The sequence below is a fragment of the Hemiscyllium ocellatum genome, chromosome 8 (assembly GCF_020745735.1).
Source record: "Hemiscyllium ocellatum isolate sHemOce1 chromosome 8, sHemOce1.pat.X.cur, whole genome shotgun sequence".
Classification (NCBI taxonomy): Eukaryota; Metazoa; Chordata; class Chondrichthyes; order Orectolobiformes; family Hemiscylliidae; genus Hemiscyllium; species Hemiscyllium ocellatum.
This window is the reverse complement of record NC_083408.1, coordinates 53,786,691-54,048,605: the sequence shown is the minus strand read 5'-3', so window position 1 is coordinate 54,048,605 and position 261,915 is coordinate 53,786,691. Positions and strand designations below refer to the sequence as shown.

Below are 261,915 nucleotides of genomic sequence, written 5' to 3'. Positions count from 1 at the left end.
CCTTCCATGCTAAGTGCGACGTGGCAGAGAGTGAAGACTGAGTTTGGGTTCAACAAACTCATCGCTGAATATTGATGACGGAAGGTCACAAGACCTAACATTAATCCTGTCTTCTCGCTATGAATGATACCTGGCCAGATGTGTGTTTCCGTTAACTTAATGATTTTACTTTGAAATGTTGGCTTACTGGGAGCAAAAATGCAGCAACCGATTGTATTGATATTTAAAGCCAAAACCTGCTAGTGGTTAGTTGTAAGCTTCTTTTAAAATCAGTTAATGTTACTGTGGTTTGTTTGAACCTGTTCATCTGTGGTATTTTACTTGCCTTATTTCATGTATAAAGTTACTGTTGTTAAGAATACTAACTTCTCCACAGATTGAATGCACCCAATCTCTTTATAACTTGAATCACATATTTCTCATTGCCTTGTGGTTTTTTCATCATTACGTTTGTGTGTAACTTTAAACTCAGACTTAATTTTGAGGTCCCATGTTCCTTACTTTCAACACCTCATGGTGGTCCTGGCTGCAATCCTGCTGTTTGCATTAATTTATTGCTTGGAGTTGTGTTAATTGCAGTAAGCCCAGATCTACACATTGATCATAGAAGTGCTACTTCAGAGAACACCATGCCACCTGAATGACTGGCAGTCTTGCATTCCACACAGGCCACTGCTGACACTACAAGCAGTCTCAATGAAAAGAATGTAGACTAAGCAGTAAGTCCTGTGTATCCTGAGCCAGGCTAGGAAGGGGGATACAGAACTGATTCAAGAGGGCAAATGGGAAGTATCAACTTTGGTTTGGGCGGAGCCTGCCTCCTTTGGGTTCAGGGGACTTGCAAAGGAGATTAACTCCACTTTCCCAGCACCAACTTGAGTAACTGAAGCTGCTGGACCTTCTGCACTATATAGGGTTCATTCTACCCACCCCCCCGTCGGCTCAGGAGTGGGTCACCTGATGACTTACGTTACCTATAAACCTTCGGATGGTCAATGATAGGTAGGGTGATGGGGGAAGGTTACCTGCAGAATATTGAGCCCTCTGTCATCAATCTGCTGGCAGTCAATGTAAAATGCAGCCTGTGGTTTTTGCCTCTGGTTATCCTGAGTCATCTATAACAAAGTTTTACTCTTTGCAGTTATCTTTAGTCATAGACAAATGAACCTTTGCCCTAGGAATGTGATTAAATGCTTGTTTTTAAATTAAACAATATATTGACTGTGGAATTGTTTTCTAAGAGAATAGAAAGAAAAACATAGAAATACTGCCTAACTTCTCATCTACTCAATACTTCTGGAAAGCTTTCTTGTTCAAGCTAAAATCACACAACTCCAGATTATAGTCCAACAGTTTTATTTGGAGGTACTAACTTTCGGAGCGCTGCTCCTTCGTCAGGTAGCTAGTGGGGCAGAGTCACTGAATTTCTAGCACAACGTCACAGTTTCATGCAACTGAAATGATATATTGAACAAACCTAGATTGCTATTAAGTCTTTCAGGTTTTAGAATGGGTTGCAGGTTTCGATTCATTAATATGTTAAATCCCAGAACTTCTTTTAAGTCATATTCGTGAGATGACTTCAGGTTTTAAGAAAAACAATGACATCTCAGCTCAGGCAATACATCAGTAGTGTGAGGTTAGAATCAGTTTGTATTTCAACCTCTGTAGAACCAGTCTGACTCGAGGTTGGAATACATACAGATGCTAACCTCCCACAGTTAATGTATTAACTGAACTGCGATGTCACTTTTTAAAAATAAAACCTTTAAGTTATCTTGGGAATGTGAATTGAAAGAAGTTCTGGGATTTATATATTAATGAATCAAAACCTGCAACCCATTCTAAAATTTGGAAGACTTAACAGCAATTTTGGTTTATTCAATATATCATTTAAGTTGCATGACACTTTTATCTTATGTGATAAATTCTGTATCTTATGATCCTGCCCTACCAGATACCTGACAAAGGAGCAACACTCTAAAAGCTAGTACCTCCAAATAAACCTGTTGGACGATAACCTGGTACTGGATGTAGGTTTGCTCGCTGAGCTGGAAGTTTCATTTACAGACATTCTGTCGCCATACTAGGTGGCATCTTCAGTGAGCCTCCGGACGAAGCACTGCTGATGAAAATGACATCACCAACCCAAATATATAAATAGAAAGCAGGAATCATCAGCAGTGCTTCGTCTGGAGGCTCACTGAAGATGTTACCTAGTATGGTGACGTAATGTCTGAAAATGAACCTTTCAGCTCAGGAGCAAACCTACATCCACAGGAAATGACATCACCAACCCAAAAAAACCCAAACATATAAATAGAAAGCAGGAATCATCAGCAGTGCTTCATCTGGAGGCTCACTGAAGGTATTACCTAGTATGGTGACGGAACGTCTGAAAATGAACCTTCCAGCTCAGCGAGCAAATCTGCATCCAGAACCTCAACCTGAGCTACAAACCTGGTGTTATGATTTTTAACTTTGTCCACCCCAGTCCAACACCTGCACCTCCTCATCACTATTCAAGCTAGGTTGAGTGGTGAATCAGCTGCCTCTTTTTCAACCTCATTAATTGGCCCCAATAAAGATCTCATGTTCTTTTTGCATGCGGCTATACCTCTTTCATGAAGTGGGGTTGCCAATATCTGTCTATAAGGAACCATATACAAACTTTGAGTGCAAGAGCAATTTTATTATCCGCAAATTCTGAGAAAAATAATAAATTAGGCATAAATACAAAGCTATAATTTTAAAGTGTATGGTACAAAAGGAATATGAGGGAACAGGCTATTTAAAGTTCTTAGGTTGTCCGTGAAACATAAAGATGTTAACCTGCGACCATGGGTGATGTCTTGTATCCTCCGTAACAGTGAATACTGTAGATTTCGCTAAGTTCTTGGTGTCTGGATGTTCCTGCTTAATTTGTATTGTCACCAGGTGCTTTAACCTTTTGAGATAGTGTGAAAGAACTTTCTGCAATCACAAATCCATCCAACTGCTGAAAGCAATTCCTTGAAATAAAGCTGGTTTATGTATTTCAATGTCTGTGTTCGTTATTTCAAAGCTTGGCAATTGCAGGTGACATCTTTTAATTCCAACACAAAAAACAAATCACAGAGGTGCAAATTATAAGGGGATATGAGTGTTTCTTCACACCTGATGAGTTTGTCTTTTAATAAAAATATTAATACTAATTTTATTTTTTCAAGAGAACATGAGAAAAAAGGAGTGAGAGGAGGTCATTCAGCTCTTTGACCCTGCAACTGCATTGTTTTCCTGCACTATCCCTACATCCCTTGAGATTTTTAAGTGTAGAAATCTTAGTCTTGAGCCAACAAACAACGCTTCACAACCCCGAGATAGAGATTTCCAAAGCTTCACCTTAGTGGAAAAAAAACTCACCTAATTCTTAAATGACCTATTTCTTGTTCTGAGACTCTGTCCCCTGTTTTTTACCTCCTCTCCTGCCAGACAAGATGTCCTTTCTGCATTTACCAGGTCAATTCTCTAAGAGTTTTGTATGTTTGAAAGAGATCACCCCTCGTTCTTTGGAAACTCCTGTCTAATCTTTAATCTTTCCTGAGAGGATAATTCCTTCATTCTATGAAGTAATTCAGTTAACCTTCGTAGTACTCCCTCAATGGCATGTATATCATGGGTAAGGAGAGCAAAACTCCATACAGTACTCCGAAGTATGGTCTCACCAAGGCTAATTTCTTTACTCGTATTCAAATTCTGTGTAATAAAAACCAGGATACATTTTCTTTTTTCAATTGCTTCATTTCAAACAGCATGGTTGGCCTGTGGTCAACTGATCAGCTACTTGGTCAAATTTTCCTTTTTTAAGCTATTTCAGTCCATGAAAGTCTCAACTATTAAAATCAGATATTGATATGAAAATCAACAGTGCATACTTTCATTATAATGACAGTTTCTCACCACAAGGAAGTAACATGAATAATATTTTATATCTCTTGTATACTGTGAGCATTAGTCACAAAGTCAACTAAGTGACAATGCAAAATTGGGACATCAACATTCTATATTCTTTTCATCCTAATCTACATTTAAAGCCTGTTTTGGAAATAGCAGTCAGATATATGCACTGAATTGTGTTACCTGTATGAGTTTTAACCCTTTACTGCATAGTTCTAAAATCAATCTAATGGATTCAAACACTTTATCAAATTTGATTTCTAGGAGATTTGCAGATGGTAATCTGATGTATGCCTTCTTTAGAATGTCAGGACTTGTATCATTCTCATTTTACTTTCAAACTTCAATCTAATTGAGTTGTTGTAATCTTGGTCCTGTAACGTTGATCCATTTAGTATTGCATCACTGATATTTCCTTGGTGATCTCCAGTGGTGGCATCTGCTGTGCAATATCTTCTCACCATTTCCATTTGTTTTGGAAATGAGTTTCCATTCATGCTAGTACATACCCTGAATCACAAAATTGTTATGGTGCAGCAGGAGGTCATTCAGCCTGTAGTGTCTATGCCAACACTTCAAACAAGCAGCATAAAATAATGCCAGACTCTTGATCTTTCCCCAGACCCTTGTATACTATTTCTATCCAAATAACCATTCAAAGCCCTCTTGAATGCCTCGGTTGAACCTGCCCACACCACATTTCTGGGAAGTTCATTCCAGATTCTCTTGTGAAAACTTTTTTTTCTAACATTACCTTGCTTCTTACGCACATCACCATGTAAATATCCTCTCATTCTTGTTCTTTTTAGGTACTTTATCTAGCCTACTCATGATTTTGAAAATCATTACCTTACCTCCTCTCAACTTTCTCTTCAAGGATAACAGTTCCAGCTTCTTAAGTCTATCCTCATAATTAAGTATCTCATTCCTGAAACCGTTCTTATAAACGGCTTCTGCAGTCTCTCCCATGTATTTGCATCTTTGATTAAATGTGGCACCCACATTGCAAATTTAACATCACCTCCTTCCTCTTGTACTCTATGCCTCTCTTAATAAAGCTGAGGACATGACATGTTTTATGAATTGCTATTCCCACTTTTCCTGTCATCTTTAATGAACTATGCACAAATATACGCAGGTCCCTTTGCTCCTGCATCCCTTTTATAATTGTTAACATAGTGCATCACCTCATAATTCTCTGCATTGAAACTCATTTGCCAGCTGTCTGCCCACTTCATCAACTTATCAATATCCTCTCAGAGTACAACTGTTCTCCTCACAGTTTACAGTTCCTCTGAGTTTTCTTTAAATTTTAAAATTGTCCCCTGTACAAAAAGATTTGGATCATTAATTCATATCAGGAAAAACAAAGATCCCAATTCCAATCCCTGGGGAGTTCCACTACAAACCTTCCTCCAGTCTGAAAAACGTCTATGAACCATTACTGTTTGTTTCCTATGACTCAGCCAATTTTGAACCCATGTTGCTATTGTCCATTTGATACCATGACCCTTTGTTAATTTTGAATCCTTGTAGTGACAACATTTCTTCCTCTGTGGCTTGAGCAGCATCCTATTTTGTTAAAAGAGATGTGAAATATTCATTTAACATTCTAGTCGTGACCCCTGCCCCCAGATGTAAATCCTTTAGGTAACTTTAATTATTATTTCACGATTTGCATTCTATAGAATACTTTGGAATTCCTCTTTATGTTATCTTCTAGTCTTTTCTAATAATTTTTCTTTGCTTCTCTTATTTACTTTCATACCTCTTCTCTAAACCTTCAGTATTCCTCTTGGTTCTCAGTTGTATATTTTGCCTTCCAGCTGTTATGAGTGCACTGCCATCAGGTGGAAATTCAGTTTCTGTTGTGCTCTCCTAAGGCTTTTCCAGTAAGTGAAGCTTCATTTATTACTTTGCCCTGGCTTTCCTAAGAACTTTTCTGGTCTCTCATTAAATTTATCCTGAAGGCATCAGTTAACCAGATTTCTGGCTCTGCCCTGCCACCTTTTGTCACTTTCCCTAGCCATTTCTTGCCTTCTTTTATAGCTATTGGCCTAACTCCAGACCTTTTTAATTCATGTTGTCTCCTGACCTATTCTGAAACTGTTGTTGATTTCAGCCCATTCTGATATAGCTTAGTGGCTAGCACTGCTGCCTCACAGTGCCAGGGACCCATGTTTAATTCTACCGTTGGGCAACTGTGTAGAGTTTGCACATTCTCCCCATGTCTGCGTGGTTTCCTCCAGGTACTCCAGTTTTTTCCCCACAGTCCAAAGATGTGCTGGTTAGGCAGACAGGCCATGCTATATTGCCCATAGTGTCCAGAGATGTGTCGGTGAGATGGATTTGTCATAGGAAATGCAAGTTACAGGGATAGAGAAAGGCGGTGGGTGTAGGTGTGGGGTGGGATGTTTTTCATAAACTCAATGAGCAGAAAGGCCTGCTTTCACACTGAAGAGATTCTGTGATATGGGCATTCCTCCCTAGCCAAACATTTATTGTCTATCCTTAATTGCCCAGAGGGATGCTGTGGGTTGCAAATCACATGCAAGCCAGACCAGGTAAAGATGGCAGATTTCCTTCCTCAAAAGACATTAGAGCAGATTTTCAAATAGAACTCAACCTGTAAGTGCCCAGCTATGCCTTTTAATTCTTCCAAGAATGGTCCCTTTTTTTCCAGTTGTCCCATCCTGCTCTATGAATGCATTAACATTAAAAGTGGCCATTTATAGTATTTTAATAAAACCTTTCTAAAGTTGTTTTAATAGCCTTTTCGAGGAACAATAATTTTCAATAATGACTCTTCAATTCCACTGATCTACTCACAGTTTATTTTTGAGTATGGAATACTGCAGTTTCTCATCATAATGCTCTTTAGGTTAGCTATTCATGATGTAATTGAGCACTTACACATTCATGCAAGTTTTTTTCTAATTTCTCTGGCAGACACTTGCATGTTAATTGTGCCTATAAACTAATTCACAGGTAACTCTGGCTAAAATAAATCAGTTTTCAAGGGAGATCTCAAAAGAATGTCTATGTTTGCAAGCTGTGCTTCACAGTGATCCTGACTGTAACAAAGCTGAATCTTTGGTCGCAAGATGGGTAATGTCAGTGCAGTTGATATGCAGACTGTTAAAAGGCTTTTCATGAAGTATCATATGAGACAGTGATCCTGACCTGCGGCAGTCTGCTGGTCTGCTTCTCAGTAGTTCCAACCTGCTATGAGCTGAATAGTTTAGCAGAAACATCTGCAAAAAAGGTTACAGTTCTTTGCAAAGGAAAACCTTGGAGCATGTTTCTTAAACTAATTTGTAGTATTACCTCGAATAAAACATAACTGGTGCAAATAAAAGTTGACAATTTGCTCGACTTTTAGATTTCCTTGAAATTACATACTTAAATCTCCATTATCACCTTCCAAAGCAGTATAGTGTGATACTTTGTTTTAAAAAGGTCAATGTTTTCACTTAATCGAAGTTTCAGGCATAAGCCCTTCTTCAGGAATGAGGCGGGTGTGTCAAGCAGGCTAAGATAAAAGGTATGGAGGAGGGTCTTGGGGGAGGGGCGTTGGGAATGCGATAGGTGTAAGGAGGTTAAGGTGAGGGTGACAGGCCTGAGTGGTCGGGAAGAAGATTTCAGGTCAAGAAGGCGGTGCTGAGTCCGAGGGTTGGGACTGAGATAAGGTGGGGGGAGGGGAAGTGAGGAAGCTGCAGAAATCTGCATTCATCCCTTGTGGTTGGAGGGTTCCTAGGCGGAAGATGAGGCGCTCTTCCTCCAGGCGTCGTGTTGCCATGGTCTGGTGATGGAGGAGACCAAGAACCTGTGTGTCCTTGGTGGAGTGGGAGGGGGGGTTAAAGTATTCAGCCATGGGGCAGTTGGGTTGGTTGGTCCGGGTGTCCCAGAGGTGTTCTCTGAAATGTTCCGCAAGTAGGCGGCCTGTCTCCCCAATGTAGAGGAAGCCACATCGGGTGCAGCGGATGCAGTAAATGATGTGTGAATTTGTGGCAGATATGGAAGGATCCTTTGGGGCCTTGGAGGGAAGTGAGGGGGGAGGTGTGGGCGCAAGTTTTGCATTTCTTGCAGTTGCAGGGGAGGGTGCCGGGAGTGGAGGTTGGATTGGTGGGGGGTGTGTGGACCTGATGAGGGAGTTGCGGAGGGAGTGGTCTTTCCGGAATGCTGGTAGGGGAGGGGAGGGAAATATATCCCTGGTGGTGGGGTCTGTTTGGAGGTGGCGGAAATGACATATTGACCTTTGAATTATAACATTTGTATGTTTTAAATAGAGATATATAGTCAGTGACTGTTTATTCCAGAAGTCATCACAAAAGTTAGAGTTTAAAAAGTACTCAAAAGTTCTTCAATTTTCCTGATATTTGAACCCAGCTTAATATAAGAATGGACCAGGTTTCTGTTCTTAACAAGAACAACTATTTATTGAAAGTAATTAGACTCTAGCAAGCAGATATAAACTGTTGGCAGATAATGCTATTGATTAATACTTTAATCCCCTTATAAACCCCCCTAAAGCATACACAGGGAAAAATATAGATGGTCAAGTGAAAACTGGAAAGATTTAGTGATCTTTGTTCACAAGATTTGTTAAGTTGGTTCTTGTTGTCTGAATGCTTCTTCTCAGCCTTATTTTTCCAAATCCTTTCAACATGTACAGACAGCATGGCTGAATCACTTATAAAAGGTCAGAAGTAGGGATATCTTACTGCAGTAGGGTCTTGGTGAGATCACAACTGGAGTATTGCATGCAGTTTTACTTTCTCCACCCAATAAAAGATATATTTGTCAGAAGGGGAGTGTCGTAGCAGTTCTCTCAGCTGATACAGGGGATGGCCATCTCTATGAGGGAGAGATTGACTCATGATGCAACTAGAGGATGAGAGGAGATCTAATTAAGATGTACAGAATTCTAATAGGGCTGGACATCTAGATGCAGGGAGTATGTTTATCCTGGTTGATAGGTCTAGAACCAAAGGTCGCAGTCTGAGAACATAGCTGGGTCATTTAGGAATGAGATAAACATTTTTTTCACTCAATTGTTTTTGTATCTGCGTGATTCTCTACAACAGAAGGCTCTGGAGCCCAACTATCTGAAGAAATTCAAGAAAGAGATAGATTTTATTTTGGATTTTAAAGGCATCAAATATATGGGGAGGAAGTGGGAATATAACAGTGAGGCAGAGGATCAATCATAATCATATTGAATGGTGGAGCAGAATTAGGTCCAAATGGCCTACTTACGCTCCTAGTTTCTATGATTCTATGTTTCTCTCTGTATCTTGTTCCAAGCCTTAAGTTGTTCAGTTACCTGAGAACCAATCACATGGTTGTTGGTAGCCAAAGGCCTTCATCTCGTGATTAAATCATAGACTAATAAACTTCTTGTTGCCAACCCAGATGCTTAAATTAGAGCTACTGCTTGTTGAAGCAGCTCTTTAAATGATGCTTGCCACCACCTTTTCTTAGCGGACTCTGCCCTATTGTGGGCTGTTTCTCTTGCAATGAGACAAAGGAAAGGATTGAGTAAGATGAATAAAGCTTGCACAGCTTCTGGTACAGATGCAGTTGGAGGAAAGGTGGTTAAGTATCTCACGTGATTGAGTAGGAAGTGCAAAGACCATACAGTGTTACTACAGTGTTAGAATTGGGTGGGTGAGAGTGATTGAGGAAAGATGGTGCTTGCAATAGAGTGATAGGTCAAGAGCATGGGTGGGAGGTTGATGCAGTAGCAGAGATAGAATGAGTGTGGACCGAGAAAAGATTGTAGCATTTACGTGCATTACTGGGCACTCCTCAAAACTGTGGAAACAGTACTTTCCCAGGTGTCAACTTTTAACCAGGTTGCATAGTCTAGTGATGTGGTTACTATTGTCAGTCATGGAGGATGAAGACAGTCTCTACTCTGCATCATTCCATTCATCAGGACCTCCAGATCCTTGTCACAAGTGGGGTGCCAATTTTCCCTCTGTCTGACATGCCTGGAGTAATTTTCATGAACACTGCAGGGCAATGCTGGACTGCTAGCGCTGGACTTGATGCACAATTGCAGTTTTAAATATGGAAATTCTGGCAGATCCTTGCAGTGGTGAAAACTTCTGCCTGTGGCAACAAGAAAGATATGATGAGTGGGTGTGGTGCATAGGTAATGAGGCAAGATTTGGAAAATAATATGAAAAATCATGCTGTGCCTCACAAAGAGAAACTCATCATGAAACTTGCCAAAATTGACACTTTGTCATTTCTAGCAAAATTCAGCCATATCAATTTTTATCTCAGATCTCTGGTATGTACAGTATTTTTGCTTTCAACTTAAATAAGGTGGTTAAGAAGGCATATGGAATACTACAGTTCATTAGTTGAGTGCATTGAATACAAGAGCAGAGAGGTTATTGTGGAGTTCGTTGTAAGATAAGGCACAGATGAAATATTGTTTGCAGTTCTGATAACCAAACTGCAAGAAGTGTTATAGACCAGAGGAAACCCCCTCAAAACATATCAAGGAGATAGCTTAGACCCCAACTTACATCTTATTTAAAAGGCAAGTGAAAGGTACTGTGTTCCAAATATAATTTGATTGATCGAAGACTAGGCTTTAAACAAAACACACTTTATTCTTACACCGCAGTTAACAAAGTTTGTGCGAAGATTTGTAGCTCGGGTGCTTGTTGTAGTGGTTCTGTTCGCCGAGCTAACACACAAACAAAAAAAAGGCATAATTTTACTCTGTCAAAGTACTGAACAAAATGATATATTATTTAACTACTACTCATTAACTAATATAACACTTCCAATTTAGCAGCATCCCATAAACACATCCTTGGCAAAGACAAATTTAGCAAAACAGAATAGCTCACTTGCTTCTTTTCAATTGCAGGAGAAAGGAAAAATCGACAGATTGAATCTAACAGCTGTGAGAGAATGCAAGCTTTTGCAGCAGCAGAGACAAGTACACATTAAACGGTTCCCTTGTGATTATAAACATTGTGTGGGTACAATTTTTGTGGTGTTTTTGATAATGTACTGTGCTTTAATAAATAACATTGAGTATGTTCTGTTGTTAGAACTGGTTTTTGATATTCAGAGTAAACCAGAGAATAAAAGCATTCAGAGTCTATTTATTAGTAATAAATAATAATTCTTGTTGAGTACAGAAACCTGATCCATGCTTTCTGGTAACCTGAACCAAAAAACAAATAATTGGGGAATTCTGCATACTTTTCAAAATATTTAACTATTCTGACAATAGCAGGTTTTATTTTTCCGTACACTAGGATGGTGAGGAATAACACAGAACTGTAAATCTTAGATCTGATAAATTTCTTTATTTACAGACTGTCTGGTCCTGTCTACTCCATGTTGCTTCCACCAAGTAATCTTGGTCTTCTAGCTTCGCAGAGTTGACACCTTATTTTTAGGTATGTGTGGTGCTGTTTCTGGCATGCTTTCCTACATTCTTTCCTCAACTAGGGTTAATTTCCCCCGCCTGATGATAATGTTAGTGTGGGAGGTGAGATTACAGATTGGTGTTGAATGCAATTTTGCTGCTGCTGCTGATGGTCCACAATACCTCATTGATACCTGGTTTAAAGTTGCTAGATCTGTTCAAAATCTGAATATGTTAAACATTTAAAAACGTCTAAAATTAAAATTTTTCAAATTAAACCAGGTTTCTTTCTGAGATCTGACTTATCCAGCATTACCATTAGCTATAATCATAACAATGGACCAATTTGTTTTTAAAGCAAAATACAAAAAGCAGTCTCCCCCTGTTATCTAACTTCACTGTTTCAAACAGAGCTGTTTTAGTTCAGAATACTTGTATTTCTATCCAAAATGCTGATGGGAGACTTTTGTTTAGGATTTTCCCAAATGCTGAAACTGAAGCTCAAGTAAGTTTGTCAGAATATTGACTTCTTTTGAACTTAAAGTTCAGAAAAGCTTTGGCTCTTACCTTACAAATTTTTTTCACAAAGCAGTATTTTGCACTGGAGTCTCAGATTTCCCTCTTCCTCTTTTTTTCTGGAAACATAAGGATAGAGTTAGCCTTTTAATTCCTTCAGCCTCTTTTGTTATGACACGGGGTAAACCCCTCTACTAATTTAAACCAGACACACAGAGAAGCTCACCTTGCCTTGTAATCTGTAAAATTGTGAGTGACAAAGAACTACCAAATCCCACTGTTTAAAGAAAAATGAACAATTTATTCTTCAACACCAAGGAACAAAGGAGAACATTAAACAACAACTATCTACAATGTAAACCTCCTTTGTCTTAATGATTATCTATCTACCACTCTCCAACAATATACTGATCCAATAAACCCCCGATTAAGTTTTAAAAAGAATACATTTCTAAACCAGTCAGCTGTGTACTCTGTATCTTCCTCTTTAGATTTTTCTGGGTCTTTTCTTTGGTCTTCTGCTGCACAGATTTCACATGAACAGGTACCTTTCAGAGAGCGATTCTGCAGGCAGTCTGTGTTTTGTTGGTGCTCTTTGCCACTCTGGCTAACTGTTCGAAATGCCCAGTTTTTATACACCAAAACATCAGATCGTCTCATTAGTTTGATATTGTCAAACATTAAAATTCATATTTGATTGGATTTTGGTATCTTGGGGCATAATGTAATATGATTGGCCAAATTCGAATTTGTTGTGTAATATAGCAATTCAGCTTCAGCTATTTGTTTCATAGCCAAATGTTACATTTTTAAATTTTTCAGCACACTCTGTGCTTGTTAAGACCTTGCCAGCTTTCATTCTCTTTTAAAGGTACAGTACACACCTACAATTTCATAACACTCACAACATTCAATTAGCCAGCCTTTACATCATAATTAGGATCTGCATCCTATTCGGTGTCATTCAGTAACCTTAAGATTTGAGAAATACTATTGTCTTGACCCCAATAGTTTTTTTTCGGAATTAATACTCGATTTCCACTGCAGTTTAAGTGAAGGATTTCTTCCTGATATCAGACAACTGTGCTGTCTGTTCTGATAAAACATCAGATTCTCTAACCTTGACTCTTTTCATCAGAGGCCAATGTGATTAACATTGATCTGTAATCCTCAAAGAATTAACATAAAGTGAGGAATGGAATTCTTTCTTATCACGTGACCCCCGTATTTTTCCTCTTCTCTCCCTTCAAATTAATACAATTTTAAAGTACATGAAACAAAACCAATTGTATTTGCACAACCAGAACTTGAATTTTCTTTCCTTCTCTCTCAATTGCCCACATTAACAATAACCAGTCTAAATTAAGTTTTTGGATTAGTGGTGCTGGAAGAGCACAGCAGTTCAGGCAGCATCCGAGGAGCAGTTCCTTGGATGTTGCCTGAACTGCTGTGCTCTTCCAGCACCATTAATCCAGAATCTGGTTTCCAGCATCTGCAGCCATTGTTTTTACGTAAATTAAGTTTTAGTTAAGTCAAGCTTTACAAATTTTCTTTCCTTGCTTTTTGAAATTATTTAAAGAAAAGCTACCATGGAATTTGATTTGGATACATGTGAAACAATGCATTTTGTAAAATAAATAAGGGCAGTACTTATACAGTAACTGTATTGGTGGGGCCCTGGGTAGTGTTGTAGAGAGAGAGAGACCAATGGGGTCAGGTACATGAATTTTTGAAATTTGCGTCATATGTAGACAGATTGGTTAAGATGACGTTTAGCATGCGCACAGATCTTTGAGCATAGGGGTTAGGACATCATGTTGAGGTTGTACAGGATGATGGTGCAGGACGTCTTCTGCAGTACTGTGTGCCGTTCTGGTTGCCCTGCTGCAGTAAGGATATTATTGAACTGGAGAGGGTTCAAAAGAGATTTACCAAGATGTCACCAGGAATGGAAGATTTCAGTTTAAAATTAGATTGGAAAAGCTGTGATGTCTTTCACTAGAGCAATGGAGGTTGATTTTTCATTTTAGCACATTAAAAACAATACCTAATACCAAACTGGCCTTACATTTTAATTTAAATATTTAAACATTTTGTGACATATCTGGTTTATGTATTGTGGGGGGAGAGTAGCAGGTTAAAATGGCTTTCATATTTCTGTATTAGAAAATTGCAGGTGCTGTGTTCCACGAAGAGATTCTTCAAACATATTTATTTATACTTATACTGTGATATCATTCCAAAAATTTAACTGTGATAGAATATATTCATATCACTTAACAATGGGCTGAACCTTACCAGAAATTTGCTCGGAAGGAATTTCAGGCAGGCTTCGTCGACAGTTTATTTCTGTAAGGCTTAGTATGTTTTTCCACATTATCATCCCTTAGTTACCTCATTACCTATGCACTACACACTTATGGTTCCACATTTGACCTATTCACCTGCACGCCATAGGTGGGAAGTTCTTGCTGCTGTCAGAATATTGTGGCATCTCTGGCCCAGCCACCATCTTTGAAACTCAGCCATATATCTGGGCAACATTAGCAGTCTGGAGTTTCCCTTCACTGTGCACCTAGTGGGACAATAACTAAAAAATACAACTTTCAGGGCATGTCAGAACCATGGATAACACTTCATTGTTTGTACAAATGCATGTCCGCCCTTATTCAGCAACAGCAAACGCTAATGATAAATGAACAAGCAGAACTCCTGTTTTGAAAACTGTCAAATGAAGTTACGCATGGTAGTGGGATGAAGGTACAGATGGTGACAGAGGTCTAGGTTACATGTGTCTTGAGTGAAAATTGCTTTTCTAGGAGCTGATGTGGAAATTATGTCCTTACTTCTCTCATTGTTACAGACTCCTTGCTAACAAGGAACCTTAATAAGTCACAGCAGTGGACTTAATAAAAGTCTCACCACTGGTAGTGGTGGTTAAACTCAAAGTAAATAGATGTTTGGCCATCAAACAGGAGCTTTTATTCTACACAGTCCAGTTATGAAATTCTGTATATTCAATCATATCATCACAAACATGCCAAGTTTCATCTCAACTATCACAGGTGCACTGTTGACATGGTGAGCTTCAGTTAGGTTCTCGGTAATGTTGTCTCTATGTGTGAAGCTTATTGGTGTCTGAGTGATGAGGGCTGCAGTGAGATCTATTACAGAATGAAATGAGAAATCTGGCAAGGTCCATTTTGACATCAGCAGCATCTTTCTCCATGTTTTATGCTTTTTGATAAGCGGCATGGTGGGTTTCTTGTTAGGTAATATCCAGTTGCCAATTAGGGCTTATGAAAAACCTTAAGTGTGGTACTGGAAAAGCACAGCAGGCCAGGCAGCATGCAAGAATTAGGAGAATTGACGAATCAGGCATAAACCCTTCATCAGGAATCAATCAAGCAGAAACCTTTCATCAGGGACTCTTGACTTGGAGTTCCAGCATCTGCAGTCCTCACTTTCTCCGTCTGAAAAGCTAAGTGGATTGTCCGTATCACCCCATTAATATTCAACTTCCTATCTTACTAAACTTTCCAAACAAGCTAGACGTCAAGAAAACCCGACATGGAAACCCCTATGGGTACCTGGTGGTTTCAGCTCATTGCTTGCTATGAATGACCTCCATGTTGCATTTGATCAAAGTGCAGTTCAGAGCATGGGCACAAGATGCACACACCCATCTTTCATGGACATTGGCATCCAGAATCTTCCAATCACTCACAACCTTCATAGCATATCTCTAATAAACGGGACACTCCAGAAGTGCAGACTTGCAACACATAGTGCACGGCAACTAACATTGGAAGGTTTCAAAAGGGAAATTTTGCATGCTTGGAGACACCCAGCTCATGGATTGGACCAAACTGAATCAAAGACTGCTCTCTCGCTGTCTTCCCTCTCAGTCACCTTATGCCTACATGTTTGCTCACAGCATCCATGCCTTGCTTTTATTTTGCTGTGCCAATTAGCACAATCACATAAAGGCCGCATCAGAGGAGCAGGAATGTCAACATTTCAGGTCAGAACCCTTCATAAGGACTGGGGAAGGGGATGAGAGTTGAGAAATACATAGAGGGAGTGGAGTGGGGCTGGAGGGTGGATGGTGATAGATGGATGCAGGTAGGGGGTTATTGTGATCGGTCAGTGGGAAGGGTGGATGGATAGTTGAGAAGGAAGGTGGGCAGGTTAGGTCTGGTCAAAGAGGCGGGGAGGAGAGGGAAGGCTGGACATGGGATGAGGTTGTGAATCGGGATGTATTGAAGCTGCTGAACTCTATGTAAAGGTCGTTCAGCTGTAAGCTCCCGAGGCAGACTATGAGGTAATGTTCCTCCAGTTTGTGTGTGGCCTTATTTTGCCAGTGGAGGAGGCCCAGGATGGAGATGTCACCAAGGGAGTGAAAGGAGGCGTTGAAATGGCTGGCAACCAGAAGGTGGTGTTGATTGAAACTCACAGAGCTCAGATGCTCTGCAAACTGGTCCCCAAGTCTGTGCTTTGACTGCAAGGAGAGGAGACTACATTGGGAGCAACGGATACAGTAGACCAGGTTGGAAAAAGTGCAGGAAGACCTTCATCCGCATATCACCATCCCACCTATCTTTCACCAGTGCTACCCCGCTTCCTCTATTCATTTCTCAGCTCTCTTCCTCGTCCCTATTCTGATGAAGGGTGCCAATCCAAAACATCGACTTTCCTGCTCCTCTGATGCTGCCTGCTGTGCCTTTCCAGCTCTGATTTTCAGCATCTGCAGTCCTTACTATCTCCAACTCTTAATAATATTTGGGTGAGTTTAGGTCTGGTTTTTGAGTTAGTAACCATAGAATTTTTGTATGCATCTGAAGTTAATAATGAACTTTTATGCATTTTTGCAATCATGCAATTTCTTTTAAAAACAATTTTTGAGGCCTGGCTGTAGAGTGAATGGTTTTCTGCAGGAATGGGCATTTAGTTCAGTTAGCTGGATCATTGGTTCACAGAGCAGTGTGATGTTAACAATGTTGGTTCAATTCCCATTGCTGGTTTGAGGTTACCATAAGGGACTCTCCTTTTCAATCTCTTCCCTTACCTGAGTTTTGGTGGCCCTCAGATTAAATCACCACCAGTTGCTTTTCTCTAATGAAAGAACAGCCCCTATAGTCAGGTAGGATATGGTGACACAACAACTTCAGATTGTTTGGAACCCAGCATGGTAAATAATGGGCCCTCAAAAATTTGTTCAACAGTTATGGAATCTTGGTTTCTTTTTTAAGCTTAAGGGAAATGTCCAAAACTGAGAGACGTTTAATTTCACCTCAAAATTCCATTGTGTTTTAGTGTTACAAAAATCTAGGAACAGGATGGCTGTGTAGCAGTGGGCAATAGAGCAATGTGCCTGAGAAGAAATGGAGACAGTTGAAAGACAAAAGTGGGCCGCACAGCTATTGCAGATGGGAGAAAGGTGGTGAGGTATTCCCAGATAGCAAAGAGGCAGCATAGAGGACGTGGGAGGTGGGTGAAGTAGCAGATATATAGTAGGTGTGAGGGAGCTTAGAGTGTCGTACTTAAACTGGCACACTTTTACATCACTCCCTAACCAGGACCTCCAGATCCCTGTTTGGAGAATTATGCTGCCATCTTCCCTTTTTCCAATATGTTAACAACCTCAACCTCAGGTGAGCAGGGTAGCCTTGGAATGCCAGTGCTTTGTCTAGGTGCATAGCAGATCTTTAAAGCTGGCCTGGCAGGAAGGGTGACAGTCTTTTCATAGCTATCCACTGAGTGATGAGTTGTTCTGGGAATGGTGTGCAGTAAGATGGGGTGAGAATTGGATGATGAGAAACCATAGGGGCAGGATTGGCTGTAATGTGATGAGTTTGGTAATATACTGTAAATAAACACTCTCGGTCTTGAGACAGAAATGCCTCTGAAAAACTTGATGCAACTTAGACTTGGTCCAAAAAAGGGTAGGATTCAGCCCTTAGTTATTTGATCATCTCAAATATACACTTGGAGACCTCTCTGACATAGGGCATCACAATTCCAATCCCTCAACAGAGGTAAATTTAAGGTGCTGAAACTGTGGAATTCAGCCATGGTGATACCTGACAGTGACAGGGGGACTTGCTGATGTTCTCTCTTGATGGGAAATGGACCTTGCTCGTAGGATATGAGGTACCAATGTAGCCTAATATAGCAACAGACTGCACTGATGCTGAAAGATTTTCAAGGCAGCCTAATAGAACTCCATCTGTATCATGTGTTACCTGGCAAATATATGCTGTGTACTGAACAGGCCATGATTATCTGGGCAATCGCCTCACTAATTTCACCTGTTGTCACCTTCCTCTTTGTTGGCGTCTTTCTCTGAGCTGAAGGGATCCTTCTCACATTCCTCAGCCTCTACCACTTCCTCTGATGAATGATTTCCATCATTGACCTCTGGTTCTGGATGGGAAGCCACCTTCCTCCACCACAAAATGTAGCATACAGCTAGCTATACAATCTCTGACAGCTTTGCTGCTGAGTTCTGGAGTGTTCCTCCAGATCAATCATGGCATTGAAAATTAAGATCCAGTACTCTATTTGATGACGGCCCTTGTCTGAAAGTGACTGGTATTACATTGCTGTTAACAGTTAGCACAAGGGAAAAACTTCCACCCTTTTAATGAGTATCCTTTGTTCCCTCAGGGATTTGGATTGTAAGCTTGAAAATTTACAGCTGGTGTAATTCCATGGAAGTGCAAATGCTATGGCAGCTTCAGAGGAAATCATGCAAGCACATGTAGGAATACCTTAAAATGGTTGCACACAGCCTGCATAGAATAATGTTCTTTTCATGTAACAGTGTGGTTTATGTGATGATATTGTGATGGCATCACGGGTGCAAACCATAACATCTTGAACTTATGGAAAGCAGCTATGGAGATGAATCTTTACTCCATTTGTCGTGGACTCCATCTGTGAGGAAAGTAATTTATTCCACACCCCTAGCAAAAAATGCATCAGTGAATGTGCTTGTGCATCATTGGGCAGCTGCTTGAGAAATGCTGCGGAACTCTGGTGCTGATCCTTGGAAGCGGCCAACCTCATAAAATTGAGGGCCAGTATAATTTTGACTGCAAATTTTTATTCACTCATGGGATGTTGGCATTGCTACTGTGAGCAGTTATTGCCTGTTCCTAGTTGTCCCTGAGGTGGTGGAGAGCAACGTTTTCAAACCATTGTAATCCATTTGGTAGACCCAAAATGCTGTTAGGAAAGGAATTCCAGAATTTTGACTCAGCAACGTTGAAGGAACAGCAATATATTTCTAAGTCAGGTTGGTGAGTGGTTTGGAGGGGAACTTGCAGGTGGCAGTGTTCTCATGTATCTGTTTCCCTTGTTCTTCGATGGTAGTGGTCATGGGTTTAGAAGGTGCTTTCTAAGGAACCTTGACAAAATTATGCAGTGCATTGTGTAGATGGTACTAACTGCTGATACTGACCATTTGTGGTGGAGGGACCATTCGTTTGTGGATGTGTTGTGGGTGGCAAAGCACGAACACTAAATCCCACGAGATTTGTCTCCAAAATGGTGCAGAAAACTTAAACCATGTTTCTAGATGTCTGAAGTCTTCATGTTTGTAAGCTGCACACACATAAAGCAGTTGGTTTGAGTCATGTCAAGGAAACCTAGACCTTTTGCACAGGGTAATATCTCACCTTCTTCCTCATCTCAATTATCCAGCATTCAATTAACCAAATTTTGGATTATCCGAACAAGATAGCAAGGTCTCGATACTTGGCTAACGGTGTTACCTGGCACTTGATTATCTCGCATTCGATTAACCGAACAAAGTACTCCCTGCCAGTGTCCTTCCTCTGTACAATACTAATCCATGTGAATAGACCACTTGCTGCTCACTACTGAGAAACCTGTCTCACCATTCAGCAGTTAGTTGGAAAATGAGATTTTCGATGTTAATTTAATTCACTGTTAATTTCACACAGTTCCCCCATGTTCCTCATCAATGCCCATTTCATTCAGGTGTTGGGACTCAAGTCAAGATTGCTTCTCACGATTGTACTGATTTAGTATTTTATAAAGAGTCCTACCCCACCTCCTCTTCCAATCTTCCTATTTTCTTAGAGTCAAATATCCTTGATTATTCATTTCCAAAATTTGACCACTTTACAAAAACTTATTTGTAATAGTTAACTTTTAATTGATCTTCAAATGAATGCTGCATGCATTCAGTCAAAGAGCTTTTAATCCTGTCTTTTTTATAATATTTTGCTCTGACCCATGTTTACTGCACTCTTTTGTCGACATGCTCTATCCCTTCTTATCACTCTTCGTTATTGTATTATTATATCATTTATGTTGCATTACTGCTTTGTCCTTTCTCTGGTCCCAGGTATAGGTGAATGGTACTGTTACCTTTTCCATAGTGACCCATGAATTGGATCCAATGCTCTCATCTGATGCACTAACCCTCTGACCTTCATTACCCATAACTGGCTTGTTGTGTTTCAGTTAGTGGTTCAGAAAGCATTAAGTTTGTGGCTTGGTTTTTAATTTAGCCCCTGGCTATTCACAATCCCTCAGCAGAACCTCTTTCTTAGACGTACTAATCCAATTAACATCATTCTGGGCCACAACAACTAGATGTTTGTGCTCCCACTCCAAGTTCTTCTCCAGCCCCAAAAAGATGTCTTTACCCCCTGCATTAGACAATCAACACATCTTCAGGAAACATTATCCGCACACCTAACTATAATAATCCCTACACCACTACATATAATATATTTTCGCTCCTCACTTCAATGGTCCATTGTACCACATCCTCCCTGACCATACTCCCATCTACATCAACTGAAAAAAAAATCAAACATCTTGGACAAGTGCAAGAGCTGTGGTTGCTCCAGTCTTAACCTGCTGATCCTGCGTTACTCAGTCATAACATCCTGCCTCTTATTCCATATCAAAGCTGAAGTACCTAATCAAAGAGCATGACTGCCATCTGGAATCATAGAAATGTTATGATACAGTAGGAGACATTAAGTCTATTGCATATGCATGACTGTCCAAATGAGCATCATAACTTGGTGCCAATCTCCGGCTTTTTCCCCATACATTTTGATACCTTATGACTGGACCAGTCAAATCCCAGACTGAAATACACCCTGATGATTCATTTTGTTTTGGATATAGTGAGGTAATCTCTCATTGAAGCATATGCACACAGTGTTGCCGATTTTTATTTAAGAATAAAACAGAAGTTTATTAAACAAAAATGAAGATAGAATAGACCAAACTGTTATATATATTACAGTTTTAAAGATTTTGATATATACAGTAGATATATAGTCACATGAATCCCCCAAAAAAACTCCTTTACATGCCCCAGCAACATCCCTTTCCAACACCCAGAAGTACTCTTGACCTTCTGACACCCAAAAACCATGCTCATACAAGAGAAAAATTTGTTTCTCTATCACCTTAGTTTAACTGTGACTTCAACTCCTGCAGTTTTTATGCACCTGAGTTTAAATATTCTCAGCTTCATATAATTTCTTCAGGGTTTTATCAAAACACTCCTGGAGCTATTACTAAACTTTTTACTCTAAGATAATTTATGTTTACCCATGTTCTCCATTTCTTAGGAGCATTATTTCACACATCCATCTTCATCCAAGAATTTATGCAGAACTGCCCAAACTGAAACCTAAATTGCTTTTTAACCCTCAACTGTAAACCAAAACCAGTCTAACTGAAAGCTGTTTAATTGAATTGAATTGAATTTATTGTCACGTGTACCAAGGCACGTGAAACGTTTTGACTTGTGAGCAATACAGGCATATCACAGAGTTAAGTATCATAGATAAGTAACTAATAGGTAAGCAGCAGCAAAAACAAAAACACAGGTACAAGCGAATGTTAAGAGATTGTGAGTCCATTCAGTATTCTATTAACGGTAGGGTAGTAACTGTTTCAAAACCGGCTGTGTTCAGGCTTCTGTACCTTCTCCCCAATGGTAGAGGTTATAGAAAAACATTGGCAGGAAGGGATGGATCTTTGAGAATGTTGGCAGCCTTTCCTTGACAGCGGGCCTGGTAGATGGATTCTATTGATATTGGCCTATGTGATTGTCCAGGCTGAGTTCACCACTCTCTGTAACCGTCTCCGATCTTGAATGATACAGTTGCCAGACCAGGTAGTGATACATCCAGACAGAATGCTCTCAAATGGCAGATGTATAAACGTTGGCAAGGGTATTCACCATCATGCCAAATTTCCTCAGCTGCCTGAGGTAGAAAAGACATCGTTGGGCCTTTGTAACCAATGCATCCACTACTGTATACTATGCTGTTTATAAACTCTCCTAATGTAAACAAAAACATACTTATCCTAAAGAGACTACCTTACTCAAACTGTTTTAAAAGAAATCATCACAGGTAGACAAATGCTTACAAGTTAACCATTAAACCCTTCAGACACACATAGAAATCGATATGTCACTAATTCAAAATTTAAAAATCTAAACTTTAAAATAATTGATATTAAAATATATATAAATTACACACCTTAAATGATACATTCCACATAGTTTATTTTCAAATAATCACCTAATCCCCTCTTGAATGCCTCAACTTAATCTGCCTCCTACACACTTCCAGGTAGTGCATTTTAGTCAGACCAATTATTGTGTGAAAAAGATTTTATTCATGTCACATTACATGTTTGACAGATCACTTTAAATTTGTGTCCTCTAGTCTGGTTTATTTTATGAGTGGGAACAGTCCCTCGCATACTATTCAGCCCATTTATATTTTTGAAAGCTTCTATTAGATCTCCTCTAAACCTTCTTCTCTCCAAAGAAAACAATGACAACTTCTCCTCATTACTGAAATTTTTCCTGCCTGGAACCATTCTTGTAAATCTCTCCTGTACTCTCACCAATGTATTCACAGCTTTCATGTAGTGTAAATAGTACAACTGATGTTAAAATATCTTATGCAAATTCAACATCATCTTCTTGCTCTTGTACTCCATGGTCCTATTATGAAAACCTAGGCTGGCCCTTCCTAAACAACCCACATTTTTCCATGCGGCTACTAATTCAATCTCAAGTAATTATTTTGGGAAACTTCCCTACCACTGAAGTTAAAATGATTGATCTGAAATTGCTGAACATCCCTTTACAATTTTTCTTGAACAAGGGCACTTCTGCAATTACCTAGCCTTGCTGCACCTCCTCTTAGTCTCGGGAAGCCTGAATGGCTGTGGCTGACGCCTATGCAATTTTCAGTTTCATTTTCTTCAATATTCCTGGTTGCATCTCATCTGGTCCTGATTCCTCTTCAACTCTAAGTACCAACAACTTATCTGATACTTGTTTCTCATCAATTTTGAATCCTCCCAGGAACAGAGTTTCGTCTTCTGTCATCATGGCCTTGGCAGCATCTCCTTCTTTATTAAAGCTGGATACAAAATATTTGCTTAATATCTCAACCATTATCCCTGTCTCCATATATAAGTCTCTTCCTTGGTCCCTCATCACTCCTAATCCTTTATCTGTTTTGTCATTCAGGGAGTTCTAGATTTGTTCTGGTTCTGTTTGTCCAACTTCTCCATTTGAAGGGTGGGTATCCTTCAACTGTCCATGAACTGTCTCCTCTTTGAAGAAAGCCCATTGCTCAGTTACAGTTTTCCAGTCAGCCTTTTGTTCCCTGTCTATCCTGCCCAACTCTGTTTTAACCCCATTGAAGAAATTTTCCTCAACACAATCTAGGAACATTTGCCTCTTGCTGCCCATTTGATTAACAATATTTCAGTCTTTATTTAGGTGATTAATGCCCCCATTATAATTATTGTACTACCTTGATTTGTCTGTAATTTTCCTGCAGATTTGTTTCTCTCCACCCTTCTGACTAGCTGGTAAGTCAGTCGGCTACATCGAGAATGTCATTACACTTTTTGTTCCTTAGCTCTATCCAAAATGATTCTGCACCTTGAATCCTCTGAGAAAGCCTTTTTTCCAGCATTTCAATGCATTCCTTAACCTATACCACCATCATTCTTCATGTCCTTCCTTTTCTGTCTTATCTGAAATCCTTGTACCCAGGAATATTTAATACTAGTCTTGCCTTTACTTGAATATTATCACCTGAATATCATATTTCCCATGGTAATCTGCATCTTTAACTCTTCAATCTTAATACAATCAAACACTAACTCTGGTTTGACTTTGTTTAGGTCTCCCTTACTCTGACTTCACCTATTAACTTAGTATTCTCAATGAAATCCAAAAAAACTGTGGGTTCTGTAAATCAGAGACAACAGCAGAAATTGCTGGATAAGCTCAGCAGGTCTGACGGTATCTGTGGACAGAAACCAGAGTTAACATTTCAGGATGAGTGACCATACTCTCTCTGGGGGCTCTGCCTTCTGAAGCCATGGAGATGTGTGTATCACAATTTTTAACTAGAGAATTGTGTCAACATTCTGGCAATAATTGTTCAACCTTCCTTTCTTGCTATCAATCTGGCACTCACCATGACCATTTGTCTTTGTCAAATGAATTAAACTGGCCACACAAACAAGCTGTTTTCAATACTCTGTGAAGCTGTAAAGAACAGACATTGAGGATTGCCTCATGCAGTTCAGTATGATTTACTACTGTTGACCATATGTTCTACTTAAAAATTAGCTTGCTTGCTGACTGATCATGCAAGACAGGCCTCTTCAGCACAACGTTTTTAATGATTTAATAATCAATCACTTGTGAGAATTAATTTATTTAAAACAATAAAATTCATGGGGACATGATGGCACCTTGCAGTATTGTCGCTAAACTATTAATCCAGAGACCCAGGTAATGTCCTGGGAACACAGGTTCCAATCACACCATGGCAAATGGTGGAATTTGAATTCAGTAAAAATGATCTGGAATTAAGAGTCAAATGATGACCATGAAACAATTGCCAATTGTCAGAAACACGTAACTGGTTCACTAATGTCTTTTAGAGAAGGAAACTGTGGTCCTTACTTAGTCTAGCCTACATGTGACTCTAGACCCATAGCAAAGTGGTTGACTCTGAACTGCTGTCTGAGATATTAGGGATGGGCCATAAATGTTGGCCTAGCTCATGATGCCTATATCCCATGAAAGAATTTTTAAACAATTACAAGTTAGGAAACAGACATTATAGCTAACCACTAAACAAAAAAATCCCAAAGAACTACGGATGATGGAAATCAGAAACAAAAACAGTAATTGCTGGAAAAACTCAGCAGCTCTGGCAGTATCTGACTGAAAATGCATTCTGAAGAAGAGTCAGCAGACACAAAATATTAACTTTGCTTTCTCTCCAGAGATGTTGCCAGACTTGCTGAATTTTTCCAACCATTTCTGTTTTTGTTACAGCAAACCAGCTGATTTGTGTATGTGAGCGGCTTACAGACACCAAGCAGACTAACTGTTGGCCAAGGTTGCAACATTGTACATACATAGTGTGACAGCTTTAAGAGGTTATTTTGTTTTGTTTTTTTTTAAAGAAAAATGTGCGAAGCAGTATGCTCCAAAGCCTATAAAATAAACTATTTGTGAGGCCTTTTTTAAAAATTTGGATCAATAGAAGTAGTCTAAATGGGTGGGGTCAAGCACCCACGGAACCAGGATTATTTTTGGTTTTAGCCTTCAGTGGCAATTGCTGGGGTCTTAGAGCTGAATTTGGAAGCTTTTATTCCTCTCTCAGTTACAGTTAAAAGTTGGGTTCTCTTTATGCTGCTAGAATTGCAAATGAGTCAATCTATTTTACTGTCTTTGCCAAAGTGTGCTTATGGAATGCTACTATATTGGAATAATTAATAAGTACTTTTTTTAAGCATTTCGATACAATTACAGTTAAGCCAATTCTTTTATTTTGTTTTTATTTCTTCTGTATTTTAACTGTAGTGTAAAAATAAAATGTGTCGCGCTTAAAGTCGATAGTTTGCCTAATCAAGTTGTGTCTGGAACAGAAGACCCTACACTTACCTTTTAAAATAAGAAAAAGGCAGGGCCTTGACTACCATCTAAACATATAATGAGGGGGTTTGGTCTGGTCCATAAAAACAACACAGATGGAGTTCTGAAAGATGAAATTTCTTATTTAGTTCCACATACAAAACATTGAGTTGAGGACTTCTTCGAGAGAAAATTGTTTCTTCCCAGCACTGTGTTTAACTCACACAGCCAATTCACAAATGTGCACTTCATGCCTGCCCCTTTTTCGCTAACCATGAAAATGGTGTATGCTAGAAATGGCTACAGGATGACTGATTTTTTTTTGCATTTGTTCATTTATTTATAACCTCAATGGATTCTTCCTGACTCAACAAAAGTTCAGCCCTTTAAAGTCATAAAATTATAGTGAGAAAAATTATATGAGAATATAAAAGAATTATCCATAAGTCTGAACAATGTTCTAAGACATAACAAAGTAGATCTCAATGTTCACCATATTGGTATTAATCTAACAAGGAAGAATTACTTGTCCATTGTTGTCCTTGCCTGATTCTTTCCACTGAAAACAATGCAGTGAAAATATACCCTAATTTTTTTTAACACTGTATACCATCTAAATCCAACAATTGTAATTTCACAAATTACTTTATTTTACCATTACACCTGATGTATAATATTGAGTGGTAGTTATAGTTTCAGATACATTAATGCATGAATTTGCATTTGGTAAATAGATTAGTCATTTTACAGGAAATGATTGTATCTGCAGGGTTTGTTCATATTTGAGCTTGCTTCAAAAGTTCACTGAAAAGGGTGGAGTAACAAACAAATTAAATGAAGTCATAACCGCCATAGAGTATATCATCAATTTACTGTTTAACTTCACCTTCTTTTTCTTTTCACTTTGATTGTATCCTGAACAGTGGACTTGATCCTTAACTTAAATTTCTAACTTTTTAAGAAAGATACATGCAGATTATGGTCCATACTTGCCCCTAAAATCATTGTGATGTTAAACTCCAGCAATATAACCAATTCTTCTCGTATGAGTAATTGCACAGTGATCATTGTGTTTTTTAAAATTAATATAAGATACTGTTAAAAATATACATTAAACCAACAATTAGTATTGGACTCAGTGGTTGGAAACCATTCTCATTTATATCATTTTCAATGTCATGAAATATTGTCTGAATATAAATAATAAAATGATAGATTCATTGTTCATTTCATTATTAGACAGTATTTGTGAGACTTAGACAGACACATTTACAGCCCCAGAAAGGTTAATGGGGTTTTATAAAATACTTTACATCTTCCTAAACAGAATTTCCTACCTACAAGAGAGGCATTAGTAGACTTACATAAAAAAAAGTATTCGACTGAGTTACAATAATAATGTTTTAGTCGATCCATAACATTAATCCACTCTTACTGAACAAGTAATTGGGCTAAAATTCTTAGCTAATCATTTAACATTCATTCATTTAATGGATAATCAGCAATGATGAATCAAGACAGAACCGATTTATCTAACCTTTACACAGCATTATCAATAAAATTAATGTGCAGTTGAATAACTCAGCTTTATCTTTATGAATATTAAAAAAGTGAAAGAAGCAGTCTCTTTTAAACTTATATCAAAATTCAAGAGCTTTTAAATGTTTGATTCTTTATAAAGTAATTGTCCTTTGATACTTTGACAATATGCAACTTTTTACACCTTTTCTTGCCAGATTAGCCTACCACATCTATGCCATCCTTCTTGTTCAGGTGTGAGAGATCACCTATCTTGTAGAAGGCATGAGAAGGTTAATCCAGTCCTCCCCCCCAACTGACTGTGAAAATTTGCACTTGGGAGCCTATTTTGTTGAATTTTAATGGACAGTAACAATGTTTATTCAATTATGTTAAAAATCGTACAACACCAGGTCAGAGTCCAACAGGTTTATTTGGAAGTACAACCTTTCAGAGTGCTGTTCCTTCATCAGGTAGTTACTGACGCAAGGTCTTAGGACACAGAATTTATAGTAAATGGATCCCTGATGTTCGATTGTGTCACCGTGGCATGAGACTGGCTGACAGGCATTAGCAAAAATGCAGGCAGCATGTCAGCAGGAATACTGTCATCGTGAACTATTTTCATTGTCCTTGATGTTTTTGCAATCTTAGTGTCCGACGTCAGCACAGACTACTGTATTGCTGTGAGATCCTACAAACACATTTGTATCTGGAGAGATGATCTATAGGTAGTATGGGTAAAGCACCTAGCTGAGCTTATATGACAATATGCATTGTCACGACTCACTTTGGTACTTGGATGGAAATCCAGCCCTGCTATTCATTGAATCATCAAAAAAATTAAATTTTAAAACAAGTACACAAAATCTTGAAAAAACATAATTTTCAGACCAATGTTGATAGAAAGCACAGACCAGGTTTCTGTACTTAAGAGGAAATCTATTTATTACAGATTAAATTCTAGCTCATGTAAACAAATAAACTAAATTAAGGAAACTGAACAAATTGAAACTCTAAATCCGTTAAGTGCACACATTCAAAACATGGAAAAAAAACATGGATGGAAGGAAAAGTGGGAAAGCAATTCCATGGTCTTTGTTCACAAATTCTCTTGTGTTGATTCTTGCTGATTTGAAGGTTTCTTCTCAATCTTCATTCTTCTCAATGTTCCTATTGGTTTGCTGGAGGAACAGAATGGTTGTTTCACTTATGAAAGGTCCCATAACATATTTAATTCAAAGTCAACCTGCAGAATTCTCTTTAGGGGACCTTTGTCATCGATCATTGCTCCCTGGTCCTCAAACTAATCAACTTCACATGTATATAATCGTTAGGGTCCAGTTCATCTGCATTTTGTTGCAACCCACAGACAAGGTTTACAATAGGTATCCAATTCCTTATTTTCAAAGCATGCAGTTATCCTTGCAAACCCCTGGGTTTTTTACATTTCAGTCCATAGTTTTGAAAAGCACAAAAATAAAAAGATATGATCCTTAGATGCCTCCACCTTAAGAATATGAAAAGCCCTTTCAAAAATGCATTTTGTTTGCAAAACACAGGATGTACAACTAATAAAACTAAAGATTTATCTACTCATTCTTCCTTCTCTATAGGCAACATCATACAATCTTAGCAAAACATTTCACTTATTGCAACAATTTACATTTCAGACAATGCACCAATTATCCTGTTCAGGAATATGAATATTTCTTACATCAAACAGTCAAAACAAATTCCATCTAAGTAGTCTCACACTCCCATTTTTTAAAACATTCTTTAATGAAGCCAAGTGGATTATGATCAGTATAAATGTGTTTCCTTTTCTTCCTGTTGGATATACATTTCAAAATATTGAAGAGCTAACAACCATCTGAAAGTCTCTATTTCCACATTGGAATGCTTTGATACATACCACCCTATTCCATTTCCTGTTTAACTATGGGACCACCCCTTATGCCACTACAGGGATAACTCCAGCAGCTGAGCTAATTGGGAGAAGAATCTCCTCCAAGTTAAATCTGATCTACCCAGACCTGGAGGAATGGAGTAAGGCCTTGGCGTGCCCATTTGCCACCGGGCATGGGATCCCCAGTGGAGGGCCCTCTACGCGCGAGTCCACCCCCTTTCTCTCGGGGATGTGGGGTGGAGGGTGCTGCATGCAGCAGTCCCCTGCAATTGCAGATTGCGGTGGTTCACGGACTCCCAGCCCAACTGCTTGTTCTGTGGCACTGTGGAGTCCGTGGACCATGTGTATATTGGGTGTGGGCGTTTGCATTCCCTCTTTGATTTTCTCAAAAACCTTCTCTTCTGCTTCTGGTTGCACTTCAGTCCCACGCTCCTGATCTTCGGGCACCAGGTACGGAGGAGGGAGAGCAGGTCTAAAGACCTCCTCGTGGGTCTGCTCCTGGGCCTGGCCAAACTGGCCATAAACAGGTCCAGGCAGCGGGCCGTGGAGGGGGTCATTAGGGCTGACTGCCTGCCCCTCTTCCGCGGTTATGTTTGAGCCCGGCTGTCCTTGGAGAAGGAGCACACGGTGTCCACCAACACCCTGGAGTTGTTCAGGGAGACGTGGGCGCCGCAGGGAGTGCAGTGCATCATTTCCCCCTCCAACTCTATTTTGATTTAGTCCCTGCCCTCCCATTCTCTGTTTTGAACACACAGCATTGCCCTTTGATGTGAAGGGCAGTGCTTGTCACAGGCCACTCGGGTGTTTCCTTTCTTCCTGGTGGTGGAAATTAAATAAAGATTTGTACACTTTGTGTCTCTCACTGTGTAGAAAAAAAATTAACAAAGAAAAAAAAACAGGAGTTTTATCACACAGCATTGACTATGTGGTGCGCCGCCTGGCGACGTATTTTTTCCGCCAGATGCGTAACCTCAACTACGACACACAGCTGTTCGTCGACCGTGACGGTTTGGAGGTCGCCCTCAAGCTCTTTTACCAGGATCTGATCACTGTCTGGAACATGGTTGAATCGCGCCACGCCTACCATCCAGCAGGAGTAGCGCCTGTCGTCAGGGAGCCATTGCTCAGGAATCTGCACCTCCGTGCTCGAGGGTTTGAGTGGCTGTCGGAGGGGAGGGCCGTGGCGGCGAGGGTGACCAGGGTCGGGGATGTGCTGGGTGCCTGGGCTGGACGTTGCTGCAAGACATAGCGAGCAGGGCAGCGGTAGATGTCCGGTACGTGGCCACCGCCATCCGACGCCTTAAAACGGCGGTGCTCGGACCCGACGTAGTGCCCCAGTTGGAGGATGCTCAGGTGTGCAGTGGGATCCCGTCCGCACTCACCCCAGCCCAGACGGAATTTCACATTGGCCCCAAGGTCCCGTACTTCCCGCGGGAGCCTGTGCGCCACAACCTGAGCCACCTCCGGAATTTTGATTTTGTTCCTTTCAAGGACGTAAAATGGCGGGCGCTGTATCGACCGCTGCTGCACACCATCCACCTCTTCTCCCTCATCCACCGTCCGGACACGCCTTGGCATGCCCATTTGCCACCGGGTGGTGGGGATCCCCAGTGGAGGGCTCTCTACGCGGGAGTCCTCCCCCTTTCTCTCGGGGATCTGGGGTGGAGGGTGCTGCACGCAGCAGTCCCCTGCAACCGCAGATTGCGGTGGTTCACGGACTCCCAGCCCAACTGCTTGTTCAGTGGTGCTGTGGAGTCCGTGGACCATGTGTATATTGGGTGTGGGCGTTTGCACTCCCACTTTGATTTTCTGAAAAACCTTCTCCTCTGCTTTTGGTTGCACTTCAGTCCCATGCTCCTGATCTTCGGGCACCCGGTACGGAGGGAGAGCAAGTCTGAAGACCTCCTCGTGAGTCTGCTCCTGGGCTTGGCCAAACTGGCCATAAACAGGTCCAGGCAGCGGGCCATGGAGGGGATCGTGACGGCCGAACTGCCTGCCCCTCTTCCGCGGTTACGTTTGAGCCCGGCTGTCCTTGGAGAAGGAGCACGTGGTGTCCACCAACACGCTGGAGTTGTTCAGGGAGAGGTGGGTGCCGCAGGGAGTGGAGTGCATCATTTCCCCCTCCAACTCTATTTTGATTTAGCCCCTGCCCTCCCCTTCACTGTTTGATCACACAGCATTGCACTTTGATGCGAAGGGCACTGCTTGTCACTGGCCACGCGGGTGTTTTCCTATCTTCCTGGTGGTGGAAATTGAATAAAGATTCGTGCACTTTGTGTCTCTCACAATGTTTCACAACTGCACACACACACACACATCATGGGTGCTGGGGAAAAAAATAAGCACGACCGCATTTAGGCAGTAGTGTGGGGGTTTACAAAAAAGGAAAAAAAAAGAAAAAAGGAGTGTCAGAAATAAAAATAAACAGGATTATCAGCCCGAGTGTCTCTGGAGAAGGAGCACGCAGTGTCCACCAACACCCTGGAGTTGTTCAGGGAGAGGTGGGTACCACAGGGAGTGGAGTGCAGTGCATTATTTCCCCCTCCAACTCTATTTTGATTTAATCCCTACCCTCCCCCTCACTGTTTGATCACACAGCATTGCCCTTTGATATGAAGGGCACTGCTTGTCACTGGCCACGCAGGGGTTTCCTTTCTTCCTGGTGGTGGAAAACGAATAAAGATTTGTGCACCTTGTGTCTTTCACTGTTTCTCACACCTGCACACACACACACACACACACGAAAAAAAAATAAACAGGAGTGTCAGACATTCTGATACTGAGAGCTAGCTCTGAGGGAGCTAGACCATTGTCAAAGACTTCCCATCTGTAAACAAAGGGCAACTTGGCGATGGATATTGATCTTATTTCAGCTTTAAGTGTCTTTTTTGAATAAGAAGTCTTGTTTTTTAATCTTTCCATCAGGTGTTTGCCCAATAGCAAATGTAAGACATTTGGTGATAACAAAAGCAATGTAAAAATCTCATGTTTTCTGATACCAGATTAGACATTCAAAATTTAGGTGCATGCAATTGGGTCCTTAAATATATTTCATCTATTTGGGATAATTTTGCGAAACTGACACTTGAATCCAGCAGTATAGGATAGGAGATTTCCTCTTCAACCTTTTTAGGTAATTAAAACCTGTTCAGAACACCACTTGCTGGTTATCTGTTGATCCACTAAACATCTATATGATTAGATTAGATTAGATTACTTACAGTGTGGAAACAGGCCCACACAAGTCCACACCGACCCGCCACCCACCCATACCCCTACATTTACCCCCTACCTAACAATACGGGCAATTTAGCATGGCCAATTCTCCTGACCTGCACATCTTTGGACTGTGGGAGGAAACCAGAGCACCCGGTGGAAACCCACGCAGACACGGGGAGAACGTGCAAACTCCACACAGTCAGTCGCCTGAGTCGGGAATTGAACCCAGGTCGCTGGCGCTGTGAGGCAGCAGTGCTAACCACTGTGCCACCGTGCCGCCCCTATGATGAAATCTCTTTTCCATTATAGAATCATTCCAGCCTTCTTGAAGGTAAGTAGTTCCTGCCAGGTGCACATTTCAAGATTGAAACTCTCAGGGGAGGAAGAAAAACACTTTTTGGTCTATTCCTACTTTCAATACTTCAAAGATATGCCTCTTGGTCAAAGGGAAATAGTGGATGAAATATTATTTAGATTTTGTTTTAGAAAGCAGTTGATAAATTACTAAACTGCTTAAGAGGCCACAGTGTTCAATTTCAATATTAGCATGAATAGGGGATTAGCTAACTGATATTAGACAGCCAATTGAGATAAAGAGTCATTTTCAGAATGGAAACCTGCAACTAATGGACTGGAGGGCCATAATTATTTGCAATGTATATTAACAACTTGGATGAGGAGAATGAATGTACAATAGGTAAGTCCAGATTACACAAAAATAGGTGGGCAAATAATGAAGATGACACAGAGAATCTATAAAAGTATAGACTGGTTAAGTGAGTTGGCAAAAATGTAGCAGATGGAACAGTGTGGGAAAATGTTAGGTTCTTCTAGCCAAAATTAATAACCTAGGTGCTGAATATTATTTGAAAAGAAAAGACCACACTGTGGAACAGATTTGAGAGTTCTCATGTGTGAATCATAGGAATCTAGCAATCAAGTTCAGCAGGTGATAGGGAAGGGAAATAGACTGCAGTCCTTTATTTCAATGGGAATGGGGTTTATAAGTAGGGAGGGTTTGCTAAAATTGTAAAATGCTCTAGTCAGACCACAGCTGGAATACTGTGAACAGTCTAGGCCCTTTAACTAAAGAAAAATATACAGACATTGGAGGCAGTCCAGAGAGGTGCACTGGGCTCATCCCAGTATAGATGGACTGTCTTATGTGGAGAAGTTGACTAGATTGGATCTGTACTCATTGGAACTTAGAAGAATGAGAAGTGACCTCATTGAAACATACAAGATTCTTAGGAAACTTGAAGAGCAAATGTGGAGAAGTTGTGCTTCCTTGTGAGTGAACTTAGGACTAGTTATGACAGATGTGAGGGAATTTCTTCTGTCTGTGGCTAGTTAATCTGTGAAATTGTATTGACCACAAAATATTCATTAGTAACGGAATCAAAGGTTACAGGGAAAATGGAGTTGAAAATTATCAGATCAGCCATGATCTCATTGATTGGTAGTTAATTCAATGGGCTGAATGGCTTACTTCTCCTCCTACATATTATGGTCTTAGAAATAGGTACCTACTACAGTCATTTGTGGAACGTTCCATAAAGGTTAGCTAAAAGGAATAAAAGATTCACTAAGAACCTGATAACAAAAAAAAATACAGCAATCTCAAATTTGGTACAATTTTGGTTCTTATCATTTGGAATAAATTTGGTTTTTATATTTCAAATCATATTTTTGTTGTCTCTCATGCAATAGCAGAAAATATTTCCTGAAATGTGTTTCACAATGTTAATACACAGATGATATTTTCTAAGTGAGAAAATCTCTGGCAATTACAGAAGTATCTGCTTACAGGAGGAAAGCTACCAGTTTGCTACAACAGGAACCAGGGATGTAGCACAAGCAGTTTCTTCAAGTATGGAGAAAAAGGACATAACAAAGGGCAATACGGGTAAAAGCGCAATCCTAAAGTTGATTAAGATGACAACCAGAGAATAATATTAAATTACATGGGGATAACAAGCAGGGAACGTACATGAAAAAAATATCAGGGAATCTTCAAAGAAAGTAAATAGAAAAGCAATGAAACAATTAAGAATGAAAGACAAAGGAAATATTACATTATTCTAGAATTACAAACAAGAACAGCTAGATGAAACCCTTCGCAGGACTGAAATACGATAACTAGCAAATGAGTATTAATAAGTATCAATATTAAGCATCAAGACTCACAGGATGACCTACAAGTTACATAAATAATTTATCCAAGATGTTTTTAAAGGGCTCATACATTAGGGAGGGCAGAGGTAAAAGATTTGAGTGACAATATCCTGGATGAGGTGGAATTTGTGGAGCAAAGTGTGCTTCACAAGTGTTTTGGAAGGTTCATTCCTTGATGAGCCAGTAGTCAAAGGTCCTGTTGATGAACAAGAGATAGTGATTGAAGCTGAGCTCAGAATAGTTGTAGACCTGTAAAGTTAGTTAAATGACCATCTGAATTATGTATCCAATATTTCAAATTCAAATTCTGGTAGAAGCTGTAAGAGGTAATTTTAATGTATCTTGTATTAATCTGGTTAATTGTAAATCATACAGGATTTGTCCTGGACAATTCTGTGATCCTTTGAATTTAAGAGTAGAACTGGAGAAATGAATTTGAGCATGACCAGCATACAAACGTCTAATTAAGATTATACTGCTAAATAACAACTTACAATAAAATAACAAAAGAATCTAACCAGAGAACTGTGTTGACATCTCATTTATATCAACAAGTCTACTATAGTGTAAAGTTGCAAGGAGGCTAGGAAAATGAGAATAGATAACATATTTAATGGCCCCCTTTAAGCAAAAAGGAGTTAGGAAATCCGTAATGATTTGGAAGGAGTCAAGGGAAAACTTTTAAGGGTGGATAGAGATAAGTTAACAAAATTTATGCTGCTTTATAATGTCTGGAAGCACCAGACTGAGCAAGAACAATTTTGTGGCGAGTACAGTCTGTTCTGCAATAATACGTGTTTCTTCAATGTGAATTAGCTTTAACACGATTGAAGAATTGAGACTGTTATGTGTAGAACGTGAACTTTCCTTACCTGTATTGGCATTAACACGATTCTGGTCCCAATAGTTTAAATGGCACAGTTATTGCGCTATTCTCTTATAACACGAGGTTGCACGAGAATGGAATTATGGCGTTATATCAGAACTGACTGTATCTGGATCTTAGCAGGGACAAAGTTTCATTGAAGAAATAAATCTGGTGAGTAGAATCACAAATAGAACCTTTATTTCAAAATTCATTCACAAGTTGTGCATGTCATTGCCCTCAAGATGATGGCGAGCTGCCTTATTGAGCCACTGCAGTCCATGTGATGTAAGCACACAAAGAGTGCTGATAGGGAGGGAGTTTGACCCACAGAGAAGGAATGGCAATATTGTTCCAGGTCTGGATGGTGTGCAGTTTGACATCTGCTGTCCTTGTCCTTCTAGGTGATAAAAATCAACAGTTTGAAAGTTGCTGTTGAAGGAGCCTTAGTGAATTGTTGCAGATCATCTTGCAGATGGTATACATTACTACCATTGGACCACTGATGAAAGTAATGAACGTTTAAGGTGTTTTATTAGATGCCAATCAAGTGGACTGCTTTGACATGAATGCTGTAAAGCTTTTTGAGTGTTGTTGAAGTTGTATTCATTGTGCAATTGGAGAGTACTCCATCACACAGCTGCCTTGTACATGATGGACAGGTTATGAGTCAGATAAGTTACTTGCCACAGAATTCCTAGTTTCTGACTAACTGTTTAGCTACGTACTTAGATGGCCGATCCAGCTCAGTTTCTGTTCAATCACAACCCCCAGAATGTCGATAGTGGGTAATGGTAATGCCATTGCCATTGAATATAACAGGGGCAATACTTTGATTCTTTTAGGAAACTGTCATTGTCTTATGACACTTTTCATGAATGTCACTTTTCAATGATCAACTCAAACTTGTATATTATCCAGGTCTCATTGCATTTAAACACGGATTGCTTCAATATCTGAGTCATCATACATGGTGTTGAACATTGTGTAGTCATCAGCCACACCTCTGACTTTACAGGTGAAGGTGAGGGCATTGATAGGACAGCTGAAGATCATTTTACCTAGGACACTCCCCTGCAAATCTCCTGCAGAAACGTCTAAGGTTGAGATGATCGAGCATCAAGAAATGACCAAGATCTACAACGGGCTTATTCTCAGTCCTGTTGCAATAAACTAATGATATTGCTACCACTTTGACTTTCCTACCTTCAAACCAAAGCACCCTCAAAAGTTCAAAAGGTTATAAACTTAGCATAATCTTATTAGGATTTAAAAAAAACAAATTTTGTGCAATAAAATTCACACAAATATTGACAAGTTATTAAATTTCAGTTCTACTGAATACATGTTCAACACAGAATTACTGACACCATGTAATAATAAAAACTACCCACTCATTTCCGAGAATTTGTACAAATTTAGCACAGGTCATTTCTTCCAATGTCCACATACTGAAATCACATTTTGATTTGAAATTTAGGACAGTAGACATGACAGACTCCTAGCACAAGTTGGGGATTGAAACTTTCATTTTTTTGTTTTATGAATTTGTACTTCAAATAGAAAAAATGGCCACAGATTCATCCAGATAGAGCTAATGGCATTAGCTGGCTGACAGACTTTAGGCATGCATCTGCACATGCGCTGATATCACCTTTCTCTGTGGACAGTGACCACAGTGCATGCACAGATTTTCTACGCATATTGAATATTATTTAAAATACTTGCTTAGACACTTGGTCTAGTATCCCTCCTGGCTACTTACACCAATACTGTTTGTAGCAGGGTGCAGTTAGAAGTGCTAGTTGGTCCTTGGCACAGTTTTGTTCCAGGAACACTCATTTTGTGACAGGCAGCTGCTTCTCCATAGCTGGACAGTGGCATCACACTGCAATACCAATATCGTTGTGTGCGCACACACTTGTTGCTCCACCTGGTGGTGACATTCAAAACAAATGCAGCCAATGTTAAAATCAAAAAGATCTAGTTGGTGTAGGGTCTCTGTTCTAGGTGTTGCTTTGTGCTGATAGAATCAAGTAGTGCTAAGGAGTCAAAACAATTGTATATCCATATAATGGCAGGCGGTGGGGGAGGGGACGAGAAAGGGATTAAGTTTAATAAGTAAACTTTAATAAGTAAACACTTCAATCAATGAAGACAAAAATCATAAAAACTTCACAATGTATGTCAATTACTCAACAGCACAAATGTTTTACTGTAACATTTTGAATACAAGAGAGTACCATTTAGAAAGTCTTGACATACAACAGGTAACTTTCCAGACGGAGGGGGAAGCTCCAGGTTCAAATCACACTCCTGGATTTTAGAGAAGGAAGGTGTATTCAAAACAAGTTGAGAGTCAACTTCTACATGTTTTTTTGCATTCACTCACAGGATGTAGTGTCATTGCCTTAGCTAGCATCTATTGCTCCATCCCCAACTGCCCAAAAGACAGTTAAGAGACAGTGACATTGCTCCAAGTCTGGAGTCATATATCGGCCACACAAGGCAATGACAGGAGTCTCCTTCCCAGAAGGACATTCATGAACCGGGTGCGTTTTTCCTGACAATCAACAATGATTTCACAATGACCATCATCAATTCTCTTGAATCCAGATTTTTATTGAATTCAAATTCCACTAGCTGCCGTGGTAGCATGTGGAACCAGGGTCTCCATTACATGGTAGACACTATATTAATAGCCTGGTGCTATTATCACAAAGGTATCACCTCCTTTGCAAATATGGCACTGGCACGCACTAAGAGTGGGACTGATTTTTCATCTAACATATGATGGAAAAAAAAATGCTCATCTCCACCGTCAAGCTTCATACCTTCAGACCTACATGCATATTAAAGCATGTTGCCATAGCAACTCTGCCTCAAGGGGCCAATTGGGTGGACAGTAATGTGAATCAGATCATTAATGACCAATGTACCTTCCAAGCAGAGTAGCTCAGAGCATCAGTTCACACTGATTGGCCCACTGATGAATTAACTTCAGGTTTCAGATATCATGGACGTGTGCGCACAATGGACCTCCTATGTCCACATATCAAAAAGAAAATAGATAAATCATTGTGCACTAAGATTCATGCTTGAGGACTCTGTAAGACATTCTCAAGGGCTACTTTTTGCTTTCAACAGCTCCTTTCTCATTCTCACCAACCTCTCAATGAGATGATGCAATTACATCAAAACTTTGCTGTCTGTATTTGTGTGGAATAGTTTTAGCGTTTCCTTCTTTAGAAATATAGGAAAAACACAAGTACCAAAAGATGTTTTACATAAATTTTGAATTTTTAAACTTAAATATACAAATGATTTATTGATTATGATAAATATATCTTCCATACTGTTTTTAAAACAGTTCACACATTGGGATCAACCCATCTTGCCACATCATGCAAATATCCACTCCTTATTCTAGGAAAGTCAAATGACATTTTGTGAAAGGACATTGATAATCAGTTTAGTCGTAATATTTTTCTTGAATTACTTGATGTTATTGAGTATTTGTTCCCTTGATAGTTCAATAATGAGTGGCTTTGAGACATTTGGCGAGCTTTTAGTTTCAACTACCTGTGTCGTACCAACATGTATGACTTTAAAACATGACCATTTTCTAAAGAACTTCTGTTGAAAATTTGGATACTTGACCACAATTAAATTTAAACTCTTAAAAATACACAAGATTTTGTGCTTTATAGCTGGATGAATATCAATGGCATGTTGAAGATCTCCTACTTTTCAAAACTTTCCAATAAATGCTCTTGATAAAAAATTCGGAAGCAGTCCCTTCACCCCTCAAACACACAGTTAGGCCTGCTTTCCTCCCTACTATTGGAGGTCATTTTCCCCCATTTCTTCCTCCTCCACAACCACAATCACCACCCCAGTACTCAGCCCATCCTCTGTGCTCTCCCCCCCCCACCCATGCCTTTCAAAATACAACCTCGAATGGAGTGACTTTTCCCTGTTTGATTGCCCTATAAATTGCATTTTGGACAACTTCTGAACTTTTGGCCAAATTCTCCCACCTTTTCAAAATATTCTCAGCGCTACTCAGTATCTGTTTGTCTTGTATACTGTTGTATTGATACATAGAAGTTAATTGCAGTCAATAAACATCTCTCATTTCACATGACAAAGAGCAGTTAGTTTTCTTGATACCAAATATAAAATTAGATTTATGTCATTACGTTTTCTTTAGGTTATTATTTTTTACTCAAAACGTGTTCTGTTTTAGTAGCTGTTTTCAGAAGTCTTGAACTTGCCTACTTGAACAAAAAAAAAATTGGAAATGGATCTAAATGCCGTAGACCTAAACTTTTCCACTGCTCACACAAGGTGTTGGCAGTCTTTTTATCACCTCCGCAGCAAGTCTTAAGTAGGCCTTGGCCTGGAATACAAACAGAAAAGCCCACAAAAGGTAAGTTAATTGGTCGTGTTAGAAGTTTTTTTTAAAGTATAGATGCATATACCTTGTTCAAACAGCAAAAATAAAGTGCAGATTTTACATCATATACAATAATAGTCTTTGCCTTGTAGCCTTCCTAAAACTAAATTTTTTTGAAAATATTTGTTAGTTATCAGTTTTCTGCAGAAATACAGAAAACAGACAGACATGTTCTACAAAAACAGGTGTTTTAATAAATTAAACCCTTATTATAATAATTGCAGAGAAAGTGATAAAACTGTATCGGGCATTTTTGCACAGAGGAATAAACTGATACTCTACAGTATATCACTGCTCCTCTAAAATCTTAGGAGCATTCATGCTGTCCTAATTTTGCACATGTCTGTCTATCCTTAAGGATAGACATGATTCAACTTTATCCTAAAGACATAGCTGATTTAAATATAGCCTTACATTCATCCATATTTCTGTTCAGGTGAAAATGCTGCATTTTAAGTTATTGTCAGCATTACCATACTATGCCAGAACACATGGAAATATAACTTTTAAGATAAAACATGACTAATTCTGGCATGTTTAAAAGGTCTTAAATGCTTTTGCAATAAAAACTTAAGTACTTTTAATAATTTTCTTCATTTTCACATTGCCTGGAAAAGATTCCTTAATTAAAATCATTGTTACAGTAAAAAGTTGCAAGTGCCTGTTGGATAAGGATTCTATTCAAATCAGTGTTAGTCATTAATTTGGACTACTTGATCATTGGATGAATACTACATTTAATGTTAGCAACTTTTAAAAGTAAATTTTCATTATTTTCCTTTATTCCAGGTTTTACTACTTAATGTTTCAGATATCATTTGTTTTTGGAGCTTATTGATTCATGAAAAGACTTGGCCATTCAGTGGCAAAAGAATATTTAACCATACCTAGTCTTAGAATCCTGTCCCTCCCAGATGTAAAAACATTTTCTGAACCTATTTTGATTTGGTCATTAAAATGGGAACAAATGTAAATTATTTTAAGCATTTCAACATATCTTGAAAACTGAAAATTATTCCAATAAATTTGGAAAATATAAGGAAGTGTATAAAGTTCATCGAAAAGGAAAATTCAATCAAGTCTACTCCAAGCAATTGACAAGCAATCTTAGGAGCTTTAACTCATGAAGTTCAGAAACACAGACCATCTGAAGTGATCCAAATGCTGACCTGACTGGTATGAATTAATTCAGCATAACAATTCCACCTGGAGCCTTCCTGGTTTGTATAGCTCAGTATCATTGCAAGCCAGTGGGAAACTTAAAAAGATCAAAGCTGTTCCTGTATTTTCTTATAATTTTCCACATTTATGGAATTAGCTTTCAGTTTAAGATACATTGAAGTGCATGAAATAATTATCATGTTCTCTCTGAAATTTAGACAAGTAATGTGTTAGAATACGTTAAAGCACAATGCAGTCAACAAAGCATCAAATTATTTGTGGGCATCTCTTTGATCAAGAAATATAAATGAAAAGTAACTATTCTGCCATTAGTTAAAAAACAAAATCAAAATATAATGTACCTCTGAACTGTCTGGATGAGATATAACAATTGGTTGGCCTTTATCAGATGTTTCCCTTATCTTTAAGTGTAATGGAATATCACCTAGAAGACAGAAATCAGAGTAGTTTTTCTTGTTTCTGTTGTGGCTTGCCTACAAAAATGAACCTGCAGACATAACAAAGTTACATTGCATAGATGCAACAAAATATATGAACACTACATTTTCACTGTCAATTTCTGTTCAATTTTGATCTCTACCTAGGACATCTAATGCAAGTTTTGCTGCCAACGCCCTTGCTCCATCAGCTCCAAAGATATGACTCTCATATTTGCACTTGGGACACTGGAAGACACTCATGTTTTGTACAATACCGAGAACCTATCAAAAGAAAGAATTGATTGGACAGAAGCATTAAAAAAAATGTATTTCAAAGCAAAAAAAAATTGTTTGAAGCACAGTTGTCAGTCTCTGCATTATGATTTGACACTAGAAATAGGCATATGCTAATGAACTGTTAATCAGCGGTGAAAAGTACACTTTTAATCATGATAATAACAATTTCTCCAAAATTAGAACTTTGTGTCCTTGACCACTCAGATTACATAGATCTCTATTCATAGCAAATAGAGATTTCTGTTACACTTCCATGTGGATCTATTGTTGTCAATTCCACTTGGAATTAATCAAAATGCTTTGTCACAGTTTTCCAGTTGTATTCTAGGTAATATCCTTCTTGGAAGAGCCATTTCCTCTAATTAACAATTATTATTACTGTGAACACCAAATGCTGCAGTTTAAAAATCCATAGTGAATTCAGATTTACATTTTTTAAAAATGTCAGATTCTAAAGACAGGTTACTTCATAGACAGTGCAACCACTGCCAATCAGGATAATAGAAAAAAACTGTTTTGGGGTCAAGTTCAGCTGGGACTAATGGAATGATGGACTGACATGTTTTGTTGTTGGGTGTTCACCAAGTATGGATAGAAGCCAAGACACCTAATATATTTACAAATGATGCAGATAGATTTTGAGAGACTGAAGATGTTAAGCAGCATGGAGAGAGAGCAGGAGGCAGAAGATCAGCCATCTCAGAGTTCCACAACATTTCACCATTCAGCGAATATACATTACATATCTCTTCTTGGTCAGCTCATGTACACTCTTCTAATAGCCTCCTTGCATCTCTTTCGCAATTTATTTCCTCATCGACACCTTCCATGTCATTTACATATCCATTGCATTTTGCCAACACGAACAATACAATTTATACCTCTGCTTTCTTGTAATCAGCCAAACCTCCATCCATGCCAATATATTACCTTCTACACAATGAGCTTTTATTTTCTATAATTATTTTTGATGTAGCATTAAATACCTTTTAGAGATGAATAAGTTGACTGCACAATGTAAATACATGCTGCCAAGACATAAATATTAGCTCAAAGTAATCTTTAATATGTTTAATCTCTTACTAGGGAATACATAGTGAATTCAGTACAAAATGTTACACCAGTGATTAAAATAAAAGATTTCACTGATACAAGACTTTTCATGGAGAAAAGGCCAGGAAATGGCACTAGGAACATTGCTTATTCAGACAGAGCTAGTGCAGATACAAGGACCAAATGGCTTCCTCATGTGCAGTAACAATTCTCTGGATGAAGTGAGGACTGCAGATGTGGAGGTCAAAGTCAAAAAGTGTGGTGCTGGAAAAGTACAGCCAGCAGGAGAGTTGACGTTTCGAGCATAAGCTCTTCATCAGGAATGGGAGGTTGGGGGTGCAAAGGGAGTGGAGACTTAAATGGGAGGGGGTGTGGGGGAAGAAGATAGATAGCTAGGAATGTGATAACTCAATTTGCATCAAAAAAAATCTTTCTAAACATTCAAGATGTAAACAAGTTATTGTTAAACTAGAGAAGATGCAAATTTCTGCTAGCCAACTCTGAATTCTTCAAATTTTTATTACTGCAGGAAAACCACAGCATTGTTTGCAGCATGAGCAGATTACAATTTAGTCTTATCCACATTTCATTTTAAATCAATACAAACAATACACTATTTATACTTACAGGAACATTAACTTTACGAAACATTTCTGTTGCTCTTTGTGCATCCAACAAAGCAATGTCTTGGGGAGTAGAAACAATAACTGCACCTAAAAGGAAAAAAAGTGTCATAAATTCCAATTCCAGTACCATCATTTGAGCTATGATAAAAGTATTTTTGCAAGCAAAGTCAAAGAGTGATGAACTAAAAAGCATGTATTCCACATTATGCCAATGAAATACTTTTTAAATTAGCCCTTGCAATTAAACTGAAAATTAAGGCTAATTGATTTATATTACTTTAAAAAAGTGATCTGATACTGTACTTCACCTATTTTCTCTCAACTTTTATCTCACTCCCTTCTCCTGCACATTCTATCTTTTGCACGACTTCCCCTTTGCTACATATTCCCTTTTCCTCAATTTCTCCCCACTTTTTGATATGCTTTATCTCCATTTCTACTTCATTTCCTTGACTTCTGCAACTTGTCTTCTTTCAAAAGTGAAGAGATTACAACTTCAAAACATCATAATTGGATTGGGAAGGCATACGACATGTTGAATTCAACATATAAAATTAATGAGGTTATAAATTTTAAAATTTAAAGCAGTTTTCTTGGAGGTATTTGTACAAAATTCTTAAAAGGCAGGAAAAAAACGACCCTGGGCTTTATAAATAGAAGTATAGATCACAAAATCCAGAACTTGCAAAAAAAACCCCTTGCCTGACCACTGCACAGTGAGAAGGACATGAATAGTTTGGACATTGTACAGAAGTGATCACTAGATTGGTAACAAGGATAAGAATATATGGATAGACTGGAGAAGATGGGATTATCCTCCTGAGAACACAGTGGCTAAGGGGAGATAATATATTTAAAATCTTGAAGTAATTTAATGGAGGAAATGGAGATAAACTATATTTAATGATAGAAAATCTATTAATTTCAGGGTGAAACCTATTTGTTCCTCTGGAAAGGTAATGGAAGAAACATCCCAACACTTATTCCCTGAGAAAACCACGTCTGCTAAGACTCCAAAGGCAACTGTGCGCAATTTGACCACATGCACCAAACATTACAGCAGCAAAGTTTGGAACATGCTTCGCCTCGTCCTTCTTGCCATCAGGAATAATGACAAGAAAGTGACTTTTCTTCTTTTAAAAGTGAACCTCTACAGAAGGAAATCCATTTGTTTCCACCCCCACTCTTGCCTTTCCTGAACAGCTTGTGCATAGGTGTGCATAAATGCATGGTGTGATTGTGTGTTTTAGATTATTTGGAGGGATGAACATACTTACTTCCAAATAACTGAACGTTAACCTGTTATCGCATCTTCATTGATTATGCTCAGTTGTGACAAATAAATAAATAAATAAATAAATAAATAAATAATTGTATTTATTAAAGAAATTGGATTGATAGCTCTTTTATTAACACCTGATGCAGAGAAGGTATTTATTTAAAACATCTTGGTCACCAGGCAACACATTTTCATTTGCGCTATGACCTGGGTGCAAGTGATGCTGAAAGTGTACTCCTCTAGCTACTTCCATAACAGTATTGAACTCATTGATCAGAAGGAAAAATGTATGTCAATGACATATTATTCCCCTAAATGGGAGGACAGAGGTGCACATTGCTGGAGAAGTGGAGTGATCTCCTCCATAAATTGTCAGCATTTCATATTTTTCTGCCACGTGCAAGACTAATTAATGTACAGGCTAAACCGGATATCAACAGTACAATTTTGAAACTACTTTTGTTTCCTTATGAGGTGACAATCAATCAATTATTATAATGGCAGGACTAGAATAATTTAAAACAAGTAGAATTGATTCTAACAATAAAAATATGATTCATAAAGAACTTTCACACATCCACATTTCTCAAAATACTTTCTGAACTGAAATGGCAATTCCACTACAGAGCCAAAGAACAAAATGAAAAGTGCCCATAAACCACAATGGTTTCAGTGGCCCACAAACACATTCCAAATGCAATGGAGGATCTTGTTAAAATTTGGCTTCTAAATTAGTTGTGCAGAAAGGCCGAATGCGTAAGAAAGAAAATCACACCCAGGGGTCAGCTGACAAGATTAATTTGAAGGTTTGTCCAAGGACATTATACAACTTAAACCTACCTGAAATTGGAATGTTTTGAGAGATGGAAAGTTGCACATCCCCTGTGCCAGGAGGCATGTCGACCACAAGGTAATCTAGTTGACCCCAGTCAACCTACAGAACAGAAAACATTCATAGCAAGGTGAACAGACAACAGAATATAGAGTCCTGTACATGTATCTTCAAACATTAGTGAAGTCAATAGCAGAGATAAAAAAGGCATACTGGATTAAACAAAAAAGTTGTTGCTGAAAGCAAAACTCAAAAGCCATATTCACAAAAAAAAAACTTACTTCTACTTCAAAAAAGTCAAAGATTCAAATACTATCAGAGCAGCCATGCCAACAGTTTGTATTTATTTAACCATACTACAAAAATAATCACCCATTTCATGAACAGTCCATGGCTGGTTAAGCACACCAACATGCTATTTTATAACTAATAACTACATTGTACATGTACATTGTTAACATTGCCAACTCCTGATATCAGAGTATCAATAAGGCGTTCAGCACAAGGCAACCTTACAAAATATGGAAAGTAGAGATGAACTGATGACATTACAAAGTGTTTAAAACCAGTCAAAATAACAACAGTTTTGATTTAACTATTCACTGGAAATATATTGAAATCAGTTATGTGAAAACATATTTAAAAACACTTGTAGACTGTCATATAAATATAATCTATGTCCAATTATCTGTTCTTCAAAACAAAAAAAAATCCATTAGAATGGTTTTCCTCACCTGCCTCAATAGCCTTTCGATTGCTGACATCACCATGAGACCCCTCCAAACAACTGGTGCTCCTTCCTCTACTAAAAATCCCATTGACATGCTACAAAAAGGATGGACAAACAACAGGACAGGGTGAAAGATCATTTAATAAGTGTCATCAGAGAACACTTTGTTACAGATGTATTTAATTGAAAATTTTCAAAAAAAAACTGGGGATGCTATTGAATTGAAAATACTTACCAGACAATCCCGAAGTTGACTAAGGGTCTCATCAAGTTGCCTTTGAGAAAAAATGTTTTCATATTAAAATTATTATTACAAAATATTTGCAAACAACACCTTAAGTCCTATATTAGCTTCCGTCAAAGCCATTCCACAAATAAAATAATGTATTCAGGGCCTGCTGGAAAATGGGATTTTTTTTAAAGGCTAAAGAGAAACACCCCTGGAGGGATTGGAGAGGGAGATTTATGTTTTTTCTCTCTTAATTGGAGTTTTGGGGAGCTCCTTTGATGGGGTGGCTCTACAGACCAGTGTTTCTGAGAATGGATGATTATATAGTGAACTTGATTATCTTTGACTGAAGAGTTAGAATTAGTCCCAGATCTCCCTAAAGAGGTTACTTAAAGCTGAGTACATTGAAGCTGCAGGAAGAAGCTGTTTGTAGTTCCAGTCTAAAAGCTAAAGTCATAAGTGATGTAAACCTACCAAACTGTTAAATAGAGGGACTTTTGTGCGAGCATTGTATAATTATTATTTCTGGTATTGTGTTAGAGGTGTGTGTTTGCATACTATGCAAAAGACCTATCATCTCTTTTCAATTTATGAAGGAGTGCTTAGAATTATTGGAATTACACATTAACTACGTGCTTGAAAATCTTAGAATTTTTATTAAAAGTTAATGGATTGGGATATTATATTTCATCTTCATTTCTTTTGTTAATAGATGTCTGTTTTATTGCTAAAACAAAATCTGCAGCATTGCATCCTTCAGAGGGAGGCTACATATATAGTTGTTTGTAACTACAGGTGGCAGTCTAAGCTGTGTTTCTAGTCATTCAAACACCCATGACATAATTTGCCTTACTTACTAATAACCCATAATTCGAGAAAATTAGCCACTGTTCTGAAAAGGCAATCCAGCATGATGGACAGCGAAACGCAACTCAAACAGTAATGAGTTTTGTACTCTCTTGCAAGTCTCTAACTGATGCATTTGGGTTGTCATATTGGAATTGCTATGGTTAATATTATATTGCAGAGGCTAAATGGTGTTTGTTTCAATACCTTATACTTAGAAGACAAAAGAAGTTTCATGCATCCATCTGGTACTGGCAACATTTATTTCTCATTTCTGATTGCCCTGATTCCTTGCATATGTCATCTTAAACTGCTACAATCTCCATGGTGAAAATACTCCCAGTGTTGTTGAGGAATTTTGGCATATTGATTGGTTGAATTTGGAGGTGACGGAATTAAAAAGAACACAGCAGAAACAGTTGGCGTTTGCATCACAGGAAGGTGGGGTATCAAACAAGTAGCCTAATTTAACTTCGAGGTGGTATTGAGCGTCAGGTTTGCTTGAGCTGCACTCAGGAGAAAGTGAGGACTGCAGATGCTGGAGATCAGAGCTGAAAATGTGTTCCTGGAAAAGCGCAGCAGGTCAGGCAGCATCCAAAGAGCAGGAGAATCGACGTTTCGGACATAAGCCCTTCTTCAGGAATTCCTGAAGAAGGGTTCATGCACGAAACGTCAATTCTCCTGCTCTTTGAGCTGCACTAACCCAAGATAGATAGTATTTCTTCACACTCTTGATGTACACCTGATAATGATATTGGATTTGGAAAGTCAGGATGATTCACTTGTCATAAAGTTAGATTAGATTACCTACAGTACGGAAACAGGCCATTCGGCCCAACAAGTCCACGCCGACCCTGTGAAGAATAACCCACTCAGACAGATTTCCCTCTGACTAATGCCCCCAACACTATGGGTAATTTAGCATGGCCAATTCACCTAACCTGCACGTCTTGGGTGTGTGGGAGGAAACCCATGCAGATATGGGGAGAATGTGCAAACTCCACACAGACAGTCACCAGGGGCTGGAATCGAACCAGAGGCACTGGTGCTGTGAGACAGCAGTGCTAACCACTGTGCCACCATGCCGCCCCAAGTTGGAGCTGTCACTGATTTTTAAAAATTACTTTAGATTTATTCTGATATTAATTTTGGTTTGGAACTATGACCTGTGGATTGTAATCTAAAGGTGACTTTAAGACTATATGTAACAGCTTGTGTCAAAACGAAAGCAGACCAAAGAGGCTTTTGTTTATTGGTAAGGCCAAACCTTCTTTGCAGGTTGATTCCTGATCAAAGATTCTGCACATACTTCATCACTAGGGAAGAGCATTATGGGTTTAAACAGATAGCAGAAGTTGATTATTAATGAAGTCAGTATCTAGGAATATGTCCCAGCAAATCTGGAAAAGACTTTATGCTCAAACAGGTGGCAGATATTGAATGGTAACTGAGAACTTGGAGGAGATGGTCAGTCAGGGATTGGTCAGAGAATTGGGATGTTGATGCTAAAGTATGAAGATTTGAAAGCTCCCTGCCTAACCTCCCATGAGCAGCTCTTGGAAGATCAAAGAATAGAAAACTAAATTATTCCTGCCTTTATGTGAAGGAGTGAAAAAGTGACCCTGATTGCTAACTTCAGATAAATAAACAAGAAAACTTCATTTATGCTTGTAGAATAACATAGCATGAAAAACACTTAGGTGATCTGGCCAATTGTTGTTTTCTTTCATTCATCCTTTAACGGTGTTTGTTTGTCTTGTGTGTGACTGGCACCAAAAAAAAAGGTTTTTGGTTTTATAAAACAGACCAATTAGATTATTTTGTTGTCTAATGTTACTCTGTTGAAATTACTTTATTGTTAATAAATTGCTAAGTCTTTTATTTAAAATACAAACTAATGTCTGGAATTGGTTATTTGGAGTCTGAGACTGGTCATTCATAGGAGCCATTGTGTCAATTTTGTGAGTCTTTGAAGATTTTAATTATGTAGCAAATACATAAGTTGAAGAGCAGATTTGATTCATCTGTCTGTTTCCATGTCGTAACAATTGAATACCCAGCTCCTGACCTGCATATGGAGGCACAATCTATGTAGCTGATCCAATAAAGTTTATTGCAATGGTTACACTGGTGACATTATTATCCTTGAACTGTGCAGTCCCAGCAGTGCTTGAGCAGGGTAGTGATTAATGGAATTGGATTTGTGCACAAAGGTAATGATCCAATAATAATACAAAGGTGGGTGACACCTTTGTCATCACAAAATGGAACAAAATTAGAACAAACATACAACACCATCAACAGTATCCTGACAAGAGAAGAATGACAACAGACTCCCATTCCTAGACATGAAGTTGAACGTACAGTTAACAGACCTTCAAACCAGCATCTACATAAAACGACAAACACAGACCAAATACTTAACTTCAGAAGCAATCATCCCACAAGCAGAAGTGCATCAAGACATTATTTCAACAAGCTACATCACACTGTAGCATCCAGGAATTATAAACAACAGAAGAAAAATACAAGCTGTCGATTCCTCAGAAACAAATCCAAACAAGCAAACACAACGCACCCAAAAGCTATCACCACATTACCTACAAAGGCATATCAGAAATGACTTCCAGACTACTCAGACCCCTTAGCATCATGGTAATCCACAAACTTAAACAGCAACTAATGAACCCAAAGGATCCATTAGATACTACCAGCAAAACTAACGCTATTTACAAATACTGCGAGAACTGCACAAAACACTACATCGGATAGCCAAGCAGGAAACTTGCCACCAGGATGCAAGAACATCAAACTAGCCACCAAAAGACAAGACCCACTATCACGAGTTTCCATACATACTGACGAAGAAGAACACCACTTTGATTGGGACAACACACAAAAGAATTCCTAGTGGCATGGAATTCTATCCAAACTCCATCAATAAACACATCGACTTAGACCCCATCTACCTTCCCTTGGACAAAAGTGGAAATGACATCACCCACTTTTAGAAACCAAGACCTATAAATAGAGGGGTGGGACAGTGTTGACAGTGTGTTGCTGGAAAAGCACAGCAGGTCAGGCAGCATCAGAGGAGCAGGAGACTTGACGTTTCAGGCAAAAGCCCTTCATCAGGAATGGGACAGGGAGCCTCTGGGGTAGAGAGATAAATGGGAGAGGGCTGGGGAAAAGGTAGCTCAGAGTGCAATAGGTGGATGGAGGTCGGGGTAAAGGTGATAGATCGGAGAGGAGGGTGAGGCGGATAGGTGGGAAGGAAGATTGACAGGTGGGACAGGTCATGAGGGTGGTGCTAAGCTGGAAGATTGGAACTGGTAAGGGGGGGGGGGGGGGAAATGAGGAAACTAGTGAAGTCCACATTGATGCCGTGGGTAGAAAGATGGAAGATAAGGCGTTCTTTCTCCAGGAGTCGGATGGTGAGGGAGTGGCAATGAAGGAGGGCAACAACTTGTATGTCCGCGGCATAGTGGGACAAGGAGTTGAAATGTTTGGCCAGGGGGCAGTGGGGTTGATTGGTGTAGAAGTCCCGGAGATGTTCTCTAAAACGCTTTGCGAAAAGGCGTCTAGAATCCCCAGTGCAGGTCGAGAGTGTGTTGCTAGAAAAGCACAGCAGGTCAGGCAGCATCAGAAGAGGAGAATCAACGTTTCGGGCCAGAGCCCTTCATCAGGAATGAGGGTAGAAACCTCGGGGGTGGAGAGATAAATGGGAGCGATTGGGGGCATACCACCAGCACTCACTGGAGACTCTCACTGATGATATCACCTAGTCATGGTAACGAAATGTCTGAAAAGCTCAGCAACCTAACTGACATACATATCATCAATCTGAGCTACAAATCTCCTCAAAAAAAAATCGCTAATGATCCACTTTGTTGGGTAGTTGCCAACATTACAGTCAAACTTTCGTTTGCAGCAAATGAGGCATTGACAGCTGTGTCAAAGGGAGGCTTCTGAACTACAGTTAACAATCAAGGTGGGGCAAATGATAGTCTCATGAGGTAGTCTACCAAAGAAGTGTTGGTGTACTGGAACAGCTCAGTTAAAGGCACATTTAGCTCATGAGCAAAATCTTCAAGACTTGTCAGGATCATGGCTTTTTCAATATCTAATACCTTCAACAGTTTCTTGATATTACTTGAATTGAATCAAAATAGATGAAGGCAGACATCTGTGATACAGGGGGCCTTAGGAAGCAGAGATGCATCATCCACTCAGAAATTTTCCAAGAAGATAGTTGTGCATATTTCAGCCTTATCTCTGGCATTTATGTGCTGTTCTCCATCATGAAGGATATGATGAATTGAGGTGGTAATACCTCTCAATTGTTTAATTGTTCATTGGCATCCTGTCAAATTTGGTCATAAATGGCAGAGTTCTAATTTGATGATGAAACTGCTCAGCTAAGTTTAGCATGTAATCCCAGGATAAGGCATTGAAGCAGCACTTCATTTTTCAGCACTCATATGCTGCGTGCTGTTCTTGGTATTCTCCTCGACAATCCTCATTGAGTTCATGTTGGTCATCTGGCTTGATGGTAAGAATTACGGTGGATCATGAAGTCACAGGCTATGGCGAAACAAAATTCTATTGTTGATGTTGTCCAGTTTTTAAATAATGAGTCTGTTCTGAATTTATTCTCTTTAACACAATAAAGTGTGACCTCTCCATAACAACAGAACATTAACCCAGAAAGATCAAGTGGAAATCACTCCCATTGATACTGAAGTGAAGTGCAGCATCTGTAATAGGCAGATTAGACACTTAAGGTCAAGTGGATGTTTCCTTCCATCGAGTATGCCTTCCACCACGACTGCTATATTCTCTCAGTCTGTGGTCATATTACTGAGCTGTATGTGGGTGAATGATATTGCAGTTACCAACCCAGAGTTCACTCTAGCCCCTTGTTACCCTCAGGTGTTTCTTCAAAGCAGTAATTAAATTTGGAGAAATACTGTCCCTAGTAATCAGTGGTTTCCTTATTCAGGTTTGATCGAAGCTGTGAAACGACATGAGGTCTAGAATTAAAGTCAACTTCAATTTTTCTAGAATGTACACCATTACCCAACTTGTAGAGACGACATAGCTGAGGCAGTGAGTGAGTAGTGTGGGACACTGGCTTTAGGAACAATTGTTACAGTAAAACTTAGCTAGCTTTGTCTACAGGGCAGCTCTCCCAACCTTAGCAAATGTTATTAATGAGGACTTTGCAATGTCACCTGGGCTGGATGCATTTTTGTTATATCTGATTTTAATCTTATTTAACTTCCTTGTAGCATTTTGATCAAACTGATATGGTTTGCTCAGCCATTTCAAGGCATGGTTAAGTTTGCAGATAACACCAAACTTGATGGTATATAGATAGAGAAGATGATTTTCTAAGATTACGAAGGGATCTTGATCAAATGGCTCAATGGGCTGAAAAATACCAGATGGAGTTCACTCTGGATAACTGAGGTATTGCCTTTTTGGTGCAACAAACAGGGTCGAGCTTATACAATTAGTAGCAGGGTCTTAGGTAGTATTGTAGAACAGAGGGACCTGGGGTGCAGGTACGTAATTCTTTAAAGTTTGTGTCACATTTGGACAGAGTGGTTTAAAAGGCATTTGGCGTGCTTGCCTTCATTGCGCAGTGCTTTGAGTAGAGGAGTTGGGGCATTATGTTGTTGTACAGGACATTCGTGAGGCCTCTTAAGGAACACTGTCAGTTTTGGTCGCCCAGTTATGGGAGGGATATTATCAAGCAAGAAGGTGGTTCAGAAAAGATTTATCAGGATATTGCTGGGTATGGAAGGTTTGAGTTATAAAGAAAGACTGGATGGGCTGGAACTTTTTTCACTGGAACAGAGGAGGTTGACTGGTGACCTGATACAAGTTTATAAAATAATGAGAGGTAGAGATGGTAGTTGTCTTTTCCTTAAGATGGGGAATTTCAAGACTAGGAGGCACATTTTTAAGGGGAGAGGGAACAAATTTATAACAAAAAACAGAGGGTGATTTGAGTGTGGCATTAACGTCCAGAGGAAGTGGTGGATGCGGGTACAATTACAAATGTTTAAAAGGCATTTGGATGGATACAAGAGGAAAGGTTTGGATGGATATGGGCCAAGAGAAGGGAGTTGGGACTAGTTTAGTTTGGGATTACGTTTAGTATGGACCAAAGGGTCGGTTTCTGTGTCATATGACTCTATGATTCTATTTCAGAGGTTAATTAACAATCATTACATTCCTAGACCTGTAATAATGTACATGTTAAAAGATTAGATTATACTCTGTCTGTAGACATTAATGTAATATTAAAGGATTAAACTGCACTATGTTTGGGTGGGGATGACATTCATGCACGAATGCAAATGACTCCCACTCCATTTAGACAGTCATTTGCTACTACTCCACCTATTATTATCAAATTAAACTATCTTTCAATGTTTTCCATTCAGAAATGCTTTCTAGCCATCCTCTGAAGCTAGATATATACACCTACATTGTCTTGGTGAATTACTAAAACAGGAAATTGTCTGCATAATGATTCCCCAGAATTAGGGCATTTACATTATCTCAGGGGATGGTCTCATCCTACCATTGTACCTGGGGTAACATGTGACTGTGAGGAAGTGGCTGGAGGTTGTTTTGAGTGGCATGTGACTATGGGGGAGCGGCCAGAGTATCTGTGAGCATGACCAACTGACCTGTACAAAGGGGATGTGTCTTCTTTGTTCAGGGCCTCACTTTGACATTACTTTGCATGCCTGTGAAGCAGGTCAAAGGGGGTCACCTCGCTTGTGCAAACTTGATTAAACTTTAAGCTGGTATGTGAGAATTGCATCCAGTTTGTGAAACCTTGGGAAAAGAACCTAACAGTATCACATATTGGCCAAGCTGGGTAAAGACAGGAGGATTCCTTGTCTAAAGGACATGAATAGACGAGACTATTTCTAGTTCAACTTTCAAAATTTATCACAGAATCTTATGAAGCTAACTAATCTTTGTTGGTACGGCAGGTCTTGCACTCTGGACCTTCAGTAAAAGTGAAATTAAAAGTGAGTCAAGCAGTTTAAGTTATTTAGTTTGTTGTATCAATTTAAGTTGGAGCTGAGCCCAAGGAAACTCTCAGTTTTAAACCAGTTTTTTTTTGAATCACATTCATAGGCCTGCTTATGTCACATCAAGAACTGATCAATGACACAGTACCACAAACACTATTTGAGTTTCTCCTTTCGAGCTTGAAGCATCACAACAGGTTCAAGCAAGCTACTAGAAGAAAACAAAATAAGTGATTCTTTGGAAAGGTCTGAATGAATTCAAGTTTCTGCATATTTATGTTCATTATTTTTCCATTCCCTGCACCACCAGTACAGTGTAAAAATTCCTTAAGGGAAAGACAACCCAGTGCCATTTCAACAAGAGTAGGCTGACCTCTTAGAGGTAATAAAACAACAAAGCTAAAGCCATTTTTAAATTTAAAAAAAAATCACCCAATAAGCATCTTATTACATCATACCAATGCAGAAAACCAAGCTTCTCTAGGAGAAAGTGAGGACTGCAGATGCTGGAGATCAGAGCTGAAAAATGTGTTGCTGGAAAAGCACAGCAAGTCAAGCAGCATCCAAGGAACAGGAGAAACAACGTTTTGGGTATAAGCCCTTCTTCGGGAACGAGGAAGGTGTGCCAAGCAGGCTAAGATAAAAGGGAGGGAGGAGGGACTTGGGGGAGGGGCATTGGGAATGCGATAGGTGGAAGGAGGTTAAAGGTGAGGGTGATAGGCTGGAGAGGTCGAGAAGAAGATTGCAGGTCAAGAAGGCAGGGCTGAGTCCAAAGAGTGGGACTGAGATAAGGCAGAGGGGGGTAAGGAGAAATGAGGAAGCTGGAGAAATCTGTATTCATCCCTTGTGGTTGGAAGGTTCCTAGGCGTCGTGTTGCCATGGTCTGGCGATGGAGGCGGCCAAGGACCTGCATGTCCTTGGCGGAGTGGGAGGGGGAGTTAAAGTGTTCAGCCACGGGGTGGTTGGGTTGGTTGGTGCGGGTGTCCCAGAGGTGTTCTCTGAAACGTTCTGCAAGTAGGCGGCCTGTCTCCCCAATGTAGAGAAGGCCACATCGGGTGCAGCGGATGCAGTAAATGGTGTGTGTGGAGGTGCAGGTGAATTTGTGACAGATATGGAAGGATTCCTTGGGAATATTTCAGAGAACACTTCTGGGGACACCCGCACCAACCAACCCAACCACCCCGTGGCTGAACACTTTAACTCCCCCTCCTACTCCACCAAGGACATGCAGGTCCTTGGCCTCCTCCATCGCCAGACCATGGCAACATGACACCTGGAGGAAGAGTGCCTCACCTTCTGCCTAGGAACCCTCCAACCACAAGGGATGAATGCAGATTTCTCCAGCTTCCTCATTTCCCCTCCCCCCCACCTTATCTCAGTCCCAACCCTCGGACTCAGCACAGCCTTCTTGACCTGCAATCTTCTTCCCGACCTCTCTGCCCCCACCTCCTCTCCGGCCTATCACCCTCACCTTGACCTCCTTCCACCTATCGCATTCCCAACACCCCTCCACCAAGTCCCTCCTCCCTACCTTTTATCTTAGCCTGCTTGGCACACCTTCCTCATTCCTGAAGAAGGGCTTATGTCCGAAACGTTGTTTCTCCTGCTCCTTGGATGCTGCCTGACCTGCTGCACTTTTCCAGCAACACATTTTTCAAGCCTCTCTAGAAAGATACTTGCTAAACTTGGTGTATTATTTATCAACAGGGTCATTCTGACTCTCAAGTACTGCTGAGAACACCACATGGTAGTTTCAATCTCAGTTTTGCGAAATAAAACTTTTACAAAGATGAACAAAATTCACCAAGATACATCACGATTTGTCTGAAATACACATCATTTTCCCAAATTGCTTGACAATTCTTTCTCCAACACATGAAATCCTCATTATTTGCAGAGAATGGGGACACAGACATCCCACAAATGAAAAACCACAGATACTACTGCAATATAAATCTCCTAATTATCACAAAGGATGGTGCAATCAGACTGGATGAATCAACTGGACAAAAAAAATGGAATCTGGAGACAACCTCATGAGAACATGGATCCACAAGTAGTGAAAACCAGGATACCTAGAAGTGAGTGTACTCCATTAACCCAAATGTAATTTCAAATTATAGTATCTTAGGCCAAGAAACTTACTGTTTGTCAGTTCTGGGTTTCCTCTTAAATTCATCATACGTGGGATAGATGGACCATACACATCTGCATCAAGCAGACCTACAACCTTAAAAAGGAAAATAGTGACTTGCTATACAATTCAGCTCAATACAGTTAGCTATATTCAGCCTTGCATTTCAACACAAATGAAGACAGCTTTGCAACAAAACTAATATCTAATTCCATAAAAAGAACTTAGTCAAAATGTTACCCTCAACTCAGAATTACAAATGAAACAGAAGGTACAATAAATACCATCGGTTTGGATAATGCCATACACAATCTTGCCTTGTTTCACATGTTTACTGTTGCCTATTTCATAATCTTTATTAACATTAAATAAACTTATATCAGAAGCTATACTTACACCAAATATGCTACTTACCCTTCAAACCCTTGAAATTTGAGAGAAATAAGAAGAATAACATGCACACAATATTGAATCCAATTCTGTATCATTAGCTCTGACTGGGAATTACACTTTAAAAGCCTTTAGGTTAAACTGGCCTGCACCATCAATTCCAGCCAACTCTCAAAACAAGGCAAGTATAAGTAGTGGCAAGCAGCTTTTAAGAAAAGAAAAGCAAATCAAAACTTTTTGTATCACATTAATTGTATGATGGCAAGCATTTACACACAAGCACTGTACCACTTTATTCATTAGACAAAAAGAAACCTCAATTCAAGTAAATTGATTACATAATTACCTCACTTTAAGCAAAATTATGCTTTATAAATATTAATTCATGCTGCTGCAAAAGGCTAAATTGTGACATTGTATAAAGTCCTGGTTTTGAAAACAGAGGGCAACAAAAATTTCTTTTGCTGGTCAACAAAAAACAAACCTGATATTGCCAAGTGCAACCAATATTGGTTTTCAAACCAGCTGGACGGTTGGAATATAGACATATATAGACATATAGAATATTGACATATATCATTGCTGCACTATCAGACAATATGATCAAATTTCTGGCAATTAATTCTATGTTAAAAAATGACTACATCAATCAGTTCAAACAAACTCAGTAAATATTTCAAGTGATAGGTTATTTCTCATTTATTCAGCTGGGAAAGTTATCTAGCTAGAAAATAAAACTTTGGCCTTTGTAGCTCGCAGTTTAACTTGTCCAAAAAAATTTGATGAATTTTATACCATGGTTTCTAGTTAGCAGATAGTAAAAGCAGCTCTGCTGATATTCAATACCTGTGTGATTAGACTAAAATATAATGTGCCTCCTTAGAGAGACTGAAAAATTATTCGTGAGGCAGATTCTCCACCAGGACATGAAAACAAAATTGAATTAAATACTTGTAAAAGTTTCCAATTAGTAAAATTTGAATGAATAAGGCTCCATACATACAAAACTAAATTCAAGGTCAGATGTAGTTTTTATTCATTAAAATTTAATCACACCACTGAAGTTAAATGAATGAGCCTTAATATTTGTTCAGTGGGCTAGAGCTGATAGCCTCAAATTAGTCCTGCCAGATTAAGGTTGTTCCGTCTTCAGCTACCAACAACTCAAAGCATTTCCAGTTCTGGTCAGCAACACCAGATTTCTTTTGGATCCATATAGGCTCAATAGATTACTTTTAAAACGGCGGGTGACAGAATTTCTAATGTTCCATCCATTAATATCAAAACTTAAGAGAATACAAGTTATTTTCCAGTAAACCAATGCAAAGTTTCTACAAACTCCTCAGTTGCATCACTATCAAATACACATTGCACTAAAAACATTTATCTCAAAGAACACACATGTAAGGCTCAGAGGAGATAAGTGGCAGTCATAACTGATTCCGGATTGTAATAGTCATGATTTGCAGCCTCGAGAGAAAAGCTAGATGTTTAGAATTCTTAAATTAAGCAAGGAACAACAAATCTGACACATTTGGAAAATGGAAACCTCAAATCTACAGACAATATTTGTGGCCATGATGTCGGAGTGCTTCAACCTAAATATTGTATTAACCCCACGGGTAACCGTAAAGCAAAATCAAATTTATCAAATGGTTCTCAGATGGTGGAATTCACAAGTTTTCACTTTTTGTAAATTATACTTCAACACAATTCAGAATAAAACATAAAAACAAATTATCAGCGAGATACTTCAAATAGTCATTTCATATAGACAATATGCATGTGCATCATTCTACATAGTCACGTGGCACTAAATATGGTAATAAAATCCTCTAGCTAGGTCTCTGGTACATAGCATTGCTTACTTCTCCACTGAACCGATACAGCTGTCAACTGGCATTCACCAGCAAACAGCTGTCACCAAAAGACATGTCCAAGTATCACTGGCATGCACACACACACAGACAAAGAGGACACCAGTTCGACTGGGACAATACATCCATCCTGGGACAGGCTAAACAAAGAAACGCATGGCAAGTCCTAGAGGTCTGGCATTCAAACTGGAACTCCACTAACAAACACACAGACTTGGACTCCATTTAACAACATCTCAGAAACAGAACCAGAAATTATATCACCCATGACAACAAGCCAAGACACATACATAGCAAGTGGGACAGAACACCAACGCTTCACTGGAAGCCCACTGATTATGTCACCGAGCATGGTGATGAAACGTCTGAGAAATCTACCAGCTTAGTGAGCAAACTTACAGCCTGACTTTTCACAAGTGATTGAAAACTCTTAAAAATCCTAAAATCCTTGCCAAGTTTTTTAAAAATCAATTACAGATTCCACAACCATTTTTAACATATTGCAAACTTTCCCCACCGTACTATTCATACATCACCACAACATGGGAGTTTTGAAAAAATTTGTTCATGGGATGTGGGCATCACAGGCTGGGCAGTTCAGAATGAAAGCATTACTGTGGGTCTGGAGTTATGTGTCAGCCAAACAGGTCAGGATGGGAGACATTAGTAAATCAGAGTCAACAGTGGTCACTTGGTCATGATTAAAGTAAGGCCCCTTAAAGATCAAAGAGATGGTCTTTGTGTTGAACCAGAGCAGATGGCTGAGATATTAAATGGTTATGTTCCATCATTTTTTACTGTGGAGAAAGAAATAGATGCCAGAGAGCCCAGGAAAAGAAATACTGATGTTTTAAAAAAATAGTTCACATTACAGATTTAGTGCTGGGTGTTTTAGAAGATATGAAAGGTGGATAAATCTCCAAGACCCAATCGCGTACATCCCGTGACATTGTGGGAGGTTAGGGAAGAACTTGCAGTATCCCTTGCATAAAGATTTAGATAATCTATAATTAAGGGTGAGGTGCTGGATGACTGGAAAGACATTAATGTTGTGCCTTTGTTTAAGAAACGATGTAAGGCAGCCTGGGAGCTACAGACCTGAGTGTCTGACTTTAGTGATGGGTAAACTGTTGGAGATGATTCAAAAGATAGGATTTATATGAATTTAGAAGCAAAGCTTGATTAGGGATAGTCAACATGGTTTTGTGCGGGAGAAATCATGTCTCACAAACTTGATTGGAGTTTTTTGAGGAAATAACCAAGATTATTGATGAGGAAAGAGCGGCAGACACTGTTTACTTGGACTTCAGTAAAGCCTTTGACAAGGTTCTGCATTGTAGACTAATTAGTAAAGTGAGATCACATGGTGAGCTTGCAGACTGGATGCAAACTTGGCTTAATGGCATGAGACAGAGAACAATTGTTGAGGGTTGTTTTTCAGACTGGAGGTGTTGTTCCACAGGGATTGGTGCTGGGTCCACTTTTGTTTGTCATTTATATAAATGATTTAGATGAAAATGTAGAAGATATGGTTAGTAAGTTTGCAGATGACACCAAAAATCGGTGGTGTTGGGGAGAGTAAAGAAGGTTATCTAAGATCACAAAGAGATCTTGATCAATTAGGTCAATGGGTTAAAGAGTGGTTGATGGAGTTTAATTTGGATAAATATGAGCTCCTGTATTTTCATTAAAAAAGGGAAGAACTTATACTACCCACGGTCTTGGGTAGTGTTGTAGAACCAAAAGACCTACAGGTTCAGGTACATGTAGACAGGATGATTAAGGCAGCGTTAAGCATGCTAGCCTTTATTGCTCAGAGTTTACAGGATAGAAGTTGGGACATAATGTTGTGGTTGTACCGGGCATTGTTGAGGCCTCTTCTGGAATATTGTGTGCAGTTCTGGTTGCTCTGTTATTGGAAGGATGTTATTAACCTGGAAGGGGTTCAGAAAAGATTTACCAGGATATTGCAGAGAATGACTATAAGGAGAGGCTGTAAAGACTGGGGCTTATTTCACTGCAGCATAGCAGGTTGAGGGGGTGACCTTATTGAGGTTTACAAAATGATGAGAGGCACAGAGAAGGTGAAGGAGAGAACAATTTAAAAAAGACAGGAGGTGCAACTTTTTTTTAAAAACGAGTGGTTCGTGTGTGGAATGAAGTTCCAGAGGAAGTGGTGAATGAAGGTATAGTTACAATGTTTAAAATACAGTTGGTTAAGTTTATGAATAGGAATTATTCAGAGGGATATGACCAAGTGCAGGTGGTGAGACTGATTTAGTTTGGGAAGAGTCTGTTTCCATGCTGTATGACTCTACTAGGCAAGTATTTTATTCCAGACTTGTAGTAGATTAAATTGCACCATCTATCATGGTGGGAATCAAACCTGTGTCCCCAGAACATTAGCCTTGGAGTCTGGATTACTCATTCATTACTAGTGACATTACCACTTTGCCATTACCTCCCCCATTTTGCAACCAGTAAATTGTGGCTATTTTAATCAATCTGTTGCAAAACATCATGACACACATCAGCTGCATCTCCAAGCCCAGAGGTAGTGCACTACCTGGTGCCATAAGAGCCCTAAATAAATTGTAATTATCAACACTGAACAAGTTAATTACAAAATATAATTTCCAATAATAAAAATGCACCAGAAGAAATCTTGGTATAAAAGTTTTTACCTTTCAATTATATTAGGCTTCACACAAAAGCACATCCACCTACCATATCGTTCGCAGCAATTCCCAAAGCCAAATTCACTGAAATTAAAGTAAATTTAGATTAGTGCAAAACACCAATAAGACACATTATATCTTAAAATTATCACCTGTGTCCAAAGGCAAAGGACACAAATCACTCTTCTCCACTCCCAAAACAAAGAAAGAGAATTCACAAAGGTAGTCATTCTAGGTGCCTCCGATTGACGCTTCTACTTCTGGTTACCAAGGATTAAGGCCTTTTTGGAGAAATACAAAACTGTAGAAAGAGGAGTGCCAGACTGCATTTCAATTTATTGCCAATAAATTACAACAGATTATTTCACATATTGCTGAAAAGAAAAATGAAAAGCTGAAGCTTTTTATCTTGCACTCATCAGGACAAATGCAAGATTGCAGAAGCTGATTGGTTGGCAAGTCAACTCTGACTGGCTGAGGCAATGCCATGGAGGACTTATTGCTATCGGTTGAAATTCCTGGATCAGACAATTATGTCAGTTCATAATCTGGCCCACTTACTCTGACCAGCATGACATGTTTGAATACAGGTAGCGTGATTTAAAGTCACCTAGCACTGTCAGTACAGGTACAGGCCCATGGGCCCTCCAAGCCTGCACCGATCTAGATCCTCTATCTAAACCTGTCGCCTATTTTCCAAAGATCTGTACCCCTCTGCTCCCTCGTCATTCATGTATCTATCTAGAGGCACCTTAAATGACACTATTATGCTCACCTCTACCACTTATGCTGACAACACATTCCAGACACCCACCACCCTCTGTGCAGAGAATTTTCCATCCACATTTCCCTTCTCACCTTGAGCTCGTGACCCTTAGTAAATGAGTCCTCGACTCTGGGAAAAACCTTTTGCTATCCACCCTGTCTATACCTCTCATGATTTTGTAGACCTCAAATCAGGTCCCCCCTGAATCTCCATCTTTTTAATAAAAATAATCCTAAATCTACTCAACCTCTCTTCATACCTAGCATCCTCCATATCAGGCAACATCCTGGTGAAGCTCCTCTGCACCGTCTCCAAAGCATCCACATCCCTCTGGTGATGTCGTGACCAGAACTGTATGCAGTAATCCAAATGTGGCCAAACCAAAGTCCTATACACCTGTAACATGACCTGCCAACTCTTGTACTCAATACCCGATGAAGGAAAACATTCCATTTGCCTTCTTGACCATTATCGAGCTGCATTGCCACCTTCAGGGTACAATACAGGAGGCTCCCAAGCACTGAGGATGTCACCTAGACAGGGGACGAAACGTCTGCAACACAAATTCCCAGCTCGGCGAACAGAACCACAACAATGAGCACCCGAGCTACAAATCTTCTCACAAACTTTGATCACCAGACAAGCTTTAATTCCATTGTTCACTACAGGAGGTACTTGGGAGTCAAGTGTTGAATTTTAAAAATACCTATAAACAAAAGTGTACTTTATATTAGCAATTTACCATTTTAAGAATTTAGTCAAAATGCAACATTTCAACTTAAAGGGTACAAGCGTACTATTTTAATACTTTTCTCGACTCAGGATGCCACGATGGAACCCAACTCTAGTTTTAACATCAATTCCTGTGAGCTTTACTTAAAGTTGCAAGTTTCAGGAATGCAATCCCGTGTGTACACCCTGTACACAGGGACCCATTCTCTACAAAGGAATTTGATCAAACCCTGCATTTTTAAAAACATTTCTCAGTAAGTTGGGATGCTATGGAAGCCAGTTGCTTGTTGTAATTCTTGGCCAGCCAATCAACACTCCATTCTCTTGTAGTACAGATAATTGCAACATTTTGAAATTTGTATTGTTGCATTTGTCTAAGTGTGGGACAAGAAGTCTTGTCCCTGTCTTTTTGAACATATATATAAGAACAATAATTTTGAAAGTAAGATGTTAAAAATTGGATACACCGATTTCTAAGTGGAACACTACACATTCACTAGATTTTGTACCTGCAGTTGTTGATTTTCCAACACCGCCTTTCCCTGAGGCTACAACGATAACCTGTTTCACTCCTGGAATCATTTTTTGCTTTGGAATTCCTCGTGCCATTAAGCGTTTCTGTCTCTCCTCTATTTTTTCAGCACTGGAACTTGAAGACTGAAATAATTAGATGATATGATAAGCCATCTCATAATTTGAAAAAGTCAGTTTTAAAAATACTTTTGTGGGACACGAACATGACTGAAAAGGCCAGAATTTAGCCCTCATTCCAGATTGCTCTTAAAAAGTAGGTGCATGTCACTTTTTTCAACCACTGGAATTCCTTTCATGCTGGTATAACCACAATATTGTTAGGGAGGAAGATCCAGGAAGGCCAACAAGGTAAGATTTAAAAACTTGGTCCCTCTCGATATTCCTGTGTGTCAGAAATTGTCTCCTCAAGCAGTAATTAGTTCAGTTGAGAGACACAATTTCGTAAACGTGCTGACAAACAGGGATTCAAGTCCCCTGGGTTTTAATTGAGGTTCGAGTCCCCGGACATATAGAGTAAGAAAAAGAGTTAGAGTTAGATTAAAATCCCCCAGGTAAATGAGGGTTAAAGTACTCTAGTGGTGAGGCCCCAGAACAAAAAATGAGAGAGAAAACAAAAGATAGAGGATATTTACTCTATCACCCTGCCTTAGACTGGTTTTTAAGAGGGGAGATCTCCCACATGAAGGTCAGGACCCTGAAGTGGGTGCAGAGACAACATACGTGAAGCTGGAGGCTCTGGAGCATTAAAAAAAGTTTGAAACCAGGAACTACAAAGAAAAAGATTGAAACAAAAATTGGTACTTCTGCAAGTTGTTGCCTTTGTACCCCATAGTTCAATTCAATGTGCTTTGTGGCCTGTGTAATAGGGCAGATTTCATTTTTACATTATACAACATTAGGACCTTTCTAAAATGATCAAACACAACCTTAATACAAATTGATTGAGGACCTCCAGCTCTCGATTTGTTTGAAATTTTACAATGCCTGTTTCAAAAAAACAATTCTGTCAGTCATCCTGCTTTAGCCAGATGAGAGTATTGTATTAAAATCTTTGCTACTTTCTTTTTAAAAATGCAGAGTGTTCACAAGAAGAAGTGTACATTTTAAGTTTGACATTCTGTTAAGATTTTAGAGAATATTAGAACTTGAGACGGAGCTGTTTAAGTTCTTTCAAATTATTGTTAAGACTTCATTGGCCCCCTTCATACTGCAAATTCAAAGAATGTTGATTTCTACCAAAGTTGCCACTGTAATTTCCACTGTTTTATTTGGCAAGTTTCATTTACAGAACATATTTTAATATATTCTGCATTTGTTTCCCATATTTGAGATTTAAATCTGAACTGAAAGTGCCTCTTCAATGGCTAAAGCAAAGGAAACATTTTGTTGTTTTCTTGCTGTTCTGGAGTTTTGAAATACTTTCCCTGACAGCTTTCACACCAGTCAAATATTAATTTGTTTAAGGAAAAATTTTTTTGAATAACCTGAATGAGGTACCAGAGAGTTTGATTTTAGGACCACTGATTGGATTAGGCTGTACAACTTAGAAGCTTATGGATTGTAAAGCACTTGATAATGTCAAAAATAGTGAACAGCTTAACAGACTTCAAGACGACTGAGAATGTTGAAATAGGCAAAGGCTCAACTAGCATGATTTCAACCAGATAAGAACTTGCAGTAAACAATGAGGTGCTGGAGGCAAGGATATGGATGATTGTAATGGTTACCTAATCAATATACACGTTACCCTACTTGGATACTGCTCCCTGTAAGTGACAACATAATTCCTTATGATTCTGCTGTTCAAGAGAAGACCAAGAACTCATGTATTTGTGTACATGTGCGATCGCTTTCTCTCCGGGCTCAGAATAAAGTTGGAGAAGGTAGACCCATACTGTGTCTCTTGAGTGTTTGCTTCAACTGCTATGAAACAGGACGACAAACTTACAATATTTTGGATATCTTGTAGATGGCATACACTGCTGTGCAAATGTTTAAGATGGTAAATAGTGTTTTCAAATAGCTGCTTTGCCCTGCGTGGTGTTGAGATTTTTAAGTAATGAGTGTTCTCATCCGGGCAAGTACGAAGCATTCAATTACTTTCCTGTGTTGTAGTTGTGGTCCAAGCCCTTAAACCAAACCACTTTCGCCCGTCCTCTTACTCTCTTGCCTCCACTTCACCCCGTCTGTCCCCTCTCTTCGCCCCCTCACCTCCTCCCTCCCCAGCCAGTGATGCCCACATCCCCAAGAATAAACACAATGGTATGTTTTAAAGCGGATGCAGGCAAGAGATCGTGGTGACCAGCGCTGAATTTTTGAACACGAGGTGCGATTTACTACATTGATGCCATATCGCATCCAGATTCGCGGTCAGCCAGCTGAGGGAACGGAGGGAGGGATACTCACCCGGGCCCTCAGTGCGGCCGTTATCCAGGCCGGAGTGTGAGTAATGTGGCACGCTAACACCGGCGGCCACCGCCGCCAGGATCGGTACAGCAGAACCATCCGGTGCCACTTCTTCCTCAGCGCCCAAACCGACAAAGTCCACACATTTTTTTTCTCGTCACTTCTTTAAACTTCCCGCACAGTGGGCCAGCTGCTGGGATCAGCTCCTTCCTTCCAACGGCATTCCCGCACCCCTGTCCATGACGTCACCGCGACCGGAAACCGTCATCACGTCGGCATCTACCCATGGTTCTCAGAGGGGGCAAATTTGAAGGGGCCTTTCATGTGAGCCGTTTGTCTCAGAGTCGGGCGGCTCGCTCCTCGAGCGTTTCGCTGCAGCCGGCTGTAGCGCGTGGCGCCCTGGAGGTGCATGGTCAAAGGAGTCGGGTGATCTGTATTTTGTTTCGAGGGTGTCCGGGAGCTCCCTTTTAATGATGTCAGAGGTGAGGTCTGAACGCGGTGCCCTGTGGTCTGATGCCGAGACCCTGGCGCTGATCGCCGTCTGGAGTGAGGAGAATGTGCAGACGGCGCTGGACGAGCAGCTCCGGAACAGCCACGTTTTCAAGTTCATCTCCTCGCAGCTGCTGGACCAGGGTTATATCCGCACTCCAGAGCAGTGCCGCATCCGCATCAAGGGGCTGAAGAGGAAATACACGCTGGCCAAGGACAGCATCAAGAGAGGCTGTAGCGCCAGCGGCAGGAAGATCTGTCGCTTCTACGAGCAGCTCGATGTTGTGCTCGGTTCCCGGATCGCCAATGAGCGGCCCGTCTTTATGGACGCGATCGCGACAGCGGGAGAGTCGCAGGATATCAAAGAGGAGCAGAACAGTCCTCATTCCGACATCAGTCAAAGGGTTGAATGCCGGAATGGCCATTGTTCTTCCGAGGAGCCTGAGCACCCGTTAGGAGAGACCAGCAACCGTCCATTTGAACCCCAACCCTCCACCAGTGCTTTCTGTAGTAAGTCCTCGTTTTCCTTTTCAGTTGTACTTAACGTTGGTTCAAAACGTACAAAATTGTCTTTCATAGAACACCTGAGAAATCTTGGAATGCCCGGATCATCTAACTGTCAAATAGCTCATAGGTCGTCAAGCCCCAGGCTGCAATTCTGCACAATCAGTATGCGACAAGAAAATTCAACCCGACTAAATGTAAGCAATGGTCTATCTATACGCAAGTTGTGCGAAACTGCTTTCGGTTTATTGTAACATTATGCATGATCTCTGCATCTTCAAACTTTTACTACGCTCGAGCATAACCAATGTCGTAACATACAGTCGCCTCGAAGAGTAAAACTCTCCCACTGCGTAAATTCCGTAGCTGTGGTTCAGCGCCCTAATATCTTTAGGAGTTCAGTGATCTAATCTGCAAATCTATTCATTGGCATTTGTAACGTGTTGACAGTTTGCTGTAAACCAGAGGATGGATTATCGCTTGGGGCATCAAACGTTAATCTTCCACTTTTTTCTCTCTCAACTCCCAAGATTCAATGGGAAAATTAGCTTTGCAGTTTTCAGTATTTTTGTAGCATTTATTTCCATACTGTAATATTTAAGTTATGCAGAATCTATAAATTAGTGGAGTGAAAGTTCAATGAAGGCGAGTGTTCTTGGACGTTTATTTAGTCCTGTTGCAGTTAACTCTTGAATGATAATGTTCAGAAGAATACTGGAGCTTTCTTAGCAAATTAACAAGTTTATGGGCTTTCAATGTACTATCCTTCTTTACATCATCTTTGACGTAGGAATATTCATGGCTGAAGTTTCTTTGTTCTTCAGCTTTTTGCACCAGGAAAGCATAAATGATCTGGCAAGTCAGCAGAAGCAAGTTTCAGAAGTCTGCATGACTTGACAGTATGTCTGAATTTATCTAGACCTGATATTCAATCCAATCTCTGATATTACAGTAGTTTTACCTGCACACGGCACAATGTTTGCTGTTGCACTGCACACAGTGTAATTGCTACAAGAGTGAAGACAAGTCATAGAGATATACAGCATGGAAACAGACCCTTTGGTCCAACCCATCCATGCTGACCAGATATCCCAACCCAATCTAGTCTCACCTGCCAGCACCCAGCCCATATCCCTCTAAACCCTTCCTATTCATATGCTTATTCAAAGACCTTTTAAATGTTGCAATAGTACCAGCCTCCACCACTTACTCGGGCAGCTCACTCCATACATGTGCCAACCTCTGTGTGAAAAAGTTGCCCCATAAGTCTCTTTTATATCTTTCCCCTCTCACCCTCGAGTTCTGGACTCCCCCAGTTGAGGGAAAAGCCCTTGTCTATTTATCCTATCCATGCCCCTCATGATTGTATGAACCTCTATAAGGTCACCCCTCAGTCTTCGACGCTCTAAGGAAAATCGGTCCAGCCTATTCAGCCATTCCTGATAGCTCAAATCCTGCAACCCTGGCAACATCCATGTAAATCTTTTCTGAACTCTTTCAAGTTTCACAACATCCTTCCAGTAGGAAGGAGACCAGAATTGCCGTCAATATTCCAAAAGTGGCCGAACCAATGTCCTATATAGACGCAACTTGACCTCACAACTCCTGTACTCAATACTCTGACTGAAAAAGGAAAGCATATCAAACACCTTCTTCACTATCCTATCTACCTGAGACTAATTCCAAGGAGCAATGAGCCTGCACTCCAAGGTCTCTTTGTTCAGCAACACTCCCTGGGACCTTACCATTAAGTGTGTGAGTCTTGCTAAGATTTGCTTTTCCAAAATGCAGCACCTCACATTTATATGAATTAAACTCCATCTGATAAAGATCCTGTTGTAACCTGAGGTAATCTTCTTTGCTGTCCACCACAATTTTGGTGTCATCTGCAAAGTTAGCAACCATACCTCTTATGCTCGCATCCAAATCATTTATATAAATGACAAAACTTAGAGGAGCCAGCACCGATCCTTGTGGCACTCCGCTGCTCACAGGCCTCTAGTCTGAAAAACATCCCTCCCCCACCACTTTCTGTCTCCTACCTTTGAGCCAATTCTGTATCCAAATGGCAAGTTCTCCCTGTATTCCATGAGATCTAACCTTGCTAACCAGTCTCCCATGGGGAACCTTGTCAAACGCCTTACTGAAGTCCATATAGATCACATCTACCGCTTTGCCCTCATCAATCCTCTTGGTTACTTCAAAAAACTCAATTAAGTTTGTGAGACATGATTTCCCACGCACAAAGCTATGTTAACTATCCCGAATCAGTCCTTGCCTTTCCAAATACATGTACATCCTGTCCCTCAGGATTTCCCCCAACAACGTGCCCACCACCAACGTCGGGCTCACTGGTCCATATTCCCTGGTTTGTCCTTATCACCATTCTTAAACAGTGGCACCACATTAGCCAACCTCCAGTCTTCCAGTACCTTAGCCGTGACTATTCATGACACAAATATCTTGGCAAGAGGCCCAGCAATCACTTCTCTAGCTTCCCACAGAGTTCTAGAGTACTTGGGATTTATCCACCTTTTTGCATTTCAAGATCTCCAGCACTTGCTCCTCTGTAATCTGGACATTTTTTATGGTGTCACCATCTATTTCCCTACATTCTATATCTTCCATGTTTTTTCCACAGTAAATACTGATGCAAAATACTCGTTTAATGTCTCCCACATTTTCTACGGCTCTACACAAAGGCTGCCTTGCTGATCTTTGAGGGGTCCTATTCTCTCCCTAGTTACCCTTTTCTCCTTCATGTATTTGTGAAAACCCTTTAGATTCTACTTCATTCTATTTGCCAAACCTATCTCATGTCCCCTTTTTTCCCCTCCTGATTTCTCTCTTAAGTATACTCCTACTGCCTTTATACTCTTCTAAGGATTCACTCGATCTATCCTGTCTATATCTGACATATGCTTCCTTCTTTTTCTTAACCAAACCCTCAATTTCTTTGGTCATCCAAACCTACCAGCCTTTCCTTTCACCCTAACAGGAAGATACTGTCTCTGGACCCTTGTTATCTCATTTCTGAAGGCTTTCCATTTTCCAGCCATTCCCTTTTCTTGCAAAAACCTGCTCCCAATCAGCTTTTGAAAGCTCTTGCCTAATACCAACAAAATTCGCCTTTCTCCAATTTACAACTTCAACTTTTAGATCTGGTCTGACCTTTTCCATCATTAATTTAAATCGAATAGAATTATAGTCGCTGGCCCCAAAGTGCTCCCCCACTGACACTTCAGTCACCTGCCCTGCCTTATTTGCCAAGAGTAGGTCAAGTTTTGCTCCTTCTCCAGTAGGTACATCCACATGCTGAATCAAAAAAATTTCTTGTACGCACTTAACAAATTCCTCTCCACCTATACCCTTAACACTACGGCAGTCCCAGTCTATGTTTGGAAAGTAAAAATCCCCTACCATAACCACACTTATTCTTACAGATAGCTGAGATCTCCTTACAAGTTTGTTTCTCAATTTCCCTCTGACTATTATGGGGGTCTACAATTCAATCCCAATAAAGTGATCATCCCTTTCCTATTTCTCAGTTCTACCCAAATAACTTCGCTGGATGTATTTCTGAGAATATTCTCCCTCAGTACACTTCTGATGCTATCCCTTATTAAAAATGCCACTCCATCTCCTGTCTTGCCTCCCTTTCTGTCCTTCCTGCAGCATTTGTATCCTGGAACATTAAGCTGCCAGTCCTGTCCATCCCTGAGCCACATCTCTGTAATTGCTATGATATCCCTATCCCATGTTCCTAACCGTGCCCTGAGTTCATCTGCCTTCCCTGTTGGGCCCCTTGCATTGAAATAAATGCAGTTTAATTTATCAATCCTACCTTGTTCTCTGCTTTGTCCCTGCCTGCCCTGACTGTTTGACTCACTTCTGTTCTCAACTGTACCAGTCTCAGATTGATCTCTTTCCACACCATCTCCCTGGGTCCACTCCCCATCCCCCCATCTTAATAGTTCAAATCCTCCTGGGCATCTCTAGCAAATCTACTTGCCAGTATATTAGACTCCTTCCAATTCAGGTGCAATCTGTCCTCATCGTACAGGTCACTTCCACATTAGAAGAGAATCTAATGATCGAAAAATGTGATTCCTTCTCCCATACTGCAGCTCCTCAGCCATGCATTCATCTGCTCTATCCTCCTATTCCTGCCCTCACTAGCTCACAGCACTGGGAGTAATCCTGATATTACTACTCTCAATGATCTTTTTAAATTCCTGCATGGCTTTCTATACTCTCCATTCAGAATCTCATTCTTTTACCTTCCTATGTCATTGGCTCCAACGTGTACAAAGACATCCTGCTGGTCCCTTGAGAACATTCTGCACCCTCTCTTGAGACATCCTTGATCCTGGCACCTGGGAGGCAACATACTATTCTGATTTTTCGCTGCTGGCCACAGAAACGTCTATCTGTGCCTCGGACTAGAAAGAAACACAATTGATCTCTTGGAACCCAACTTACCCCTCATTGCATTAGAACCAGTATCAATACCAGAAACTTGGCTGCTTTTGCTATATTCCCCTGACAATCCTGACATTTTGCAAAATAGCATACCTGTTTGAAATGAGGATAGCCACAGAAGACTCCTGCGCTACTTGCCTACCTGTCTTTCCTTTCCTAGAATTAACTCATCTGTGTGACTGTACCTGCAACTTTTCTCCATTTCTATAACTGCTATCCCCTTGCTTTCGTAAATTCCTCATTGCCTCGAACTGTCTCTCCAACTGATCCATTCGATCTGATGGGTTTCGTGGCCAACAGGATTTATTGCAGGTATAATCCTCAGTAACACATACACTCCCCCTGAACTCCCACATCCAACAAGAAGCACATATCACTCCACTAAAGGCCATTTTTGCTTCATCCAATCTACAGACCCAGAAAATAGCACTGACTTATTTCTCTACAAAACACTGCTCCAGATTAACTTAATACTTAGGGCATATATTTTTAAGTTCAATCAAGAGACATATCTCAGTAAAACATATAATCAAGAAAGAACCCACTCTACTCACTACTGCAAACTTTCTGTAATGCCACACTTAACAGTATTCACTTAACTGTTTCTGTGCTGTGACCTCTCCCAAACTGTGCTGTGATCTCTCCAAGAGCATTTGTGAATTTCACTGTTTGTTAATTTTCCCAGATGCACACCAATGTCCAGCGAATTCAAACAATAAAGGCAGTAACTGCGCAGGTTCACTGCTGTTGTCAGTTCGGAGTGTGGATTTCTTTTCTCTCTCTCTCTCTCTCTCTCTCTTTCCCCCCCCCCTTCTCTTTTTCCCCCCTGCACTGACTTCACTATGTGCTGCCTTTGTCTGTTCCTATCCCTTTTAAAAGTGCTGTTGTTTTGACTTTTTTTCTTCCAAAGTTCCAAAACAATGCAACAGCATATAAAACAGTAATTACTGCTACTGGAATTCAATGAAATCACAGCCAGCACTTAAAATACCTCAAAAAAGGAGCAGCTTGTTATAGCAGAAATGTTTCCCGTCCTCCATCTTGTATTACCCAGAATGCTTAATTCCTAGAAATGCATAAAGCCAGTAAGAGTATACTTAAGAGGGAAGTCAGGAGGGCAAAAAATGTACATGAGATACCTTTGGCAACTCTGGTTAAGGAAAATCCAGAAGGATTCTCCAAATACATTGAGGACAAAAGGGTAACTACGGAGAGTATGGGGCTCCTTCAAGGTCAGCAAGGCTGCCTATGCGTGCAACCGCAGATGATGGGGGCGATGCTAAGTGAGTATTTTGCATCAGTGTTTACAGTGGACAAGGTTATGGAAGCTAGAGAACTTAGGGAAATAAATAGCAACACCTGGAAAAATATCCATATTACAGAGGAGGTGCTGGAACTTGAGCATAAGTGTGGATAAATCCTTGCGACCTGATCAGGTGTAGCGTTGAACTTTGTGGGAAGCTAGGGAAGTAATTGCAAGGCCCCTTACTGAGCTATTTGTATCATCGATAGCCACAAGTGAGGTACCGGAAGACTGGAGGTTGGCTAATGTTGTGCCAATATTTAAGAATGGTGGTAAGGAAAAGCCAGGGAACGAGCAACTGGTGAGCCTGATATCCGTGGTGGGTAAGTTGTTGAAAGGGATCCTGAGGGACAGGAATTACATGTATTTGAAAAAGTGAGGACTGATTAGGGATGGTCAACATGACTTTGTGATTGAGAAATTGTCTCGCAAACTTGACTGAGATTTTTAAAGAAGGAACAAAGATGATTGATTAGGCAGAGTGGTGGACATGATCTGTATAGACTGCAATAAAGCATTCGACAAGGTTCCAAATGGTAGTCTGGCTCGCAAAGCTATATATCAAGAATACAAGGAGAACCAGCCATTTGAATACACAACTGGATTGAAGGTAGAAGACAGAGGGTAGGGTGAGGGATTGCTTTTCAGACTGGAGGCCTGTGATCAATTGTGCCATGAGGATCGATACTGGTCCACTGCTTTTTGTCATTTGTAGGTGAACATAGGAGGTATGGTTAGGAAGTTTGTAAATGACACCAAAATTGGTGGCGTAGTGGATAGTAAAGAAGGTTACCTAAGAGTGCAACAGGACTTTGATCAGGTGGGCCGATAAGCGGCAGATAGAGTTTAATTTAGATAAATGTGAGGTGTTGCATTTTGGAAAGGCAGGACTTGTGCACTTAATGGTAAGGTCTTGGGGATTGTTACTGAACAAAGAGACCTTGAAGTGCAGGTTTGTAGTTCCTTGAAAGTGGAGAAGCATGTACACAGGTTAGTGAGGATGATGTTTGGTACACTTTCTTTTATTGGTCAGCGCATTGAGTATAGGAGTTGGGAAGTCATGTTGTGGTTGTACAGGACATTGGTTAGGCCACTTCTGGAATATTGTGTCCAGTTCTGGTCTCCCTCCTTTAGGGAGAATGTTGTGAAACTTGAAAGGGTTCAGAAAAGATTTTGAAGGATGTTTCCATGATTGGAGGATTTGAGCGATAGGGAGAGGCTGCATAGGCTTGTGCTATTTTCCCTGAGTGTCAAAGGATAAGGGGTGACCTTATAGAAGTTCATAAAATCATGAGGGGCATGAAGATGAATAGCCAAGGTCTTTTCGCTAGAATCGGGGAGTCCAAAAATAGAGGGTGTAAGTTTAGGGTGAAAGGGGAAAGATTTATAAGGGACTCAAGGGGCAACCTTTTCACACAGAGGTGGTGTGTATATGGAATGAGCTGCCAGAGAAAGTGTGGATACTGGTCCAATTCCAACATTTAAAAGGCATCTGAGTGGATATATGGATAGGAAGGAATTAGAGGTATATGGGCCAAATGCTGGCACATGGGATGAGATTCATTTAGGATATCTGATCGGCATGGAGGAGTTTGATCAATGGGTCTGTTTCCATGCTGTGAATTTCTATGTCTCAATGACCCAAGCCTGTAGCTTTCTGCCTTATCAGAAATAGTATTCCTGTTCCTTTGTCAGTTGGTGTTACCTCGCTGTTCTCCCTTGGGAAAAAGCTTATTTATGTTGCTTTGACTACTACTTCCCAGGGATGGTTAATTATCATTTTGTTTTTAATTCCTTGTCCCTTCAATTTTAGGAAACAGTTTGTTCTAGACAGAGTTATTACTAATTTTTTCAGTCCTTGAACAGTTATTGACGTTTTAAAATTTACTGTATCACAATAGGATTCCAGATACAACAATGCAGACAAAGAAAACCCTGTAATCATTATTGCAGTATCCCACTGTTTCTTCAGAGACTGCTTTTGGAGAACGTTGAATGGAGAGATTATGTTGGCTGGAACAGCCCTCTTTATATGTAAATGAAAGGTAGTTCTTCTGTTACACAATGGTTGCGTTCTTGTGCAACACCGTGTAATAGAAATATATGTTTTAGAAATAGCGCTTAAAATGTTAGTGATTTAATAGCGTTGTGTGAACAAAACATGAATTGTAGCAGAATGACTTTTTTCTACTGCAGGATTCTCGTGTTGTCACACTAGTGACAACGTAACAGATTTTGTCATCCAAATTCTAAATAACTAAGGATATCCATTATCTCTGAGGTTAATAGTTTCAAAAGCTAATTTAAAACATCCTGTTAAAAACCTATGTTTCATTGTTTGAGTGAGGAATAAAACTGTATTAATGCTGCAACAGCTAGAGTAGTGTCCTTTGTCTTAACTCAATTTACTTAAAACATCTCTTCTGTACAATTACTCTTATTGTTTGACAGGTACCATTCAATCAGTGGGTATAAAGACATAGACATGCTGCCTGTTGAAGTGGTCCAGACCAAGATTTTATACTTGAGGCTGTACTTGGTCTGTACTGGCAGGTGTAAGCCATTAATAGTGAATTTAACAATGAAGTAACTCATGTGGTAAGTCCTTGTCCACAAATGACCTTTCTTTACAAATGCCTTTTTAAAAACATTTTGATGCCATAACCATAAATACTGCAGCAACTGTACTGAGACAACATTTTTCGAGGAAAGTGCATCAAGTTGGAATAAGTATGCTTCCTAACTTTGATGTTATTAAATCCTGTCTGGATTGATGTTATATTGTGGGTAGTATTTTAAAGTTAGTGCAGCAATTGTCAACTCCCATCCAATCCCTCCTTCACAAATAAGTACTAGTACTTAACAAAAAACTTGATCGGGCTCACAGGGCTGTTTAGAAGAAACTTACAAATGTGATTTTATTTTTAATTTTTTAAAAGATAAAATTATGAAAAATGTTATTGCATAAATATAGTGCGAACCATTCAAAGAACCTTTTGTGCCTGTACTGTCATTACTGACAGATAATGAATATGGACTCCATCATATGAAGCTTAGCCCAGCGGGTTTTGTTTAAAAAAAATTTTAAAATCTTTAATTGGCACAAGTTAATGATAGAAAGTACAAGTAATATAGTGTGCAATAATTATAAACTTGGCTTCTTCTCATTGTCAGAATAACAGACAATTCTTCCATACTGATTCAAAATAAAACAAATCTTTGAAATATTCCTTTTTTTTAAAGTGGTGAAATGTAATCATTGATCCCCTGATTTGCAACTGGTCTGCTGGCTTTCGCTAATAGCTGGCAGGCACAAACTCATAATTGAACCAATTGAACCGATAAATGGCAAAAGTACACATTAGACTGCTGGAAAATGATGCTGAAATGATAGTAACGGTGAACAAGGAAATGGCTGAGGAACTGAATAATTACTTTGCTTGAGTCTTCACAGTTGAACACACAAGTCATATCCCAAAAATTCAACAGAGTGAGGAGACAGAGTTGAGTATGGGTGGCCATCATCAAGGAAAACTGGCCTGAAGATTAGATAAATCACCTGGACCACATGGACTACACCTCAGAATTCAAAGGGAGATAGCTTAAGAAATAGTCAAGGCGTTAGTGGTGGTCTTTCAGGAATCACTAGAATCAAGAAGGGTCTCATAGGACTAGAAAATAGCTAACATGACACCCCTGTTTAAAAAGGAATTAAGGCAAAAGATGGAAAATTACAGATCGATAAGCCTAATCTTGGTTGTAAGATCCTGGAATCCATTGTAAAGATGAGATTCGTAAAGACTTAGAAGTGTATGGTAAAATAGGGAAAAGTCAACATGGTTTCATGAAGGGGGGGGTCATGCCTGACAAATCTGTTAGAATTCTTTAAGGAAGTAACGAGTAGGCTAGACCAAGGAGAGCCAATGGATATTATCCATTTGGACTTCAAGAAAGCATTTGACAAGGTGCCGCACAGGAGGCTACTGAGTAAGTGAAGGACCCATGTGTTTGAGGCAAGGTGCTAGTATGGATGGAAGCTTGGCTGTCTGACAGAAAGCAGAGAATGGGGATAAAAGGGTCCTTCTCAGGATGGCAGCAGGTAACCAGTGGTGTTCTGCAAGGCTCAGTGTTGGGACTACAATTTTTCACTTTCTACATTAATGATCTAGATGAAGGAACGGAGGACAATCTGGCTAAGTCTGCAAATGATACAAAGCAAGATAGAAGTTCAGGTAGCATTGAAGGGACAGGGAGGCTGCAGAAGGATTTAGGAGAAAGTGAAGACTGCAGATGCTGGAGATCAGAGCTGAAAATGTGTTGCTGGAAAAGCACAGCAGGTCAGGCAGCATCCAAGGAGCAGGAGAATCGACGTTTTGGGCATGAGCCCCTCTTCAGGAATGAGGAGAGTGTGCTGGCAGGCTAAGATAAAAGGTAGGGAGGAGGGACTTGGTGGAGGGGCATTGGAAATGCAATAGGTGGAAGGAGGTTAAGGTGAGGGTGACAGGCCGGAGTGGGGGTGGGGGCGGAGAGGTCAGGAAGAAGATTGCAGGTTAGGAAGGTGGTGCTGAGTTCGAGGGTTGGGACTGAGACAAGATGGGGGGAGGGGAAATGAGGAAACTGGAGAAATCTGAGTTCATCCCTTGTGGTTGGAGGGTTCCTAGGCAGAAGATGAGGCGCTCTTCCTCCAGCTGTCGTGTTGCTATGGTCTGACGATGGAGGAGTCCAAGGACCTGCATGTTCTTGGTGGAATGGGAGGGGGAGTTGAAGTGTTGAGCCTGGGGGTGGTTGGGTTGGTCGGTCCGGTTGTCCCAGAGATGTTCCGCAAGGGGGCCTGTCTCCCCAATCTAGAGGAGGCCACATCGGGTGTAGTGGATGCAGTAAATGATGTGTGTGAAGGTGCAGGTGAATTTGTGGGCCTTGGAGGGAAGTAAGGGGGGAGGTGTGGGGGCAAGTTTTGCATTTTTTGCGGTTGCAGATGAAGATACCGGGAGTGGAGGTTGGGTTGGTGGGGGGTGTGGACCTGACGAGGGAGTCACTGAGTGAGTGGTCTTTTCGGAACGCTGATAGGAGAGGGAAATATATCCCTGGTGGTGGGGGTCCATTTGGAGGTGGCGGAAATGACAATGGATGATACGATGTATATGGAGGTTGGTGAGGTGGTGGGTGAGGACCAGTGGGGTTCTGTCCTGGTGGCGGTTGGAGGGGCGGGGCTCAATGGCGGAAGAGCGGGAAGTGGAGGAGATGCAGTGGAGAGCATCGTCAACCACGTCTGGGCGGAAATTGCGGTCTTTGAAGAAGGAGGCCATCTGGGTTGTTCGGTATTGGAACTGGTCCTCCTGGGAGCAGATGCGGCGGAGACGAAGGAATTGGGAATATGGGATGGCGTTTTTATAGGGGGCAGGGTGGGAGGAGGTGTAGTCTCGGTAGCTGTGGGAATCGGTCGGTTTATAGTAAATTCGGTTGCCCGAGATAGAAATGGAGAGGTCTAGGAAGGGGAGGGAGGAGTCTGAGACGGTCCAGATAAATTTGAGGTCGGGGTGGTTGGTAAAGTGGATGAACTGTTCAACCTCCTCGTGGGAGCACGAGGCAGCGCCGATATAGTCATCGATGTCGCGGAGGAAAAGGTGGGGGGTGGTGCCAGTGTAGCTGCGGAAGATGTACTGTGCCACATATCCTACGAAGTGTCAGGCATAGCTGGGGACCATGCGGGTGTCCATGGCTACTCCTTTGGTTTGGAGGAAGTGGGAGGATTGGAAAGAGAAGTTGTTCAGAGTGAGGACCAGTTCAGTCAGTCAAAGGAGGGTGTCAGTGGAAGGGTACTGGTTGGTACGGTGGGAAAGGAAGAAGCGGAGGGCTTTGAATCCATCGTGATGAGGAATGAAGGTATACAGGGACTGGATGTCCATGGTGAAGATAAGGCGTTGGGGACCAGGGAAGCGAAAATCATGGTGGAGGTGGAGGGCGTGGGTGGTATCCCGAACGTAGGTGGGGAGTTCTTGGACTAAGGGGGACAGGGCCATGTCGAGGTATGCAGAGATAAGTTCAGTGGGACAGGAGCAGGCTGAGACAATGCGTCGGCCGGGGCAGTCAGGTTTATGGATTTTGGGCAGGCGGTGTGGGGTTGTGGGACTGAGGTTGGAGGTGACTCCCTTGTCAGGTCCCCCCCCCCCCCCCCCCCCGCCAGCAACCCAACCTCCACTCCCGGCATCTTCCCCTGCAACTGCAAGAAATGCAAAACTTGTGCCCACACTTCGCCCCTTACTTCCCTCCAAGGCCCCAAGGGATCCTTCCATATCCACCACAAATTCATCTGCACTTCCGCCCACATTATTTACTGCATCCGCTGCACCCGATGTGGCCTCCTCTATATTGGGGAGACAGGCCGCCTACTTGCGGAACGTTTCAGAGAACACCTGTGGGACACCCGGACCAACCAACCCAACCACCCTTTGGCTCAACACTTCAACTCCCCCTCCTACTCCACCAAGGACATGCAGGTCCTTGGACTCCTCCATCGCCAGACCATAGCAACATGACGGCTGGAGGAAGAGCGCCTCAGCTTCCGTCTCAGAACCCTCCAACCACAAGGGATGAACTCCGATTTCTCCAGTTTCCTCATGTTTCCCTCCCCACCCCCCATCTTTTGTCAGTCCCAACCCTCGAACTCAGCACCACCTTCCTAACCTGCAATCGTCTTCCTGACCTCTCCAACCTCACCGTAACCTCCTTCCACCTATCGCATTTCCAACGCCCCTCCCCCAAGTCCCTCCTCCCTTCCTTTTATCTTCGCCTGCCTGGCACACTCTCCTCATTCCTGAAGAAAGGCTCATGCCCGAAACGTCGATTCTCCTGCTCCTTGGATGCTGCCTGACCTGCTGTGCTTTTCCAGTAAAACATTTTCTGCAGAAGGATTCAGACAAGTTAGGAGAGTGGGCAATGATTTAAAAACAAACTCTGCTCACTGAAATGCTGCCTAGAACAGTCCAGGCACTGTCTCTAAATGACTGACCTCCTGCCCTCCCTCTCTCTCTCCCCACACACTTCCCATGGAGTTCTGTGAGGAACTCCCCTTCCTTAGATAATCTGTCCAACATTGTCCTGTACAGGGCAAAGATAGAGCATGTCAAAAAGTTGTGTACGCGTGTGTGTATGCGCGTGCTATTTGGAGACTGACCCCACAAAGGCAGCAGCAGTCTTACTGTTAGTGTACAGTCTGGCTGCCAATGGGAGGAGAGGTGTGGATGGATAGGGGGGGGTGTTGGAGTAAGAGCAGACGGGAGAGCGGGATGGCAGGGAGGGAGCAGATGGGGGCGGTGGGTGGTAGCGGACTGGGTGCGGAGTTTCGTGTGCAGTGTGCTGCTACCTTGTCCCCTGAACGGGGAGCAGACTTCACAGAAAACTCCGAGCACCAGAACAAAATAGTGCCCGCCCATCTCGTTCAGATAATTGAGGTTCCTCTGTACTGGCCTTGGAGTGTGTTCAAAGGAAGTTCACAAGAATGAACAGCTTAACATCTGAGGAATGTGTGAGGACTCTGGGTCTATACTCGATGGAGTTTAGAAGAATGAGGGGAGATCTAATTGAAGCATACAGAATACTGAATGGCCTGGATAGAGCTGATGTTGGGAAGATTAGATGAGATTCCCTACAGTATGGAAACAGGGCCTTCGGCCCAACAAGTCCACACCGACCCTCCGAAGAGTAACCTACCCAGATCCATATGCCATATTTACCCATGACTAATGAAACTAATACTATGGGTAATTTAGCATGACCAATTCACCTGAACTGCACATTTTTGGATTGTGGGAGGAAATTGGAGCACCTGGAGGAAACCCACGCAGACACTGGGAGAATGTGCAATGTCTCCACACAGTCACACAAGGCGGGAATCGAACCTGTGCTAACCGCTGAGTCACTATGCTGCCTTCCCTGGGTAAATAAGACCAGGACCCGAGAGCATGGCCGAATAGTAAAGGGAAGACCTTTTTTACAAACAAAAGGAGAAACCTTTTCAGCTAGACAGTGGTGAATCTATGGAATTCATTGTGACAAAAGGCTGTGGAGGCCAGGTCATTGAGAATATTTAAGACTGATTCTTGAGTATCAAGGGGATCAAGGGATACAGGGAGAAAACAGTTGAGAAGCTTATCAGCTTTGATTGAATGGTGGAGCAGACTCGATGGGCTGAATGGCCTAATTTCTGCTCCTGTGTCTTATGGTCTTGTCATTCTTGAAGACATACTTTTTTCTCCATGCCATTTGTTTTCATATCTGTCATGAACAGTCTGTCAGTGCCAAAAGATATTTTTTAACAGAAAGCCTGTCCACATGTGATTGATCAAACTATCACGCTAACTTCAAATAATCCTTAACCAAAAATACCCCATGCACCACAGCTAATTATGTCTAATTTACTCAATTACTCATTTGGTTGAAAATAATTTGATGAAAATTTTGGTTGCATGTTGGATACTGAAAATGCTGTTGATTTGCCCCTCCCAAACCACAACCCACAGCGTGATCAATTGTGTCATTTTATTTTGATTGGCCTAGGTGAGGTGAGTATCATTTATAATTGGCTTAAGGGGGTGCTTGATAAATCTCTTATTGGCTTTTTGGGGCTGTGGACATAAATTGGTGTCAACTCCCACTTGTCTGTGACAAGTTCCTTAAGATATCAATGATCCATGGGCCTATCCTCCAGTATGGTTTGTTATTTTTTACAACTTTTATGATTCCTTGTTAAGACTGGATGGCTTGTCATATTGCCTTTACCCACTTGTTTGGGATAGGGAGATCTGTGACTGATATTTTTGAACTCATCATCTCAATTTTTGCTTAATTTGTGCAAATTCCCCATTTAATTAAATGTGGGGAATTTGAAACATTAAATTAAAACATCACTGACCATGCATTCTTTCTTGGGATCTGTTTGTCGATTTATATAAGTCCCTCATTAGTATCAGTGCTTGACCATTTGCCTTTTGCTCAGTGATTTTTTTTGTCTCTGTGGGTGTTGGTGTCAAATGATTTTCTTATTAATTTTAAAACAAAAGATATGATGGAAAGGGTTGCTTATAACTTCAAAATTATGTAACCGATGACTTCAAATTTCTAATAATAATATTAACCAAATTGTTATACAGAAGAGTGAAGTAGAGATATACCTTTAGCCAATACATAGAAATTTAAACGTTGTTACAAAGTTAACTCTTAAAATAAAAATTAAGTTCAGTTAAATCTAATTATTTTTAGGTTTTTTTTGGATTAGATTCCTAACAGTGTGCATATAGGCCCTTTGGTCCAACAAGTCCACACCAACCATCTGAAGAGTAACCCACCCAGACTCATTTCCCTACATTTACCCCTGACTAATGCACCTAACACTATGGGCAATTTAACTTGGCTAATTCACCTGACCTGCACTTCTTTGGACTCTGGGAGGAAACTGGAGCACCTGGAGGAAACCCACTCAGACACAGGGAGAACATGCAAACTGACAGTCGCCCAAGGCTGGAATGAACCTTGGTCCCTGGCACTGTGGGGCAGCAGTGCTAAGCACTGAGCCACCGTGCTGTCCAGAAGAAATTTTCACTTTTTCTGCAGATCTAGTGGTTTTGAGTTAAATGCATAAGTCAAGCTCTGATATTGCACTGACTCAGAACTGAAATAAAATACAGAACCTTTCTTTTGAACTCCCACAAACAAACGTTGTAATGTCTAAGAAGAGAAGCAAAACCAATGCAGGGCACAGCTGCTTCTTTCTGTTTGCAATCCTGTCATGTGTTTTTTTTTGGCAACTGAGACTTAGCAGAGTCCCATTATATTAAACTACTAAAGTCTATGTTGATTACAGTTACGCTGGATAATATATTACTGGATTAATCAATGAATATACTTTGTGTATTTATAACATAAGTAAATTAATCAAGAAGCACTCATTTCCCAACTAATCCCGCACTGGATACATGTGCTGAGATGGACCATAGGTTTTCATATCTTCAACTATTTTGTTATGACTGTAAAACAAGGCTGCAGATTTGGGTATCTATCAAACGGTGGCTAGGGATCAAATATTAAGATTCTTATAAGCACAAGACAACCTGTTTGAAAAATGGTTTAATTTTAGAAGCAGTAAAGGCAAATCAACTTGGTGATTTTTAAAAAAAGTGATTCTATTGAAGAAAATGAATACCTAATTGGTAAGATTTGCATTTTAACGTATTCTCAGCAAAGTTGCTATAAGGGTTGCTAAATCTTGATTGACTGAATTCCATTTATATGCAAATGCTGCTTCTCTAGAAACTGAATATTTCGAGCAATTTTGCCTACGTCATGAAGGTTGTTGAAAGTCTTTTGCTCCTATTAGCCAACTTATTTATAAACAAAATCTCATATTTAGAGGCTAGATATCAATGAAACTTGATTCATGGAGTATGGCTCAAGGAAGAACTTTTTAGCTTTAGGTCAGATGTAAGCTGAATCATGGAATTTTTTATTGGATTCATTAACATTTAGAAATGGGGCTAATGTTTTACTAATACAGGTTGTTTTGTTCTAACTCACACTTTAGTCAAGGCAAATTCGCTGTCATGAGATTGACGAATTTGGAGCATTGTTTCCTCAAACCATCCATTGGCAATAACGGGATTACAGCGCCAACACTATAAATGCTGTTTCTAAAGTGGGATTTTTCTATATCGTGGGATTGCACAAGAATACAAGCATTGCATTATCGAAAAATTGACTCAAATATAATTATTTGATGTAGAATGTTGTGAATTATCACAGCAACTGTGATGCAATTTTTCACGTCTGTCAAAATATGAGCAGAGGTTTTAGAACAAGTTGTTGGATGTGGATTGATCTGAAGACCCAACAGTAAGGTGGAAGCTCTGAATACAAAGATTTATTATTTCAGCGTTTGTAGTTACAGAACATCAACCTGGCAGGAAAAACCCTCCAGTAAGTGCTATGTATTTGTAATAAAATTGAGGTAACAGCACGTTGGAGATATTCACTCAAGTGAATGCCCACTTTATTTGTCAGTTCTTTGGGTTTTTTTAAAGTCAGAAATTCTATATGTGAAACCTGTATATAAATTTCTGCTATGGGTTTGTTGCATAAAATACCAGTGAATTTACTGGCTTTCACTACAGAGTGTGGGCAATTATTACTTCATGACTCAATTAATTAACTGTTATGTGTTTTTTATGGGTCAGTAATTGTTTCTTATTAAATTTTTATAAATTATTTTAGTTTAAGAGAATTTGAATCTGAGAGCGTGCTGTGGATATTTGCCAGGCCTGTTTTTGTGTTGGATAAGCAATTCAGTGCTCTTAATTTGTTTGAGCTTGAAATTGTTAGTTGAATAGTAAAAATTTCATACTCCTGGTCCCTGGTCACACGATATTCCCATTGTCAATTATAAACCTCAATCAGCTTACCTTTATGCTTGCCTAAAGTTAGGTTGTGGCTCTTTAGCTTGCCTTTAAACCTCAATAACACTCTCCATGTGAAGAGACCAAAACTGAATACAGTTCAGAGAAGTCAATCCCAGAATTGTACAGCACTGAAGGGGGGCATTTTGTCTACTGTGTTTGCATCTGCTCTCTGTGGAGCAGTTTACCTAGTGTCACTTATGTGCCTGCTCTTTGTAGCCCTGCACATGCGTCCTGCATATTTCATTCTTCCATTCAGATATCCTCCAATTTCCTCTTGAATGCTTTGATTGAACCTGCCTTTATCACACTTGCAGCAGGGTCCACATTTCTGCATGAACAAATTTTTTTTCTCCATATTACCATGGCATTTTTTTTGTTAGCATTTAAATCTGTGTCCTCTTCTTTTCTGTCTTTCCACTAATGAGAACACGTTTTCCCTCTTTTCTCTGTCCATTATTTTGAATAAATTTATCCATCTCCTTTTCTTTAAAGCAAACAGTCTCAAATTTTCCATTCTATTTTTATAACTCAAAAGTTCCATCTTATTCACACTGGGGTGATTTTCATTAATATTTCTGCATGCTGTCTAATAATGTAGCTCTCAGAACTGGACTCACTACTTCAGGCTGATCTATTCTCCTATACATAACGTATATACTCGAGTAAAATTCAATCTCATGTAAAACTCAACCCCTATTTTTGGCCGAAATTCTGAAATTTCTACATATTTCATGTAAAAGTCAACTGTAGTTCTTCACAGATAACAGATCAACATTCGTGCCAAAAGGTATTGTCTTATACATAAATGTTATAATGAGGAAATTTTTTTTTTCATGCTATTATGTGTTTTAATATAAATTCTCCTTTCGTCTGAGAAGTATGCATTAGAGCTGACCTGGGCATTTTACGGCCAGCGGGCCATACCCGGCCCTTTGGTCGTTCCTGTCCGGCCTGCATGAGGTCAATCTTAAATTAGAACATAAATGAAAAAGTATTTACGCCATGCATTCAATACAACTGTGTTGCTTTTGTTTTGAAAATGATGCTTTTTTTCTTTACATATGGAAGCACACGCACGTGTATGTGCGTGTGCGTGAACAGCTAAAAGTGATGCTTGCTGGCTAGTCCTCAAAATGTCAGCTCACACCAAGACAAGTTATGTCATATCCCACAAAATCTCCAGAAACAGTAAACCGTTTTCTGATGGAGAGTTTATTAAGGAGTGCTTGTTGGACTCTGCAGAACTAATATGCCCAGAGAAAAAGGAGGCATTTGAGAATGTGCCCCTCTCCCGACGCACTGTAACGAGAAGGATTGGGGACATCGCGAGAAATCTGGAGCTTCAGCTGAAGCACAGAGCGGTCAACTTTGACTTTTTTTTCCTTGGCTTTGGATGAGACCTGCAACTTACATGACACAGCCCAACTACTCATCTTCGTACGTGGGATAACTACGTACTTTAAGATCACGAAGGAGCTGGCAGCCATGTAGTTAATGAAAGGAACAACTGGTAATGATTTGTTCACGGAGGTAAATGCATGTTTGGACACGTTGGGACTAAAATGGGACAAGCTGGTGGGTGTGACAATGAATTCTTGTCCAAATCTAATGGGAAAAAATATTGGACTCTTTAAGAGAATGCAGGATAAAGTGACAGAAATTGACCCTGAACAGAAATTGGTATGTTTGCATTGTATTATACATCAGGAAGTGTTGTATAAGTCAGTATTAAAAATTAACTGGTTGTGGTTGATGTTGTAACTAAAATAGTTAACTTCATCAGGGCAAGAGCTTTGAATTGCAGGCAGTTTGTTGCGCTTTTGGAGGAAAATGAGACTGAACATCATGATATAGGCTACCACACAGCCATCAGGTGGCTCAACCTGGGCAAAATGCTGAAAAGTGTATGGGATTTGAGAGAAGAGATTCAAGATTTCTGTGTGAAGAAAGGGAATGGCATTCCACAGCTTTCGGATGCAGACTGGATTGCAGACCTTGGTTTTGCTGTTGATGTGACTGCACTTTTGAATGAACTAAATGTGAAACTGCAGTGCAAGGGCCTTTTTGTGCATGAAATGTACAACTTGGTGAAGGATTTTATGAGAAAGTTGCAGCTTCTCTCGAGCCAATTGGAAGACAACATTCTTACCCACTTGCCAACACTGAAGGAAGCCGCACCTTCAGCTGATCACCTCCACAGGTATTCATCTATGTTGGAGGCACTGCATGATGAATTTTCAAGACTTTAAAATGGTTGAGAATGAAATGCACATGATTTTTTTTCCCCATTTACATGCAATGGGGAGAATGCACCTAGTGATGTTCAGCTTGAACTCATTGACCTGCAGTCTGACACACTTCTGGCAGAGTACTTTAGGTCAGTCTCACTGCTTGATTTTTACTCTTCCCTCAAAGAGGAGAACTTTCCACACATGAGACATACTCAGAAGATTCTAGTCCTCTTTGGATCTACCTATATATGCGAACAGACATTCTCAGTGATGAAGTTCAATAAATGCAAATCGAGATCCTGTATCACTGGTGATCACCCCTCAGCTGTCCTTCGCATATCCACCTCAGACATTCAACCAGATTTCAGTGCACTTGTTCAAGCCTAAAACAGACTGGATTTTTCTCACTAAACAAGTAAAGTGAACTGAAAAACATCAAAAGCACTTATTGCTTTTTGTATAGAGTTGTTTGTTGTTTGTAATACTGAACAATAATGAAACAACTTTTCATTTATTGGTTTGTGAGATTAACATGTTAAAAATAAAATGAAAGACTGAAATTATTGTTTTTACTATTTCTTCTATATTTGACCTACTCCACAATTTCATATCTTTATTGTAACCAGAATATCCTTCTTCTATTGATTCTAAGTTTCAGTGCAAAACTATATAATTTAGTACTGTTTACAGTGGGAGAAAATTAATACTGAGCAGAAATATGTTCAACTTATTGTTGGTTCGGCCCTCCAACACAATTCAGGTTTCTCATGTGGCCCCTTGGAAGAATTAATTGCCCACCCCTGCATTAGAGTATCCAATACTCAATTTCTTGTAATTTAGCTAATTCTGTATCCATATTGCCATTATCTGTTTTATACCTAGAGTTACACATTTGTCCACAAGTCTGTTGTGTGGTCCTTTATCAAATGCTTTGTGACGGCTGAGGTATTCCATAGAAAAGCATTATTCTCATTAACATACCTGTTACCTAAAATAAAAATCTCCAGTAAGTTAGTCATGATCTGCCCTCACAAATCCATGTTGTTTTCCTTAATTAACTTCCATTTACCCTGCTGCATTCTTAATTTTGTACACTCAGACCCTTCCTGCCATGTCTGATTATCATTTCTTTTAATGTTACCTTGCCCTCATCTTGTCTTTTCACTTTATCACATCTTTCCTCACTTGATTTCTTGTCATCTCTATTTAGTTTAAAAACCCTCTCTCCCATCTTAGTTATATGAATCATCAGAACACTGTTCCCTGCATGATTCAGGTAAAGACCACGTAGCTTCCACTTTCCCCACACTGATGCCTGTACCCTATGAAACAAAACGCATTAATCCATTTTTGAGCCACATGTTTAACTTTATAGTCTTTGTTACAGATCATTCTGCTATAATGTACATTTTATTAATACAGATTTGCTATAATGAATTGGTGGCACTTTCTAAAGCGTGTATTGCTGTAACACCACTACAGTGCCAATACTTGAAGTACAGTTTCTAAAGCACAATTTTTCTATAACACGGGGTTGCACAAGAACGCAGCCATCTTCTATAATGAAGAACTACCTGAACCCCCCTCTAGTTTGCTCAGGTAATAATCCTGACCTTATTAGCTTTGAGATTTATCTTTTAAATTTAGTTTCTGCTCATGCTCCCCAAGCAGAACCTCTGTTGGCCATTATTTTAATTCTTTGCCTTGGTCTAATGCTCACTTCTCTTGTTCTATCCTGCAGTGTTCCAATTCAGCTCAAGAAACAGTATCTCGTCTTTCGATTAGACGTTCTCCAGCATTCCGGACTCACCATGAGTTTTTAAAATTCAGACAAATTTCTGCCCCATTTTTATTTCCTTTTCCTTGTACAGGATGTTTTTCTCCCCAGAATGATACAATGGTTACAGCATAGTATACTTTGCCTGTTTGTTCCCATGCTTGACTGATACTGCTCTCCTTTCTCCACATTCCTGCAACCAATTTCTCCTCAGGAGCTTATCCAATTTCTTTTTGAAATCCTGATTGGAGCTTCCTCTGAATTTGTGCATTCCAAATCTTGACCATTAGCTGAGTTTAAAAAATAATCCTCATGTTCCTATTGTTTCATTTGCAAACACCTTAAATTCGGGCCCTTGCCTCTCAAATTTTCTGGCAATGGGAAGAAATTATTTCTATCTACTCTGTTAAGATCTGTCATTATTTTGTATACCTCAATTAAAGCTCCTTTTTACCTATCTTCTCTCAAATAAGAACCGCCTTAGCTTCTACTTTCAAATATTGTGTTCTCCCTTTTATTTTCATGGAGAGCCTGTTCTTTTTCTATCTTTAGATCAGGTCGTGATGGTCATGTAGGGATATAATTAGAGTATGTTGCCTTTGTCTGTCCAGTGCTGAGTGTGGGAATGTAAGTACATGTACAGTATATGAGCAAAATTGCATTCATTTCAGATGAAGGCTGCTTTTGTTGTAAATTCATGTAATTTAGGATAGTCCGGACCTACAAAAATGCATTGACAATCATTTAATCTTAAAGACAGTGTTAAGTTGAATCACTTATTTGCAATTGTGTTAAGTTCTGAACTCTTACAGTTCAACTGGTTAATTATTAATTGATCTACGTGGTGAGTTGTGTAGTAAAACAATTTCTATCATTTCAAGTGCCACATCTCCGGAGTCAGAAAAGTATTTGTTTGGTTTCATTTTTGTGATGGGCTGACATAGAAGAAATGTTCAAAATCTCTCTGTTCTGTCTTTATTTCCCTTTCCAGTAAGATAGGTAGTAGGAAACAAAATCCTTGTGCATACAGGATGTTCTACGTGTATCGTACAAATGAAAATATTTGGTTTCTTTTTGTGTAGTGGAACTGCTGTTGGATGTGACCAAAAATAGGCTTTGATTTAAGTCTGAGGGTATGGATTTCAGTATAAAATTGAATAAAGCAGACATACGACAGTATTTTTAAATAGGAATTGCCTTTATTGTTTAATATTATGTTGCAGTCCAAGTTTTGCACGAAAATGGGTCCAACGATTGTTTCCTATGCTGGTAGCACAGGAAATAACTGACCGTAAAATTGATCCAAGAGCCAACACAAATGATTTCCTTGTGGGCAACACTATTCTGATTCTCAAAACACTGGGTAATAGCATTCCATAAGAACAAGCAATTATTGTCACTACTATTGTGAAAATACGGTACGTCATGATGGGGAGTATTAGCATTTAAAGATTAAATCCAAACACTGAGCAATTAACTGAGGGAACTATGCCTCAGAATCTGCCTTCATAAACAAAAACAAAATTTATCATGTATCTCAAATTTAACAAATTAAGCACTCCAGTTTAAAACTTCATATTATGAACTTGGTTTTGCTTCTCACTTCTTCTCAAGAATTCCCTTGTATGTTATAACAATCTTCAAGATGCATTCACTTCTCCTGAGACCAAGCCAAAGATGTGCCACAGCTCTCCAGAAATCTCCTCAGTATTCCAGCAATCTTTCAAGGTAAGGTTCTATAGAAGTCCTTCCATTAGCATTCTGGGCAACATGACATTTCATCTTTTCTTTATAGACCACATGACTGTGCATGTCTCAGCTCTTTTATTCAGGCTAATATTCAAATGCATTCTTATAGCTTTCTGACCTAATTCTGCTGACTGCTTTCTGCCACAAGATTCTTTGAAGACCAATGAAGATTTCTTCCACTAGCTTCAAATCTTTCAGCTGCATTCCAATTATGAAATCAAAACTGAGACAGAGTCCCACCATATTCCACGGGATGAATTGTTAAATTGGCATTTTCTCTGTTGAAAGGTCATGCCTAACTGACTATCATTTTCTGTTGGCACTTTCGATGTGTTGAGATGCAGCCTAAGCAAAACCTCTGTCTCTTCTGAACTGCTTGCTTCTTTCAGCAAACACACACAATTTTTTTAAAAAAAATCTCTTAACTAAGGCTCCACCCTCAACCACTATTAGAATGGCAATGTGATAAGGCTCATTTGGAATAGAGCTCATACAGCAATTCAAACAATATCTTTCTACTTTTAACTTTTGATTCAGTAATCAATGTACGTACCTCACTTTTGTTTTCTTGTTTAATGGAGTTTTAAAACTCTCTTTACCAGATAATAGCTTTTAGTTTGTTTTAGAGAGAAAATGATAGATATCCTGGCTCTATCAAGAGGCTCAGTAAATGTTTGAATTTTGTTTTCCTTTTAACAATAACCACGTTAGGTAAACACTGACTTTCCTTAACATTGCTTAGCAATTTTTTTAACCAGGTTTGTTTTGTTGTATTTAACACTTTTTCAATTTCTGACATAAATGTATTTTGAAATCAAAGGTCTTTTTTTTTTGCAACGTGAATTATGAAATGTGAATATTCACAATAGATATGAATATTGTTTTTATACATTGTTGGGTATTTGTGATATTAGATTTATAGTTTCTGAATTCTCTAACCAAGTTGAATAAAGTTTGGATTTTATCTTAAATATTTTTATTTGCCAAGGTCTGAAATCATGTTTAATTTTAACATTAGGAGAATTTTTCAACATTACCAAAGTAACTTTTGCACAATTAGCTTTTCAGGCATTACATTTCACAATCCACAATTGGGTTATTGGTTGATAACCTGAATGTGCTGATTTGTGACATTGATTTTTATTAGCGGCCTTTTGCTGTTTAACATATACGTGACTGGAAATGTGAATGTGTGAAGACCTACATGTTGAATTTTTTTTTGTGTGTCTGAAAGTTTTATGTTAACATGTGAACAGGAGGGGAACCATAAACAATTGTTTATGTAATCATATTTTTGTCAGTATGATAAGTTGGTATGTATGATATCATGTAGATATTACCACAAAGTTTGCTTGGAAGATCTATGCTGGATATTATATTGCTTTCAAATCTCTTCATGACCTCGCATCTCCCTATTTTTGTAATCTCATGTTACACAACTTGCAGTAGTATTGACACATCTCTGGTTCTCATCTCTTGAGCTCCACATGTGGCAGTCATGCTTTCTGCTGCGAAGTTCATAAGATTTGGAATTTGCTCTGTAAACGACTTCATTACTATGTATCTTTGAGACACCTAGGATAAGGCAGATTTCAATGTCAGATTTTGCTTGATAACAGTACAATGAAGCGCCTTCAGACATATTGTTCGGCTTATTGGTGTTGTTAAAATTTTGATCATTAGCGTTTTGTAGACTAAGCTTGGAAATAAGGTTAAAATTCTTTAAGACAGTCATCTCTTCTTTGAATGACAGATACTTTGTGAACACTCTAAAACTTTCTCTTTAAATATGAGGTAATTATAAGTTGGCAAAGGATACATTGCTTTCAAATTATTGATTCAATGGTTTAATTTTGACAGAATCTAAAGAGGACAGATGTGTATTGGAGGATGTATCTACCAACTGCCATTATGCATGAAAGTTAGTTTTCTACCTTTAGAAATTACAGTGGAAATTCCCAGAGTGTAGTACTAAATTACATTTCCTAATTGCTTTCTTCTCCTGGGGGATTGCAGAGATCTCTGGTTGGGAGGAGTAGAGGGGTGGATCGAGAGAGAGAGAGAGAGATCTGGTGTGTGCAAGTGACATTGTAACTAGTCTTTTTAATCACCTTTTCTTATACATCATGAACAAAATAAGACTTATGAGAGTTGTGTTGCTAATTTGGTTCATCAGGATTTGTTTCAAATTTGTTGATTTTATTTGCCCCTAGCACCCCGTGTGCGACGTGCACACTCATCTGTGCAACTTGCGCCTCAGCCAAAGAAAGCAAAGAAGCACTCATTGGAAGACATAATGGATGGTATGATGGAAAAGTTCATCCGCTACAGTGAAGCTGCTGATGAAAAATTTCTACGTTACATGGAGGCATCAGAAGAACGATTTGCTCGTCTTGAGCAACTCCGAATGGAAATGGAGGAAAGGATGAGACAAAGTGATCGAGAACATGAAGCTCGTGTTCTATTTATGTTGGGACAGATGATGGGTCACAACATGGCTGACTTTCCAGCCACATCGTCAACTGCTGAGGGTGAAATAACTGAAAGGAAAGTATTTTAGATCAGTGTTCAACTTATTCACTTAAAAATGAAGTACCTTTTGTAGTGCATTTTTATTTTATATACAGTATTTTTTGATTTGACTGTGTACAGATTCATAACCAAAATATTTTTCAATTGTTTTTCGACTGTTGAGTGGTAAACAGTTTTTTTCAGAAGAAATATTCTAAACAATCATTCAACAGTAAACCAGCATGTCTTTGTCTGTTAATTTGTCGAGTTGTAGAGGGTGTGGTTTTAGTGCAAAACTTGAGTTCACATTTAAACCAACCTGAAGTCAGAAGGAAATATTAGGACAAATGCAAAAATTAGGACAAGTCTAGAACTAAGATAACTATGAAATCATGAATGATGTTTCATATACCCAGAAGTAAGAGACAACACTCGACTAATCAACAAGTGATCCAATATGACACTTCCATTCCAGTTGAAGGAAAATGCTGTATCAAGATTACTGTCCTGCCTTTCTTTTCCTTTTTATTTCACAGCCTTATTGGAAGCAAATTGCTGCAGCACTGCCACTGTTTAATTCAATTGTTTCCCTTGCAATAGTTGCTATTAGTAGTTCTTCAAAAAATTGAAGTATTATGACATGGTATTAGGGAGCCGTGTTTCATATTGAGTAATATGACATATGGTTACTTTAAAGAAATGAATTTTAATACCATGAATTAAGTTTTTTTTTAAAGATGTTGTCTGATTTCTTTTGACTTTCTAGTTTTAGCAAGTGGACTTAACATGCTCCTAATGGGACCTTTCCCTTTGCTATGTTGAATGGTAACTGCTTAAACCAGAATGTTCACATATGGTTACCTTAATGGAAGGTCCATTTTTTGTTACCTATAGAGCAATAGTTATTTATTTCTATTTGTTAGGAATGAAATTCTTATAATTTTTAAAATATCGCTTCCACAGAGTTAGGTTACTTTTTAAAATTTTTAGCTGATGTCAGAAATTCTGAATAATGAGTTTGATTTGCTGCAGTAGCCACAGATGATGATGTGCATTTGATTTGAGATACACATATTTCAACATTGACCATTGTGAAATTAAATGGAGCTAATGTCACTTTAAAAAGGAATTAGTGACTCCTTGGGACCTAACCAAAAACAACAAAGATAACTTTGTGCAAATGTGTTTCTTGACAGGTTAGGAAAGTTGTCTCACCAACTGTTAATAACAATACTGAGACACTCCTAAGAAGAAACCTAAAAGCCTGAAGCATAATTAATTGATTTCTTATATAGACATCAATTGCTCAGTTCAGTTGGGTTGTTTATAAAATGTGTGAATTAATAAGTATATTTTCTTTTAATTCACTCTTGATAGTTAATACCAGGTTAAGGTGCTGAATATAATAATTTTAGAAATATGTTAAATTAACTGGTCACTGGAATAGGATGGTTGTGTTTTGATTACTAACCCAGATGTGTAAAAGTATTCTTCTTGGAAAAGACATGTTAAAATATGCCTAACACTGATAGTTATGAATAACATATGTGCAAAAACACACAGATTATAATAGATTTTAATTTGCTTGTGTAATTCTTAGTTACTCTAATTCCATGCCAATAATCTTCAGTCTCTATACTTCATGTATATTCTTTCTTATATAGATATTTTATACCTACAGGAAGTCATGTAAGATCACAGAAAACATTAACCAAAGAAAAGTCTTACAATCCCCCGACAGATGGTTAACTTGTGAAAAGAAATTTGAAATTCCAGTTAATAACTGAAAGGATTACTGAAAAAAAAAGTAAAACACACTGCAAAAACTACACGATATCCTTTCTACAGATATTCAGTTTTCCAGGAATCAGTAATTCTTACCTGTCATGGATTTACTTCTGTTATTTTCTTTTGTAAGCCAAGAGCTTTCAATCTCAGAATTGTCTTTCAGAATCAGGTTTTCCATGTGGGGATTCCTTCTATGTTGTATACTAGGCAAGTCTTCCAGACTTGCTTTTAAGTCTTCATGAATTTGGTCTTTTGGTGGATCCTAGCAGATGAACCTTTTCTGGGAGTTTTCAGGGATATCTTAGGTCTCAATCCTCTGAAAGCTTATGTCTGTGGTATAATGAATCACATGTATTTCATGTCCAGATAAAAATTCTTGGGAGCAAACAACTTAAAGCACAACTTCTTATAGCTGAATATTCTCAACACTATTCTGGGACTTTAGAGACTTAACAGTCGATGCACTATTAGTACACAGGCTGCTAACATTATGTCCAAGTGTAAACATGTTGCAGTTTCTTTCCAGGAACATTTTAATCTCAAATTGTTAGAACTGTGCAGGCACAGTAAGCCAAATGGTCTCCTTCTGAGCTGTAGCAATTCTATGATAGTCAAACCACCCAGACAAACATGCTTCATAACAAGTTACATGACTCCCTTCATTTTACTGTAAAGACACAGACCCAAACATAGCGACCTCAAACTTCATAATTTTAACACAAACTTACTTTAATCATACACATGAAAAAAAATCTTTTTCCCATTTTGAATATTTTCTGTGGAACATTGCAGCCACTGTTGTGAAGACGGCTAAAATAGACAAGATCCACATACGTTTAATTATAAATGTAATCCAGCTGATACTTCGGGAGTGAAAAAAACAAGTTCTTGTGAGTAGGTTGAATGCACAATTAATTTGAGCTTTGAAAAATGAACTTAACAATCTGTCCCATAAACTATGAATAGACCTGCTCTTCCAACAGTGTTGGAATATTAATTTTTTCTTTCACTTAGAAGTATTTTTACAAATTTGTTCCATAGAATAGATAGTTTCTGAAATCAAATCTAGATTTAATATTGAAAGAATGGGAAGAACGGGAAAGGTGTGAAGAGAGTGGAATGAAGAGAGTGGAAACACAGGAAGAAAGGAAAACAAATTTTCTTTTGTAGTGTGAGCTTATCATAATAAAGTAAAAGAATTGAAGTCATTAGGTCTTTTGCAGCTAATCAGGAAGGAGAGGATTAGATGATTTGGGAGAGTAACAACTTTAATCCAAACACCTAAGGAACAAGAGGTCTGAGATATTATTAGCAAAATGTTTTGTTAGTTCTGTGACATTTGTTGCTTCACTTGCACAATGTCTTGGATCTTTTATAAAATATCTTAATTGTGTCCCCCATATAGCACCGACAATACTATGACTGGGAAAAGGTCTGCACTAAAGCCTTGCTATTAGTACTGTTGTGTGGTTCCCATTAAATTGGTGTCAGTTGACCTTACCTTCTAGGCAACTCACCTGAGATTGGTTATCTGTCTGTCAGGCAAAATGAAAAAAAATTTAACATACTATGTATGTTAATGGTCTTGAGTTGGAGACAGTGCCCTGGGATGCTAAGCACTTATTTCATTTTCGTTATTAGCTTAATGTTTTTAAATTCCCCTAATAACATTCCTTTTTTGTTTTTGTTCCTTTATTATCTTCAATACTTTTAATTATGAGCCATTGCACTTCTGCCAACAGAAATTCGTAAATTAAAATACATAAAAGAAAGGCAGCACAACCTAACAGTTCTAGTGAATGCAATTGAACTGGAGAATAATCTGTGTTGGAGCTACACAAAACTGAAGTTGACTTGACTGATTGAAAATGTGACTTTGAGAAAACCCTACAGAATATCTGATCAATGTTGAGTAAAGTCAATGAAGTGTCCTGATTACAATGGAGATAAACTAATTTATAATAGACTGTAGCACCAAGCATTTATATAATTGATCAGCATGCAATTTGAGTGTTTCTAAATTGTGCATTTCACTCTGCCTTTCTTTAATTCATAGATCCAAGCTGTTTCTTAAGATAATTTTATCCATCAGCTTCAAAGTAATCACCTTTGAACCCTTCTATTTCTGCTTTGCTCATTGCACCTTTCAACATTTATTCTTGAAACACATGCGTTTTTTGTTGCGGTAGGTAGGATAATTTATGGTTGTTAGTTCTACTTCAGTTGTGTGCAATTAAATGCAGCAATATGTTGATTGAATGATTGTAAGGTGCTACACCCAGAATATTCAATCAGTGCACTGAGCTATCATTCCACATTATTTTCTGTCAAATGGTTTTAATCCCAAGCATTGTTCAGTTCCTTTTTTATTATTTTTAGATTTTCTCTCCATTACCCTCTTGTCAAAAAACACAACTTTCAATATTTAATATTGACATAACTTATTTACAAGTTTGTGAATTTAAGCACTCCATAAAATGCCTCAAGAATTAAAACAGATATCTACCATTAAATACACTAAGTTATTGTAGCTTCTGTCTACTGTTTACTGGGGCTGTAAAGATAATTAATTCTGGAGCTGTAGAATGAGCTTTTACAGAAATGAGTAGATCAAGTCTTTATTATTTAAATATTCTTTCAGCTACTATTTGAGCCAATTCCTCATACTTCTGAGCCATTCCCCCATTTTGTTCACAATAATTTGTGGCTTAAATGTGAGGTTAGATCATTGTTCAACTGGTGTGCAGAAATTTTGCATTTTTGATGTACTGAAGGTGGTGATTGAACAACATGCTTGTCAATCATCAATATCTTTATGACATTCATGATGATTAACAGTTGAATTCTGCAAATAAAAGCACCTACTTCTGATTAAAACCTGGGTTAAAATACAGAGTGTCAACTATTTTAAAGTTACTTTTAAGTAATTTCTGTAGAGATGCAGTTTTGCATCATCTTGTGAATATTACTTCTCGGACTCTGCTTGGTTTAAGGTATGAAATGGATGAGTACCAAAATCTGTGGCCTTGGACAACACTGCTCCTGAAAAATTTATACAAAACATGTTAGAGCCCACATCATTCTTCAGGATTCCTATTTTGGCCTTTTAATACAGTTTTGATTTGGACTACCTAGCCAAGATCAGGCCACATAAAAGAAGCCCAAACTAAGTGGCAAATGGAATCTTTAAATGTTACGAAGAGATTGATCCATTGTATAAATATAATAAAGAGTGCAGTGTGTTACATATTTCAAGTTTGCTTTCATGGATTTTTTGATGATTGATCAAAATAGGATTGATTCCATTCCGCTTCCTTTTGGTTTCACCAATTTGTTTTGAAACTTCACTATAGATTTAATATTTTTCTTTCCAAGCAAAACATCTTTTTTAAAAAAAATTCCATTCATATTTGTAGAATCATAAAAGTGCTCCAAATAATTTTTTACAAGGAGTAATATTTCCTTAATAGAAGTTTGTATCATACAAAAGTCCACAGCTCAGAATGTGTGTGTGTGTGTGTGTGTGTGTGTGTGTGTGTGTGTGTGTGTGTGTGTGTGTGTGTGTGTGTGTGTGTGTGTGTGTGTGTATGTGAGAGAGAGAGAGGGAAGTGGGGTGGGGGGGGAAAGGCGAGGTGAGTGATAACCTGTATTTTTCCTTTTCTTAAGAAATGTTTCCTTCAGTATAGATACATAGAAAAGTGTAACTTGCCTGGATACATTGGAACAGATCCTTACCATGTAAGCCTTATATTAATTGTAGTTTACTGTAAGTTAGTAATTCTTTGCTGCTTTTATGTCCTTATCATTGTTACACTTGTAACAATGATGTATGTGCATCTATGTCGCTGTGAGATCAGCTGTTCAAGATTTCACATAAAAGTGTCCTATGCTGCTACCTTCTTATTTGATTGGCTGAAATTCCATTTGATTTTTAAAATGTAGTTGAACAAAATTTGCAAACTGGGTTCAATAATGATGGTGACCACATTGAAAAACTATCGTTTTTAAAACGGTTGTAAATTTATATATTTTTGTTTCTGTTGTCTTTTTTTAAAAGAAGGAAATGTGAACAATTTTGACACTTCTGTTTGTGTAAATGCTGAAATTTTACCAGTCCTCCAAATACTGAAAAATATGGCACCAGTAATATAGTCAGCAATCTTCCACTTGGTTGTTGATACAGTGGTACTTACTAGTTTTAGAGCCTTCAAGTTATTGAAAGAGCAGCTGTACCTATGTGTCACTAGTATGATATGAGGTTTGTTCAGTGTGTAATAAACGGGCATGTGTTCTAAGGTTATTCTCATTGTGTTGTCTATTATCAGTATTGTTTCTCTAAATATTGTAAAACTGTGTTATAGGCATTTGTTTCTCAAATAAAAACCTTCAGTACTTTTAAAAAAAAGGTTTCTTTCTTCAGACAATGTACATCATTGTTAATAGTTTGAGTTTTAGCATTTTCCTGCACATTGTGGTGTGTTTGAATCTGTACTCTGGGTATAAACAGTTAGATTTTAGCTCTCCCCATGTTGAAAATTATATTCTTGTCAGTACTTTTCATACATTTATTCTTTGTTCCACAAATTGTCAATCTTTTATTTGTTCTACCTCTTGCATAAAGTTGGTAAAATGATCACACTGTAGAAGATATTCCTCTGAAGGTTGGGTCTAATTGCATTGAGAAGTTTCCCAAATGAACTGCTAAATTTAACAGGTGTGGAAATGCTTGATATTGAAACTAGGAAAAAGCTATTCCATCATCTAACAAATATCCCTTCAAGATGATTGCAAGTAAACAAAGTGCCCAACTCCTTTCAAAGATTCAACAATGACAAATTAATGTTAACTTTCGAGTTCTGAAGATGGGTCACCGGACCCATACATTAACTCTGATTTCTCTGCACGCTTGCTGCCTGACCTGCTGAGCTTTTCCAGCAACTTCTGTTTTGTTTCTGATTTTCAACATTTGCAGTTCTTTCAGTTTTTAATAACAAATTAATTATCGACTGTAGAAATATCTTTGGATGCGAAGAAATACAATCTCTCAAACATAATCTGTGGTCTAATTTCATCCACACAAAATATTAAAGCATTTCCAGAACTGAATATAATGAAGTTACAGCTGGAAAAACTAAATTATAGAAATGGAAAAAAAACTATGTTATCATCCTGAAACTTGGACATCCAGGACAAAATAGATATTGCATTATGGTATCAAAATTTTCAACAGAGCTTTAAACAAAAATACAACTGGTGATTGTTACCATGTTACAACAATATATTTTTAATTGTGTCATCCTCAGCAAAGCAATGGGCTGATGGGTAAATGCAGACGATTTTACTTTTAAAAGAACAATCTAGGAAGGTAAAACATGTGAGGAAAGCTTAAATTATTACACACTAACAACTTTAGTTTCTTATGGTAGTATATGGTACGTTGTCACAAAAGTTAAATAGCAATCCAAGTTGTGATAAAGTTCTGACGGTAGGTCATGAAGTGAAAACCAAAACCATGTTTAGATGTGGGCATTAAGTATGACATTTCTAAGTTTGCAGATGACGCAAGACCAAATGAAGTGTGAGGAGGATATAAAGACTTCTAAGGGGTTGGAGAAACTAAGTGCTTGGATAGTCTTGGCAGTTCTGAAGGATGTTGTGAAACTTGAAAGGGTTCAGAAAAGATTAACAAGGATGTTGCCAGGGTTGGAGGATTTGAGCTATAGGGAGAGGTTGAATAGGCCGAGGCTATTTTCCCTGGAGCATTGAAGGTTGAGGGGTGACCTTGTAGAAGTTTATAAAATCATGAGGGGCCTGGATAGGATAAATAGACCAAATATTTTCCCCAGGGTGGGGGAAGTCCAGAAATAAAGGGCATATGTTTAGGGTGAGAGGGGAAAGATATTAAAGAGACCTAAGGGGCAACTTCTTCACTCATAGGGTGGTACATGTATGGAATGAGCCGCCAGAGGAAGTGATGGAAGCTGGTACAATTGCAACATTTAAAAGGCATCTGGATGGGTATATGAATAGGAAGGGTTTGGATGTATATGGAGCAAGTGCTGGCAGGAGTTGGGATATCTGGTCGGCACAGACGAGTTGGACCGAAGGGTCTGTTTCCGTGTTGTATGTCTCTATGACTCCATAATGGACTAAAAACAGAAACAGATTATTGCTTAATTGGTAACAGGCTGGGAAGTGTTGAACTTCAAGGGGTCTTGAACATTTTTTGTTCAAGTCACTGAAAGTTAACATTCAGATCAAGCAAGAGATTAATAAGAAAAATGTTATGTTGCTGGAGAATGAGAGTATCGGAGCAAAGCGATTACATAATGCCTTGGTGAGACTACAGTTGTTACTATTTGGTGTACAGTTTTGATCTCTATACCTAGAGAAAGATATACTTTGCATAGAGGGAGTGCAACAAAGATTCATCAGGCTAATTTCTGCAAAGGAGGAATTGTCCTATGAATAAAGATTAAATAGACTGGGCATTCACTCTGTGGAGTTTAGAAGAATGTGTGGTGCTAACATTCAAAATAAAAAAATTTAAAAGGCTTGACAGGATAGATGCAGGAAGGATGGTTTCCCTACCCTATGGTGTCCAGAACCAGGTGTCATGGGTATTTAAGACTGATTTGAGGAATTTTTTCACTAATGGAGTGATTGCAAATATTCAAAATTCTCTACCCCACTGGACTGCAGATTGTCAGTTAGCTAGATTCTCCAGTTTAATACATTCCTCATACGCAGGATGGAATGTCTTCGATGCAATTTTTCTAGCCCTGCACTCATCCTGGAACAACAAGAACTGTTATGTCAGATGTCTGTTCATCAACTATAGCTCTGCCTTCAACATCATTATCCCCTCCAGGCTGATCTTAACACTCTGAGACCTAGATTTTGGCTCTGTCCTCTATAATTGGATCCTCAACTTCCTGACCTTTAGACCGCAACTGCATCTCCTTCACAATAACACTCAACACTGGAGTTCTCCTAAGGATGCGTTCTCAACCCTTTACTGTACTTCCTGTACACCCATGACTATATGTTGCCAATTTCTGAACAAGCACCTTCTATAAGTTCGCCAACAATACCATCATAGTAATAAGGATATTTAAAAATGACAAGTCAACACACAAAAGGGAGATAGAGGGTTTGGTGATATGATGCAATGAAAACAACGTCTCTCTGTGTCAGCAAAATGCAAGGACCGATCATTGACTTCAGAAAGAAAGGGGAGAACATGTCCCATCTAGGTCAATGGGACAGAGATTGAGAGAGTCAAGTTCCTAGGACTAACGATGACCGGCAATCTCTTCTCGACTTCCCACAGAGACAAAATGGTCAAGAAGGCACAACAACATCTCTTCGTCCTCGGGTGGCTCAGGAAATTCAGCATGTCCATAAGGACCCTCGCCAACTTCTCCGGATGTACCATAGAAAGCATACTGTCCGGGTACATAACAGCCTGATACAGCAACTGCTCTGCCCAAGACCATAAGAAACTACAAGTTGTATGCACAGCCTAGACCATCACAGAAGCCAACTTCCCATCCACAGACTCCGTGTCATTTCTGCCAAAAGGCTGCCAACATCAAAGACCTCATCCTGTGTCCTACGACTTCTTCCATTAAGCAGAAGATACAGAAGTTTGAACACATGCGCCAGCAGGTTCAAGAACAGCTTTTCCCTGCTGTTATTAGACTGACAAATGGACTCTCTAGCTTTAACAAGATCAGAATTTTTTTGATGTTGATAGGACATGCGCAAGGCACTATGTGGTGTAACCTGTATGCCTTACTTTGTCCAAGTTTTTTTTCACTCTGTGATGTGTATATCCCTGCTTACTATAATCTGCCTGTACTGCTTGCAAACAAAGCTTTTCACTGTACTTAGGTATATGTGACAATAAATCAATTCAATCAATTTATGAGATCATATAATGTGGTGCATTTGAGAAGTTGGGTTCTAAAGTGGAGAAAAAAATGGATTTAAGTTTTCATTTCTGTGAAGATCTGACTTGCTGTTTTTAAAAAGGTCAAAGTCATTGTGAACAGCAAGTTTGAAACAGCTCTTCACAACAGAAATTTCATGATTTTGGCTCCATGACCAGTAAGCTGTCTGGGGAGATAATTGCGAAGGTGTTTGCTGACTTGAGTTGTATGAGGGAGAGAGAGGGCCCAGAAACATCTTCATTAGTACAGAAGAAGTGCTCTGATATGGTAATCCTGTACTTCTGAATTGCTTCAGAATTGTAGATAAAAAATATCCAGAGGAGAAAGCTGTAAAGGTGTCCCACAATGTCACAAAAGTCATAAGTTTAGGATTCCTGTTAAGTAAGCTGAATTAGTAGCTTTGTTTTAAAGCTCTGAGGGCAAGACATTAAAGAAAGAAAGAAAATAGCATTGAGCAAACTGAGAAATTTGCTGATTGGAACCCCATTACAGTCATGCCAGCTGAGCAAGAAGCATTAGCATGGAGATAGGGGTGACTCTGAGGATGTGAGTGCCTGTCACAGTGTTGCTGCGATAAATGTGATTAGAAACGTCAGAAAGAAAGATTCACGAGAGTATGTCGGGGTGGCTAATTTCAAACAGAGGTCTGGGAGTTCAGGGATGTAGTTCTTTGAAAGTTCTGTGACAGGCAGAGAGGGTGGTTAAGGCATTTAGCATGCCTGTTTTCATTGCTCAGACCATTTAGTAAAGTAATTGGAACATGTTGCTGTTGTACAAGTAGTTGGTGAGGTCACATTTCGAGTGCTGTGTGTACAGTTCTTGTCACCCTGATAGAGTAGGATATTATTAAATTGGAGAGGTGTTTCCGGGACTGGAGGGTTTGAGTTAAAAGGAGAGAGTGGATAGGCTGGAGTGTAGGAGGTTCAGGGATGACCTTATGGAGGTTGTTGAAATCATGTGGGGCACACATAAGGTGAATGGTATTTTTCCCTCCGGTAGGGGAGTTCAAAACTAGAGGGTATTTTTTTTTAAAGTGAGAGGAGAAAGATTTAAAATGGATCTGAGGGGTAACCCTATTCACACATGATTTGTATGTGAAATGAAGTACTTGAAGAAGTGGAAGATGCAGGTACAGTTAAATTTTGTTTTTAAATTTGAACAGGTAAATGAATAAGCAAGGTTGAGAGAGTTATAGGCCAAATGCAGGCAGGTTGGATTAGTTTAGTTTGGGAGGCTTAGTCGGTTTGGACAAGTTGGACCAAAGAGATGTACAGCACGGAAACAAACCCTTCAGTCCAACCCGTCCATGCCAACCAGATATCCCAACCTAATCTAGTCCCACCTGCCAGCACCCGGCCTATATCCCTCCAAACCCTTCCTATTCATATACCCAAGGTCTGTTTCCATGCTACATGACTGACTATTTTGGCTAGACTTATGGGATGATAATTGACTGGATTGGATTTGTCCTGCTTTTGAGAACAGGACATATCAGGGCAATTTTCCACACTACAATACTGATAATGTACTGGAAAAGCTTGTTGAGGGGAGTGGCAAGTTCTGCACCACAAGTCTCCCAGGACAACAACTTCTCAACTGTACAACTCTGTGCTCCCACCTCTGTCAGGGCTGATAGCCTTTGCATTATCCAGTGCCCCCAACCATTTTTTTTATATCGCCTGAGATTTGGCTGAAGACTGGTATTTTTGCTGGGGATCACAAGAGGAGGCCACAATGGATCAGCCATTCAACACTTCTGGCTGTGAATGCTTCAACTTAATCTTTGTATTAATGTGTTGCTCTTCCATAATTGAGGATGGAGATATTAATGGAGCCTCCTCCTCCAGTGAATTGTTTAATTGTCTACCTCTATTCATGACTGGATGTGATAGGATTGGAGAGTTTTGATCTTATCTATTTGTTGTGAGCTCAATTAGCTATGTCTATCATTTGCTACTTATGCTGTTTAGCATGCAAGGAGAGATTGGATAAACTTAGTTTGTTTTCACTTGAGTGCTGGAGGCTGAGGGGTAACCTAATAGAAGTCTACAAAATTATGAGAGGCATGGATACAATGATTAATCGGAGTCCTTCTTCCAGGGTAAAAATGTTAATTACTTGGGGATGTAGATTTAGGGTAAAAGGGGAAGTAGCTATTGTATTAAGGCCAGCCTGCAGGACCTCACAGAATGTGAGTTCCCTGATTGGACCAAATTACCAGCCCCAATCAGGGAACCCTGGCTGACATAAAAAGGTTGAGTGTCAGAGATACACTCTAGTGCATGATTCTGTATGAGGCAGTAATATAATCAAGGACTGATCATGTGTAAATAAAGGGTGACTTGGTGATGGGATAGTGGCCTCTTTGGAGTTACTTCAGGGGGAAAGTTTAAAGGAGATATGAGATGCAACTTTCTTTAAATGCTTGGAATGTGCTCTTAGAAGAAATGATAGAAACAGATACAGTAGCAACGTTCAAGAGGCATCTTATCAGGAATATGAAGAGGCAGGGATTGGAGGAATGCGGACTATGTAGAGGCAAAAAAAAGTTTCACTTAGATAGGTGTGTGGCAGTGCAAGCTTGGTGGACCAAAGGGCCTGTGATAATTTTAGGGTTCCTGTGCTACACTGTTGTTTCTTCTTTGTTCTTTTCTCCACTCATAACTTCTATATATGTATTTGTACCTAATATTCTTGTAAGTCTGTAGCATTCATTCTACAGATTTGATAGTTTTTTTTGGAAATGAGGTATCCAAAACTCTCAATATCCGAACTGCAGCTATCGGTAGTTCTGAGCTACAGACCAAAAATTCCTTCTTTAGATCTGGAAGGCACTAATATTGTTTTTGGTGATACTGATCAGACTTACGTGAAATTATTTCCTTGAACCTCTAAATTTGTCTATGACGCTGCTTAGTGTATTTCCATTCGACACATCCTGACATTAAAAAAAATTCCCTCATGTGTCTTTATATATTAAATGTAATCCAACACCTTTCTGTCTTCTTGAAGCCCTCACAGTGTCCATGTTGCAAGAGATTTGTTCTTTCAATTACGATTTTAAATTCATGCTAATTATCTGATTGTTTGGGGCCTTGGAGGTTAGAAGGGAGATATAGGGGCAGGTATTGCACTTCCTGTACTTGCAAGGAAAGGTACCCGGTGTTGACGAGGTGTTAGTGGGGAGTGTGGAACTTACGAGGGAGTCGTGGAGTAGATGGTCCCTATGGAAAGCAGATGGGGTGGGGAAGGAAATATCTTTTTGGTGATGGGGTCTGACTGCAGGTGGCAAAAATGGCAGGAAATGATGTGTTGGATTTGGAGATTGGTGGGGTGGTATGTGAGGATCATGAGATTTTATCCTTATTGTGATTAGGGGGAGGGGGTTTGAGTGCAGTGGTGCAGGAAATGGAGGAGATGCGGTTGAGGGCATTATTAATCCCGGGAGAGTGGAAATTATGGTTCTTGAAGTCGGAGGACATCTGGGATGTCCTCGAGTGGAATCCTCCCACTGACCAATCACAATAACTCTCTATCTGCATCCACTTACGACCATCACACTTACCTTCCCCCCCCAGCTCCATCCCCTTTTCTCTATTTATTTGAGTTCCCATTTTATTATCTTCATCTGTGTATTTTGTTCTCTGTCTTCAATAACTATACCTCTTCCAAGTACTAATGTTATCCTGTATACTGACATTGAAAAATTACAGCTGGTAATCGATCTAGAGTTGCACCTTTATTCCATTTCTTTTGAATTGTGATTTTTACATTAGCAACCCTCAAGGCTTCTGTCACATATTTCATAACCGATGATATTTGGTAATTTGGGTCAGAATCACTGCTACTTCATCTCTGAACATCCAGCCTTTTTTCTAATTACATATTTTCAATCAATTTCACTCTGACTTCTATATTTGCTATCATTTCTTTGCCACACATATGTTCTGTCTATGATGTCAATGACTCCCCCTTCTCCTGAAACATTTGTTTCCCAATATCATAGTATCTGTGAAAATCAAAGTTGTACCCATTAGCAATTTCATCATCATGCTGATGAAATCTTGCTTCATTTCTTGCTTCATTCACCCTACCTTTTTCTTCAAGTAGTAATTTACCTTTTATGTGCTTGTAAATGGTTTATTGTGTTTTTTAACTCTTGTTCACTTTGATAGTTATTTCTCTGCCTTTCTCTTATTAATACTATGGATTGACATAAGATTTATCATATATCATTTATAATAAAAAAAGGACATTTCTCTGGATTGCCTCAATTTCAATACAAGGAGATAGCAGTACATAACAAAGCAGAAAGTTACATGGTTATGTGCAATTCGAATTTAGCCATGAAGACAACATTTTCCTGGGTAAAATTCCTCATTTCAATTGGGAAACATGTTCTTATGGCTGCTGGATTACAGAATGCTGGGTTTAGAAGTAGGTTTACCATCTCTAGTTTTGCATATACGTAAATACATAACCAAACTAACATGATGGAATACAAATTAACAGGTTTACTCATAGTACATTTTGTGTTGCATTTTTTTCTTGGATGTAAATGTATAGATCATGCACAAAGATTTGTGAATCAATAAAACAGGTTCTATTTTGAATAGAAGATTCATGTTTACTCGGGACTAAGTTTTGTGCATTTGATCTCAATCACTGCTGTTTCATTCTGCCTAATAGGTTATAGGATTAATATAAAAGAATTCTGAAGTAGATGTTTCAGATGCTGTAGGAAGTTTACAAAGGAAGGCAAAAAAGGAGGGGGAGTGGTGTTTTTGATTAAGGAAAACATTGCTGTAATTAGAGAAGATATTTCTGAGAAATTGTCCAAAGAGAATGAGTTGAAATTAGAAATCAGAAAGAAATGATCACCTTGATGGGATTGTGGCATATACCCCACTACCTCCCCGCCCCCCCGCCCCCACCCGTAGTCAGAGGAAAATTGAGGAACAAATATGCAGAGAGATCTCAGATAATATGTAAGATTTAATAAGATTGTAATAGGAGGTGATTTTAGTTTTTCAAACATTGACTGGGATTTCCATAGTGTTAAAGGATTGGATGGTGAAGAATTTATTAAATGCGTTCAAGAAAATTTTCTTGATCAATATGTAAATGTTCCTACTAGAGGATCAAAGCTTGACTGTCTCTTCGGTAATAAGACAGGGCAAGTGACTGAACTGATAGTAGGGGAACACTTTGGGTGGTAGTAATCATTCTATTTGTTTTAAGATAGTTATGTAAAATGAGAAGCATCTATAATAATTGAGGTTTTTTAATTGGAGTAAGGCAAATTTTTAAGGTATAAGTGAAGAATTTTCAAAAGTCTCTTGGGGTATACTGTTTGCAACAAAAGGAGTGTCTGATGAGTGGTAATACTTTCAAAAGTGCAATATCAAGAGTTCAGAGTCATCATGTTCCTGTCACAGTGAAAGGTAAGGTGGGAAGAGCAGAAGACAATGGATGAATAAAGATATTGAGGTTCTAGTTAAGAAAAGAATCATATGTTAGATATAGATAACTGGGTTTGAATGAATCTCTTGAAAAGTACATAGAGTGGCGGGGCATTCTTATGAGGGAGATCAGGAAGACAAATAGTGGATATGGGATAGTCTTTGCAAATAAAGTTAAGGATAATTCATCGAGATTCTACAAGTACATTAAGAGCAAGAGAAAAGCTAGAGAGAGAATAGTGCCCCTCAAATATCGAAGAAGTCATCGTTGTGGTGATTCTCTGGAGATGAAAGAGATATTAAAAACATATTTTCCATTAGTTTTTACTGTGGAAAAAGAAATGGAGGCTAGAAAATGCTGGGAAATAAATTGTGATGTTTTGAAAACAGTTCACACTACAGAAGAGGAAGTGCTGGAGATCTTGGAAAATATAAAAGTGAATAAATTTCCAGGACACGACCTAGTACATCCCAGGATATTGTGGGAAGTTAGAAAATTGTGGGAGGCATTACAAAAAGATTTGCATCATCTATAGCTATGGGTGAGGTGCTGGATGACTGGAGAGAGGCTAATGTTGTGCCTATTGTTTAAGAAAGGATGTAAGGAACTGCCTGGGAACTATGGACCTTTGAGTCTGACTTCAGTGGTGGGTAAGTTGTTGGAGGTGATTCTGAAAGATAGGTTTTATAAGCATTTGGAGAGGCAAGGATTGATTAGTGATAATCAACATGATTCAATCACCATGATTGAATGGTGGAGTGGACTCGATGGGCCAAATGGCCTTACTTCCACTCCTATGTCTTATGGTCTTTTGTACAAGGGAAATCATGTCTCACAAACTTGACTGTTTTTTGATGAAGTAACGAAGAAGATTGAGGGAAGAACATGAGCCAATTTTTAATTCTGACTTTAGTGAAGCCTTTGACAAGATTCCGCGTGATAGACTAATTAGTAAAGTTAAATCATGTGGGATTCAGGGTGAGCTTGCTATTTGGATACAAAATTGGCTTAACGGCAGAAGACAAAGAGTGACGGTGGAGAGTTGTTTTTTGGACGAGGGATCTATTGCACTTTTATCATTTATATAAACGATTTAGATGAGAATATAGAAGGCATGGTTATTAAGCTTGTGGATGACACCAAAATTGGTGGTACAGTGAACAGGGAAGAAGGCCATTTAAGATTACAAAGAGATCTTGATCAATTGTGTCATTGAGCTGAGGAGCAGTCGATGGAGTTTAATTTGGATAAATATGAGATATTGCATTTTGGTAAAACAAAGGAAGGGCAAGACATCAGTGAGGCTTTTACTGGAGTATTGTGTCCAATTCTGGTCGCTCTGCTATGGGAAGGATATTATTAAACTGGAGAGGATTCAAAAGAGATTCACCAGGGTGTTGCTGGGAATGGAGTGTTTGACTTATTAGGAGAAGCTGGATAGGCTATGACATTTTTCACCGAAACACACTAGGTCGAGGGGTGACCTTTATAGATGTTAACAAAATCATGAGTATAAAGAAGGTAAATGGAAAGTGTCTTTTCCCTAGGGTGGGAGATTTTGAAATTTAGGGGGATATATTTTTAAGGGCGAGGAGAAAGATTTAAAGACATGTGGTGTAATTTGTTTTACACAAAGTGGTTCATATGTGGAATGATTTTCCAGAAGTGGTCAATGTGGGTAGTTACAATGTTTAAAAGTTATTTGGGTAAAGACATGAAAAGCAAATGTTTGAAGGGATATGGGCCAAAGCGCAAACAGGTTGGACTAGTTTAGTTTGGGATTATGGCTGGCATGGACTGGTTGAACCGAAGGGTCTGTTTCGTGTTGTATGACTCACTTACTCTAGATAATAATTGATAATAGTTTAAGATGTCGCCAATAAAAGGCCCATGTTATCATATCACAACACTAACTTAAGTTAGTAACCAGTCAGATATATTTGAGCTTTTCACTGGTGGGTATGATTTGGATGATCACTGTACCTTCTGTGCATTTGTAGTTATTTTATTTTCTTATTTAAATATCAGTAGAATCATTTAAAGGAAATTAAAATATAGAAGTGTGTTTTTGTTCAAGGTATCAAGTTTAAAGAAAAATATTCTACCTTGGTCAATTCTTGATTTACAGCAGACAGTACTTCCTTCACTCTGCAATATTTAGACCTAGTTTTTTCTGGGTTTCAGAATTCTCTGAATTGTATAATGATATTAGAATGCCTAATCACAAATATGTGACCAAAGGCCTCTTTTGATATTCAGCTGAAATATAAAGCAATGATAATACATGATATCACAGTAGTAAAAAACATTTTGCTTATTAAATACTTTATCTTCAATGCTCTGCTCCCAAAATTAAAATGGAGAGTTATGTAATTGCTTCTGGAACCAGTGACCTGAATCTAAATAAAGGAAACTATGATGTTCTGAGGCATCAGCTAACTGTGATAAATTGAGGAATGTTACTTGAAGGGATGATGTTGCAAAGGCAATGGCAAATGTTTCAGGAGTGAATAGAGGAACTGCAACAATTATTAACTCCAAGGAAGGGACATAGAAATTATCCAAAATGAACAGCAGACCTGAGGATTGTGAAAAGTATATGTTTCAGCAAAGGATGTTAAAGGGATTGATTAGGAAGGGGAAACAGTGCAAAAGTAAACTTGCAGGGAACATAAAATGGATTGTAAAAGCTCCAATAGGTATGTGAAGAGAGAAAGATTAGTGAAAACAAATGTCAGATCCTTACAATCAGAAACAGAAGAGGTTTATTGGGAAATCAAGAGATAGCAGATCAATTAAATAAATATTTTGGGTTCTGCCTTCAGATAGGAGGACAAATGTCCCAAAAATATTGGGGAACACAGGGACTAGTGAGAGTGAGGAACTGAAAGAAATCATTGAATAGGGAAATAGTGTTGGGGAAACTGATGGGATTAAAGGTCAGTACATCCCCAGGACCAGATAATCTATATTCCAGACTACATAATGAAGTGGCTCTGGAAACAATGGATGAATTAGTGATTATCTTATAAGATTTAATTGATTTTGGAACAGCTCCTATGATTAGACAGCAGCTAATGTAACCACAAAATTTTAAAACAGGTAACAGAGAGAAAATAGGCAAGTGTAGACCAGTTAGCCTTACATTGGTGGTTGGGAAAATTCTCGAGAACATTATCAGATGTGACTAGTAGAGTTGATGAGGAAAAGCCAGTGGATGTGAATATTTGGACTTGCAGAAAACTTTTGATAAAGTTCCACAGAAGAGCTTAGTATGTAACAATGGGATTGGAGTAGTTAACTGACATGGATGGAGAACTGTTTGGCAGATAGGAAACAATAAGAAGGAATAAACAGGTCTTTTTCTGTGTCCAGTGAGTTACTGCATTGCTCAGTGCTTGGACCCCAGCTACTCATGAGATATAGTAATGATTTGAGGTGAGGAAATGAAATGTCATATCTCCAAGTTTGCAGACAAACAAAACTGGATGGGATTGTGAGCTGAGATGGGAATGCAGAGAGGGTACAGTGTGGCTTGGACAAGTTGAGAAAATGCAGAGCAGATGAAGAATAATGTGAATAAATGTGAGGTTATCTACTTTGGTTGCAAATACAAGAAGTCGCATTATGTTCTGGACAGTAATAGATTGGGAAAGAAGAGAAGCAACAAGACATGGGGATCCTTGTACACTGTTTATTAAAAGTAAGCATGCTGATGCAGCAGTCAGTGAAGAAGGCAAATACTATGTTGGCCTTCATAACAAGAAGATTCGAATACAGGAGTGGGGATGTCTTGCTGCATTTTTTCAAGGCCTTGATGAGACTACATCTGGAGTACTGGGTGCAATTTTCCCCATCTGGCGAGGGACAAAGTTCAAAGAGTTACCAAACTGTTCCTGGACTGATGACAGGCCTGATGGAGGAAGCAAAAGTGGAACGGTTACAATGAAATTGATTGGAATTTAGAAGACTGAGGGGACTCCCATAAAAACCTACAAAAGTCTAACAGGACTGGGCAGGATATACACAGGAAGGAATTCCCAGTGAGTTTTGAGTCCAGAACCAGGAATCATATGAATTTGGCTATTTAGGACTTAGATGAAATGAGATTTTTTCACCCAAAGAATGGTGTGTCTGTGGAATTCTGTCTCCAAAAACAATTGAGGCCAAAACATTGATTTTTTTCTTCTCTAAGGATGAGTTAGATGTAGTTATTTGGGCCAAAGGGTTCAAGCAGTACAGGAAGAAAATGGGAACAGGGTACTGAGTTGAATAGCTAGCCATGATCATCTTGAATGGCAGAGCAAGTTTGAAGGGTCAAGTGGCCTACTCCTGCTCCTATTTTCTATCTTAAATCATTGAAGATTGTTACCTTTTAAGTTAATAAGAAAGCAAATTGAAAGGGAATGTAGAACCAGTGACCACAATGCTTCATAGGGTTAATTAGTACATGAAAGTAACATCTGCACTACTGGCATAGCTCTATTTATTGAGAAGAGTATGTAATATAATTGCTCAAATATTCAATGACAAGTGAGCTGTAAAATACCTAAATTGTCTTGCAGACTGTTTCAAAGAGATGATGTGGAGGTGCTGGTGTTGGACTGGGGTGGACAAAGTTAAAAATCACGCAACACCAGGTTATAGTCCAACAGGTTTATTTGGAAGTACAAGGCTATAATCTGGTGTTTTTCAACTTTGCTTCAAAGAGAGCCATTGGTGGATTTTCACCTAGTGTGTTTGAATAAAATCTGTGTTAACTGTGCCCAAGATTCAAAAGGAGCTGTTTTAAAATCAATACGAAAGTTTCACAGGTTTCATAATATATTGTCCAAAACTTAAGATTTTGCAGGCTTTCATCTCGTGTAGGTTATCGTAGCTAAGATTAATCCTGTTTTCATAGAATGTTTTCAATTCCAATATCTGGTTCACAGAATCATTACCTTGGGAAGGCCATTGGCCCCATTGTGCCTGCACTAGTTCTATTACCTATAGTGTCAATCTCATGCCTTTTTTTTCTGCATATTCTTATAGATCATTTCTATCCAAATAATCATCCAATGCTCTCTCCAATGCCTCAACTGAATCTGCCTCATTCACATTTCTGGGCAGTGCATTCCAAAACCTAACTACTCTCTGTGAACAAGTTTTGTTTTCTCATATGACCCTTGCTTCTTTGGCACATCACTTTAAATCAACGCCTTCTCTTTTAAATGAGCAGGAGTAGTTTCTCCCTATCTCCTATGTCCTGCCGGCTCGTGATTTTGGAAACTTCGATCATATCTCCTACAACCTTCTTCTCTCCAAGGAGTACAAATTTTTCAAAACAAAACTATTCTGAGGAAGGGTCATTGGACCTGAAATGTTCGCTTTGATTTCTCTCCACAGATGCCGCCAGCCCTGCTGAACTTTTCTAGCAATTTGTTTTTTGTCCCAACTTCACCAATCTATCCTTGCAACTGAAGTTTCTCATTTCTGGAACTTTTTTTTTGTAAATTGCTCCAACATATTCACATCTTTTCAGTAAGGTGGTTCACTCAACTGGACACAATACTCCAGTTCAGGTCTAACAAGTGTTTTGTCCAAGTTTAACATCATTTCCTGGTTACCGTAGCTGATTATTTCTTATCGAGCTGAAGGATCCGAGACCAATATAAGCACATTTATTGCCAAATTACGGAAATGAGCGAACTTAGCTCTGAACAGAATCTGGAACCTTGTGATTCAATTTCATGTTCGACTGAAGTTTTTAAATGTTTGAGGGGGGAAATGTATGAAAAGGAACTTATGATGTTAGGAGGTTGAGGGGAACTCCACAGTAAATGTTTTAATGTAGCATTCTGATAGTGTGGTATTCTGAATCTTCTGTTTCGGAATTTGTACTGCCCTGTTCATGAGCTGAGGTTGCACAAATCCAGAATGAGAACCAAAGCAAGTAAAGAGACAGAATAAAACAGCAATACGGACATAATGAAGGACATTTAAGGACACCTTTCATACGCCGTGGTTACCGCGGCCAGAGATATGAACGAAAGCCCCAACTACCTGATGGAGGGCGTCCCGCCAAGCGCCTGCGCGTTAACGGTCCGGGGACCCTGACAACGTTCCGAGTTTCCGGCGGAACTATCGGCGCTGGTGTTGTCTTTGATGGCTGCTCGTGTGTTGCTGCAGCAATGTTTCTCTGCCCGGCTGCAAGTGAAGGAGGTAGAAGAAGGCGCGGCGGCTGAATGGGTTCAGGTACTCGGTGGGAGACGGGCGACTTCCTTTCGGTTTAGTTACGCCACTGTGCGCAGATTTGCCGGACGCCCTGTTTCTCCTGGTAACGAGCTCGGAGTTTGGCATGGAACCTGAGGAAGTGTCAGGCCTCTGGGACTGTGAAATGAATTAAAGCTTTGAATTCCTCCACGTCCCACCTAATTCCCTCACCAACATTTTTTTTTCCGTCCCTCCTCTCTTCTGCCTCCCGGAGGTTTACGCAACCTTTCACTCAACCTTCATTTTTCTCTTCATTTAATGGAAGATATATTGTATATTTTTGCTCTGATTTCCTTGATTTACAGATTCAAAGAGGGGCATTAATCTACGTCTGCTTTTTTAAAGGTGCTACTGTTGACATTATTCCCAAAATGGGTAAGTATATAGCATATGGATTGTCATGTCCGACCTGCTTCAGAGATGTATAGTAATATATATGAGCAGGTTGATTAGAAAATATCTACAGTTTCTATTTCATGCTGTTTCTATTACTTCCAATGCTGAGCCAATCAAAATTTTAAAAGATCTATGTATAACAACTTCACCATCGATGAGCATTTATCAAGCTTCTTTTAAAGTTTCAAGGCATTTAAAGAACAAAGAAAATTTACAGCCCAGGAACAGGTCCTTCAGCCCTCCAAGCCTGAGCTGTACTGTCTAAACCTGTCGGACAATTCCTAAGCATCTGTATCCCTATACTGCCCACCTACTCGTGCATTTCTCCAGATGCATCTTAAATTAATCTACCATGCCTGCCTCTACCTTCTCTGCAGGCAACGCATTCCAAATGCCCACCATCCTCTGTACGAAGTACTTGCTGCATATATCCCCCTTAAACTTTCCACCTCTCACCTTGAAATTGTGACCTCTCGTTATTGAATCCTTCATCCTGGGAAAAAGCTTGTCTCTATCCACCTTGTTTATACCCTTCATTAATTTATAAACCTCAATCAGGTCCCCCCTCAATCTCCTGTTTTCTAATGAAAATAAATCTAACCTACTCAACCTTTCTTCATAGCTAGCACCTTCCATACCAGGCAGCATCCTTGTAAACCTGCTCTGCACCCTCTCCAAAGCATCCACATCCTTTTGGTAATTTGGCAACCAAAACTGTACGCAGTATTCTAAATGTGGCTGAACTAATGTCTTGTACAATGTTAACATGACTTGCCAGCTCTTATATTCAATACCCTGTCCAATGAAGGCAAGCATACTATATACCTTCTTGACCACGCTATCCACCTGTGCAGCAACCTTCAGGATACAATGGATCTGCACTCTCAGATCTCTCTGCCCATCAACTTTTCCCAAGGCTCTTCCTACTTATGCCAACGTGATCCAGACTAATCAAATTTCTATCCCTAATGCTGAAAAATGTGTTGCTGGAAAAGCGCAGCAGGTCAGGCAGCATCCAAGGAGCAGGAGAATCGTCGTTTTGGGCATTTACTATAAACCAACCGACTCCCACAGCTACCTAGATTACACCTCCTCCCACCATCCCATATTCCCAATTCCTTCGCCTCCGCCGCATCTCCTCCCAGGAGGACCAATTCCAATACCTAATAACCCAGATGGCCTCTTCCTTCAAAGACCGCAATTTCCCCTCAGACGTGGTTGACGATGCTCTCCACTGCATCTCCTCCACTTCCCGCTCCTCTGCCCTTGAACCCCGCCCCTCCAATCGCCACCAGGACAGAACCCCACTGGTCCTAACCTACCACCCCACCAACCTCCAGATACATCGTATCGTCCTTTGTCATTTCCGCCACGCCCAAACAGACCCCACCACCAAGGATATATTTCCCTCCCCTACCTTATTAGCGTTCTGGAAAGACCACTCCCTCCGCGACTCCCTCGTCAGGTCCACACCCCCCACCAACCCAACCCTCCACTCCTGGCACCTTCCCCTGCAACTGCAAGAAATGCAAAACTTGTACCCACACCTCCCCCCCACCCCCCCTTACTTCCCTCCAAGGCCCCAAGGGATCCTTCCATATCCGTCACAAATTCACCTGCACCTCCGCACACATCATTTACTGCATCCGCTGCCTCTTCTACATTGGGGAGATAGGCTGCCTACTTGCAGAAAGTTTCAGAGAACACCTCTGAGCCACCCGCACCAACCAACCCAATCACCTGTGGCTGAACACTTTAACTCCCCCTCCCACTCCGCCAAGGACATGCAGGTCCTTGGCCACCTCCATCGCCAGACCATGGCAACACAACGCCTGGAGGAAGAGCGCCTCATCTTCCTCCTAGGAACCCTCCAACCACAAGGGATAAATGCAGATTTCTCCAGCTTCCTCATTTCCCCTTCCCCCACCTTATCTCAGTCCCAACCCTCAGACTCAGCACCCCTTTCTTGACCTGTAATCTTCTTCCCGACCTCTCCGCCCCCACCCCCTCTCCGGCCTATCACCCTCCCCTTAACCTCCTTCCACCTATTGCATTCCCAGTGCCCCTCCCCCAAGTCCCTCCTCCCTACCTTTTATCTTAGCCTGCTTGACACACCTTCCTCATTCCTGAAGAAGGGCTTATGTCCGAAACGTCGATTCTCCTGCACCTTGGATGCTGCCTGACCTGCTGCGCTTTTCCAGCAACACATTTTTCAGCTCTGATCTCCAGCATCTGCAGTCTTCACTTTCTCCTTCTATCCCTAATCTCAACATTCATCATGTTCCTCTCTTCAGTGAACACTGCTGCAAAGTAATCATTCAGAATCTCACCCATTCTCTCAGGTTTGATACACAGCCTTCCTTCGTTATCCTTTAGTGGTCCAATCCTTTCTCTAGTTACCCACTTACTTCTTATATAAGAATAAAAGGCTTTGGGATTCTCCTTAATTCTGCTTGCTAAAGCTTTTTCATGACCCCTTTTAGCCCGCTTGATTCCTCGTTTAAGACTTGACCTACTCTTCTGATATTCTTCCAGGGGCCTGTTGTGTTCTTAGTTGCCTAGACCTTATGTATGCTTCCCTTTTCCTCTTTGCTAGTTGTACAATTTCTCCTGTCATCCATGGTTCACGAAGCTTGCCCTTCCTATCCTTTGCCTTCACTTTGACATGCCTATCCTGCTCTATCTTTAACCTATCTATCTTTGAAAGAACAATGGTAAAATTGCCAGGGAGCCACAGTGAATATTGGAATAAGTCAGTAAATTATTGGTCAAACTGACCAACTGTTTCAAAAAAAAGGCAGAGTGATGTCAAGGTTTGTGGAAATGTGAAAACAATTGCTAATTTGGAAATCAACTGTGTCTGGAGAACGTTTGGAAAGGAAAATAAAGTGGTGGAAGTTAGTCAGGATAAAGAGGGTTAAAGTTTTTTTCTTAAGGTGGAGAGTGATTTATGGCAGATTTGAACAGGAGGGTTCCAGTACTTATAAAAAAAATCTGTGAAGAATATGAGCCTCTATGGGGCCAGCAAAGAAACTTCGTGGTCAGCAGTTTAGTGTGAATAGGACTCCTGACAGAAGGTTAGTTTCTGGCCATCTTGAACTTGAGTGGGTACAACAGAAATTAGAAAAAGGTATATAAAGGTATTTTCATGTATTATAAAAGAAACAATTGGAAAAATTCCAATTTAGTTAAGAAGTCCCTGCAGGTTTCTATTTCACTTTAATATTTCTGACAGATCTCTTGTTGAAGAAAATTACCCTTTTGATTTTGAAGCCTCTCCAATTTATTTTGAGTGTTACTTTGCTGTAATTAAACAAAATTTGATCCCGTTGCATAAGGAACTGTAAGGTCAGATGCCCCTAAGCTTGGTAAAGATGTAGGTTGTAAGAAGTGCCTTTAAGGAGGAAAGCAAATTAAATTGCTGGAGAGGTGTCAGGAGGATAAACTGAACACAAAGCCACTGATGGTGAAGTAATTAAAATGATATGTGTGCAAGTGACAAAAATTTTAGGATCACAGACATTTTAAAGGCTTGTGGGACTGGAAGTGACTACAATGATGGAATGGGGTGGGGGGGGGGGGGGGTGGGTGCGGGAACAAGGCTCTGGAGGGAATTGGAAACATTTTAAAATCAACATGTAACGTGTAAGTCAACAATCACGGAGGAGATAAGTGAAATAGCGGAGGGATTGAATTCAACAGTCGTGAGGTGACGTTGCAGCTGTACAGGACCTTGGTAAGGCCACATTTGGAGTACTGTATGCAGTTCTGGTTGCCTCACTTTGGGAAAGATGTGGAAGCTTTGGAGAGGGTGCAGAGGAGATTTACCAGAATGTTGCCTGGAATGAAGAATAGGTCATACGAGAATAGGTTGAGAGTGCTAGGCTTTTTCTCATTGGAACGGCGAAGGATGGGGGGTGACTTGATAGAGGTTTATAAGATGATCAGGAGAATAGATACAGTAGACAGTCAGAGACTTTTCCCCGGGTACAACAGAGTTACAAGGGGGCTTAAATTTAAGGTGAAGGGTGGAAGATATGGGGCGGGGGGGGGAATGTCAGGGGTAGGTTCTTTACCCAGAGAGTGGTGGGGGCATGGAATGCGCTGCCTGTGGGATTGGCAGAGTCAGAATCATTGACCTTTAAGCGGCAATTGGAGAGGTACATGGATAGGTGCTTAAGCTAGGACAAATGTTCAGCACAACAATGTGGGCCAAAGGGTCTGTTCTGTGCTGTATTGTTCTATGTTCTAGTTCATGACATACAACAATATTCCAGTGAGAAAGCAGGGTTTTTGGAAGTGGATAAGCTAACTGTGATCGACCTGGAAAGTTAATGACAGTATCAAATTGTAAGAAAAGAAATACTATGTGCCGAAGATGAATGATCAGCCAGAGGATTGGGAAAGTTTTAAAAGCGAACAACAAAAATGACCAAAAAAAAGGAGAAAAATCGTTTGAGGGGAAACTTTAAAGTATTATCAAGATAGACAGCAAGAGTATTTAAAGAAATATAAAATGGACAAGAGAGGCCAGAACATAACTCTTAAGGCAATGAGGCTGGGGAAACAATAGGGAACCAAGAAGTCACATTGGTGTTGAATACATACTTGGATTACTTTTCACAGTTGGAGGTGCTCATAACTTTGCAATATACAAAGTGAAAAGAGCTCATGGTGTTGGGGTATTTGTATGGATAGAAGATATTTGGGATGGTGAGGGGCATTTTCAGGATGGCAATCTGTAACTGCTGTTTATCTTAGAGATCAGTGCTGGGACCACAATTATTTACAACATCTATTAATGACTTGGCTGAGGGAAGTGAATTTTTTATTGCCAGATTTGCACAAAAACTAGTGGAAAGGCAAATCATGAGGATCACACAGTCTGCAAAGGCATATATGCAAGTCAGGTGAGTGAACAAACACCTGACAGATGGAAAATAATGTGGGAAAATGTGAAGTCAAGCACTTTGACAGGAAGAATAAGTAAGCTGAATATTTAAACGGAGAAAGCTACAACACACTGTTTCTGTGTCCTCCTATATAAATCAGAAAAAGCTAGCATGCACGTTCAGAGGTGAATTAGTGTAGTGATGGGTAATTAATTCAGTATTTGACCCATAAAATGAGCTTTGTTTCTGTCAATGGGTGGCTGAAATGGAAGTATTCAGTTTTTTTTATTCTAATATACCTCCTATTGATAAGCACAAAATAAGGTTAATTGAAAGGAATGGATCAAGTATAGTCTTGGGGAAAATAGATCTACAAACAGATTGAGCCAAAATGTTTAAATTTTAAAGTTATAAGCATGCTAAGTAGTTGTAACTTGAATGTAATATTTAATAGCATTCAAGTGTGAATTGGATACTTAGTTTTTACTAATCCATGTGCGCTTTGCCAAAGACAAGTTCATGGCTCATTGTCAGCTAATGCTTAATTTTGGGCCACTTTTCATGGCTGTTTCTTATGGTGGTTCGGTGCCTTACATTTTCAGAAACAGGTCATAATGCAAGACCCAGGTCTTACTCAACCTTAATGGTGTTATTCTAATCCACACTCTGGCCATCCAACCAAATGAAGTAACAGTGTCTCTTTAAATTTGTTCCAATAGATTTGATAAAGTATAGGGAAGTTAAGCAGTTAGGGTTTTGAATGTACTGCACATAGTAAGCTTTTGTTATATTTTTTTCCCTGCTACAGTCAGTACGCTGTTGAATGTGAAGCTGTGTGAGAGCAATGAAGGCAACTATGTGTCAATGCTGGATCTACCTGCTAATGTTATCATTATACCTCAGGCCACATTGGGTGGCAAACTCAAGGGGCGTAACATGCAGTACCATTATAACATTGGAAAAGAGGAAGGAAAAGAACTTTATGAACACTTTGTTGCTGTATGTGAAAAGGAATTTGCCTCAAATGCTAAATGTACTGAAGCAGGAGTTGTGGTCAGACATGGGACCTATGGGATCAGACAAGTGCTGCAAATGGATACCAATGGACCATATACTCACTTGATTGAATTTTAAAACATGATTTCACAATTCAGAAATGTGTATGAGTTATTATTTTTCTTTTGATGTGTGTAAAGTCTCTAGTTTTAAAATGGAATTGCAGTGAATTAGACCACTGTTACTACAAGATTGCATTTGGCTTCTCAGAGATTGAAAATTTTGATCATTTATGGGATGTTGGCAGCACTGGTTCGACAGCATTTATTGTCCATCTGTAGCTGCGATCGTGAACTGCTGCAGTCTATTTGCTGTAGGTAGACCCACAATGCTTTTGGGGAGAGAGTTCTAGAATTTTGACCCAACCACACAGAAGGAATGTTGATAAATTTCCAAGGCGGGATGTGATGGTTTGGAAGGGAATGTGCTCGTGATGGTGTGTCTCTGTATCTGTTGCCCTCCTCCTTTGAGATGGAAGCAGGTGTGTGTTGGGTAGGTGATGTCCAAGGAGCCCTGGTGAAGTTCTGCACCTTATTAGATTAGATTACCGACAGTACAGAAACAGACTCTTCGGCCCAACAGGTCCACACCGACCCTTCGAAGAGCAACCCACCCAGACCCATGCACCTACTCTCTACTAATGCACTTATTACTACGGGCAACTTAACATGGCCCAATTCACCTGGCCCACACATCTTTGGACTGTGGGAGGAGACCAGAGCACCCGGAGGAAACCCACGCAGACACTGGGATAACGTGCAAACTCCATGCAGACAGTCGTCAGAGGCTGGAATCGAACTCAGGTCCTTGGCACTGTGAGTCAGTAGGTCTAACCACTGAGCCGTGTAATGCACACTGCTATGGTGTGTCAGTGGTGGAGGGACAGGCTGTCTGTGGATGTGGTCCCAGTCAAGTGTGCTGTTTTTTCCTTCATCGGGTCAAGCATCTTGTAACTGAAACCCTCTGCTGTTATTTGAACTCTGCTTCATCTTGAATTACATTTTATTTAGCACTTTTGGATAAAATGTTTGAATAACGTCAGAGGCTGATGAGTGACCTTTGCAATGTTTATAAAATCATGAGGGGCAAGGATAGCATAAATAGACAAGGTCTTTTCCCTGGGTTGGGGGAGTCCAGAACTAGAGGGCATAAGTTTAAGGTGAGAGGGGAAAGATTTAAAAGGGACCTAAGGTGCAACTTCTTCACACACAGCGTGGTGCGTGTATGGAATGAGCTGGCCGAGGAACTGACAGAGGCTGGTACAATTATAACATTTAAAAGGCATTGGATGAGTACGTGAATAGGAAGAATTTAGAAGGATATGGGCCGAGTGCTAGCAAATGGGACTGGATAAATTTAGGATATCTGATCGGCATGGATGATTGGACTGAAGTGTCTGTTTCCTTGCTTTACCTCTCTATGACTGTAATTACCTCAATTAAAATGCTTTAACTCCAGCTATTAGAAAAGTAACTGATTAGATCTCTCATACTTCAGTATTGTAAGTGGAATGCTTCACTTAGTCCCAACCAAGCTGTCAAAAACATTACCAATGAACAAATTTTGTTGAGGCCTTTTTCCTGAACAAAGGCGTCCTGCCTGACATGACAAAGGGTGGCTAGGATAATTTGTCCATTCTGTTCAAGGAAGGAATTCTAATAAAAGGGACCATGATGTAGGTTAGAATAACTTGGAGTACTTGAATGTTTAAGGCTGCAGCAGCCGTGAGAGTGGGGCGAAAATCAGGGAGAGATGGACCTCCAGCCTCTGTCTTCCTACAGATTCTGCTGTTGGATTTAAGGGGCTGCACTGAGGGGAATGCTTCCAAGGAGAAGAATACTCTCCCCAACGAAGCAATCTTGGATGAAGTGTCAAAGGAAGTCAAATATGTTGTTCCTTCTACCTCAAAACAGTGCAGTGATGATACAGAATGTCTGGGACACATGAGTGGCTGGCTATGCCTGGAATCCTTAGATGTAACTGTTTTGCTTTTGTAACGAAATGGTAGGTTGAACCCCTCTATTAATTAAACTAAACATGCAGAAAAGCTCACCTTGCCTCATAATCTGCTATTATGTGAGTGACTGAGAACTCCCGAATTCCACTATTTAAAGAAAAAATATCAATTTATTTTTCTAACTAATAGTGAACATTACACAAAAAAAACACAAATCCAAGTCCCCATTTCTCTTAACAATTTACTATCTAAGTCCAACTCTATAAAAATGCTGTTCCAATAAGACACTTATTAAAATTACATGAACTTAATTGCAAAAGCACACAGTCTCTGTTTTCTTCTGTGTTTTCACTCTTCTGCTGATCTCCTTGTGTCGTTGTATTTCTTTTTACTGTGAGTATGTTTCACATGTAAAGTACCTTTAATAGAGAGTGTTTTCTAATTTCTTTGAGAGCAAGATGTTAGATTGGCAGTTAGCTGTCCAGCAATTTCTCTCTCTCCGGCAACTGCTCTCTGACCAATTTTTAAAATGTCCATGTTCTTATATCCAACATTGGATCTTGTCATGAGTTTGATGTTGGAAGAATGATTGGGTTTTAGTGTTGTGGGGCATAAATTTAAACTGGTTAAATTCGAATTGTTATCAAAACAGCAACCAAAAGTCAGATATCCATTTTGCAGCCAAATGTTCCCTATTTTCAATTTTCCACTACACTGAGACTGTCATCCAGTCATATACACAGGTGCTTGTAATCTCTCAGATCAGAACAGCATTCTCTTTCTCTCTCTCCCTCTCTCTTTGTCTCTCTCTCAAAGGTACAGTATATGCCTTCACCTTCATAACACTTTTCATTCTCACTCAGGCAAGCTTCCAATGTTGTTCACTTGCTTCAATGACCTTGTCAGGTTACTCAAGTCAAGAAATGTGCCCTGGCAATTAATTGAACGTCAACAGTATTTAATTATTCTAAATATCTTAATTGATTTCTCGACAGATTCAAGATGGTTCCCTTAACACAGAATCTGCCCTTGAAACATGGAAGATGACAGAATGGTGTCAGGATCCCAATGTAACATTACTTTCTGGGCACTTCACTCTTCTGCCTGACAGTTCACTCAACATATTTCTTTTGCCTGATAACAATTATGGTAGCAGATTTTAAACATCATGACACAGACTGTGTACAGTTAAATTTGCAATAACTATTTTACTAGATTAAATTAAACCCTGGTCAATGATAATGAGGCAATATTGGAGATTTCACATAGAGACTTACATATTCATTTTGAGGTAAGTATTTAAAGTAGAAAAGGATGACCACAAATGTCTTTGTTAACCTAAAAATCCCTCCAAAAAAATCTTTGGGCTGCTGCAATGACTACAAAAGAGAACTGGTGTTGGTAGTTGCCATTTAAAGGTTTACTTCCCAGCCCAACTGTCAACCACAGCTGGATTTCTTACCCACAGTTATAACTTATTAGGCAGTAAAACATCCATTTATAAGTGGAAAGAAGTGGGGTAAACTTACACAGCATGATAATAGGCAGCAAATCAGGATACATTTTTGACTGGTGTTTATCTCTTAAAGAGAATAGGAAACAAATTCTTTAGGAAAGATGTGAAATCAATAGGGGGGGATTTACAAGAATGGTTCCAGAATGAGGAACTTGTAGCAATATATTGGAACAATTGGGATTGTTTTCCTTGGCAAGAGAATAGTGAGACAAAGTTTGATAGTTATTCAAAATCTTGAACTGCCTGGATCATGCAGATAGGGAGAATCTATTCCCAATAAATTTGACCCCCCTCAATGTAATGTGTCAAAGAAGCAACAGCAGCTTGAGAGGTTTGAATTTGCAGTGTGCAGCCAGAGTGTGGTGGAAACATGTTCAATCAAAACATTCAAGAAGGAATTGGATCGATATCTGAAGGAGAACATTCATATTTGTGGGGGAAATGGGACACAAGCTAGTGCTATGAAGAATGTTGTAAATAAACCAAAGTTGCAAGTAAATAAACCAAATCTCTGGGCTGATGGGAGAAGGATGTCTCAACAAAATTGGATAAGGAATGTAACATTGCTTCTGTTCCTATGCTGCCTTTAGTCATTATTACGTCTAAACTCAAACTGTGCTTCAGTTGGATGCATAAATTGTTGCAGTTTTAAACAAGTGGCAAGAAACTCCTCCAAGTTGATAATACTGCTTTGCTTCCAGGAAAGGTTCGGGAGTGTAGCTTTTTTTGGCCTTTTGTCATTTGAGTAAAGAAAATAGACCTGGTGGAGAAGAGTAAAAAAATTCCTGATGAAGGGCTTGTGCTCGAAACGTCGAATTTCCTATTCCTGAGATGCTGCCTGGCCTGCTGTGCTTTGACCAGCAACACATTTTCAGCTGGTGGAGAAGAAGCAGTTTGGCATTCAGATACATTGTCCTGGCCATTGTGATCTTGTAGTTCTATCTGAAGTATTGCAAAGCTGTCTTCAAACAAATGCTGTTGTTTTTACCGATGGTCCTCTCATGGAATCCAGAGAATGCAGTGGGCTGAATAGCCTCCTCCTGGCTTTTGTTACAATTCTGTTATTTTGTGATCAGCTTTTTTTTCCAGTTAATTTTGAAAAATGTTGACTATTGTACATGACACCTGAGTTCTAATTTATTGAAAGAATGTTCAACTTGCAAAATTGGTCATTGCACTCATTGCTCGTAATAGCCCATATCGTCAGCGCAGTCCAGTCTATAAACATCGATGCAGGCAACAGTCGAGTGAATTGACACTGAAATGAAACTCCAGTTTGCAGCAGTCGTTACCATGTTGGTGTTTAAAAGGTTCTCAAGGCACTTCAGTAACTATTGAGAGAAGGTAAACGATACGGTAGAATTACAATTTATTGTCACAAGTCCTCAAATATTGAAATACAAGAGTACAGTGAAAAGTGAGTATAGTTGCCATTCTCCAGAGCCATCTTGGTTACACATGATTACAAAACCAGAATAAAAGAGAAAATAACAGCAGAAATAAAGGAAACAAAGCCAAAACGAATGAGAGAGGCCCAGAGCTGAAAATTGAAGTTATCTTATGCAGGCACCCGAGTAAAGCCACAGCCTGGAGTTTTGGGAGGAGCGGAGTGCTTGCAGCCAAAAGCGACCACTTCCAATCTCCAACTGTCACCACTGCCTCCAATTCGAGAAGGTGCCGGTGTTGGACAAAGTTGAAAATCACACAACACCAGGTTATACTCCCAACAGGTTTATTTGGAAGTACTAACGTTCAATTACTACCGGTGCTGCAACATGCTTGGGCAGGGTCCATTTGCAGCCTATGAACAGTAGATTCCCTCAGCGTGTCCCGGAACATGAAGAAAGGCCCTTTGAGCAGCACCAGTCATCAAGCATCAAATCTAATTACGTTTTCCTACACCTAGCATTGGGTGCTATAATGTTTCAAACGGTCATCAGAAATGTCTGGACGGTTCCCGCCTGTACCTTAGACAGCAAGTTGCAGATACCTACCACAGTGGGTTGGGTAGGGTAGGGTATTGGGGTGGGAATAGTCTTCAAACGCTTCTAAAACTTCCGCTGCTGACCTTGTATCCGTGCCCTGGGTTGTTGGTGCTTCTAAGGGGGTTTCTCCCTCAGCATTCCAAGGAAAACAAGCGCAGCCTATCCACAACCCCAGGAGTTAGACTGGGTTTAATGTGTCTTAACTTTTACTGGCTATGAGTTGGAGATGCCATTGTTGGACTGGGGTGTACAAAGTTAAAAATCACACAACACCAGGTTATAGTCCAACAGGTTTAATTAGAAGCACACTAGCTTTCGGAGCGTCGCTCCTTCATCAGGTCAAAGTGATGAAGGAGTGTCGCTCCGAAAGCTAGAGTGCTTCCAATTAAACCTGTTGGACTATAACCTGGTGTTGTGTGATTTTTAACTTTTTACTGGCTAATTATTAAGTAAGGCGGAAGAGTTTGGGACTTTATCCCCGAGAGAGTTTCAGGCGCACGGTGATTGCCCATTCCACATTTCAACTACTTGGGCGATTCTCGCAGAATCCTCTGCACCAGAACTTCGGGCGCTCACTTCCAGCCGAACCTTCTGCATTGTCCGATCGCTCGGGGCTCGGCTGGCCGCTGGAGCCGTTCGATCGCTCGGAGCTCAATTGGCCGCTGGAGCTGTTCGATCGCTCAGAGCTCGGCTGGCCCTTAGTTACGGACGGTTGCTGTTACCAGGAGGAGGTGAGCAGTGGGGCCTGGGAGGGCGACTCCCAGGGGCCGTTTAAACTCCAGGGGCATTGGCTGCAGTTCAGCGAGAAACCTGGGGACGAGATACAACTGCAGGGAGCAATCGGTCTCTGTGCAGGCAAGTGGAGAGAGCCAGAGTATGGCCGAGATTGCAGAGAGGGCCCTCACTTTTTAAAATCGTCGGGTTATTGTTGGAACGGAGTGCTTCGCCCTCTGTCCATCTCAGTCCCGTCCTTCGTTTCCTAAAGCCAAACCAATGGCTGAAATTCGACTGGTCTTGCCCAGAGGAAGCGGATTGAAGGCTTACAATAGACATGGTTAGGGTCCGGGCGGAGGCTGTCCCCCTCCCCGGTGGAAGCTGCACAAGTGGCGGGACTGTAGAAGCTGGCAGCGCCGTGCATCAACTAGTGCAAACCTACTCTGCGGCGCTAGTGCCCAAGTGGACCCATTAGGAAACGTCGGCATATAGCTGTCTCAATTAACCACTGTGCTAGTCATTACAGGGTTGGGCGTCAGGAAGTTTATGTCAGTGGGTAAAGGTCGATTTGAGAAATAAAACTTCGATTTTTTTTTCAAAACACTCCTGTTTATATTTTTTTTTCTTTTTAACTTCGATATTTTATAGCGATTCTGCAAATATTCTGTCAATTATAGGCGCAGATTGCAAACTGCCGCATACCATTGCTAATTTGCTCAGTTTGTGTGTCAGTTTATCATAATTTAATAGGTCTTTTGAGTTTTAACCTGAATTAGTTGACAGTTCTTGCCGAAGTTGCAAACACTAGTTTCAGATCCGTGTGAAAAGGTGGCAGAAGGGAAGTAGTTCAGTGGTGAAATACAATTAGGTAGGTTAGAGTTGTACAATTCGCCAGCGAAAGAGGCTCTTCAGCCCGTCGTATATATGTTGGTTATCGATCCCGCATTGACATTCCGACTATGCTCCAGCACTTGGCCCATAGCCTTGTATGCTGTAACGCTTCAAGTATCTAAATACAACTTAATAATGGTTCCTGCCTCTACCAGCCATTTTAGGCACTGAGCTCAAGATACCCATTCCTTTCAGCTGAAAAAAATCTTCCTTAGAAACCCTCTATAATTTGTCCTTTGCTTAAATTAATGTCCCCTGTTTTTTAACGTTAGGAAAGGAAAATATTTTTAGCTTATTTAAATATTTTGCTGTGATCCATTCTTTTTGGATATAATTGGCAATATGTTGATCAAGAATATTTCACATAAGTGAATTGAGATGTGATCTTCAGTAGCAGGTGGTTTTCCATAAACAACTTCAAGCAAGTAGTTCAGGTCAAATTTATTCCTGTAATGGTGTATTACTGCCAATGGTACACACTGTATTGAACTTTCAGCAGCCTTTTTTTGCATACAGACATTTGTGGGAATGTTATTTTCTTTTACATAGTTAGAGTGGGTGGGTGGGGAACATGGAGGAGAGTTTTTTTTTCTGGCATCTGGTGTTGATGTAAGAAGTTAACCATTGACTTTCAAAAGAAGAATATCGGAGGATATGAATTGGCCAATACTAGTCTAATGAAATGAGAAACGTTTGAAAAGTAATTTGAAGCATTTTTTTAAAATGCACTAAGCTTCACATTTATTTGACCTTGTTATTTCATATTTGAAAGAGATTGTTTATTGTTATCGGTGAAACATCAGCTTTGAGTTTGCTGTCCATTTTCAAACTTGGCACTTTCCCTAAGGATTAAAATGGTTTTTATGTTGCCAAAATATTGATAAAATTGATATAATTGATAATCTGTTGCCTGTTGTTTTGAGTGATTTTATCTTGATAAGATTGATGGTTTGCGTTGAAGGTTTCAGTGGAACATATTGTATTTTCTTCATTCTGCTCTTAATGTGTAAGCTCATGATTTCCAAAACCTATTTCAACAGTATCAAATGAATCCCACCTTCACGTTGACATTCAATAGCAGTACAGTTGCTGATATCCCACTTAAAAACATCCAGAAACTTAACCACACCAGCCATATAAAAGTTGTGGCTATCATTTCCTATGAACAATGAGATCAGTAATTCATGTCCTCATTCACTAAAGACACAATACAGGATTGTGATGGAGAGCCCTCTATCTGCCTGGATGATAGGCAACAACACTCAAATTTCAACAGCATCCAAGACAGTAAGTTTGAGCATTAAATTCAGAGAAGATACAAAAATTGTTGGGGTGGTAAGGAGAACAAGAAGCTATAGGTGGGCTGATCAGTGGCAAATGAAATTGTGGCAAATGAAATTCAATCAGATTAAGTATGAGGTTGGACCAGGCAGAACAAATAAGATGAGGAAACACATGATGAATAGTAGGACATGAGAAGCATTTAGGTTCAGAGGGATCATCGTGTGTATGCCCACTGGACCATTAATGTACCAGGACAGGTTGATAATGTGGTTAAGAATGCAAATGGGATTCTTTCTTTTATTAGCCAAAATATTGAGTTTAAGAGCAGGAAGGCAAAGTTGAAACTGTATAAAACATTGGGTAGGCCACAGCTAGTATATTGTGTGCAGTTCTAGAATCTGCATTATAGAAGGGATGTGACTGCACTGGAGATTGCAGAGATTTACCAGGATGTTGGATGGGCAAGGGAGTTTGAAAGATGAAGAGAGATTGGACAGACAGAGAGAATTTTCCTTGGAGCTGAAGAGACTGAGTAGGGACCTGATTGAGATGTATAAAAGTTTGAAGGGCACAGATAGGATAGACGTGAAGGAACTTTTTCCTGTAGTTTGAAGGATCAGTGACTGGGGCTACAGATTTGAATTAAGAGGCAGGAGGTTTAAAGGGGATGCTGGTGGGAATCTGGAACTCCCTGTCTATAAGAGTTGTAGAGACAGAAGCACTCATCAGTGTAAAGAAGTGTTTAGGTGCACACTTGCAATGCCAAAGCATACAAGATGATGGCCAAATATTGGAAAATGAGATTATAATTTTTAGGTAGCAGTTTTTGACTGGTGCAGACCTGATTGGCTGAAGTGCCTTTTTCTGTGCTATGGATGTCTATGACATAGCAGCCTGCCGAATTAGCACGTCTACTTCTGCTACTGATACAGTGGCAAATTTTTCAAACCCTTGACTTTTACCATCCAGAGGACAAAAGAAGCAGAAGTGTGGGAATACTGCTATCCTTGGGCTTCTTTCCATGTTATGTACTGTCCTGACTTGGGACTATATTTCTGTTCCCTCACTGTCAGGTGAAAGTACTGCAACACCCTTCTGAACAGCACCAGATAGACTGCAGTGGTTCAAGAAAGCAGCTCACCATCACTTCCTCTGAGGTAAATGGGGAAGGGAAAGAAATGTTAGCTTTGTCAACAATGCTGACATTGTGCGTTAGAACTTTTCAACAAAGATCACATTCTTTTTATTTCTGGTTAATAAAAGGCTTCAAGTCAGTGCTGGTCTGTTGAACCCAACCCATTTGCATAAGGTTTGGGATTGTATCTGATACGATGTACCAGCCAACATTTTATGTGATTGGTAACTACTTTCTGCATTGTTTGGTAACATTTTAAAACCACTTTCTTCAAATGTTTTTCATAATACTTATAAAGATACGAGAAAATTATCAATTGTGCTGTTTTTATTTATGAGTACTCATTTTTTGACAACTGATCTGTAATCCATGTTTTGAGTATTGTCGAGAAAATTCCTGCTGAATGGGTTAATGGTTTTTCCAAAGTCTGTATCAACTGTGAACATTCTTTGAAACCTGCTAAATAAGTTTTCAAGATTAACAGGATTCTAGTTGCTACTATGATTACTGTACCATCACAAGTTGTGTAGCAGAAATTGCACATTGAAGCAATCTACTTATTTGTATATGATTGCAGGAGATTTAATAAATCCTGTGATGTACATTTATGGTGTTTGTGATCATAGTAAATAATTGATTCCTGTAACACTTAAAACACACAAAGGTGCATAAATCCCCAGAACCAAATCAGGTGTATCCCAAAACTTTCTGGAATGCAGGGGAGTGATTGCTGGGCTCCCAGTTGAGCTATTTGTACCATTGATAGCCATGTGTGTGGTGCTGGAAGCCTGGAGGGTGGCTAATGTACCATTATTTAAGAAATAGTAAACAAAGGTCAGAGCTGTGAGCCTGACATCAGTGGTAGGTCAGCTCTTTTAGATGATTCTGAGGGACAGAATTTACATGTATTAGGGACAGTCAACATGATTTTGTATATGGAATGTAACGTCTCACTAACTTGAGTGAGTTTTTGAGGAAGTGACAAAGAAGTTTGAAGATATAGAGGTGGGCATTGTCTATACGAACTTGAAGATGTTCCACAAGTTTCCGTGTGATAGACTGGTCGACAAGGTCAAGTCACTTGGAATCCAGGGAGAGCCAGCCATTTGGATACAAAATTGGCTTGAAGGTACAAGACAGAGGGTGGTGTGAAGGATTGTTGAATGGAATGGGGGCCCCAAGTCCAGCAGTGTGCTGCAAAGATCAGTGCTGTGTCCATCCATTTTTGTCATTTATATAAATGATTTGGATGTGAATAAAGGAGGTATGGTTAGTAAGTTTGCAGATGACAACCTTATTCACTGTATACTACACCATCAATTGTGTTATCTTAGTACAATGGGACCTTGATCGGATGGGCCGATGAGTGGCAGATGGAGTTTAATTTAGATAAACCTGAGGTGTTGCATTTTGGAAAAGCAAATTAGGGTAGGACTTGTATACTTAATAAAAAGGTCCTGGGGAGAGTTACCGAATAAAGACACCATGGGATGCTGGTTCAAAGTTCTTGGAAGGTGGAGTGCCAGGTAGACAGGGTAGAGAAAATGATGTTTGGTACACTTGCCTTTCCTGGTCAGTGCATTGAGCACAGGAGTTGGGATGTCATGTTGTGGTTGTACAGGACATTGGTAGGCCACTTTTGGAATACCACATTCAATTCTGGTCTCCTTCCTATCAGAAAGATGTTGGTAAACTTGAAAGCATTCTGAAGAGATTGACAAGGATGTTGTCAGGTTTGAGCGAAAGGGAGAGGCTGAATAGGCAGGGGCTATTTTCCCTGGAGTGGCTAAGGCATGACTTTATCGAGGTTTATAAAATCTTGAGGGGCATAGATAGAGTAAATAGACAAGATCTTTTTCACACAGTAGGGGAGTCCAAAACTAGAGAGCATAAGTTGAAGGTGAGGCTGGAAAGATATAAAATGGACCAAGGGACATATTTTTCATGCAGAGGATGGTATGTGTATGGAATAAGAGGAAGCAGTGGAGGCTGATAAAATTACAACATTTAAAATACATCTGGATGAGTATATGAATAGGAAGGGTTTAAAGGGATGTGAGCAAAAGGAATAGATTAATTTAGGATATCTGATAGGTGTGGAGAAGTTGAATCAAAGGGTTTGTTTCTGTACTATGCAACTCTGACTTTGTGACGTGGCTGTTGTGCTCAAAATACAAACCAGTAAATCAGCCAGTTTGCTTTTTTAATGAGTTAGACCTGCAATTCGCAGGACACTGACAGCAAATGGTAAATGTGATGGAGTGTTGGTAGTTAAGTGAAATTGGATTGCTAGTTAAGTCACTTTGTCTCTAATCTATTGTTTAGTGTGCAACAATATTTAAGTAAATTCTATCCTTCGAACAGTTGGCATTATATTATCACAAGCAATGCAATTCAAGTATTTCTTCACCATCTTTCTGTTGCAGGCAGTAATTTGATCTTGCGTTAATCGAAATTCATATATCTGATTACTAATACCTCTCGAGAATTTCATAAATTTGTCATGAGGATTATGACATGCAGATATTCAAATTTGGAACAGCATTAGGCTATTTGGCTCCTTAATCCTGCTATGTCATTTAATGTAATCACGACTTACCTCAATTCCACGTTCTTGCCTACCTGGAGTTGTTAGGTTTTTCTTCTTGAGACTCTTATACATTTGATGCAACTGCAATACACCAACTTCTGTGAACAGCCAAAAATTATTAAGCAAGTATAAGCTTTGGGGGAACCCTTATACTCTTCGCAATGCTTGCGGAGCCATGTCAACAGATCTCCCTGAACAAAGGAACCGGTTCTTCCTTAATACAAAATCTCACATCACAGTCAGTAATGCCCACAAGACAACCCCAACCACACTCGCATAGTCACATGCCACTCAAGACAAAATGCAGTGACCTGATTTGTCTCCATAAGCAATGTAATTTGCATAATTCCTTAATGGAAAGATCTGGTGTAAATTTTTTTTAACTGCAGGGAGTAGTTAGAATTTTAACTGCAATGTTCTTATTGTTTCTGAATAGAGAATGATAATTTAAATTTACTCTGAACAATAGGAGATGGCAATGTACATTTTTTATTACATTGAACCTACAAGACAGAGAAACATACCACCCTACCCCCGGGACAGCTAATTTCTTGAAAGTTAGCAGAGCAAGTTAACCCCTTAACATCTCAGAATAACCTTTCACCTGTTTGCTTACCAAGATTCTATTCACTTCTGTCTTAAAAATATTGAAAGACTCTGCTTGCACCTTTTCAGACAGAGTTCCAAATATACTCAGCCCTCTGTCAAAATGCAGAATACATTTTTTCTTAAAGGGATAGATCTTATTTTTAAAGTGTTCCCTTATTCTAGAATTTCCTGTAAGAGGAAATGAGCTTTCCACATTTATCTTGTCAAAACCTTTAAGGATCTGCACTTCCAGTTCCTTTTTGCTGTTCTAAATTGCAGTGTTTAGAAGAAAAGCTTCTCCAGCCTTCCCTCGTAAGACAACCCCCCTATTCAGTTATTAGTCAACAAAGCATCTCTGAACTGATTCCACGCATTTACAGCCTCTTTTAATAAGGAGACTAATTCCATAGAATTCAACAACTGAAGCACAACCATACTACTTTGTGTTTACTCCCCTGAGAGTAAGCAATAATGTTTCATTATTTTCCCTCGTTGATTCCTTTACCTACATGCTAACCTTTTGCAATTCATGCACTAAAACATCCTCCACTTTTCAACTGCAATTTTTCACCATTTAGATAATATGCTTTCTTATTATTTTTCTTGAAAATGGCAGTTCCACATTATTTTCCATTTGACAAATCTTCGACTACTCACTTAAATATTTGTATTCCTGAAGTCTCTTCTGTCCTCCGTATAACTTTCCTACCTATCTTTGTGTCATTAGCAAATTAAGTAGCCATAATCTTTGGTCTCTTCATCCACGTCATTTCCAAATTATAAATACTTGAGGCCACAGCACTTATTCCTATGGCACACCATTCATTACACTTTGCTAACCTGAAAATGACCCTTTATACCTATTGTTTCTGTTAGCTAAACAAAGTTCTATTCATGCCAGTGCACCATCTTTTGCAGTAACAGTAGATGTGGTACCACACCAAATACCTTCTGGATTTCAAAGTTTAGCCCATCAAATTGGCTTCCCTTTATCTAAATATCATATTTTGTCAAAGAGCTCCAATAACTTGGTTGAACATGATTTCCACCACGCAAACCATGTTGGCTCTGTCTGATCACTTTGAATTTTCTAAGTGTACCACTTTAACATAGAGTCACACAACATCGAAACGGACCCTTCGGTCTAACCAGTCCATGCCGAACATAATCCCAAACAAAACTGGTCTCACCCACCCATATACCTCCCAAATCTTTCCTATTCATGTCCTTTTCCAAGTGTGTTTTAAACATTGTAATTGTGTGCACATCCACCACTTCAAGTCAGAGATGTACAGCACGGAAGCAGGCCCTTTGGTCAAACTCGTCCATGCCTTTTTGCTCCAAAAGTGGATTATTTCACAATTATCAACATTATATTTTATCTATCATGAATTTGTCCACTCAGCTTGTCCAAATCACACTGAAGCATCGTTGGCTTCTCCACATAGCTCACCCACCCATACGGCTTTGAATCATCTGCATATTTGGAGATATATCATTTAGTTTCCTCATAGAGTCATAGAGATGTACAGCATGGAAACAGACCCCTCGGTCCAATCCATCCATGCCGACCAGATATCCCAACCCAATTTAGTCCCACCTGCCAGCACCCGGCCCATGTCCCTCCAAACCCTTCCTATCCATCTTCCCATCCAGATGCCTTTTAAATGTTGCAGTTGTACCAGCCTCCTCCCCTTCCTCTGGCAGCTCATTCCATACACGTACCACCCTCTGTGTGAAAAAGGTGCCTCTTAGATGTTTTTTATATCTTACCCCTCTCACCCTGAACCTATGCACTCTAGTTCTGGACTTCCACACTCGAGGAAAAAGCCTTTGTCTATTTATCCTATCCATGCCCCTCATGATTTTATAAACCTCTATAAGGTCACCCTTCAGCCTCCAATGCTCTAAGGAAAACAGGTTCAGCCTAGTCAACCTTTCCTGATAGCTCAAATCCTCCAACCCTGGCAACATCATTGTAAATATTTTGTGAACCCTTTCAAGTTTCACAACATCCTTCTGACAGGAAGGAGACCAGAGTTGCACACAGTATTCCAAAAATGGTCTTACCAATGTCCTCTACAGCCGCAACATGACCTCCCAACTCATGTACTCAATACTCTGACCAATAAAGGAAAGCATACCAAACGACCCTACTTCCAAGGAGCTCTGAACCTGCACTCCAAGGGCTTTGTTCAGCAACACTCCCAAGGACCTTACCATTAAGTGTATAAGTCCTGCTAAGATTTGCTTTCCCAAAATGCAACACCCCGCATTTATCTAAATTAAGCTCCATCTGCCACCTCTCAGCCCATTGGCCCATCTGATCAAGATCCTGTTGGAATCTGAGGTAACCTTCTTTGCTGTCCACTACACCTCCAATTTTGGTGTCATCTGCTAACCATACCTCTTATGCTCGCATCCAAATCATTTATATAAATGATAAAGTCGTGGACCCATCACCGATCCTTGTGGCACTCCACTGGTCACGGGCCTCCAGTCTGAAAAACTACCCTCAACCACCACACTTTGTCTTCTACCTTTGAGCCAGTTTATGTTTGGAAAATTAAAATCCCCTACATAACTACCCTATTATTCTTACAGATAACTGAGATCTCCTTACAAACTTGATTCTCAATTTCCTACTGACTATTAGGAGGTCTATAATACAATCCCATTAAGGTGATCATCCCTTTCGTATTTTTCAGTTCCACCCAAATAACTTCCCTGGATGTATTTCTGGGAATATCCTCCCTCAGCACAGCTGTAATACTATCTCTTAACGAAAACGTCACTCTCCCTCCTCTCTTGCCTTCCTTTCTTTCCTTCCTGTAGCATTTATATCCTGGAACATTAAACTGTCAGTCCTGTCCATCCCTGAGCCATGTTTCTGTAATTGCGATGATCTCCCAGTCCCATGTTCCTAACCTTGCCGAGTTCATCTGCCTTCACTGTTAGGCATCTTGTATTGAAATAAATGCAGTTTAATTTATCAGTCCTACCTTGTTCTCTGCTTTGTCCCTGCCTGCCCTGACTGTTTGACTCGCCTTTGTTCTCAACTGTACCAGTCTCAGTTTGATCTCTTTCCTCAACCCCTCCCCCTCCCCGACTTTACTAGTTTAAATCCTCCTGAGCATTTCTAGCAAATCTCCGTGCCAGTATATTCATCCCCTTCCAATTCAGGTGCAATCCATCCCTCTTGTAGGGTCACCCCTACCCCAGAATAGGTTCCAATAATCCAAAAATGTGAACCATTCTCCCATACACCAGTTCCTCAGCCGTGCATTCATCTGCTTTTTCCTCCTATTCCTACCCTCACCAGCCCGTAGCACCAGGAGTATTCCAGATATTACTAACCTCGAGGACCTCCTTTTTAAATTCCTGCCTAACATTCAACATTCTCCCTTTAGAATCTCATCCTTTTCCTTTCATATGTCATTGGTTCCAACGTGTACAATAACCTCCTGCTGGCCCTTCTTACCCTTGAGAACATTTTGCACCCTCTCTGAGACAACCTTGATCCTGTGTGCAGGGAAGCAACATGCCATTCTGATTTTTCATTGCTGGCTGCAGAAACGTCTGTCTGTGCCTTGGACGAGAGTCCCCTAACACGGTTGGTTTCTTGGATTCCGATGTACCCCTCATTGCATTAGAGCCATTCTCGGTACCAGAAACTTGGCTGTTTGTGCTACATTCCCCTGAGAATCCATCACCCCCTACATTTTCCAAAACAGCATACTTGTTTGAAATAGGGATAGGAGAAAGTGAGGACTGCAGATGCTGGAGATCACAGCTGAAAATGTGTTGCTGGAAAAACGCAGCAGGTCAGGCAGCATCCAAGGAGCAGGAGAATTGACGTTTCGGGCATTCCTGAAGAAGGGCTCATGCCCGAAACGTTGATTCTCCTGTTCCTTGGATGCTGCCTGACCTGCGCTTTTCCAGCAATACATTTTCAGCAGCTGAAATAGGAATAGCCACAGAAGACTCCTGCACTACCTGCCTACCTCTCTTACATTTCCTGGAGTTAACCCATCTATATAGCTGTATCCAATGGGGCAGTCTTCATCTGAACTGTGCTGGGACCAGAGTCCTAGGAAATCGCATAACTAGGGCTGTAGTCAAGGCTATAAACTTAATGGTGGGGTTTAATTTATAGGGGAAATTAGAAAACCTAAATTAAAGGGGAAGGTAAAAGTACAGCACTCGGGAGTGGTCACTAAAATCTCCAGCACAGACACAAATAGGTCAGTGTGTTTGGAAAGGGTTAACAGTCAAACTTCAAGCACGCTGGACAAAGCAAATGACGATGAGAAGAGGGACAGTTAATGCAAGACTGAAGGTGTTATATTTGAATTCATGCAGTATAATGAATAAGATAAATGGGCTTTGGTGCAGTTTGAAATTGGCAGTTATGATGTGGTGGACATTATGGAGACGTGGATGCTGGGGATCAGGATTGGGAGCTGAATATTCAACAATAGACACCTATCGAAAAGATAGGCAGGTGGGCAGAGGGAGTGGGGTTGCCTTAACATAAGGAATAAAATTAAATCAGTAGTAAGAAATGAAGTAGGGTCATGTGGTGTAGAATCTGTACGGGTAAAATTGAGGAACCGCAAAAGTTATTATCAGGTCTCCAAACAGTAGTCAGGAACTGGGGCCTAAGATACACCAGGAGACAGAAAATATGTTTCGGAAAGGCAAAGTTAGAGTGATCATGGGTGATTTCAATATGTGGATGGACTGGGAAAACCAGATTGGTAGTGGATTGCAAGGAAAAGCATTTGTGGAATGTGTACAAGATGACTTTTCGGAGCAGCTTGTGATGGAGACCAGTAGGGAAAAGGAAATGCTGGATTTATTTTTATGCCATGAGGCAAATTTGATAAGGGAGCTTAAGGTGGAGGAAGCTTTAGGCGGTAGTGATCATAATATGATTGAATTTACTCTGCAGTTTGAGAGGGAGAAGGTAATGGTGTTAGACATGGATAAAGACAACTACAGAGGCGTGAGGGAGGAGCTGGGTAAAAATTGACTGACTGGGAGAGGAGCCTAGCAGGAAAGACGGGAATAGCAATAGCAGGAGTTTCTAGGAGTAATTCAGGAGACACAGCAGAGATTCAACCCTAGGAAAAAGCAACATGGTACAGAGATGATGAGGCAACCATGGCCAACTAGGGAAGTCAGGGATAGCACAAAAGCAAAAGAGAAAGCAAATGCAGCAGAACCTCTTATCCAGCATCTGGTTGTCCAAAGTTTGGACAATCTAGCAAGATTGTAAGGTCCCGACGCATGGCTAAACTGTTATCCGGCATTCGATTATCTGAATATCCGATTATTCGACAAAATACTCCCTACCTGTGTCGTTCAGATAATCAAGGTTCCTTTGTAATGTGGTGAAGGGCAGTGGGAAGCCTGAGGATTGTGAAGCTTACAAAGATCAGCAGAGAGCAACAAACAAGAAATAAGGAAGGAAAAGATTAAAAATGAGGATAAGGTAGCCAGTAGATAAATTCGATTAGATTCCTGGAAACAGGCCCTTCGGCCCAACCAGTCTACACCAACCCTCCAAAGAGTAACCCACCCAGACCCATTTCCCTCTGACTAATGTGCCTAACACTATGGGTAATTTAGCATGGCCAATTCACCTAGTCCGCACATCTTTGGACTGTGGGAGGAAACCAGAGTACCCGGAGGAAACCAGTGCAGACATAGGAAGAATGTGCAAACTCCACACAGACAGTCGCCTGAGGCTGGAATCGAACCTGGGACCCTGGTGCTGTGAGGCAGCACTGCTAAGCACTGAGCCACTGTGCCACAAAGTAATGTCAAGGAAGACTGTTAAGAGTTTTTTGAGATATATAAAGAGCAAAAGAGAGGCAAAAATGGAGACTGGAGAGATAGTAATGGGGAATAAGGAAATGGCTGAGGAAGTGAATAATCACTTTGCATCAGTCTTCACAGTGGAACACACTAGTAATATCGCAGAAATTCAAGGAGACAGGTCCGAGTATGGTAGCCATCACCAAGGAGAAGGTGAGAGAAAAGCTGAATGGCCTGAAGGTGGATAAATGGCCTGAAGGTGGATAACTCACCTGGACCAGATGGACAACACCCCAGAGTTCTAAGGGAAATAGCTGAAGAGATAATGGAGGCATTAGTGGTGATCTTTCAGGAATTTCTAGAATCAAGAAGGGTCCCAGCAGACTAGAAAATCACTAATGTGGCACCCTGTTTAAAAAGGGAGTAAGACAAAAGATGGAAAATTACGGATTGATTAGCCTAATCTCGGTTGTGGGAAAGATCCTGGAATCCATTGTGAAGGATGAGATTTCTTGGAAAACTTGGAAGTGTATGATGAACTAGGGCAAAGTCAGCATGGTTTCATCAAGGGGAGGTCATGCCTGACAAATCTGCTAGAATTCTTTGAGGAGGTAACGAATAGGTTAGATCTAAGAGAGCCAATGGATGTTTTCAACCTAGACTTCAGGAAGGTGCCACACAACAGGCTACTGAGTGAGGTAAGAGCCCATGGTGTAAGAGGCAGGGTGCTAGCATGGATAGAAGCTTGGCTGTTTGGCAGAAAGAAGAGAGTGGGGATAAAAGGGTTCTTCTCAGGATGGCAGCCGATGACAGTTGGTGTTCTACAAGGCTCAGTGTTGGGGCCACACTTTTCACTTTATACATTAACGATCTAGATGAAGGAATGGAGGGCATTCTGGCTAAGTTTGCAGATGATACAAAGATAGGTAGAAGGATTTGAACAGGATTCTCTCAAGGTAAACTTGCAGGTTGAGTCAGGATGGCAAATGCAATGATGGCATTTATTTTGAGAGGACTTGAATATAAAAGTAGGGATGTACTCTGGTGAGACCACATTTGGATTATTGTGTGCAGTTTTGGTCCCCAGGGTTCACGAGAATGGTCTCAGGAATGAAAACATGTGAGGAACTTTTGAGGACTCTGGGTCGACACTTGATGGAATTTAGAAGGATGAGGGAGGATCTAATGAAAACATAAAGAATACTGTATGGCATGGACAAAGTAAATGTTGGGAACGTGTTTCCATTGGTAGGAGAGACTGTGACCTGATAGCACAGCCGAAGAGTAAAGGGAACAGAGATAAAGAGAAACCTCTTGAGCCAGAGAGTGGTGAGTCTATGGAATTCATTGCCACAGAAGGCTGTGGAGGCCAGGTCATTGAGTATATTTAAGACTGAGATAGATATGTTCTTGAGGATCAGGGGTTGCAGGGAGAAAGCGAGAAAATGGAGTTGAGAAACTTATCAGTGGTGGAGCAGACGTAATGGGCTAAATGACCTAATTTCTGCTCCTATGTCTTATGGTCTAATATGTATTTCTTTGAACTTTAATACGAGTATGACAGCTAGAGTAACTTCTTGAATTTATTAAGACAGATTGCAGTTTCATTGTTAACTACTGGATCTTGTTGTACCCATTACAATGATGATCTCGGCTGGCAAACTGAATCATCTAGAAATTGACATGCCAAACAAATTAATGGGCTGTTGGACTTGGAGGTATTCATACAAGTGGTTGACATACTTAAGAGTCTTTCAAGTGGAATTAAAAATTCCTCGTGTTCTCATCTCTGTCAACACAACAGTCTTTGAAATGTATAAATCTTGAAATTGGAGATGCTGGGAAGTGTATAGTTACCTGAGGAGTAACTCTGTGACAGTCCAACAAAATTCCATCTTTGCATTCTTATTTCTGAGTTTTGTGAAGTTTTGAATCTAAATGTTAATTAGTAAGTATTTGATACCTTCAGAATTTCTTTGACTGTTTTTGAAATTATGTCATTGTCAAGTATTTTATGGTACACTGAGGAGGAAATATATCTTGTGTTACAGTGGACTTAGAGACTCTGTTTGCAATCTATATAAATTGTGTAGTCACACCCCATATTCCTTGGTCATTTTTCTTAATGAGTGAACTGTTCAGAACAAATGACCACACTTCAAACTTTAACAGGGATCCAACTTGGAAAAGTGCAGCAAACATTTACATTCAAACCTATAATTTGTGTTGATCTTTGCAAGGCATTCTTGTAAGGTGAATATTAAATATTGAATATATTACTTTTCCATTCAGCTTTTATGTTTGGACCTGCTTGTAATTTTTATTACATAAAAGATAATATTTACATTTTTGAGAAAAAATGCATAATTTATTTATCAGCTGTGGTTTGCAAGCGTTCAAGTTACTTGAAGCAAGCCGGATTTGTAAATTGTGGATTAAGTGTTTCTCAAGTTTACTAAAATTGTAAGTCATGATAATTTAAGTATAAAGATAGTTGATAGATGTTGGTAAATTATGAATTATCACAAACATGTTCCCAGCTCTTACAAATAATTGGGAGGAAATAATTTGGAATATGGTTCTCCTCGACAAATACAAAACCAATGATTTGCAGGGGATGCTGAGAGGTATGTATGAAAAGTGCAAATTCTTGGGAGTTTTTCTCCCATTTAGTTTCACAATGAAACACTATTTATGGCAGGATAGTTCTGTATTTACTGTTGAACCAACTGAAGTGGTGGACCAAGATTGTGATCAAGTTTTCTTTTGTGTTGCAGCAACTGAAAGATGCAAGGATATTTCGTTCTTGTTGATTGTCATTTGTGAAGTTTCAGTGGTTATTAGAAGAAACTGGGGTAGGGCATGGAACAAGCACACGGCCCACTACTAAATGAGGAGCTTTACAGTCAACTGAGTGAATCAAAGAAACCAGAGTTTGTGTTTGAATGGCTTCGATTCTTAGAGAAACTTTTGGCAGCTGCCAGCAAGGTAAAAAAATGTTCCACAAGTTTTAAATGCTGTGAAAATGTATTTTTCTTTCATGCTGTTCATTCTGAATATATGTAAATTTGTTCGTTGAAGAGTTTATATTTAATGCTTCTTGGATGTCAGAATAACTGAAAATGCTTAATGACCAAGTTGAATATGACCATTATCATGTAGGTAAAACTGCAGGCTGTTAGAGAGAGCAGAGTTCAACAAACAGCAAGTGTGGAAATAATAGTTATCTGGTTTTAGAGCTGTTCATTTGTGGAGGAATGCTGACCAGGGAACTGAAAAAACTCCAGCTCTTTAGATCCTGCCATTAGGCATTTTGCTTGTAACTTACGCAGTGAGGCATGGCCATGGATTAAGGTTTAATCAAAAACCTGGTGATCGCAACTTCGCTGTTTGAACACATGATACACCCAAGCTATGGGTTATGGTTCAGAATGGGTGATTGGTGAAAATGGTTTTGAAAATATTTTTAAAAATTATGTTCATCAGAGCAAGGTTTGGATGACTAAATATTTTTTCACACTGGTTAGGTGAATGGTAGGAGGGATGCACTGTAAGCTGGAGAATGTTGTGCGTAAAATAAATTTGTCAAAATTTCCGAGAAATTTTAGTATCCTGGTACACAAATCACAAAAATTAATAAGCGGTTGCTCCAAATGATGAGGAAGGGAAATTGAATGTTGTCATTTATTGCAAAGGGAATGGGATTTGAGAGTGGAAATGTCTTGCTACAGTTGTACAGGATGTTGGTATGACTATACTTGGACTAATGTGTATAGTTTTGGTCTCCTTATTTGAGAAATGATCTAAATGTATTCGAAGCAGTTCAGAACATTCACTCAATTGACTCTTCGGATTGGGGGTGGTAGGTTGAGGAGGTGAAAGTTTTTCTTCTGAGGATAGGGTATGCCTTTAACCATTGGAGTTTAGAAGAGTGAGAGGAGACTTTACTGAAACATATAAGTTCCTGAGGGGGCTTGATGGGTAAATGCTGAAAGTTTGTTAAACTAAAAAACAACAAAGAGTTTGGATGCTGGAAATCCAAAACAAAAACAGAAATTTTTGGAAAACTTAACAGGTCTGGCAGCATCTGTGGAGAGAAAGCAGAATTAACATTTTGAGTACTGGTGTTGGTCAGTGGGCATTGGAGTGATGATGGATTGGATCGAATGGTGCACATTAGAAAAGGGCAGCAGAGTCAGGATTCAGTTACATTGTCTTTTACTCTGCCATTGGATCAGAGCATTGGTAAAGCCAGTATTTCTTGCTCATCCCTAAAAGTTGTTGAGGCGGTGATGGTGAGCTGCTGCCTTAAACTGACATACATTTGGTGTAGTTGCACCTGTACTGCTGTTAGAAAGGAAGTTCTAAGACTTTAACCAGTGATCATGACGAAGAGGCAGAATAATTCAAAGTGAGGATAGCATGTGGTTTGGAGAGGCACTTTGTGATGTTCCCATGTTTCTGCTGTCCTTGTCATTTCAGGTGATAGAGATTGCAAATTTGTCGGCCCAAAATGCCTCATTTGAGTTGCTAGGTCTGTTCAACGTCTGTCCCTTTTTAGCAGCGACAGGGTCACACGATACAATAGAGGGTATTCTCAACATAAAGACTACCTTATACTTCATGAAAAGATTCATCTGCAGTAGGCATATTGGCAAGGATAAGATTAAGTTAGAAAGGGAACTACAAAAACCTGGTGGTTACTATTGGCCAAAAACTGAATTGGACTATCCATAATAAATACTGCTGCTACAAAGGCAAGTCAAAGACCAGGAATCCTGTAGCAAGTAACTCACTTACAGACTTTCCCAAGCATGTCTACCATCTGTCTAGACACCAGTCAGGACTGTGATGCAGTTCCCTTCACTTGCCTAAACGAGTGCAATTCTAAAAGGCAACTAGAAGCTTAGCACCATCCAGGACAAATTAGCCATTTTGATTAATATCACATCTGCAAGCATTTGCTCCCTGCAACACAGTAGCAGGAGTGCATAGCACCTCTAAGATGCATTGCAGAAATTCATCCAGGCTCCTTCGATAGTGCCTTCCAAATCCCTGACCACTATTACCTAAGTGGGCAAGCGCATGCTACTTTCAATCCTGACTGGAAATATAGTATTGTTCCTTCATTATTACTGTGTCATATCCTGGAACTATCTTTCTACTGGCATTGTGAGTAAATCTATACCAGGTGGATTACAGTGGTTTGAGAGGCAGCTCACCACCACCTCAAGGACAATTCAGGATGGGCAATAAATGCTATTGCAGGCAAAATGCCCACATCCCTTGAATGAAATTTTTTGTTGCTATTTTTAGTTTAAGTTTCAACCAGTTTACTTAGACTATACGTTACAAAGGCTCAATTTCAGGAAAGAATGACATGGACTGAGGAAGATGCAGTATGCTCAGGGACTTAGGTGAGAAATAGTTTGTGAAAGCACTAGGAGTTGAGAGTCAAGTTTGTCGATGGCACAGAAATGGGCAGGAAAGCAAGGGGGTTAGCTTGACATAGAGTCTGCAGAAATATAAAGACAGTTTAAATGAGTGGACAAAAAAGAAGGAACATAATATTGGAAAATTAAACTTTGTCAGAAAGAATAAAGAAGCTAAATATTATTTAATGACTGCAGAAAGCTAAGGATCAGAGAAATTTGTGTGTCTTTGTTCATCAATCTCAAAAATCTAGTATCCAACTTCAGACAGTAATAAGGAAGGATATAGAGTGTAAAAGTAGGGAGGTTTTCTGAAACTATACAAGTCAAATCTCAGCTCAAGTATGGCCTTATTTAGTAAGATATATATATTTGCAATGAATGCAGTCCAGAGGTTTACTAGGCTGACACCAGGAATGGAGGAGCACTCTTCTGAGGAGAGGTAAGTAGATTAAGCCTGTACTTATTGAAATATAGAAGAATGGGCAATGACTTCATTGAAACAAATAAGGTTGTTAGGGGATTGACAGGGTTGATGAGGAAATGTTGTTTCCCTTGTGGTAGAGTCAAAGACTGGATCTGAGAATAAGAGTGACACATTTTAAAACCAAGATGAGGAATTTCTTCTGAAGGTTGTGAATTTATTGTATTCTTTACCACGTAGAACCGGTGAGGCTATAAACTATGTTTAAGGCAGAGAGATTTTTATTTAGTCAGAGAATCCGGGGTCCTGTGGAAAAGGGAGGAAAGTGGATTTAAAGATTCATAACAACCATGATCTCATTGAATAATGGAGCAACCTTGGGTTGAATAGCTTATTTCTCCTTCTACATCTTTTAGTCTTTTCATGGAGGTATGAATTGCGAGATGAGAGTTGATAATGGCTGATTGAACTGTGAGGAGTGGACTTGAAAACTTGTACCCGAGAAAGGGAACTATTAATAATGCTGAATAGCAATGGAAGTCAGGAAGGAAAGTTGGGCAGTTTGCAGTTTAGTGGGAATAGGTAAAATGGAGAAGGACTGGTCAGTGCTTGAGATGACATGAGGGAAGAAACTCCAAAAGATGTGAACTCTGGGCTGGAGCAGGGAGCAATTGTGAGGATGTTTGGCCAAGGAAGGGATGGTTGCAGCAAAGGCAGCTGGTTTTGATCTTGGTCATGACGATCCATGAGCTCCTTGTATTTACTATTGGAAGTGATGCTCAATAAAATGGGGAGAGGAATTTAAAAAGAAAGCTTGCAGTCAAGAAAACAGGCCTGGTTAGCTTTGCATTCCATATGTTCTGGTGGTGGTGATCAATTTTGACAGAAGAACAGGACTGTTGGATGTTTTCACTGGAAGTGGATGACTAAATCATTCACAGTTTTATCTGTTCAAGCATGAATTCCTTGGTCTGGCGGAAGTGGAAATGAGGTCACGGTAACAATCGGGATGAGAGGAAATGTTGAAGGTTAAATTGAGGGATGATAGGACTATTTCATGGTTCTGGAATATTTTTCTTTACGCAGAATGGTTGTCCAGTCTGCAGAGTCATTCATCTTGAGTGATTGGGTCATATGTTAATAAAGTGCTATTTGTTACTGAGCATTTTTCTTTGCAGGATGATATAAAGGAGAAGCAAAAGAAGCTTGTGGAACAGCTGACATCCTTATTAGAGAGCTCACCAGGCCCACCTGTCCGCAAGCTGATTGCTAAGAATCTGGCCTTGTTGTATAGTGTTGGTGACACTTTCTCTGTATATAAAACTGTTGACAAGTGCAATGAAATTATCAGAAGTAAGGATGACTCACCAAGTTACTTACCAACCAAACTGTAAGTGATTTCTTTTTTCCAGATGGTTCATGGTTTTGGCAATACCACAAATTTGAGTACAGCTGTTTTATTTTAGAGCAAAGCTAATGCAGTTACATTAATGAAGGTTGTAGAGGATAACGACTCCACTGATGTTATATGATCCCAAAATATAACTTTTTTTAATGCAAAATGGAAAATGTGTAGTATCCTATAGTTATGTAATTCTGGACCTCACCAATACATTAAATCTCACATAGTGTCTTGATTTATCCCATTTTCTTAGCCACCCTCTATTCATAAGATGCTTCAAATAATAGAACAATCTGCCTTGGTGCTAAAACTTCTTGAAGTTTCTTCTATTATGGCTAAAATTTGTACTTTAACTCTGGGGGAGCAGACATTTGTGTGCAAGTCCTTCTTTGTGATGTCCGAGCAAAAATATGCATTTTTACATTGGCAATTTTCCACACTTGATAACAGATCTGTCATTTGTCCTACTGTGTTTGCACTGGCTATCTGCATCTTGGCTGAGGGGAAATCACCTACCTTTTTGAGCTACTTGGAGCATAGTGAATCTTTGGATTTCTTTACCACAGAAGGCTGTTGAGGCTGGACTGTTAAATATGTTCAAGGCTAAGATAGACATATTTTTAATCATAAGGAAAATAAAGATCATAGGGAAAAGTGGAGTTGAGGATCATCAGATCAATCCTGATTTCTTTGAATGGTGAGCAAACTTGATGGGCTGAATGGCCTACTTCTGCTTCTACATGCAATGGTATTATGGTTACTTGCCGTGTGAATGAGGTCTTTCTCACTTTGCATTTGTTCCTTTTGCAAAACACTTGAAATTTTTGTCCTCTGGATCCTGTGGATCACAAGTGTGAACAGTTTCTTTGTATCTACTTTGTTCAGATTCCTCATGGTTTTGAAAATTTCTATCAGATCTCCTTTTAGCATTCTTCTTTCCAGGGAAACTAGTCCCAACAGCTCCAATCTGTTTTCATCGCTGATGTTATGCAACACTGGAATCATTCTCCTGAACAACTTCTGTACTCTCTCCCAAAGCTTTCACGTCTTTTGTAAAATATCATACCCAGAACTGAACACCATATTCGCAGCTGTGGTGTAACTAATGTCCTATGTAAGTAAAATGTAATCTCCTTACTCTGTGCTCCTATTACTGAAGCTCAGAATACTCTATGCGCTATTACTACTCACTCCATCTGCCCTACCACTTTCAGCTGATCAGGTGGGACCTTGGGAGCAGGAAACAAGTCATCTTTCAGGTTGATTACCTTTCATCAGAATTCTTATTTTTCCTTTACCATGGATGCTATCCGACATGCTGATTACATCCAGCAGTTATTTTCTTTGACTTCCGGCTTGCATTTTTTCAGCAGTTTCTTTTAAAAGAAGTATTTATGCTTAAGTTAGAAAGATCAATCACTTTAATGAAAACAAAGTACTGCAGATGCTGGAAATGAAAACAGAAAATGCGGATATTTAAGACTAGGAACATTTTAAGTCTGCTTCTTTGTCCACTGATTCTCTCAGACATGCTGAGTTTCTCCAGTACTTGTATTTTATATTTTGATCAATTCATTTTGTTGGCCTTATCTTACAGGGCTGGAGTTGCTTGCTTGGGGGCCTTGTATGAACAGCTGGGAAGAATGTTAGGGAATACATACATGGATACAGTCGGAAACCTGCTGAAAGCTATGAAAAGTGCTGAGGTAAGGAGAGGCTTCCCATCAAAATCTTGACAATCCAAAGAATCTATTTCAAAGTAAATGTGAATAGTACTAGGTTAATAGAAATAATATCACCTGTTTGGATAAATGGCCAGTTGAACAGATAATTGAGCATCAGATATTTATTATTGTGCTAAATACTCTGGGAGAATGTTAAACCTCAGTACAAATTGGCAACCTAGCTGTTTTGTAGCTGTTGAAGCTGTGTAATAGTATCTTACTGACATGAATAAATCTTTAATATCTACCTCTAACATAATTTGTCTCCTAGTCCCAAGGGCGCTATGAGATTATGCTGAGTTTGCAGAAGATTGTTTCTGGGCAAGGAGCAATTGCTGCATCATGTCACAGAGATATCTACAAAGCTGCTCGTTCGTGCTTGACTGATCGATCAATGGCTGTTCGCTGTGCTGCAGCAAAGGTATACATTTCTGAAACTTTAGACTTTATTTACTTTTAGCCAACATAAGGACGTCATATGGTTAGTTCTTACCATTTCCAGTACTCTAACTCTTGTTTGATTTCCTTTTATTATTTTTTTCTCTGCCCTATACTGAGAATTCCTCTGAGCAACAGCACGGAATTCTGTATTTCTGTTTGCAAAAATCTAATGAAATTCTAGGTTTCATCGTAATCATTTTGGAAGATACCGCATGTATTCCACATGTTGAAACCGGCTGTGGTATGAACCATATTGAAGAAATATAGATCTGAAGAAATGATCAAACTGACCTTAATCTGATCAAATAACAAAAATAATATGTTGTTTAAAGTAATGGAAGGATCAGACATGGTTAATTCAAAATGACTGCCCTCAATAGTTGAGGGATCGCAAACGAGTGATCATATCAGCAAAAGATTGAATGTAAGGGATTCTTAATAGATCAAAGCAGAATCTTAATCATGCAAGAGGCTGTGGAATTCACTTGTAGGATTTGTGGTTGAAATTAAGATAGGTGTTCTACGGGTGTGGAAGAAGGATTGTCACATTTTTCAACATCAAAAACATTGCTGGAAAAACTCAGGCATGGCAGCTACTGTGAAGAGAAAGCAGAGTTAACAGTTTGAGCTGAAGCAAGTGTGAAGAGTTAAAGGTGACCTTTTTCCTCAAACAAGTACTTCTCGCCATTGTGATTGACAGGGCCCTCAGCATGGTCCAGCGCACCTCCCATACTTCAGCCTTCATCTCACTTCTTTATTTTCCTCTCACAACAGCAAAAGGTGTTCCCTGGGTCACCCCACCAGCATTCAGAAGACTATAAGACATAGAAGCAGAAATTAAGCTAATTAACCCATCAGGTATGCTCCGTCATTCAATCTTTGCTGATAAATGGGAGAGTGAGGTTGAGAAACTTCGTTCCTCATCTCTTTACCACAAAGAACCTATCTATCTCCATCTTAACTATACTCAATGACCTGGCTCCACAGCATTCTGTGGCAGTGAATTCCATAGATTCACCACTCTCTGGCTGAAGATTCTCTTTAGCTCTGTTCTAAAAGGTCTTCCGCTTTCTCTAAAGCTGTACCCTTGAGTTCTAGTCTCTCCTATCAATGGAAACATCTTCCCAACACTCACTCTGTGCAGGCCATTCAGTATTCTGTAAGTTTCAATTAGATCCTGCATTCCCCCCCCCCACCAATCCTTCTAAACACTCATCGAGTATAGATCCAGAGTGCTTAAACATTCCTCAAATGTTAAGCTGTTCATTCCAAGGACTACTTACGTGAATCTTCTCTGAACATGCTTCAAGGCCAGTACATCCACCCTGAGATATGGGGCCCAAAACTGTATACGACATTCCAAATGTGGTCTGACCACAGCCTGCTTTTATGTTCAACTCCTCCCAAACTAAGTGCCATCATTGCCTTTTCCTTTGTAACGACTGACTCTACCTGCAAGATTACCTTGAGAAAATCTTGGACTAGAACTCCCAAGTCTCTTTGCACTTCAGACTTCTAAATGGTCGATAGCTGCTGTGTTCACCCCTTCCCTTGTCAGCCTTCTGCAGGGACTGTTTCTGAATCCGTTCTGAATACTTTTAGGACAAGGAACAAGAGCAGGCCATTAAGCCTTTCGAGCTTAAAAATGTGCTGCTGGAAAAGTGCAGCAGGTAAGGCAGCATAAAGGAACAGGAGCCTTTCGAGCCTGCTTCACATGTAGCAACACCATAGCTGATCTAATTTTAACCTCAACTGTATATTCCTATGTACCCCCCCCCCCCCCCCCCCCGATTATCTTGCACCTACTTGGCAATCAAGAACCGATCTACCTCCACCTTAAAAATATTTGAAGATTCTGCATCCAGTGCTGTTTGAGGAAGCATCCTTTCCATATCGACCTGGTGCAGTCCAGTCAGAATCTTTTTGTTTCAATTAAGTCACCTCTGATCTTTCTAACAGGTCTAGCCTGTTTAGTCTTTCCATGTAAGGCGATACACTTATTCGAGGTTTGAATCCAGTAAACATCAGAATTTTTTACAATGCGTTAACATCTTTCCATAAGTATAGTGACCACGACTGTATGTAGAAATCCAGATGTGGTCTCTCGAATGTCCTGTATAATTGAAGCATAACTTGCCTACTCTTGCATTCAGTTCCCTCGCAATGAACCATAACATGCTATTACCTTTCCTACTTACTTGCTGTTCTTGCACGCGAACATTCTGTGATTCGCGCAACCTCTCACCATTTAGATGATCGGCTTGTTCTTTAATCGTCCTCTTTTGCAGGGAAAAATAATGTTTTCCCATGCTGAACTCCATTTGCCGGATCTTTGTTCACTCACCTTAACCTATGTACGTCCATTGCAGGCTCCTTTTATCTTCATAACTCCCTTTCGTACCTACCTTTGTGTTGTCAGCAAGTTTAGCTACTATACCTTTTGTCCTGTCATCCATGTTAGTTTGTTAAATTGTAAAGAATTGAGACCCTAGCACTGGCTCCTGTGGCACATCACTTCTTATATCCTGCCATTCTGGAGAGACCTATCTATTCCTACCCTCTGTCAATCATCTTCTCCTGCCAAAATATTCCCCTAAAACTGTGAGCTTTTCCACAATAACATTTGATGTGGTATCTTCTCAAATGCCTTCTAGAAATCTAAGTAGAGTACATGCACTGATTCCCCTTTTTTCACTGCACAAGCTACTTCAATTAATTAGTTCAACATGATTTTCCTATGACTAAGAGGAGAAAGTGAGGTCTGCAGATGCGGGAGATCAGAGCTGAAAATGTGTTGCTGGAAAAGCGCAGCAGGTCAGGCAGCATCCAAGGAACAGGAGATTCGACGTTTCGGGCATAAGCCCTTCTCCTATGACTAAACCATGTTGGCACTGTCTGATTACCTTGAACTTATGTAAGTGCTCTGTTATAATGTATTGAATAATAGCTTTTAGAGTCATCGACGTCTGTAGCTTAGAAAAAGGCCGTTTGGCCCATCGAGCGTGCTTCTCATATTCTCCCTATGACAGATGTTAAGCTAATTGGCTTGTATATTCCTCCTTTCTGCCCCCCTCCCTTTCAAATTAAGGAGTTATCTTAGCTATTTTCTAATCTAAAGGAACCTTTCTTTAATGTCATGACTTTTGGAAAATTACAATCAATTATCTCCCAGCTAGTTCTTTTAAGATATCCCCTCATATATCAGAATATGTGGTTTGTCAGCCATCTCTTGATTCTCTCTCACTGATTCCCTAGATTCATTTTCTATCTGACCAACACTTAGTTTGTAACTCTTTTTGAAATACCTGAAGAAACTTTTCCCATTTTTTATATTTTTGGATAACTTTCTCATATATTCTTACTTTTCCTTCCTTAATTACCTTTCATTAATTTTTTTACTGCTTTTCATATTTTACATGCTCTTCTGCCACCAATATTTGCACAACTGTAAGTCTTATTTTTTGAGTTTGATGCCATCTTTCATCATTTTATTTAACTGTGAATGGCAGGTCGTTCCTGAGAATGTTTCTTCTTTGTTGGAATGTATCTATCTTGTACTATGTGGAATATCCCCTTAATTGTATGCTACTGCTTCTCTGTTGATCTCTCTCGACTTGAATGTCTTGCTAAAATTGACTCCATGTATCCAGTAAATTGACAGAAATGGGAGTTTACCTTTAATGAAAGAATCTGAATGTGTTTCATTATTAACAGTTCATTCTATTAACCTAGCTTTTACCAAAACACTGAAGAAAGGTAAACAAAGAATCATCATTCGGAGTGGGATTCAAGAACCAAGTTCCATTAATTGCCAACTTAGTCAGTCGTGTTATGCAAGAACTCCCTCCAGAAAGCTGTTTAAATTTGGTGAAAGTTCTACAATTGACTACAACTGAGTCTTGTACTGAGGAGGCAGTTCTCAGATAATTTAGAGATATATTACATAATTCATATGTTTCTAAATATCACACTTTGCACAGATTAGCTTTATTCCTAAACTCACTGCTCCTTCCCCAGTTAACACTATCCACCTGCAGTAATTATAAATCTCCCAACTTTAAACTCTTTGGACTTCCAGAAGCTGATGTATCAGATTAAGCAAGGAGCTTTCAGATTTTCATTTTATCTCAGTAGCAGCCGAGAACCATTTCTCAGGAAGTGAATTAAAAAAAAATAGTTCTGCCCTGGAAAGCTGCCTCCTGAGGTCTCCATTACCATTCAATAACCACCATCCTGCTTGAACATAAGGTCCCTTTCAAACTTGCTGGGATCAATTCCCAGGTACTGACCTCATTTAATAGCTAAATGCTGTCTGTTGAAACACTTTGCTGTTCCCTAAGGTCACTGTTATTTTGAACCCTTTTACTTAAGGCTCAACCTGCAGGTATCATCCAGGCCTGGTTTCACAAACCAGCAAAGCTTGTTCCTTTCCTTTAACACAACCTGTTCCAAAATCTGCTAGTCATTTCCAGCTCATAATTGAAAATTGATGAAAGACTAAAGATAAAATCATGAAAAATCAGTGTGGGTTCTGGCATTCTCTCTCCCATTCAGAAGTGCATTATTTTGTTCGTGAGACGTTGAGTTCCTGCGCTGTGTATCTTAATGGACCTTGTATTTATGTTGCCTTTATAGTAAAAAACTTGAATAATTATTTTTACAAAGTAAAGATGTTTTACAGTCTGTCAATATGGTGAAGTTATGCATTCACATTGAATTGTTTGTCAGAATATTTGATCCATGGAATTAGAACAAACTGTTTCAATCATTCTCTCTGGTTCCCTGTATACTTAGTCCCATGAATGCTATGTTGTGAATTCTGGAAAATTGTAATGTTTTTGCTCTTTTCAGTGTCTTTTGGAACTTCAAAATGAAGCTGTATTTATGTGGACCACAGAATTGGAGAATGTTGCTACACTTTGTTTTAAAGCCTTCGAAGGTTCAAATTATGATGTACGCGTATCAGTTTCAAAATTGCTGGGTGCTGTTCTGGCTACAGCTGTGATGCCTAAACGGGGCACTGGTAGGTGCTATACTTAAACAGTTGGAATTTTTTGCTGCAACTTTATTTGAACTAATTTAGCTTCTGAAATAAGATTTCAGTATTGAAATAACAACCTAAAAGTAACAGATTTGGAACATATTTCTTAGTGGCTGCATCTGATCAAGTTGATTCTTTTATTTGTTTCAACAGTGATTTTAGTGAAGGTGCAGAACTCCTATCCTTTACCTTGAAGGATAATCAAGATCCTTTTCTTTTAAAGAAAGTTGGATAATATCACTAATTAACTTCAATGTCCCATTGTATCCTTCTGCCTGCTGTGATCTTTTTAAGTAAACTATGTTTAATTTAAGCAGGTGTTTAACTTAAAATGAAGCCTTGCATTCTGAGGAAGTATTAAAAATGTCGTATGGCTGTAATCTTATTTATCTTAACCAGGACTTCTGAATGATGCACCTTGCACTTGTAACTGATCCTGAGCCTTCCTGGAGCTTTTGACAGTATTAGACTATAATTGTCATCTTCCACCGAAGTAACATTGACTTCCTTTGCCATAAACACAGCCATCTATTCCTTTGCCATCAGGAAGTATGACAATTTCAGTGCCTGCCTAGCCAATACAGTTCTATTGATGTCATGTTCGACACTAACTTCAACTTATCAACACTGTTAACCTCACTGACTTGTTGTCTCTCAGCCAAACATTTCCTCAGGTTTTAAAATGATCATTTTCATATTTGAAAGTACTTGAAGACCTTGTTAAGCTCTGCTTCTACAACTTACCTCAGCCTGAAAACCTCTCCAGAACTTTCCATACTTCAAGCATTGATCTCTTGTATGACATCCACTCCATCCCTTCCTTGGTATCCATGCCATCAGCTTATACGCCCCATTATCTGGAAATTCTTCCCCAAAATTTCCACCATCCCTTTCCTTTCAGTAAGCATCATAACTTTTCTTCAAGGGACTTTTTTGGCAACCACTCCTGCAGTTACTTAATACTTCTCTCTTTGGCTTTGCATTCATTTATTTCTTCATATGTTTTTATTTAAATATCTGGAAATTTTTTCTGTATTAAGTGGACCTTAGTGAAAAAGAATCCCAGCCTGTTCCCTCCTGGAGAGCATCTAGTCTGGACTTGATTGTATCCAATAGTTTTGATTGGGTATTTGAGCCCTGGAGAGTTGTGTATTGCTTTTCTCACGCTTGCAATTTATTTCATCCATTTCATGTGAATTTCCAAGTTGTATGGGACTCTTGTGATGCAAGGGTTGGGTCTCTACATTTGAGCCAGGATACCGGAGTTAAACCTCCACCTGCTCCATAGGTATTGAATAATATCCCTAAACTGGTTAATTAGAAAAGATCATGAATTTAAAAATTAAGCAAAGACAGGTTTGGGCCTTAGTTTGGCATTTGGTTAACCGGGCTACTCAATTTTTTGGTGATTTTGGTTTCGTTTTGTGTGATGTTTCTTTAAGACCCAAGTGGTTGGTATATCCCCTGAAAGAGTATAATTTGATTGTATTCAATATTAGATTCCAAGAAATGCCCATGTGTTCTTGGTTCGTCATAGGGGTGAACAACTAAGAAACTAAGAGTAAATCAAAAGCTGATTGCAGTGACAGCTTGGGTTCCAGCCTGTGCTTCATATTTGCTTGTTTAGAATGCTGGTAATTTAAGTAAAGAGGAAACATTGTCTCCTCTTTGAATGGAAGACTTCTCAGTTCGGCAGTTTTTATTTTACCAGATCCTGATGTTGAAGTAGGGTTCTGAGAATAGAACAGTGACTGTGTTACTGGATGTGTTGTACGATTGGTTATGACAAACACTGAAAATTGAATGATGTATTGTTGATTGGTTAAGACCCATGACTGTTGTGTTGGTGTTCCAGAACCAATAAGACTGTATCAAAGAGTTAAAGAAGGAAGAAAATCTCTGAAGGTTCTATGTCTTGGGGACTGTTGTGACATAAGTGAGAGTGTGTTTGTAGACTTCTGCATTATCAGTAAAGGGGGGATTGGCACATGGTTGCTAGTGAATACGACACAAAGACTGAAACAATTAGAAGGAAGATGAGAAATCCTTGAAAACTCAGCCCAAGCTACAAAGTCTGAGAGATGGCACTTGGTACACCAAGTAGTAGAAATCCTTATAACTACTTGAAATATTGTCCATTTGAAGTGAAATTTGATTTTATTTAAAATATCCTTCATCTGTTAATGTTGATTTATGGTAGTTTGGGTTGGTTTGTTACAAAAACATGTTTAAAAGTGAAATGTTGTGCTTCGGCTTTCTTTCCATTGGCCTCATCGGGATTTGTTTTATTCTAACAAAAAAAAATTATCTGTCTCTGCAGGGTTCTATAACACTTCAAATTTGGCTTTGAATTTTGTTGATGTCATATTAACCAGCATAATTTGACTGAAACTGTGCCTCTCCATTTTAATATCATTGTCCACTCATTGGGAGGATTAAATCTAATAGATAAGCTCGAAAACATACTGGAAATATCTTTTTTGTGTACTATTATAGTCTGTGGGTTTAGTGTTTAAAAGTTAATCTTATTTGTTCCTTTATCTGTCAGGTGTGAGGCAGGTTGTTCGTAAAACCACACTGGAGGAAACTATGAACTTGCTGGCTTCTGGCTTCTTGCGAGGAGGCAGTGGGTTCTTGCGCGTCAGTGGAGAAATGCTAAAAGGAGGCAGTTCTGTGAATCGGGATATTCGGATTGGAGTAACTCAGGTTTGAAATTACATTTCAGTTTTACCTTTTGAGATACCATGTATGGAGTCTCTTTTAACTGCATTTTTGTTTGTTGTAGAATCAAAAACTATTGAAGTGTATAAATGTATGAAAATACACAAATATTATGTCAAAGTCTGTGGAGCATTTTAAAATAATTGGTAGTATGCTTTTTGAAATGCTACTTTCTCAGGCATGGAATGTCCTCTTTGCTTCTTTCTTGTGATCGTCCTCCTCATTTTAAGGGAGTGGCCCTTTACTGTGTGGTGTACTGTGAACCAGTGTTAGACTTGACAACTATTAATCCAGAGAAGCTGTTAATCATTAAGATTGAAGGAAGTCTGGGATATGATATTTTGACCTTCTTTATGTCATTGTTACTTCTTGATTAATTGACATCTTCCTCAGCTCTCCAGCATTACAGTCTTCAGCCAATTTGATTCACTCCATATGAAATAAAGAAATTGCCAAGTGCATTGTGTACACTGCAGGCCTTGATGTTGTACCAGCTGTAGTGCTGAGGATATCTGCGTCTTCTGTGCTGTATCATTCCAATGCTCGTGAGACTCTCTTAGTCAAGCTATTTCAGTACAACGACCATATGAGCATCTACCTGCCAATTTAGAAGATTGCCCAATTATGATCTGTCTATAAAAAAAACAGAATTAATCAATTCAGCCAATTTCTTCCCCCATGAATCCATTCTCAATCATGATCAGAGTGAAGAAGATATCAACAGAGCTGTCAAGAGGACTTAACCTGCTCACCTGAAGCTGAGTTCAGATACTACCAGGACCAATCAACTCCAGAGTTTATTGTAAATTTTGCCCAAATATGGGCAAGAATTGAATTATGGAAATGAAGTAAAAAAAAAACAATTCTTCCTAGCGTCAAGGATACATTTGATGAAGTCTGGCACCAAGGAGCCTAAGTGAAGTTAAAGTCAATGAGAATTGAAGGGAAACTCTCCACTCGTTACAGTCATACCAATAAGTTGGTAAAGACTTTTGGAGACTATTCATTTCAGTACAAAGGCATCATTGCCTGTTCCTGAGGGTAGTGCCCTAGGCCCAGCCCATGAATCATTCTGACCTTTCCTCCATCGTAAAGGTCAAAAGTGGTTTGCTGATGAATGCAGATTTTTGGCCCATTGGTAAGTCATCAGTCCATGCCACTGTGTGATATGCTCTGGGCAACATTTAGGCTTAGGAGGATGATTGGCAAGTAGCATACGTGTCACAGAAGTGCCATGCAATGACCTATCATCAATAATAAGCAATCTAATCCTCTCCAGATCATCATTAATATTACAAATACTGAGTTCACCATCTTCACCAACCTTTTGGTTACCATTTACCAGAAAATTAGATAGACCAGCCTGATGAATACTGTGGTGGTGACTACTGTGGTTCAGATACTGAGAATTTTACGATGATTACCTCTTCTTGCTGATTCCCCAAAATCTGTCCGGTATCAACAAGGCACAAGGCATGATGAATACATTGCACTCATCTTGCTCAAAACTATCAAAACAACACATACCACTTGATTAACACCACTTCCAGGACTGGCACAGTGACAACAGTGTACTGTCTACAAGATGCACTGTAGCAACTTGGTGAAGTTCAACAGAATCTTCAAACCAGTGACCACATCATCTAGAAGAACAATGTAGCATCAGTTACATGGGAGTACCAAGATCTGCAAATTCATCTCCAGGTTTTTCACCATTCAAATGAAAATTTATCACCATCCCTTCGCTGTTGCTGTGTTAAAGTTCTAGAATTGAGTCTCAAACAGCATTCTGGATATATTTGTAGTGTATGAACTTCAGTTCAAAATAGTGGCTGACCTTTTTGAGGACAACTGGGAATTCGTCATACATGCTGGCTTTGCCAGTGATGTCTAAATTCCATTGTTATGATCCCCATGGAGAACTGTTTTCAAAATAAAAACCCAAGTTTATCAAACAGTTGCCAAATGAAGACATAACTGAACAAGAAATCACTTTTTATTATTTTTCTTTCAATACTCATCAGAATGAATTTACATGATATAAATTAATAATCAAATCATATTGGAATGAACTAAAAATTACACATGAAATAGCCAATACCAGAAAATCTATCCCAGTCCACTCTGCCTGTCTGACCAATGTTTTCAGCCTCAAAGCTCTTCCAAGCAGAGATTTTCCTAGTGCAGAATGTTTGCTCTCTGTTTCAAGGAAATAGCCCGATTTGCATGTAAACTAGTTCTGCCGTACAATTTTCCACAAAATGCCATACTTTTTTCTAAAACCTTTTCAACTCTTGAATCCTGTCAGTTGTGGTAATGTAGGTCAACCACCTTTATCTTCATATGGGATAGCTGATTCTGGAAATTCAGTTACCTGAAAGTGATAGAAACAGTGGCAACAGAGAATATGCTTTTTGGTTGCTCAGAAATCTAGCTCTATGACTTTAATTGCTGACCACCTTCACTCTGTTCAGAACCTCTCCTTTGTCTTGGTGGCCTCTGTATTTAAACTTCCTTCCTTTCAATATTCCTTCCATATCAATTGTTATGAGGTTGTACAGACCAATATTCATTATTATCCAAAAAAATCTTTATTCCTTTACAAGTGATCAAACCGTAACAAATTCTTTTCAAAAACTTCGAAAAACCGTTGCAAATTTCCCGGACATGAAATAAGTAAGTCTTTCCCTATGGTTACCACTTACCATGTACGTCTGATACAAAAATAAGCTACAAATTACTTTTATTACTAATATATTTTGATTAAGAAAAAATAGATTTTTAAATATTACAACAAATACAAAACAATGCAATTCAAAACAGTACAAAAATAGTTCTGAGCTAAACCCAAATAATAAAAAAAATTCCCCAACACACCCTCCTATACGAATGTATAAACATATATAGAGAAGTATAAAATTAAAAAAAACCTAAACTAGCTATTTAACTAACTAAATAAATACCCAACAACAAACAAATAGTACTAACTCAGCCCAGCCAAACAAAACACTCCTACATTCACAGTTCCTCCTCCCTGGATGTTGGTCTCATGAAACACAATCGTTACGGCTATATAAAAACCCTTGTTAGTGTGGCAGGTAAATCTGTGTCCAGGTATTTCAAAAAGGGTTACCATGTCTTGTAAAAATTCTCAGTTTTGTGGTGTATCATATTTGTGAGTAAATCCAAGGGGATATGCTCCATAATAATCTTCCGCCAACCCGACAGGCCTGGGGGCTTTTCTGATATCCAACCTAGCAAGATATTCTTCCTTGCACAAATTGTAAGAATATTGAAAAGTTTTTCCTGATGCGAGTCTGCCGGAAATGCAATGGGTAGGCCCAAAAGGAGTGAAATAGGGTCCTTCTCCACCCCTACACCTAAAATCCTCTCCATTGCACCCACCAAAGCGCTCCAATATGTTTGAAGCCCAAAGACAGTGGGTAAGAGTACCCGTACAGACCTTGCACTTGGGACATGCTGAAGATACCCCTGGTTTAAATTTTGACAAACGGTCTGGGGCTAAGTGGTCCCTGCGGAGAATCTTCAACTGTGAAACATGGGTCCTATTGCAAATTGATATCTTCCTTGCATTGTCCCAAATATCCGTCCATGCTTCTGAAGAAACTTCAACACCCAGATCTCTTTCCCACATCTTGCAGAGTCGATCAGATTCATCTGAGATGGCACCCCCCCCCCACAATTGGTGATATGAAGTATTGACAGATAGTGTACTCTTATCCCTTAGTACCCCTCTTCCTATGTCAGATTTGTAGGGATCAATCAAAAGTGTCGTTTTTTTTGAATAAAATTCCTAACTTGAAAAAAACGAAAGAGGTCTCTGTTCGGTAACTCGTACTTCCTTGCTAACTGATCGAAGGACATCTCCCTCAAATAAATCACCCATGCAAGATACACCCCTAGCTGCCCAGCGTTTAAATCCTGAACCTATTGTTCCTGATTTGAAAACTCGGCATACCCCCTAAAGGTGTAAACAAAGATGTTTTGCCAATATTACTTTCCCTCTGCCGAATTGCCCTCCATGCTTTAACGGTATTGATGACTATTGGGTTATGGCAATATTTCCTTACTGTCCTCACTTTGTCTAAAAACAGCAAATTGGTAAGGGGGCACCTTGCTTGGGAGACTTTGATATCTAGCCATATTGAAAGAGGGTCCCCACAAACCCAAACACTTGCGTAAGTCAAAAGTGAGCTTAATTGGTAATTTTTAATGTCCGGAAGATCTACTCCTCCTCTCCCCCCCCCCCCCCCCCTCCCCCCCCCCCCCAAATCTATGAGGCAACTACAGCTTGGCTAATTTAATGAGGGGCCGTTTATGGTGCCAGATGAAGGAGCTGAACCAACCGTTCAGTCTCCCAAGTGTTAGTTTATTGAAAATCAGGCGGAGCATCTGCATAGGGTATAGCAAACGAGGGAGAACATTCATCTTAATAAACGCGATCTGACCCAACCATGAGACTGGAAGTGCCACCCATCTTTGGAGATCTCGTTTAATTTTTTCAAATAATTGAGTAAAATTGGCTTTGAACAGCCAATCCAGAACTGGAGTAATGAATATGCCCAAATACACACAACCCCCCTGTGACCACCTAACTGGGAATCCATAGTCACTCAAGAGCCAACTCTTTCGTAAGACCACCCAAAGGCAGAGCCTCTGATTTAGCAAAATTAGTCTTATACCCTGAAAAAGCGCCAAACGCGTGAATGCATTATATCAGGCAAGGCACTGAGACTGCTGGATTTGTCAAGAAAATTAGAACATCATCTGCATACAGCGCGATTTTATGTAATTTTGACCCCACTTCTGGAGCTGATATATTGAGATCCACATGAATGGCCTCTGCCAACGGTTCAGCCCTGTCGGCTGCCCCTAGAAATATTAAATTTGCTTGATCGTACCCCGTTGGTAATGACCGCAGCGAGAGGTGCATTGCAGAGAACCTTTATCCATCTTATGAAAACTTTGCCCAGACCAAATTGGTCTAGAATATAGAAAAGGTGCGGCAACTCAATTCGGTCAAATGCCTTCTCTGCATCTAAAGAAATCACCATACCCTGTATTGATTGCTGTTGGCATGCTTGAATTACGTTAAGCAGCCTCCTAATGTTATTGGAGGATCTGCGACCCTTTATGAAGCCTGTCTGATCCTCTTTAATAATAGAGGGTTACACAGTCTCCAGCCTACACGCAAGAGCCTTAGAGAGGATCTTAAAGTCCACATTTAGAGTGAGATGGGCCTGTATGAAGCACAGTCTTCTGCATCCTTCCCTTTTTTTTAAAAGGATAAGTGAAATATTGGCCTCTCTGAGATGGTGGGAGACAAACAGGACTGTATGAATCATTGAACATATTGAGCATCGAGCCTGACAGTATACTTTTCAATTCCTTCTAGAATTCACTGGGAAGTCCATCAGGACCGGGCGCCTTTCCATTCTGAAGCTGCCTCACAGCTTCCTGCACTTCTTGCTCTGATAATGGGGCATTGAGAAAGGACTGTTGTTCGGGAGTCACACCCGGGAGCTTCAGACCTCTTTTAAAAAAAAGGATTCAGTTTTGGCCTGCCCCTCCTCACAATTGTCGGACTGATATAACTTAGAGTAGGATCTCTGGAATGCCACATTAATCTTTTTAGAATCACATGTTAGGTTCCCAGACCTTTCCCTGATCGCTGCAATGGTTTGTGGGGCACTTCTCTTTCTGGCAAGGTATGCTAAGTATTTGCCCGGCTTGTCACCATGCTCGTATAACCTTTGCTTTGTGAAAGCCAGCTCCTTCTTTGCACAAGCTAAAAAGAATAAACACCCCATAGAATATCAATATGAATTTAAAAAATTTTTTTTTAAAAAAAAGGGGGGAATAAATACCCCACCCATCCTTTGGTATGTCCTGACTTAGAAATTTTAAATGTACATCTTAACCACCGCCAGACATAGTTTGAACCAAATTATCATCAATAGAGGAAAAAAAAGGGGAAAAACAAAGCTCCAACTGGATTTCCTCCATTTCTTTTACAGGATGATAAACGCATACCCAAGCAACAATATTTATACATACTACAATTGTTTAAATTAGGTTAGTTTGTTCACAAAGACTTTTACCTTCTCTGATGTGTCAAAGAGATGCATGGATCCATCTAAGGTGATCCGAAGCACTGCTGGATATCTCAGGGAGTACTGAATCCCAAGCTCCTTCAGTCTTCTCTTGATGCAATCATACGATTTTCGTTTCTGAAAAGTCCTGAAAAAACATGATCTTAGACCCCTCGTAAATTAGGGCCTTTGGATCCTACCCCTGGAGTCTGGAACCCTCCATGACTCTCTCCTTATCTCTGTAATGATGGAACTGCACCAGGAAAGGATGAGGGTGTTGACCCAGACCCGACCTCCGCGCTGCGACCTAGTGAGCCCTCTCTATCTTCAATCCTTTCATGCCAGCCTCCAAGTCAAGGAATTTCAGAAGCCAATCTTCAACACATTCCGCAGGCCAGTCACCTTTCTTACCTTCCGGCAGACCTTTTCAAGATCATCTACTTGGTCATGCAAATTACAAACCTGCGTCTTCAGGTCTTGGATCTCTTTGAGTGAACTGGCATCAGCTTCCACCACTGTCACCCTGTGCTCCACCTCATCCGTCCACTCCTCCAGGTCTCCCAGCTACTGCTCATGCTTCTGCAGCATGAGAGAGACTGGAGTCAGCTTCTCTTCAATCTGTTTCCCCAGCATCTCGCGAGATTTCGAGAGGTGGTTCACCAGGTCCTGGCGAGTAATCGGCACCGAGGCTGTTGCAGGCTGAGCTGCAGACCTGGCCTCAGATGCTCCTCCTCCCTTTTTAGGCATTTCTGGACAGCTGAAAATACAGGTATGTCAACTTTCAAATGTTTCTTGGAGCTCCACAATCTTTTCAACGCCCCAAGAAATCCTGACGACCTTGGTTGGGTGGGTTAAAGGACCATCCTGCTCCTGCTGCGAGGCGAAGCTCTGCAGTGTGATCTTTTCGGATCGCCGCCATCTTAGATCCCCAGATTACTCATTTTAGTATTGTGCAGTTTACAACAACTTTGAGCTTAATCATGAAATGTGTGATAGAAAGAGATAATTAACTGAGTTGTGTAATGTTATTCAAATGTATTTTGTTGGGTCTTGAAATTAGAAGCAATCGCAATTTTCATTGAATCATGTTTTTTCTAGGCTTATGTTGCTTTTATTTCTACACTGGGTGGGCAGTGGTTGGAACTGAATTTTGCTGCCGTACTTGAACATGTTTTGGAGTTGGTGTCTCACCCAAAAGCTACACAGACGCAAATTGATGCCATATGTTGTCGCCGTTGTGTTTCATTTATCCTTCGATCTGCAGTAGGAAGTCTGCTTGGAGAGAAAGCTCAGATTGCAGCAGCCAAAGAGATCTGCCTGGTTGTAGGTAAACAGAAGAAAGCTGTGGGTAAGAAACTAGAATCCATCTAGGATAATCTTCATGCCACACAAAGAAAGCTGAATGTTGAGATGTAGTTTTGTATGTGCGCTCCACAGTTATAGAGTCAAAGCGATGTACAGCATGGAAACAGACCTTTTGGTCCAACCCGTCCATGCTGACCTGATATCCCAACCCAATCTAGTCCCACCTGCCAGCTCCCGGCCCATTAATCCTCGAAACCCTTCCTATTCATATACCCATCCAAATGCCTCTTAAATGTTGCAATTATACCAGCCTCCACCACATCCTTTGGCAGCTCATGTACCACCCTCTGCGTGAAAAAGTTGCCCCTTAGTTCTCTTTTATATCTTTCCTCTCTCACCCTAAACCTCTGCCCTCTCGTTCTGGACTCCCCGACCCCAAGGAAAAGACTTTGTCTATTTATCCTATCCATGGCCCTCATAATTTTATAAACCTCTATAAGGCCTCTGAAAACAGCACCAGCCTATTCAGCCTCTCCCTGTAGTTCAGATCCTTCAATCCTGGCAACATCCTTTATCTTTGGATGTTCAATTTGAAAAGTTTATTGCAGTTTCTACATTTTATCCTACACTGGCTGCCTCTCGATTAATGTAATTTGTGCCTCATGTATTGTTCTTGATAATGTATGGCAAATCTAATGTTATGGGAAAGGATGCCATCTTATGAATAAGTAGTATTCAGAATAAGTAAATTCAGAAGTAGTATGTGTTAAGAATTTTTCAGCTGATGGTAACACTGAATAAGTCAGATTCCAGAGTGATACCTGGTTTGAAAAATTACAAGTTTTATTTTTGCAATTTAGTTGCCATGGTGGCCTGCCTCTAAAGATATTCACGCAAATCTCCCAAATTACTTTTAACAAAAGTACATAAGTCTACTTAGAAGAAAAGGGAAAGAAGACAAAGCTTTGTACATAATTTGGAACAATTTTAAAAACAGCATAATGAAAGAATCAGCACTTTTTTCCAACATGTTGTACAAACATTCACCCTCTGTGAACTAGTAATCATGGCTTTACTTGAAAAGTTCAAATTTTAACTGACAAATTTGCAAGCATTTCCTGTTGGTGAGTTTCTTCAGTCTTAGCATATGTAACTCTCTCTTTTACTGTCTATCCCAGAGACAGACAGACACAGGCTAACTTACTGACATTTATCAGATTATTGAAGAAAAATCAAGGCTTTGACTAATTTTAGTCTTGTGAACAGCACATGTATTGATGTGGATCTTCTGAACTGAACCTGGCTCTGACTTCTGGATTCGCTTTATCTTTGTTGAGGTTGTAAAGCTCAACTTGGTATAACACTTGAGCAATAAACTCAGCTCAAAGTTTCACTACTCGTTTTGCTTATACTTTGTGTGCTCTTATCCTTGGTATCTACCATATTTTGCTTTCTATTTCCCTTAGATGCTGCGATGAGTGACACCAATATGGAGACAAAGTTAGATACAATGGATGTATCTGCAAGCCAACATGTACTTGTCTGTGCCCTTCAAGAATTGGGCAGTCTAGTGCAAGGCCTTGGTTCTACTGCTGCTCCATTGCTTCAGGATTCCACCATAGGTAATATGACAAATACTTCAGTACTGGATGTTATATGCAGTAATGGTTCTGAAAGTTGCCATAAAATCTACCCACTTTGCTGAAAGATGATGTAACATCAACAAATCACAATGGTGACACGTGTCATTCCTGGCTCCTGTTAGTTGTAATTGTATCTAACTACCAAATGTAGTTAGATACAATTGCTATTATGCAATAAATTAGGCAGTGTCACGTTGGACGAGTGCCTTAATTTGTTAAAACTAATTTGTGGTTATCCACTAATACTGATAATTAGATATACTCTTATACTGAACATGGAAAGCAGAATTCATAGCAGTGAAATACCTCGACCACAAGCTGCCGTGGTTGACACCGAATGCCCAATACGACGTGGAGATGCATATCTGCCTTTCGGGCTGTGAGGGAGACCATGAAATTCCAAATGTCTCATCTGGTGTTTCTGTTCTCTAACGTGTTCATCTGAATATTAATGTGACTGTAGTGTTGTAATTTTTACATTAGAGAATGTGAAAATATGTTTGAATGAGTTCATCCGCAAGGTTTCCTCTCATTAAATGTAAATGTCTTACTTGCTGATGATTCGAATTGTTGCTTGCAGGTACTGATTGAATGTAATCCAATCACTCAAACCATGAAAAGTTCCATAATTTGTACATATTATAGATTCTATCCCAAAGAACTGCAAAAGCTAGTTGTACATATGAGGTTTCCTGAGTAAAATCAATAAAGCAATCTGTTAAAAAGCTATTTGACATTAGATTTAATGATTTGGATTGTGAGGCACTCTGGAATGAGAGGTCATAGTTTTAGGATAAGGAGCTCTAGATTTAAAACAGATGACAAAAAGTCACTTCTCTCAAAGGGTCCTGAATTCATAAGCAGGTACCACTCGAGTGGCCTGAGTACCATCATATGCTTAAAAAAAACACATCCACCATTACATTTACAATTCATCTCGGGATATTAAATACACTGTGTAGTGGTGCAGAAAATATATTAAAGTGATTGTTTAAATTTTGTGATTGGCGGTAATGGAACTTTCTATTGACCTTGAAAGAAAAAAACAGTGCATTTCCTATTGTTTGTTTGATTCTGACGCCAAGTTGCAATAATCACCAGGAGTCCAGAAACAGGTGATGTTACTCACATTGAAGAATGTTCACATGCAGAAGTTGAGAAGTAAAGTGTATTTCCTCCTATATTAATGTGTTATTAAGTTTACGGAGTGTAAAATTAAAACTGGGGACACATGTCATTGTCATAGAGGTGTACAGCATGGAAACAGACCCTTCGGACCAACCTGTCCATGCCGACCAGATATCCCAAACCAATCTAGTCCCACCTGCCAGCGCCTGGCCCATATCCCTCCAAACCCTTCCTATTCATATATCCATCCAAATACCTTTTAAATGTTGCAATCGTACCAGACTCGACCACTTCCCCAGGCAGCTCACTCCATACACATACCAACCTCTGTGTGAGAAAGTTGCCCTGTAGGTCTCTTTTCTATCTTTCCCCTCTCACTCTAAACCTATGCCCTCTAGTTCTGGACTCCCCGACCCCATGGAAAAGACTTTGTCTATTTATCTTTTCCATGCCCCTCATAATTTTTTAAACCTCTATATAAAAAAAATTAGACCAAAGTTGACATATTAATGCAATAATTTTCCTCACTAACAATCCATGTTTGATCTGATTTGAAATTTGAAAATTTCCAAACATTAACTTTGCTTTTCAGGGTGAGGTTGTCAGAAGCCATTGACTTTATTGCATTGTTCTAAGAAAACAAATTTTGTTCAATAAGGCTCAACTTGTTAGAATGTTAATAACGGTAGTATTAGAGTGGGTTGAATTGACTTCCAAAATGGTCATCTGCAGCGACTTCAGTGGCATATCCTGAGGAGGATTAGGTAATCACTGAACACAATTTGTGGATGTTGACGTTTAACTGCACCTGTGCAGATGTTAGAAATTGATGTCAGTTTCACAACTATAATGAAGTTAAATGCTGAAAGTGAGTGTCATTATGATTGCAAAATCCAGGTCATTTTTAACAAACTGCAATTACATCTAAAAGGATTTTATTAATGTCAGTACTGATCTGCATATGAACTTTGAGCTCAATACACTCAACTAATACAAATCCTATCTTGTGCATTACTGTATGATGAGTAGATGGGCACGAAAGGGTATAAGAGAATTTTGTTAACAGAATAAATAACACTTAATTCTGGGAAAGGTAGTGAATATTTAAAATTTCAATCTTATTCAAAGAATAATTAGATATTGGGGTGCATTTGGTGAATATCTATTTTTATGAAATGATGTACTGAACTGTCTGATCTTACGTCTGCTTGTTTTTATGTTAGCAGTAGGTGAGTCCTTTGTCAGTAAAAGTATTGAACAACCTAACTGGCAACCAGCTTGTAGGCAAAAGTTTTGAATATCTTGGTTAAAAAGCCAAAATTGTTTCTTTTTGAAAATGCAAGTCAAAACTCAAATGTATACATCTTTTGTCAGGTGTGCTGGACAAAGTAATTTCAGTGCTGCTACATCCCAGTGTTTCAGCTAGATTAGCTGCAGCTTGGTGTTTGCGTTGTTTCGTAGTGGCATTGCCATCTGAGATTTCTCCTCTTCTGGATCGTTGCACTGAACGCCTAAGTGCTCTGAGATCTTCCCCTGAAGCAGTAACTGGTTACAGTTTTGCAATAGCAGCACTGCTAGGAGCAGTCCAGCATTGTCCACTCGGTATCCCTCATGAGAAAGGAAAGGTAATGATTTTGCTCATGTTTATTTGGACAAGAAAACTTAAGATGATTCAGAAGCGGAAATAAATTGATTTTAAGCACTGCTGTTTTGTTATTGAACACCAAATCTTTCGTCATCAAATATATTTTTCCACTTGTTTATGTGGCGCTATTAAACAATTTTGTTCATATCCACGGTCAATGTATATTGAAAATCCATTTTTAAATTAATTTATTCCAGTTGATAATGACCCAAGCAGAGGATTTCTTACGTACTGCAATCCAAAATAGTCGCCTTTCAGTACACCGCACTCAGGCGGGTTGGCTTCTTTTTTCTGCACTTATGACACTAGGTAAGATGGTTAACAACCAGAGGCAAAACAAAATCTGATTCCTAAATTAAAAATGTCAGAATTCTTAAGAGGAAAGTGATGAATTATTGGCATTTATTTAATTGTAACTGTTGGCGCTGCAGAGATTTTAGCGGATTCTTAACATGTTAAAGATATCTTGATCTGTGAGGCATCTGATAATTCGGAGATCATCCAAGATCCAATCGTGTCATTAAAATACTAAAAAATTTCAAATTGTCAGTCCACTTAAGTTAATGCTGTATCTCTAAACTTTATTTTCTAAAGTCATGTTGTGAAGTTATTATGTACAGTAGTTTTCAAAATATGATTTTCAAATGCCTTGAATCCCATTTATTTCCTCCCAAAACAGCTTTGATCAAAGTTATAAATGCAATTTTCTGCAAAGGTAACATTTGCTACGTCAGAGCATACCAGCTTTCTTCTTGACTGTTCCTCTGATCCACACATGGCCAATGAATCTCTAATGATGGCTTTTTTTCCATCTGTCCATTGCTACCTGTGGGTCTGTCATCACGTCCCCTTTTCTACCTCATGATGTCATCTGTAGACAGAAGGAGCAGTGAAAGAAATGGAAAGATATCTTGATGAGGTTAGATGAAGAAGGGTAGTGGTCCACAAACACTGACATAGATCAATTGGGCCAAATGGCTGTAATTATTTGTAATTCATAATCCTGGACTAACTTTCGTGTTTATGCTGATGAACTCTCCCTTCGTATCAATTGTTTCAATTCCATAAGCACTTCCTGTGTACCTATCTGAGAACCTTTATAGCTTCTGTATGACTTTTATACAATATCTTCTTATTTATCTTTCTCTCATCAGTAAATTTGACACTTTCTTAATCAAAGTTTAATCTTCAATTAGCCTCCAGGTCTGGCACCTCAAAAAAAACGTTTATTTGGTCTGTTCTTCTACCACAAGCTGTCCCAAATTCCACAAGTTCTTTCTAGCTCAATACAAAATTGATAAAAGAATAAAAATAGTAATAATGAAAAAGCAGCAAGTGTTCTTACATAAGACCAGAATTTATTTGAAGCCATATGATTCCTAAGTATTTTTTCAATCCAATTTTTATTTCCATTGACCTTTTATTTAAAAATGCAGACTTCTCCTCAGACCTTCTCACTCAAAAGAGCAAAAAAAATGCAATGTGAAGCTGCTTGTTCATAACTAGTAAAAATGCCCCACATTTGACATTAATTTCAACCATCCTTATACCTCTGCATGTTCTTAGTCTAGAAGGTTTTTAAAAAGCCTTCAAAAATCACTTGTGCTTCAGGAGGAGATAGGAAACTTCTCCCCAAACATATTAGCACAGGAGAATTTTTGGTAAATGTCTAATAGGTTGCTTATCTTCAATGCACATAAATGGATCTGCACCCTCATAATAACAGCTTGCCATGCTCTGAGAAGACAATTTGTTTTGAACGTTCATGTTGGGCATGCGGACAATGAAATATATGTTACTTTATACATTCGTTAACCTAACATCCAATTGCATAGTGCAACAAATGAACATTTGCTCAGAGTGTAACTAGTTGTCATCCTATTATAAAATGTAAGACAAATTTAAATGAATTTTAGTTGGTCTAATATATTACTTTATACTTGAACTTAACTATAATTGTCTGAATCTGGAGTGCTTATAATGGGTGAATTATTTGCAAATATTAGATGATTTTGTGTTTATTTTTTCCAAATTTGGCATCCGTTATGTTACCAGTTTGTAATTTCAGGGCCAGCAGTCATACACTGTCATCTTCCAAGAATCCTCTTGCTTTGGAAAAGTGTATTCCCTCAATCCACAAAAGACTTGGAAATGGAAAGAAGTCGTGGGGATTGCTTCACATGGCAGGTGATGCTGGAAGAACGTGCAGGAGCTCTCTGTGGTAAGACATTTGAAACTTTCTGGTCTTGTTGCAGGAAAATTATTTTGCACTTCATTCAACCTCATTTTGTTGAGCATACCATGGACACTCTTGCAGTCCTTTCGCTTCCCAGTTAACTCTCTTCTGAAACTGGATGGGCTCCAAAGAATCCTGTATCACTTTTGATGTAAAATGAGCAGTTCAGTGAAGAAATCTTTAATTACAGCAAATTAGAATAAACTAAAATAAAATAACCTAAGAATAGAAATTAAGTACTAAAGGATGCTTAAATACATGTAGTAAAATGTGAAACCGAACAGATTATACCTCAGTGAGTTATGAGGAGATTTGTAGCTCAGGTTAAGGTTCTGGATGTAAGTTTGCTTGCTGAGCTAGAAGATTTGTTTTCAGATGTTTTGTCACCATACTCGATAACATCATCAGTGAGCCTCTCTTGAAGCTCTAGTAGTATGGCCTGCTTTTTATTTGTGTTTAGGTTTCCTTGGGTTGGCGATATCATTTCCTGTGGTGATGTCATTCCCTATTTTTTTCTCGGGTGGGGGTGGTGGTTAGTAAAAAGGGTTCAAGTCCATATGTTGTGGATCGAGTTCTGCTTGGGATGCCATGATTTGAGGAATTCTTATGCATGTCTCTGTTTGTTTGTTTGTTTTGTCCTAGGATGGATGTGTTGTCCCAGTCAAAGTGGTGTCCTTTCTCATCTGTATGTAAAGATACTAGTGAGAGTGGGTGTGTCTTTTTGTGGCTAGTTGATGTTCATGTGTCCTGGTGGCTCGTTTTCTGCCTGTTTGTCCAATGTAGCGTTTGTTACAGTTCTTGCAAGGTATTTTGTAAATGACATTAGTTTTGCTTGTTGTCTGTATAGGTTTTTCAAGTTCATTAGCTGCTGTTTTCGTGTGTTGGTGGGTTTGTGGCCTACCATGATGCCAAGGGATCTGAGTAGTCTGGCAGTCTTTTCTGAGATGTCTTTGATGTAGGGGAGAGTGGCTTGGGTTTCTGGACATGTTTTGTCTGCTTGTTTGAGTTTGTTGCTGAGAAATCTGTGGACTATGTTCGTTGGGTACCCATTCTTGTTGAATACATTGTACTGGTGATTTTCCTCTGCTCTACGTAGTTCCTGAAAGACCCTATACAGACAACAAGCAAAATTAATTCATTTCCAAAATACCTCGCAAGAACGGTAACAAATGCTACATTGGACAAACAGGCAGAAAACTAGCCACCACGATACATGAACATCAACTAGCCACAAAAAGACATGACCCACTCTTGCTAGTATCTTTACATGCAGATGAGGAAATTATCACTTTGATTGGGACAACACTTCCATCTTAGGACAAGCCAAAGAGAGACGCGCACAAGAATTCCTAAAAGCATGGTATTCCAACGGAACTCTATCAACTAACACATTGACTTGGATCCCATTTACCACACCCTGAGAAAAAGAACAGGAAATGACATCACCAACCCAAGGAAACCGAAACACAAATGAAAGGCGGGCTATGCCGCCAGTGCTTCACCAGAGGGTCACTGATCATGTTACTTATTATCGTGATGAGACGTCTGAAAACAAACCTTCCAGCTCAACGAGTAAACTTACGTCCAGTTTATATCTGAACAAATATATTATTTTCTTTTTCCTCATTGTCATTATTTAACTTGTGTCCACGAAGAATTTTGTTTCCCTCTTTGGGAAAACAAAAAGCTGAAATAGTGATAATGGCAAATTATCCCTTCTGGCTGAAAGATGAATTTTGTGGGGATTGTTTACCTGAGTAAAAAAAGAAACTGATTTGAGGTTCTGGTTTCTTACAAGGCCGTGGCAATTGTCTCATATGTCTTATTTTGGAATATGTTCTACTGAAACGAACGGAGAAGTTGTAAATTTCCATTGTCTCAGTAGCCAAAAAGAATCTTGATACAGTTCTGTACGTGGATAGCACTTTGTTTTTCTTTGCTTGTTTTGTTTTGTAATTATTTTTACAGTTGCAACTTCACTCAGCATTTTTGAGTAGAGTTTGAAACAAATATTCTTAGACTGATAATTTAGTTTTGTATTTATTTTATTTCAGCAATGAAGTGCTTTATGTTGTATTGCAAAGATTTATTGACTGATGATGTAACTGAGAGACTCCTACCACTCCTTACCTTCGCTGTAGCTTTATCAACAAAGTAAGTTATGAAACAGCAAATTATTTGAGATGTCTGTATTTTTAAGTATTGTGCATTCTTTTTGTTATAAGAATTGCATGAGGATGTTGTAACTGCATCGTTGATGAAATGTTATTTTTGTTAAGGAATTTCAGCAAAAAAATGTCTTCCACAGAAAAAAAGTGGTTTACTGTTCGCATTGTGTTTGTGTTATGCGTATTATTCATAATGTTTGAATTAACAATGTTTCTTGACATTGGCATAATTAGAGTTAACATTTCCCTTGATGTTATCCCAAATCCACTGCATTGGTTGAATCTGCTATTAGCTGGACAGTTGGATTTTTTTTGTGTTTTGGCTTTTATTTTCTTTTAATGACATTGAAGACTGGGTTGTTTTTTGGTGATAAAAATGCTTGTAAATGAACTTATAAGAATAAATAACAAAACAATTTCATGTCTTGATTTTGTTTCTGCAATAGTTGGCTTGATGCTTTGAGGTGATAAATGATAAATATTTAATAAATAATTACAGACTACCTGCGCTTAACAAATCATATGGAACTCCTTTGAAGAGTGTTTCAGTGGTGTTTAGACAAAGGTTGTATGAGGTTTTGGCTCTGCTGCCGACCAAAGATTGTGAAGGTGAGTCTGGTAGAAGTTAATAATTTCAGTCTGAATTATCTGATTCACACACACCATTGTCAGTTAAGGTGGTCTTGTTGTTGGATCAAATCTCTGTTTCCCTTCTCCAGTGGAATTCTATTTTCCTGGTACTTTGAAGGAAAAGTAGTGTCTTCATCAGAATTGGGGAATGCAGACAATCCTTGGATATGATACAAAAGCAATGAATATAACTAATTGAATATAATTGACAACAAATCCATAGCCCAATAAGCAGCAAAATAACTGTTTAGTGAACTAATTAAATACTACAGTTACAAGTGAAGATTTATAAAATTCACGTAACATTGCAAACTAAATAGCCAGGAGGAAAACTGTCATAATACCAAAGGACTGTTAACGTAATAAATCAGGAAATGTGAATTTGTAAACCAAGAAGTCATTCCCAATGCTTATCCTCCAAACCTTTTGCCACTATCCCCTCCCGACCTTCTTCAATTGATTTTCCAAAATGAAGCCTTTTTTCCTGGATTTTTTGTAGATCAAAGGAAACATAATTCTCTCTGGGGAAAAAAAAATCAGACCAGCAAATCATTTTGATATATCTTTCTCTGGGTTTTTTCCTATTTTTCCTCGTGCTCTCTGAGCTCTTGCTTTCTGAACACTATTTCTCAAATTTGTTGACCACATTGGTTTCCTATTGATAGAAATTATTGGTGTCCCCCTATCAATGCACACATTAATTAAAATGATATAATCACTCCTCTCAAAATAAAGCGAACTTTGACCTTTTTTACCTTTGGGAACTATTTATCCTACTTCAACTTCCCTTATTTTTCATAAGTTCTGGCTCATTGCCATGTCTTAAATTTGAGTTCATCTTTCTATGATGATCTTGTTTGAATTTATCCAATTGAGCAGATTGCCTCTCCCACCATAGTCCAGGAACAATTTCTGTGTAGGTGTAAGAGGTAACATAGAGAATCTGTGATGCTTTTTGCCCTTCCCAATCTGTGTACTGCTTTTGACATTTTTGATCATGAAATTTTGCTCCCAGCAATTCATGACCACCACCACCAGAATTTGTATTTGTCTGATTTAATCTGCTTCCAATGTAGTGGATACAGACAATCATCTGCAGTGCATATGCAGTACTTCCTTTAATGCTCTTGTACCATTACTTCTGTCCCTGGAAGATCAACCTTCAGCCCTCTTTTTTTTCTTCCCTCCACATAAATGTTGTCTGTCCTCAACATTATCTGAAATTGAGTCAATTTCCAAGAATGCTCTGATATCAAATTTTGTCAAGAGTGTGGTGCTGAAAAAACACAGCCGGTCAGGCAGCATCCAAAAAGCAGGAAAATCTACATTTCGGGCATAAGCCCTTCATCAGGCTTCATGGTCCGATAATATATGTTCTGAAATTCCTCCTAAATCTCTTCACCTTGCTTTCTACTTTAAGGCACTCCTTAAAGCTTGCTTCTTTGACCAGGTTTTTGGTCTAGTTTCTCATTAACATGGCTTGATGTCAAATCTTTTTCCATAATTCTTCTGTAAAATGTATTGAGACTGTATTATGTGTAAGTGCTGTTTCACTACATACTGCTGTATGCATCACCCCCTCCCTTTATTCATCATTTGGTGTCCGAGCAATACTGATTCCACTGTGAGCAAATCCTTCTTCAAACTGCTTTGACTATATTTTCACTAGTTGTTAATTCTTTAGTAAAACTGATCAAGCTTTATTTCTTTGCTCCTACAGCTCCTAATATAATTCAACTTGTTTTGTTTTATTATCCTTGTTAATTCCTGGCCATATCAGTGATAAGTGGTCACACTAAAAGAACAGAAGTCAAACTCAATGTCTTTCTCTTATTCATGACTGAATCAGATTTGTTCCAGTACTTCTTGTGAAACCCGGAAGTTTTTAACATAACCAGTAGGCAACAGAACATATTTTACTGAAATAATTTTATGGCCCAGTAAAGAATTATGTGATTTCTGAGGTATTTTTTGTTATTTCACTGGCCACCTCATTGAAATAAGTGATTATCCATTTAAAGACAATTCCTTTCTCACAGTAGATTGTACGTTTTTGGAACTGTCATCTGCAAAAGACAGTAGAAGCAGAATCCGATAGTTTGGACTATAACCTGGTGTCTTGTGATTTTTGACTTGGTCTGCCCCAATCCAACACTTGCACTTCGACATCATATATATATATAAATAAAGACCATAAGGCATAGGAGTGGAAGTAAGGCCTTTAAGCCCATTGAGTCCACTCTGCCATTTAATCATGGCTGATGGGCATTTCAACTCTGCTTACCTGCACTCTCCCCATAGCCCTTAATTCCTTGCGAGATCAAGAGTTTATCCATTTCTGCCTTGAAGACTTGAACGTGAATTGACATGGGACCAATTATATTTTTTCCAAGTTTATGAATAATATGACACTAGGTGGGAGTGTGTGTTTATGACGGTAATGCTAAGAAGCTCAAGGTGATTTGGTCAGGCTGAGTGAGTGGGCAAAAACATGGAAGGTGATGTGGATAAGTGTGAAGTTGTCCATTTTGCTATGAGGAACTGAGGTGCAAAGCATTTCTTAAATGGTTGAGAGATTTGGATAGCAACACTTCACAAAGGACCTAGGTCTTATTATTCATAAGTCACTGAAAGCTAGCACACAAGTATTACTGCTAATTGTGAAGATAAATGGTATGGCCTTTATTGCAAAAAGATTCAAGCACAGGAATAAAGATTTGTTGCTTCAGTTGTGTAGAACGTTCGTGAGACTGCACGTAGAGTATGGTGTGGAGTTTCCTTGAGCAAGTGTAGTGGAAGCTTACAAGAGTAATTCCTCAGATGACTTCTGTTTATGTTTTCTCTGGAATTTACAAGAATGAGAGGTATTTTAAACTAGATCTTAGAAAATTTGTAAAAGGTAGACAAGGTAAATGCAGAAAGAATATTTCCATTGGCTGGGGTGGGATCTCTAGTTACTGAACACAGTCTCAGAATAAGGGGCAACCCATTTGGGAGTGAAATGAGGAGGCATTTCTTCACTTGGACCATGTTGACTGTTTGGAATTCTGTAACCCAGAGGGCTGTGGAAGCTTGGTCATCACATAACTTCAAGGTAGGGATCAATAAATTTTGTAGATGTTAACGACATCAAGGCATTTGACGATAAGGTCATTTTTATTTTATTGAGTTCGATAATCAGCCATGATTCAGTTGAAGACAGAGCAGGCTGGAAGGACTGAATGGCCTATTCATGTTCCAATTCTAAGCAGGTAATGCTTCCAGCCACCTGGAATTTAATCCTAACCTGAAGGTAGATTTGCACATATATTACATATTCAATATTTTGTTAATATTTAATTCGTTCTGCATTTTAATGAAGAAGTCAGCAATTAACTGCCTTGCAATATAATCATTTTTTCAGTAGTTATAACAACTCTATAAGCTAACATTTAAATTATGCGTTACCTTTGATTTTTTTTGTGCATTTTGTTAAAAATATTGATAAAATATTGCGTTTTATCAACTCTGAACTAAATTGCATTGGCAGGAAATTAGACCAAACATAAAGTATCTTTGTCATATTATTGAATTCTTGTTCTAGATGCATTCTGTTGCTCTTTGATCCATTTGTATTTATGTGCAACATGTACTAGTAATTGAGTAAACTAGCACAGAGAACATTTTTGTAGTCACTGCCACTCTCACAGACACAACTTATGCAGTTTTTTTCTAATAAAACATTATCGGTAGTTTTGGGCAAGCAGTAAAAAATGACAGCGCACACTCTCAAACCTTCAACATCTTAAGTGACTGTGGTTCTTCCAGATCAAAAGTCAATTAATTTTGTGTAATTCTTATAGGCAACACAAAATTTCCCCACCCCATTTAATTTTTTCATTCACTTGGACCAAAAATGTTCTACCAACTTGCATCACAGCAAAACAAATTCATTCACAGCCACTATTGCATTTCTTCTTGCACCCTACTTTATATATCCTTAACTATAATAGTAATGTCACATACATAAACAAATCACAAAGTAAACATCATTGCCAACAAAGCGAAAATCCCACCAGTTTTATAGGTTATTTTGAGTCTCTGAACACTCTGGAATCTGGGTACATCTTGCCTCCCACTTTCTCATAACTGTTAACAGTTCTTATTCAGCCTTGCACGTGCCATGTTTGGAAACCTATGTCCAAATGTAAACCAAGTGTATGAACGTAAGAAAAATAATTTCAATTCTCTTGAAATCATCCTTCTTGATCTCATTATTATCTTTTTGCGTGCTGACATTGCTAGTGATTTAAAATTGAAATGTACTTCACTGAGTTTAAAGCATTTCGAACATTCTGAAATCATGAGAAGTGCAAAACTTATCCAAGTTGATTCATATTTAATTTTAGCATCATACAAATTATCTAATATTGCAAATATTCTAAGAAAACTTCACACTGTCATTTACATAGTTTATAAATATTGGATAATTTAAAATTATATTTGTGCAATTGTTTATTTCAATGTGAATAGAAGCCTGATTCTAACAAAATCAAAAAATACCCCATATTGTCATTTGATGACTTTATAGACATGGTAGATTAATATGGTCTAATAATCATGCTATGATTTGTATAACAAAGAAATGTCTGTTGAATAACTTCTTGAAAATTTATGTTTTTCATCAAAGGGATTTTTAATTCTGTTCTGAAAGAGTTGATTGCGGAATTGACTCTGGCTGATAATCAAATGTTTGCTGCTACGTTCTTGCTTCCATCCCTTTGTCATCAGGACGATGCTCTGCTACTTGGAGCCTGGTTGCAAGAAACTGATCATCGATTTATCGAGGAGCAGGTATAGTAAATGAAAGTAACACTTGATGGGCAATGCTTTGAAAAGTATCTCGCTTCCATGTTTGAGAACCTTGTAATAATTTTACCACAGGAGAGTTGCTTTAAAGATTGAGGTTTTCCTATCAGTTTAATATTAAAAATAGAAAGAGGCCAAAGGTATTGAGTAGTAAGAAAGTATTGAATTTGCTTCAATCTTCAGAAGCTCAACAATCAGTTAGAGCAGTTGAGCAAAAACACCCCTTTACGACTCTGTGGCCTCACAGCCAAACTATTGTCAAAAATAAGATCCCCTGTTTAGGCTCAAACAGGTGAGGTGAGATAACAAATAATTTAATAATTCTACAGCATAGAAACAATTAGTGTTTGGCAATGTGGATGTACTTTTCGTCTTTATTCACCATATCATCATATGCTTTACTTCATCAACTCATTTTGTGATTCAATATTCTATTTTTCAAACATTTTCTTGGTAAAGATGTTTCTCTTATATCCACTATTAGAATATGAGCAACTGTCAGATTTTTGCTCATTCACTCAACCTGTCCATCTGCAACTTTATGTTCTTTAGAAGATATTCACAAATGATGGGAAACTGTTGCTACCATGCCTTCACTCCCCTCATCTAAGTCATTAAATTGTAAAAAGTTGAGACCCAGCACAGACCACTGTGGGAGTTCATTTGTCATATTCTATCATTCAAATAAAGATGCATTTTTTTAAATGTCTGGCAGCCTGCAACTCAATCAGTTTGCTAAGTACCATTATTTTCTTGTATTTTCACGAAGTTCTACCTTTTGACTGATAGTTATTATTGAAATGTGTTTTGGATTCTCAGTAGTGAAGACAGAAGCATAATATTTGTTCATTTCAACCACCATTTCCATGTAATTTACTATTAACTCCCTGTTCTCACTCTCTTGAGGACTGACACTCATTTTACTTGCCCTTTTTCTTTGATAAATATTTATAAAAACTCAGTATTGATTTTTACGTTCTTCTCATAACCTTCTCATTTCTTCCTCCAGGTTAACCTTTTGTCATTCTCTGCAGTTCTTTATATTTTGACCAGTCGACTAACCTGTTTCATCTTTATGTAATTATATGTCTTTTTTCTTAAGTATGGTGCTTTCCCTAACAAAGAATAGGATTTTTTTATTTTTAGTGGCAGTGTACTAATTGAGTGTTTAGTAATGTCCCCTTAAATATCTTCTACTTTATCTCTATTGATCGATCTCCTTGTCTAAAATGTCAGTTCACTTCAGCTAGCTCAGCTTTTATGCTCCTGATTCCCCTTATTTTGCTTTAAAAGACACCCAATTTTCTCTTTTGAATTGGGTGTAAAATTCATGCATATTGTGATCTCTGCTACTGAGGGGTTCACTAAGTCTGAGGTGATTAGTTCATCCTGTCACATTACACAATACCAAGCTCAATATAACCTGTTGTCTGGTGAATCCAAAACATTCTACTCTAAGAAATTCTCTCAAAAGCATTCTATGAATTCCTCATCCAGGCTATTCCTGCCAATTCACCTTTTCTAGTTTATGTCAATTAAGGCCACTCATGACTTTTAATATCCCTTTATCGCAAGCACCCAATATTTCTTCTTGTATAATTGTAACATCTTGTAGTTATTGTTAAGTACTCTGTGAACCACTCCGACTAATGAGTTCCTTGTTCTACTGTAGCTTAGTTCAGCACAAACCAATTATGTATTCTGATTTTCTGAACCAAAGTCCCCTCGAAATATGGCACAAATGCTGTTCTTGGTTGATCAGTAATTCCCCTCCATGTTTATCTAGCTTCCTATTTTTCTTAATGTCATAAATCTCTTAATATTCAGGACCCAATCCTTGTCATTCTGAAGATGTCTCTCTGAATTGCCATGAGATTGTACTGATTTTCTTCAAAGTGTAATCAATTCCTTTATTATACTATGAAAGCTCTTTTTTTTAAGATATGGAGCCTTAAGATTTGTCCCTTTTGTTAATCGTAGCATCTAGTTTTGATTGTTGATTTACTCCCAGGCTTTTTTTTCCCCTCTTCCTGCAATTTCTGAACCCCATTTGCCAACTTACTTTTTCCCCTTAGGTATACTATACCTTGCAACTTTTGATCCATTTAACTTCTGTTGTTTCGGTTAAAACCTTTCCTATTGCCCTAGTCATGAAGTTTGGAAGAACATTGGTCTTAGCACAGTTTAAGTGTCAAACTTCTCAATGTTACGCTTTCCTCAGTACTGGTACCGTTTCCCATGATCCAGAACACACTTTACCCGCACCAGTCTTTGTGCCATCTATTCGTCTCTAATTTCACACGGTTGAAGTAATTATCTAAGGAATATAATTTTGAGGCTGTGGTTTCCAAATTATTGCCGAGCTGTTCATATGCTGTATGCAGAGCCTCTTTCCAGTTCTACCTGTTGTAGTTCCGACATGAGCCACAATCATTGGACCTTCAAACTGCATGTTCCTTTGCAGCCCTCAGCAAACTTTGGCATTGGACAGGCAACAGCCTGCTGGACTTTCACACACTGCTCTAATCTGCCTTGCTATGCTGTCATCCAGTATTACTACATTCTTTGTTGCTCTTCCCACTTAACTGACCTACTACAGTGTCATGGTCAGTTTGTACATACACCCTGCAGCCCTTCTACTAATCCAAACAGGCTGAGAGGACCATGTACCTTTTGGACAATTGCAGAACTGACACTCCTGCACTCTAAATCCTCTTACATGACTCTCTTACAGATGCACCAACCTGTCCCTGACCAGTGACCAAATTGAAAGACCCTAAGCAGAGTGATTGCTGCCTTGTACAACTCTTCCTCCCCATGTCTGTAATCACACCAACTCTGCTTTGACTGCCTATCTTGTGGTCCTCACATCTCCGCTGCTCTGACTACTTCATTTTTCAGATAAAAGCTTAAGTCTCTTTCGTCTTCTGCAATGAGATGTCCTTGTGCCTGAGCCAGATTTGTAATATTCCAGAATTATTTATCTCATGACAATTATGATAATTACTACACTGTATCAATGCTTACTGTGGTGGATGCCAGATAGCTGAGTAAACTATTATCGAATCTGAGATTCAAAATTAACACTATCAAGAAAACAGCATTAAAGAAATTTTTTTAAAAAAGTGACAAATCTCCAGGTTGGGAGATTCTGTTCTCTGGTTTTAGAGAAGTGCAAATGCCCCAAATTTGATTTGATAAAGTAGCCTTGGTTCAGGAACTGTTCCCTCATTGTAATGTTTATAGGGTCTTGGTCAGGTCATCTACTTTGGACCTAACCTTAGAGTTAGGGGAGAGATTTAATGATGAGAGTAGAGGAGTGCAAGGCAATGCAGGTATGAAGATGATTAAAATGTTGTAAATGGGTACAGAAAACAATTAGTAAGACAAATGAAATCTTGGCTTTCATGTTAGAGGATAGGAATACAGGGCAAAAATCGTGCTTCAACCATGCAAAGGCTTGGTTAGACCACACATGGAGTACTGAGCGCAGTACTGGGCAGCACATTCTCTGAAAGCTGCATCAACCTTCACAATCTCTTCGTCTTCCTTCTTGGTTGATGCCTGAACTCCAAAGCAATTGAAAGGAGTAATATTTCTCCTGAAATTGGACTATGCGAAGCACCCTACCTTGATCCCACTTGAGAATTAATCCTAATTAGTAGACCTGATATGGAAAATCTTGGAAGAAGCTTGTTCTGTTTATGCTGCTTATCAGTTAACTTTTTCAAACAAAAGTCTTTACCAAACTAAATGTAAATTCAGTTAAATTCACATATATTTAGTTGTACGTACTGTTTTTGTAGATGTTTAATATTCTCTATTTCCCTTGAACAGTTAAAATTAGGTGGTATGTTGGGAGGTGGAAGCCTTGAACATGATCCCTTTACCATCTATCAGAGATTAGCAGATGAGGAACTTGTACCTACACCTCTTCCTCCAGTACTATCTATGATCCGAGCAGCAGTTGAGCTTTTTGGAGTGATATTCCCTTGTTTGGATGTTAAACACAGGTATTAATTTTTAGAATTTATGCCTTGGATCTTAAATGAACATTTGTTAAGTTCAAATATTATTCTATGAATTTGTACAGTAACTGTTAAGATCATTTTAATTGCAAAATTATCCCTTCCTTTGGTAATATGATATACTTCCCTGAACATTATTGTGCAAATGATTATTTTGTCTTTTTTTAGCTTTGTCGGTGATTCCATGTCGACAATGCTGCATGCTACAGATTGATTATAGCTTTTATGCCATGTACTGGATTCCATGTATTTTGCAAATGCAAAACAGAATTGTAGTGAATAGAAAATCAGGTGTTGAAACAATCTAATTAATATTTATACACTGGCTTTTGAAAAACTTCAAAATCCAGTTTGTTAATTTGTCCTGCTTTGACTTAGTTTACAACAAACCCTTAATTTTATCTGTTCTATTTGTTTTTAGCTCTCTTAATTTTCAGTGTGCTTTTTCAGACTTCTTTCAAAAAGATTAATTTTTAAATAGAAACTTATATCTACTTGCACCAATGAGGAATATTAATATCATACTCATACTTAAACTCTCAATATTTCAACAGCATATATTGGGATTATTGTTTAGATTTTAGTTTCAATATAACCTTCCAATATAATTATCAAAGTCCATAGGCAACGGTTGGAAATTTTCATAAAATATTCATCATATCACTTTTCCCTAGAGCGCAGATATTGGATCAATTTACAGAATCCATAAAACAAACTAAAGGATCAAAGCAGCAAACTGTACAGCTGAATGTTTTTGCTGCATTCTGCTATGGATTGAAGGTAAGCACATTATTTTTATAATACTTTTAAATGATAAAGGGAACTTGAAGCTTCTCACGAATTTGAAATGGCAGAAGTTGGACTTGAATTGAGCTAATGCTGATAGAATGATTATTTCATTTTGTGACCATGCAGAGCCTTGTACTACATTTGGTCGACAGTCTCAATTGAATATTCACTGAAAATTGACCATGATTATGAAGATTAATTTTGTAGTTTTTTGAAGATTTTTCATTAAGCCATAATTAGTCAAAATTAGGAGTAAATCTTATGATGCTCTTTGCTTTAACTGCTCTCTCTCATTGTGCTGCTTTAATGAATTATGCACAGGTACAGTCAGATCTCTACCTTCATAGCTTTTAAAGCAGTATCCTTTTTTTTACTGTTTCTTAATGTTTGTTGTATGAAAATACTTTGGGTTCTGTGCACATCATCATCAATGTCTGCACTGATTGCCGGGGTTGGGAAGGCTGGGATACCAGCTGGAGCAGACCCAAGACTGGTACTGAGGTAGTTTGAGTGGGAGGCTCACTGCAGCCACTGTGATTCACTTTGGAGGCAGCACTATTTCCTTCTCTCACTTCAAAGATGTACGGTTGTGGTGTTGCACCACTTTGTGCCTAGTGGTGACATTTATAATGTGACCTCTTTAAAAATGGGAACCGGTTTTAGTTTCATGTTTTGAGTTATGTGTGTAGTACTTGGTGGCCTCAATTTGTTTAGATTTAAATGAGGTTTTTTAAGGAGGAAACTGAGGTGAATAGGGTGGTGCTTTAGAAAATAAAGCATAGAAGTGATGAAAGAAATTGGGTTGTTTCCTGTAAGATGACCTGGGAAACAGGGAGATATTGCTCTGGAAAGATAGAATCTTTCAGAAGGTTAGGGAGTGGTCAAGTGTTTTCCATTCAGAGAGAAAAATTCTTGTGACATCAGCAGAGCAGCTCAATAGTCTCCAGAGCAGTCAAGGCAGATGAAAATAAGTCTTGGCTGGCATTGAAGTTGGCTAGAGGAAAGCTCCTTAACAATGCTTTAAGGTGTCAGACTACAAGGCCATTGAATGCAAGAGATTAAAGAATGCATGTTAAGGAAAAATGAATTGTGTTCACAAGTTATATTGCATGAGGAGACATCAACTAAAGAAGATAGCATCAAGTGAAGAGAGAGGTTTGCTGGAAACAAACCAGTTTCAGGTGTACCCATTGAACAGGGAACTTGGAACAATAAAATGGGTCACTTCCATTGAGGATTAAGAATCTGTAATACTGAGAGTAACAAGGTCAAATCTTTATTTTTAACATTTGTAAGAATACAGTTTCAAAGTTGTTATAATGTAACTTATTTTAAATCCCTTTTCTGTTTAATAAACTTTGAATAAAAATATATCAATGTACATTTGGCAGTCTTTTTGAAGATGTTCAATGACCGACCACCACAGAAAATAAAATTCAGAAATAAAGCTTAGCTATCCAACCAGCCAAGTTTCACTTTGTAATCAGACTTGGCCAGTATTAAGGTCAGTTGGCATTTAACATCAGCAGCATGACCCTCAACTAACTTCTCTGTAACCTCTTTGAAGAACTCCAGTTAAACACAATTTTCCCGAAATGAAACCCATTCTAATTACCCCTCATTAACCCACATTTGTACATGTGACTACTAATTCTATCCTACATTCTTGTTTCCAGAAGTTTCCCAATGCCAAAGATGAACTTACTGGTCTGTAATTGATGGGTTTATCCTTGCACTCATTTTGAATAAGGACAAAACGCTTGCAATTCTTCAGTCCTTTGGTACCACTTAGGTCCAGAAACAATTGAGTGGTTATGGCCAGTACCTCTGTGAGTTTCCAGCTGCAATTCTTTCAATACCCTTGGTGCATCTCATCCGGTCCTGGATACCCCCCTCACAACTCCTTTAAGTCCTTAAAACCTATCCAGTGTTACCTCTTCATTACTTTTGAATTCTTCTAGTGACTGAGATTTCTTCTCTGTCACCATGGCCTGGGTATCATCTGTCTGTAAAATGTTCATGGAATATCTTAACCATATCCCCCAACCCCTCTCGCCTTCATGTATAAATCTCAGTTTTGATCCCTAATCAGGCCTACTTGTATTTTAAAAATTCTTTTGAGGAATCCCAATCTTCTTTCTTAATCCCTTTTTGCTTCCCTTCTGAACATTTTGTAGTCAGGTTTGTTCTCAATTTTATTTTCTACTTGACACCTTTCATTAGCACCCTTTTTTCTTTATCTTGATTTCTATCTCACTTTCCACACAAGTAACCTCTGAATTTGTTTACCTACATTTGCTTTCAAGGGGAATATACCTTTACTGTTTCTGAATCATCTCTTTGAAGATAGCCTGTTGTTCAGCTATGATTTTGCCCACCAACCTTTGTTCTGGTCTGTCCAGCCCAGCTCTGTTCTTGTTCTATTGAAGTCCGATGTCTCCAATGAACTATTCTTACTCTGCATTGTCTTTTTCTGCCATCACCTAAACTTTCTGATAACCATTTTCACTGCTGTACGCATTGTTGCACTGGCACTTGACTTTCTGGGACCACCTTATTCCCAAGAACTAGATCTAGAACGTGCTGTTGTTGTACGGAACACATACTGCCATAGAATATTCTCCTGAATATCATTCTTAACACATGGAGCTGTTCAAAAAAAGAGCGGAGGAGCTCTCCTCAGTTTGTCTCATTCTACTATTCCCTCAAGCTCTCAGTAGTTGCAAACTATCTGGACGTTATTCCATTGCTGTTTGGATGCTGCTGTGTACAACTGCGTGCTGTTTTGTTGATATTACGAGTGTCACTGCAGTTCAGAAGTTCTCATTGGCCATAAAGTATATAAAAGCCATATTTTTATTTGTGTTCACAGTTCTTCGTTGCATTGATTATGAATGATTGGGTGTAGCTTATTGTTTGGAATTTATTGTTGTGGTTGTACGTGCAGCAGCGCATTTGTACTGTCAAGAGTGTGTTGCTGGAAAAGCACAGCAGGTCAGGCAGCATCCGAGGAGCAGGAGAATCCTGAGGAAGGGCTTTGGCCAGAAACATGGATTCTCCTGCTCCTCGGATGCTGCCTGACCTGCTGTGCTTTGCCAGCAACACACTCTTGATTCTGATCTCTAGCATCTGCAGACCTCACTTTCTCCTACCGCAAATATACCATTTGTTGTGAAATATGTATGCTGCAGTGTTTGTATATTGGAATAACAGATCTTCAAAACTGCTCATTTTGCTGGAGATAACAAAAAAAAATCAATTTGTAATAATGAAGTTTTGCATTTTGTTTTTTTTTAATTTTCCAGAAGTTAGCTTGCAAGAAGGGTAGTTTAGGTCCAGATGAGGTGAGAAGACCTGCTCTAACCCTGGTGATGAATTCCTTGGAAAGTCCAAATCTTCTGTTGAGATGTGCTGCAGCAGAATCTCTGGCCAGACTTGCACAGGTTGTAGCAGATAGTGCCTTCACTGCGAAGCTGGCACAGACGAGCTTTGAAAAGTGAGTAAATCAAATAAAATTGTCTTTTAGATTGTAGTGCAAAGTAAGCCCCTGTTTTTAAAAACAAAACAAATATGTTTGGGTGTTGCTGAGGTAACTGTACTGGGATGTATGATAATGAGTCTTACTGATTTTTGTTGATCTGTGCTGAATAATCTAAAACTGATATGTTTTAGGACAGTTGTAAATTTGTTGCATAAGGAGAGAAATTAAAAAGGATTCCTATTCTTTTGCAGTAAAATGTCACTTTTTAAATCCTGCAATGTATCATTTTTGTTTTTAATTCTTCTGTATGCAATTATTCTATGATTTCCTAGCATTTGCTTTCCATAACAGTCAATTGCTGGGAATATTCTGCGACCCATATGCATTCCTTCCCCATTATCTGCTCATGCAATATTCCGAGAGTCATAGAGATGTACAGCATGGAAATAGACCATTCTGTCCAACTCATACATGCCAACCAGACGTCCCAACCTAATCTAGTCCTATTTGCCAGCACTTGGCCCATATGCCTCCAAACCCTCCCTACTCATATACCTGTTCAGATGCCTTTTAAATGTTCTAATTGTACCAGCCTCCATCACTTCCTCTGGGAGCTTATTCCATACGTGCCCCTTGGGTCCCTTTTAAATTTTTCCTTTGTCATCCTAAACCCATCCCTCTAGTTCTGGACTCCCCCACCCCAGGGAAAATACCTTGTCTATTTACCCCCTCATGGTTTTATAAATCTCTATAAGGCCAGCTCTTGGCTCCGATGCTCTAGGGAAAACAGCCCGAGCCTATTCAACCTCTCCCTGTAGCTCAAATCCTCCAACCCTGACAACATCCTTAAATCTTTTCTGAACCCTTGCAAGCCTCACAACATCCTTCCAATAGGAGGTCGACCAGAGTTGCAAGCAGTACTCCAAAAGTGGCTTAACCAATGATCTGTGCAGCTGCAACATGACGTCCCAGCTCTTACAATCAATACTCTAACTAATAAAGGAAAGCATACCGTATGTCACCTTCCTATCCAACTTTGACTTCACTTTCAAGAAACTGTGAACCTGCACTCCAAGGTTTTTTTTTCCTGCAACATTCCTCAGGACCTTACCATTAAGTATTTAAGTTGTGTCCTGATTTGCTTTTCCAAAATTCAGCACCTCAAATTTATCTAAATTAAACTCCATCCTCAGCCCATTGGTCCATCTGATCAAGGTCGCGTTTAATCTGAGGTAACCTTCTTTGCTGTCCACGGCATCTCCAATTTTGGTATCATCTGCAAATCTATTAACTATGCTCCAATGTTCATATCCAAATCATTTATATAAATGATAAAAAGCAGTGGATCCAGCACTAATCCTTGTGGCACACCAATGTTCACAGGCCTCCAGTCTGAACGGCAATCCTCCATCACCACCCTCTGTCTTCTAATTTCAAGTCAGTTCTATATCCCCCAAAAGCTCTTGAAAATTCAATCTGTGTTTACAATACTTAATAGCCATGCACCCTCCCTCATTGCCAAAAATAAACCTTCAGCCTGACAACCCCTAGCCACCTTTTCTTTTTTGTTCCTCTAACTGACTTCTCATGCACTCCACTTTCATTTGCATGATGTTCGTGTTCCTTCCTTTAAGCGATTGTGTCAGATATGTTTCAACATAATCTTTCATGGATGTGGGCAGCTGCACTAGGCCAGCATTTATTGACCATCCCTAACTGTAGTTGAAAGAGTAGGGGTGAGCTGTTGTCTTGATATAACAGTTTATATGCAGTAATTAAACCCACAGTGCTGTTAAGTTCGAAATTCCAGGATTTAGGTCCAGCAATAGTAAGAGAAATGTTATTTACAGTTACAAGTCTGGATGGTGTGTGGCTTTAAAGGGAATTTTCAGACAGTGATTTTCAAATTTATCTGTTTCCTTTCTCCTTCCTGGTTGCAAAGATAATGAGTTTGGAAGGTGCCATCAAAAGAGCCTTCGTGCATTGTTGTGGCGCAACTTGTATATGGTAAAAACTGTTGCCACTGCGTTAGTGGTGGAGGCAGTAAATGTTTACGGGGGTGGGATAAGATGTCGGTCAAGTGGCTGCATGGTATTGAAAATCTTGAGTGATGTTGGAACTGCACTCATCTAGACAAGAAGAGTATTTCAGAGTGCTTCTGACTTGTACCCTATAGATTTTGGACAGGCTTTGTAGATGAGTTACTTGGCACAGGATTTCTAATGCAATGCACTCCCAAAACATCCACCTCATTGACTAGTTCTCTCTATTTGTACAATAAATTCATACTCAATTAATCCTTAATTAAAATATCCATCACCTATTCCCTCCTTCCATTAGATTTTTGATATCCCTTTATAATTATATTAGATGATAATAGGGACACATGAGAACATTCAGTCCACTCAAGTGGTACTGAAACTGGGTTTTTAATCCCTGTCGTTAAAATAGACGCATCTACAAAAGGTGGCATTTCTGTGAGAGGGTTGAGATAGTCAGCCATTCTTATTACTTCAAGTTTCTTCGTGGGGGAAAGTGAAGACCGAAGATGCTGGAGATCAGAGTCGAATAGTGTGGTGCTGGATAAACACAGCCGGTCAGGCAGTGTCCAAGGAGCAGGAGAATTGACATGTCAGGCATAAGCCCTTCAACAGAATGGTTTCTTCCTGTTTGAAGTTTTCCTGATAATTTACATGTGCGATATATCATGTACTTCATGTAGAATTTCTAGTCTCTGACAAGTTGATTTGCCCACAGTATTTACATGGCTGGCTGAGTTCAGCTTTCTCATCGGTAATAGCCCCAGAATGTTTGTATAGGAAATACAGCACAGAATAAAGCCATTGAATGTTTAGGATAGATAATCAGATTTGGGGCAATGAATGCTGGCATAGTTGTACTACAAATAGGAAAAATACAATAGATACTTGCTTGTAATTCTGGAATTTCTATCTAAACATATCTGCCTCTCTTCCAACTCCATTAAGTCCTTGTTGACCCTCCAAACTAATATCTATTTTGAACCAGCTTCCCCTTATTTGTGTTATGTAGCTTTTCTCTTTTTAGATATACTTTATAATTTGGATGTCTCCTATGAAATTGAATAATCTTTAAGGAGCTAGCTGGATTCTATTGTCATGAACAATATCATTGGTTTCAGCAGAAACCCATTTGTGTAACTTTCATTGAATTATTTGGAAGGCTGTTAATTTAATGCCAGATCGGTCCTCATGAAATTGTGGGAATAGATCAGCCAGTGAAGGCTTGGAAGATCGCCATTCAGCTTCTAGCTGAAGTCTGACTACATAGGGCTTACTGAATTCAAGAAGTAATAGCAAACTTACTTAAAAGGATAAGCTACAGGTTTCACCTGGTTGAATATAAGCATGACCCCTCTGTACATTTGGATCTACTTACAGGTTTCGAAGTATAATAATTACTTTATGAAGAATGACAATAGGGTGCATTTGTGTAACACCTTTCTAACACAGTAACTTGTTTCAAAGTGCTTTATTAAGATGGTCTCAAAATTCTAGACCAACTTTGTACACTTTGCATTTTGCAACTTTGCATTTGTACCCTAATGCAAACCTTTAGTGTAAAGCAAATGAGAACCAATGTACTTGTTAAGATGTTTTAACTTTGAAAGGGGACATCTAGCAACTTGCACTTATTTTTATTTGTTTTGACCAGAGCCAAGTTGAGCTTCTCCATTTTATTTACGGTTTTGGACAGGATACCTCAAACTCTTGAAGCCTCTGGATGAGAAGGGAATAAACTGTGTTCCCTTTTTTATTCACCCATCCACTTAGTCAGTTGAAAAAATTGAAAGATATGCCTTCCCTTTCTCACAGTCTATCTTTTTGCTAGAGATAAATGAACTGGGGTGGCGCTGTGGCTCAGTGGCTAGCACTGCTGCCTCACAGCACCAGGGTCCCAGGTTCGATTCCAGCATCGGGTGACTGTCTGTGTGGAGTTTGCACATTCCTCTCATGCCTGCGTGGGTTTCCTCCCATTGTCCAAAGATGTGCAGGTCAGATGAATTGGCCATCCTAAATTGCCCATAGTGTTTGGTGCATTAGTCAGAGGGAAATGGGTCTGGGTGGGTTACTCTGGCAGGTTCTATGTGGACTTGTTGGGCCAAAGGGCCTGTTTCCTCACTGTAGGTAATCTAATCTAAACTTTTCTCTTAAAAACCCACTTAATCGCACTTTCTTGATTCAATACAAGACTTCCTTATTTATTAAGCATGAAAATAATTACCAGTGCAATTCACATATGTAGATTAAAAATAAGAAATAAGCCTAAAAATATAAATGTTCTTTTTAAAAGAAAAGGCTTTTCTTGAGTCAGTCTCTGAATTTCTGAAGAACAAATGAAATGACGTTGTCATTATTGGATTATACCAATAGCATTGACTGTAGGCTAATGAAAATTCCTTTTTTCTGATTTCCCCTTTTAACTGGCTTGCAACATTTAGAGTGGGTGAGATTCTTTACCTGCAATAATTGGGAAACCAGCTAATGCTCCAATTCAGTCAGGTGTTATATATTTGAATATCAACGTTTGCAACAAAGTCCACTCATTGTGAAAGCTTTATTTCAGTTAACTGCACTCCCAGAACTGGTCACCTCATCAACTAGTTCTCCATATTTATACAATTCTACATGTTCTTCATAATTGTACAATTATACAAAATCACACCCAATTAACACTTAATTAAAATATCCATCACCTATTCCCCTCTCCCATTAAGTTTTTGGCACACCATTATAATGTATCAAATAATAACAGGTAAACATTGGAGCATTCCATCCCATTAGTCCACTCCAATAGCATTGAAACTGGCTTTTTAATACCTGTCCTTGTGTATCCCTGTAGGTGAGTACAGATGTGTTCACAAAAGGTGGCTTTCTTTTGAGTGCTGAGATAGTCAGCCATTCTTCGACCTTCAGTTTCTTCCAGTATGAAATTTTCCTGACAATTTATATGTGTGACATTCCATTGGCTTCATGCAGAACTGTGCCAGACAATCACTGAATTTAAATCCACAGTTTTGTTTTTACTTTTTAAAAATAATATATTTTGGAATTAAAAGTAAACTGATGTCTATAAATATCTTGGGATACAGATCCAGATCCTAAGGTTGAGCACCAGTGTTTCTGTTTATTTTGATCAAGTGCATATTTAAACTTAATTTACTATCAAAGAAGTTTTGCTGGTGATTCCCCAGAATACGTGTTCATCTGTGGAAATTCTGACAGTTATTCAAATGGAGTGAAAACTGCTTTCTTATAAATAATTTTGCAAGTAAAACGAAGTTAGAATAAGAACTTGTTCTGCTTTATCTTTGCTTTCTGTCGGCATTTTTGAGCATAATTTGCTTAAATGTCTGCCACTGCTCATCCACTGACTCTCCTTACCGTCTTTTTTTTCTCAGCTGTTTAGGAAACCCATTCTTTATGCCATTTAGATTACCCTTATTGAAGTTGAGGACATTGCTGTCCCTTCGCTGATGTGAAATTCTGTATTGTAATTGCTTTCCCAAGGTATTCCTTAACTAGATGAACTCTTATTAAGCCTAACTCATTACACATTACAAGATCTAAAATAGCCTGTAGGCTCTGCAACTTATTGCTCTAAAAAGCAATTCCTGCTAAACACCAGAAATTCATCTTCCATGTCATCCTTGCCTCTGATTTGTTCAGTCACTGCAGATTCAAATCACCTGTGACAATTGAAATGCTCTTCTTGTATATCTTCATTATTTCCGAATTTATACTTGAGCCCATTGATTGTTCTCACTCATGATTTTTTTCCCCTTGCCATTGCTTATTTTTACCTAAACTGATTCCATATTGCAAGTATATCACTACTAGCCATGACAATAATACTATCATTTTTTAGCGATGCTATCCCACCTCCTTTCTTTTGTTCTATTTTTCTGGAATGTTGAAGACCCTTGAATATTAAGTTCCAAGTCTTGCTCACCCTGTAACTACATCTCTGAAATATCTATCAAGCGATATTCAGTTCTTTCTATTTATGCAGTGACATGGATACAGAACTGGTTAAACGTCAAAGACAGTGGGTGGTGGTGGAGGGTTGTTTTTCAGATTGGAGGCCTGTAACCAGGAGAGTACCACAAGGATTAGTGCTTTGTCCACTAATTTTCGTCGTTTATATAAATGATTTGGATGTGAGCATAAGAGTTATTGTTAGTGAGTTTGCAGATGACACCAAAATTGGACAGCGTAGAAGGTTACCTCTGATTACAATGGGATTGTGATCAGATGAGCCGGTGAGCTGAGGAGTGGCAGATGACTTTTAATTTAGATAAATGCGAAGTGCTGCATTTTGGGAAAGCAAATCTTAGCAGGACTTATACACTTAATAGAGAGTGTTGCTGAACAAAGAGACCTTGGAGTACAGGTTCATAGCTCCTTGAATGTGGGGCTGCATGTAGATATGATGGTGAAGAAGGCGTTTGGTGTGCTTTCCTTTATTGATCAGACTATTGAGCGCAAGAGTTAGGAGGTCATGTTGCGGCTGTACAAGAGATTGGTTAGGCCACTTTTGGAATATTGCTTGTAATTCTGGTCTGTTTCCTATCGGAAGGATGTTGTGAAACTCGAAAGGATTCAGAAAAGATTTACAAGGATGTTGCCAGGATGGAGGATTTGAGCTATAAGGAGAGGTTGAATAGGCTGAGGCTGTTTTCCCTCGAGCTTTGAAGGCTGAGGGGTGACCTTTATCGAGGTTTATAAAATCATGAGGGGCATGGATGGGGTAAATACACAAGGTCTTTTCTCTGGGATGGGGAAGTCCAGAACTAGAGGGCATAGGTTTAGGGTGAGAGGTAAAAGATGTAAAAGAGACCTAAGGGGCAACTTTTTCACACAGAGGATGCTGTGTGTGTGGAATGAGCTGCCAGAGGAAGTGGTGGAGGCTAATACAATTGTAACATTTAAAAGGCATCTGGATGGGTGTATGAATAGGACGGGTTTAGAGGGATATCGGCCGGATGCTGGCAGGTAGGACTAGATTGGGTTTGGTCGGCATGGACGGGTTGGACTGGAGGGTCTGTTTCCATGCTGTATGACTTTACCTATCTTGTCACAAATGCTGCTGTATACAGATAAATAACCTTAAGCTTTGACTTTTTACCATTATTCTTTCTCGTACTAATTTTTTATGTATTCCTCTGTGTATATCTTTTCAAGTGTGAGAGGGCAGAGCTGAGTATGGTGACCGTCCCCAAGTAGAAGGTGCTGGAAATACTGAATGGCCTGAAGGTGATCAGTCACCTGGACCAGATGGACTACACCCCAGAGTTCTCAGGTAGATAGCTGAAGAGATAGTGGAGGCACTAGTAGCGATCTTTCAGGAATCGCTAGAGTCAAGGGGGGTGCTACAGGACTGGAAAATTGTTAACGTGACTTCCCTCTTTAAAAAGAAAGTAAGGCAAAGACAGAAAATTACAGACCGATTAGTCTAATCTCAGTCAAGGGTAAAATCCTGGAATCCATTGTGAAGCATGAGATTTCTGAATATTTCTAAGTGTATGGTAAACTAGGGCAAAGTCAGCATGGTTTCATCAAGGGGAGGTCATGCCTGACAAATCTGCTAGAGCGCTTTGAGAAAGTAACAAGCAGGTTAGACCAAGGAGAGCCAATGGATGTTACCTACCTAGACTTCAAGAAGGCCTCTGATAAGGTGCCGCACAGGAGGCAACTGCATAAGATAAGGATCCATGGTGTCAGAGGCAAGATGCTTGTATGGCTAGAAGCTGGGCTGTCTGGCAGAAAGCAGAGAGTGGGGATAAAAGGGTCCTTCTCAGGATGGCAACCAGTGACAAGTGATGTTCTGCAAGGTTCCATGTTGGGACCGCAACTTTTCACTTTATACGTTAACAGTCTAGATGAAGGAACGGAGGGCGTTGCAAACGATGCAAGGTAGGTCAGATTGAGGAGGTGGAGAGGCTGCAGAAGGATTTGGACAGGTCAGAAGAGTGGGCAGACATGGGTGCCTCCTAGCAGAGCGCTTTAGGGAACATCTCCGAGACACCCGCACCAATCACCCACACCGTCCCGTGGCCCAACATTTCAACTCTCCCTCCCACTCTGCCGAGGACATGGAGGTCCTGAGCCTCCTTCACCGCCGCTCCCTCACCACCAGACACCTGGAGGAAGAACGCCTCATCTTCAGGCTCGGAACACTTCAACCCCAGGACATCAATGTGGACTTCAACAGTTTCCTCATTTCTCCTTCCCCCACCTCACCTGAGTTCCAAACTTCCAGCTCAGCACTGTCCCCATGACTTGTCCGGACTTGTCCAACCTGCCGAGCTCCTTTTCCACCTATCCACTCCACCCTCTCCTCCCTGACCTATCACCTTCATCCCCTCCCCCACTCATCCATTGTACTCGATGCTACTTTCTCCCCACCCCTACCCTCCTCTAGCTTATCTCTCCACGCTTTAGGCTCACTGCCTTTATTCCTGATGAAAGGCTTTTGCCCAAAACGTCGATTTCGCTGCACTTTGGATGCTGCCTGAACTGCTGTTCTCTTCCAGAATCTGGTTTCCAGCATCTGCAGTCATTGTTTTTACCTCGTAGTAGATGAAGTCAAACAGGGTAAAGTGTGAGGTCATGTACTTTGCTAAGAAGAATAAAAGCATGGACTATTTTCTAAATGGTGAGAAAATTCAAAAGACTGAAGTGCAACAAGACTTGGGAGTTCTAGTCCAGGTTTCTCTCAAGGTAAACTTGAAGGTTGAGTCAGTAGTAAGGAACACAAATGCAATGATGGCTTTTATTTTAAGATGATTTGAATATAAAAGCAGGGATGTACTTATGAGGCCCTGGTCAGGCCACATTTGAAATACTGTGCGCAGTTTTGGGCCTCGTATTTCAGGAAGGATGTACTGGCCTTGGAGTGTGCAGAGGCGGTTCACAAGAATGGTCCCAGGAGTGTAAAGCTTAACATATGAGGAACGTTTTGAGGACTCTGGGTCTATTCTCGATGGACTTTGGAAGGATGAGGAGGAATCTAACTTCAACTACAGAATACTGAATGGCCTGGACAGAGTTGATGTTGGGAAGATATTTCCATTGGTAGGAGAGACTCCTAGGGCACAGCCTTAGAGTAAAGGGAAGACCTTTTAGACAGAGATAAGGAGAAACGCCTTCAGCCAGAGATTGTTGAATCTGTGGAGTTCATGCCATAGGAGGCTGTGGAGGCCAGGCCATTGAGTATGTTTACTCATTGTGAGTGTTCCTTGAATATCAAGGGGATCAGGGGTTACAGGGAGAAAGTGGGAGAATGGGGGTTGAGAAACTTATCAGCCATGATGACTGAATGGTCACAGCATGATTCAAATGGAACAACTCTCTCTTTCGCCGATACTGATGCCAATGCCTCATGAATTGGAACACATCCCTCCCACGTCAATCTTCGAATCATGTATTTACTCCTCTAATTTTAGTCAACTTCTGCCAATTTGTATATAACTCCAGATAGTAATCCCAAGATTTTTACCTTTGTGGTTCTGCCTTTTAATTTAGCTCTGAGGTATTCCTCAGCAGAACGTCTTACCTAACCCAGCCGATGTCATTGGTACATACATTGACCACAACTACTGAATTCATCCCCTCCCACTCCAAGTTCTTGTCCATCGTAGAAAATATGCCCCAAACCTTGGCGCTAGGTAAGCAACACAGCCTTTTGGAGTCTTCCTTTTTTTTTGGGAGGGGTTGGCGGAGGGACAAGAGTGTATAACTCACTAATATTGAACCAGGGAATGAGGGCACTGGCTGAGGTTTCTGCAAAACTATATTCTGGATCCCAATATATGCTTCACTGTCAGCTACACCCAGGTTTCCCTGACTATGAACCAAATTTAATTAATTAATTTATCTGAAGGGAGTAATTGTCTTCTGAAATAGTGTCTGAATATCTTTCCCCTTCCCCAATATGATGTAGTTTCCACAACTCAGACTCCAGTTTGTCATCTCTCAGCTGATGTTCCATGAGCGACCAATACTTGCTGCAGATGTCATCACTGTGGATCATACTGGTGTCCACTATCTCTCACATAGTACAATCGCAACACACCGCTAGCATAGCTCTTTCTGTTCTGTTCTGTTCTGTTCTGTTCTATTCTATTCGATTAATCTATTCAATTTAGATGTGAGAAGAATTTCTTAACCAAATTCTTCAGCTGGGGTAATGTCTCCTGATATGAATCATCTGCATAGTTGAAATAATTGGAAGATACACCCACCAATTGCCTACCTTGTTTCCTGTGGTGTTGAATTTTGGCTCTTCCAGGGTGAAACAAGTTGAATGGGCTCTCCACAGCCCGTTTTTCCCTCTCTTGTCTTTGCTATCCTTCTCTCACAGATCCTTTTTTCTCTTTATGAAGGTGTGTTGTCTGACTCTGCTGCTGACTTTGTTCTCTCTTTTACTGTTTATGGATCTGTTGTTTCCACACTCTCTCTTGATTAAGCTGCTGTCCCCTCTCCTCCTCTATTTCAGAAGCACAGGGTCCTCCACTCACTCGCTCATTCTGCTCCACGACAAAATGCTGACTTGTTGCACACTCCTCCCAGTCTGCTTCAAAGCAATGCTGAATTCTCTGTATGGGGTGGTCTGATGAAAGTGATTTGAGTTCAGGCAAGTTACCCTTCACAGGTGAATAGTTCATTAATATCGTGTCTAGAGTAAAGCATGGTGTATAGACACTTTCCTAATCTTCTATTGTGTCATGGAGCAACTCTGAAACTGGATTCATTAAGTTTGTAAAAGAACAAGGAGATAATTGACAAATGAAAAGAAAAGGAGGAAGTGAGGACTGCACATGCTGTAGTTCAAAGTCAAGCGTGGTGCTGGAAAAACACAGGACAGGCAGTATCCGAGGAGTAGGAGAATCAATGCTTTGGGCATTAGCCTTGATAAAGGGCTGATGCCCAAAATATGGATTATCCAGCTCCTTGGATGTTGCCTGACCTGCTGTGCTTTTCCAGCAACACAGTCTTGACAAATGAAAAGAAAACCCATGATGCCAACTGATTTTTCATACTGCTAATAAACACATAAAAATAGAAAAGGTAACACATTTTTATACTTCAATTTCTTTTGATTTTTGCCTTCACTGTAGCACTACATTTCAAGCATTTATAAGATAGCAGAATCCTTTTAATGAAATAGCTACATGAACAGCACGAACGATGATAGGATTCTGCCAGTGCAGTTCCGAGCCACATGACCCAACAATTGACTGATAAAAACCAAAACAGCATATTCTTTCACTTAGTAGGAATCGGCAGAGTACACAGCATACTGAACCAGCGACAATGGAAAAAGCACAGCATCTTCTGTTTGATGTCATTTCATTGTTGCTGAACAATCTTGATTGCACTAAATCTGTACAAAAAAGCAACTTAACATATTCAATCAGGCACAGAATGTTGCCCAGTTTGTTTGCCAGCAGTAACAAATGTTTATACGTAGCAATCCACTATCTGCATTTCATAGAATATGTTCATCCTTGCACCCTGTTTTGTATTACTTGTGAGGTGCATGGAAAGCATATAATTCCATTATGCTTTTTTTCCACAGCGACATCCTAACCAATCGAGTTGACTTGCCAACTCCTTGGCACCTCTTTCTGTTACTTACATGATTGTGCTTATTTGAAACTTGACATTCTTGCATTTGTCCTGATGAGTGAAAAACCACATTGCTTTGGGCAACATGTATCCTTTTCAGTAGTATTCAAATTCTGTACGACCAACTGACTGTTTTTGGAAACTTTCTTTTTTTCATGACTTCAGGTTAAAGTCTGCCAGAGATGTGATTTCACGAACGGGTCACTCTATGGCCTTAGGCTGCCTTCACAGATATTTGGGTGGAATTGTTTCAAGTCAGCACTTGAATGCTTGTGTCAATATTCTTCACACTTTATCTCAAGACAACACCTCCCCTGAAGTTCAGGTAACATATATCTTTAGAAATGTGAGATTAGGAGGAAATGCTTGTAAATGTGAAAGCATGAAAATTCAGTTTTTTTGAAAAATATCCTTTAGCTTTGTTGCATGAAGAGGTTTGTTACCATAATGTATATTAATCTGAGTTTTGTGCAAATATTTCATCTAATTCATTTCAAAGTTGCATGATGTAAGTGCATGGTCATTTCTGAAATGCTGTTGTTGGATTTCAAGGTATTTGCTTGGGTGCCATGGTACTAAATAGTGAATTGAATTTTAGTTATGTGCGTTATTGTTAGATAAAAATTGTGTTCCTGAATGATGGTTTATAGCACTATTTCAGTAATCAGCATCATGTATAATCGGTATATTTATTTGCATTTGGTTTAGAACTGGATGCAACACTTCTGCTCTGCATGGAAATACTATGATTATGAAAAAATGCTGGCCAGATTGAGAAAGATCTTTCCATGAATGAGCACCCCCTTTGCCACTGCCCACTCTTTGCCCCTCTCTCCCTTGCCCGACTGCCCCTCCCCCATTTTCTCGCCTCTACCCTCCCTCCCTCTCTCGCCTGCCTCCAACCTCCTCTGTCTCTCTATATTGCCTCTACCCCATTGCTGTCTCGCATCCCCCCCTCCCCTCTCTTTCTCACCACCTCGTTCTCCTCTCTCTGCTCCCACTCCCACACCGCTCACACTCCCGCATCACTCTCCCTCTCTCTCTTCCTCCCCCTCCTCTCTCCTTCCCCTCTCCTTCACCCCCTCCCTCTCCGTCCACCCCTCCCTCCCTCTCCGTCCACCCCTCCCTCCCCCTCCCTCTCCTTCGTCCACCCCTCCCTCCCTTTCCTTCGTCCACCCCTCCCTCCCTTTCCTTCGTCCACCCCTCCCTCCCTCTCCTTTGTCCACCCCTCCCTCCCTCTCCTTTGTCCACCCCTCCCTCCCTCTCCTTCGTCCACCCCTCCCTCCTCTCTCTCTCTCTTCACCTCCCCCCTCCCCCCCCCACTTGTCACTTTTTGCACTGCAGATCTTTTAACCTCTCATTTGTCATTTAGAGTTTGTCATTTTGCTCTGGTGACTTAGATGGACTCTTAACTCTTCACTGTATATAGAACAGCTTAATGTTGAGTTCATTGCCTAAACCCCAAGTTTACGCCCAGTGTAAATGTCATTCATCTGTCATTAGTTTCCTGAGCCTTCACACTTCTTGTTCTCCATCAATGACTGCTACCTCATCCTTTCCTTACCTCTCCCTAAGTTGCTCTCCATGGCTAGTTTGTCCTCTCACAAATAAGTCCATCCCTGACCTTCACAGCTAACTGTTCATGGACCACTTTCAGGCTAGCTACAGCTGTCATCAGCTAAGACCAGTCATTTCACTTTGGATTTATCTTGAAGGAAATGAAACCTCTCTGTTTTCAGGCAAAAAAGATCTGCAGCATTAACATATTCTTATAATTAGTCATCAGCCTAGACTAAGTAATTGTTTACCCTGAGCATGTTTCTAGTTTGTGACACATTTGATGTAACTATTCCATTTTAGAAGATGATTTAAATCTTTCATTTAGCCACATTACTTTGCATTTGATTAATTCCAAACCATGAAAAGCATTTCTGCTTCCAAAGTATGCTTGCTTTCAAATTGTAACAGCAGAATGATATAAAATTAACTTACATACATAAGAATGTTTAATATTGAGTCAAATGTATTTGTCTGATTTGAAATAACCTAAGATCCTCAATTCTTAGTGGTACAATACTGAATTGTTGTACAATTGGATGTTCCCTGTTTGGTGTCAAAATGATTACTAATGTCCATTTATTTTCAAAGCTAACTGACAAAGTATAATCCATTACTTTTGGTGTAAGAATGTTTTGTTATTAATGCACAGTTGTGAGTAATATTTCTTTGACCAAGGTTGCTAAATTTATCATGAATGAATGCGAGTAATCCATCAAAAGAAGGAACTTCAGAATGTGTAGTGTAGTTCTAAATACCCTTCTTCACTTCATTTGTAGACCTGGGCACTGCACTCCTTGTCATTGTTAATAGATTCAAGTGGTCCAATGTATAATGCTCATGTGGAATCAAGTCTGTCTCTTGTCTTGCTGCTGTTGTTGACTGTACCTCCTGCTCATACTGAAGTCCATCAAAGTTTGGGTCGTTGTTTGAATGTGCTTATTATCACTTTGGGACCAGAACTGCAAGGTAAAATATTTGAATTAGTTTTTTTAAAAAAACTTGTGTTTAATGAGAATGTTTACCAGAAGTAGAAATTTATTATCCATTCTGTGATAAAACCTTCAACTTTACTTTCTTCTTTGACTGGTTTTATTCAATATATAATCTCCAATAAAGGAGTGTTTTCAGTGGTATTCATAAATATCCCATCACCAGCTCCTTTTGCATTTCTAAAGTAGCTAAATTGTCAAAGTGCCTGTTGACACCCAATTTTGGATGTGTAGGAATTCCCTACCATTTAATTTTTGCTCTAAACCATTATTTATTTTCTAGTTACCCATTTCATTGAAACTTCCAGAAATCTGAGAGGCCTGAATAAATTGAACAGGAAGAAAGTGTTATACTATTAGGCGAGACTAGTACCCGAAGGCACAACCTCCGAGTGAAGGGATGGCTCTTCAGCCAAACGGTGGTGAATCTGTGGAGCTCATTGCCACAGAAGGCTGTGGAGGTCAAGACAAAGATAGCTAGGTTCGTGATTAGTAAGGGGAGCAAAGGCTATGGATACAAGGGAAGAGAATTAGAGTTAGGTTCTCTTGTTACAAGTACTGAAGTACAGGCAGACAGGAGTACAGTGAAATGTTTACAATATTTCATAGCACCATCTTTGAACTCTGTGCTGTTGGCCCCAATCTGTTGCACACCAGCTGTTCAACTGGCTGAAGTCACAAAGCCTGATGATGCTCTCCACCCCCCCGCTGCCACACACACACACACACACACACACACACACACACACACACACACACACACAGTTGCTGTGCCTTTTACACACAAATTGTAACCTGGAGCTGTGGTTCGTGATGCATTCCTTCACGTGGTTGACCAGGTATACCTCCTCTTACTGCCTGTCATTGGCATTTATTCTGAAGATTGACAGACTGATAATCAGTCTGCTGAGGGAGCCAGTTTAACAATCATGTGATTTTGTGAATAATTTGGTTTGACCAAGTTATAAACATACCTTCCTTGGCCATTAAATGCTCGAGTGTACCCTGAGTTTCGGCCTCAGAGACAGGGTCACTGCTCAATCATACATATGGAGGATACAACTGCATTGAATTTGGGGCATAAACAGGCCATTTGACCCAAGCACTCTGTGCTGGTGTTTACAGTCCACACTTATCTCCTTCTCTTTCATCTCCCTAATCGCAGTCTTTTGCAATCCTTTGTATTCTCTTTTCTCTCATTTACTCATCTAGCTTCCTATTAAAACTTAGTTTCAATCACTCCCCATTCCAGGCACTACCACATTCTCACCAATTTCTAAATCAAGAAAATTCTCCGTACTCCATTATTTTAATGTTTTATAACTTCCTTATGTTATGGGCCTGGTTTTGGATTCTTCCCCAAATGGAATCATTGTCTTCTGAACTGACTGCCAAATAAATGGAGGATATTCCCGGAAATACGTCCAGGAAAGTTATTTGGGTGGAACTGAGAAATAAGAAAGGGATGATCACCTTCATTGAGATTGTATTATAGACCCCCTTAATTGTCAGTTGGAAATTGAGAAATAAATTTGTAAGGAGATTTCAGGTAACTGTAAGAGTAATAGGATGGTTAAGGTAAGGGATTTTATCTTTCCAAACACAGACTGGGACTGCCATCGTGTTAAGGGTTTAGATGGAGAGGAATTTGTGAAGAATGTACAAGAAAGTTTTCTGAGTCAGTATGTGGATGGACCTACTGCAAAAGGTGCAAAACTTGACCTACTCTTGGGAACTAAGGCAGGGCAGGTGACTGAGGTGTCAGTGGGGAAGCACTTTGGGGTCAGCGACCATAATTCTATTCGTTTTAAAATAGTGATGGAAAAGGATAGACCAGATATAAAAGTTGAAGTTCTAATTTGGAGAAAGGCCAATTTTGACGGTATTAGGCAAGAACTTTCAAAAGCTGATTGGGTCCAGATGTTCACAGGTAAAGGGATGGCTGGAAAATGGGAAGCCTTCAGAAATGAGAGTCCAGAGAGTGTACATTCCTGTTAGTGTGAAAGGAAAGGCTGGTAGGTGTCGGGAATGCTGGATGACAAGAGAAATTGAGGTTTTCATTAAGAAAAAGCAGGAAGCATATGCCAGGTATAGACAAGAGAGATAAAGGCAGTAGGAGTATACTTAAGAGGGAAGTCAGGAGGGCTAAAAGGGGACATGAGATAGCTTTGGCAAATACGGTTAAGGAGAATCCAAAGAGTTTTTACAAATAATATGTTAAGGACAAAAGGGTAACTAGGGAGTGAATAGGGCCCCTCAAAGATCAGGAAGGCAGCCTTTTGTGGAGTCACAGGAGATGCGGGAGACACTTAATGAGTATTTTGCATCAGTATTTACAGTTGAGAAGGATGTGGAAGATATAGAATGTGAGGAAATAAATTGTGACATCTTGAAAATGTCCCTATTTCAGAAGAGGAAGTGCTGAATGTTTTGAAACACAAGGCTGGATAAATCTCCAAGACCTGCTCAGGTGTACCCTAGAACTCTGTGGGAAGCTAGAGAAATGATTGCGGGGCCTCTTGCAGAGATATTTGTATCATCGATAGTCATAGGTGAGGTGCCAGAAGACTGCAGGTTGGTTAACATGGTACCATTATTTAAGAAAGGTGGTAAGGACAAGCCAGGGAATTATAAACTGGTGATCCTGATGTTCATGGTGGGCAAATTGTTGGAGAGAATCCTGAGGGACAGGATTTACACATATTTGGAAAGAAGCGCTGATCAAGGATAGTCAGCATGCCTTTGTGCATGGAAAACCATGTCTCACGAAGTTGATTAAGTTTTTTTGGGGAAGTAACAAAAAGAATTAATGAGGGCAGAGCGGTAGATGTGATCTGTATGGACTTCAGTATAGCATTCAACAAGGTTCCCCATGGGAGACTGGTTAGCAAGGTGAGATGTGATGGAATGCAGGGAGAGCTAGCCATTTGGATACAGAACTGGGTCAAAGGTAGAAGACAGAGGTGATGGTGGAGGGTTTGTTTTTTTCAGACTGGAGGCCTGTGACCAGTGGTGTTACACAAGGATCGGTGCTGGGTCCACTACTTTTCATCATTTAAATAAATGGTTTGGATAAGAACGTAGGAGGTATAGTTAGTAAGTTTGCAGATGACACCAAAATTGGAGGTGTAGTAGACAGCAAGGAAGGTTACCCCAGATTACAACAGGATCTTGATCAGATGGGCCAATGGGCTGGAGGAGTCGCACATTGAGTTTACTTTCGATAAATGCAAAGTGCTGCATTTTGGGAAAGCAAATCTTAGCAGGGCGTGTACACTTAATGCTGAGGTTTTGGGAGTGTTGGTGAACGAAGAGACCTTGGAGTGCAGGTTCATAGCTCCTTGATAGTGAAGCTTTTGTGTTTGGTAAGCTTTCCTTTATTGGTCAGAATATTGAGTACAGTGGTTGGGAGGTCATGTTGTGGCTATACAGGAGATTGGATGGGTCACTTTTGGAATATTGTGTGCAACTTTGGCCTTCCTATTGGAAGGATGTTGTGAAACATGAAAGGGTTCAGAAAAGATTTACAAGAATGTTGCCAGAGTTGGAGGCTAAGAGCTGTAGGGAGAGGCTGAATAGGCTGAGGCTGTTTTCCCTGGAGCATCGAAGACTGAAGGGTGACCTCATAGAGGTTTATAAAATGGTGCGGAGCATGGATATATCTCTATAACTCTATGACTCTTCCCTCACACTGTGCTAGATCTTGCACTCCTCGCCAGGGATTGATCACTCCTGTGGTGGGCTCCATCTCTCAATCCCTGCACCTCCATTGCTGCCATCTTGCCGCTGACTGCCATCTAGGCTCATTAGCTAAATTGCCGCAAACTGCTAGAGTCCACTCTGGGATCCCAGCTGCTTCTACAATCCAGGCCTCGAAGAATCTGCAGTATGGTCAACTGCCATAGTCCCTAAAATTTACTTTCTAACATTATTAAGGTACTTATTTGACTGGTTTGTCTTTAAATCTTTCCAGAAAGGTGAGAGGGTGTGGTCCATGTACACAACTGTCTCCTATGCATTCTTTGGCATAAACATTAAAATGTTGTAAGGCCAGGACCAAACGCAATAATTATTTCGATGGTAGAGTATTTCCTCTGGTGCTGTTGGGTTGCTTTGAAAATTAGCCATTTGGAGTTACAAACAAACTTCTTTTGCTTTCTCTGATAAAGGTACCTGCCGGTAACTACACAATAAGTCCAATTTGGTGATATAACAGGCTTGTCCAAATTTCTCTATTCAGTCCTCCAATCTTGGTATTGGATAGGAGTCCAATTTAGTTATGACATTGACCTTCTGACAGTCCACACAATCGTTGAGTCCTGTCAGGTTTGGGAACTAACAAAATTGGCGAACTCCACTCACTCTGACTTGGTTCGATGATGTCTTCACTGAGCATTGTATCCACTTCCTCTGGAGCTGTATGACTTTGAGAGGATTAAGCATGTAGGGATGTTGTTTTATCGGAACTGGGAAGTGTGAATGCTGCTTGAGTCTCAGCAGACCATTGGAAAAAGAAACTGATCATGGACAATTTTCCTGCTCTGGTCAATGCTAGAAAATAATATTTTCAGTGTAGGCCGAGTACCTAAGGAATTCAGTACTTGGTGTTCTCCTAATTATAAATAAATAATCTCTGCACATTTAATTCCTAGGTAACAACACATCAGTCCCCTTGTTAAGAACTTCCTGTCTGGTTGGCTGTGCAGTGATGCAGGATAACCTTGATTGTCTTGTGCAAGCACAAGCCATCTCCTGTCTCCAGCAGTTACATATGTTTGCACCACGTCATGTGAACCTTTCCAGCCTTGTTCCGAGTCTCTGTGTAAGTATATCACATGGACATATTTTTTTTTCATTTGGAAGCACAAACTTACATTTCTTAACATTTATAAATCTAATTGTGCTGTTCCCCTTGTCATGACTTAAGCCTTACATCACTTAGTCTATGCTGCTTTTGTTTGTTTGGGCAGCACATGCTTAATTAATGTTGCACAGAGCCAGGTTAACACATCAACTATGAAACAGGAAATTCGACGTTTCGGGCATAAGCCCTGAAACGTCGAATTTCCTGTTCCTTGGATGCTGCCTGACCTGCTGCGCTTTTCCAGCAACACATTTTCAGCTCTGATCTCCAGCATCTGCAGACCTCACTTTCTCCTCTAACACTTCAACTAGCCAAATATGGGGCCCCTGATTAAAACTGGCTTCGACATAGAAAAACTGCATAAAACCCTTGATCCCAAGTTGTTTAAGCTTCATTAATACAATTACTTTATTTGTCAATACAGCATGTTAATGGTCTGAAGGACCCCTTTTCTTTGCATTTTACCACTATCTTGTGATTCCATGGATTGGACTTAGTCAAAAGCATTTGGTACTATGAGTATTACATCTGGCTTTATACAGTGAATTTTTTTTTGTGATGGTGTGCAGGCTCCAGGTAATGAATAAGAGCAGAATGCTTTGTGTAATGTGAAGTACTTGCTCTCAATATTATATTTGGTACCATAGTTTACATTTATGTGTCATAACTTGGGTATTATTATGACAGGTTTGTCATTTGTTCTTTTGTACAGGAGATCTTGTTGGATAATTCAGTTTGGGTAGGTTTTTCCCTCATTGTACCCAATTTCCTTTTATTTCCTGCCTACCACCAAGCCTCCCTATCTCACCACAGCCCCAAATAAGTGTTGGTTTGATGTGTTTAAATGCCTTTTGTTGCACTGGTTTCTTTTTAAAGCTCTGACTTTATTAATCAATCTAACAACTTGGCTGGCATGCAAAATGAATACAAACAAGCTACATGATATAACTACCCTACTGATTTTTTATTTTTAAAAAACCCTTGGCTATTGCTTTATTTGATTTCATTTTCTAATATACTTTCCTATTTGACGAGCACCTGCAGGCTGCAAAAAGATGACCGTAGCCAGCACAGATTAATACTACAAATGGTTTGGCTTTTTTTATTATTATTTGCTTGATTATGCAAGAAGCTCCCCAGAACCTTGAGATTATGAGCAGAGTATGTATTCTCATGTTTGCAGATTTCCCTCTTATCCTTCGTTGAATATTTTGCTTGAGTCCTGAAATTAATTGATTTATACGCTTTCAACTGATAACTTGTTGAGGGCAATAGTTACGTGAATTGTAATGCCTTAGTGTTATAGTTTGTTTTACCTGTTTTATTATACTTGGTATTCCTCCATCAGTACAGGTAAGTGCACTATTAAATGCATATGCATTGGTTTTATAATAAAAAAGCCTGTTCTCGTTTCAAATATTTTAAAAAAACATGCTTATGATGATGATAAGCTTTAAATAACCTTGTGAGCAACTTCAAATGAACCATTTTAATTTAAATTCTAGTAGAAATAACTTTCTACTTAAAGGGTAAATATCATTTTAATAAGATGGAGCATTATTGCAGCAACATTAATCAGTCTAAGCAAAAAGAACAAAAGAATTGCTTTGCCACAGATTAATTGTTAGATAATCGTATATGTTCTTATTGCTTTTGCTAAATTTATTTCCCTTTCTGTACTTGTTCTGACTTAAAAACATTTTTCTATTTCTTTCTGAATCCTTAAATCTCATTGGCTCAGGAAATAGGCTGATGACCCCATTCATCATCAATACATCCTTGAATCCTTTATTATAAATTTGTACTTCCAACATCTTGCAGCGCAAAGCATTTTTGGCATCAAGGATAAAGATGACTGGTCATACTATGCAGTGCTCCATTCTGGCAAAACCTGCTCCATAGAATTTGCCTGTTCATATTGGATTTCTAAATAACCTCCTTTGAAATAACCTTTGCCATAGTATTTAAATTTGTCTGGCTAGCATATTTGCACAGTCAATTCATAGGTATGTAGGCACTTTCATAAGAATGGTAGTTACAATATTTGCATTGAGGAATGGATTTAGGCTTAATAGATTGGGGGTTTGAATAAAAGAATTACTGTGTGGGATGTAGTTTTTCTTTTTGAATGCTTTTCTGAAATGAAATTCGTCTGTGTGATGTAACGCATCGAATTAGCAAACAGTTGATTCTCAGTTAGCTTTTTCTTCTGTATTGTGTTTTACTCCCAAGCTTGTTACTTATATTCTTTTATAAGATACACAATTTTTTTTCTGTAAACCGTGAACTACATTTCAAAAGCTACATCTATTTGTATTATGTTTGTATATTCTTGACGAACAAGAGGGTGAAAGATTATCGTTGGTAGGCAGGAGTGTGGAGCTCTCAAAGCAGCCGTGATTTTAATGCATGCTGAAGTAGGTTGAAAGGATTGGGTGGCCAACCACTCCTAATTTGTATATTTGCATGATATACAGGAACATTGAAAATTGGAACAAGTTTAGACCATTTGGTCCCTCGTGCCTGCTCCACTATTCAATTAGATCATGATTTCTGTTTTGGCTATTGTTTCTCAGTATGTCCATATTTCTTAAACAGATTTGCGTTCTAGAAACCTGTCACTTTCTGTCTTGAATATACTCAACAACCAAGCCTCCAAAACCACCTCTGTTAGAAAATTCCAAAGGTCTGTCACCCTCAGAGCCTTAATGAGGGGAATTGTCATTCTTGCATCTACCTGTAAAGCTGTATCAGAATTTTGTATGTATCAAAGAGGTCACCTCTTATTATTTAAATCGAAAGAAAACACACCATACCTCCTCAATCTCTCCTCAAAAGACAGACCCATCAACCGAAAGATGTCCGGTGAATCTTTGTGGCACTCCCTTTATTAATGAGACCAAAACTGTACGTAGCACTCCAGGTGCAGTCTCTTACAACTGTAGCATTTTTGTTACTCTTGTCCTTGTCTCCTGTTGCAATAAAGACAAGCATATCTTCTGAATTACGGCTGCACCTTTTATGTAGTTTTCAGTGTCTTATGAAATAGTGCATCCACTGCTCTGTGGACACCAACACTTGCCAAACTCTCATTTAAGAAAAAAAACGTGCATATCTGTACCAAAGTGGATAAATCCATATTTTACGCATTACTTGCTATCTGCTGTGTTCCTGTTTATTTACTTAGCCTGTCTAAAACCCGTTTGCATCCTCCTCTCAACATTTCCACTTAATTTAATGTTGTCAAACTTGAAAATATTGTCTTCGATCCCCACATCCAAATAATCAATATAGATTGTGAATAGTTGAGACCAAAACTCTGATACTTGCATTATGCTGCTTGTTATCTGTCTTGAAATCTGGGAATTACCTGTTAATTCCTACTCTTTCGATCTGTTCACCAAGTCTAACTCCATGCCAGTATATTGCTGACAATGCCATGTGCTCTAATTTTGTTAAAATCCCACATAGGGTTTAGTTATCACATGCCTTCTGTAAATCTAAATATACCACAGTCACTGATTTCTCCATTCCTCTCCCACATCAATCTTTTAAGCAATGCAATTAACTTACTCAACTCCCAATTTGTTTGTGACTTTGGTATTAATCCAGATCCTTTGAGATTCTGCTTTTCAGTTACTTGTACTCTTCAAGAAGAATCTCCTCTTGTCCAATCTGTGTCATTGGTGCCAATGTAGGTGATGACAACTGGATCTTTCTTCTCCCATTGACCGTTCTTCCAGTCCAGGGTAAATGTCTCAAACCTTGGTATTGACAGAACCTTCTGAATTCAGTCTCAGCTGTCCTCTGCAACTGCAATATTCCTATTATCTGCCCCTGCTTAAATGTCTTCCTGTGCCACAATGCCATAGTCAGTTCACTCATCCATCCAGCAGCCTCTGTTTCCATTCATGCAGGCTGCAAAGATCTACAAATCTCCTTCTCTTCCCGATCCCCATTTCTTCCTTACTTGCAGTCATAGCCTCCAGTTCTTAGCCATGAATCAAGTCAGCCCGAAGAGATGTGACTGCCTGCTAGAACCAAACATCTATTAACTTTCCGTTTCTTTGACCTGTCAGAGTGTCTCGGCCCCCAAATGTATGACTGTAAGTCGAAATCTGTCGAGCTGCAGATGCATATTTATGTCTCATCTTGTCTATTCTTTTTATTTAAAGAAGCATTCTACTTTCATTTTAACTGGGGAGTTTCAATCAATAGGAAACACACATCAACCAACCTAGTAAGATTCACTACTATTAGTAAACCGCACAACCACAAATTAAACTTGAGAGTTACTTAAATTACTGGAGTTTGGAAAACTAAAGGAGAAAAATATTCACCAACCAATCAGTTGCCTGTTTTTCTATGACATCACACTTGAAATGTGGTTGGTCTGCTGTGGAGCTCTGGGCTGGACTGATTGGGAGTTGGTGTCTCTATTTCCTTCTGCCTCCTGCTTTATTCAGTGCTCTTCTCCTCTGTTTAATATAAATCCAAATACAAGGTGTGCTGTAGTTGCTCTTCTCAAATGTAAAGACCTTACCTGGTCACTCAAATGCAAATTGGTTGGTAAGAATAATAAGCTTCCTTCCTTGAGATAAATTAGTGAGTCCATTGTTTGTTTTTGTGTTTGATCTGTCAGCTTTCAGCATCTTTGTTTTAGTTCATTGCACAAATTTAAAGAGCATTTAATTCAACTTCTCAACGTTCTACAAAAGAAGTTGAACTGAAACCTATAGGTTTGTTATGATCCTATCTAATATTTTTTGATTGATTGATTAGATTCCCTACAGCGTGGATACAGGCCCTTCGGCCCAACAAGTCCACACCAACCATCCCAAGAGTAACCCACCCTCTGACTAATGCAGCTAATACTCACTATGGGCAATTTAGCATGGCCAGTTCATCTGGTCTGCATATCTTTGGACTGTGGGAGGAAACTGGAGCATCCAGAGAAAACCTATGCAGACACTGGGAGAGTGTGCAAACTCCACACAGTTGCCCAAGGCTTATTACTGAACAAGTTGAATCTGGACAAAAAAGCTGGCTTGATAGATCATTTGGTTTGAATGAGGGCTCTTTCCCTGACATGCAATGCTGCAACAGTAAACTTTATTACATAAAAGGAATGAAAAAAGTCAAATAAATTAAACAATTTACATATAACTCAAGATTTCAAAACACAGTAAAATACGATCCCTTTAAACCTAAGCAGCACTCAGACCAGAGAGAATTCCCTTCTCTATCACATCTATAAACTTAATTTAACTGTGACTTCAACTTCCAGTCTCGAGAATCTACAAGCCTCTGCCTTGTGTCTTCGTACAACTGACCTTAGACTTTCTCATCTTCCAATAATTTCTTCAGGGTTTTAACCAAATGATCCTGGTCTTGAACTTCAAAACTGAATTCCTTACAATGGGTGACATATTCCTTAAAAGTTTAAAACTGCCTTCCATCTGAGGGAACAACTGTCTTAGGAATCCAGCTTCAACCAAGGTTTCTGTAAGCCTGAACTGAAAAAGGCTTTCGTCCAGCTATTTGTGTTACCTCTGGACCAAAAAAATTCCAGACCGTTTGAAATGCTATTTAGGTCATGACTATTTACTTTATTTACTCATAATAGTCACCCAGAAAATAAATCACCACAGCGATAGAAATACTTCTAAGTTAATCCATTAAATCCCCTCTCTCACGCGCTCCCTCTCTCGTGCACGCACACTCTCACACATGTGGCTAAGTCCAAATTCAGAATACCCTAAATAGAAACTAAAATATATATGAATCACAATATCACAATTTCAAGTCAAGTACCATAAATATTATTATTATTTTTACCTAAAGGTCACACGAGATCTATTCTTGGCCCTTTGCAAAGCTGCTGCTTGGAAACATAGTTAGAGACAAAAAAACTTCAGATGGTGGAATCCAATGTAGACAGGCAGGAGGCTGGAAGAACACAGCAAGCCAGGTAGCATAGGAGGTGCAGAAGAGGGGTCCTGAGTCCTGAAGGAGGGTTAGACCTGCAATGTCAACTCTTGCACCTCCTTCTGCTGTCTGGCTTGCAATCTCCTGCTTGTCTTGTGTGGAAACATAGAACAGTACAGCACATTATAGGCCCTTTGGCCCTCGATATTGTGCTGACCTTTTATGTGCCTACTCCAAGATCAGCCTAACCTACATGTCCTTCATTTTACTATCATACATGTGCCTATCCAAGAAGCGTTTAAATGTCCCGAATGTAACTGACTCTACTAGCACCGCAGGCGGCGCATTCCATGTACCCACCATTCTCTGTATAAAGATCTCCCTCTGACACCTCCCCTAAACCTTCCTCCAATCACCTTTTAAATTTATGTCCCCTTGTGATTGACATTTCTGCCCTGGGAAAAAGTGTCTGACTATTTATCTATGCCTCATCATCTTGCACACCTCTGTTAAGTTGCCTCTCCCCCTTCTTCGCTTCAGTGAGAAAAGCCTTAGCTCCCTCAACATTTCTTGGTAAGACATGCCCTCCAATCCAAGCACCATCCTGATAAATTTCCTCTGCACCCTCTCTAAAGCTTCCACATCCTTCCTTCAATGAGGCAATCACAGTTCCAAGTGTGGTCTGTTAGAGTAGATATAGGAAGGAACTTAATTAGTTAAATTTATTTTGGCTGTCCTTTTTCTGTCTTACAGTTGGATTTTGTGCCCAATTTTAATGTTTCATTTGTTGTGTGCAATCATTCCCTTCTAACTTGAAGATATGGTTCTATGATAGCTCTTGACATTTTTGAGCTCAAGTTAAATGCAAAACTTTATTTTTGTGCTATCCATACAAAACAAGTTCTTCCCCTAAATTTCTGGTCTCACGCTTGATATTTTACTTGGTCCTTTGCAAATGATTGGATATGTGTCACACTAATGATCGAGATAAGTCTAAGGTGATGTTTTCTTTCTGGCTTTTCCCTCCTGTACTCACCAGCTGCAAATACCCCAAGTATTCTTATTGAAACAGTGCAAGGCTTCATTCAGTAAATCGATTTCTGGTCCTTAAAAATTTTCAAAGTCTGCTTACTACTGAACAACTCTGATCCATTCCCCTTAAATCTAAAAGTTGACTTAGATTCAGAATTAACAAGATAGAGTATAAAACAACTGTGATCCTAAGCTGTCTAATTATCTGCTTTATTTTGGTAAAAAGCATGGAGATATTCCCTTTGATTAGGATAATGATTTCACTTCTGCTAATCCAATTTATCCTGAACTAAATAAACTGTATCTTAAGTCTTTGTTGGGAATAATAATCGATTTACGTTCTGGTTTTGAATTATGCAAAGATTTCTGTCAAACTGATTTAAGTTATCAGAAGTATAGTATATTCATCACTATAGATTGGGGTTTGTGTGTGTCCAGTATTTTGTTGTACTAATTGAGTAAATGGAGAAAACACATTGCATTATTGCTGTGCAAGGTTGACTGCTTTCATTGTAAAGGGTTGTTCCCTTTCAGGTAAATCTCTGTAGTTCACACCTATTGTTGAGACGTGCTGTGATTGCATGCCTTCGTCAGCTTGCACAGAGGGAAGCTGCTGAGGTATTGGAACATGCCAGGGCTCTTGCCAAAGAATCCAGTAAACTTGGTAAGAAGTTTGATATAGAACTGTAGAAGTTGTGATTTTGTAATGCAGTGAATCTCATTAAAAAATTCTGAAAGCATCAGTTTTTAAACAACTTGCACTTCATATAGTCTACCTTTTAAAGTATTACAAAATGTGAACTCTTCTCACAGAACTGAAAACAATTGGACACTGAATGAGAATGATGAACTTGTTAGATGTGGTTACTGCTGGTGGGATCAAAGAGTCTTTTCATATTCACTGAAATGATGCAAGCATCAGTGGGTTGGGCCAGCATTTGTTGCCCATCCCTTAGTTTCCCTTGAAAAGGTGGTAGGGAACTGCCATTTTAAACCACTGCTGTCCATTTGGTGTAGGTACACCGACAATGCTGTCAGAGAAAGAGTTCTAGGATTTTGACCTAATAAAGGAACCATGAGATATTTCCAAGTTGGGATGCTGAGTGGCTTGGAGGGAAACTTGCAGGTGGTGGTATTCTCATTTATGTGCGATCCTTGTCCTTCTAGATGGCAGCATTCATGGTTTGGGAGGTTCCTGGATGAATTTCTGCAGTGCATCTTGTAGATGTTGCCACTGAGCATTGTATTGCATGGACTGTGAATGTATGTGGATGTGATGTCAAGGTTTTTGAATTATAGATTTATAGAACTCTATAGCAGTGTCCGCACTGGTCAAAAACAACCACCTGAACCCCATAATCCAGCACTTGACTGGTGGTGTTGGAGTGTTATCAGAGTTGCACTCATCTAGACAAATATTCCATTGCATTCCTGATTTGTGTCTTGTAGATGATGAGGCTTTGGGGAGTCAGGAGATGAGTAATTTGTTGCAAGATTCCTAACCTGTGACTTGCTCTTGTTGCCACAATATTTGTATGGATAGTCCAGTTCAGTTTCTGGTCAAAAGTGACGCCCAGAATGTTGATAGTGGGGGATTCATTGATGGCGATACAGAAATTATTGTGGAGTGATGATTGGATTCTTTCTTGTTGCAAGTGGTCATTGCTCACCACTTATGTGGTGTGAATGTAACTTGCCCCCTGTCAGCCCAAGCCTGAATATTATGCAAATCTTGTTGCATTTGAGCATGGATCATTTCAGTGTCTGAGGAGTTGTGAATGATGCTGAACAATGTGCAACCATCAGCAAACATCGCCACATCTAACCTTTATAATAGAAGGAGATAATTGATGAAGCAACTGAAGGGCCCATCAAACTCCCCTGACGAACAGCAGTCGTAATGTGCTAGAGCTGAGATGACTGTTCTCCAACTGCCACAATCATCATCCTTTGTGCCAGGTATGACTGTATCTAGTGGAGAGTTTTCTCCATTTCATTTTTGTTGCTGCCACACCCACTCAAATGCATGCTTGTACCAAGGGTAGTAACTCTCACCTATGACCAGAATGTCCCTGACTGAACCTGAAATGAGAGTCAGTGAGCAGATTATTGTTGTGCAAGTGCTGTTTGATAACACTAGTAATGGCACCTTCCATCATGTTACTGATGACTTACAGTATTCTGGTGGGATGACAATTGATTGTGTTGAATTTGGCCTGCTTTTTGTGTGCAGGGTGCATCTGGGCAATTTTGCACATGATTGGGTCAATGCCAGTGTTATTGCTGGTCTGGAATTACTTTGTTATGGACTCAACAAGTTCTGGAGTACAAGTCTGTCCTATTGCCAGAATGTTGTCAGGGCTGATAGCCCTTACAGAATCCAAAGCATCCAACTTTTTCTTGATGTCATGTGGTTAAATTGAATAGCTGAATACGGTGTCTATGATGCTGGGCCCCTGTGAGGAGGCCAAGATGGGTCACCCACTCAGCATGGTGGATAAAGGTCTGAAGCATCATTAAAAATGTAACAAAGATTTTATAGTATAATACTCCATTGAGGTCAAAGCCAGTGATATTAGATTCTGCTAAACTGAGAAAATCAATATTTTATCCATGTTTTTTCCTAAATCTAGCTTCCTTGCTGTATTACAGTACTCACTGTAAATACTGTTCTAGTGGTGGAGGTAGTTTCTTGAGCAATAATAATTGTTTGCCCAAAGTACTGGCTATAATTTATTACAAGAACTGGTGATGTTTGTACAATTATGTCTATGACTAAAAGTTCATTTTTATTGTTGTGCAAACCAGAAGATTGCTTTAAAGACGTGGCTTCCACTGTTGTATTCTAGAAAACAAGTTGAAAGATACACCTCGAGCAATAATTTGCTGAGCTAAACATGACATACATGTACCCTCAAACCATCAGCCACAATTTTATTTGATGCCTGTTTGTAGGGCCACAAGAGAGACTGGAGTTATTGTCCAGTTCAGTACAATTAGTATGTGCTGAAGGTTTTGATAGTTCTGCTTCATATTTGCAATCGCATGTTAAGGTGCTTAGTTTGCCAACTCCAAGAAAGTTGAAGGAGGCATTCCACCCCATTGGAATTGTTAGTTGCAATGTTCAGCAGAACCACTGGTTTTAGTGCTACGGTCTTTGCAATGCTATGACAACAAATAGAAAATGAAATACTCAGTTTAATAACTCATCACGATAAATAAGTTATTTCAAAAACTATTAAAACTAATCAGTTGTAATGACCTGTTTTGCTTCAGTAATGTATTATTTAGCAGTGGTTAGCACTGCTGCCTCATGGCGCCTGAGACCCGGATTCAATTCCCGACTCAGACGACTGACTGTGTGGAGTTTGCATGTTCTCCCCGTGTCTGCGTGGGTTTCCTCCGGGTGCTCCGGTTTCCTCCCACAGTCCAAAGATGTGCGGGTCAGGTGAATTGGCCATACTAAATTGCCCGTAGTGTTAGGTAAGGGGTAAATGTCGGGGTATGGGTGTGTTGCGCTTCGGCGAGTCGGTGTGGACTTGTTGGGCCGAAGGGCCTATTTCCACACTGTAAGTAATCTAATAAAAAATTTATATTTGGCCAAAATGTCAGGACTACATAGATAACTTATTTCCTTGTAAAACCAGAATAAGGTAACCTAAGTACAGAAAATGAAGTCTTATTGTCTTGGCTGTTTAACAGAAAACATGGCTGTGGACAAGAATGCTGACCATGTCTTTACTTTCAGATGTAAATATTGGTGAAACTGGCTTGGAAGGAGCACTTTTCAGTTTACTTGACAGAGAGTCAGACCAACGACTTTGTCATGACATTCGGGAAACTCTAAGCCATATCCTATCCTCCATGGCTGTTGAAAACCTTTCCCATTGGATAAAGTTATGCAATGAGGTGTTATCTGCCTCAGCTGGTGAGTTAAATCTTTAATGTGTCAAACATGGGAAATTAGGCTTATAGCAGTCTAATATAGAAGCATTTTTTAGTATCTTCTATCTTTCTTGAGTTCGACCTGTTGAGGACCATTTTTGTCTCAGTGAGCAAATAGGTAACATCTTGCCCAAATAAAACTGTAGCCAACCTGTTGAGAGTGAACGTAACATTAGATTTGCAGATCCCAACATAAAGCTTATTCATTTTACCTAGACAGCTTTGCAATGCCTCATACTTTAGAATGTTCTAGTGGGTGAACAAGTTTTAAAAGATTATAATTGAACCAGAATTCTGGGATGGGAGAGACCTTGCAAATTTTCCCTTCTGCAGAAGTGTAACTGTGGTGGTATGCTGAGTTTAAAACCTCAATTTGGGGATTGAGTGTGTGTAAATGGATACCACCACTTCAGTGCAACACTTAGATGTGATTCCATTTACAGTCTGATCAGAAGTTTGTGTTTAAATTTTTACACATATTTTTGCATGATTTACAATTCCTTATTTTCATAAGTCAGTTTATGCAAATGATCTTTTTTGAAAATAATGTATCAATTCTTGTGGTCCAGATTTCACCACCACAGCACCAGTTGACACAACTCAGGAAGAGGAGGAGGATAGACGAGATGATGATTCAATATTTACCTCACGCAAAGATGACCAATTCCAATCAGTCATTAAACCACGGTGGCCTACAAGAGTATTTGCAGCAGAATGTATATGTCGAATTATTACACAATGCGAAAATATAGATGCTGCTCATTTTGATTTGACAATGGCTCAGGAAAGGAAAGAGAAGCTCCCAAAAAGTAAGTGGTTACGAAGGGCCTAAAAAATTAACTTCGCTTTGGGGAAGGGGGTTGGCTGGGGAGAAGAGATATAACTTGTTCAGCTGTTTGTTGAACCTGTGCTCAATTTAAGAGTACAATTACCAAAATGTGAAACTGATGTGGTTCACTTTATTAGATTTGTTCGTACTTTAGATTTAAATATATTATACATACAAACTTTAATATACTATTTGCAGGTGATTTCTTAGTGAACCATCTGGCAGATTTGATTCGCATGGCTTTCATAGCTGCCACAGATCACAGTAACACTCTCCGGCTATCTGGCCTCGAAACACTACTTGTCGTCATCAGGAAATTTGCAAATGTCCCTGAGCCAGAGTTCCCTGGTCATGTAATCCTTGAACAATACCAAGCAAATGTGAGTAAAATAAAGTATGTAGTATTTAGTCAATAATGCTTTACAACCATGGATTATTTTGAAGTAAGATCACTGTTTTGAAGACAAGCAGAACTGGTTTGCACAGTCAAGTCCTGAGTAAACAGATGAGTAAATGAAGAAAATAATTTTGAATATTTGAATGCTCTCTTATTTTTAAAATTAACTGATTGAACAAGAATAGATTTATCAGTTTTGAGGAGATGGACTAGCAAACCTTTGTATTAGTGACCATAAAACCATCATTGATTATCATAAAATCCTGTCTAGTTCACGAATGTTGTTTAGGGAAAAGACCTGTCTGGTCCACATGTGATTCCTGACCTATGATGATGTAGTTGATTCTTAACTGCCATTCAAGCTACTCAGTTCTAGGGCAGTTATGGATGTGCAACAAATGCTAACCTTGTCAGCACCACCCACATCCCGCTGAAAGTAAAATGTATTGAATGGGCAGAAATTCCCTCCAGTTACATTTTGGGAATAATGATGCTGTTGTCTTTGATCCTTAGTCCAAACTCTGTTTCTTAGCTTCCAATTCTGTCTAGAACTGAAAAGTCATTCACGCTGTTGATGCCATAGCTGGCTGTGAGATAAGCAATCAATACCGCCGTGTGGGCGGCACGGTGGCACAGTGGTTAGCACTGCTGCCTCACAGCGCCTGAGACCCGGGTTCAATTCCCGACTCAGGCGACTGACTGTGTGGAGTTTGCACGTTCTCCCCGTGTCTGCGTGGGTTTCCTCCGGGTGCTCCGGTTTCCTCCCACAGTCCAAAGATGTGCGGGTCAGGTGAATTGGCCATGCTAAATTGCCCATAGTGTTAGGTAAGGGGTAAATGTAGGGGTATGAGTGGGTTTCGCTTCGGCGGGTCGGTGTGGACTTGTTGGGCCGAAGGGCCTGTTTCCACACTGTAAGTCTAATCTAATCATAACTGTTGGATCGAGTGAATTCAGTACTGTCCTCCCATACAATCCAGACTAGGCAATCTCTTCATTGTGACCATTCTTGCTTTGAGGAGGGACACTCAAAATCCCAAATGTGACCTCTGTAACTCCATTGGCAGTCCCGGCCCACCATGTATGCACAGTGCCCACTCGTGTCTTTGATGCTTGGCAGTCAAACCTCCTCTATAGACTGACCAACATTCGCTACCAGAAAATCAACTACACAACCAGGTTTGCCAATTTCCTGATACAATTTTAGTTGACCTCAGCACCTGTATACTGTTACCTCCATAACACTCGTAACTAAGCTAAGAGCCTTCCTGACCTGTGTGGTTTAATATCCCACTGAATGGACCTTATATAAAAGTTTGGAATCCAAGACCGATTCATATGCTATATTCCATGCTATAGCATACTCCTATGTTTTCAAATTTGTATTAAAAATTAAGATTCGCAATACTTGAATTAGAAAATTTCAGTAAGGTTGTCAGGTGAATTAAAGAAATAAGTTACGTTGATTCTGTATATGAAGATGATGATAGCATTCTATACTGTCCAGAATTTCTCTATCTTGTCTCAGTTCATCAAGATTTGCAGTTTAAAAAGTTGTTTTGATTCTTTCACCAAAGTCTTGAACAGAATAACTAGAAATTCTATATTTTAAGAAGTACTGTTTGAATAAGCAACTTAATGTAACTGCCTAAAGAATTGTAGGTCTCTTGATAGGCATTCAGCAGTGGGTAAGTGGGTCCTTAAAACTTTGGTCCATTTCAAATGGCAAGGTTGGAAAATTGTTTTTCGAGGAGCTACGGGCATGAGTCTATATTTCATCTTGAATATCTTGGAATATGTAATATTGCACTTCGGTTCTTTCAGGCACCTTTTGCTTTAATTGGTTATTGCTTTCACTGTAATGATATGGCCATGATAAATATTTTAAATTGGCTTTCAGGTGGGAGCAGCACTGAGGCCTGCATTCTCCCCTGACACCCCACCTGATGTTACTGCTAAGGCATGTCAAGTAAGTATTTCACTTTACTTTGCAGAACTAATCTGTCAATGGCTTCATTTTCATCCTAAATGCTTTGTTTTCCCAGTTTTCAGCAGTTTAGATTTGCAACAGACCTTCCTGATCTATTAATATAGTAGAGGAATTTATGTGAAAGCTTTGTTGTTGTTATCGTTTGCCGAGGGGTAGAAAAGTTTTTGGTTTTTGGAGGGGGTTCCCCTGAGTTTTTTTTTGCAAAGGGTGCAGTGCAAAGTTGCAGTTGGGTTTGGGGCAGGATCAATTCTGGGTTGCATTTAGTTTTTTGGGAAGGGGCGGTGCAGGGTGCCATCTGTTTGCACCATGGCACTCAATGTGGCTGAGGAGCGGCTATGCCACCATCGGGAAGGTGCTTGGACTTTCGGTCGTCCTGTTCTGGACCATCGGCTTTAAGCAGCCGGCCACCACAACCTTCGGGGGCTTCCAGTGAGTCGATATAAAACCAAACTTGCACCTCCAGCACCAATGCAGCCCAGCCTGCTCAGTGCACCTATGCACCCCAAGGAGGTAGACGCACGTGTGTGTACACACACACACACACACACACACACACACACACACACACACACACACACACACACACACAATAAAAATGCATTGGCTGTTCACGCCTTGAATGCTTGACTCCGCTCCCAATGTGTGGGGGGGTGCGCTTTTGGCACGCTGGCATTTGAGTATAAAAGCTGGGATACTCTTTGGAGGGGGTAAATATAGGATATGAGGAGAATGGATCTGGGTGGGTTTCTCTTCAGAGAGACCATGTGAACCACTTGTGCCAAATGGCCTGTTTCTGTACTAGGGATTTTGTGATGTAATCTTAGTCACCATTGAGTGTTCCATACTTAACCCTCACTATGCCATAATAAAAAGTACAGCTGAACATAATCCAGTTGCCAGTCCTGCAAGATGAACTGCATCTAGCAAAGATTATCAGTTTTTTCTCAAAAACTACATTGAATTGGTTGATCAATGTTGGCTACATTAGGTAATATTGATAACAGTAGATCATTTGGTGAAGCCAGCATAGCTTCAGATCAGATCTAGAATCTATGCAGAGTTTTAGGTAGCCGATACATTTGGCTGCAGTGCTCCTTTGGTTAGGAATCAGTCAGCAGTGCCTGCCCAGTTACCGTCCCTTTGAGCCTTACCATCAAACACTTAAATATTAAATGGACAGGATCAGGATAGTTCGTCAGCAGTCTTTTTCTACAGCCATTAAATGAGGTTGCAATTGTTGGTCCTTGCTCAGGCATCTCTTTTGAGATAGAGGAAAAATTAAGGGATAAAAAAGTTGAGCTGAAGCTGAAAACGTCACGATCATCTTTATTTTGTGACGGCTGGAATAACAGTCTTTACACTTATCAAATGAATTGTAATGACCTGGTGGGGCTTTCATTTTGAAGAGAATATAAAATATAGTTTCTAATCTACTGTCTAATTTAATTCATTATGCAGGCCTAAATTTCCCAGGACTCATATTTGGTGTCTACTTCTGTATTCCGATAACGTGACCATATGTTCTGAATTAGGTTTGCTAATAAACTAAGTCTTTTCTCTCTGTAGTAGTTTCCAGACCATGGAGCTGTTTAACTGACATCTCAATGCTCAATAAAAGTCAAGTCCTGCAGATGATAGAAATCTGTTTTACCAACAAAGTGTTGAAAAATCCAATGTCACTTCTGAAGAACTGTTTCGAACACAATTTTAAAGAGGCGTATTGGTCTCAAAACAATAACTCTGTATCTTGCTCCACATATATTGCTAGACCTGCTAAGTTTTTGTAGCACTTTGATTGTATCTCAGTGACAAATGTTTGGCATTTCCTGAGCCAGTGCAGTCACTGAGATCAAATTAAAAATTTCTCTTAATTTCTGCCTTAGGTCTGCAGTGCTTGGATTGTAAGTGGAGTTGTAAGTGACCTGAATGATCTTCGCAGAGTACATCAGCTTCTGGCAACATCCCTGAGTAAAGTACAAGCTGGGCAGGAAGCGCAGAATCAACTGTACAATGAGAGTACCTCAACAATGGAGTCTCTAGCTGTACTGAAAGCTTGGGCAGAAGTATGTGATACATTGTGCAAGCTTCAAAATATAGTTCTGGTATTTCTGGTACAAAGTCTGGTTGAAGATTTGTAGCTTGGGTGTCCGTTGTTGTGGTTCTGTTCGCCGAGCTGGAAGTTTTTGCTGCAAACATTTCGTTCCCTGGCTAGGGAACGTCATCAGTGCTATTGGAGCCTCCTGTGAAGTGCTGCTTTGATGTTTCTTCCGGTATTTATAGTGGTTTGTTCTTGCCGCTTCCGGGTGTCAGTTTCAGCTGTAGTGGTTTGTATATGGGGTCCAGGTCCATGTGTCTGTTAATGGAGTTTGTGGATGAATGCCATGCCTCTAGGAATTCCCTGGCTGTTCTCTGTCTGGCTTGTCCTATGATGGTAGCGTTTTCCCAGTCAAATTCATGTTCCTGGTTGTCTTAGTGTATGGCTACTAGGCTACTATAGCTATCCCTAGTAGCCATACACTCAGACAACCAGGAACATGAATTTGACTGGGAAAACACTACCATCATAGGACAAGCCAGACAGAGAACAGCCAGGGAATTCCTAGAGGCATGGCATTCATCCACAAACTCCATTAACAGACACATGGACCTGGACCCCATATACAAACCACTACAGCTGAAACTGACACCCGGAAGCGGCAAGAACATCCATCAACAGACACATCGACCTGGACCCCACATACAAACTACTACAGCTGAAACTGACACCCGGAAGCGGCAAGAACAAACCACTATAAATACCGGAAGAAACATCAAAGCAGCGCTTCACAGGAGGCTCCAATAGCACTGATGATGTTCCCTAGCCAGGGAACGAAACGTTTGCAGCAAAAACTTCCAGCTCGGCGAACAGAACCACAACATTTCTGGTACACTTCATTCATTTTTGAAGGTGTCGCAATCTGACTCAATTCATCATGAAGTTTGCCAATAAAATGGAGGAATATTGTGCAATCAGATTCTAAAAACCTAATATTCGAGAAGTGATTTACCATGACTTTGGCAGCATCATTCTTCTTGATAAAGAATTCTGCAAAGTATTTATTTCATACCTTCAGCTAAATGTCTGCTTGCAATTGTAAGTAACCCTTTTTAATCCCTCATCTACTTCACTCCAGACTTTACTACTCTTTTGCTTACATTTCCATAGCAAGCTCACTTTCATACTCTTTGTTAGTCTCTTCTCATACTTCTCTTTGGCGTTCTTGCTTCCAGCTCCATTTCCTGTATGCGCTTTCTATAATCAGTCTTGTTCTGACCTGATTTATGAACCTGACATTTATCATTTGCACTCTTAAAGGTTTTTTAATTTCTATTTCTTACATCATGAAGCTTCAGCTTTGTTTACCTTTTTCCCTTTGTGTAACATTCTTCAACTTTATGCAAGCCTTATTCTCTTCAAAGGCTATTGCTCTTTCACCGTACAGGACTCAAATGTACTTGATCTGGATCTGTTCTCAGCACACTGAAATTTGAGTCTCCAGCCTATCCCATTCCAATTAATTATTGTGCTTGAGATTTCTCTTTGTCTTTTTCTATAGCTTGTGTCACCGTGATGAGAGCTGATAACTATCAGTAAATATTCTCCAACTGACAATTGACCTACCTAATTTCCCGGAAGCAGGTTCTTCCTCATCTGCTGGAAACAAGCTGACAGAGAAATTGTTTGAGAAGCTCTTCCCTCTTTCCATCTTTTACATTATTACTATCCCTGTTAGTATTTCCATAATTTTAAGTTCCTCACAACTATTGTATAGCTTTTGCATCTCTTTGTAATATCCTGACAAATTTGTTGTACTTAATCTGTCACATTAGTTGATGGCCTACACCCAATAGTATAGTAATGCACCTGTTGTGTTTCTTCTGGCCAAATAAAATCTGTCTTTGAAAATTCTCGAGATTTGTATGTTTGCTTAACGTTTTTAATGTTTGCTGCCAGGTTTATATCGTAACTATGGAAAGGCAAAACGTGTGTGCACCAAAGCAGAAGCAGTTCTTGAAGGTTGAGAGGTCTGCTGCTGATGGCTCGAAGGATGCAATTACGATTGCAGATGGACTTCTCAATTTAGTCCGGTTAGAATTAGGAACACTGAGTAAACTCTGGCTGGCTGCTCTACAGGACTATGCCCTTCTCACCTTGCCTCCAGAATATGCTAATCAGCTTCCAGCTGAAGGTCAGGTTATTGATTTTTTTTTGTACAGGTTGCTTAAATTCCATTTTACACTTGAAATTTTACCTACAGTTTGCTTTTCTACTTAAGTATATCAATGTTGCTGAACTCTGACCTAGGTAAGTTCCAGAGACTTGAGATATTCAAGAGCAACTCTGAATGGCCAAAGCTAGCATGTGAACATTCATCCAATTTGTTTCTTGTTTGCTATAAATGCAATTTACTGTAACACTCGTTGTTTTATTTGCAAGAGGAAGTGATGGCTTTGCAGTGTTATCGCTGGATGGTTAATCCAGGAACCCAGGTAATGTTCTTGTGACACAGGTTCGAATCCTACCATAGTAGAATTTGAATTCAATAAAAATCTGGAATAAAGAGTCTAATGATGACCATGAATCCATTATCAATTATCAGGAAAAACCCATCTGGCTCACTAACGTCCTGTAGGTAGGGAAACTGCCATCCTTTCCCAGTCTGGCCTACATGTGACTCCAGACTCACAGCAATGTGGTTGACCCCTAAACTGCTCTCTGGGCAGTGAGATGGGCAATAAATGTTGGCCCAGCCGGCAATGCCCACATTAGTGAATTTTTAAAAAAAGCTAAAGTTATGTGCCATTTGAAACACTCAAATCACAGTCCATCTCTGTTAAGTGCTGTATCTTCAAAATACCCAGTCAGTTTTCTAATTGATAGCATCTGACAATGTTGAGTTTGATGTATTTTGAAAGGTTTAGATTAGGTTAGATTAGATTAGATTACTTACAGTGTGGAAACAGGCCCTTCAGCCCAACAAGTCCACCCCAACCCGCCGAAGCGGAACCCACCCATTCCCCTACATTTACCCCTTTACCTAACACTACGGACAATTTAGCATCGCCAATTCACCTGACCTACACCTCTTTGGACTGTGGGAGGAAACTGGAGCACCCAGAGGAAATCCATGCAGACACGGGAAGAATGTGCAAACTCCACACGGTCAGTTGCCTGATTCGGGAACTGAACCTGGGTCACTGGCACTGTGAGGCAGCAGTGCTAGCCACTGTGCCACCGTTCTGCCCATGGTGTTGAAAGCCACTCTGAATCTTTAACTATAAAAGATATATTTTGAGAAAGTGACTTTTTTTTTCCCCTCATAACTACATCAGCTAAAAGGATAGGTGGGGCTTACTCACAAATGCCGTTCTGAAGCTGGCTGCTAAGAAATGCAATGAAGTGATGATACTCCTTCCTTGTGAGTTCAGTGTTTTGCCAAAGCAGCATTAATAGGATTATGAAGTCAAGTTGAGTGGAAAATGCTGGCAGATTGCCATGTGTTACCACTAAAGCACAAGAAATTTGTGTTTTGTTGAGCTGTGTCCCTGCAGCACCATCCTGTTTTGATTTTAATGGTAAAGCTTAGCATTGTAAAATATTACCATTAATAAAATTGAGAAGTACTCAAGCAAAAAAAAAAAATCCAGGCAGGAATACTTGTTCTATTTACTGAGTTAAGATGTTTTAAGTCCACCTCGGCTCCTTGCTGTACCTTAATCATAATTTAGGGTTCCTCCAGATTTGCTTCTTGTTTGAAAGGACTGGCTTGCAGCAGCTCTTTGACACCTATCCCTTTATGGGAGCCCAGATGTTGACTTTGAGTGCAATTCTATAAAATGCAGCTCTTATCCAAATTCCACAGAAAAGGCATTGAAATCAGAGCACATTTCGTAAATGATTTTGTCCTTATTTTAAAACTATTTCACTACTTAACCTTTAATGTCACTACTTTTGCTGAGAGTGGAATTTGCAGACACCAGGGATAAAACCTCAAGACTTCCCTGTCTGCAAGACTCAGTGCTGCGTAAGGTGTTCAGTACGTTTTGTGATCTATGACATGAAGCTTGTTTACGTTTGTTACAACAGTTTGAAGTTTCCTCTAATAGAAAACAAACTGCTATATACACTAGGGATCTAAATCAAAATAGGAAATGCTAGAAATACTTTAGCAGCTCAGCATTAGCTATGGAGAGAGGAAACGGTTAATCTTTCAAGTTTGTGACATTTCATTGGGAGGATGATCACACTCTTGAAATGTCAAACCACAGCCATGCTGAGTATGTCCAGCATTTTCTGTTCTAATGACTGACATTTGCTCTCATGGATCAATGTGTCAAATGTTGCTAAGCCCATAAAAGAGCAAAAGGACTCATTCCAATTCTCATTTTCTGCACAGTTAGTTGATCTTGACTGAGTCAGCATGTTGGACAGTACAAATGGCTTGGGCATGTTGGATTGAGGGGGTGGGGTTAGTTTTGAACTTCAGTTTTGCTTCGTTTGCTTATTTCTTCACATTAATTTATTTTGGAAATGTATTTCCTCCTGATGACAACAAGATCAGGCTTGTTTCATATTCCTTGTCAGTTAAATGCCAGGTTGACATTGTTACAACTATGCCTAATTAAGAGCCATCTGCTGAAGCAAGGAAAATGTTTTCATTATTTCTTTTTAACTTGTCAAATCCCATTGTTTAGTAACTAGATTGTGATACTATTGCAAAGTGCTTGGAGGATAGTTGAAATTTGTAAATATTAACGCTCCTCAGACTGTAATATCCATGGATGATCAAACAAACTTGCATGAGTTCTGCTTCTAAAATAGTCTCTTTGCAAGGAACAAAATGTATGTATCACCTCTAGATGTCCAAGAGAAACAAATTGAGGCCTGTTATCACCACCTGGGACAAGGCTGATGTGAATTGGGTACAGGGGTCAATTCAATATTAGTGGAATAGTAAGCTTAGCAAGAAGCAATTAACATAAAGAGACAAAATTCTTGAGGGAGAAATATTACTGTCCCATTTAATATATTGGAATAGGGTGGATCAAGTTAACTTCCTCGACTATATGAATATTAAGGTTTTTTGTTACATTATTCATTTTATCTTAAAGTGGCTGACTTTGATGTGCAAGTCAGTTTTGTCACTTGAATTCATTGCAAAAATGCCTCATTATGTTTTCTGTCTGACATCGATAGAACATTTGTTTGAAGGTGAAATACTACAAATGTTAGAAATCTGAAATGAAAACCGAAAAAGAAGTCAAATTGGACACAAAATATTAACTCTGTTTCCCTCTCCAAAGGTATTGCCAGACTTGCAAAGTTTGTCCAGCAGTTTCTGTTTTTGTTTGTTTAAGGTAATGGGTAATGAAGGATGTTATCAAAATGCCAAGTTGTCAGTCCTGACATACAATGTAAACTGGGGTCTTGGTTTGATTGTCAGAATACCATGCCTTATATTGAATTCACCCATTGAGCCATCATCAGAAATAAACTTTCTTTTTAGAAGCATTACTTTTGTTCTTACAATTTATCTGCAAGAACTTTAATTTGTCTAATAAAAATTATGTTTTTCACATTTTTCCTCAAACCAATAAGTTAATTTAAGGAAACGTAGTGTCATTAAACTTGTCATAAATGCTGATGCAGATGTGTTTCATCTTCTATGGCTAGGTGGTGCATTCTATTCATCAGAGACCATAGAGGCAGCAAGGCCACATTATTGTAATTCTTGGGCCCCTATTCTTCATGCCACAGCATTATGGCTGAACAGTACAGGTTTTATTGTAATTGACCCAGATGAAGGCTCTTCCCGTCTGTCCAGACCTGTAACACCAACGATGGGTCATGAATCCACTTTGGCAAATGTAGTGAAGTCTCCAGAAGATGTCAACACGGATAGATTCCACCTCATTCTAGGTTAGTTATTTATTTAGTGAAAGAATATTTTTATAGGTGAGATTAAAGGATATGTTTTATATGTGCGTGTATACTTAGAAGAAAACCTAGAGACACTGTAAATCTGAACAGAATTGTTTATCACAATATTGTTTGCTAAGCTTTACATGTTTATCTATCTTGAGGTAAATGTTAATATATTAGTTATATAGCTAGCTAAAACTAGCAAAATACCTGAGATGATCTGCATTTATATTTGATTGTTATAGGTTTTTCTTTTATAAGTTGTACAATGCACAAATGTGGAAATGAGCAGAAATCTAGACCTTGATGGATTTAGACATTTGGTGTATTTGTAACATTAGCAGTAATAGTCTGTATTTATGATACATATTTTTAACAGTTTGTTTTGTGCAGGTGTGAACTGAAAGAAAGAAGAACTGAGAGAAATGTTTGATCAGAGATGGAGCTTTAAAGAGGGCTGTAGGATTAGAGGAAAATGAAGGGGCACAGGTTTTCAGGCGATATGTTATTTATTGTTTCATAGGTTTTTATGGCTACACGAGCATTTACTAGCCATCCCAAAGAAACCTACTGATGGGCCACTGCCTTGAAACACTGCAGTTCCAGTAGTGTGGGAAGGGTGGTCCAAGATTTTCAAGCAATGACAGTTAAGGAACGTGATGTGGCTCAGAGGGTGACGTGCAGAAGGTTCTGTTTCCATGTGCTTCTGCCCTTTCGTTCTGAGAAAAAAGTCAGAAGTCATAAACTTTAAAGGCACCGCCAAAAGTGCCTTGGTAAGGATTTGTGTTGCATCTGGTAGATAGTGTTGCAGCTTTGTCCTGAAAGGTGTTGAGCTTTTTGTGTAGTGATGGAACTGCATTCGTCCAGGCAATCTAAGAGAGTATTCCATCAGACGCCTGGCTTGTACTTTATAGCTAGTTGACACTTGGAGGAGTCAACAGGAGAGTTATTCATCTCAAAATCCCCAGTCTCTGGACTTTTCTTGTAGTTATAATATTGATTTTGCAGAACCAGTACAGTTTTTGGTGAAAGGTAACGCCCCCACCCCAGGATGTCAAGAGGAGATGTTGGATTCTCTCCTGCTGGATATGATGCTTGTTTGGTGTGACAGTTTGTTTCTTTCCACTTGTTAGTGCTAGCCTGAACGTCTCTATGTTGCTGCGTATGCATGTAGGCTACTTTCTTATCTGAGGACTCATGGTCTGTGATAAATGTTGTGCACTCAACAGCGAACATTTTTGACATTTTGATGCAGGGAAGGTCATTGAAGCAACTGAAGATGGTTGAGCATAGAACTATGCAAAACTCGTGTCGTGATGTCTTGAGAGTAATATAATTACCTTCAACAACCACAACTATCTTCCTTTGTGCTTGAACATAGAACAATATAGCGCAGAACAGGTCCTTCGGCCCTTGATGTTGCGCTGACCTGTGAACTATTCTCAGCCCATCCCCTACACTATCCCAAAATCATCATGTGCTTATCTAAGGATTGTTTAAATCTTCTTAATGTGGCTGAGTTGAGTGCATTAGCAGGTAGTGTATTCCACGCCTTACCACTCTCTGCGTAAAGAACCTGCCTCTGACATCTATCCTAAATCTATTTCCCCATAATTTGTAGTTATGCCCCCTTGTACACGCTGAGGTCATCATCCTAGGAATGATAACTCAAAAGTGACTTCAACTATTTGGGAGATTTTTCCCCTAATTCCTATTTACACAAGTTTTGCTGGGGAGCCTTGAAGACCAAATTCAGACTAATGTGGCCTTGAAGTCAAGGATGTTCATTTTCACCTCACATCCTGGTGATGAGCAACAAATTGCATTCACAGCATACAAATGAAAAAGAATAATGATGCCCGGAATGTCGATTTTCCTGCTCCTTAGATGCTGCCTGACCTGTGCTTTTCTAGCACCACTCTAATCCAGACTCCGGTTTCCAGCATCTGCAGTCCTCATTTTTACCTAAAGAATAATCTTGTCCACTACGTGAGTCAAAACATCTTCATTTCATAATGGTGTTGTCATTATTGAATCCTCCATCTACAATCTGAATTAAAACAGCTATGTAGATACTGTGGCTGCAAGAACAGGGTAAAGTGCTGAGCATTCTACAATGAGTAACCTGGCTCCTGACTCTCAAAAGCCTTTATACCACCTACTTGACACTTGTCAAGATTTGTATTAAATATCCTTCGTTGGCCATGATGAGTGCAGCGCCAATAAAATTTAATAAGTTTGATATTCGATACACAGCAGCCTGCTTCGTTGGCACCCCACATAACCATGCACATCTTCCACTAATGGTGCCATGTATGTTGTGTATACCAGTCACAAAATGCACGGTGGGAAATCCCGAAGGCTTCCTCAACACTACTTTCAAACTGAGAATCTGTGAAGGCTATAAGACCATAAGACACAGGAGCAGAAGTTAGGCCATTCAGCCCATTGAGTCGGCTCTGCCATTCAAACATGGCTGATAAGTTTCCCATTCTCCCTGTTTTTCTCTGTAACCCTTGATTTCCTTGACAATCAAGAACATATCTATCTCCATCTTAAATACACTTATTGACCTGGCCTCCACAGCCTTCTGTGGCAATGAACTCCATAGATTCACCACACTGGCTGAACAGTTTTCTCCTTATCTGCATCCTGAAAGGTCTTTCCTTTGCCCTAAGGCTGTGCCCTCTGGTCCTAGTCTCTCCTACCAATGGAAACATCTTCCCAACATCCACTCTGTCCAGGCTATACAATATTTTGTAAGTTTTAACTAGACCCCACCCCCCGCTTATCCTTCTAAACTGCAAAACGTATAGACCCAGATCCTCCAACGTTCCTCGTATGTTAAGCTTTACACTTTGGGACCATTCTTGTGGACCTCCTATGAACATACACAAAGGCCAATACATCCTTCCTGAGATATGGGGCCCAAAACTGCACACACTACTTCAAATCTAGCCTGACCAGAGCCTTTTGAGCCTCAGAAGTACATCCTTGCTTTTATATTCAAGTTCTCTCAAAATAAATACCATAATTGCATTTGCCATCCTAACGACTGACTTAACCTGCAGGTTAATCTCAAGAGAATCCTGGACTAGAACTCCCAAGTCTCTTTGCATTTCAGACTTCTGAAATTTCTCCCCATATATAAAAACAGTCCATGCCTCTATTCTTCCTATCAAAGAATATGACCTCACACTTTTCCATCTGCCACTTGTTTGCTCACTGTCCTAACCTGTCCAAATCCTGCAGCCTCCCTGCCTCCTCAATGCTACCTATCCCTCTACCTATCTTTGTGTTGTCTGCAAACTTAGCCAGTTCCTTCATCTAGATTGACAATGTATAAAATGAAAAGTTGTGGTCCCAACACTGAGTCTTGCAGAACACCATTTATCACTAGCTGCCATCCTGAGAAGGACCCTTTTATCCCCACTCTCTGCTTTCTGTCAGACAGCCAAGATTCTATCTATGCTAGCACCTTGCCTCAAACACCATGAGCCCTTCCCTTTCTTAGTAGCCTCCTCTGCGGCATATTGTCAAAGGCCTTCTTGAAGCCCAGATAGATAACATCCATTGGCTGTCTTTGGCCTAATATGCTCAATACTTCCTCAAAGAATTAGACTAATCGATCAGTCGTTTTCTTTTTTTTGCCTTACTACCTTTTTAAACACTGGTGTCGTTAGTGATTTTCAGTCCTTTGGCTGACTCTAGTGATTCCTGAAAGATCATCATTAATGTCTCCACTATTTCTTCAGCTATCTCCCTTAGAATTCTGGGGTGTAGTCCATCTGGTCCAGGCGATTAACCTACATTCAGTTTTTCTAGCATCACCTCCTTGGTGATGGCCATCATACTCAGTTCTGCCCCCTCACTCTTTTGAATTGTTGCAAAATTATTATTGTCTTCCTCTGTGAAGACTGACACAAAGTAAATATTCAGTTCCTCAGCCATTTCCTTGTTCCCCACTACTGTCTCTACAGCATCATTTTCTAGTGGTCCAATGTCTACTTTTGCCTATCTTTTGCCCTTTATATATCTGAAGAAGCTATTACAGTCTTCCTTTATGTTACTGGCCAGCTTATTCTCATATTTAATGTTCTCTCTCCTTATTTGTTGCTCTCTGTTGGTCTTTTTAAGCGTCCCAATCCTCTGGTTATCCACTGCCCTTCACCACATTATATGCTTTCTCTTTTGCTTTTATGCTATCCCTGACTTCCCTAGTTGGCCATGGTTGCCTCATCCTCTCTGTACCATGCTGCTTTTTCTTCGGGATGAATCTCTGCTGCGTCTCCTGAATTACTCCCAGAAACCCCTGCCATTGCTGTTCCCCTGTCTTTCCTGTGAGGCTGCTCTCCCAGTCAATTCTCTCCAGCTCTCCCTCATGCCTGTAGTTGAGGTCTGAGGATTGGGAGCAGTTTAAAATTCAGCAAAGAAGGACCAAGGGATTGATTAAGAATGGGAAAGTACTGTACAAGAGTTAGCTTGCGGGGAACATAAAGACAGACACTAAGAGTTTCTATAGGTTAAAGAAGATCAAGAGATTAGTGAAGGCAAATGGAGATCCCCCATAGACACAAATGGGGGAATGTATAAGAGCGGGCAAAGAAATGGCTGAGCAACTAAATACATATTTTGACTCTGGCTTCTCAAAAAAGGACACAAATCCGATACCGGAAGTGTTGGCAAGATTTAGTGAGAGGGAATAACTGAGGGAAATCTATATTAGTAAAGGAATGGCGCTGGGAAAATCGAGTGGATTGAGGTGGATAAATCCCCAAAGTCTGATATACTCCATCCAAGAATATGTAAGGAAGTGGATGCATTGATAGTCATCTTCCAAGATTCTATGGACTCCAGAAGAACAGAAAACTGGTTGGCAGAGGAAACAAAGATTAGGAATTAATGGGTCCTTTTCAAATTGGTAGGCAGTACCAAGTGGGGTGCCATAGGGATTGGTGCTAAGACCCCAGCTATTCACTAACATATGTTAATTATTTGGATCGGGGAACAAAATTTAACATCTCAAAGGTTTGCAGATGATACCAAGTTGGGTGAGAGGGTGAACTGTGATGATGCAGAGATGCTTCAGCATGATCTGGACAGTTTAGGTGGAGTGGACAAATCAATGGCACATGCACTATGATTTGGATAAATGTGAGGTTATTCATTTTGGAAGCAAAAACGAAGGCAGATCACTACCTGAATGGCTGTAAACTGGGAGAGAGGAGTGTGCAGCGGGACCTGGGTGTTCTCGTGCACCAGTTACTGAAGGTAGGCATGCAGGTACAGCAGGAGGTAAAAGAGGGAAAGTGGTATGTTGACTGTCATTGCGAGAGGTTTCAAGTGGAGGAGCAGGGCTCAAATTGGAAATTTACAGGGCTTTGGTGAGGCCACACCTAGAATATTGTTTGCAGTTTTGGTCTTCTTTTCTGAGGCAGGATGCTCTTACTCATGAGGGAGTGTAGAGAAGGTTGACCAGGGGATGGCGGTACTGATCTACGAGAGAGATTGACTAAGTTAGGATTGTTTTCACTGGGATTCAGATGAGTGAGGGGGGAATCTCAAAGAGACATGTAAAATTCAAACAGGACTAGACAGAGTGGATGCACAGAGGATGTTCCTGATGGTGGGCATGTCCAGAACCAGGGATAAGAGTCTGACGATTCACGGTGGACCATTTAGGACAGAGATGAGGAGACATGTCTTCACGTAAAGAGTGGTGAGCCTGTGGAATTCATTGCCACAGAAAATAGTTAATGCCAAAACATTGAATTTATTCAAAGGGCGGCTAGATAAAGTACTTGGATTGAATGGACCCAAGGTTATGGGGAGGAAGCAGCATTAGACTACTGAGTTGGACAATCAGCCATGATCGTGATGAATAGCAGAGCAGACTGAAAGGGCTGAATGGCGACCTCCTGCTCCTTCCTTCAAGGTTTCTATGTTGGCAATTCTGACTTGGAAATATGTCACTATTTCTTCACTGGAATTGGTTTGGATAAGATGGTGTCTGTCACCAGCAAAAAATGTGGTCAAGAGTTTACTGAAAATGGGGTCATAACAGCAGAAGATATTTGTTCTGGGCAAGAATCCTTTTTTGAGGCAAGTTGGGAGAGTTACTTGGAACTCAGACTTCTGTGGAAGTGGACTGGAGAATGTTTGGCACGGGAGCAAAGTAGCTGAACAGATGGAAGCAGTTGAACAATGATGAATACACACAAATCTGTAACCCCTTCCATCTGTTATAGAGGCGAGAGCAGAGTGGGCAGCTGAGAGAGGCATCAGATGCAGTTGACTGTTGCAGTAGAATGAATGAGGTGCTTTTGGCTGTCTTGTGATCACATGAGAACTGTCTATGGATCGATAAACATGTGCACAAAGTATGCTTCAGTTTTTGCACCTCTGTCTTAGGGAAAAACATTCATGTAGCTATATCTAAAGGCCAGAAGTGAGTATTCCTTGAGGATGAAAGTGAGAAAGATGTTTAATAAATAAGCAGCTGCAGATGTATCATGGAAAATGGTTGCCATAGGCTCAGCAGATAGATATTAGAAAGCACAGTTGTCAGCCAACTTCAAGCCCTTTCATTGTCCTAATGTTTATATAGAGAGGAAAAAAGTGAGCAATTTCAAGATTGTATGCTAGTTCCATATTTAAATTATGTTTTATTTTCTGTGTTCAATCAGTGAAGAGTCAACAGGGATTGGATTTATTTCTGAATATGAAGAATGTGCAAGGTTCTTGGGCAAAGATGGGAACAAGTGAATTGGTCATTTGGAAAAATGGTGCAGGCACAATGGCCCTCCTTCCACACTGAAACGATTCTGTGAAATTTATTGGATTCAGTTTAGCTGAATGCCTTTTTTGGGGGGGGGACTGCAAATGTAATATAATCCAGTGGATTAGAGTTGATGGTCCCATTCGCTTGGTACCTCATTCAAGTCACTGTTATTCATCTTTGAGGATTTCACAATGAATTTCAACAGGTTACGTAACCTTAACATGGTAAGGACTGGACTCGGCAAGATGGCGGTGATTCTGTAGAACTGCTGTGGACAGCTCTGCCTAACAGCCAAGGCATACTGGTGTTTTTTTACGATCCCTGGCCAACTTACGTGGTGGAGTTATTAGTTTAAAACCTTACAGAATACATATTTGTTAATATTTGGGAGTGGGAAGGAGCGAGAAACCAACAGTAGGGAGGACACTCCCCTGCAGTATCAGGCATACCAGAGACAGCAGCAACAGCAGCTTCTCCTGAACCCCCTGAGGACCTGACAGACTCACAGGAATTGGCTACGGCGATGGAGAGACTTACCTTGAAAGTAGGGGCTGCGATTGAGATCCGTGGGGAGACTCGTGCCCAGGTCCAACCTAACTCATCCATGCTGCAGAAGCATGAGCAGGAGATCCAGGGTCTCGGGGAGAGGTTGGAGTAGGTGGAGGGTTGAACTAAGGCCTCAGAAGCTGCGATGGAGTCCTCATCCAGTTGGATCCAGGTGCTGGAGCGAGAGGTGTGGGCCTTGCAAGACCATATCAATGACCTCGAAAATCAAGGTCAGAGGATAAATCTCTGAATTGTCAGGCTTCCTGAAGGTAGGAAGGTGAGCAGCCAGTCAGCTTCTTTGAAAGCTGGCTGCCGATGTGAAGGCCCAAAAACATCGAATCCAGCAGGCTACAGATTGAAAGGGCTTTTCGGGTTACAATGCACAGGTCAGGGTTGGTGCAGGGTCCCTGCTTGGTCCTAGTGGATTTCCACTCATATAAGGACAAGCAAAAAGTCATAGAAGCTTCCAGATCCCTGGGAAAAGATCTGCAGGCACTACTGTACAAGGGGTCAAAAATGATGTTTTTCCAGAATTTCTCTGCAGCTGTAATTCAAAAGAGGAAGTCCTTCGATCAAGTTAAAAAGAGGCTGAGGAACCTGGGCATCCAGTATTCTATGAGATACCCCGCAGTGCTCCATTTCAGCCACGAGGACTCCGTTTATACATTTGACTCAGTGGATAAAGCTAAAAAGTTTGTAGACACTTTAAAATGGACGGATTGGCCTGGAGAATATGGTTAATGTTTGTTCTCTTTTCTATCTTTCCCCATGTTTTCCCTTTTTTTTATTCCTTTCTTTGTCCCTAATAATTTCCTTTTTGAAAAGGGGGGAAATAGACCTTGAAATAAGTTGTTCCTATTTTTAATAACTGGATATTCTGATGGGAAATTTTGTGCATTTTCGTTGTTTTTTTTTTGTTCTGTTTCTCTTTTAGTCACAAGTAGGGGTGACATGTAGCCAGGGATGGGTGGAGTGCTCATCCTGACTTTGTCTTTTTTCTTTTACTTAAGGATCATCTCCTTGTTTTTTTTCTGGCCTAAGGCTGGGGCACAGTCCAGGTTTGAAGGAGGGGATGGATAGGGTGAGTGCCCCGTATGGGCAGGGGGAAGAATCTTCTATTCAAGGTTTTATAGTTGGTTTTCTTTGTAGCTTTTTGGTAGTAATAGTTGTTTATAGGTATGATAAAGTCATTTTTGTATATATAGTTCTTCGACTCTGAGTCTTTATTTACTTATGCTTGACACTTTTTGTAAGCAGGGTTCTCCCTCCGAGGGGTTCAAAGGTCTCTGAAAGGGGATATGGCTTAGTGTCCTATTAAATGGTGTACCTGGAACATTAAGGGAAGTCATTCACCTGTTAAAAGGAAAAAAGTGCTTTCTAGCCTTAAGAGGGAAAGGTTTGATATCGCTTTATTGTAGGAAACCCATCTTGATGATGAGGAGCACCTGAAGTTACAACAGGATGGTTATGACTGGATATTCTTTTCATCCTTTACTAATAAGAGTAGGGGAATGGTGGTACGTATCCAGAAAAATCTTCTGTTCACATTATTAGAGTAGGTGAAAGATGAGCAGTGGTGGTTTGTGATACTTAAGGCTCTGATACATGGGGAGGAATATGACTTTTTAAATATCTACTGTCCTCCACATCCCCTCATATTTTTGATTAGTGCTTTCTTTAAGTTGAGTGTTTTTGGAACACTGCACACTATTATAGTGGTGGGGGGGGGAGATTTTCATTGTCTTCTGGATCTGACCATGGACAGGATGCCTTGTGGGCACCCAATTATTTCTTCGCAGGCCAAGCAGGTGGTTGACTTATGTGAGGAGTTGGGGCTGGTGGACATTTGGAGAAGTCTTCACCCTACTGGCAGGAACTTCACCTTTTTTTTTCAAACCCACATAAATGTCACATGAGGATTGACCTCTTTCAGGCTCCCTCGGCCCTTCTGGATGCGATTCTGGATTGTAAAATTGGGAATATAGCTACCTCCGATCACGCAGCAGTATAAGGCCAAGAGTGAAGTGCTAGGTTTGTGGCACTGACGTTTGGACCTTTTCTCCTTATGAATTCCAAATTTTGGAATACTTTTTGAAGGAGTTTCCAGGATTCTTGACTATCAACTCAGGCAAGGTTAGTAGTCCATCTATACTATGGGAGACTGCTAAGGCCTTTGCTAGGGGATTAGCTATTTCCTATTCAGCTAATCAGAAACAACAGAAGGAGGATGAGCAGCGCCTACTTGAGACGTGGTTGAAAGCCACAGAGCTGGCACATTTTGCGTGGCCTTAGGTGACTAAGCTACAGCGGATCACGGCTCTCTGGGCTGCCTTGAATTCAATACTGACACAAACGTAAAGAAAGAACTTGCTTTTGCTAGACAAAAGCTTTTCGAATATGGGGATAGGCCAGGGAAGTATTTAACGTACCTGACTAGGAAAAGGCGGGCTCTCCAATCCATTACTGCAATCGGAGACAGCGCCGGGGTCCTTACATACGATGCTAAAAAGATTAATGGGGCTTTTCGGAACTTTTACTCTGAATTGTATTGGTCTGAAGGTCGCGAGGACAGGAGGGCTAAAATGGAGAACTTTTTCAAGAACCTGGACTTCCCAGGGGTAACCTTGGAACAGGCTTCTCTCTGTAATGTTCAGGAAATACAGTCGGCAGCTAGGCAACTTCAGAGAGAGAAAGCGCCTGGCCCTGATGGTCTCCCGGGTGAGTTTTATAAGGAGTTTATAGGGATTCTGTCAGGGCCGATGTTGGAGATGTACAATCACTCCTATATGCATGATGTCTACCATCATCTTTGAGAGAAGCTAATATTTTCATAATTCTAAAGGGGAAGGTTCCTGAGGATTGTGCCTCATACAGGCCCATCTCTCTATTAAATTCAGATTTCAAGATTCTCTCCCAAGAACCTGGCGCTGAGGTTGGAAAGGGTGTTGCCCCATATTATTAAAGAGGACCAGACAGGCTTTATAAGGAGCCGTAGGTTGCTGAATATGGTCCAATTTTGTCCACAATGAATCGATTCAGGGGTTGGTGATTTCCTTAGATGCAGAGAAAGCGGGTGGAATGGCTGTATCTTTTTTATGTTTTAGAACAGTTTGGGTTGGGTGGAGTCTTTGCTAGGTGGGTGGAGGTTTTATATCACCACCCTCTGGCCGCGGTCATTACCAACGGGGTGAAGTCTGGGAATTTTAGGATTGGTAGGGGTAGTCGGCAAGGCTGCCTCCTCTCACCATTGTTGCTTACGTTGGTGATAGAGCTGCTGGCAGAGGCCATTCGTCAGAATGTCAATGTAACCGCTCCAGAAGTGGGATCAAGAGCACAGAAGATTACACTGTATGCAGATGACGTCCTTCTGTTTTTATCAAACCTGATGACCTCCGTACCCCATTTAATGCAATGTATTAATTCATTTGGGGCTATTTCAGGATATAAGATCAACTTTACAAAATCGTAGGCTATGCCTTTGGGAAAGCTGAAGGATGTGCCAGAAGTTGAAGGTGGCCCTAAGTTCCCTTTTAATGGTCACGGACAGGGTTCCAATGCCTTGGCATTTTTATTACCCCCAAGTTTGATCTGTTATTTTGGACTAACTTTGCTCTCTTGCTCGACAATATTAGGCAATGTTAGTGCGGATGAAATGATATCAGTCCGAGCCCAGAGTGTGGTTCAACAATCGATAACGCTTATTGATACAGCAACACCGGCGGAGACCAACCGAGGTCCGAATCTCGGCTGTTCTGCTGTTCCCGCACGCTGCTACACATTATATCCTTTCTTTGTCAGGATGTGAGGATTTTGAGTATGAATGGGATGATAGTTCCCCATCATCGCTGGAGTAGGTGCAAATGGTGGGTTTCCTGCCGTCCCAGGAGAGTTACAGTGTACACACAATAGGGTGCTAATTGGATTATGTAAACGGATCTGGGTACTATCTGCTTGTCCCTCTCTGTGAGGGCTGGAGGCTAGCACCCCCCTTTGTTCCCTTGGGGTGCTGGTGTGTATTAGTCTGTTCGTTCCTGTCTGGTGGATGCCTGTCCTTTGTGTCAGGATGGTTCTGTATTGATGAATATCGGTGTGTTTCAGTCAGTTTCTTGATTTGATTAGGAGATGGGTTTCCATATTAATTAGCTCCGGAGTTTCGGTCTATGAGTCATGGTTAGTGTCTGGCCTAGTGTGGATTTGATCTGTCCTCTGGCTCCCATCTCCCGGTCACGTGGGCGGACCAGCAGCTGCTGAGTTCTGTGGGTTTAAGCTGCGGCTGCCGTTTAAAACACAAAATGAATTCCTATAGTTTTACCGATGTAGGCATAGTCCCGTGGCAAATGCGGGGCGGCTCTGATGCCCGCTTGCAGCGAGATCTCCAGAGATGGGCTCTTCCAATTTCATGGCTGGGCCAAATATCTCTAATTAAGATGAATGTTCTTCCTTGTTTGCTTTATCCCATGCGTATGCTCCCCATAATGTTTCCCAGGTCAATGCTGCGGAAGCTTATGGGATGGTTTGGTTCCTTTGTCTGGCATCGTGGGCGGCCCCTCATCAAACTTACTAAATTACAGTTGCCTCATGGAGAGGAAGGAGTTGATTTTCCAGACATCAGAAGGTATCAATTGAGTGCCCTGCTGTCCTTTGTCTGTGATTGGGTAGGTAACGATCCAAACTCATTATGGCTAGATATTGAGGACTCCCAGGCAAAGTGCCCTCTTGTTAACCTATTGTTTGTGGATAACATGAGGGCAGTTATGGACCACTGCCAGAACCCCATTGCCCTCTATGCCTTGACTGTACTAATGACAATGTGTCAGAGTGAGGGTTGTTGATCCAAGACTTGGCCACTTATACCTATAGTTGGCATGCCAGGTTCCGACCAGGAATGATGGACTCAGGGTTCAAACTATGGGCAGCGAGAAGAGTTTCTAGTTTGGGAGACTTGTTTGAGGGGAAGGTTATGATGTGTTTTGAGCAACTGAGCCGCAAATACGGGTTGCCCAGCAGAGATCTTTTCCGTTTTTTTCAGGTTAGGGATTTCATCCAGAAGAAGGCTACGCTTCTCACTAAGCCCTATAAGACCGATACAGCAAGGTTGTTGCTACGTTCCACAAGCACCCTTTCGGTTAGTGCCCTCTATTGCCTGCTGGGTGGCAGAGCCTGGCAGGATATTAACCGGCTATGTGAGGTCTGGGAGCAAGCCTCAGGAGTGGAGATCTCTTCTGAAACATGGGAGAATACTCCAAAGGTCTCAATCTGTAATAGGACATGCGCTCTGCAGTTAAAAGTTCTGCACAGGGCTCATCTGGCACCAGCCCGTCTGGCGAAGTTTTAAAAAGAGGCATCTTCAGCGTGCCCCAAATGTAAAATAAGTGTAGGTACTCTTACCCATTGCTTCTGGACATGCCACAGGCTCCATGTTTATTGGAGCGCTGTGGCCGGAGAGATAGGGAGGGTATTGAGGACACGATATCTCTCCTCTTAGGTTTACTGAATTTACCATCTTTAGATAGCATGGGAAAAAACTATTTAATATCTTGCATACTGTGCATGGAAGAGTACTGTGATGAATTGGGTGTCTGAGAACCCACTGGGCTTGCTGGGATGGCAGAAATTAATTATGGAGCACATTCCCTTGGACTTTTTAAAAATATGGTGCACCACACAACAGACCATTTTTATAAGACTTGGCAGCCCTACATAAGTTATTTGGATATAGATTTTGTCAGTTATCTTAACTAGGGTGTTTGTTTAACTCGGATGGTTAGATTTGTCAAGCCCTGGGCCCTGGAGGGGGTTTCCTGAGTTAATGCAGGAATATATACAATGCTCCTGTTCCTTTGTTTGGGAGCTTTGCGCCGAGCATAACTGTTCTGTATTTTCTGATTTTTTTTTTTTGCTTTTTCTTTTTTTTGGTGTTGCTTTGCACAACAGTGTTAGGGTTTGTTTTGTATTATAGGGTAGATTAGTAGACAATAGTTGTATTGTAATTTGTGTTTTTTCTTTTTATTACACTGATAATTGTTATTGATTGTATATTTCAATAATTTTACGTTTGTAAAGTTAAAAAAAAATTTGGTAATAAATATAGTCACCAAAAAAAACATAAGGGCTGCATGCTGACACTCCACATTCGTCTAGCAGAAACCACTTTAAATGAAGTGGATGAAATCTGGCAGACTTTACTCTAAAGAAATGAGTTGAGATCCAGCACCGTGTTTCCTAAGGCCAGTTAATTCAATTAAAAACTCAGATCTTTCTGGCTACTGCTCCTCAATTTTCCTGTACTTAAACCTGCTGAGTTATGGTGTTTTTGTAAACTTATTTTAAATTCATTTGTCACTCCTCTGGGCAATTCAATGAATTTATCAAATGCTGGGCATTATTATATACTAGATGTCCAGCGGAGGGCAAGAGGGGATCAAATAGATGAGATATTCATGCTGTTACAGATTTGTCACTTGTTGTAAAAAAATATATGTTCAACTCAGAGCCCATGGTCCTATTTTGTGAATTAATTTAGGAAAGTTGCACAAAATGACTCCATATTGTTGCTGACGAGGGATTAAAAAGAGCAGGAGTAATGGAGCAGCAGAAGTTCAGTTATTCATTTCATAACATCTGGGGTCTTCTGGTAATAAAGCTACAAAAGATGTAATTGAGGTAATCTTGTATGCTGAGTATGTCTGTCTATTTTGTTCCTAATAATTATAGAACTAGTGACTGATTTGGTTTCAAATGAACAAATTTGGTTTATTTAATCATACTGATGCAACAGGCTATGTTCGGTTAATGAGTTGAGAAATATATTATGTGTTGTACTTTTTTAATTACAGGAATCAGTGTAGAGTTTTTGTGTTCACTACGACCAGATGTACCAATGGAAAGCATTATAGCCTGTTTAAATGCTTTGAAGTCACTTCTGGACGTTGTTTGGCCACGTTGTAAAGTAGTAAGCGATCAGGTACTACATGGAACTAAATTCCATCAAATCTTTGCTTATTTCTGCATTACCGTCTTTTTTCCAAAGGGAATGAAACTGACTTTATTGAGTTTGTTCACCATTTTCCATTTAAATAAACATGCTTTCATCTCCCTTCAATGACGGTGAAAGAATCCTGGGTTTACATCCTGCCATAAACTAACCGACTGAATTTGGATTTCTATAATTAATTTGAACATCCTAGCCTAGAAAGGGGAATAATTACTTTGTACTCTCAATTGTTATTCATTTATTCCTGTTGAAAATACAAAAATATGAATATTTGAAAGAGTTTGAATTTAACTCAATAATACATCACTAAAATAAACAATCCACTGACCTTTTTTTCCCCAAGCATGGAAATGAAAGTTGGGCAATGCACTGGAGGATTAATACAAACACATTTGGGAAATCTTGAAGCAGGAGTGTGAAAGTTTGAAAATTGATGGTTAAGGCAGTGCTTTCAGTTCAGTGAATAAACACACATGCAGTGACCAATAGGTATGCTGTGTGAAATACCACTAAGTAAAATTGAAAATCTGCTTTTAAGTGACGAATATTTCATTGGATTGTTCAAACAAATTGGAAAAATAGTGTTTTCCCACTATTCTGTATTGTATCCTGTCTGACTTACCTGGGCTATTATGGCTTTAATCAGATTGTATAAGTACTTTCTGACTGGTATTGAAATTGCATTGAATGTTTTCTCTCTCTTTGCATATTTACAAATAACAATCTTAATGCATTTAAATTATGTTTTGTTATCCTTGTCATTACTTGTTTTTCCTGTTTTACAGCAGATAGTTGCAAAGCAAAGAAATCTGATTCAGTCTTTGAGCTAAAATATTAGTTAAAACTGACAGATAATATATTGGTTCCAGACCTGATTTTAATCTTTTCTCCTCTCTCTCACTACTTTTTTTTTCACAACTCAATGCCAGAATTGGCCCACATGATTGTCTTTGCACATGAGAATTTCCAATGAGTGTTTATCATGTGACTAACATCAGTGAACCAAATTCTTTTCTTGCCATTATCCACAAGTTCATTTAAAACCAAGGTAACTGGGTAGTGATCATGAATAAGAGCTGTGAAGGAGGAATCTGTCCAAACCTTTTGAAGTGGAAGTCAACTAATCTGCATGTATGTGTGCAGATTGACTTAGATCTGAGAGCTCTCAAAACTGGTTAAATATCATTCCTTATGATGCAGTTACTTACGGTTTGGAACAAGTTGGAGTTTATACGCAACCCAAACTTTACATATACTAAAACATCCTTGAGTCTATATTCTCCATAGCAGTTAAGGCTCACTCTGAAACTTCATTTTCTTGACCCAGCTGTTTTCCTTTTTTTTTGATGAAATTTATATTGATCTAGAATCATGATGCATGGAAGAATGTGTTTATGATTTGTATTTTGACTGACTGAAATTCATTTTTACCACCATTCAGTTGAAATAATCATTTTGTATGTACTAAGTCTTACAGACTACAAAAATACTGGTTTCAACATTTTGATTGGTTAATTAATGGACCTAAACTGGTTTCGTGTGATTTGATTTGGTGATTAAGACTGCAGAATGTACGGACTTCTCAATAAATGTTAAATTAGAATATAGCTTCTCTGATTTGTTCCTGGTTGAAGTGCACATATGCTAGCATCTATTCAAAACTGGATTGGGATAAACTGTGACCAAGTTTTGAGAAGATTTGTAGCTCTGGATGTAGGTTTGCTCACTGAGGTGGAAGGTTCATTTTCAGACATTTCTTCACCATACTAGGTAACATGTTCAGTGAGCCTCAGACAAAGCACAGTTGGTGATTCATGTTTTCTATTTATATGTATGGGTTTCTTTGGATTGGTGATGTCATTTCCTGTTTTTTTTCTCAGGGGCTGGTTAATGGGGTCCAAGTGAATGTATTTGTTGATAGAGTTCCGGCTGGAATGCCATGCTTCTAGCAATTCTCATGTTTTCTCATTGAAGTCAAACAGAGACACTTGAGGGGCGGCTGATTATTTATTGTCCATATGTATGTTTCTTTAACTGACATTGATATGAATTCAATTGTCTTCTTTGCAGGAGCTTGGGGTGGAATTACTGAATGTTCTGCATCGATTAATATTGACACGCGAGTCCCCATTCATCCAGCTGGCTGTAATTGATGTAGTCGAAAGAATTATCCGTGCAGCTCAGGAACATGTGAAAGAAAAACGGAGAAGTGCAGAAGGTGTGTTAATAAGAATGCATTAATTGGCAAAGAGGTTTGTAAAATTAGCAAACCCTTTGCACCAAAACTGTTCCGTATAGCAATACCTTGGTATGAGAATTATTTAATAATTGGTTATATTTATATTTCATACTATTGCATAGTGCAAAAGTTGAACTACATATCTGTGCCCTTTGTTTTGCACATGATTTATTAATTTGATTAAGCATTTGAAATGATGAATGGGACCAAAATCATCATATAGATTGAGAGGTAAAAGTTGATGGAAATAGCATTATGGTATTTTGAGTTAATAGATCTCTTAGTTGAAATTTAAGTTTTACTTTGATACACAATTGCAGAAAATGGCATACTTCAAGCACCAGTTTGTGTTCAAATATAAATATGCCACCAATTATTAAATATTCTCAAGCCAACTAAATACAGGAAAACCTGGGATCACTAGAGCACTTTGCAGTGATCTGTTCGAAAGACATATGGCTTCCTGTTCTCTTTTCCCACCCCCTTTTTTCCTTTTTGGTTGCCATGAGAATACTAAGTAATTAGTTGACTACTTATTAGTAGAGAATATTTTGCTTGAATTTAGAACGAGCAATGTTTCCGTGTAAGTGACAACTTGTACAGTTAATTTCCCATGGACGAATATATTGTCACAGTGCCAATCAGTTTTGAATATTCCCACTTAATATTATGATATCAGCCTTCCAAGTTTCAAAATGATGGGCTGTGCCATGAAGATCAACTCTGTATTAAACACTGCTTCATGTAGCTCAGGATTCTCACTTTGGCATGGAAAACTCTGCCACATTTTGGGGTCAAAGCTAAAATTAGCTAGCATTACCATTTCTGAGCCCAAGTAATCAAACTTGAAAATATATTTACATAGATTTGATGGTTGTTTGGGAATGGACAAGTGCAGAGGACAGAAATTCTGATTTTCGAGGCACAGTGTTTAATGTTTAACCAATTCAGTGTGCTTCATACTTATTTAGACTGGAGGGTTGAGTAGTTTTTCTCCAGCAGTCAGTAATCTGCTGTTTTTTCCTAAGTTGCTTTGAAATATTAATCGATGAAGTAATTCATGATACCACTAAACTTGCTGTGAATCTCTCTGAAGTTTGTCCTCATGCAAGGCTTAATTTTTGTTTTTCTTATGTCCTGCCATTAACCAATGTCCAGTGACAAATCTGTGAAAACATGCTTAGCTGATCAGACACAGGCATATTTTGCAACATCAAATGACTTCACTGATATCCTCACACAGTGCAAAGGCCTCATGACCTATCCAGACATCCATATTTGCAAGCCTGACAAAGGTTCTATAATAGTCATCCTGAGCAAGCATGGCTATATTGAAAAAAATGCCAGGTCCAAATTCATATCTGCCATTGTATGTGATTGCATAACTCTGCTTAAAAGTAAATTGTAAGTAATTTGTTATAACTTGTAAACGAGAAACAAACTGCCATTTGGCATGTATAATAGGATGTGTCCTCATGGTCACTACCTCCTAGCTACCCAAAATACTCACAAGTGACTCTCATTTTGCCTTATCAATGACTGTTCGACATGCAGGCATATATATCAATTATAGTGTCCCTAGTTCAATGTCATCATGTTCAGCAATCATGAATTGAGCCTTGAACGTCTTGATCTGAATGTGCAGGATAGAATGCAACTAATTGTATTGCTCATTTGGAGAACTGAATAGAGAAATACTGAGCTGAATGAAGACCTCCTGTCCTGTAACAATTATTGTGATTCTGCAAATTCGTTAGATTGTTTATCTATTGAGCGATCAAGTTTTATGTAAAAATAACAAGAAAATGTGTTTCAATGTTAATGTCATGTATAATTAATACTTTTATTCAGTTGATGATGGTGCTGCTGAGAAGGAAACCCTACCAGAATTTGGAGAGGGCAGTGACACTGGTGGACTGGTACCAGGGAAATCCCTTGTTTTTGCAACACTAGAATTGTCCCTCTCTATCCTTGTTCGTCAGCTTCCACAATTAAACCCTAAACTTGTGGGTATTCATATGAGCAATGGAAAGCCTCAGCCGTTATCTAAGGATGGTGTTAAATTAGTAGCAGCTGCCCTGGGAATTCTCTCTGAACTTGTTTCAGTGTGCTCTCCTACAGGTATGTTGTGCTTGTTTACAACACTAATTTTGTTTTCAAAATGTTAATTTTATTATATCAATGTCTATATTTGGCGTCTTTTACCAATTTACATCTGTCAATTAGCAAACTCAACTGGGGATAAGATGTGGTACTGCAATGAGCCTCAACGTGCACAGTGTTGATGACGAAAATCATCTTAAGACTGATTTTTGATTATCAGCTGGCTCTGACTAGAAATGATAAAAAAAATCAGCTTCAGCTGTGGTGATGCTGAATAGCCTACCAGCACTTGGATATAGCATAATCAAATGAAGTAAAATAAAAATTGCAGTATTTCCACATAAAATTTTCATCCTTATTTTCAATCCCTCCATGGCCTTGCTCCTCCAAACTTGAATCTCCTGCAATCCCCAACTTCAGATCTGGATTCCATTAATTATAGTCTTGAGTATTGTTGGTTTTAAATGTTCCACCTTTAATGCCTTTAGCTTCAAAGCCCTATGAAGTGGAAATTCCCTCTGAAACCTCTCTGCCTCTCCATCTCTTTTTCCATTCAGACGATTCTTGAAACCTGCTTCTTGGACAAAACTTTCTAATATTTCCTCATGTGATTTGATGTCACTTTTTGCTTCATAATACTCACTTGTTATTTTATGTTAAATAGACCGTACAAAACATGTTTCTTTACTCATTCCTCACTCTTCAAATGCAGATATGTGATGATTATTCCCAGCATTTTGAACTGAATTAGTTTTATTGTCACATATACTCAAGTGCGTACAGTGAAAAGCTTACAGTTGCCACATTACAGCGCATCTTGTATACAAAAGTACCCAGGTACAGATACTGAAGAGCAAAATCTGAGGAAACAAAAAAATATTTGCCAAGTAAATAAATTGTCTGTCATGTGCTTGTGAGACCTTGCTGTCTCTTAATTTTCTGCCATGAGAACATGAAAGATTCTTCATAAATCGAAGTTTTTGTTTCTGAATTGATGGATAGTAGATTAGTTCCATGATGTTACCAATTAATTAAAGAATGTATCCAGGTTACACTCATGTGCAAGCAATCAGCCAGATTTAGAATATTTGTTCGGAACCTGGGGCAGTCTCCACCATTAGTTCTTTGAGCCAAAGAAGAACTTTTGAAGAAATGGTTTTCAAAAATATACAATCAATTCTTTTAAAGGTTTAATAGAAACTTGATTTTGTACGCATTTTTCAGATCATTGGACATGCTCCAATTATTTTGATTTGTTACAGGGAGCATTTCTGTTCTTCCCACCATCCTTTACCTTATCACTGGAGTCATTAAAGAAACTGCAATCAAGACACTTGATGGTTGTACATCTTTAACAGTTGGTGCAGCGCTGCAGGCGTTAAAGGCTGTTGTCTCCTCTCCTATGGCTCGAGCAGAGAAGAGCCATGTTGCATGGACCAGGCTTCTCCGCAGTGCTCTTGCAACGATTTTAGAATTTTGGAATCCAGGTAGCAGGATTTTTTGTTAAACTCTAAACATTAAACAGATATTGTATTTTCTTGCAAGAATATTTCAACTTGTTAAGAGAAAAAGCAGTTTCTCATCATTAACCACAAGAACTTGTATGTATATGATGTCCTTACAATCCTGCAAGACATTGTTATATATTAAGATCTTGTATTTGTATAGCAGTCTAAACATTGTTAAATATGTGAAGGTGCTGCACAAGAACATTGTCAAACAAAGTTTGACACAGAGCCACATCAGGAACTTCAGAGGCAGGTGACCTAAAGTTTGTAACAAAGTTGGGTTTAAAGAGTCAAGAGAGATATGGAGAGATGGCAGTTTAGAAAATTAACTCCAGACCTTTAGTCCACAGTAGCTGATCAGTAGTGGAACAATAAATATGAGGGATGTTCAGGAGGTCAGAGTTAGGTAAGCTTACTTATCTGGGAGAGTCTGTGCAGCTGAATCATAAAAGGAAGATTAACCCAAAAACACAATAAGGACTTTTGCAGGGAGTTTGTGAAACGTTTTGGATTCCTAGCCAATGTGTCCAATTTTTTATTTAAATGAAGCTTTCAGTTAACTAGATTCATACTTGTATCCTAATTTTAGTGTTGAAAATTTATTTGCTCAGGTTTGCTTCGTAGACTTACAATAGCTATTCCCATTTGTAACTTCCTTTCCATTTGATGCTTTTGACGGGTATCTGCTTTGTATCTCTGATAAATGCACCAAATTCTATTATAGGAAAAGATAAATTGTTTACATTTTGTACAAATCTCTGCTTTTACAAAAACATGTTAAAATAATATAGATGGGAAGATAAACATCAGAGTAATGCAGAGGTCCCAATGCAGCTGACTATTTGAGAATTTCCCAGAAAGTTAGAACTTCTGATGGTCCATTACACAGTATCTGGAATCTCCAAAAAAAAAGGTGAGACTGAGAGACTGTGGTTGGTTCTGACACTTTTAATGGAAATGTTTGCAGAATTATAACTTATTCCTAACTCCTGGCCAAGAACAAAACTTACACCACAGTTACTGTTACAGACACTACCACCACCTCCACACACCCCCACCCCCACTGTAAGCCACCAGAATACTTGACTTAGCTCCATTACTTCCACGGAGAAAGTAAGGACTGCAGATGCTGGAGATCAGAGTCAAAAAGTGAGGTGCTTGGAACAGTACAGCCAGTCAGGCAGCATAAGACATATGAGTGGAAGAAAGGCAATTTAGCCCATCGAGTCCATTCCGCCATTCAATCATGACTGATGAGCATTTCAACTCCACTTACCCTCACTCTCCCCGGAGTTCTTTAATTCCTTGCGAGATCAAGAATTTATCAATCTCTGCCTTGAAGACGTGTAACGACCCGGCCTCCACTGCACTCCGTAACAATGAATTCCAAGATCCCCACCACTCTTTGGCTGAAGAAATGTCTCCTCATTTGTGTTCTAACTTGACCCCCTCTAATTCAAGGGGGTGTGCTCACTGATCCTAGTCTCCCCGCCAACGGAAAAAAATTCCCAGCGTCCACCCTTTCTAAGCCATGCATTATCTTGTAAGTTTCTATTACATCTCCCCTCAATTTTCTAAACACTAATGAATACAATTCCAAATCCTCAGCCATTCATCATGTTAGGCCTACCATTCCAGAGATCTTCCGTGTGAATCTCTGCTGGACATGTTCCAGTGCCAGTATGTCCTTCCTGAGGTGTGGGGCCCAGAATTGGACACAGTATTCTAAATAGGGTCTAACTAGAGTTTTATGAAGTCTCAGAAGTACATCACTGCTTTTATATTCCAACCCTCTTGAGATAAATGACAACATTGCATTTACTTTCTTAACCACGGACTCAACCTGCAAGTCAACTTATAGAGAATCCTGGACTAGCGCTCCCAGATCCCTTTGTATTTTGGCTTTATGAATTTTCTCACCGTTTAGAAATTAGTCCATTTCTGTATTTTTTTTCCAAAGTGCAAGACCTCTCACTTGCTCATGTTGAATTTCATCAGCCATTTCCTGGACCACTCCCTAAACTGTCAAAATCTTTCTGTAGCCTCCCCACTTCCTCAGAACTACCTGCGTGTTCTGCCTAACTTCGTATCATCGGCAAACTTTGCCAGAATGCCCCCAATCCCTTCATCCAGATCACTAATATATTAAAGTGAACAACTGTGGCCCCAACACTGAACCCTGCAGGACGCCACTTGTCAACTGCTGCCTTTCCAAAGAGAACCTTTTATCCCAACTCTCTGCTTTCTGTCAGACAGCCAATCCTCAATCCATGTCAGTAGCTCTTCTCAAACACCAGAGGCCCTCCCCTTACTCCACAGCACCTTATTAAAGGCCTTTGGAAGTCTAGACAGATAACATCCACTGTGTTTCTGTCGTCTAACCTACTTGTTACCTCTTCAAAGAATTCAGGCACGATCTCCCCTTACTAAATCCATGCTGACTTGTTTTAATATGATCTGCATTTCCAAGAATTTAGAAATCTCATCCTTAACAATGGATTCTAGAATTTTACCTATAACTGAGGTTAGGCTAATTGGCTTATAATTTTCCATCTTTTGTCTTGATCCTTTCTTGAACAAGGGAGTTACAATGGTGATTTTCCAATCATCTGGGACTTTCCCTGACTCCAGTAACTTTTGAAATATCACAACCAATGCCTCCGCTATTTCCTCAGCCACCTCCCTCAGAACTCTAGGATGTAGCCCACCGGGGCAAGGAGATTTATCAATTTTTAGACTTTTTGAGCTTTTCTAGCAATTTCTCTTTTGTAATGGCTACCATACTTAACTCTGCCCCTGACTCTCCTTAATTGTTTGGCTATGATTCATGTCTTCCATTGTGAAGACTGACACAAAGTACTTGTTAAGTTCTTCAACTATTTCCTTATCTACCATCACTAGCCTGCCTGCATCAATTTGGAATGGCTCAATTTCTACTTTTTGCCTCTCATTTGTTTCTTATGTAATGGAAAACTTTTACTATCATTTCTAATATTACTGGCCTGTTTACCTTCATATTTGATCCTCTCCTTGCTTATTTCTCTCTTTTGTTATCCTCTGTTTGTTTTTTGTAGTCTTCCCAATCTTCTGATTTCCCAGTGCTCTGGGCCACTTTATAGGTTCTCATTTCCTTTGATACATTTCCTGATTTCCTTTGTCAGCCATGGCTGTCTAATCTGCGTCCCCCCCCCGTCCCCCCCCCCCCCCCCCCCCGGATAATTCTTTTCTTTGGAATGAACCTCTGTACTGCGTCCTGAATTACATCCAGAAGCTCCTGCCATTGTTGCTCAACGGTCTTCCCCACTAGGGTCTGCTTCCATTCAATTTTCATCAGTTCCTCTCTCATGCCCCTGTAATTACCTTTGTTTAAATGTGACAGCTTTACATCTGATTTTGCCTCCTCTCTTTCAAAGTGCAGGTTGAACTGTGCCATATTACGATTGCTGCCTCCTAAGTGTTCCTTTACTTTAAGGTATTTTATAAAGTCTGGCTCATTACATAGCACTAAGTCCAGGATAGCTTGCTCCCTGTGGGTTCCATCACAAGCTGTTCCAAAAAAGCCATCCTGTAAGCATTCCATGAATTTCCTTCCTTTGGATCTACTGGCAACATTATTTACCCAGACCATTTGCATATTGAAGTCCCACATAATCATCGTGACCATGCCTTTCCGACCTATTTCCTGGTACATCTTGCGCCCTGGTCCTGACCAATGCTGGGAGGTTTGTACATAACTCCCATTATAATTTTTTTGCCTTTGTGGTTCCTCAACTCCACCCACACAGACTCTACATCATCTGACCCTATGTCATTCAGTGCCATAGATTTAATTTCATTCTTAACTAACAAGGAAACCCCGAGTCCTCTGCCCACCTCTGTCTTTTCGATAACTTGTAAATCCTTGGATGTTTAACTGCCAATCCTGAACCCCTGCAACCATGTTTCTGTGATGCCTACTACATCATAATCATTGACGATGATTTGTGCTGTTAATTCATCTACTTTTTTACGAATACTATGAGCATTCAGGTAAAAGCATCTTAATGCTAATTTTCTCACCTTCATGATTTCCAACATCTCTAATATGTCCTAGGTTATGCTTGCTTTTTGCTTCATTCCTAGTTTGCGTTGAACTTCAACCCTGCACATATGCTAACATGCTGCTTATCTTTCTACTTGACTCTAGTCCCTGTTGCTTTCCTTTTCCCTTCCCCACCCACTCTATCCCCCCCCCCCCCCGACTCTCAAGTTTAAAGTCCTAGTGACCCCCCCTATTTATCCTTTTCGCCAGAACACTGGTTCCAGATCGGTTCAGGTGGAGACCGTCCTATCGGTACAGATCACTCCTGTTCCAAAACTGGTGCCAATGTCCCATGAAATGGAATCCCTCTTTCCCACCCCAATCTCTTAGGCACGTGTTTACTTCCCTAATTTTCTTATCCCTCTGCCAATTAGCACGCAGGTCGGGCAGTAATCCAGAGATTATGACCCTCGAGGACCTGTCTTTCAATTTCCTTCCTAGTGTTTGATACTCCCCAAACAAGTCCTCCTTCCTCGCCTTGCCTATGTTATTAGTGCTAATGTGGATCACAACAACTGCATCTTCTCCCTCCAATATCCTTTCAAGCCAGTTGGAGATGTTATCTGTCCCCTGAATTATAGAATCCCTTATAACAACTATTCGTCTTTTTGCTCCCCCTCTTGAATGGCCTTCTGCACCATGGTGCTGTGGTCAGCTGGCTCATCCTGTCCATAGTCCTTTCTCTTGTCCATGCAGGGAGCAATAATCTCCTACCTCTTCGTCAAGGTCAAGGGCTAAGGCTCCTCCTCTCCAGAACTCAGAATCCCCCTGCCTGCCTCACTTACAGTCCCACCCTGTTGTCCCTGATCACTAACTATATTTGAATTACTTAATCTTAATTACCTGGAAAAAAAAGCGTCCAGATAACTCTTCCCCCTCCCGGATGTGTAGCAGTGTTTGAAGCTCAGATTCCAGATCATCAATTCTGATCCGGAGTTCTTCCAGTAACCAACACTGCTGCAGATGTGGTCACTGCCGTTCACAATGGGATCAGCCAGCTCCCACATCGTACAGCTACAGCACATCACCTGTCCAGCCATCTCTATTTATTTAATTTATGAGTTAAATAATTTCTAGTACTTCTCTATGGTTTTATTCAACGAAACAACTAATAATAAACTTTTAATCAATCATGATACACAAGAACTATCAATTGAAATGCCTTAGCTTAGCAACACACGCGACTCCTTTCTTTTGGTTCAAGAAGAAGGGCAGGTGGGAGACCCTACACGTGTAGTGTCTCAGGATTCAGCCGCTGTCCAAATATATACCCAGCAGTCCTCTCTCTGTGGCTGTGGCTCTCCCTCTGCTGTTCCTTTAAGAGCCTCACTTACCCAGCAGTCCCATGCCTGTTTCTACTCCGTGTTCACTCCGCTAAGGTAAGTTTTTATGTTTTAAAGTTATTTCCCATCGGGCCTCTGGTCCTGGCTGTCGCTTCTTGCACTCTAAATGTCGCTGAACAGATGAAGAACACTGAACTCCCGAGGTAAGTTATTATATTTTCAAGTTACCTTCTTTTCCTGATATGGAAGGTAGCTGGGGAGGTGATGGTGATTGGTCAGAGAGGAGGGGAAGGAAGACAGATAGACAGTTCAAGCAGGCAGTGCCGAGTTGGAGGGTTGGATCTGAGATAAGGTGGGGGGAGGGAAGATAAGGAAACTAGTGAAATCGACATTGATGCTGTGTGGTTGTAGGGTCCCAAGGCAGAAGATGAAGCTTTCCTCCTCCAGGCGTCAGGTGGCTTGGATATGGCAGTGGACAAGGCCCAGGACTTGCATGTCCTCGGTGATGTGGTCGGCCACAGGGTGGTGGGATTGTTGGGTGCACGTGTCCTGGACATATTCTCTTAACCGTTCCACAAGTTGGTGTCCTGCCTCTCCAATGTAGAGGAGACCACATCGAGACAACGGATACAGTAGTTGAGGTGTTCGGAGGTGCAGGAGAATCTCTGCCGGATGTGGAGTGATCCTCCACTGCCAAATTCAAGCTACCTAACGCCTGGAAGAAGAATGCCTCATCCTTCCAAGCTGTCTTCCACTACCCCCACCCCCTTCCATTTAGATCTCAGCCCTTTTGTGCTCCCCCCGATGAAGGGCTTATGCCCAAAATGTTGATTCTTCTGCTTCTCTGATGCTGCCTGACCTGCTGTGCTTCTCCAGCACCATGTTTTTTGTCTCCATCACTTCCCCTCACAGCACACACAATTGTACATGGACAGTACTCCACAACGGAGCCAACCAACACCAATTCTAAAGTCCATATCCCCAAGTCTGAAAAGCAAACTACACCACCACCCTCTGCCTTCTAGCTTTGAGCCAGTTCAGTATCCACAGGGCTTGTTTTCCCTGTATTCTATGAGATCTAATCTTGCTGACCAGTGTGCCATGAGGAACCTTGTCAAGCACCGTATTGAAGTCCATATAGATCACATCCACCTCTCTGTTCTCATCAATCCTCTTCGTTGCCTCTTCAAAAAACCAGAATATGCAGTTACTACTGAAGATAAGAAGGCAGCATGACTTGGCTTTCCCTAGCTGTCTCACACCGGAAATTTAGCTGTATTAATGGTCTACTGTGCACTTCTGAAGCCTCCTGCATTAGAGGTTGGACCCAGAAATGTCGAGAGCATGAACAGTGTCTTCAAATGAAAGTGGGTACAAGAACAGTAATCTGATATTAGATGAGTAGATTCAATTCAAGGTTTATCTGTTTCTACATTGCTGTGACTTGTAGTTTCCTTTTGATTATTATTTAGACCTTTGAATTATTTGCTGTATCTCTATTCTGTACCTATTACACAAAGGAATTGCCTCCTGCCTGTGCTGTCAGGCTGGACGTTCAGTTGGTTCATGTCAATCCATGAATGGAAGGACCATGCCGACCAGATATCATAACCTCATCTAGTCCCATTTGCCAGAACTTGGACCACATCCCTCTCAACCTTTCCTATTCATTTACCCATCTAGATGTAATTGTACCAGCACTTCCTCTGGCAGCTCATTCTATACACGCACCATCCTCTGTGTGGAAAGATTGCCCATTCGGTCCTTTTTAAATCATTCCCCCTCACCTTAAAGCTATGCTCTCTAGTTTTGGTCTCCACTACCCCGGAGAAAAGATCTTGGCTATTCACCCATCTATGCCCATCAAGATTTTATAAACTTCTATAAGGTCACCTGTTCTCATCTTGTGCACAGTAATATTTTGACATACACAGCAAAGATCTAAGTTGTGACAAAGATTGTAAGTTTTTCCTCCTCTTCAACACCAGCTCCCAAACTTCTCTCTAATTTGAAGGGAATAAAATTCTTTTCTTTTAGCCCGTTGTCTAAATTTTGCATGTTTTGTTTTTGTAGAAATGACTCTGTCAGAACTGGATGAAGTGAGCATGCTAACTGCCATTAGTGTTTTCTTGATGTCAGCAAGTCCAGAGGTCACCTGTGTACAGTGCCTTGAAAAAGAATGTATCAACAGGTTTAAAATAGTTCTCAGTTCTAAAAACCCAGTAGTAAGTATTCTGCAAGATTTACTTAATTTATTTAAACTCAATGGAGATGACAGATAACTATGTTTGCACATAGCTCATCTACTTTGATTTATAGCTAAAATCAAGTAAACATTGTCAAAAATGCATCTTTCTGTATTTTATAAACTGCGCTGTCGTTGATCTACTTCGATCCAAAATTTGATCAGATAGTCGGTTGTGTTATAGTGCGTGTTTCTTCAATGTGAATTGGCTTTAACGTGATTGAAGAATTTAGACCGTTATTTGTAGAACATGAACTTTCCTTACCTGTATTGGTTATAAAGTGATTCTGGACCCAGCAGTTTAAATGGCACAGCTGATGCGTGATTTTCTTATAATGCAAGATCGCATGAGAACAGAACTTTTGCATTATATCAGAACTGAATCTAATTGGTGTTCAGTCAGCTTATCAATTGCGATGTTCATGATGATAATAGGAGATAATTTCCCTTATAGAATTCATTCTTGGTGGAAGTTTTCAATTTTCTTCAACCTACTACTGATCTGCATCTGAGTGACTGCAGAATCTTAACTTACATTAAACTATTCAAAATGCCAAAGTGGTCCAGGGGCTAGGATGCTAAAATGACCTCGAGTAAGCAGAAACCAGCAGGAGTTCCTGTCCTTATTGCAATGCAGTTACCATTGAATAAAAATGCATATGTAGATATTAGGGGAAAATGACATTGGTCTTGGCTGTAATTCCCCTCATATTTTGAATGCATCATCATCCAGGTTGATGCACAATAGCGTTACTGAAATACTTCTGGAAAAATACCTAAGTAAATCTTTTCAGCAGAAGAGGGGAGAACATTTTTGAACAAATTTAAAATGGAGCATGTTTCTGAATTTAGCTAATTAATATTTGGGCTCACGCACTAATTGACATAGAACATGAAATGCTTGTTGTCAGAAAACTTCATGAAATGTCACACGCACGTTAATGGAATGACTTATTTGTTAAAACATGACATGATGCAGCACTGAAAAACACAGATAAGGAAGAATAAAGGTTTTGTTTCTAATCTGGTGAATTAACTGGTGATGAGCTAAATAGTGATGAAGTCAGAGACCTTGCTATTAAGAACTATCCAAACAATGAAAAATACACTTGCAAACATCAGGAAGAATCAGGTTTGGCTTTGATGTCCCTTGAGATCTAATTGCCTTCACTCAGATTAATAAATCTCTCCTTTGGCTTTGGGTAAGGTACCTTCGGACAAATGATGCTGTGACCCAAGCCTGAGTCAATAACTTGAGAACAAAAACAAGGAATAAAATTAAGGTATCAGCAGACACCTTTGCTGATGAACCTTAAAAGTGTATCCTTCTATAGAAAGGCGCAAGGCAGCAACCTCTACCTGTTTTTCATATGGTAAAAGATACACCTAAATAAGAGTTCAGCCTAAATAGGCTAACATTTCAATGTAAAATACATTATAATGTGATATGTTAGGTCCTATTTCAAATTTTGCAAAATCTGATTTGTTTTTCAGTCTTTATGCTTTCATTTTTCTCTCATGTTTCTAAGAAATTGTTCTCCTTTCATCTTAGGTGCTTGTGCAGTGCTACAAACTACTGCAGACAATATTTCAGCATCCTAACCGGGCAGTATCTACTCCTTACATTCACTCCCTGACTATTCTAATTGTACAAAAATTGAGAGAAGTGGAGAAAGAAAAGCCAAGCACATGTGCAGAATTGCAGGCTGTGCAAGCAGGATTGAAGACTTTGGAGACTTTGATCAGCTTGGCTGATGAACAAAACAGTGAGTGCTCTTTTGCAGTTCACTTCCAGGAACAGCTAAGAATTATGTTCGGTTTGTAGCTGAGGGACCTTACTAATTAACTCAATTTTTAATTCTGCCATTATCCTTGTTTCTTTTTGCACTGCTGTGAGGATGAATGCTTAAGTCCTAAGCTTGCATCCTCCTTTGTTAGCTGCTGGGAAGCATGAGCTCCTACCTAGATAGAAAATCATCATGTAGTTTGTCCGCATTGAATAGTTGTCTGGGAATGGAAAAGAGAAAGATTGCACAACTTTCTTCAAAAGTATCGTCCCCCTCTTCCTCCCAACCCCCCACCCCAATGTTTCTGAAGATGATGAGTCCTGCTATTCTAAAATCTGTCAGCCCCTGAAACAGCTTTCCGGCCCAAACAATGTGTTAGAAGTTTTAGATTAGATTCCCTACAGTGTGGAAACAGGCCATTTGGCCCACCAAGTCCACGCTGACCCTCCAAAGAGTAACCCACCCAGACCTATTTCTCTCTGACTAATGCACCTAATACTATGGGCAATTTACCATGACCAACCCACCTGAATTACATATCTTTTGGATTGTGGCAGGATACCGGCACACCCAGAGGAAACCCACACAGATAGAGAGAGAATGTGCAAACTCCACACAGTAGATGAGAATTGAGTTTGATCCTGTTTTAATCCTGTGTCGATCCTTCCACACTTTTTTCTAAATTGGTTAGAAATTCTGATTTATTTTCTGTTTGGCCAGAATACTGACAACAACTGTCAGGCTCCATTAGCAGTTCAGCTGTTTTTCAAAGCGAGATAGTAATTGCTTTATTTAAAATTGACTGTATATTGAATGTGTACATGTAACATTTGAGTTCAGAATGTAATGAAGTGTTCACTCGTGATGCCTTCAGCTCTTCAGTTAGTTAACTAAATTGCAGATTTTTAAAACTCCACTCCCATTTGGTGATCATGCATACATTTGCTGTACAATAATTCAACTTGACCATTGCATATATTTATACAGGTTCAGTTCTAGTGTAACTTCATTTAAATTGTTTGTTCATATGTTACAGGAGTCCATTTGGTAGTCTTGCTTCTACCAATCCTGATATCTTGTCTTTTGGATGAAAATGCTTTAAATACAGCACCAAATCCAGCCAAGAGTTTACATGAGTTTGCCCTTCAGAACCTGATGCAAATAGGCCCTCGGTATCCATCCATTTTTCAAACATTAATGGGTACTTCGCCAGCTATGAAAGCCAGACTTGAAAGTGCTGTTAAAGGTAACCAGGAGAGCATCAAAGCAAAGACAGCAGCTGGACAGTCCAAGTGTTCTGAGAAAACTTCTCCCAGCATTCAGCTCAAGACCAATTTTTCTAATTTCTAAGAGCTGTAAACCAGTTTATGGAACTGCGTATAGTATTAAGCTGACTAAACTAGACCAAGCAAAGGAATATGAATGGAAGAAATGTTTTAGAAATAAATCTTATGACTTAATTTAATCTGGCATGTTTCAGTTATGACAGAGGGCTAACATTTAGAACAATGTGTGGATGTGTTAACATTTAACTTGAACATCCCAAATTTAGTGTTCTAAATCTATGTTTACAATTTTAAACATTTACTTTACCATTCTCACTTTAATTGCTCATTCACAAATCTGAAGTCTTAAAACTATTTCTACTGTATTATTATGATAGCTTAAGGATTTGGAATGGCTTGTTAACAAGGACTTGATCTCCAAGGAAACAAATGCAACTAGATTAGTAGGAATGTTAAAGGTAATTTTATGTGAATACATTTTTCATTTAAAAAATTGCTCTCCTCTTGCCAGAATTTGCAGAAAACCTAATGCAGCAGTGTTATTAGTATGCTCTACAACATACCAATTTATAACCAGCAGTAGCTAACTTCATAAATGGACTCTGAAGATAATTGCACTACAATGCTATTATTTTTTTCAAGTGAATAAAGTTACCACTACTAAATCTGTTTTTAAAAATGTACTCTGAACTCTCTTGAAACTTTTTAAAAAGAAAAATAAACTTGTAACCATAAATTGTTTACTGAATATGGCTGTTGATGCCATTCAGTTGTGTTTTTGTCAGTAATTATGACATTGCACACTGTGTGTATAATATTCTTATTCTGGAGTAATCTTTATACAGAAGGTCTAATTCCAAAAGTTATTCTCACAGTAAAGCAGTCTGCCTGCTGCCACTGACTAGTTTGTATGTTTTGGTTTAACTAAAGCTCTAAAGTACTGTACTGATAGGTGGCTTAAATGCCATGTATATAACACAGTTGTAAATTCTACAGAATAACCACATGTGCATTATTGTTACATTTTGCTTTTGTAACTTCACTGAAATAAAGCTAATTTAATTTTGTCTGCTTTATTATTCCTAACTTTCCCTTCCTCTTAAGTTCTTCCTGTCCCATCATATGACTCCAAAGGTTCAAACCAAAATCGGACAAATTTATTATTTTGTAGTTTTTTTTGTCTCCTCCATCTTTTTCCTTCCTTCTGGTGTAGATGCATCCAATTCCCTAGGTGCTATCGAACATTCCACATGTGGGAACTAAATAATATATTTTGACAGACTTTTTTATTCTCAGGTGAGGGTCAGTAGAATTTATATTGTTTCACTTTCAGACATTTTGGAGCCATGACTGTATCCCTTAATCCAGGAATACTGATAATAGTTCATACTCTTAGATTTGTTCGAGCTTTGTTCAAAAACAGCACAGTCCACACATCAAGCCTGTGACCTCGCTGGTTTGCTTTATCATATAATGCTACATTTAAGAACTAAGCCAGGAAGTCATTTTGGCAACATACAGTTAGTCCTAGGAACATTTTTCACCAGCTTTGTTTATGATTTTGCTTTGTGTCCCAAATTCTAAGGAACGTACTTTGTTCATGTAGAGTATGTGTCCACAGCTATAAGTGGGAATAGGCCCCAGTCTCAGGAGTTTTACATCATTTAAAAACTCTTCCCAAGCTAGATTTTGCACTTATTTAGAACCTGACTTGTCTGGTACTAACAACTGGATGCCCTCAAAACAATTAAGGCCATATGATTACAATAAGTACTTATTCTAAGGATTTTATTCACTTTTTTTTCTTTTACATATTAATGGACAAATAGGTGGGGTTACCATGGGATCCACTTGAACTAACATTTTTGTCAGTTTCTATTAGGAATATGGTTTCAGTGGAATGACATCTCATTCCTGCACTTGCATAGATCATATGTTTGTTACATATGAATCTGCAACTGCTCCTAAACCTTTGTTTATACATGGGCTCCAACCAGCTTTCAAATTCACCTTTAGAGAAATCTATACTCTTCCGTCAATGTGCCAGTTGAGCAATTAGCTAATGGGTTCTCTACTACTGCCTTAAACTTACCTTCGCTGGTCAGTGAATCATATTAGCCATTAACAGGATGCTGCTGTCAAGCTAAAAAAACATTGTCTACCCCACAAACAAATGACGTATGTGAATTTCAATGCCAGTGGTGATGGTACATCGGCTACACATCACAACAACTGACCATTCACAAAAGACAAAGTTCTAACTGCATTCACAAATATTTCCCAACATTAGGTGTAACCCCATGATTGGATAGTACTTAATAATTCACTGTATGCTTGGAAGAAGATACATATATTCATATGCTGTGGTATTCCCTATTGTGAATTTCAGCAAGTTGACTCAATCTTGTTCAAAGTTAAGCAAAAGCTTCAGAGTAACTGTCGTCTGGTGCATTCTTTCTGCCAACATCTCAACCAATCCGGTTTTTCAGGTAATAAAAAGAGTTAGTCTCGCTAACGTTCACACTTTTTTTCTGCAATAACCATGTTCTATGATTGAATGACAAAGTGTTTACAGATACTTTTCAATAAATTGGGAGAAAATTGTTGTTTTTGGATTTTATTCTCCTCTTCTGGTGCTCTTGTAGACACAGTGCTTGACATTGTAGCTTGCATATATTGAGCAGAATACCACAGCTTACCAGATATAGTATGAATCCTACTCTCTAACCTATAAAGGGGATGGAATAAACACAATCAAACCGTCCTCACATATGAAATGCAAAACAGCATGCAGGTATAGCATGTAAGATGAAAGCAACAAACAATGAAAAAGATTTATTGCAAGTAAGAGAAAAATATAGATTCAAATAGTTTGCTATACTCTATTAACAATCCTAATTTTTAAAAAAGTCATTCTGTCCTTACCAGTGAACCTGGATGAACATCTGTAACAGACGTTGTGTGTGGAGGCTGAAGAAATTGGGGAGACACTGAATGAATACTTTTCGTCAGTATTCACTCAGGAACAGGACATTGTTGCCGATGTGAATATTGAATCACAATTAATTAAAATGGATGGCTTTGAGGTATGTAGGGAAGAGGTGTTGGAAATTCTGGAAAGGGTGAAAATAGATAAGTCCCCTGGGTCTGATGGCATTCTATCCTAGGATTCTCTGGGAAGCAAGAGAGGAGATTGCAGAGCCATTGGCCTTGATTTTTATGTCCTCGTTGTCTACTGGAATAGTGCCAGAAGACTGGAGAAGAGCAAATGTGGTTCCCCTGTTCAAGAAGGGGATAAGGGATAACCCTAGTAACTATAGACTGGTGAGTCTTACCTCTGTTGTGGGCAAAGTCTTAGAGAATTGTAAAGGATAGGATTTATGAACATCTGGATAGGAATAATGTTATCAAGGATAGTCAGCATGGTTTTGTGAAGGGCAGGTCGTGCCTCACAAACCTTATTGAATTCTTTGAGAAGGTGACTAAGGAGGTGGATGAGGGTAAAGCAGTAGATGTGGTGTATATGGATTTTAGTAAGGCGTTTGATAAGGTTCCCCATGGTAGGCTACTGCAAAAAATACGGAGGTATGGCAGTGAGGGTGAGTTGGAGGTTTGGATTAGGAATTGGCTGGCTGGAAGAAGACAGAGGGTAGTAGTTGATGGTAAAGGTTCATCTTGGAGTGCAGTTACCAGCGGTGTTCTGCAAGGATCTGTTTTGGGACCATTGCTGTTTGTCATTTTTATAAATGACCTGGAGGAGGGGCTAGAAGGTTGGGTGAGCAAGTTTGTGGATGATACAAAAGTCGGAGTTGACAGTGAGGAAGGATGTGGCAGGTTACAGCGGGATATAGATAAGCTGCAGAGCTGGGCAGAAAGG

General features: G+C 39.6%; 4 protein-coding genes across 10 annotated transcripts; 3 read left to right on the top strand and 1 right to left on the bottom strand.

Annotated features, from left to right (window-relative positions):
- Positions 1-28,410: 28,410 nt before the first annotated feature.
- On the bottom strand, positions 28,411-66,306 carry nubpl (nucleotide binding protein-like). 4 transcript variants are annotated; one of them, XM_060829043.1, is made up of 12 exons: positions 66,040-66,306; positions 63,609-63,756; positions 61,651-61,685; positions 56,668-56,752; positions 46,625-46,664; positions 46,394-46,484; positions 45,668-45,761; positions 43,550-43,635; positions 41,734-41,854; positions 41,495-41,577; positions 37,278-37,445; positions 28,411-28,528 (listed from the first exon to the last, which is right to left on the bottom strand). In XM_060829043.1, the coding sequence occupies exons 1-11, from the start codon at positions 66,136-66,138 to the stop codon at positions 37,314-37,316; spliced, it is 1,014 nt and encodes a 337-aa protein (XP_060685026.1). In that variant the 5' UTR covers positions 66,139-66,306; the 3' UTR covers positions 28,411-28,528; positions 37,278-37,313. The 4 variants fall into 4 exon arrangements, with proteins under 4 accessions (XP_060685026.1, XP_060685024.1, XP_060685027.1 ...); XM_060829041.1 differs by lacking the exon at positions 28,411-28,528 and adding an exon at positions 35,692-35,912; XM_060829044.1 differs by lacking the exon at positions 28,411-28,528 and adding an exon at positions 35,692-35,909.
- Positions 66,307-66,349: 43 nt separating this feature from the next.
- Positions 66,350-92,623, top strand: LOC132817871 (uncharacterized). The gene is made up of 2 exons (XM_060828385.1): positions 66,350-67,038; positions 92,235-92,623. The coding sequence occupies exons 1-2, from the start codon at positions 66,510-66,512 to the stop codon at positions 92,579-92,581; spliced, it is 876 nt and encodes a 291-aa protein (XP_060684368.1). The 5' UTR covers positions 66,350-66,509; the 3' UTR covers positions 92,582-92,623.
- Positions 92,624-113,834: 21,211 nt separating this feature from the next.
- dtd2 (D-aminoacyl-tRNA deacylase 2) lies at positions 113,835-120,438 on the top strand. 2 transcript variants are annotated; one of them, XM_060828383.1, is made up of 3 exons: positions 113,835-113,975; positions 114,299-114,368; positions 120,090-120,438. In XM_060828383.1, the coding sequence occupies exons 1-3, from the start codon at positions 113,886-113,888 to the stop codon at positions 120,413-120,415; spliced, it is 486 nt and encodes a 161-aa protein (XP_060684366.1). In that variant the 5' UTR covers positions 113,835-113,885; the 3' UTR covers positions 120,416-120,438. The 2 variants fall into 2 exon arrangements, with proteins under 2 accessions (XP_060684366.1, XP_060684367.1); XM_060828384.1 differs by having other exon boundaries at positions 113,840-113,942.
- Positions 120,439-126,238: 5,800 nt separating this feature from the next.
- Positions 126,239-259,037, top strand: heatr5a (HEAT repeat containing 5a). 3 transcript variants are annotated; one of them, XM_060829038.1, is made up of 37 exons: positions 126,239-126,526; positions 141,598-141,808; positions 145,855-146,066; positions 147,676-147,784; positions 148,074-148,223; positions 153,095-153,266; positions 155,833-155,990; positions 163,217-163,466; positions 164,890-165,045; positions 167,569-167,819; positions 168,037-168,148; positions 169,908-170,060; positions 172,130-172,229; positions 172,743-172,852; positions 177,543-177,706; positions 181,559-181,734; positions 182,424-182,529; positions 185,844-186,034; positions 197,857-198,016; positions 200,028-200,217; positions 204,893-205,062; positions 205,817-205,843; positions 212,599-212,728; positions 215,813-215,992; positions 216,579-216,818; positions 217,037-217,218; positions 219,133-219,201; positions 221,106-221,285; positions 223,217-223,451; positions 226,937-227,182; positions 241,349-241,476; positions 243,577-243,724; positions 245,597-245,866; positions 247,111-247,335; positions 254,794-254,945; positions 256,518-256,731; positions 257,789-259,037. In XM_060829038.1, the coding sequence occupies exons 2-37, from the start codon at positions 141,683-141,685 to the stop codon at positions 258,100-258,102; spliced, it is 6,156 nt and encodes a 2,051-aa protein (XP_060685021.1). In that variant the 5' UTR covers positions 126,239-126,526; positions 141,598-141,682; the 3' UTR covers positions 258,103-259,037. The 3 variants fall into 3 exon arrangements, with proteins under 3 accessions (XP_060685021.1, XP_060685023.1, XP_060685022.1); XM_060829039.1 differs by lacking the exon at positions 126,239-126,526 and adding an exon at positions 129,819-129,841; XM_060829040.1 differs by lacking the exon at positions 205,817-205,843.
- The last annotated feature ends 2,878 nt before the right edge of the window (positions 259,038-261,915 follow it).

What these genes read in the sequence shown, in the direction of transcription:
- nubpl (XM_060829043.1), bottom strand. Translation starts at nt 66,138, where the DNA reads ATGGTTCTGCTGTACCGATCCTGGCGGCGGTGGCCGCCGGTGTTAGCG. An exon ending in TGGAAAATCAACAACTGCAG is followed by an intron (nt 61,686 to 63,608) that starts GTACAAAATCTA and finishes CTTTAATTTCAG; the next exon opens with TGAATTTGGCTTTGGGAATT. An exon ending in AAACCCAGAACTGACAAACA is followed by an intron (nt 46,665 to 56,667) that starts GTAAGTTTCTTG and finishes TTTTTCTCAAAG; the next exon opens with GCAACTTGATGAGACCCTTA.
- LOC132817871 (XM_060828385.1), top strand. Translation starts at nt 66,510, where the DNA reads ATGATGTCAGAGGTGAGGTCTGAACGCGGTGCCCTGTGGTCTGATGCC. An exon ending in CTCCACCAGTGCTTTCTGTA is followed by an intron (nt 67,039 to 92,234) that starts GTAAGTCCTCGT and finishes ATTTGCCCCTAG; the next exon opens with CACCCCGTGTGCGACGTGCA.
- dtd2 (XM_060828383.1), top strand. Translation starts at nt 113,886, where the DNA reads ATGGCTGCTCGTGTGTTGCTGCAGCAATGTTTCTCTGCCCGGCTGCAA. An exon ending in CGGCGGCTGAATGGGTTCAG is followed by an intron (nt 113,976 to 114,298) that starts GTACTCGGTGGG and finishes CTTGATTTACAG; the next exon opens with ATTCAAAGAGGGGCATTAAT. An exon ending in TGACATTATTCCCAAAATGG is followed by an intron (nt 114,369 to 120,089) that starts GTAAGTATATAG and finishes TCCCTGCTACAG; the next exon opens with TCAGTACGCTGTTGAATGTG.
- heatr5a (XM_060829038.1), top strand. Translation starts at nt 141,683, where the DNA reads ATGGAACAAGCACACGGCCCACTACTAAATGAGGAGCTTTACAGTCAA. An exon ending in GCCTTGTTCCGAGTCTCTGT is followed by an intron (nt 205,063 to 205,816) that starts GTAAGTATATCA and finishes TCTTTTGTACAG; the next exon opens with GAGATCTTGTTGGATAATTC. An exon ending in GTAAAGTAGTAAGCGATCAG is followed by an intron (nt 241,477 to 243,576) that starts GTACTACATGGA and finishes TCTTCTTTGCAG; the next exon opens with GAGCTTGGGGTGGAATTACT.